This window comes from Ascidia mentula, chromosome 1, assembly GCF_947561715.1.
Source record: "Ascidia mentula chromosome 1, kaAscMent1.1, whole genome shotgun sequence".
Classification (NCBI taxonomy): Eukaryota; Metazoa; Chordata; class Ascidiacea; order Phlebobranchia; family Ascidiidae; genus Ascidia; species Ascidia mentula.
The window spans coordinates 17826548-18088603 of record NC_138566.1 but is presented as its reverse complement, the minus strand read 5'-3'; the positions used below and the strand labels follow the sequence as shown (position 1 = coordinate 18088603).

The 262056-nt window shown below is 40.9% G+C and overlaps 36 protein-coding genes across 40 annotated transcripts; 20 read left to right on the top strand and 16 right to left on the bottom strand.

Moving 5' to 3' along the window:
• Window positions 1-5115: 5115 nt before the first annotated feature.
• On the top strand, window positions 5116-5876 carry LOC145909716 (protein N-terminal glutamine amidohydrolase-like). The gene has a single exon (XM_082997074.1). The coding sequence runs from the start codon at window positions 5223-5225 to the stop codon at window positions 5811-5813; it is 591 nt and encodes a 196-aa protein (XP_082853200.1). The 5' UTR covers window positions 5116-5222; the 3' UTR covers window positions 5814-5876.
• Window positions 5877-6125: 249 nt separating this feature from the next.
• LOC145915965 (C2 domain-containing protein 5-like) lies at window positions 6126-14549 on the top strand. The gene is made up of 20 exons (XM_083002765.1): window positions 6126-6261; window positions 6404-6490; window positions 6621-6792; window positions 6864-6959; window positions 7170-7354; window positions 7473-7615; window positions 7673-7754; window positions 7879-7974; window positions 8230-8338; window positions 8686-8800; window positions 9127-9209; window positions 9267-9339; window positions 9635-9814; window positions 10180-10291; window positions 10364-10490; window positions 10795-10898; window positions 11091-11192; window positions 11808-11933; window positions 12463-12651; window positions 13174-14549. Exons 1-20 carry the CDS (start codon window positions 6172-6174, stop codon window positions 13882-13884), a joined length of 2982 nt encoding a protein of 993 aa, XP_082858891.1. The 5' UTR covers window positions 6126-6171; the 3' UTR covers window positions 13885-14549.
• A 7234-nt stretch (window positions 14550-21783) lies between these two features.
• On the bottom strand, window positions 21784-29737 carry LOC145896457 (uncharacterized). The gene is made up of 2 exons (XM_082985103.1): window positions 28583-29737; window positions 21784-23124 (listed from the first exon to the last, which is right to left on the bottom strand). The coding sequence occupies exons 1-2, from the start codon at window positions 29652-29654 to the stop codon at window positions 22337-22339; spliced, it is 1860 nt and encodes a 619-aa protein (XP_082841229.1). The 5' UTR covers window positions 29655-29737; the 3' UTR covers window positions 21784-22336.
• A 9394-nt stretch (window positions 29738-39131) lies between these two features.
• LOC145898934 (uncharacterized) lies at window positions 39132-43405 on the top strand. Of its 2 annotated transcripts, none has more exons than XM_082988762.1 (6): window positions 39132-39267; window positions 40644-41684; window positions 42049-42234; window positions 42575-42716; window positions 43021-43121; window positions 43185-43405. In XM_082988762.1, the coding sequence occupies exons 1-6, from the start codon at window positions 39251-39253 to the stop codon at window positions 43246-43248; spliced, it is 1551 nt and encodes a 516-aa protein (XP_082844888.1). In that variant the 5' UTR covers window positions 39132-39250; the 3' UTR covers window positions 43249-43405. The 2 variants fall into 2 exon arrangements, with proteins under 2 accessions (XP_082844888.1, XP_082844105.1); XM_082987979.1 differs by lacking the exon at window positions 39132-39267 and adding an exon at window positions 39933-40266.
• Window positions 43406-43830: 425 nt separating this feature from the next.
• Window positions 43831-45563, top strand: LOC145900866 (myosin regulatory light chain, smooth muscle-like). Its single transcript, XM_082988992.1, has 7 exons — window positions 43831-43847; window positions 44206-44310; window positions 44499-44574; window positions 44804-44908; window positions 45064-45142; window positions 45216-45264; window positions 45465-45563. The coding sequence occupies exons 1-7, from the start codon at window positions 43845-43847 to the stop codon at window positions 45561-45563; spliced, it is 516 nt and encodes a 171-aa protein (XP_082845118.1). The 5' UTR covers window positions 43831-43844.
• Window positions 45564-49670: 4107 nt separating this feature from the next.
• On the top strand, window positions 49671-53812 carry LOC145917647 (myosin regulatory light chain, smooth muscle-like). The gene is made up of 7 exons (XM_083002964.1): window positions 49671-49819; window positions 50237-50344; window positions 51724-51799; window positions 52120-52221; window positions 52858-52936; window positions 53007-53055; window positions 53359-53812. Exons 1-7 carry the CDS (start codon window positions 49817-49819, stop codon window positions 53455-53457), a joined length of 516 nt encoding a protein of 171 aa, XP_082859090.1. The 5' UTR covers window positions 49671-49816; the 3' UTR covers window positions 53458-53812.
• A 1191-nt stretch (window positions 53813-55003) lies between these two features.
• On the top strand, window positions 55004-60284 carry LOC145901629 (uncharacterized). The gene is made up of 3 exons (XM_082989390.1): window positions 55004-55119; window positions 55477-57540; window positions 58602-60284. Exons 2-3 carry the CDS (start codon window positions 55616-55618, stop codon window positions 59014-59016), a joined length of 2340 nt encoding a protein of 779 aa, XP_082845516.1. The 5' UTR covers window positions 55004-55119; window positions 55477-55615; the 3' UTR covers window positions 59017-60284.
• A 1923-nt stretch (window positions 60285-62207) lies between these two features.
• On the top strand, window positions 62208-67942 carry LOC145900538 (uncharacterized). Its single transcript, XM_082988865.1, has 2 exons — window positions 62208-63094; window positions 66649-67942. The coding sequence occupies exons 1-2, from the start codon at window positions 62403-62405 to the stop codon at window positions 67397-67399; spliced, it is 1443 nt and encodes a 480-aa protein (XP_082844991.1). The 5' UTR covers window positions 62208-62402; the 3' UTR covers window positions 67400-67942.
• Window positions 67943-81298: 13356 nt separating this feature from the next.
• LOC145917128 (uncharacterized) lies at window positions 81299-86475 on the top strand. Its single transcript, XM_083002926.1, has 2 exons — window positions 81299-82345; window positions 85201-86475. Exons 1-2 carry the CDS (start codon window positions 81357-81359, stop codon window positions 85895-85897), a joined length of 1686 nt encoding a protein of 561 aa, XP_082859052.1. The 5' UTR covers window positions 81299-81356; the 3' UTR covers window positions 85898-86475.
• Window positions 86476-86570: 95 nt separating this feature from the next.
• LOC145917144 (BTB/POZ domain-containing protein KCTD9-like) lies at window positions 86571-93450 on the bottom strand. The gene is made up of 11 exons (XM_083002927.1): window positions 93256-93450; window positions 92975-93105; window positions 92780-92908; window positions 92359-92417; window positions 92043-92171; window positions 91891-91958; window positions 91627-91722; window positions 89567-89716; window positions 88950-89055; window positions 88507-88640; window positions 86571-87372 (listed from the first exon to the last, which is right to left on the bottom strand). The coding sequence occupies exons 1-11, from the start codon at window positions 93313-93315 to the stop codon at window positions 87256-87258; spliced, it is 1179 nt and encodes a 392-aa protein (XP_082859053.1). The 5' UTR covers window positions 93316-93450; the 3' UTR covers window positions 86571-87255.
• A 1036-nt stretch (window positions 93451-94486) lies between these two features.
• LOC145911188 (CDK2-associated and cullin domain-containing protein 1-like) lies at window positions 94487-98170 on the bottom strand. The gene is made up of 8 exons (XM_082998451.1): window positions 98038-98170; window positions 96921-97020; window positions 96634-96859; window positions 96440-96542; window positions 96237-96347; window positions 95864-95984; window positions 95187-95229; window positions 94487-94935 (listed from the first exon to the last, which is right to left on the bottom strand). The coding sequence occupies exons 1-8, from the start codon at window positions 98126-98128 to the stop codon at window positions 94879-94881; spliced, it is 852 nt and encodes a 283-aa protein (XP_082854577.1). The 5' UTR covers window positions 98129-98170; the 3' UTR covers window positions 94487-94878.
• A 210-nt stretch (window positions 98171-98380) lies between these two features.
• Window positions 98381-101456, bottom strand: LOC145901843 (protein MAK16 homolog A-like). Its single transcript, XM_082989650.1, has 8 exons — window positions 101313-101456; window positions 100655-100704; window positions 100475-100593; window positions 99646-99862; window positions 99369-99423; window positions 99034-99222; window positions 98785-98844; window positions 98381-98680 (listed from the first exon to the last, which is right to left on the bottom strand). Exons 1-8 carry the CDS (start codon window positions 101325-101327, stop codon window positions 98543-98545), a joined length of 843 nt encoding a protein of 280 aa, XP_082845776.1. The 5' UTR covers window positions 101328-101456; the 3' UTR covers window positions 98381-98542.
• A 3615-nt stretch (window positions 101457-105071) lies between these two features.
• On the bottom strand, window positions 105072-113912 carry LOC145893127 (sodium- and chloride-dependent GABA transporter 3-like). 2 transcript variants are annotated; one of them, XM_082982055.1, is made up of 14 exons: window positions 113764-113912; window positions 113241-113347; window positions 112705-112835; window positions 111781-111907; window positions 111259-111394; window positions 110750-110885; window positions 110555-110689; window positions 110372-110475; window positions 110127-110251; window positions 109540-109652; window positions 108576-108713; window positions 107856-108059; window positions 106910-107077; window positions 105072-105955 (listed from the first exon to the last, which is right to left on the bottom strand). In XM_082982055.1, exons 1-14 carry the CDS (start codon window positions 113841-113843, stop codon window positions 105854-105856), a joined length of 1806 nt encoding a protein of 601 aa, XP_082838181.1. In that variant the 5' UTR covers window positions 113844-113912; the 3' UTR covers window positions 105072-105853. The 2 variants fall into 2 exon arrangements, with proteins under 2 accessions (XP_082838181.1, XP_082838182.1); XM_082982056.1 differs by lacking the exon at window positions 113241-113347 and having other exon boundaries at window positions 113764-113892.
• Window positions 113913-116182: 2270 nt separating this feature from the next.
• Window positions 116183-136501, bottom strand: LOC145917750 (receptor-type tyrosine-protein phosphatase kappa-like). The gene is made up of 29 exons (XM_083003022.1): window positions 136306-136501; window positions 134806-134981; window positions 134341-134559; window positions 134065-134146; window positions 133807-133993; window positions 133637-133737; window positions 133231-133377; window positions 131868-132085; window positions 131414-131539; window positions 130635-130761; window positions 130135-130247; window positions 128528-128726; window positions 125913-126058; window positions 125771-125828; window positions 125244-125458; window positions 124684-124918; window positions 124227-124377; window positions 123712-123884; window positions 121707-121912; window positions 121067-121435; window positions 120582-120708; window positions 120349-120512; window positions 119854-120003; window positions 119006-119185; window positions 118553-118687; window positions 117997-118122; window positions 117372-117541; window positions 116935-117070; window positions 116183-116771 (listed from the first exon to the last, which is right to left on the bottom strand). The coding sequence occupies exons 1-29, from the start codon at window positions 136394-136396 to the stop codon at window positions 116721-116723; spliced, it is 4578 nt and encodes a 1525-aa protein (XP_082859148.1). The 5' UTR covers window positions 136397-136501; the 3' UTR covers window positions 116183-116720.
• Window positions 136502-138410: 1909 nt separating this feature from the next.
• Window positions 138411-141988, bottom strand: LOC145917751 (E3 ubiquitin-protein ligase RNF31-like). The gene is given in 2 exon segments (XM_083003023.1): window positions 138411-140071; window positions 140073-141988. Coding segments are annotated over 2 exon segments (2922 nt in total). The 5' UTR covers window positions 141950-141988; the 3' UTR covers window positions 138411-139026.
• A 4500-nt stretch (window positions 141989-146488) lies between these two features.
• On the bottom strand, window positions 146489-150125 carry LOC145899362 (E3 ubiquitin-protein ligase RNF31-like). The gene has a single exon (XM_082988113.1). The coding sequence runs from the start codon at window positions 150096-150098 to the stop codon at window positions 147075-147077; it is 3024 nt and encodes a 1007-aa protein (XP_082844239.1). The 5' UTR covers window positions 150099-150125; the 3' UTR covers window positions 146489-147074.
• Window positions 150126-151487: 1362 nt separating this feature from the next.
• Window positions 151488-160118, top strand: LOC145888732 (uncharacterized). The gene is made up of 21 exons (XM_082979560.1): window positions 151488-151536; window positions 151747-151970; window positions 152742-152842; window positions 153359-153480; window positions 153540-153665; window positions 154068-154181; window positions 154243-154359; window positions 154750-154917; window positions 154977-155016; window positions 155224-155405; window positions 155732-155880; window positions 156073-156233; window positions 156431-156519; window positions 156781-156891; window positions 157182-157465; window positions 157865-158058; window positions 158414-158545; window positions 158756-158897; window positions 159345-159451; window positions 159664-159794; window positions 159982-160118. The coding sequence occupies exons 1-21, from the start codon at window positions 151488-151490 to the stop codon at window positions 160116-160118; spliced, it is 2880 nt and encodes a 959-aa protein (XP_082835686.1).
• A 632-nt stretch (window positions 160119-160750) lies between these two features.
• Window positions 160751-163491, bottom strand: LOC145911049 (uncharacterized). Its single transcript, XM_082998293.1, has 5 exons — window positions 163270-163491; window positions 162434-162577; window positions 162161-162226; window positions 161704-161829; window positions 160751-161423 (listed from the first exon to the last, which is right to left on the bottom strand). The coding sequence occupies exons 1-5, from the start codon at window positions 163435-163437 to the stop codon at window positions 161127-161129; spliced, it is 801 nt and encodes a 266-aa protein (XP_082854419.1). The 5' UTR covers window positions 163438-163491; the 3' UTR covers window positions 160751-161126.
• Window positions 163492-164225: 734 nt separating this feature from the next.
• On the bottom strand, window positions 164226-169018 carry LOC145902322 (uncharacterized). Its single transcript, XM_082990258.1, has 7 exons — window positions 168728-169018; window positions 168434-168518; window positions 167942-168226; window positions 167435-167582; window positions 167076-167186; window positions 166581-166733; window positions 164226-165516 (listed from the first exon to the last, which is right to left on the bottom strand). Exons 1-7 carry the CDS (start codon window positions 168870-168872, stop codon window positions 165166-165168), a joined length of 1278 nt encoding a protein of 425 aa, XP_082846384.1. The 5' UTR covers window positions 168873-169018; the 3' UTR covers window positions 164226-165165.
• A 2228-nt stretch (window positions 169019-171246) lies between these two features.
• Window positions 171247-184299, top strand: LOC145888722 (glutamate--cysteine ligase catalytic subunit-like). Its single transcript, XM_082979548.1, has 15 exons — window positions 171247-171399; window positions 179890-179999; window positions 180430-180546; window positions 180915-180980; window positions 181176-181292; window positions 181365-181423; window positions 181506-181711; window positions 181892-182043; window positions 182109-182230; window positions 182305-182417; window positions 182943-183140; window positions 183211-183322; window positions 183435-183499; window positions 183566-183686; window positions 184124-184299. Exons 1-15 carry the CDS (start codon window positions 171247-171249, stop codon window positions 184297-184299), a joined length of 1887 nt encoding a protein of 628 aa, XP_082835674.1.
• Window positions 184300-187611: 3312 nt separating this feature from the next.
• Window positions 187612-194868, top strand: LOC145897818 (WD repeat-containing protein 37-like). The gene is made up of 9 exons (XM_082986268.1): window positions 187612-187942; window positions 188168-188367; window positions 188808-188930; window positions 189220-189320; window positions 190513-190706; window positions 191026-191233; window positions 191656-191806; window positions 192027-192176; window positions 192581-194868. Exons 1-9 carry the CDS (start codon window positions 187828-187830, stop codon window positions 192770-192772), a joined length of 1434 nt encoding a protein of 477 aa, XP_082842394.1. The 5' UTR covers window positions 187612-187827; the 3' UTR covers window positions 192773-194868.
• Window positions 194869-195139: 271 nt separating this feature from the next.
• On the bottom strand, window positions 195140-199566 carry LOC145898242 (60S ribosomal export protein NMD3-like). The gene is made up of 12 exons (XM_082986673.1): window positions 199422-199566; window positions 199102-199236; window positions 198517-198694; window positions 198318-198434; window positions 198135-198237; window positions 197984-198062; window positions 197823-197919; window positions 197612-197729; window positions 197107-197252; window positions 196243-196431; window positions 195778-195943; window positions 195140-195276 (listed from the first exon to the last, which is right to left on the bottom strand). The coding sequence occupies exons 1-12, from the start codon at window positions 199469-199471 to the stop codon at window positions 195161-195163; spliced, it is 1494 nt and encodes a 497-aa protein (XP_082842799.1). The 5' UTR covers window positions 199472-199566; the 3' UTR covers window positions 195140-195160.
• Window positions 199567-199653: 87 nt separating this feature from the next.
• LOC145887750 (peptidyl-prolyl cis-trans isomerase H-like) lies at window positions 199654-200897 on the bottom strand. Its single transcript, XM_082978960.1, has 6 exons — window positions 200777-200897; window positions 200627-200719; window positions 200460-200543; window positions 200187-200279; window positions 200039-200126; window positions 199654-199967 (listed from the first exon to the last, which is right to left on the bottom strand). Exons 1-6 carry the CDS (start codon window positions 200828-200830, stop codon window positions 199855-199857), a joined length of 525 nt encoding a protein of 174 aa, XP_082835086.1. The 5' UTR covers window positions 200831-200897; the 3' UTR covers window positions 199654-199854.
• A 42-nt stretch (window positions 200898-200939) lies between these two features.
• LOC145896159 (DNA replication licensing factor mcm5-A-like) lies at window positions 200940-203807 on the bottom strand. The gene has a single exon (XM_082985033.1). It carries the CDS (start codon window positions 203765-203767, stop codon window positions 201542-201544), a length of 2226 nt encoding a protein of 741 aa, XP_082841159.1. The 5' UTR covers window positions 203768-203807; the 3' UTR covers window positions 200940-201541.
• Window positions 203808-204360: 553 nt separating this feature from the next.
• LOC145898219 (5-cytosine rRNA methyltransferase NSUN4-like) lies at window positions 204361-206402 on the top strand. Its single transcript, XM_082986651.1, has 5 exons — window positions 204361-205236; window positions 205316-205476; window positions 205852-205985; window positions 206050-206149; window positions 206213-206402. The coding sequence occupies exons 1-5, from the start codon at window positions 204474-204476 to the stop codon at window positions 206387-206389; spliced, it is 1335 nt and encodes a 444-aa protein (XP_082842777.1). The 5' UTR covers window positions 204361-204473; the 3' UTR covers window positions 206390-206402.
• A 14-nt stretch (window positions 206403-206416) lies between these two features.
• Window positions 206417-207684, bottom strand: LOC145898231 (dynactin subunit 3-like). Its single transcript, XM_082986662.1, has 5 exons — window positions 207532-207684; window positions 207385-207469; window positions 207057-207286; window positions 206713-206772; window positions 206417-206648 (listed from the first exon to the last, which is right to left on the bottom strand). The coding sequence occupies exons 1-5, from the start codon at window positions 207616-207618 to the stop codon at window positions 206568-206570; spliced, it is 543 nt and encodes a 180-aa protein (XP_082842788.1). The 5' UTR covers window positions 207619-207684; the 3' UTR covers window positions 206417-206567.
• Window positions 207685-207841: 157 nt separating this feature from the next.
• LOC145899583 (cytoplasmic dynein 2 light intermediate chain 1-like) lies at window positions 207842-214405 on the bottom strand. The gene is made up of 8 exons (XM_082988437.1): window positions 214223-214405; window positions 213951-214049; window positions 213380-213490; window positions 209972-210142; window positions 209507-209602; window positions 208950-209083; window positions 208284-208400; window positions 207842-208153 (listed from the first exon to the last, which is right to left on the bottom strand). The coding sequence occupies exons 1-8, from the start codon at window positions 214334-214336 to the stop codon at window positions 207955-207957; spliced, it is 1041 nt and encodes a 346-aa protein (XP_082844563.1). The 5' UTR covers window positions 214337-214405; the 3' UTR covers window positions 207842-207954.
• Window positions 210785-213341, top strand: LOC145899593 (flavin reductase (NADPH)-like). The gene is made up of 5 exons (XM_082988449.1): window positions 210785-211533; window positions 211678-211842; window positions 211931-212020; window positions 212344-212501; window positions 212622-213341. The coding sequence occupies exons 1-5, from the start codon at window positions 211461-211463 to the stop codon at window positions 212850-212852; spliced, it is 717 nt and encodes a 238-aa protein (XP_082844575.1). The 5' UTR covers window positions 210785-211460; the 3' UTR covers window positions 212853-213341.
• A 1768-nt stretch (window positions 214406-216173) lies between the features above and the next one.
• LOC145888711 (uncharacterized) lies at window positions 216174-225068 on the top strand. The gene is made up of 12 exons (XM_082979536.1): window positions 216174-216347; window positions 216656-216680; window positions 220559-220726; window positions 220787-220873; window positions 221378-221550; window positions 221707-221912; window positions 222925-223123; window positions 223471-223603; window positions 223656-223823; window positions 223903-223992; window positions 224091-224257; window positions 224363-225068. Exons 1-12 carry the CDS (start codon window positions 216174-216176, stop codon window positions 224504-224506), a joined length of 1734 nt encoding a protein of 577 aa, XP_082835662.1. The 3' UTR covers window positions 224507-225068.
• A 702-nt stretch (window positions 225069-225770) lies between these two features.
• On the top strand, window positions 225771-227149 carry LOC145917891 (flavin reductase (NADPH)-like). Its single transcript, XM_083003196.1, has 5 exons — window positions 225771-225930; window positions 226010-226177; window positions 226312-226401; window positions 226464-226630; window positions 226740-227149. Exons 1-5 carry the CDS (start codon window positions 225858-225860, stop codon window positions 226953-226955), a joined length of 714 nt encoding a protein of 237 aa, XP_082859322.1. The 5' UTR covers window positions 225771-225857; the 3' UTR covers window positions 226956-227149.
• Window positions 227150-228016: 867 nt separating this feature from the next.
• Window positions 228017-230463, top strand: LOC145917892 (flavin reductase (NADPH)-like). The gene is made up of 5 exons (XM_083003197.1): window positions 228017-228161; window positions 228390-228557; window positions 228732-228821; window positions 229063-229220; window positions 230224-230463. The coding sequence occupies exons 1-5, from the start codon at window positions 228089-228091 to the stop codon at window positions 230452-230454; spliced, it is 720 nt and encodes a 239-aa protein (XP_082859323.1). The 5' UTR covers window positions 228017-228088; the 3' UTR covers window positions 230455-230463.
• Window positions 230464-231283: 820 nt separating this feature from the next.
• LOC145917893 (flavin reductase (NADPH)-like) lies at window positions 231284-232591 on the top strand. Its single transcript, XM_083003198.1, has 5 exons — window positions 231284-231408; window positions 231507-231671; window positions 231947-232036; window positions 232105-232259; window positions 232380-232591. The coding sequence occupies exons 1-5, from the start codon at window positions 231336-231338 to the stop codon at window positions 232530-232532; spliced, it is 636 nt and encodes a 211-aa protein (XP_082859324.1). The 5' UTR covers window positions 231284-231335; the 3' UTR covers window positions 232533-232591.
• A 1584-nt stretch (window positions 232592-234175) lies between these two features.
• LOC145917890 (kynurenine 3-monooxygenase-like) lies at window positions 234176-240222 on the top strand. Of its 3 annotated transcripts, XM_083003195.1 has the most exons (17): window positions 234178-234269; window positions 234343-234411; window positions 234721-234790; window positions 234847-234944; window positions 235005-235094; window positions 235202-235250; window positions 235334-235421; window positions 235486-235666; window positions 235883-235954; window positions 236017-236138; window positions 236208-236265; window positions 236505-236594; window positions 236703-236760; window positions 236907-236989; window positions 237370-237471; window positions 239036-239095; window positions 239640-240222. In XM_083003195.1, exons 4-17 carry the CDS (start codon window positions 234870-234872, stop codon window positions 239784-239786), a joined length of 1275 nt encoding a protein of 424 aa, XP_082859321.1. In that variant the 5' UTR covers window positions 234178-234269; window positions 234343-234411; window positions 234721-234790; window positions 234847-234869; the 3' UTR covers window positions 239787-240222. The 3 variants fall into 3 exon arrangements, 2 of the variants coding, with proteins under 2 accessions (XP_082859320.1, XP_082859321.1); XM_083003194.1 differs by lacking the exon at window positions 234343-234411 and having other exon boundaries at window positions 234176-234269; XR_014405732.1 differs by lacking the exons at window positions 234343-234411; window positions 239640-240222 and having other exon boundaries at window positions 234176-234269; window positions 236656-236760; window positions 239036-239066.
• A 1538-nt stretch (window positions 240223-241760) lies between these two features.
• Window positions 241761-243586, top strand: LOC145912132 (uncharacterized). Its single transcript, XM_082999551.1, has 5 exons — window positions 241761-241888; window positions 242062-242227; window positions 242397-242550; window positions 242635-243352; window positions 243470-243586. Exons 3-4 carry the CDS (start codon window positions 242491-242493, stop codon window positions 242914-242916), a joined length of 342 nt encoding a protein of 113 aa, XP_082855677.1. The 5' UTR covers window positions 241761-241888; window positions 242062-242227; window positions 242397-242490; the 3' UTR covers window positions 242917-243352; window positions 243470-243586.
• On the top strand, window positions 243014-248369 carry LOC145888702 (adhesion G-protein coupled receptor G2-like). The gene is made up of 17 exons (XM_082979525.1): window positions 243014-243030; window positions 243177-243352; window positions 243470-243592; window positions 243736-243861; window positions 244489-244607; window positions 244746-244925; window positions 245081-245172; window positions 245331-245436; window positions 245721-245936; window positions 245994-246113; window positions 246261-246395; window positions 246645-246754; window positions 246887-247094; window positions 247220-247349; window positions 247422-247582; window positions 247725-247895; window positions 248086-248369. The coding sequence occupies exons 1-17, from the start codon at window positions 243014-243016 to the stop codon at window positions 248206-248208; spliced, it is 2313 nt and encodes a 770-aa protein (XP_082835651.1). The 3' UTR covers window positions 248209-248369.
• A 6918-nt stretch (window positions 248370-255287) lies between these two features.
• LOC145902737 (uncharacterized) lies at window positions 255288-257760 on the bottom strand. Its single transcript, XM_082990838.1, has 2 exons — window positions 257361-257760; window positions 255288-257057 (listed from the first exon to the last, which is right to left on the bottom strand). Exons 1-2 carry the CDS (start codon window positions 257719-257721, stop codon window positions 256264-256266), a joined length of 1155 nt encoding a protein of 384 aa, XP_082846964.1. The 5' UTR covers window positions 257722-257760; the 3' UTR covers window positions 255288-256263.
• Between the last annotated feature and the right edge of the window lie 4296 nt (window positions 257761-262056).

The following is a 262056-nucleotide window of genomic DNA, read 5'->3' as shown; positions in this document are numbered from 1 at the left end:
AATCACGTTTTATAATTTAATATTTAATAAGTTTAACACAATCCAAGATGACCAATAGACAAATATGACGTTTTTATCACCTTCGTCGTCCGTCAGAGTTTTTGTTATAGGAAGAGATTGTTCTTGAAAAGCGCACAGACTCCTGCGAAACGTTTCGCTTTATCTTATCAACTTAGACGAACGACTATGACATTAATATGCGACTTTAAGCATTTCATCCTTGCTTTATTTACAAAAGCTGGCATTCCGAGAGATCTCACTACCAAATGCGGTCGAATCCTGCGCAGGAGTTTTATGGGTTTGGCTACTTAGCGACTGTCGATAAATTACGTTTGAAAAGTCCTTTACCCAAACCTCAACTAAGCGCTTTTTCTTTGATATCGACCGATGAGTTTGAAGGACACGGCTTCGCGCCGAAGGTAAATGACAAGCAACACAAAAAAACGTGCCTATTTGTATCCGTAAATGTTTCGTGTAAGTGTCCGTGGAAGTTGTAAAAGAGTGATATTGTTTCGAAAACACTGTGCTTAGCCTCATGCGATACGATAAAATTTGCGATAAGGATGTCAGGTTTGCCGCAGTTTAAACGGTTGGGCATTTCCATGTCTACGGTGTGAGATTACGGTCGCGCTCGCAGTCACACGAGAACAAGGTGGTTATGAAGACATCGCGTTTGTTCAAAAATATAAACTATGGAAACGAAGAAAAAATCATTGGAAGGAAGTCTATGATTTCTATGGCGAAATATATTTCGACGAATAGTTTAAACAACGATTATAACAGACAGTTATGTAGATGTCTATTTCGTTTCAAAAAATATATTTCTTTTCTTATGCTTATTACCCTTATCTAAAAGCGGGTTACTGCATTCAGTCTGTATTTGCTTTAACCATTATTCGATTTCTTACATATTATCTCATAGGTTTATTTTAATATAGTTATGACTTGTTCCTTGTAGGAAATATATTACGTGCTTAGGTGGCCACACCTGGCTAAACGGGCGAGATGCGATAAACACAAGGACAGAACGCGACTGAAGAGAATTGACAACTTCTCACAAATCAGCACTTTTGAATGGCCGCAACCTTTTGCTGTCGGGTCGCCTACAGGTTGCAGTAAATTTTATCCGGCGCAACCGTAAATTTATGCGTATTCAGACCAGTGCATGGCCACGCGCAAATTGAAGGATTAACTTGCGTGCTTTGAATAGTTTAATTTCGGACCGGCAATTTGGGAAATCCACGGTTGAGTTGTGTATGACCACAAGCTCTTAATAAGATTTGAGTAGCCATGATAACGTTGCATTGTCATTGTGTCGTGTGCCAAATGATACGAGATGAAGAAGAATGTTAGGAGGTCGCCAATCACTTAAAAGTGTATACCGCCATAAGAACAAGATAGCAGAATACATCCGTCTTTCGAAAAAACATTGTTTATGAGGAGTTTGCAACCGACCTCATAGAAAAACAATTTCAACACTTGTGCTTAGTATACGCGGTGGTTAGCGATGTTACTGAGCTGCACATTTCCAATAAATATGTTTCATTGAAGAGCTATGTGACGTTATTTTTTGTTGCACATCTGGCAAAAGTTTAGTTTCGTGGGTGATTAATGTGCACCGAAGTGTTTTTATTGTTGGCATAAGGGTTTACTGATAAAGGATTATGTGTTTTAGAATTGACGTTTTTCAAAATTGCTGTTTCGTAAACAAATTTTGATTTCAATCAGAATGCATATTCCAATGCATAATCCGAACAAATCCGTCGGGAATTACATGAAGAAGAAGCGAAATTTCGAGGGATAACATGCATTTTCCCCGGTCCGTTATATCCTATCAGGTCTTTTTGAACATAATCCTGCCAAATCCTTGTGAAGTAAAAAACGAAATATGATCAATGGTGACGGGCCGACGGGTCGACGGGCAAGGAGTAAAGTGCTGGCCTTTGCATCTCAGACAACCAACAACCGTTTAATCACCCATGAGTTCTTCGTTTTAAAACCCTTGCGGTGTAACGATGCATCAAGGGCGCGTCAATCACCAGCTATGGTCCTCTATTAATCGGCTTAAGCTCCGTTACGGCGGCGCTTAAAGTTAATGGCTCTTTAAGATAGCAATACACATAGCCTTTAGCTCTGCGCTAAAGTTTTTATCGGTCGCTGTAAGTACAGAGCGCTCGCAAAAAAATATGCATTGCTTAAAGCTTTTAGAAGGATATTTTGACCCTTTGGGCAAATTCACATATTTACCGCGTCACGTCGTTGGCGTATTTTTGCACTGTTCCGGTAAACAGAAGTAATAACCGCTTAACAGTATTGAGAATTTAAATATTCACATGTACATAATATGTTCAACACTTGACGTTATAATGCGATGCTATTTCATTAGCAAGAACGGTGTATTCCGATTAAGATAAAAAAGCATGTCATATAATTTGATGTACTTACTTTGATCTGCCGAGACAACGGCTTGACGTCACTTTAAGGATCCAAAGCCCCGGGCAACGAATAGGCTGTAAAGTAAGATAGACAATTCTTTATCGTCGTTCACCTTAATTGTGCAAACTTGTAGGTTTATAGCTACCTGACATTTAAAGGATATTAACGTCAACGACAGCTTTGAATTGTAAACAAAACAAAGCAACTTATTGTTTGTAATGTGTTTAAAATAAGTAATAACGAGATAAGGACCACTGCAAGGTGTTAAATAGTATACAAAGGCATAAAAATGTGGTCCTACATGATACTTTTGCACAATTTGTTATGGATACATTTCGTATTTGTCGAAAGTCATCGATATTAGTTTCTGAAGAAAGTGCATAAAACCGCTGTGAAAGCCGCAAGATCTCGTTCAGCGGGGATACAGACAATCTGCCTCAAGGCAATGCGGTAAAATTGCGTCACAACACTTTGCGAATTCACAAATTCGTCTCAATTAAATTGCTTGTCAGGTGTACGTGCTCGAACACACCTGTGCTTTCCAAGAAAAAAATTTTACGAGACAAAAATATCTTTTCAACATGTACAATTTTCGTTCGAGGATTAATGCGTTAGTTTATAAACTAATGCTTTTGGTTCCCTTAACATAGCCAATAAACGTGGCAATGAGTACACTAATAAGGCATTCAATATAAGGCAAAAACACTCACAATTATCCTTAAAAAATATGGGAAGATGAGTCAATATTTATTTTGAAAGTAGTTTGTCGTTATTCTGAGTATAAAGAGACTGGCCCATATTGTTATTAACATTGTCCTGTTTAAAAGAAAACGTTTCGACAAAATCTTATGCCATCATCAGTTTGAATGACGCGGTTGGTGTAGCTGCATCATTATAAGGTGCTGACCTGACCGACCGACGAGTTTGTCGTTACATTTAACAATTCTGGTAGTCGTTCAATAGTATACTCTCGTACAACATGAACTAAATGCAAAAATAACAACAGCGTGTCTTACCTTTGCCTGCAGTATCCCAACACTTTAACCCAGAAAAATCACCGATAATTTCCCACAGCAACAGAAGCCTAAACTAAAAGTTAAGAGTCGTGCTGAATTGTCACAGCTGACCCTGCACTATAATAGCCGCAAACTGCAATTCAAAAGTGATCCTTATCCGTTACGGAGTGTTCCATTCCGCGGTTCACGGGATCGCGCTCTATTATTAAATCCCCGAAACTGGTGCTGGTTAGGTTTGCATGCGTTGGATGGTGTCGTGTATCATTGCCCAAAGGTCGAACCAAACCCGAGACGACCTTATCTGCATCTGCATTACCCGGCGATAATTGTAGGGCTTACATGAGCGCTGTCTACGTTAGTTTCCTTCGCCATGACCCTTCATTGTATAGTAAAGCCAAACGTAATTGATCTACTTCATACACTCGTTTCCAAACTTTCTCTCATAAAAGGCGATTGTAATAGGCCTATCACTAGCTGTTGGAAAAGTCTACCTCCTCTCCAGACTATTATTGACTAGTAGTAAATGTGGTACAAGTTAAAATTACAATGATGGCAGTACAAACCCATTACAGCAGTATTGCCATTGGAGCACGCAACAACTCTACCGGGCCCTTCGCAGTACTAACCGTCTTTTAACTCCCACAACCCAAGGCTTGCAACTTCTAACATTAGTTTTGAATATGTCCCTGCCCTCTCTTGCACAAACAACCAACGACGGGCATTTCTAATGCCTCGTTTGGTGGAGCTTCCAAGGAGACGCCGTGGCACACTTACTTACACAAACCGCGCCTCTAATCGAAGCGGAGTTCCACCAAGCAACAAACAAAAGAAACTGGTTTCGACGCCTCACAATAAGTATAAGGGACATGACATGTTTATACTGCGCCAGAAAACATGGCACTCCCAAAAACAAGAACATTTGATTTGTTTTGACGCCCTTACAAAACTGACCTCTTCAAATAAAAACATCTGTTTGTTTGTCGTTGTAAGTTGATCCAATAAGTTAAGCAGCAAATTTGAAAGGCAAAAGAGTTTTTGTTAGCGGAAGTTGATTTGATTTAAACTTTTTCAAGCATTTTTTACACTGAAATACGCAATCTAAACAAATCGATTGGGAAAGTTTTCGTGTTTCACAGGGCCTATGTTACAAAGAAAGAACTCAAGTTTTCTCGAATGGCGTTGTCCTATGGTTACTAAAAATCAAAGACGCCTTTTATACCAACTTAATAGATTCGTGATATTTTTCACAGGTTTCCGAATTCAAGCTGAAAGTTGTTGATTTATATATAAAAGTTATATTTTCCATTGCAATCAAGTTTACTATTTATTTACAGCAAAGCCAATACTTTTGTTGGCTATACTTTTATCGCAAATTGTTTCATACATAGGGCTTTCTTCCCTGAAATATTCGTATTTAACAAACTTCTAGTTTTGTGGGCTGTTCGAATTCATAGAAAGCATAGCAATATATGCGGAGGTGCAGTTTTATCACTGAAGTTGTGCGTGGAACATTACTGCCCTCGTGTGGAAAAATGAAGAAAAGTTTGAAGGGTAAGTCCCTTCATGTTACCTGTAGTAGAAAATAAAAAAAAAATGGTAAGGCTAGATTATAACAAGGAACAAAGAGTTGGCTTTAAAATAATCATTTTCAATGTAGGTTGGTTAAAATTATTTCCTTCATTTGCTGTGATTTCACTTTCTGTCAGTTCTAGAAACCAACAACGCATTACATAATCAACGTGGAAAAAACACTTGCAAACCAACCCAAAAATGGAAAACGATCTTCCCATATGCAATGCAAGTGAATGCATATACACCCGCTGCTTTTGTGAAGAAAATGTATGGAAATTTTGCGAATCTATGTCTCAAAAATCTCCAGACATAGTGAACCATATGGATGTTGTTTTTATTTCCAACTCTTCGAGGACAGTTCCTCTGTGGCAGCAACTTTCCCGAAAAGCAGACAATGACCCTGTAGTTTGGGATTATCACGTCATTGCAATGTTTTGCAATAGTAACCACTGTTATGATGTCTACGACCTAGACTCCTTCGTGCCATTTCCTTGTACTTTTGATAGGTACATTACTGAAACCTTCAAACCAAGCTTGGTACTCAAGCCTCAGTTTCAGCATAAACTGAAAGTCATCAAAGCAAAAGACTACCTTCAAAACTTTGCATCAGACCGATCACATATGAAGAACATAGATGGTACATGGCAAGCAAGACCACCCCACTATCCATGCATATCCACTATGGGAAGTGATATGAACCTGGATGACTACATTAATATGGATTCTGGTATTGGTGTTGTTTACACATTACAATCCTTCATTAGGCAATATCAACATCCTGCTCCATGAAATGTGAATCACCTTTTTTAGTGTGCTTATACCTGTATTAATTTAGCAATGGCAAGTTTAATTAGGATATTTTTGTACCACACTGTTAGTACATGTAGGTGTTGATTGTACAATAGTCATGATTTGTGTTTTTATTACATCATTGGCGTTTTTTATATTTGCTTTAATCGAGTCTTATTTGTTACTGTGCTTCCATACTTCACAAACTTATGTTAATTTTGCTTTGAGTTTGCTTGAATAACTTGCACAAACAAACCTGAAGAAAGTTTTGTATGGTATGTATTGTTGTTATTTATTTTTGTATTTTACCACAGTATGTTTGAGGTTGACTTAAAGTAACAGCTTTGAACAAATCAACATGCCTGGGCGTTTGAAGGTGCGCATTGTGGCTGGCAGACATCTTCCTGTAATGGACAGAGCATCTGAACTGACAGATGCCTTTGTTGAGGTATTATTCTGATTTTAAATGTTCCAATATCGCTATGCATCATTTTATCAGGTTTGCAACTGCTTATTTGTTAAACAAACTCATATAGTGTTGTTTTTGTTATTTGGAAATTTTCCATTTCAATTCCATTGTACATGTTCAGGTAAAATTTGGAGCTACTACATACAAAACAGAGGTTTACTCTAAGTCTCTGAATCCCCTTTGGAATTCGCCCTGGTTTAAATTTGAGGTATAATATATCAAAATACAGTTTTGCAATTGTATACATGTTTTTTCCTGTTGTACTGTTTTTGTTTTTTATCTTCTAAATTCCATGCCAACATTTTAGTTTGTCTTCTTTCCACCTTGTTACACTTCAGGTTGATGACGAACATCTACAAGATGAACTTCTCCAAGTTCGAGTTCTTGATCATGACACTTACAGTTCTCACGATGCCATTGGGAAAGTCAACATAGACATTGACCCACTATTGGACCCAGAGTCAAGAAACGACCTTTATGGCTGGTTTCCTATATATGACACCATGCATGGTAACATCATTGTAGCTGGTGTAACTTTGGCATATTGTTTTTATGTTTCTGATGTATCAAATTTTTTCAAGGGATTCGTGGAGAAATATTGCTAAAGGTTAAACTGGAGCTTTTTGCCGACAGCAACCAGTTTCGTCAGTCGTCTTGTGGATTCAAGTTTATCTGTGGTAATTACTTGTTTCGTTGTATATAAATTTTGTTGATTACCATCCAAAACTTGCTTTTAATTTGCCACTAAAAAGCAAATTTGATATATTACAATGATACATCATAACAGTGCTCTAACAAATACTGTATGCTGTTTATAAGACTACCAGTGTTCAGTTGCTGACAAAATGATGAAGTATTAATAGTAAGTTGCATTCTGTACTGCTCAGCTACAAAGGTACCAGAGTGTTACAAGGTTACTGCGATTCACGGATTTGTTCATGAGCTGTTGGTCAGGGAAGATCCAGAGTACAAATGGATCGACAAATTAAGAACACCTCGAGCATCAAACGAAGCTAGGCAGAGATTGTTTTCTAAGATGTCTGGCGAACTCCAGAGGCATATTGGCACAAAGGTACGAATTTCCATATTTGGAATCCGGGGCTGTCAAGTACGCTCTGATCTATTTGGTAATTCTTATGCAGGTAACTTCAATGTTGGCTATTCACTGTTATTGAAAGAGTTTTTTTTAGGTTGAAAGCATTGGTGGCAATGCAGTGGTTGGTTTCCATCATTCTTTTGACATCGAGGGCGATTCGGGCATCGTAGTGCGTGGAATAGGAACTGCTGTCACCATAGAAAGTGTTGCAAACGCGTCGAAGCGACACAGCAAAGTGTAGGTTGCAGAATTGATTAAAATATATTCCTGATGATGATCCACGTGCTCCCATAGGTCCCCAAAGTTTTTCGAAGCACAAGAATCGGCATTACATGAGCCGAACGAAGACCTTAGTTTTCTTGGGGACTCTAGCTTGGTAAAAACAAAGTTGAACCATTTGCTGTATTTTCTGATAACCTGTATGAATTGTAACGTTATATATGATGAGCCTAAATGAATTAATATTTTATTATTTGAGAGAATTTTTTGCGTTTCCACAGCTCCACCATTCTCTACACGAGGAAACTTTTCATGATATGAAAGGACTTTTATTCCACAAAACAAGCACCCAGGGGATTTCGGCCGGTGTACTTAAGGTATACACTCGTAAGATTTTGCGCACGTGTTTCGATATGTTACCATATACCCACATTTCGTCCAATTTTTACAGTGATACGTGTTTGAAAATACCAACTAAAATTAGTTTTTCGTTCAAAACCGCGGCTTGAAGAAAATGTTTTTATGTCAATGTTTCATACAGTCACATGATCGGCATAATTAAGTGATTACTTTAAGATTGTTTTTCACGTCCTAACCAGCGATTTGTGTCCAAGCGATTTGTGTGTTTTTAGGATTTCCCTTTTTACACCCTGCATTCATACCCCCATGGCTTCGTGACGAGGATCTCAACCATGGTGACGTCACACTCTGTTAAACTGCTGGAGAAAGTCTACAACACTGGTGTGAAGTAATTCTGTAAACAATAATTTAACCTTGTAGCTATGACATCGCGGAGTCGCATATTAATATTAAGATTTTTACAATTATTAAAAATGAAGGTGACCAAATGCATTGAAAATATTTGACACAGTAAGTGACTTTTATTATAAACGTTTTAGACGTCTTTTTATAATTTGTTCGCTGGTGACATTGCCCATTTATACACCGTCAAAGTATAAGTTTCATATCATGATTTTGTAATTGGGCGAGATAGAAGTTTAGAAAACACGCCAGATCGAAATTTGAGCACTCGTCGAAACAAAATTTTCTCGGAGTTTGAATTGGTAAAATACTGACGATTTTTGAAGCCGAATCGGAGACACGTGATGGTTGGTGGAGCGAATTACGTCAAGAGATCAAAAGCAACTGCCACGTGCTCGGGTGCAACAGCGTGATCGGATACAAGGAGAAAACAACGATCTGGTGAGTGATTTTTACGCTTGTTAGCGAGTGGTTAAGTAGCCCGCTGAGTGATTTTATTCCTCCCGCAGCTTGCTGCATGCTCAGAGTTCACCTTTATTTTGTAAACGAGTGCTGACTAAATCTGGCAGTGTTAATCATAAAGACGACATTGAAATAGGTTGCCTAATATGTATGTATATATGTTACAATATATAATGAACATTCGTTCCAATGCTTACCTGAATCGAGTATTCTCAGACAACAAGTCGCTGAAATATTCTTCACTGCTTTGTTTACATACATTTTCTCCGAATATATTTCATAGCTTATTGTTGTGTCTTATGCAGCGACGAGGTGGTTGTTCTCAGTGCCCAGGGAAGCGCTGCCGTGGTTGACACCTCCCTACTCAGCCAATCAGTCCAGTTAAACGGTATACATTAAAATTCCATCAAATTTAATCCGTAAAAGAATTATCGTTTTTTTGCAGCCGACAGTCGACGCAGCTCCCGCGATGCTTTGGTGCCACCTTACGGAAGTGGAACTTTAAAGACGGAAAACAAGTAAGTTTGGGCAAAGAATGCCGTTTGTATAAAACTATAATTTATCCACGCCAATCGACACCGTGGCGAACATGCAGTTTAAATAGCTTAAGAAGATGCTCGGGCAGATATCGGTCAGTTTGTCGAAACGTTCCACTGGCTGTCGTTATGCAGCACTTATGACAATATTATCAACGTTTTTCAGAAAACCAAGTCTCTTCCTATGCTCATATTTATCAAACCGTTTAACCATGCATATGCCACGCACTCACAAAATGAAGTCACGTGACACCTATTGCGCAACATTTTTCGGCAGAAAAGAAACCGACGCCGACTTGTTCCGAGTTCGGTTTCGAATCGGGGATCAATCTTACCCGATGAACTTTCAACCTTCACCTCTTAATCCAGACCTTTACGTCCCCGATATTCTGTTCGCAGCTGTCGAGGTACCTGACGGCGTTCGAACGGTTGGGAAAGCGGCGTTTATACAGGCCAGGTACGCAAACGATTTATATAGTGATGGTTTCAAATGGGTGCTGGATGGCTTTGTTATGAATTTTGGCTTTTTTGACTCAAAAAGAGACATTTTAATAAAGGTGCTTTGTATGTTATACTTGTATATAAAATTGATCGCGGTTCAAACAAAATATGTACAGTTTTTATGTGTAGCTGATTGTATATAATGTATAGCTTTTGAGTATAAGATGTATTATAATGGTTCCGAGACTTATACATATACAATCTGAAGTCTCACCTTCAAACAGCTTTATTACACGATTCATCATATGACAAACTTCCAAAACGTGCCAGGCCTTGGCCGTAAATTTATTGATCACTAAATAAACCCCGCGAAAACTTCAGATATTGCCGAAGCAAGAAGAAGGGCCAGGGTGACTCGAACGCCGTGAACGTCAGTGAAATTCTCCCCTTCATTGAGTACGAACTTCACAAACAGCTATGCAAAAAACTCAAGGTAATACCTATGTTTTTCATCACCCAGCACTCATTTGCATCAGCCTGTCCCATATTCGTAATTTTCACTCAGCTTCGATGCATGAACGCGGTGTTCGGCTTTGAGAGCAACATCACTCTGGGTGAAAACCTCGTGGTTGGCATAGCGACCGGCACGGCTGTATTGTTGGAAGCACTCCCTGCTCCGAGCACGCTAAGTGGTAAAGGGTGTTGAGAAGTCGAATTTCAATTCTTATCTGGTATATATGTATGTATTGTAAATTGGATACAATGCTTGGCAAACTCTAACACAACGTCTTATTTATTTTCAAGGTACTTAGCAAATTTAATACAATTGCGCATATTTTATGTAGCAATAAATACATGCTGCAAATATGAAACGCATATCTTTCCTTGAATTTTATCTATGTTGTGTTAAAGGCAGTTTGGCAAGAAAAATAAGTGAATTTGGTGCACAGAAACATGTCTAGTTCACCCAAAGTAACAATATACGTGACTGTACAGAAAGCGTAAACAAGGCTACAACCAGTTCAACGCATTCAAATATCGAACAATTGTGTGCTGAGTTCGCAAGTAAATGCAAGGAGACGTACGAGATAATCTTGAAGGTGAGTTGAAATGCTGTGACTTGTTTTATATTTTCACAAAAATGTTTTAGTAAAATGTACGTTTATGAGGTTCATCGATGCAATGTAAGCCGTAATGTTACAAAATTATTGCCAATGTATTGATAAGCTGTAACCAAAATCCCGCGTTTTTCACGCTTATTTCAATCCTCTGTTTACATTTTATCCTTACAGCCCATTGGTATTAATGAAACGAATGGTCAGAAAAAGTCCCCGACATCTTCTATTGGAAGTCTTGATCTGTCACTAGATGGAAAAGAATCTCTCGCCATTGCGGTAAATTACAACGAATGTTTGTTTGTTTCTGCAATTCTGTTTGCTCTTTATGTATGTTCGGCGTTAATTACAAAACTTTGTTATTATTTAACTACTCTTTGGAATACCATACCTGCATAGAATTGAAATTTATTACAGCTACAGAGCTGGGCTCGGCAACCCCTGCCACGGGTGCCAAGCTTTTGGTGAATATTTATGGTACACCAAGTTAATTTCGTTTTGTCATAGCTTATAAGTTAGTGGACACTATTACCTTGTGACACGCCACAGATTTTAAATAAAATTGGCATACTACGATAAAAGGACGCCGACCACCGCTATGTATTTCTATTCGATTTTATTTGCACAAAAAGAACTGGAACGCGTATGAACAATAAATTTGTGAAATAAAATGGCATGGGCTCCGATAAAACCGTAAGGGTTATCGAGTCAGGCGCCTATATGTTTAGGTGGTTCTCTCATGTACTTTTCGATTTGTGTCGGTCAAAAAATATTCAACACCAGCAGTAAAACCACAAGTTCCAAAGCACCAGCGAGACTTAATCAGGGTTTAACATCGCACAGTTCAACTGTAAATTGCAGCGATAGCAGCACAATATCATGTTATATTTGCAGGTGGAGGATGCTGATGACGAGTCGGAACTTCTTTCCTACCTCAGCGACAATCTTCCACCTCCGGGATGTTTTCTGAGCACCTTAGATATGTGTCCGGGAATAGAGAAATGCCACCACCTTCTTCAGGTTGGGGTTGAGATGATGTTTATGTGCGTTTAGGGATTGTTTTATTACATCTTTATGTTACTGCCTTAGCTTTAAGGGAAAAAATCTCTAACACATCAATCAAACAACGCAGAATCAATTCACATTTGTGCATGCCCGGGGTGGGAACGCCCAACTGTCAAGGCATTTACATGGTGATCCCTTATTGGCACACAAAAGTGTACATTGATTCAAAGTGTGCAAGGGACGTGAGTTTAAACAAAAAAAGCACGCACCACCGGGAGGGTGCTTTTTCGTTCTCGCCTCGACTTTAAATAACTTGAGTTAATTACACGGAATAGAAAACTGATATACTAATCATTGTAACTAACTGACTTGAGTTGCGAATAAACGCTTGTCCGCTTTTCTATAGGTGTCGCAACCCAAGTCAGTACAGCACTGGTGATAAAAACAGCAGTATTCGAAATATTTGCTTATAATTATAATCATTTTAGCTTAGGGTTTTTTATTCCGTGTAAAATGTGAATGTTTTTAAATTGTCGGATTGCAGAGTTTCTCGCTGGTGAGGAGAGTTCGCTACAGTGACGACGCCGATGACGTGGAGCTCAACGCGGGTTTGCGGACGTCGTGCGAGCAAGCACTTGCGGGAGTGTGGTTCCGTCTTCGTATGAAAGCGGACGTCTGTCACGTTTGTTCACTCAAATTCCACATAGTGTTGCCCGACGATGACGAATTGCAAGTGAGATTTGTTTAAAAGTTAACAGGGATACTTTGCGGTGTTGTTTACCTATGACTGTGTGAGTAAGGAGGGTGGTTTGAACTTCTTGTAAAGAATTGCTGTTCATGCTTGCTACTATTTTTAACGCTCAATAGCAAATCCAAAGCTAACTAACACATTTTCAGGCGTTTTGCAGTCAACATTGTGCTTACACAACAACTTCAAACTTTTAGCATAAACACTCAATATCGATATTATTAAACATATATTGATAATTCTCATCACCTATTACCGCTTCTGTGCGGAGGGTGTTTTAACTTTAAGCAGCTTGTAAAGAATCAATAATTATGTTTGTTGTTCATGCTTGCTAATATTTCTAACGCCGAACAGCAAATATTTCAAAATATTGACGAAACTAGCATTTTTGGCAACACTGTGCTTACGGCGACTCACTATCGCTCCACTTTTCAAGTACAATATCGGTGCTGCGATCAAAGATATGGGCAGATACGGAAATCCCCAATAACTAATCCGGTTTATCAGATATGGATGAGCGGGGCGGCGATTATGAGCGAACCCCACGAGCACAAGTTCGAGCCGATGAAGATTTCCCGCCAGTCATCCATCGAAACTTCTCAGGCGTCGTCTTCTCGGCACCGCATCAGCTCGGGACACGACTCCGAGAATCAGGTTTTCCACAACCGCAGTCTTCGATCCAACGATTTAAAACCCTTCGATTCTCCTCTGCTTCGAATGGCGCGCACAGCGTCTCGAAAATTCATGCGTTCCAGCTCCGTGGGCGGCCGTTTTCGTCGCGAATCGGGATCTGGGCGCGTTCGGCACAACAGCGAAGGCGCGGCGCCGTGGAACCTTCCAGAAGTCTTAAACGAAGAAGTCACTGCCCCTGCAGAGCCTGTACACATAGTTCCAATGGCCTGTGTTCCCGGCCAGTGCATCGTGAAACACGTTGGAATATTAAACATGTTTATAATCCGCGAAACAACATCTGTACGCGGGTCGGACGAAGAAGTTGCTATTGCCGAGCCACCTCACGGTACAGGCAGTTGCTGGTTTGTGACGCGCTCCCTAGCGGAGACCAACGCGTTGATACGGGCCCACGTGGTGGCGGTAGGCGGGAATGCACTCACCTCGTGTCGCTCGTCGTATCGCATGCTCTCTGAAAGCCTGACGAAGAACGAAGCGCAGACCCTTCTACACGTAACTGGTGACGTTGTTCTCGTTCGGGGATTATGACGACACAGAGCGGGTGTCGAGAAACTGCCAGGTTAATACAGACTGTTGAGGATTATTTCAACGCAATCTCACGCCTTTCGCAATCGCGGTATGTAATTAACTTGTCTCCGTATCGTTTGCCTTCAACTGAGCTCGCTGTGAAATTTCTGATTTTTACATTCCTCTACGTTCACTTTCTCCACTCCGTGGGCCACCGGGTGGTTTGCCGTGTAAGAAACCAACCAATATCTAATTAAGTGCAATTTACATTGTGGGTCGCACTGTTCTCAGGCGGCATCTTCTTTCATCGACATTTATGCCGGGTTTGTCGGGCAGTGAAAGTGAACTTGCACCCTTAAATTACAACACATTAGCACAATGGACGCCTACATTCCGGATTTTTCGTGGACAATTTCATTTGTTTTTTCCTCTGCTGTCAGTCTCGTTTTTTTACACCGAGGCAATTATTCGCATTAAATCCTCAGGAACAACAAAAAAATAACGTGCATTTATCAAAATTGAAATATGTGACAACTGTTTGTCAGTCTTTGTTGTTTACGATAACTTGTCCTACTTTTGATCCAGAAACCGATGTCACCACCACCATCATCTTCTGGTTGGCTTGCTGCCGATTTGTGTATTCATGTTGTTATCTGCAGTAATTTTATTTTTCTACAGATGTTTGTAAGCGAACCTGCGGTCGTTGTGCGTTTGAACCATTCAAAAGATTTGGTTTGTCTGCCATCTTTCAAAGTAAAATATCCTACAACATGACGCCGTTATAAATTATCTGCATGTGAAGAACGCAAACGAGCCACAACCCCTTGAACAAGTTAAACGCAGTTTTGGCAACCGATCAAATCGCTGCGCAACAAGCTCCGTATATTTCAGTGATCCGAACCGGTAACAAGACTTCTTTAAACCAATCCGCAAACGCAACACAGATAAGTTTTCAAAACATTTTGTCCCAGAATCGCTCAAGGCTTCCCAGCAGGCAGCTTCGACGCAACACGCCGCTCCCTAAAAAAGCGGTTTGTGAGACCGTTGCTAAACAAACGTAAAACCGGGCCCTAATCCCCTGCATCGCAGTGCGGCCCATCAGGGCGGTCAATCAGTCAAAGTCGTCCCGATGGCGGGTTCCAAAGCACGGACCATCGAGCTTGTGTAAACCGTGGTAAGTTTGGAACAAACGGATTTGGCCGCTTGAGTTACACAGTAGCCTCCGCGCTCAACTGCTAACGAGCGAGTACCAACCTATGGAAACCGATACCTCTAGATTCATCGGTCCGTTGCCTTGACCAAGGGGTTCGGGTTTAGATTTAATCGACTGCTTTGACGTAGGTTATATGTTTAGCTTTTGTGCATGAAGCGGACCATTCACTATACGGCAACCAAATCCTGCTGCTGTTGCACAGAAACAGGCTTCACTAGAGATGAAAGCTGGTGCGGCGCATTAGGGACCTTGCATGATCGTAGGCGCCAATGATTATAAAAAAATTGCAACTAAGGCATTTCCACCAGAGTTCTGGTCCCCCCTACAACTAAAAGTGATCCCAAAAAAGGTCTCGCATTTGTACATTTTTTCTCTCCATGGCTCTAAACAGAACAACCAAAGTACCATGAGTTTAAAAAACAAAAAATCATCTTTTCCCATAGTCCACAAACCGCTGTTATAGCAAATCTTGGGATTTGTTGATGAGTTGAAAGCATTTTCTCTCTATATAGCGCGATTGTTATCGGAGAAATAAAATGCCGTCAAGTGTTCAGGTCAACCGCCAACTTCCGTGAATAGCGCAACACACTAAGCCAATGATATGCTTTGTTTTCCGGTGCCATAAACAAAGCACTGCAAAGAGCAGAACGCAACCTGACTCAGACGGGGTTTCACAGGTCAGGTTTGGGATCTGTTTTCTACGAGCGGTTTGAAACGCTAGGTTGTGTGAGTTGATTTGAGAAAAGTGCTTGAACGACATGTTTTGTGGTCATCTTCAGTAAAACCACGATAAACTGAGCTATTTTTAAGTCCTTAATAACGGGTTGGAGGTTTAAAGAGAAATGTCCAAAAATATTGGATGGCGCAACCGCAATATGCTGGGACAACTATTTTGTATGTATGAGAATATTACGGCAAGCGAATTAAGTGAACGTCAATTAAACAACCTGTACAAAACCGACCATTCCAATTTTAGAACCAAAATGTCTATCTCAAATGGACGCAATCGTAAATTCGTATCACAATTCGCATTAAAATGTTGTTTTATGTGTGTTTGTTACACTAATCAAGCGTTGTATACTTATGGCAAACCCGCTAATCCCAGCACAAGCTGGCGTGAGTGCATGTTAAGCCACAGAAGTGGGTTAAGGTGACAACCCCACTCGGGACAAAAGCACTCGCACGAGAGTCAAGTCACGAAACACTCGAAGCCGTTGAAAATCTGTGTCGGCAGAACCCTGCAATATCCATGCACCATAACAGCCCCTGCATGCTACTTGAGACACTACAAAAAGCGACATCGTCTTTAACGAATCGGCAATGGCCCGCGCTTTACATGTCTTTTAAACATGCAGAACGCTGTGTTGGGCAGTGCTCCTTCGGTGGTTTACTTTTCTAAGTGTTACCACTTGAGGTGTGATGAGCCTTCGCTAAACATATTGGCGTACCCACTTAGGGTCTTCCTGTTGATGCTGCGATCGCGTTATCCGTTCTGTTGATTGACGATGGGTTTCGCTTGTGTGAAATCGGTTTACGTTCAAGTGGAAGGGTGTAGCACTTTGTAATGGGTTTGCACAATCGGATTAGTTCTTTCCATAAACTACAGGTTATTTGTAAACACGAAGTATTACAAGCAAATAGATGATGATGGATTTCTGCAAAGCTTGATTGTAAACGCGTTTGTGATACGATTTTAAATCAGTTAAGCTGTTATCAGAAGGTACCCCTTCCAACACACTTTAAAAGTTTAAAGAAGGTTTTTCGAGATATTGATAAATATTTTTGCATTTTGTGCTGTTGTTTCTCAGTTGTAAGAATTTTTCGTGGGAGTTACGTTGGTTTGGCAAATAGACAACATGAAACAATAACGTTTGTGTCTGCCATTATTGAATCCAAAAACAAAATACCTGTATAACGAAAAACATCAGCAAAAAAAAAAATTTAAGTTCTTAATAAAGTTGTTTGTGTTTTTTTATTCGTGCAACAAACGTTATCAAAAACCTATATGCACATAAAGCACTATAGCTTCTGACAATAGGATCAGCCTGACAGTTGTTTAGAGCATATATTTCGCCCTGTGCAGTTTATATTTAGATCTCATTTTTTCAATATTTGAAGTCATTTCTCAAAACCCAATGTTGTGTTTATCAGAATCTCAATCAACTGAACTCTTGTGATCCGCCATTACCTATGAACCCAACCTAATTCCCGCCACCAACGTTGATCGTTTCTGTTGGCGCGCGAATCACAAACAGTTGTGTTGCGTTTAGTCAGAAATAAATTCCACTGAGTGGGTGTTGTGTAACCGCGGTAGCAAATTACAGCGCAAAACGACAGAAGGGTCGACCGCGAGTGGAGCTTGTTGGCAGACTGCAGTAAAAACAAGGTCGCTTGATTGTCGTCGCGGGGAATCGCGTAAGCCCCATTAGCGCTCCTACGCAAACAAGTCGATATATTACCCAGTTATTAGCCCCCGCGCTGTTGTTTTTGCTCGGCCGTCGGTGCTGCAGAGTTCCCCCTCGGCGAAAAAGGTTTAAGACTGATGCTCGAAGGACATTCCACCGGAGCACCATCAGATCTTCGTTTGAAATCGACTCCGTCTGCGACGGTTTGGCATTAATCGACCGCACTAAATGCATTTTAACGTGGCCGACAAGGCACGGTGTCACCGCAGGCCGCAATCTTAGCACATCGTGCGCTATTCAAGATACCGACCACCCACTGTCGCGTCCATCAACGTCCACACGCATTCACACAGCAACTCACATTGTCTGGTGGCCAGCATTGGTCGCAAATGCGTTTTCAATTCCGCTGGATTACGCAAGATATGCCAGTGGGCCAGTCTATCTCTCGGCTATCAATCATCACTCGCTGCGACAGGGTCCTGACCTCTGAGGTCACGTGGTCGTTTGCGTCAAGCACGTGACCTGAAGCGATTACGGGCGTCTTGTTTAAAACACGCAGTGAGACGGGAAGTAAAAATTTGTCCGTTTGCGAAAGGGTCACGGGCTTAAGGGGTTAAAAGTCAATGCAAGCGATAGTTTACTGCGAAGATTATGCGGGTTTTACCGTTGGTGCAAACAGGAAACGTTTTTGCTTCCAATTAATCCCCGAGTTACACGGTCTCAGTTCACTTGCATTCTGTGTTGGAAGCCACGTCAAATTAATCATAAAATCGGTCAATTGGATCTGGGCATTTTCTTACAAATTTGAAAATAACGCAAGGCGTCGACTTCAAAATATGTTTTTCATTCCTTTTCGATAATTGTTCACTTGCCACATGGTTGAACAGCCCTGCAAGAACTTAATAATTTGACTCATAAACGTTTGATGGTCATTTATGCGGCCACGAACTTGGACTCACTCCCCAGAAAATCTTGGTAAGATGGTACTTTCTCACTTTTCGTGGCTTTGAAATCAGGCATTCCGAAGCACAAACAGAGACGCAATTACGGACAATTAAAAACTGCGCCCGCATCGGGGCCGTCCGCGGGCCCTCACTTGCCGAAGAGGGTGGCCAGGCTCGCGGGGAAACGCGACTACGCGTAGGACGTTCCGCAAGTGGGCGCGATCAATAATTACACAGCAAGGCGGCCGCTGCCGAAGAAGGTCTGGCGCCGAAGAGAATCCTCCCCGTGCTATTAATTAGAGCCAATTACACGTTTGGCATTTTTTCCATTGAATCTAGAGCTCCGCGGACCAGGTAATTGATACGGCAGCCTTCGACGCCGACGTCACTCATGAGACAACAACAAAGGGCCGGTGATATGCTCCCGGAAGCATTCAGAGGCCGGGACTTTCCTTGATATTCAAAACAGTATTGGTCGGTTGAAAATTCTTTTGTCTTACCCGTATATGTTAAATTTGTGCGAATTAATCCACTGTCCCTCCGTACATAAAATCATGGATTTCTTTCCGAGCAATTAAAATTGTTTCTGCAGTCTTTCACGCCTAATCCCTTTATGATTGCTTGTTCGTGATTCTAGAGCATGATGTTTATTGTATTTGCTCATACAAGGTACGCCCATCGGCACGAGACTGCGGTTTGGTTCGTGGAAATAGGCGAGACTCTTGCACAGTGGAGTGCCCATGTGTTTTGTCATATTTCACCATGCACCAGGGTGTGATGGATTATCTGGTTTCCACAAATCATATTTTCATAATGATCACCATTCTACTGTTGAGTTCGATTTTTGGTTAGAAGAGAGTTCAGGTTTAGAAAAAATGAATTGAAAATCAGGAGCTCTGCAAAAGAGAATACTTTAATTGGTTAATTTGAAAAACTAAAAAAGATACTTTAATTGACTAACTATAGCTGCGGAAGGACGTTACGACATCTTAGCGTGTCAGGTAGGGGCAGGACCCGATCGTCGGCAACACAAGCCCTCACGCGTAAAGTCAAGTTACACAACGGCGACTGGCCGGCGTGCGGAAGAGGTTTTTCTCACGGCTAGAGGCCAGCAGAAGCGTGGCGACAAGCAAACGTTATCTTAAGGCTTTTGTTGGGCGAAAGATCGCATTCCGGGGGCCGAATAATTCCTGTCCACTCGCCCGTTTCCTGGCTACCCGGCCTTTCCAGTCTGCCTGGCGCTGTAACGCAACACCTCTGCGTGGTTTTTGCAGCTTCTCGACTGGGGTTAATAATGAATGTCGGTTAAAATACGAGACCCACAATTCTTTGGGGGGAAACAAAGTAAACCTCCGCAATTTGTTCTTCCTGACAAATATCGGCAATATATGCGAAGATTGATGTTGGTTGCATTTTCCTTAGTTTTTGATGCCTGGATTATCGCTGAAAAATGAACGACTTTAAAAGAAAAATGATTTACCTTTAATGGACCTAAAAAATATAGAAATGTTGACAAAATCAATAAATGATGACCATTTTTAGAGGGTGATGTGAGTATGTCAAACTAATCATTATGTAGACAAAACACGGATTGCATTGACCAGTGTTGGAGCTGAATGATAAAATAAGGAAACTGGGGCTAAAACAGCTTTTGAAATGATTACAAGGACGACCAGTAAAAAAAAAACAACAGCATTTTCTGAAGCTTGTATTTTTAAAATAAAGACAAGTCTTAGAAATATGGACGACATCGAACATAGATTCATGTGTGATTAGTTTGATTATTTGAACAGAGTTTCATTTTATAAGGAGTAGAAGAATACCTGACATATAAAGTAAGGCTCTGAAACAAACTATCAAGTAAATACAGTTAAAAACAGACGTTTCGTCAGTGGGAACTTTACACCACTTTATCTTTTTCCGACCACAACCGTATGATATGTAAAACGTTTTCGCCTCCGTGCGCCAGGAGGGTAGAAGCCCTAACATACCTCGTAAACAATTCTGTACCACCTCGCATCTTGGAGGTATTCAATCTCGGCGGTTAGTCGGGTTGCGTTGATTTGTTGGTTGTTGGTATAAAACGCTGCCTACAAGGCTGAAGGGTTTGACACCCGACCTTAGACGGACGATTTTCGTGGCACTTGAACCAGGAACCACCCTAACCTTCCACGTTAAAGAGCTTTAGTGCGACGCGACGTAATTTCAAACCAGCCGAGCGAAAACAGTCGAGTTTCGTATCACCCGATGACGTTTGGCCTATAGTGGAATCGTAAACCAGGCCTTACTTTATGAGATTTGGTTTCTGCTGGTTTTAGCGTTGTCGAAGTTTAATGGAATTCGATGCGTTTGTACAAATTTTTGCGTTTGCACAAAACTTCCATAATTAGAATGCAAAGTAAGCTGCGAATTAACACACAGTCTTGTGTAATATCCAAAACTGTTTAACTTAAAAGGTTGCATGAGAGACACAATTGGAAATTTACCCTACAGCGCGTGTTTGATTGAAACGTAAATAATACAGTGTAGATGAATAAGATCCAATAAAACATCAGCACACATTTGAGCCAAGTGCCGGCTAAAAAGGGCAGTTGTTTGGATTTGCACTTGTATAAATTTAAATCCCCTTTGCTGTACAAACGATGCGGCATCGGTCGCAAGGGGGTTGGTGCTTGACACAGATAGGTACAAGGCACTGGCATGCACATTGTTTATCGCGTCGTTTAGAGGCGTGCTCGGCGCGGGAAAGACTCAACACCAGAGAGGGACCGCGATAAAACGGACCCGGACGGGATGGCGTCAAGCGGACTGGGCTGGAGCGAGATAAACCAAACCGAATCCTTTGTCAACGCGCGGACGCGCGAGAACAGTGGGTGGTTTCGCCGATCGCATCGCGAGACAATTAATTACAGAGGCAGACAAGACTTCGTGAAATGGGCCCGTCCGCAAAACGAAGGTTGGTGGTGCGAATGGACGATTTATTGTCGTGAAATCCAATTGCGTAATCTTGGCCTTCAACCCATCGTTTGTCGACGATTTTGACGAATTGTTCAGGGACTTTTCGCTTTTCGACCTCACACTGCCCGGTACAGTTCAGATATTTGATACAAATGTAGGCAAGAACCAAACACGGTTTCGAATAAAACCCCACAATTGTATCTCAGCTTACAATCAACAAGGAAACTTTCGAACCAACATCCTGATGATACAACACACAGACAGATTCAACGTGTCTTTGAAAATACGATTTATTAAAACCTCTGCACAAGACGATGACCAGCAGCGAAAAGGGCTATACAGTTGGCAAAATTGCACAGACCAAGGCATGAAACAACGATGTCCATCGAACGGGGAGGGTTTAGTGTGTTAGTGCAAAACAAAAACATAAGGCGGATGAATAAGAAAAAGTTCAAAGTTATTAAACTGGGAAAGGTAGGACTTAACGTTCGAGAACAACTGATCAGATTGGCGCGATTCAAAAGTGGAGCAGCTTTCTTAGTGCTTGCATGGAGGTAGGGTTTACTGTTTTAAACACGAATTTTGTATTAAATTAGCCCTGATGGGCGCTCCGGCGACGGCGGTATAGTACGATCAAGTTGTAATAAAGCAAGCGGCGGAAAAAAGGCGTTGTAAAACGGCATGCACGACACAAACAGTGTAAGAAAACCATGGCAGTCATTTGTTATCTCTAAGTGTAATAAACCTAAATTTCTTTATCAAAAGACACGCACGTTGGCACAAAATCTGTTGTAAAATTTTTCCCGAATTAGGGTGGCGTTGAGTTTAACTGTCAGCATCTGGAACATATGTATTGCACGACGCCTGCGTAACGAGCGTTTGTGTGCCTTTTAACTACCACTGTAACGTTCTTCAGATCACGCGAACAAGCATTAGAACACGAGATAGACATTTCAAGTGCACAAACCGAGCTTGTACATGTAGTCAGTGGGTTGCCCCACCTGCCCAGGAGACATTGTGGAAGCACCAAAGGGTGACGACCCAACTGCGACGGGGTTAGTGTGCTGGGGATGGAGTGTGGCCCCAGGGTACGCACTCATTGGGCCACCTTGCCCCCCCGACATACCGTGCCCGGGAAAACTGTTATATCCCGCCGACGCTGCTGTTCCATAGGCTGCAGCAGCAGCCCCAGCTACAGCGGCTGCTGCTGCGGCTGTGGGTGCATATGCATTGGACGCAGGGTGCGTGTAGCTGTTGTACCCGCACGAACTGTACGAGTTCGGGTAATTGTGATACGGGGTGACAGTAACGTTGTATGGGGCCGAGTAGGGGGCGTGTGAGTTCTGTATCCCGGCACCAGGGCCACCCAAACACGGTTTGCCGTCGCGGACCAACACAGGGACTGCGACGCGCCTTGGGGGACCGATGCTGGCAAGTTCAAGGGTCTTGTCCTGACGCATCCTTTTGCACTTGTACCTCCTGTTCTGGAACCAGATCTTCACTTGCGTGGAAGTGAGTTTGAGAATCTGCGCAAGGTGCTCGCGTTCGGGCGCCGACAGGTAACGTTGCTGTTTGAACCGCCGCTCAAGCTCGAAAACTTGGGCCTGGGAGAAGAGTACGCGCGGTTTGCGACGGGTGCGATGTCGTGCTTTCATCCCATCTTCTTCTCCCTTCTTCTTCTCGCTCTCTTCGGGACTGCCGCTACAATTGCTCTCCGAAAAGTTGTCCGATTTTTCCGAGTCTGTGAAAGAAAAGCGGTTGCATGAACAATTCTTAATTTCCAGACAGGGTTGAGGCCGTATAATAGGTATTTAGCATTTTGACAGGGATTAAAGATAGCCTGTTTAATATGCGCGTTGCGGGAGCTTCAAAGGCTTTCTCGCCGCACAGTAACACATGTCAGAGCGACGCGCAGCCCGCAACAAGCTCGATTCACGATGTTCTAATCCTTCGCGGTCGACAGGCTCGACTCCGTTGTACAAAGAAACCCAAAGTCTCCCACATCCAAGCACCAAAAACTGTTTCGCGAGTTCAGCGACGTCGAAGCTGATTCATCGCCGCAGAATCTGTTTTCCTTTTTCCCGGGACATATTGGACGTTGTAAAGCGATCCTTTCGGCGCCACGGGGACCGATGGGGCCGGTGCGAATGCAGCAGCAGCGCCGCATCGATCATACGGCCCGAAGAGATAAGCGAAAACGCTCGGTTGCGCCTCTATTATTTGTTGTTATTTGCTTGTCGCCGTCGTAGCGCGCCCCTCGCTTTTCTAAACGCGGCGAAAACCCACAGACGCGGATCTGTCATTGTACGATCGTATACAAATAACTCGGACTGATCCCAGAGTCGCCGTGTGCATGATTCGCCACGACTTGCAGTTCGTTGATACAAACAGTGCAAGGCCGGTGGTAAACAGGACATCCTTCTCACGCGGCCTCGTTCTATCGACCGTTGACTCGCCCCCATGGCAACCAGGCGCCGTGATTGTAAATCTTAAATATTTGTATTTTTTAAATAGTCTTGTCGGCTTCGCTTCGGAGCTTGCATGGTTGGTATGTGTCTTTGTTAACTTATCCCCATTATTCCGGAATGAACATGTATGTTACATATCGGCGATAATTATTTACAGGACATAAAAATGAATTAATTCGTTTGTTTTAAACTCACAAAATTTCGCGAAAAAAGTCGTTCGTTTTAGAGTGCCGGTCAAGCGTATGAACACATTTTGAAGCACCTCGAATTGCATGCCCTACAAATTTGAGTGCCTTACTGGAAAGATTTTGGAATTTCGCTTGGGATTCATTGAAAACTGAAAACACCTAACGCATCAGTTACGACAAGTTACTTTACTATTTATTTGTACAGAAACTACGCCATTTTGGTGCAATTGTGCATAAAACACAGCAGCTCTTTGAACCAGACGTCACGACCCAACTTTATTAACAATCATAAACAAAAGGCGCTCTGGCAAGCGTTCGCATCAGACAGCTCCGTGGCTGATGTACATGTTAATTGCGTTTCCAAGGTAGCAATCGCGCGCAATTAAACGCCCTCAAATAGTCCCAGCTTTGTGTTCGATCTGTACAATGTGGCGCAACCTTGAAGCCGGCTGATCGCGCGTAAATTCCCGCCTGACGAGGAAAATTACACCCTGCGCGAATGACATGCACGCCGCGAGACGTCGGTTGACTAAATAAGCCAAAAACGAAAGCAAGGAATTCGGTTGAAATCTCGCTCGTTACGTCAAAGGATCTGCAACCGCCGTGTGCGAATACTTTACACAGAACGTCACGATTTTGTTTTTGAATCTTCTTGAATTGCAATCCACGTGTCTTCAGCTTACGCATTCGTACTAAAAATAACACCAGCAGAAACAATTTTTGCCTTATTAAAATTGCGTGCAACAAATCAAAAAGCACGGTTACGTTCAATCAGCAAAATCAGTATCACGGGACGTTCGAGTGCTGTTTGACTTTTACATGTCAGAGAGTGGCCATTAAGTGCAGTAGACACAAGCTTGACATCCTTTGTCACGACGAGAGTCAATGGCAAGCACTCGGCCTAACTCGCAATTTGTCGGAGTTGATTACGGTGCAAGCAAAAACGTATACAGAGCGAAATGCCAGGCGCGTGCCTGGACCAGGTCGCGTTAATGAAGCATCAGAAAATTGCATCGATGCTTACCCAATTTCGGTTGGGTGTGAGCAGCGACGGCGCCACACAATATTTTAATTGCATTGCGAATGTCTTATTTCCGCTATTTACGGTGATGGATAGGCGCGATATTATCTGGGAGGAGTTTCGAACAACAACAACAACCGTAAAGAGAACGCCGATTCCTGTCACTCGTATTACTACGTGATTCCTCTACGTGAGTTGGAAATATATGGGAAACAATACAAACATATAGTATGTGAGAAAGCAAAAACTAGTTGTTTGTAAAGTCGAGTTTGCAAAAATCATCACGTTTTGCCAAAATGAAGTCGATAGTGGTGTGTTAACGAATAAAACCATCCCCGCCAAAACATAAATAAAAGACCTGGAAAATCGCCTACAACAGTAATAACATTTTGCAAGAAAATCGGTGAACAAAGCATTGAGCAGACACATTTTTTTCAGACGAAAACCAAACAAAAACAGGCGAAAATCCGATACGTTGCAGGCCCATAAGACGGGACGGAGAGATTCGTTTGAAGACAACCGAACACTGCCTTGTGTAAATATGCCTCACGTCCGACAAACTTCCGTGAGAACGACATGGGATGGACAAACAAACTACGGTGTGGGACCCACGAACCCCCCGATCGTCACCCGCGAGGATAAGACGAAGTGGAGGCGAGATCTGGTGCGTTGCGCACCACAATCCGCTAATTCTTCGCGCTCTGTGAACACGGTAGCGAGCAAATATTTAGGGCCGGGCTGATTTGATTAACCCGTCCACACTGGCTAAGCTGACCTGTCGCTTTTGTGGCTGCGTGTGGGTCAGTTTGGGGCAAATGGTTTGCATTCTTTTTTTTTATATTCAATTCCGGGGCTATATAGGTATAAAGAATTTCCACATACATTCACCCTTTCGTGAAGCCCATGTGACGTCGGTATAATCAATAAGTATTAGAAATCATCTATTTATTCGTCATTCCATTGGTTGGATTCAGCAAAATTTACGTTGTTTGTGCAAATTTCTTCCGGTATAAACGTGATAGGGGATGCGTTAAACAAAATCGTCTATTTGGTGTGCCAGGTAATGCGACGTCAATCAAGTCCCAACTGAAGTGTTCAAGGCATGAGTTTGGATAACATATCAAACGTGGACGAAGATAGCAAGCACGACATTGCGCTTAAACGTTAAGCGGCAAAGGAAAGGTGCACTTCGCTCAAGGACAAAATGTTCGCATGTCACTAATTGGTTTCACTTGATTGAAGTCGATTTAGGTCGCACCAAAGCATGCTGGGCGCAACCGACTTCTTGCTACTGACCGACGAAGTGCTGGAATTCTGTAATACGATGTTCAAAGGAAAGGGCGAGCAATTAACGAATTTACGCGACTCTATGACGTTATGCTGCCAATTCTGCGAAACGGCACATGTAATTATTTGACAAAAATTCTAGTGCGATGTTTTGTATCAAATAGCATCTTCATATTTATCCATTTATAATTGTGTGGAAAATAAACTTTCTTTGCTCAAACTTGTAGCATCTGATACATGAAAGTTATTGAGCTGATTTTACAGAAATTCGGAAAAACAACCACGACAACGCCACCGAGGAACAATTTTCGTTCTTTGTTTGTCAAAGCCTTTTCGAACGATTTAAATGGAAGATCGCACAATTACGTTTATCCTTCGCGTGTTATGACACATGACTTTGATTACGGAGTTTATGCGAAAATTAATGACGCGCGTAAACATTCACATATACAAAGCAAATTGTAGTGTTGCAGCGAAAGACAATTGTGTCTGATTGGTCGAATTTGTGTAATTTTTAAATGCACGGATACCTGAAATGACGCAGCAAATTGGCAGTGCACACATTGGGTGTATCCCACCGTTCACACCATTTGCCAAATCTACATTTTTATTGACTAACTAGCAATCGTTCTATACCAATCATGGGTTTACGTAATACATCAGTGCGCACAATTGTAGCGAACTGAGTGTTAATTTGTGGTACTTTCCAGTAGTCAGAGCGCGTTAATCGTGTAAAAGCGACTCATTTTGGACGAAACATAGCGATTCCCGGCCAATCGTTTACGTCTCGCGGCCAACCTAACCGCCTTTTACTTGCTTTTGCTCCGGCTTAACCCAGGGCAGTCCATGCGCGACTGTTAATTAGCGCTTGTCGCCTACAAAAAATATCAGGCTTTCTTTTGTGCTGTAATGGGCAGTTTCTCTATGTTGCCAGAGCGTAATGATATATTGTGCGACGTGCGAGCTTCGACGGCGCCAAACTCGCCGACTCGCGAAAGACTAAACACAGTCTTGCGGCAGGAGTTTTATTTTTCGCGACGTGATTTCGTCTGCTGTCGGCGTAAGATTTCACTTGGCGCAATTAACTGAACATATAATACCACAATGGATGCGTGCTCAAGCAATGAACTTGGTGTGAAAGTCGGGGCGATAACAGACAAAATCTTTGCCTTCCGGTGGCCCCAACCCTTTCCCACGACAGTATCAGTGTCAGTGGGCCCAGTCCCGCCGCTTTCGTCGCTCCCGTTGCGGCACTAAACGGGCAGAGGCGCCCAGTCGAAGATTGCAAGTGTAGATAGTGGGGCAAATCCGATTATGAGCCAATTGTTTTCCAACGCGATCCGCACCAATTTGTCTGCTTGTGTGCAAAGGGCGCGGCGCGCGAATGCAAAATGGCGTCTCGGCACCGTTGCGGGCATTGTGCGGACCAACGAGCGGCATTTGCTAGCAGCCACGCCGGCGTCGCGCCGCTTACCTGTATGGGTATTTTAGCGGGCGCGAGTGTGTCTATTTGTCTTGGCACTTGTGTCGCGCAATTAACCCCTTGTTCGCTTATTTGCCAACGTGTCGCACGCGAGAAGCGCACAATGACAAGACCCTTCGCTTCCGTACACAATAATTGTTGTTGTTGCGCATTAGGGGGGTACCCGCGATTGCTTCAGTAGTTTTCTTGTTTCCAAAACTGTCTCTGGTCGACCGCTTGTCGCGCGCGTATTCGTTTCAATGAGTCTGTGAAAAGCGCAGTTGGCGCCACTCAAATGAATGGAAACCGATGCGATCTCTTGGCTTTTAAAAATGTTTGTTTGTTTGTAGTCGCTCTAATACCGAATTAAAACTCGCAACAAGCCAACAAATCGAAATGCGGCGCCGTAAAAGCTTTGCGTGAGATGTACGTCACGGATGAAGTGGTTCTTGACGTTTTACAGCAAATATTATGGGATATCGGGTTTCAATCGATTGGATAACTAAATACTGACGAAATTCGATCACAGGCAAAATCTGGTTTTCCATTCTCTTTTCCATTGTTTCACGTTATTTGTTCGGGATTTTATTGTAGTCAATTGTTTTTTCCGTATGTGCTATGCGCTGCTGGTGAACAGAGTTGTAAATGATGTTTAATACTGCGCTCAACCGGCGAAACAATTACCACGTGAAGTATATTTTATCGTAGGTAACACTCATCCTTCTTAAAAAGAACTGCAAATAACGCAAAAATTGATGTTGCAAATCACACACCTGTAATCGGTTGCACGGCGTCCTCAGAGCGGATTTCGCCGCCCGAGTAGTTCCTGTGGCGCGAGTCGTCCGAGTTCGGTTCCAAGAGTGAGTCGCTGTTGGTCCTTGGATGCGAGTCGGGCGCTCCTGGAGAATGGGCGGGTGATGAGGAGGAATGGAAAGGGTTGAGAGCCGTCGAACTTCCTCCGTGCGTCGAGGAGTTGTAGAGCGAGGCGCTGGTGAGGTCGGACTCCGAGTTGCGATCGCTGAAATTGGAGAGCTTCCTGCTCATGTCATCGTAGGGATGCGCAGTCGGACTTCCGCCACCGGAGGATCGATGTTCCCTTGGCAGCGGGTAGGAATCCGCGGAAAAGGGAAACGGAGGATTTTGCGAGCTTACGGAGGATGTGGAAACCTCGTAGGCGGAGGGTGCACCGTGTTGGTAGAATGGCTCGCTTGCGGAGGCGGACATCGGCGACGCGTTGGATTCAGTCTTCAGGGCCTCTCCAGCACCCTCTGTTTTCGGATAACAATGGTATTGATCATCTCGGGTTACCATGTCGGTGTGGGGGCCACCATATGATTGGGCGACGCCAAAACTACCTTCGTAGTGATGCGACATTGGGTTGTAATACTCGATCGGGTAGCGGTTGACGTCGTATTGCTGTGCGGAAGGCACTTGCTGCTGTCCCTGGATGTTCTGCGAAAAATGAACCAACGTTGAAGCGGCAGCCTCAGCCGACGACGGGTAACCGGCGCAGTCTCTACGGGGAGCTTTGTCGCTTTCGCTGTACATATCGTGAGCAGCCGTAACCGCCATATTCTTTGGCTCCATTCCCGTGCCGTCGGCGTTCGGTAAATCCGCCCGGACTGGGGACCCCATGCCGCCTGGTCTTCGATACTGGATACCTCCAATGCCGTTGATATTCTGTCCAACCTCTGCGATGCTTTTCGGGTTGCAGTTGATTGGCATTGCGGAGTTGTAGGAGTTTGCGTAAAGGGAGTCCGGAGAATGTTGGCCTCGCTGTCTTTCCAGGTTAAGAATGTCTTTCACTGAGAACGGGGTCGATCCCACTGGGCTAGGTATCATCATGGGTCAGAACACAAGGCGAAGCAAAACGCCGTTACCAAGTTTTCCAAATATTTGTTTTAACCTAGCACAAGTTTCAGATTTGTAATTTTCTAATTTTGTAAAATACGTGTCAAAAGGTTAGTTTTGAAGGGACACTGGAAGTAAGAATCGAAAGCGCTATATTGTTAACTCATCTGCTCCGAATATCCTTTCTCGTAGATAACCCGATGTCAAAGTACAAAAAACTAATATTCCGACAAGAGTTTCAATCTATCTGACAAGGGACATCAGAGTAAGATAATTTGCGCCGAAATGGAACGACGAGTCGCTACCGCGCGGCCCTCCGAATCTGGTTTGTGTAACGGCGTGTTCGATCTTTGTGACTAATTGCGTTCTCCCAATGCCACTTTGAAACTTTTCCAACGGCGATGACGTGCCCGGGACCAGCGGTCTCACCATGCGACAGATCCCTAATCATGTCCTATCTATGCCTTGCCCGATAAACCTTCCACAATTAGGGTTTGCCAGGCCGTCACGCGAACTACAACCAAACATCCGAACGCCCTTAGCCTCACTTAGCCTTCAAGGGGGCGCAACAACAGTGGGGTCAACCCCGGCAAGGGCGCCCGAGCGTGTTGTCTTAAAGCCAGCTTTCACGCCTAAACGCCCTGGTTCTCGAAGCAACGGAATGGAAGATGAAACCCTATCCGTCAAAATGTCCTCCAAACGCCTTAAAATTTTTTTACGCCACCTGAACAAGTCACTGTACCGGAACAACTAAACCTCAAATCTAAGCTTGTTACGACTTGAGCATCCAAACTTGCTTGAACACCTTCACATTGTGTGCACCGCGATATACTCGATATAGAATGACTACATGGACGGCGCGAATCGCGTTTTGCCGAGAATGAACGCGAGAGAGGGGCGACCGTTTCGCCTTCTTCGCCGCCTTCCAATCACAGCGGCGTCACCGAGACTCATCCCCCGCACAAAATAATGTTGTTTTTCTCATCGCGTGATTTCGTCCCGTCTGCTGTGATTAAATTGCGAACAACACACGAAAAGAAACGTTGTTTGTTGTTTGTAAGAAATCAATCGAGCCACAAGGCGTGTATGAAAAACAGGTACGAAATTAAAAGCAAAAAACAAGCTGTATCCTGAATAACATTGACGATGGTTTTACTCCAGAATTTAATTCGACCTATTTAAAATATTACACCCAACAACAACTCTTATTGCGTCAAACGATGTTAGTTTTTGAATAAACGACATGGACAACGTAATCATACAAATAACCCTACAAGAGTACAAGAAGTTCTGATTTAAATTTGCTCACATTTTTAGCTTTGCTTCGTTCCCTGGCATTGGATTGCGCCGTTTGTGTGGATATATATGGACATGATTCCAAATTCGCGTGTCAATTACAATCAATTAGGCTTAACTCGGCGAACTGATTGCAGGGAATGTTAATCGGGGGTGAATTACACAACTCTTGCCCAACATTCGTAAAACAAACCACAAATTTCTTTACGACGTCACCAGCCTCGGCACGTGATCTTTGATTTTTTATATCAAATTGTTTGGCTGTCAATATGTCACGGGGTTTCTGCCATCATCAAAAATGTTGTTAGTAAGTTAGTTAGTATTTTATTCCGCCAACAAAATACAATAAAGATGATAAAAGCAGTTGAACTGAAATGTTTGCGAGTTATGTAGACATGGAGGACAATGAAGTCCTATATTTTCAGCCAGCACCACTGTGGTATACAACGAATTGTTTAGCTGTTTTGCTTGAAATTATTTTAAAGTTGAGAACATATGAGGAATGTTAAATCGTTCCTGTGACAAAATCAAATATATAAGAAACTTTTCTATATTAGTGCACACGCAAAGAAAAGGGCAAGCACGTACAAAAAATATGGCGAAGAACCATCAGGGAAACTATTGAGTCGAACAAACACCAAAAAAATAACCGCGCAAGTGCAGATACTTAGTCATCAAAGCACTAAATCGTTTTAGTCACTCATAGTAGAGTCGGAAGTTGGGCCCTAACCCACCGAACATGCCCAACCTTAAACCCAACCACCTCCCAAACGACAGGTGATCGTCGATGAGCCGCAAGCCTAAAGACAAATACAACAAAAGACGAGCGCGGACAATAAACAGATTCAGAGCGATCTAATTCTGATTGGCCATAGGCCGAGTTCAAAGGCAACACTTAAGATAAGATTGACGTGCGCTGTTGGACTAATCCGCCACCAGTGTGCGTACGTTAGTCGGTCGACCAGCACCGATCGTTACCGAGAGATCGTTTGTCAACGCCAGTCCTTCCTTATGATTTGCTTTTTCTCATAACGAGTCGAGGTGTGATGATGCACCTTTTTATTACAGCAGGTACAACCGTGTCCAACTTTTCTTATTATTATTATTAGGTAACCGTTATTTTTCGGTGCAGTAATGTGACGCGCGTTTCGGTCGATCGGTGGCAAATCATCGTCCAATGGACTTGCTCAGTCGCGTTCAGTGTTGGTCCCTCGAACCTTACGTTATTTTACTATACTTTTGTTGGTATTCATTTTGCCACGTGTTTGCCTGTGGACATTCATTTTAAATTTCTGGGTTATATTACCGTAATTATGTTATTGGCAGGTTAACGTGATCGCAAACATTTCAAAAACAATTGTTCGAGTATATTGCAATAAAATCATTACACAGTGCATAAATCCAATTTTTTTATTTTAACTATATCAATGAGCAGTTTCAACCATACACTAACTTATCGCTGAAAATGTTCAACCGTTTGTAACGGAACATTGAAATTGAAAAGCACCTATCTGTATTTACATCGCAATCGTGGATGACGGCGTAGATAAGCACGACAGTGGGTTCTGTCCCAGAGGCCTTCGTTATCTCGCCAAACCCAGGAGTAGGAGCGAGGTCAGGGGTGTGAAATTACAACTTGTGTAAACGTACAAGGGTTTTGAGTGGTTCCTCGAGTGCCGGAGCATTGTCTTGGCGGCGTGTGACAGCGCCAGTTCCCCGGGCGCGCCATATCCCGCTTTATTGTGCTACCTGACAAAGGACCTATCCGTGCGGCGCGCTTGTGGGTCCTGGGGCCCGCTGGGGAACCGGGGGTCGTATATCGCGCTACCCCAAGCTAGTCGGACGACCCCAGCGGAAACGAATGTGATTTGTTTGTGCCCGAACGATCAAGTGATCCGCGTCGTGACTTCGTAAATAACTCGGGTTACGTGATGTGTAAAAGGGGTTTTCGCCTTTTGGCTTTCGTTGTATTTCTTGCGTTAACGATATAGCTGCAGGGGGTCCACTGTGGCGATAAATTTATTTGCGGCCGATATGGAGTAGTTTCGTAAATTGTTTTGTTAATATTTCGACATGCATACTGTTGTTATGCAAAACTATGCACAATATTGCCGACCAAGTGTAAAAATCAACAATTTTGCTCGTAATTTAATTCCGCGCATTTTCTACACACATGAAAATACAAGAAACCCTTCCTCACTTCTTGTTTGGCAACATGTGTACTTCACAAGCTGAGAACATTGACATAACAAAGCGAGGGGACAATCGCATCGTGTACAAAGGCTTCCGCGTGCGAACGACAAGGGATTTAACGTTGAGATGCGTCACTGCCGTTTCGACCTTGGTTTATTTGTTTAAGCACCGGCATAAGATCACTTTGTCGTCGGGGAGCGATCGTCGTTGTTCTCTTGTTGTCACAGCGCCCATTCTGCCAGGGTCCCCTCAGCGCGCCGCCGCGACGCTTATTCTGACCTGTCGATCGTATTTTTAGCCTCTGGAAAGCGGGGAAAAAGGGCACGGAAGGCCGTCTCCACATCTCGGGGTGAAAATACGACGCCCGTAATCGCATCAAGCTATTCGTTCTACCCCTCTCCATTTACAGTGCGCGCGGGTTAGGATGTGTCGCGAGATTAAGGCAGACCGCTCGTCAGCGTTCATAAGCGACTGTCAATCGCCTTGTCGCGTTGGCCCAGTGACGGATGGTTCGAGATGGCCCGCTTCGCGTCCCGGAACTCCATGGGAACCGGAGCCTGGGTAGTATTATGAGGCGTTATGATGTTGATAGGATAACGATAACCGACATTCTTCCAACTGTAAATATATTCGTACCACGAAGGAGTTTGAAAATATGCAGAAGGAATCGATAAACGTATTTCAATACCACCCTTATTATCCAGACTCCCAATCGCGAACGTTGGTGGCTAAAATTTCAAAAACAGTACTTTTATATTGTAAGCTACTTTAAACCTTACTTCTAGACCGTAACTTATCTCACAGAACTGCGCAGTAACAACCTGTGCAAGGCAAGACGAATACGTCATCGCTAATCTTCTCACGGATGCAGCATCGGGCTACAATGATGACGCGTTATAGCTGTGGCGTTCGCCGAAATACGGCTGTAATTTAAGAAATACCGCACGGAGCCGGACCGAGGTGTAATTGCTGCCGCGCGCATTTTCTAGACCTCAATTAATTTCGACTAACACAAATAGCCGTCGCAATCAGCTCTGATGCCGAGAAGCGGTGATATCAACAATTAAACGGGCACGCTGCGTCACTGCACTTCAAGGCGCGTGTAATTTCGATTTGCTGGACGCCACGACGGAACACAAGCGCACGACCGCCTTGTTCTGATGCTTTGCTTGGAGGCGTGGCTTCCGATTAAGAGTCCTCCAATCGATTACGTAGAGGCCCCATGCATGCTATACCGAAAATGGCGTTTTCATGCCAATTCTTTGGAAAGACGGTGTTTGGCAGTTTTGGCAGCACTTTCCACTGACGCCAGTATATGAGGGCTTTGAAAACCACACCATATTAGAAAATATGACCAAGGTTTGAAAACCAAGAAAATACATATCAGGCCGAACAGTTTATCAAATAACAATCCACACTTTCAAAACGACAGTATCCGACTATTATTTTTAAGGGGCCAAAATACGTGCGAAATATTTGTTTTGGAAAGGTGAAAACCGTCACCAAATTGTTTTCGACCTCTGGCACTTAATTGCAAACGAAAACCTGCTCTATAAAATTCTGTCACTTCTCGAAGCGAAAAGATTGTATTTTGTTATCACATAATGTAGCATTTCGCAAAAGTGTTGTATGCATGTCATATATATATATATATTACAACTTAGTGGATCTCATTCACGTCTTGTTTCACTCATGTTCTAATCTCAAACCTCGTCAAAGTTTCACAGTTTGGGGACAATCCTGGAAAAACAGCGGCGTCGATATTCCCGTGGGAAGAGGCATCTATTCCAGACACAGGGGCGCGAATGATTTTAACGCGACAAAAGGTTGCACGACGTGTGTTGACACTGCGCACTCCCAATGGGTCTCGTCCCTACACCCCTATCTGTGCCATGCAGCGCCACCGTGTGGAGAAGTCTTTCGAGACGGCATTCGCGTCATATTGGCGGTGATTTCATTTCTGGCGAGGCCAACGTAAAGTTTTGCCACAATGCAAATCATCCATAAGGTTGTCATTTTACAATTTGTGAGTATGAAAACACGTGTGTGATCATTGGAGAGTGACTAATGCAAAATGTAAATCATGATCCTTATGAAGATTATGTGATTGACATGTCGTCCTTGACAAGGATGAAAAACCTTATAACATGAAAGTTGTATGGCGAGAGTGAAACTAATTACTTTTATAGGTGAATTGGAATAGATTTGCTTATTTTCGAATTTCCTTGACTGGTTTTAGTATTATAGAGGCTTGAACTAAGTTAGTTCATTGTATATGAAGCTCTGTGTTCGGTTCATATGATGACCTTGGGGAATTTGTACAATCAAACCGCTGTGCATTTTAAAAAAAACCTTGAAGCTTGTTTTACATGGTCCTTTGGCAAGTGAGGCATCCCGCATGTCATCGCGAGAACGTCAGCCTTACGAAGCCGTATTTATATTTCTCCAGGCCGGGCGCAAAGCTCGTTCGTGCGCATTCGCGGGCTCCAATACACAGAACGCGTTGTGTGGGCACGTCTGCGGCAGTGTGCACGAATTGCTATTGAACCAAAATCAAAATATCTGCTTTGGTGTCTTCTTTCCACGCCCGCATCCACTGACAGCGCAGCGAGGAAACTGGAGGATTTACTCCAATGCTAATGTACGGGATTCGGGCTTGGGCAACAGTTTATAATCACCTTCTGTGCCGCGAGGTTAATTGCCGCCTTTGATACGCACGCCGTTTAGCGGGCTTTATGTCTGTTTATGTCGGCTCCGGCGAACAAGGCAGCGTCGCTGCAAAATTGAACGTTGTCGGGCCGTCATTGCGACCGCGAGCTGTGTCTGACACAAGAGATCCCGCGCGTAATCTGCTGAGGCATTCGATCGCCCCAGCCCACAATTGAAGTCATCGTTCCACTCTCGTTCCGGGTAAGATCGAATTTATCCACGTACAATCGCGATGTTATGATGAAATAAAACTTCTGTCATCGCCCGAGAATTAACTTTCTGGAAAATCGAAGTGCCGCGGCATTATTTGTTTCTTCATTTAGTCCGCCCGAGAATAAGTCAAAGAACTGCAACCATCAATCAAGTGCATGCTCTCCAGAAATTTATCATGCAGATAAATTATTTTTCTTTTGATAAACCCACAAAAGGTGTCGATATTTTTAAAATTGTGCGAATACGAGAACTTCCTGGTTGATGGCTTCAGTGGGAAACGAGGGCGTTCGTGCATATGGGTAATCAGGTGGGGAGCGCCCCCTTGCGGAAATAAGTAAAATGCTTAAGACAAACAATATGGATCAAAAAACCTCTGAAATTCATCTGCGAACATTTCGATTAGATCTACAATCATTGTAAAAGCCGTGAGATATGTTCCCAAGTAAAATATATACTTATAAGCATCTATGGGCTTCCCATGTTTCACTGTAGTTCAAATTGTCGGTTCGGAAATTTGCTACTTAACAAACGAATTTCTCGGCGACTGTAAAGTCACCACAAAGTAGAATTATATATGTTTGGATAGTTAGCTGACAAGGCTGTCCCCAGATGCTATGACAAGACTTAATATGGGCACAGAATTCAGTCCGTATACAGTGATCACTTCGAGAGTGTACGTTTTCTAACAAAAAAGAACATTGCGTAATACAAACCGCTTGAAAGTTCCATATAAAGAGTTGTTGTTACCGGAGGGAGGAATTTAAGGTTTCCTTCCACGTTTTTGCAAAGGTGAACAACACTCGACATTTCGCCACCCTCTCTAGCTTACAACGTGTTTGCGTGTGAAGGGACAAACAAAACTACTGAAAAACAATGCGTCGTCACACCGTTTTGTAGCGCTGCCAAGATTTGTAATTATAGACCGAGCGGTCACGCGACAAGTAGAAGTCATTTGCTCAACGCGGAATGACCCATTTATGGCGAAACCTGACGAACCGCACCTGTGACAATTAGTGTCCAACGTTAAACCGCAAATTGTTCTGTTATTCCGGGAAACCGATGTCAGATATTTATTGATGACAGAAGTTGTTTTTTGTATGGGTTGGGTGTGTTTGCCTGCTTGTCGATCCACACATACAAATATAGCGTTTGTGACTTGAAGTGCTGCAAAGATTTATCATAAGTTTACTTGAATATATTTTGCTTATTTATTTTCTTGTTTCTTCATGTTTTTTTCATTTGCATTAATAATTCTGATTCATAATAATTGCATGTTTTATTTTCGATCGTTTTGTGAACTGCGTCCAATTGTATTCACGCTACATTTTCGCAGGTTTTACAATCACAAATCAAATTTTCTAGGTCTGGTAAAACCAACTTTTTCCACATAAACAAAATTTTCTTGCAATTTGTGTCAAAACATATCGCCAAACGTACAACATGTGTTACTAAGTCTATTGTTCAATTCGGGAAAATGAAACCTACTACAGAACTGGCAAACATCCTAGGATTGTTTTATTTTTTGTTACGCAAAAGCTTCACGCCAGATGGCGCTACAGGTTTTCGCAAAATTAATACAAATTGTTGGTGGACGTAGGAGTTTAACTGAAGCTCCAAGTCCACAGTATGACGAGCACGTGGAGGTGTGAAAAATAACATACGTTCCCTTGTTAACATAAAACAATAAATATGATCAAAAATAGGATCTCGTTTGGTTTGTCATTTCCGCGAATGGCAATTTATCTAAGAAAAAAATTCCTTCCACCAGATGGCGCCAGCTATGTATACAAGAAACATTGGTAAATGCGCTCAGCCCATGTACAAGTGGAGAAATTCCGGTTCGATAAAACAAAAAGTAAGCACTGAACAACTTTCAAAATTTACTATCTTCAATTTATTTTTCTATCTCGTCCTTTTGTGTGATTTGGCAGATTCCAATGGAAGTTTTCTTTAAAGTCTGCAAGCTTTTTTCTGTGTCCTTACATATACTTGCGCTCATTACAATTGAATTGTTTATTTTAGCATTGGCTATTTTCGTGGAAAATAAAAAAATCCATACAACGGCAAGAACAACCGCAGGAAGAGGAGGTATTTGTTATGTATTATGTGTGTTTTTAATGAAGCAATATTTTGAACAATATTTGTACATATTTCATTTAAAAGAGCGAATGATAATCAGCTGGAAACATTGCACAGTATTTGTTCCAACCTGACAAGATCGTCGTCAGTCACCAGCTGCACCGATGAAATGCATCAGTACGCGAAAGATTTCTCCGACAATAGAATCGAAAGTATCGCCGTTACGTTACAGCAGCTTGCTGCGACGAGAGTGGTTTTTCAGTCACTCATGTGCTTCGGTTTGGTGTGGACAAATTATACATTCAGGAGTTATACAAGTGAAAGACATTTTCATCAAAATATCGAGACACTGACACAAGGTCACACGTTACCTCCTCCCCTGACAATGTTGCGTCAAAAATTAAATACAGAACGTATTTGAAAGAGGGAATTACGATAATGTGCTGGTAAATAAAAAATAAACCTTTTTGAAGAAAATGTCAGAATTTTGAGAGATAGAGATGTATTTCATTCCGTAATAAGGTAAACCTTCATCGTAAATGACCGCAAATGACGCGTCAAAAGTCATCCCGGTCCACCTCCGACATCACTAGACCCACACAAGCACGACAAGTAAATACATTCTAAAGTAAGTGAAACTAAATAACCGCGCATAAATTCATGTTATCATTAATTTATTTTTTGGTATTAAAGCGGCAATATCAATGCCCAGTTTATTAGCGAGTCTTCAAACGGGACAAACGCCCGCAAACGTGCCGGTAAAGCAAGGTAGTCGCCAAACCTCACGTCCCGTGAGAGCCACTCACTCGAATTCACTTCAGCGTTGCGAGAAACATTTTGTACACACGCGTAATGTGTTGCGACAAATATATGGAACAAAACGTCGCTTGGCATCCACAGAAAGGCACGGTGAACAATAACCCTCTCTCTCTTGCTCCTCACAGTTTGTTTGCGCATCCTTGTCGGCGGCAAATCCGAGAAGAAAAGTCCACAGGCAAGGTTTTAGCCCTTATATGTACCGCTACTTCATTTAATAGCAAGCCTCGGTACCTTAGTTAAGGGACTTTGTCGTGCTGACAATTGAGAAACAAAGAGAAGAAATGCAGTCGTTACCAAGGTCGGGAAAACCACTGTTTTATGTTATTATTAACTTTAATTTTGTTCACTTTGCGGTGTTGCAAGTTATCACATTCAGAAAACAACACAGATAAACCTTTCTAAAACGAGAAGCGTTTACACAGAAGCGAACTGTTCTTATGTTGTGTTTTCAATAGTTGAGCAATGCCGTGCTTGGCAGGACTTGTAAGACAACCTTTATGAAGATTATTGTAACACAACAAATACACAACCACAGCGCATGAATTTTGCTTCTGTGGGAAATAAACCAAAAAGAAATACAGCGATCCCGATTCGCATCATGTAGATTTAGTAGTTATCTATGTTACGTATAGCCTACTATCACTTACGCACCAACATATATCAAAGTTTGGTGATCCGTTGAGCAAAGCAAAGTAAACAAGTCACAGAGATTAATATCGTAAATTTGCTGAGGACCTACCCGAGTTTAGGCGCAACACAAAAGGGGCCAATGTTTTCATAGCAAAACTTCGATTAACTCTCAACACACCGCAAACGTCCGCCCATCGCCTGTGAAAGGAGAGGGAGCCAATATATTTAGCCCAGCCAAGTTTACTCACGTTGCTACTTGACGCGCCAGATCAGAACGAATATAGTGCGTGCATTGAGTCGGGTATTCAGACTGGAGGCAGAGTTTTCTTTACATGGTAGCGTTTGTATCGAGGCGGGGATCGCCTATTCAAACAAATGCACCACTCGGTATCGTCAACTCCACGGTAACGGAGAAAGCGATTTTCACCTGATAAACCTTGCCTACAAAATCTGTTGAAAGCGGTATGCAAGCCCAGGTTAACAGTCGACAATATTACCGATGGTTAAAGTCGAGAGACAATGAAAGTACCGCATCAGAGAGTCAGATATGCTTATCGAGGCGAGAGCTTGACGAGAGTGGTTTGGGAATGTACGAGTCGACCAGGAGTGGGGAGGTAGAGGTTCCGTCCGACGAAAATAATTTACTGCCGAAATTGACATTGAAAACGTATGTGGTGATTGTGACTTCAGTAGTACATACGGGTGAATATTGCACAAGGCATTGTGTACAGTTTGTTATCACAACAAGCAATAGTACAGAATTTTGAACAAGTTTGTTTAATATTCTTTTCTGTTTTTGCTTGGTCCATTTCCATTCTTTGGCAACTACCGTACTTTTGTGTAATTACCATGCACCTAAAATAACCGTGCACAAGGCATTGGATACAGTTTGTCATCACAATAAGCATAGTACAGATTTTGCGTTTCCACAAGTTTATTTAATATGCTTTTCCATTTTTCTTGGGTTGTTTAGATTCTTTGGCAACTACTGTACTTTTGCGTAATTATTATGCACCTTACGGAACCCTAACACGTGCTTTTTAGGCTAGACCAGCCGGTAAACACCGATCGACAATCTCCACCCGGCTATCCACACAGCGGCAAAATAAACGGACGACCAGGGGGAATCAACGACAAAAGCTGGACTCGCCTTCCGTTTCTTCGCGACGATGACAAGAGCGCAGCCCCGAAGGAAAACCACCGGTTCGACGAAAAACGTCTGAAACTCCCAACAGATGGAATCAATCATCCGGAACACGCCACAGTGAACGATCTCTATGAAAGTTTTGCACGCAAACCTCGAGAGGTCACGGAAGCAGATGAAGAGGGACGAAAGAAGAGAAGACGCAAACATCGTCGTCACAAGAGGGCGCAAGAGAATCCGACTGGAACAAACGAGGACGAAGTGCCAACTGATGAAAGCACCGACCAACAGCGGAAGCGGCGACACCGCCGTCGTAAGCACAGGACTACAAAACAGTTAAAAGAGAATGGAGGTTTGCAGCCACCCGATGATGCTAAAGGTCCAGTAGTGTCGACTGACGTCGGTGGGTCTAGTGCACAGGACAAGAGCAAATCTGAAGAGAATAGCAGTCAAAGTAAAGTTGTGCAGTTTACAATTCAAACAGAGGCAAGGCAGGATGGAATGAAAAAGCGCTTACAGAACGGCGCCAACACCGAGAAGGATAAAAAGAAAGCAGATAATCTAGACCCAATAGTCGACCAGAAACCCAAGACCACATCGTACAAAGTACAGAATTTTCAGGTTGCAACCTCGAAAGGAGTGGAAGGGCACGCCATTCGACTGGAGTCCACCAAAAGGCAGAACGGAATACGATCGATGCTGCTGACACAAAGCTCCGTAGAACATCGGAAAGTTGACCAAAACAGAGAGCAGCCAGGCTCACGAGTTTCTCACAACCAAAGTGCAAGGCAAAGAAGGTTGCCGAGCAAGCAAGAAATAAACAGACCAAAAACTGAGGCGGATGTCCGAGCTGATCACAATCAAAAACCTGAAGCAATTAAGAGAGCTACCACCTGTATTGCACAGCGCATCGCCTTGCAGCCAAAGCAACATAAGTTTGTGTAAGTTTGTAAAGTAAAGTTAAAGTGTAAAGTTATGGTTTGTTTATATTGTTGACAGGTATATCTATTCAATCTGTTTCGGTATGCAACTAAGACTAATAAATGTTTCGGTGCAGAAAAATATTTGTTATCAGACACAGACATACATAAGGCTACCTCATACAGTGTATAAGACTACCTTATATAGTACCGAAAAGCGTAGAAAATGAGTTTTAATAATTTTGTTGGTTTGAACTTTAGAATAATTTTGTTTTGTGTTTTGGGTAATGTTGTGTACTTTATCATTTATTACCAAACAGAACAAACAGTATTAACATATTTAATGGCATTAAAAATCTTGTGAGTTCATTCCTATGTTTTACAGTGTTAGTAATGATCGCGAGGTGTCGCGCTACCAGCAAATGCTCAGTGTGTACCTCGACGAGAAGTGGCACAAAGCGAGAAAGCAGAGATTTTTTAAGATGCTCGAGCAGTTCCAGATGAAGAACAACGTCGATCGTGTCGTGAAGCAGCGCACCAAAGCTCGAGAAATGCACAAATCTATGTTAAGGTGCGTAATGCACCACACGCAGTACCTGTTTTACCACCAATCCTCAAAGCCTTACAAAAAAGATACACAAGCCTGTCAGAATGAGTGTGATTTATAAGCCTTTTTTCAATGAAGTTCTTTTATTTGGTATTGAATGAATGAAGGAACACCAAGTTCATATGTTGCACTCTATTTCAAATGTGCACATTTCTATTAGAATTGGTTATCTGAAACCACACTGCGCATAAAAAAACACTTTGGGTGCTAAGAAAATAACAAAAAATTCATAAAAAAAAGTAAAAATTATCATAGTAAGATAGCACTATGATGACTTCTGGGGATGTTACCAAATCTTTTGCAGACAAAACGAACAGTTGGAATACGTGCGCACCAAACACGTGGCAGAAAAGGAAAAGCGTTTGGCGTCGCAACACGTGAAGTGGAAATTTGTTCGGAATGCAATCAACGACCGACAAAGATTTGGTTTGCCCAGCAAACTCCATGTAAGTGGGGTTTTATAGCGACATCTTACAACTTTAAACGCACATAAGATTGACCGTTAGATGGCGATAAAGATATGGTGAACGCACTTGTTCAGGGCGGGTGCCTGACCTATGTATTACGTAGAAAACCTGCTTGGGATTCGTGTCCGAAAATAACCAGGGTTCGAACTATAGTGTGGTAACAGTTGCACCAAATGGAAAAAAACATCCATAAACCTTTTAATGATTTCCCGAATATTCCCACATAATCAAAAATGACTAAAATTCACTTAAACTAATTCAAGAACAAATCTTTGTCGCAAAGGACGTCGTTATTGCAAAACAGAACATGGAAAAGAACCTTGTGACAGAAAGAAGGAAGAGAGCATTTTCCCGAAGCGAGCTCAGGCGAAGAAACGAAGCACGGTAACCAAACGTGACCAATTTCTCCGAGAAATGATGGAAGTTTTGAGTGTGTTTACTTTGCAGGTTTGAGTTTATGTTCGAAGCTTCCACGGGCAGACGCTACATTACCGCCGTTCCAAATGTGTAGTGCGACATTTTGCTTGATGCACCGCCAGAATGTTTTTTACAAAGTTTGAATCTGAACGTGTTTAACATGTTCCTCACATGCCGCGCGTTCGCTTAAGTTGCTGTTTCGCAAGCTTGGTGTACTGTTCGCATTATTTTACTTTATTTGTCCAATAAAACATGACATATAATTTTTCTTCATATCAAGATACGCATGGCATTATGATTCGTGGCAGTGTGGACTTGAAAATGTGGACACGCGTTTGCTATGTTTCTGTAGTTGAACCATGTGTGTACATTTATATAACAAAACCGGAAAACTGATTTTTGAACGGCGATTTGCCGAAGAAACCACCTTTGTGTAAAATGAGTGCGACATATTTAACACAGACTGTGTGTGTGACGGCCGTGCGTGTAGCTGTCCCATTTGGACACCAGGCTGCAGTTTTGTCACTTCACTAACGCAGCTGATGTCACCTTGAGTCGGGCGCTGACATTGCGACCTTCACCTTGTAGAGGGGGTATATAAGGCAGGACGCCTTGAGGAACACAATCATCTGCAATTGCATTGACAATCACTGGACGTGGAACCAAAACCGGACAAGAAAACCAACAGACATGGTAGGGATTCGGTAAACTGTACGCACGAGCATATGCTAGCACGGTCTTGCTTACGAATTGGTGTCGAGTAAAAAGGGTTGAGAATGACAGGAAAACCCAGAAGCGCAGTTTAGGTTACAATGTTAATGGTAAAGACCCGCTACTGAGCAAAACGTCTTCGTTTTTGTGAGGGAATATTTCTTCCTGTAAAAGACTTTAACCGAAATAGTGACATGGGAATGCAAAGCATGAGCTTATTGCAGAGAAAGAAAATTCAATATAGTGTAACCATGCTGGTACTTAAACGAAAACTAAAAGCATGATCTGATGAATGCAAACTGTCGTGTAAGCAGGGTTTGTTCAGTGCATTGTTTTGCAGGCACCAGGACGCAAAGGAAAGAAGGAAGGAGGAAAGAAGACACAGAAGTCAACTTCCAATGTCTTTTCCATGTTCGATCAAAACCAAATTCAGGAATTCAAGGAGGTTTGTATAAAATTTATTCCGCCGATTTGCTTTCCATGCGTTTGAACAATGGAATCCCATATTCCATAGAATTTCAAGCAAAATATTAAATTAAATGTGTATGAACAAGACATTTAATAATAAATGATTGTAAATTTGTTAAAGAAGATGGCTAAAAACATACAACAAACCTTACCTTTTTTGCAAAGGCTTTCTCCATGATCGATGCTAACAGAGACGGTTTCATTGACAAAATCGACTTGAAAGACACCTACGCCTCATTGGGTGAGTAAAATTCTTTTGCAAACTTCTTACTTAGGCTACATATTGTTTTAAAAAATACATTTGTTTTGGAATAATGAATATCTGTTTTATCACACCAAGTTTCAGAAAACAGCTACAAATTTACCCAAACTACATTATTAACCTTTTCCTCTTCTATATACACAACGAGGAAACTTAATAAATATTGTACGCTGCCGGTGCAGATATTTAATGCTTATATTATCCGCAGGTGTTCGCGACATCAAAATGGAGAAGTTGGAAGCAATGGTTTTGGAAGCTCCTACCGCAATTAATTTCACCGTCTTCCTCAACATGCTCGCCGATAAACTCCACGGTGAGTTAAACAGCAGCAGGATGTGTTTTATACAATGGTCACTACACTGAACAACTCTTGCATGCTTTTCCTGTGTCTTAGTTCGAACTGGGGTCCGCGAGTCGGATATAAATCGATAGGGGCTTTTTCTAATTACAGCGCTTTCTCTTTGGCAGGAACCGATCCAGAGGACACCATCGTCCAAGCGTTCAAGCTTCTCGATCCAGAACAGAAGGGAGTGCTCCACAAGGACCAGTACGTGTTTTTGTTTGTGAACCATACCGAGTTGTTAACAGAATGCCGTTTAACCGTGTTTGTACGTTTACAGCATTTCCGGACTTTTGATGTCACAAGCTGACAAGTTCACCCAAGAAGAGGTAAACAATCTTAACGTTTTAAGTGTGTTTTGCCGCTAGGTAGCAGTACGCGCGCATTGAGAATTGCTTCTCCGCCAGAATTAAACAAAAAACTAAACCGGCAATACAACGCCACATGTACGCTTACTTCCTATATTATACATTACATATCTGAAAACCGTGAAAATAAATGTCTTAACAAGAGGTAATGTTACACTCAGGTGGACCAGATGCTGGAAATCGCCCCAGTCGACGTGGCCGGCAACCTCGACTACAAATCTCTATGTTACATCATCACTCACGGTCAAGAGGAGGAATAGGCTTTGCGCCAAACCCGATTCCAACCGACCAACGCGCACTGCGTGATTTTCGTTCGATTCTCTGTGTTTTATAACCTTTGTACAAAGCTGTATATAGCGTGGCGGACTAAGCGACCGAGCGCGCCTTTTCTTTGTTGACGTAAACTTGAATAAGCAAGTGTCGAAGTTCAGGGAGACGGCAAAAGCCCAAACGCCCGCGCTGTGCGATGCGGATGTATTGCGCAGTGCGCGCGTTTGCCTTTCTTTCGGTTTCCCGGATGCAAAACGCATGTCGTGTGTCCTGTACAGCTGTTGTTTTCGTCGCCGCCATTTAAATAAAGTCGTTGAAAACTGCAAAGGGTGTAAAATTACCGAGAAAGAGGGGAACCGAAACTGGGAAACGCCAATTTCGAATTTTTCGCTGAAAAATTGTCCAGTTTCGGAGAAATAGATGCGGTTGGAATAACCGGTTTGTTGGACCTTGATCAATGATTTCCGGGAAGTTGTTGTTAATATTTATTGGCAAAGAACGGAAATACCTCAAGCAAGTCAAAAAGCGCGCTTATTGTTTTCCATCAGTAAACGTGTTCAGTTATTTAAACCTAAGGGTGGTTAAAGTCCAAGCACAACAAGTTGAAAAGTGTTTTCTTGTGCTATAAACGCCTCATTGTATACTAGGGGTAGGTAAAATATCCATACACTTCATAATGTTTGCTTTTCGTACAATGCACATATAACTGATACAGATGTGATCGCACATTAGAGACAAAATAGAAGGAAAACACATGCACAGCAACATGCGAACAAAAACTTCCGAAAATTAATCAATTCCTGTCCGATTTTCTGTCTTTGATCTATTTTATCGGTAGTGATTACACGAGTTTGGCGTGTAACCGGCGACTTTTATTTTTTTGTGTCGGCCCACTTTGATTGGTCGCCACAAACGTGGTCCCACGGCACCACAGCTTGATACCCGAATTTCGGAATGCGCTCGCGTGTTTACCCTCAAAACAAGCGGAAAACAATGTCGCCGCGACGCTTTCCTTTATCCAGGCAAAGTGGCCTGGTGGCGGCGGGTTTTGATCGTGTAACCTGAATCGTTCGGGGGGCACTCGATACAAAATCATCTCAGCCGGGTTAAGGGAGAATCTTCGGTCTTTAGTGAGTCGCAGCCGTTCCAAGGCGGGTTTACGCGCCAACCGCCCTCAGTCATGTTTATGGTATAAACTGGATGACAAGTAAAATCCCACAAAGGCTCAGCTCGCAAATCATCGACGCTGAAAGATTATCCACTTTCCGAGGCTGCTTTCCTTAATAGTTTATTGCAAATTCGAAGCGCGGGCGTGGGTTCTTCCGTTGCCGAAGAATCTGTCGCAGCAAACACGTCCATAACAACCTAAATGCCGTTGCCGTGCCTACGCGTCTCGGGTGTCACAACTTTTCACAGTGTGTGGCAAAACATCCAAGCCGACATTTACCGATAAACAGCCTACAATGTTGCCCAACATGTCCCAGTATTTGTGGACGCTTTGCTACTACCAGGTCGACTCCAAAAGACCGAGCAACACGACGCAGTTTACCCTTGAAACGGGGACGTTTGTTCTTTACTGTTACGCCAACTGTTTTTGGTTTAACGCGAGCTTGTAACACGCGGTGTAAGTCACCGATTCGCAGTGCTGTGTAAATCGCGGCTAATGTTGTGTGACCCTGGTTTAACACACTTTAGCCAACAGCGCCCGTTTGTTGTGAATCAAACAGGAGCTGAATGGATAAACTTGTTGATAATCAAGAGGCAAATTACCAACTATGGAAGAAGAAACTTTAGGCGTAAAACACTTTCTTGTATGCTTGTTTACACGCTTTCAACAATTTGATAACAGCTTTGGTAAAATAATTTCTCGAGAGCACATTCCATGTTTATCCACGTTAAACGGCGGTAGTTTCTACTGTAATTAAGTTCAACATCCCAACAAAATTCAAATACATTTCCATTTGTAAATAATATACGCAAAATGCACACGAAGGCGTACGCAATTAGTGACAATGACAAACTCCAGACCTCCTAAAGTACTAGCACTTAAAAATTAGATAACGCATACTTACAGTAAAAACGGCTCAGGACAGAGCGTGGGTAAGAATTTTCATTCCATTCGGAGAAAACCGGTTGAGAGTTACCAGGTTGGAGAAAGAATCTACAAACATGAAGAAAGTGAGTCAATACAGTAAACATATTGTTAAAATCAAGATATTATAGCTTTTATACAAGATATTATAGGATTAATACCCGGGTTGTCAATTAATTATTATCATCAAAGCATAAATAATTATATCGTACTGTTACCAACACATATTAATGAATGTGCGTATTACGATACTGTGGCTTTGGTTGAAATTAAATCTTTACGCCAACATGAAAAAGTCGCCTTCTCTAATTTTTTGCATGGCGGCTTTTTTCAACCTATGCATTATCAGCTGGTAACATAGCAATTCATGCGTAACATCAAAGTCCTTCAACACTTTAATCAGAAAAAAAGGCACAAGGTGTGGTTTAGACATGAAGAGTGGTTAAGGCGGTAAGTAAGTCTTAAACATAACAATTTACGTCACCATGCCGACTAACGGAGAAGGCATTATTAGGTGTAAACAATATGAAACATCCGGAAACGTTTGTTTATGAATGATATCACTTACTTACTCGACAAGACCTAGAGAGCATACTAGTTTGACTATCACAAGCATACAAAATACCAAATTGACTACATTAAACATGCCTTAAATGTAGTGATACCTTTTTGCGAGTAACTATATCATATGTACTTGGACTTTAATATATCTTTTGTGTGTTATAGTTGGAAAATACAAACACATCAATATTCGTTGTTTCATAATTTTCATGTAATTGTATTTCACCCATTTCAAAGCACAAACAATTTCGCTGAGTTTCGCGGGTTAAGGAACTGGTATACACTAGGTGGAGCATTGCAAACGGGTTTGCCAGTTTTGTAGACCAGATGCCTGCGTGGCATTAACGTGCACTGCACATGCAGCGAATTAACTTCGCTGTTTGGTAAAGACCATCACGCCACGGCGCGGCGCGGCGTTGAATCACAGACAACGGTTTGTGAATGAAACAGGCCAGTTTACAGTTTACATCCGGTTCTGACGTCGGCGCTGCAATTTTATCAATGAACGACAACGATAGATGGCGGAAGTGTCGTATAACGCTCGCCAGGCGTAATACATTCGAAATGCGTGGAAGGCAAAAATTTGCATGGGGATCACGTGAATGCAGTTGCGCACACGTTCGATAAACTCTTGCGTCAGTTACGCAATGACAACACTCTCCTAACTAGTACTGACGTTCTTCCTTAACGGAACTGTCGCTCAATAACCAAAGTGGACAAAAAGATTACATGGACTGCCTACTCGGAACTGTGTAATAACCTGGCCATAGCAACAGAGGACATATTACCGCGGCAATCCATCAAGGACCCAACACATGCAGATAGAATCGGGCTTGTAACTCGATATGGCGACAGTTTGGGCGTGTATACTTGAGCCTAGAGTTCGTAAATGAATTTTGTCGGTGATTCGTCACTTTTGTAGTTTCCTGGTGTCGTGTATCACTCGCCGGCACCAAACGTTTCGGTAAAAAATCGATAATTATGCCACAGCGTGTGAATGATACATTAACTTTTTTAACTAGATGAATAACCCTGGAGTTGTGGTGGCGGTAAAATCGTCGATCACAACGCCGGGGTTGGTTTTGGACTAAAGAGTGTTTGTTCATGCATTATTGCGGCTTTTCATCCATTACTCGACGATTTGGCAATTTAGTACAGCGTAGTACGTTGCTACGTTGCGAGGGGAGGCTGCCTGCGTTCGTACTTGAAACGAAACGCAAGCCGGCATGTGTTTGGCCGCCCAACTATGCTTGTGACGTATTGTTAAGAGTCCTCTGGGGCCGGGCCGGCTTCAACACACGACCACTTGCGCGCTCCCAGAGCATACGAAGTAGCAGCAGATGCTTCACTCCACGCGAGCGCGCTCTCTCCGCATAACAGCTGTGGCGCCGGCATCCTTAAAAGGCATCGCCTGCCTCGATCCCCCACTGACGAAGAACTAAATATATCGCCAAGCCACTTAGGACTGTCAGTTTTTCGAATGCAGCACGATACTCGACCGTCAGTCTCGCCGATAAGCCGTCTTGAGGAACCGCGCGTCAGTGACTTTGCTCTGCTTTTGCTACAAGCGAATTTTCGTTGCAATTAACAATGGTGAGTTGGGTGAGCTTGTTGTTTTGTGCCGAAGTCCGCCCGGTCGTCCGGGCGTTCGCGCGCCACTGTAGCGAAGGAAGCGGATAGCGACGCAACAGAAGTCGTTACTCAATTCAGGGGTTATCCGGACAAAGGCAAAACGCCCTTAGTGCCACTGACACATGCCATTCTTTGTGACGATATGCGCTTTTAACGGAAGGCAATATGTCACGAAAAATGAAATCGTAGCGGCACACCGCAAGTGCACTTCAATGCATTTGCCAAGAGCATATGTTTCTTAACTAAAATATAGCCTATAGCAGCTAGCCTATTTTCGTGTGTACGTTTTGTATCCCATTGCATGTAACTGGGCGCCAGCAAAAAAACAGCTGGTAGTCAAGTAGACACTGATTTGACAGAACATCCTTTTCTGTACAGGCTAGTCGTAAAGCAAAGAAGAAGGAAGGGAGCAAGCAGCGGTCGCACCGCGCCACCTCCAATGTCTTCTCGATGTTCGATCAATCCCAGATCCAGGAGTTCAAAGAGGTGCGTGCAAATGCTAGCTCGCTTCAACGCGTTTCTCCCTGTTTTCGGGATGTGTGACGCAAGCCGCGTTCCGGTACGTGACGACACGTGATCGATTCTGGGCGCCGGTTGGTGAAGGGATATTATTTGAGCGTCCGTGGATATAAACACCTCTTTCCCCTCGCCTATCGCCCGTCGTACCTAAACAAAGACGCAATCCATCGGAAACGGCGGTTTGCGCACCTCCCGTCTTGCGCCAGGCCTGGAGAATTGATGACAATCGTGCGGCAATAAATCGTAGCTGGCGGTATTTTTTTAGACCGCTGTTCCGATCGCCAAACGTAAACACCGATGTAGCACAATTGTTTACGTTAGGCTGGTGATCTGATTCAGCTTTAATGCGCTCCGCTGGAAGTTGGGTGACGAACGCTCGCGTGCGCGACGCGACGGGCTCTCCTGTACTTTTAAAGCCGAGACGTGGCGAAACACTTCGCCTGGAAGGCCAGCGCATCGTCGACGTGCGACTGCTTGGCACAAACAACACAGTGACCTCATCATTAGCGTAAATCACTGCTGAAACACAAATAAACATCGAACGCTTGTTACATATGTGCTTTAAAGGAAAGAAAGAAGCTCCAAGGCGCGCTCATCGCCGGAACTGCGTAAGGAGGGGCGTACCGCATTTGTCGCTGTAAGCGCTTACTACCAAAAACACCGCGGGTTTCCTTGGGAAATGGCCCGAACGACTTTGTCGCGCTGCAGGAAAATAGTTAAAATCGAAGCGAAGTTAGTCTCGCCGAATGAAAGCGACCTCTCTTGCGAATTCGGGGTCATGGAATCGGGTGGTGTGCGCGATTTGTCGGGCAATTCAGTTTCCTGGTGTCTTTTGAAACATATGGTTGTCCCTTGCCTACGCGCCAGACCTACTATAGACGTACGGTAAAACAAACTACAGCCGAGTGATTAACTCGCCACGCCCCCTCACATTTCAGCCATTCTCGTACCCGAAACTGGTGGCCGGTGCGCATTTAAAAGCGCCTGGAACTACGCAACAATACACCGGACGCAATTGTGACGTCACGGCGCACCTTTAAGTTGAACCGGTACCGCACAGGCAGCGTCCCAACTAATATTACTTACAAGAGTTCCCATCACTTAGTCTTAGGATACAGTTACAAACAAATTGTACAAACACAACATGAAGATTCACATGCGAGTCAGGGGATGCATTAGGAAAACGCCCTTTGGTCTGCTTTAGTGAGCGGGTGGAATTTCCAATCGAAAGCGAGCGCGACGTGAAAATAAATTACATAACGCGAGCATAGGGGGTATAAACAAGAGAAACGATGTCTCGAAAACCGCAATAACATCCGTAACAAGTGTGCACGCTCCTCTTGCAGGCTTTCACAATGATTGATGCGAACAGGGACGGGTTCATCGACAAGGAAGATTTGAACGATACATACGCTTCCCTGGGTAAGTCAACGGTGCTTCAGTAAAGGTGTGCCTTAAGCCAGCTGTTAATTGTTTTGCCGTTATGATATGACGGCTCTAAGACCAACATTTAATTGGACTGGCCAACTGAAAATAGTTTACAGCAGCTGGTCGTCGCGCAGTACGATGTCACATATGTAGAATTGTAATTCATATGTGATAACCCAAAATTGTTGCTGGGGGGACTCAAACATTGAACTCATATAAACGCTTGTCACAACGTGAAAAGTATTTACAAATGCAAAAAGCAGAGTAGAAAATGGCCCATTATTGCTCTTTGTCTGACTGTCTTCTGCGTATAGGCCGGGCACTTTCCGACGACAAAGTTAGCGAAATGCTTGACGAGGGCAAAGGACCCATCAACTTCCAAGTGTTCCTGGGGATGTTTGGCGACAAAATATCGGGTAAATCCGAAAGCCACTGCCTTCCACGCGCCATTCTGTCCAGTCTACCATATGTGTCAATCATTTGCAGCACCCCATTACCATCACGCTGCCGACTGCAGACTTGCATCAATTACCTTGAGATTGAGAGTTCATTGATATCATTTGTCCTCATTAAAATGTCGCTAATGTCTGTTAGCGACATTGTACTGAAAACAATTCCCCTATAATCTGGTATTTGGATCCCGTACGCTCATTTGTCCTGAAAGTTGTTCATCAAAATGCAAGAATGCCTTATCATGATCATTCATCCCATTTTGCGCTTTGCGATCAAACAGGGACAAACAGAAGCGACAAAGACCTGGAAGAAATGCTGCAGCAGGCCCCAGGCCAGCTCAACTTTACCGTATTCCTCTCTATGATGGGCGACAAAATAAAAGGTATTATCAAGAGGCACAAAAAATGTAGCGGATTGAATGAAAAGCGAACGGTCCAAGTGGAAAACCGCATCAGAAAGAACCTGCATGAAACGTTGCATCATCTCAACACGCACACAGTTTTGCGGAATCACGGCACTGGGAAGGTTGCGATTGCATGCTTTCACGATCATAGGCCGTAATAAGCGTTTTCGTAAGTGGCGTGTTTACTCTTCCGCAGGTACGGACCCGGAAGACATCATACTGGCAGCGTTTAAGCTTTTAGACGGGGAAGACAAAGGAGTGCTGAACAAGAAAGTGTAAGTTTAAATTCCCTTCTGAAATAACTCAGCTAAAACAAAACAGTGAACATATTTTAATGATTTGCAGGCTGGCCGAAATCCTCACCACCCAAGCGGATAGGTTCAATCAAACCGAGGTAATAAAAAATGTTAAGGCTGCTGAAATGGCGATCTGAGTAAGGGAAACTAAAAAAACGTGCTTTCCGCTTTTTGTGGCAAACAGAAAACGGAAACAGAAAAGCGATCACGTGCTGCAGAGCACATTCACACACAAAACATTCGACACTTTCTAGGTTTAAACGGAAACCCAAACACAATGACATATTAAATCAGTGGGTCGGTAATTATGTGGCTCATTTCATAAAACAACAACAGATTTAATGCCAATTCAAATTCGTGTATTTTAATGCATAACTAACTTGTTTGCATTTAACCTGCAGCTCGCCCAGATGTTTGATATTGCTCCAATCGACGCGGCAGGCAACCTGGACTACAAGTCGCTCTGCTACATTGTCACCCACGGCCAAGAGGAGGAATAGATGAATCCAACAAACTCATAGACACTCGACGTGCGATATTCGCATGTTGTTAACGACACAAACCCCTTATTCGTATTTTCAAAATTGTAATCGTTTCTTCCCGTTATCCGTTGTAAATTTGGGATAGCGCCGCCAAGACCCAAAGGCCGCCCTCTTGCAAATGTATTCCTTGATGGGAAAGTATTAGTGTGCGCGTGTGGTAACAAAGCACACTGCCACGAAACATAGCAGGTTTTGCGAGTTGCACGTTAGCTTGAATCGCAATTGGAAACATGCCATAATTGAAGAGCATGCGTATATAGTGGGACAGGCTTTCTGCGGCAATTTGGCAAAGTAATAAAAGCACAATTCACAATATGATCGTTGCTCGCTTGGCGCATGGGTTACTTACACCACGTGGGCGCCAGAAGACGCCAGGGGGCGGTGATCCGCCGAGGGACTTACTCCCACTTGCAACGGCCTCGCCGGAACGGGAGGAGTTTTCCTTCAGAATCTCTTACCCACAACAGCACGGCTCGCGCGTGTCAAGACAAACGAGTGAAGGTGATTTGCGACTCGGCGAGCGCAGCAACAGCAGCTGCGCGGTTGCGGCGCCTGGATTGGAAATTATCAGGGATAAAGGAAAAGGTCTTTCCGCTGGTGGCGTTTTAAACGCACGGTGACTCAGCGCCCAGTTGATCGAAACCCCCTGAGGTAAAGACGGGTCACGCCAGGTTGGAGACACATGTTTTAATTATGTCGTAGTTGAGTTTTCAATGGGTTCGGCACCGACCACTGGAAAGTTGCAAAAAAATGCAGCAGATCGCGGGTACCGATATTCCGCGTTAAATGCCTGTCACTGACATGAAGAGAAATTAAATGATAACGGCAGCGCCCGCAGAGGCCTGAAAAAGAGGGAAAGAGATAGAAAGAGAAAAGAGCGCGCGCGGAGCAAGAGAAAAAAGACAAGACGAAGCACTTCCGCTGCGCGCAAGCTTCCGTTTTTCAATTTTCACAGCTACTGGTGCGCGGCGCATTGTAGCAAGACGTGCGGTGTTTGAATCGTTGGGAAAGTGAGGATTAGGGCGTATGAGGCGGCGAAACTAGCGGAGCGGTCGAAATGTTGCAGAATTTTTTCGCAATCGCAGTGCAATATCATTGACCCTTCGGGTTACAAAACAAGCTGATAAAACGAGCAAAATTTAGCTGTAGGTCAGGAAATATTTACATGGTGACGTTGCAATCCGTCTGTGGCGGTTGCCCAGAACAGTGGCTTATGATGGCCGCGAGGGCACGTAACACACGCAAAAGGAAATGAGCAACAGTCGAGGCCCGGCAGCGTACGAAGAAGCGCGTAACGCAAAGATATAGAGGCGCTTGGCAGCGGTGGGCAGCAGGTATAGGATGCAAATGGTGGCAGCACACGCAGTGCAGAAAAGCATATGCCACAGTAGCGTGCGGAACAAAGACGACGAGAGGCGAAGTCGAGAGGGCATGATACTGCTGGGCGGGTTCATTCCAGTGCTTGCGGTATTGATGTAACCCGTTTTGTTTTGTTATTACGCGCAGGTTATGTAACGAGCGTATAGGTTCGGTCGCATCGCTGTGATAGTTACTAAAGGCGCGACAAACTTCTACAAATTACTGGCATGTCATCATTTTGAAACATAATGGAGAAGAAAGGTAAGTCTATTTGGCGGTAATTAATTATATACGAAATCGGCATCCAGAGATATTTCCTTTTGATGACTGGTTATAAATATAGTTTCAGTTGTTTTTAAAAACAGCCATAAACTATTTAAGCTCAAATTATCCAGGATAGAACGTCCGATCTAATGTTTCTACAAATTGATAGCACATTCGAAGACCATGATTGGATATATTGCTTTCGAAAACTTCAGTTATATAACAAAATGAAAATGTATATCAACTAATAAGAAACCGCTTAGGCCAACAGAATTTAATGAAACGAGTTGTCGTAAAGTCTAAGATATAAAGTGTACGGAAAGCAATACACTAAATTGTAGAATTTATTTACAGTTTTCCCGTAATATGCGCAAAACCAGAGAATTAAACAGCAGTGATCAACGCCACCACAGAGGCCCCCTTTCTTGGATGTATTTTTGGGTGGGGACGAGTGAGACACGAAAACCACCTCAGCAACTCAACGCGGTGCAAAATGGCCGAAACGGCATCGCTCTATGGAGGCAGTAGCCTAGGTCTTGCCGGGTGCGGCGGTCTGGACATCGGAAGCGGCGCCAACTGCAGGAACAATTCCTGCTCAGTGCTGCACCCGCTCGAGTTCGGAGAAACGCCAGTCGATAAAAAACTGCCTGTCAGCGAGACAACGGGTTGTGGCGGCGTGGAGATGATTCAGCTTGATACAGTACGCTCCCGCAACCAACAGCACACGAACAATTACTACAGTTTCATGGGTGCCAGTTTTCCTTTTGATGGTGCAGCATTGTCCGAGACCAACGCGTCCGCGAGCAACTTGGCATGTACAAATGGCAAAGAACAACCAGGTCCTCAACCTGTAAAGTCGTGTGATGTGGCTGCAAAGAGCTTTGAAGGTGGTTCCGTGTCACGACAAAGCTCTTGTAGCGGTTTCTCTGAGCCTGGAACCGACTTGAACAACGTACCGCCAATGAGCGGAGATTACGTCCCGCAACACCCCAGTGCACCTCCGTTTTCGTCAAACATGTTTGCCAGTTCCTGCCAGTATCAGCCCACCAAAGCTTTCGATACCAACCTGCTAGCCATGCCGGTACACCGGGATCCGCAAAACATCATCAATAACCATTACAGCTTTGGTGAACGACACATTACTCTCGGGCACGATTACAGGATTTTGCAATCCTCGTCAGAAAGTGCTTTGACGTCTCTTTCAAAGCAGCCGGACTTTGATTGGAACTTGCGTAGGAATAGCCTACACTCAGTGTCCTCCGGGCGGTCAAATTCCAGTTCTGGTTTGACTCCCACCGGTCGCCTGCCTTCTCCGGATCAGGACCAAACGGTGCTTTCTCAAACGTACCAATTTTCAGAGCACTGTGCCCAAGAACCCAGTCTCTCTCCATTACTCGAGTGCATCACGAGCATGCAAGATGGCCAAACAGCCCAAGGCGCCGATGTTAGCCAAATTCCCAGTCCTGTGGACGGGATGCCGAACGGTTTACGGGAGCGTGACTTGTTTGACAAACCAAACATGTTTTGTTGGGACAATTTGACAGAACCAATGTATGGCGAGCAAAAGTGTCCGACCTATACGAGTATGGCCGACATCGGTAGGTCTCAATACGCCAACATGGTTCCGCCGTCGCACCATGACCAGGATTCATACAGTGTATACGGAAACTGCCGTGAGTCAAATTTCGCTCCCATGAACGAACAACTCGGCGTTGGCGGGCAAAACCAGATGAACCCAGATGGAAGCATGACTTGTGTTGGAAGCCAAGATGATGGAAGTTTCTCCAGCAGTCTGGCCTCCAAGCTGCCTTTGCTGCTGTACGTCGGTGGCGTGGGCGATCCGAACGATGAGCAGTCGTTTTCCGGTTTTCAAACACAGTATGGCAAAAACGCCACACCAGCGCCTGGCGGCACCGCTGTCAAGTCGGAGACTTTCGATAACCACGTTTTTCCTGAAAGAGCCACTTCCTTTTCCCCCGAGGAGAACAGATGCAATCCATTGGCATCAGCCCTGTACAAAGCCAGCGGGCAAGTAGGGGACGACGACAGGTGTGGGTCACCTGCTGAAGACGGTGAAGGATTGGGAGACACGGGCAGTAGTCCTCTGGTCCCGGTGAGGTCAAACGAGGACGAGGATGGGAGTAGTAGGCCCCCGTACTCCTACTCAGCCCTCATAGCACTCGCAATACAGAGCAACCCGAGGAAACGAATGACGTTAAGGCAGATCTATCACTACGTCATCACATATTTTCCGTTCTACAAAAACAGCAAAGCCGGGTGGCGCAATTCAATTCGCCACAACCTCTCGCTTAACGACTGTTTCAAGAAGGTTCCGCGGCACGACAGCGACCCCGGCAAGGGAAACTACTGGACCCTCGACCCTGGAAGCGAGAAGATGTTTGACAACGGAAATTTCAGGTGCGTTGAATACTTCTGATTTCAACAACTTATTCCAGTACACTTAGGCCAAATATTTGTTTTACATTTCAACCGAACGACCAATTTTTACATATTTTTTTTTTGAACCAGTTGTGTACCGCTTGGATTTTAGTCGGCTCTTTTTTTGTCTGCGTCTTCTACTTCATTGTTGTGAATGCAATTTGGACACAAATTTTAAGGTTATTTTGCTTCATTGCGCCATATTACAGCTTGCGTCAAAATAACAATAGGCACGTTTTTGCATTGAAGTCATCGCCTTGTTTGTACGAACGGTTAAAGCAAAACGGTGGACCCTGACCAAACGCGAAACCGAAAAAAAAACTTGTTCGGACAACAAACCCCCATTTGCTGCATGGCAGCCTTACCCGGGCGCCGGTATTATTCCGCATTTCCACTGGGTCGTCCTCAAGCAGGCTTCTGGTCCGGCAGGATGCACACAACGAACGGAAACGTGACGCTCATTCGAACTGTTACGGCAAGCACGTAACCGGGTCTATAAATCCGGCTTGGCGCTGCATTTGTGCTGTCTGCGTGACGCACGAACTCTCTGTTTGCCGGGGCAGAGGATTACAACGGTGGAAGTGCTGGCCCACGTACCGAAAGTGAGCCTCCGCATGCTGTCTGAGGGCGACATTCAATGCTCCCGTGATGAAATGCAGAAACGCTGAGCACAGTGACAGCTAGCTCATAATTAACGCGAATGTCGCCGCAGGACGTTAGGTGAATTTTCAATGAAGCACACGCCCCCAACGCACATACACTGGCCGTAATTTAATTGAGCAATGCAGCGTGCGTTTGACTTATCCAGGCCACTATAAAACGATCTGGAGATTACGAAATAAACAAAGAAAAATTTTAAACACGCCAATTAGTCGTTTTACACAATTAGTCGCTTTGATTGCTATACAAAATTGTAAGTAAACGACCTTTCAAAACTTATATATTATAGAACTTGTAAAACGCATACTGTATAGATCGAAACTATACTCCATTTTAGCAAGTCGAACGCGGCCATAACTAACGATTCATATTTTGTGTAGGCGGCGGCGACGCAGAAGGGTGGAAATACGGGAAGTGAGTTGCAGCCAACAGCAGCAGCAGCAACAGCGCCCCGGCAGCAACGCACTGACGACGAGCTGTCGACAGAACATGGCAAACTGTGCGGCGGTCGGCTCCAACGGCCTGGTGAGCAAACACCCGACGGTCAAGACGGAACGGCTCCCGCCCACCGAGGTGAAAAGCGAGTTCAACTCGGACTTGTTGGACGCATCCTCGTTTGTCCCGCTTTACACAATGAATGGAAACGGGGTCGATGACCCGGCGAAGTTCCCCCATCGCGTTCCCGGTGCCAACAACGACCATGAGTTGAATGCTTGTCTGTCCAACGACAACGTAGATAACTGTCAAGCGCCAACGCTCGAACGCTTGCCATACAATAGTGTGTCGGGCGTTTGACAGCCCACGCCGCCAACTTGTTCATTTCCTAATTTACCTCTAGCAAAAAACAAATAGTTCTATGTTGTACGTTCACTTAACCTCGCCAGGGTGCCCAATGTGTGCTTTCGCAGTCGTTCAAGCGTGACCAAAATCATACCAAAATGACCAAATTCCCGTCACCGCCATAAAAGTTTGCGATGGTCAAACAACAGTAGTAGCAACAGCCATGTTTGATCTGGCACGCGTTGCTAGCTACATGTACATTGTCTTCACTCCTGTACATTCACCTTTCTTCGTTGCGCCGTAATTTTCCTTTGCAGTGCAATACCAAGGTTTCGCGCCTTCCGCAAGGGGGCGCAATGCAAAGTTATCTTATCCGTGGCGATTTCTCATGGGGAAATGGCGAAACACCACGGTTGTAAATAGTCGCCCAGCGGCGCTTGTGTCTGTGTATTATTTCGTAGCAATGACATGTGGTTTTGCACAGCTCTCAACGTTGTTGAAGGCCGAAAACTCTATCTTGTTTATCTCTGCGTCCCTGTATTTCCACGGCTGTTCAGTAGTTTTTTAAAGCTCATTGCAGAATATTTAATGTCTATTTTGTGTAGAAAAACGAAAGATAAGTATTAGGTTCCTTTCGATTGCTCACTGCTTGCGCCCATGGCCTTGGCAACTGTCTCCGGAAGCTTTTGAGATAGGTATTTGATCTGCAACATGTTGAAAATCGCCTGTAGCTACATTATGCATGCTGAACCGAATCTTTGCCGGTCTGGCAAATCAGTTTGTCCTCGACTCAGCGCTGCATAACTGATTACCTCTGCCACCAAGTGATCACGGGTAGCGCACCGTTATGGTTAATGCTCATATGTACAGCAACACCAGTTCCGTTCGTCCGGTCGCTTAGCGTGTTTCGGCGCTTATAAACATTTAAAAGCACTTCGTGCGGAACTTCTTCTTTGTGATTTCAATGCATCTTTTACAGTGTTAACGCTTGTACAGCTGTATATGGACGAATTCGCGCCGTTGCTCGGTAACGCTTTGCCTTTAGAGAATTTTAATTATATTTTACCGCCTTGTTGAACAATTCTTATTCTTTTAATCTATTTCTTCATACGCCTTCTTATCTTATTCCTTTCTTTGCAAGACTTGCCACCGTTTAACTGGACGTCGACGATCTTTGCCCATGATCAAAGTTCCGAAAAGCTATACACATATCTTTATATATACACCTCTATATACTCTACGCTTGTTTTTGGGATGCGTATTGGTTTCGCCCGTTCAATAAAGACTCCACAAAACGTCATTTTCGTTCCCAAGATGTTAGGTGCTCACGTAGTGATTTCAAAGTGGGTGAAGGTCTCACGCTGAACAACATGTCCTGGCTACTCGCGCGGCACAGACCGTTGCCAACGTAAGGGATGATATACGTCATCTCGAAAAGTACAGGCGACATGAGTATCAAATGGCAGTGGAGGATAACTAGTTTCCTGTTTGCAACAATGCGGAGATGTTTGAGCTCTGCCGTGTGTGTATTGTCCGACTCAACGTCACACAAGGGATTAAGTTCGAATACATTTCCAGTAGCAATTTTAAGTTGGTCCTATTCGCGCCTAATTATGTTGCATTGTAGACACCCAACCACACAAATCACACACAGCTGGACACCCATAGAAATGAATAATTCTGAAATTGATATTCACGTAGGCGCTTTTGGGCCAAAAAATCCACACAGGCGAGAAAAAGATTTTCCAAATAAAGCTGGGGGAGAAGTGGGACGTTCAGACACTTTTGACAAAATGAAATACAACCTGTTTAAATAGCGAAACCATTCTCTATGGCAACGCTTACCGGCAAAAATAACATAACCCGTTGGGAGCGCCCGCTATCAGACCGGGATTTCCTCGTCGATTCACCTGCAATAAGCGAAAGACCGCACACAGCCCCCAACTGGAAACAAGGGCCTTACGACCGCAGATGACGTAATGGCTGTCCGCAAATGCGTTGGGGTTTTCGGCAGTGGCGGACGGGCGTAAAGGAAATGAGATATCGTGTGTGCTGGTGCGGAACCGCCCGACCATTGCGGCAACATCGTCATCATTACGGCATCCACCGCATTAAACCGAAAAAAGCTTTTCGTGAATTCTTGACACTGCGTGGTGAACCTTACCACATTTTGCCACGTCATAATATTTCTTACCAGCGCACGAAATCACGCAAGTGTTTATTTTTAGCGGTTAAACATGTAAAACATGGCAGCACCTTAAGGGATCAAACCTCGTTGGCCGCAGGACACTTTCGCCGAATGCAAACGCAGCTAAGTGCTAGGTGTAAATGGTCAATAGACGACACGCGTTTGTGCTTTGATGTCGGCGGTGAGCTTTGATAAGAGGCGCATCTCTAATCACTTGCCTAAATAACAAGACGCGGCTAATTGAATGGCATCAAAGAGGTTACGAACCCCGGTGACGGATTTTTCAGGCAAAGCTCAAAAGTTTCCATCGATTTGACGAAGTGTGGGAAAGTTTTGAAAGTGGAAAACTGTCCACGTGATTAGTTCATAACAACAGTAATGTCCAAGCGGAAAATGTTCGGCAAATTTGAGTACTGATGCATCATTCCATTCTTTAAAATACAATCTATACATTAAAAATTTACAACAAGTGAGAAACATCCCGAAGAAGTAGAAACTAAATGAAAACATCATTTGTGAGAGAAATGATTTCCGATCACGTCGACATGCAATATCATCCGCTCGGTGGCAATAGAGAACAACTCGTAAATTCGAATTAATCGTTTGTTTTGCCAAAAACGCGTACACGCGATTTTGAACTTTGCGAAATATCGCCTTTACAGTTTCCACTTGTAACAAAAAATCAAATTTCAGAGCGACGACTTTTGTGTAAATTTTGATACTAGTTGCAATGATGAAGCCACGAATAATATTTGACAAGAAATAGTGGTGTATAACATCGTCCACACACTTGGACGTTGCCAGCTTTTTTCCTTCTCGCCATTTTTATGCCTTTCAGTGACGGCTCGCTGCTACGGTTTCGCGCTGTCTGTCTCACGAGCAAAAAGGTTCTGGGGTATCGGGTGTCTTTTAAGTATCGCGGTTGTGGCGATGAGGGAGGTTGCTTCTGCGTGATCGCTGGCCGAGAGAAAGGGTTCCACGGAGAAGAGATTTATTAAAACGCGTTTCGATCACAGTTTAACGTGAAATGGTAAAAAGCAAATTGCCAGCCAAAGATTATCGCTATTAAGAGGGGCTCAATGCATTTTCGTGCCAGCTCGAGTCGAAAGATTTTCTAAAGTTGTGGCTTTATAGTTTTTAGCAACACAGGAAAGTTTGTAGGCAATGAAGTGTGTTGTCTTGCAGTAAACTAGACCTAGACTTGCGTAAAAGCATGGTGCTTGTCGATCGGCACATCAGCCCCGTAACAGCAGCAATGAATTCCACGTTCCCACCGACGCCGGCTCACGCTCCAACCGCACAGGACATGATGGATATGCCATCGATGTATGAGAATCTCTACCAAGCGGGGAACGTGCATATGACGGGATCGCGAGCGTCGCACGCCGGCCACTATCCGCTTGAATATTCGAACGGCGCACCTACCAGTCCTTACCTATGGGCAGCTACCAACCCCTACAACTCATCTTATATGCAAGGCTACGGCGGTACGCATCACCATGCTGCGGCCGTGGCCGCTGCCGGACAACGCCAGCTCTTTGGACATCACGCTCCACCTCATCATTCCCCAGGTTTTGGTTGTGACTTTCCTTGGCTTTCCCTCTCCAGTCAGACGGAGCTGTTCAAAATGGTTAGACCGCCTTATTCGTATTCGGCGCTGATAGCAATGGCCATTCAGAACTCCAAGGAGAAAAAACTAACTCTCTCTGGAATCTACAGCTATGTGGCCGAGAACTTTCCGTTTTACAAAAGAAGTCGCGCCGGTTGGCAAAATTCGATCCGCCACAACTTGTCCCTTAACGACTGTTTCAAGAAAGTAGCGAGGGATGAGGACGATCCTGGTAAAGGAAACTACTGGGCGCTCGACCCCAACTGCGAGAAGATGTTTGACAACGGAAACTTCAGGTAAACAACAATTGACTGTTATAAGTGTTTGGGTTAAAACGAGGGTGAAAATTTAACCAGAAGTTTGGATTGCTTGTGTTACAAATCGAGATGCCCCTTCCGCGATGTATGGGATATCGCCATTTTGTATCGCGCGTGCGGTAATGCCGTATCTTATGCAACAACCGCTCTGGTAAATATGCACCCTTCTTTCCGGGTTCTAAAGCCAACTCTGTTTTCGTTGGGCTCTCCAATGTCGCCACCAAAGAATTGCATGCCATTTACAACCGCGAGCGAAATGACGCACATCGGTGACGCGTTTGGTGCTCGCCGCTTGCGAAAAGTCGGAATTCCTGCGCGCCGCAAATCGCCCGCCCGATAAACAAAATCGCCACGCTCAGGAAATTCGAATGTAAACAATTTACCTGCGTCGTAAGAGGATTAAAATCTCTCTCGGCGCTGACTCGCGTCTTATCAACTGATTCGATCGCCCACTTCCACGCGGGTACAGAGATATTCGACGGTGGCATGACAAGCCGCGATTCGGCCACGCGATACGAATCGCCATCCACGGATTTCTGTCTTTTAATTACAGCGTTCGGCGAATTGCAGCGAGAGCTGTGCGACCGCGATATAAACGATTCGTTGCAAAAAGCTATTACGGTCGTGTCGAGCTTATCTTCATAACACCACAGTTATCTCACGGGCTTGGTAGCCATAAACCGGCAAAAATTACATCGCTTGTCACAATGATCTGGCACGTTTCTTTACAAAAGCCAAGACTGGTTATTTAAACTGTTGCAATTTAATATTAAGCACCCAAAGTAGTTGCTCTGTGGACGGGCTTGCGCACCAGGACTTGCATTTTTGTCCAATGGAAAGTTATATTGGCCGCCGCACAGACAAAATATTTTAATCTTTTGAATTCTAATATTTCTTCAAACTACAAGTCCCCACCCCAGTGTTGGTCACACATCGCGCATACTAACGTAGTAAAAAAGCAGTCTCTTTTTTCGAATTGTCTCAACAAAAACGCAGCCCGCGCAAGCACGCTAGCTTAACTTCTCTGTCTTGGAAACCCCTGGTCGTATTATGGCCAGTTAAGCACAATTCAGGGACAACAAAGCACAGGAAAGGCGTTTGAAATGCAAGTAGGCATTTGACTCAGCGGCCAACGCCGGCGGTTTTGCGACAGCCTTGCCAGGACAACTCAGAGGACACGTGATATGCGAAGGCGGACAGTCGGGCATTCACTGAAAGGTGTTCAGGTGCAGGGGTTAAAACATCAGCAGATAGGGGGTAACTGGAAGTGAGGCTTGGGTACCGGTGCGCGACCGCCGTAAACAAAGTGCAGCTAATTTTACTCACACAGCTAGAGAGACATAATTGTGGTTCTACTGGAGGGATTCCTAGTTAGTGTGGTGACATTATTCCAAAGCCCAAAGCAGCATTTGTGTTTGTTGGTTCGATAAAATTTGTTTATGCGCCATGTTTTATCCTTGCCTTGAAAAGAAAATTCGATCAAGCAATTTAATATAGCTTGTGGGAAAACGCGTGAATCGGATAATGAGGAAGGCAAACGATCCTTGATACATCTCGAATACCGCGAAACGGGACGACAGCGAAGATTAGACGCACTGATTTCGCGCTCGATCGGAGGCCAATTAAAGCTTCGTCATTTACCTTATACAGTCAATAGACGCTGTCTGAAACTGGCTTTGGCAGGACCGCGTTGGAATTAAGATTGGAGATGGTGCTTACCACGCTACTATTCAGCGTCGCGAGGCGTGTAGCAACAGCACATCGCTGTGCCAAAGACAGGTGTCGTCTCTACGCAGGGTTCGTTTGTTGCTTCCGCTTTTCCCACGTTCGAACTCGGCCTTGCCGCAAATCCCAAAACACGCGCGATTCCTCGGTTTTGATGCGCGCCCACGGACTTGTTTTGAAACGGCCCCCGACCACGACGCGCCGCTGCTGGCCGTGACCCGCGTTGACTGCATGTGATCGGGCGCAACGCGTTGGCCTTTATGTGCTTCGTGAGTTGGTGTGAACGTGGGAATGTGCAACAGGCAATCCCAGTCGTGCCTAAATATGAATTTAACCGCAAACACTCCATTGGAAAACGAAGTTTGTTGAACATCCCTCAATAGGCATCTTATATAGCTACTCACCCAGACTTCCCTCACAAGGGCAATGTTCCCAAAGTAAACCCACCACCAATCATGTTTATGTCCTTTCCACCGCTATCGTTCTACCGCAAAAAACTCTCTGTGCATGTTTACGTTGATTTTTGCGTAACACAATTTTGCTGAAACCGTGTTAGAAAAACATTGGCTTGCAATTATTTGGAGCGTGCTGACACAACGACCCCTTTAGCTTTTTGTGGAATGTATCCGCAATCTGTTCATGTATATTTCAAAGACCCGAGCTGTCGCCAATATGGGCAAATTCGTTAAATCAAACGATCCACCTCAGCGCACCCAGCTGCAATTGAGCGGCGCTGCTTGACTGAGTAATTGCTCTCCGGTTTAACCCTTAATTGGCTTTTGCAAACACCCCGTCCTTTCACGACTGTTCAGTTGAAAGATGAAAAATACATACAGAGCGAAAAAACTCTGGCAAGTTTATGCGCAAAAAAACATGACCACAAACTGAGGCACTATAATGTTTCCCTATAAAACACCTTGCGTATTTGGTGGCATTTAAGCGAAGTCGACATGGCAACTTAGAATAGCTCGGAATGTAAGGCGAGAACGCTCTCAGAAGATTAATGAGCTGGGAGGCCTGTTTGAGCAACAACCAATGGCAAGCGCGAAGTTCAGGTGTGTTAAACCGGAGGTAGACTTTTAACCGCTACAAGTTTAGGCACAACGGGTGGGCAATATTCAAATGTTGCTTTTTCGCGCTCTCGTTGCTGCGATTGGTTTCTTTTCACAACTGAGTTTTGTGCATAGTTTTCCGAAACCACTACACGAAGTAGGAGAGAAACACTTTTAAAAACAACCAAGAATCTCTGATCGCGATGGTGTTGGTTTACCCCACAGGTTGCTCGATCCGTTTAAAACACGTTTCCAGAGTTTTGAACACAAGCACGCAGAACGGCCGGTAACTGATGTTGGGGAAATAAACGGTAGACCTCGAGCGTTTATCTCACCTGCGAACCTGTACAGAGTGAGATTCCGCCGTCGGCGTTGATATTGAACCCAAAAGGCCGAACGCCCGGCATTCGCGCGCGAATAAGTCGGGTCGAAGAGATGATGCCATGTCGCGATAACGCTGTTTGCGTAAACATACCGGTTATGAAAGTCGGTTTATAATAATTAGCCTCGCCCCGGCCCGTCAGTCAAATGTGATTCTGCACGGTTCTACCAGTGACAAAACTAAACGTTGGCGCACGTAGCTTGTAACCTTCGCCGTGACCTTCTTAACCGCCTAATTACATGTAAGTTATATATTGTATAGATGAATCGAATCGAATTATACGAGGTCCTAACAATACAAACTGTGTCAAATTCAGCCTACGCGTTCTAACCTAGTGGAAGTGCCGTTTTACTATAGCAAAATTATTTTTTCAGGCGTAAACGAAAACGACGAGACATCCAGAGCGCGGAAAACAAGCCTGATCGACCGGAGGACTTCAATTTGCCCAAGATTCCTCACTGCTACTCAACGGCGGCTTCATTTGCAGCATCTTCCCTCTCACACAAGTTCACCGAGTCTCTAGATAGCATGAGCTACGCAGCAGACGTCCAGCAACGCCGCGAGGAGACCAACATGCACCAGCATCAACAAAGTGCCATATCATCCCCTATTCACGGCTCTGGGATGACCACGGCGTCTGATCAATCTGGCGGCGTAACCCAGACAACGGACATGGCCCTCCACGAACAGCAGTCCCTCACCTCCCCGCATCACTCGGATGGATCAAGCGTTGACATGATACCGCAGGAGATTAAACAGCAACAGCAATACCAAAGCCCATCCTCCCAGTCCCACCAGATCGCCTCAAGCACGCCTAGCGGAGGCCTGACCGCTGCAGTTACCGCGAGCATTTTGCCCGACTTCCGCCCGGCTGCGAGTCAATCGCAGCTAGATGTAGCGCGTTATGCAAATTTCGCGCACAGTTCATCCACAGCTCTAAGCCACCAAAGTGCGGCGCAGTACCCTGGGCATTATGCCCTAGGACACACATTGTCCACTGCTGGCGGACCATTTGCCGCTCAGTCGCATCAATACTCACCCCATATCGCCTCGCCGCAGAGCGCTCAGCGCCAGTTCAACTTTAGCGTCAATAACTTAATTCAACGTCCTTACACCAGGATGTGATACCGAAAACTTCGGGCACTCGACCGTTCAAATGCCGCCGTTTCCTTTTCCGCGAGACGAGCCTGTAAGTTGGAACTCTCTCCGTTTCCCGTGACGATCCGAATAAATTAGCTGCCCGGCCATCGTGCGGACGGGAAATGACGTCTTTGTACAATGTCGGGGAATATAAGAATTAAAGGATCGTCAAACTCGCGCCGTTTTGGCGTGGGATTTTTGAGGCAAAGCCATGGCACGCGCCGACAAGATCTTCATCGCAAACGCTTGAACAAATTCGGTCAATGAATACCTGGACGTCAAGTCAAGCAAGACGGTGTCGGCACCCGAAGCAGAGCCTTCGCCGCCATGGTTTATTACCACTGTTTCCGGAGTCAGTGGGTGCAACCAATTAGCCCCGCGTAACGGTGTCCGTGATTTTGACCGTTTTTCCGCTTGCCAATGTGATGATGATGATGATTATGATAGCTATCTTTATGCGTACGTGCAAATTTTTCAACCATGCTATTCCGAAGGTCTTATCTTCCATTTTATATGCCTGTGCGTGTAAATAAAAATATCGTTCTGTTCAACACACAGTGTGTCTGGCGAATGAGAACCGCAGCGTAAAATTGCACTGCGGTTGACAAGCAAGTCCTTAAATCAATCATAAGGAGGCAATCGAGTTTTCAGTGTCGGCTTTCCGATTCAGGGTAGGGATTCTGAATTTAAGTTGAGAGACTCCACGGTTTATTAACGCAGTTGCGTCACATATATCGGGAACCTGGTAACTGGAGATACAGCAGCTCCTCTGAGGTTACGTTGGCGGCGACGGACTGTCACGAAACAGTTTCCGCCCCGCAACGCGGTCGAAAGCTAAGCTCTGCAACGTGCGAAAGCGTGCCACAGCCTACTGACAAAACCTATTCGCAATCAACTATTTCCTGACGACTTGCTGGGTCGCCGCGCAGGCCGATATGCGGGCCAAGGCGCCCAACGGCCCGGGAAGAGCAGGTAGTGGCGCCTAGATCCTGTTACATCATCGAGCGATGGTTGGTGCCCCTGTCAAACCCGTTACCCGGTGTTAGCCGACGTTGCCCCAGTAGACAGGGCTTGTTGGTACCTTGGGTCAGTGCGCACTGCATCTGCTGATGAAAAGCGACTTCACCCTCAGGTGTCGCGTTGCATACGAGTTCGTCAATAACTGAGAAAGACGGGAAGGTCGCAGTGAGTCGTGACCCTTGGGTCAAATTGAAAAGTGCTTGTGACCACGCCCATGCACCATATACGATTACTCGAAGATCATTTCGGGCCGTTTGCATCGGTTTCGAGTTAGCGGTGATGTCATTGCCTGTAACTTTGATACGAAGTTCCCGTCATAATTATCTTTGTTGTGAAGGTCTTCGATACATATCGAGGTAAATATCTACGACCGTTAGCTGAAGGCAAAATATACAACTGACTCTCGGAATTTTCCTGTGAATTTACAATTGTTTTTTTATGCCCAGACAGAATCGAAATGTTTGCGTTGTACTAAATAATCATTCACTGATTAGTTTCGCAAAAATAAGCGACCCGACAAAGAAGTAAACATAAACCACTTGTAGCGGATACTGATTTAACAACTCTCACTTGGCAATGGAACATTTGTCGCGTGTCCAGGTCACTAAAGCCTGTTTGTTGTGGGCCGGGCACGCGAAATTGAGCTTGCAACACGGCGAGACGTTGCGTAAACAAACCGCACGAGGAACTGCCACCAGTTAAACGCAATCTATTCCAATCTGTTTGCGGTCGAAAACAACGCTTTGTCGGCCCAAAAAGTTTGGCGAAACAGGCTAAAGGCGTCCTGACTGAGTCACCGGTTACGCACAGACAACAGTTTTCTATATTTGTAAAACGAAGGCCGGCCATGGGAATTTTCGTTGCCTGTTTTTTTAAGATTCGACCGATAAGTGTATGAGGTAATAACACAAAGATTAGGAATGCAAGTGTAAATGTAACGGATTACTATCTGGCCAATTATTTATGACAACAAACAATAATTTTTGAATTGCCAACGAAGCAAAAAATATCAAGAGGCACTTCCAGCACGAAATAAAATGAACCTTGCACAATTCACGAACGTCGGTGCGGCAGTTAGGAAATGGCATTATAAGTAACCCCATTCTAGCATTTTGCATCACTTGCAATTAGGTTTCCAATACTATTGATTAAAGTTCGTTTCGTTGCAACCAAACCAAACAAAATCCAGGCACAGAACTACAAGTTGACACCGCGAACATTGTTGCATCTGGCATTGCGCGGTATTTCCCTTGACAAACTGACGAAACGGGAATCGTTGAGAACCCTGTAGGTGGGGATGATTAGTGACCGGCAGCCGTGTTCATCTGTCAAGGCGAGCAAGAGTTTATCTTCCCAACAAAGCTAAGATGAAACGCGGCAGCTTGCTGAGCGGAGAGACATTTTTCATTGTGCGCGTGCAACATGGGCATTTCTTTTGGTAAAGCCGAGCGGGAATGAGAACACCGTTACCCTCTTGTCGACTGTTTATTGATCGATACGGTAAGAGCGAAAACGTGTTGCTGTCCGCGCCGAGTAAAAATAAACTGTCCGGCAGAAAAAACAAAACAATCTGGAAGGTTTTGCCGCGCTGTCAGCAATTTTCATGCTAACACTTTCCCCCGCGGTTTGGCGTTGCGCTGCCCGGAGTATCAAAGACGCGTGCCCAACGTTCGTCAAAGCGACGACACCGACAAGGTCGCAATTTTCGATTTGCAAGTATGATGACGCAGTCTAATCGACCTCGGACAGGAGAAAAACGTTTGGATGGAAATGTCGCGCATGGTGGGGTGTTGCTAACTGCAAACTTCGCATTTCTTGTATTTGTTGATTACCAACGACAAACTGTGGTCTCTGTAGACTTTTTACCGCAAAAGTGTTTCTGCTGCGGTTTTGGTCACTCAGGCAAGAAGACGAAAACGCATTTCCCCTTCGCCTACTATGGTGACCCAGAGAGCCAAAATCTAATTTTAGACATGTTGCATTATTGTTTTAGTGATTCCATTAAAAAGTGACTGAAATTGAAATTCAGTCCAGCAATCAGCAGGGCATTGTTAGTTTGACTGACAGAACTCCCACAGCAATTTTAAAGGCAGTGGACCGTACACAAAGATATATGAGTCACGACCAAAATACCAAGCTTTTATATTCGTTCGCACCTGCGCCCAAATTAGAAACGATACAACAGAAATCCAGGTGACGGAAAAGAACGGCGTTAGACGGGTCAAAGCCACCGATGGCTTCAATCTAATCGCCGTTCCGCTAAGCCTGCTGTAAAACAAAAACAACGACCCAACCTTGGGTTCATCAAGTGCGGCTATGTCTCATGTGATTATCCTATCGAGGAGAAGGGCCTAGGTGCCAAAGCATGAGAACACCAAACACCGCTGAACATTTTGTGTCCCCGGCTCGGAGAAGAGACTCAAATTCGGCGTGACTAATTCGAATACCGTTTTGATTTGCGGTTCGCCGCTTTTGGTCCGACCGTTCAAGAGCTGTTTGCACTCAGCTTCGTGGCGGGGCTGATCTTGGGTTTCCATAATAACAACTAATTGGGATACAGCTAATCGCTTTAAACAGTTGGAGCCATTCAAATTAAGATGACATCAGGAGATCTTTGTTTAAATATGATGTAACTCACTTTTTCGATTTACAACTATACAGGAGCTAAATATTATAACACGTGACGACCTTCTACTTTAGCAAACAACCAACCGACTTTCGCAAAAACAAGGTGGGTGTTTGGTCACGGAATTCTCCAACGAGCAGGATTACAAACAAATCGAACAATGATATCACCAAAAGTGTGACGTGTGGCAAAAAAACGCTCAAAGACGTCGTCCCAGCCATCTCGATGTTGAGTGGCGTGAACATGTGATCACGAGCTAATCAGATTAAGCGTGCAGCAGCCGACAGGTCGCTTCCGCATTTCGAAGGTCACACTTTCGAGCAAGCTTGTTTGTTGACGTCACTGTCCACCGCGGATTATTGCTCAAGCCGCCATTTACATGTCAACGGCGATTCGCTGTCACTTAACACGGAGACAATGCTCCGTCGCTTTCATGGTGTCTCACCGGAATCGGTAGCACTCGACGACAGCGCTACCTGACGGATTTTTTTTGTACACAGGATTATCGCTAAGTGTCGCGCTACAAATACAAAACGAAAAGAGTGATAGTTTCTTAAGACTTGCTTTAAAAATACGAATAGCTGTAGTGGTTGAGGATGTCGAGACAAACATATAGGAGTTTATATATTTCAAAATGAACTGTTTAAATCGTTGCTGTTATGGTTTCGAAGCATTTCAAGTGGGACTGAAATGTTTAATTGAACGCAAGTGATAAGATAAACAATCCTGGCGTTTGCGGACACATTGAAATAGCCATTCGCGTGTATCCCGCGTGCCAATGTTTGCAGTTTGTTATACCAAAGCCGATTGACGTCACTAAATAGTTTCTCCCCGAAGGAGAACACTTAAACACACGGACACGGTATATTAAGGGACCGCAACCTTTGACATGGCGGTTAGGCGGCATTGGCCAAACGGGCGCCGCCAATGGCCTTTGGCGCCGCAGTGGCGAATCGTCAAGCTTTAATTCTTATTGCGCGAGCCCCGGACCCACGGTTGACCATGATGTGAAGCGCCCGGCGGAAGTTGGCGATCGTCTAAATGGGCACGAACGCAAAATCGCCATGCGCTAACGACAAATAAAACGCCCCGCACGTTGACACCTATAAAATTTGACGCATGCCATTCACTCGCTAGATTTGTCACCTGAAAGTTGGGGGCAACATTAGCTTCACTGGCAGACTGGTGTGCCGACTATAATTTTTACTGAATAAAATGTATTGAAGTTTTATTTTGTAGTCCTCTCTTAAGAAAACAAACAGTTACGTGAATGACAGGATAGATTGCCTTTAGATCTCAAACACTTAGCTTGTTTCCCATGTGACGATTGACCACCCCACCCATTTAAATGCATGCTTGTTGTAATTAAGATGTAGCAATTTAATTGAACATATCTCTGTGGTAGAGAAACCTCGTTGGAAGATCGTTGTTGGTCGCTAAGCGCTGTTACAGTAAGATTGTTATCTTGGTTATCTCTCCGTGCGGACTGCAGCACGGTTTTAACCAACAAGCGGGGTCTTGATTAATTTTCGCGGCAGGCCGGTTCCTGGTACGTCATAAGCCTGTGCGTCACGTTAAGTTGACAAGCTCGGCCGAGGTCGCATTGGCATTAGCAAGATACGCGCCAAAAACAGGCCTCATGCGCCTCAAGACATGTTGGGTTGAGCTCCGAATACGGCCGCTGAAGGGAGAACAAAAAACCAGGTATATTCCATGATGTAATATACGCAGGAAATGGCGGATAAGCCTAAACTGATCGACATTCGTGTGAATTAGAAATAACCGCAAAGCATGGTCGCACGCTTAGTTTTGTTTCCGACCGTCAGAAGGCCACCCCCGAATTCTCGCAATATATAAAAAAAATGCGCAAAGGTAATTCTCGTTGCTCAAGTTAGAACGGTAATTTAAGGGGGCGACGAATCATTTATCTTTTATCAGCTGGCCAATACGCTACACACAGTGTATGCTTCTGAAACGACTCTTCCCGAATAATAAATACTTCAGCATCTGTCCACTTTGCAAGGGCTTACGGTCGCGGTGGTGGATGTCCCCAGACCAGCCGAGATATGCTTCAAGGCTGTCGCGAAAGAAGTGACGTTTTTGAACTTGGTTGTGCGCCGACAACAGGCTAAGTACAGCGAATTTGTTTGACAACAAATGGAAGGCGGTACTCTGAAGGCGCGGCGTCAGAAGCCACGTACACACACATTCTCTTTCCTATCGCACTCCTGCTGCGTAAGCTTTTCGTCCGATCCGATCGCCGTTGAGCGCGTCGTCAAGGAAAAGGAATTGGAAAGCGCGAAAGAAGCGCGACGTCGGTGACCCGTTGTATCCTGTTCCCGGCCCTTTGCGCGGTTATGGGAAAAGCGCAGCGATTAACAAACACTGACAAGAGCGATCAGAAAATGGCCTGTTTGTGATGCAAGTTCGAAGTCCGGAAATTGAATTGTCAACATGTATGCCTACAAGGGGACCTTTATACTTGGGTTTGTCTTCTGACGCAAATGCCCCCAGGCCAGGCCTAAATAAAAGTATTGATGTAAACTAGCGCTTGTGTCGTCATTTTTCAAACAAAATGGCATTTTTTAACTATCTCGCACAGTGGATAAATTTAACAACCGTTGGCTACAGTTTATTCGATAGAATCAATACAGGATTTAAGTTATGCAACGTATGACATACTTTGTTTACCATACGGGACATATTCGACCTTCGGTAAAGCCACGACCGCTAAGCAGGACTTTCGGCAATGGAGGTTTTTTAGCAGATGAAGAACCGACGTCTCTGGGAGGCGAAAATTTATCACTGCTGGCAATCGCGTAAGCAATCGGCGCCCGTCATAAATCGTGATATACTACGGAGAGATCGCTAAGCCCACATAAACATGCGAGAACGAGCGGCAGGCTACGACGCGCAGCGCAGTGATGTTAATCTGCTTAGCCACGATGCGTTATTATGACAACTGCTGCAACAAAACGTCGCACCGAGCCTGAGTCGAAATATGCGATTAAATTTACGCCGGTGCTGCATTGGATGCATAACCGGGTCGGTGGGAGACGTCGGCCGATGCCCGGCCTATACGGAAGGCTTTCGATACAACGATGACCTTTTATGGTGTTTATGCTACATATTGGGTAATTTTTACCCGAGGGCGGTGAATTGTATACCTTTAGATTATTATTCATTGCTATGGATCCATCGAAGGTTTTTTTGCACACAATTATTATCGTTTGTTTTACACCGGTCAGATCTTATCTCAAGTAAATTATAAAAAGCGACAGAAAGCTTTGAATCGAAACCGTGAGCAAAGGACCTAAAATCGCAACCTTTCTCGTCGTGAAATCTGGATTTGAGCAGTCGTAAGCTGTGCTGCAATATTTCTAATGATGACAGATTAAATGTCAAACAGCACTGGCTCGTCCCCGTCGTGAACTCCTGAGCAAGTATCGTTTAAACGACAGCTCACTAAAGCTGCCGGTAACGCGATTTTCTGCGGTCACTAATTAATTCCTCATCGGTGGCGGCAAGTGTTAACGCACAGGTGTAACGGCTAAGCAGATTGCTGACCTCTGAAAGTGCTGTTACCCAACAACATATCTATCACCGTTATCACCCATACATTAAAATGTCCACATGAAAAAAACTTTGTTACATGCAAATCAACACTCACGATGTACTGCGAGGAAATCGAAACAAAATGGCCACAAGAGGTCAGGGCGGTACGGTGGCTTGACGTGACAAGAAACATCACACTAGGGTCGTGGGACGGGATCTTTACAGAATTGTCTTCTCTTTTGCCGTGGAAATGCAAAAGAGATGTCTTCTGTGTGCAGAACCCCACAGTAGTATGTGTATACAAGGTTCAACCCCGTTCCGGTTTTCTTGATATTGCCTGTTGGGTGCAGCGTGTGACCGGTACGTGTTATTTTAAGCTGTAAGGTTTTCAAGAAAAAGGTGAAAAAAAAGAGCTTGGAGGACGATGTGCGACGCCCAAAGGATCGTCAAGGAGTTGTGAGAAGCGAAAAGTCGTTTTGACCGCAATGCTGAGTCCAACTGAGCGATGCGTCGATTGTTATGACTAAACAAGGATTGTCGGTTTCCATTCACACTTGCGACACACCGGGTCTAGCTGTGCGCGTAACACCCGCGAGATACGCTAGAGTACCAAATGGCGTCGCGCGTCTGTGCCGAAGCAAAACAAGGCGCGGAGAAATGTAGCGAAGGTCGCGCGATTCAAATGCAATTGCGCGGCGCGCTATTGAAGTGGTCCCCTCTGCACGGTCTTGCGCCTTACGCGAACGAACGCGTCGACAGTAAACATCGATTTGCGCGCAAAGACAAAACATCCGACGCCTGTTTAGAAGCAAAACCCCAGCCTCAAGAGGTAGCGCTCAGAACGCATCGGCTCGTTTGTATACACAGTCAATATTTTAATAGCAAACAGCGGCATGTTGCAAGTACCGGTGCTACATAACGTCAAGCGGCTGCTCAATTTGGGGTTGATTCGCTCGGTTGAGTGCGAAGAATCATGGCGGAGCGTGTGCGCACAAGGGCGTTAATAGCTGCCTGTAAATAATCATCATGTTTAATGTCAACATATTCACAGCCCGGACCGCGGGGGGCTGGTGTGATACATTTTCCAGGTGGTGGTGAAGCAACTGAGACTGACAGGCGCTGGAGAAACTACATTGTTCCCCACGCCCGATCTTCGTGAAGCTTTCTTCACGGCCGGAGTCGCCGTTTGCGCACTCAACTATTATCCGAAGGTTGTTTTTGTTGTTTCAAAACCGATTGCGATGGGATTGGTCTGGCAATTACCGTCATGAATCACGTCTTTGGCAGCTGAGACAGTGTCGACATTGAGACAAACTGTTGCTTCCCACACTCCGCGGTTCATTAGGCCAACTATTTCCCTGCGTACGTAAGTGCTGATTGCGAAAGGTCGGGCGGTGAGTCCACTTTTCTGCTTCCTCCTCGGCTTGAGCAGAGCGCTTCCCAGAGCTTGGTGATCTCGTTAACCACCGTCCTCGCGACAACCGCCGTCAGTTGTACTGTTTGCTCAACAGCCGAACTCGAAACCTGCAAGTTGCCAAAATTTTCCTCGTCGATCCATACGAGCGCACACGCTCCGCACCCTAAACAGTGCTGGGCGACCTCTGACGATTGCTCGTCAGCTCCGACAACAAGAGAAATTGCAAAGGGGGCCTGGGCTTTTGTAAGTGCTCCGTCGCTTCGGCGTCAGACACGTCAGCGCGCGGCGATGCCGCACCAAGCCTTTTTAAGGTAAAAGCTGGCTAAAAGAGGGGCTCTATGGGCTGGTCTGCGGTGAAAGACCAGAATATAGCGTGACGGGCAATTAGATACCCGCTTCCCCCGCAGCTCAGCGACCTGAAAATTCGGAACCCAGGTGGCCCGCGGGCGGTGGAGTGCAGAGCTCGAGCATCAGGGCTTGAGACGCGCCGAGTCGGGAAAACAGTCGACGCGGAAGTCGAGCCTCATCAGGCTCCAGCGCACACCGAATGTGGGAACGGCCTAACGACCTTCGGGTAATTGAAAAGAACGTGCCCGGAGTCGGCAGCGGGGGAACAATGCCCCGGGGACAAACAGAGAGGAGTCTCCCCGATGCGTGTGTTCGGTGAATGATGTTCGAATCAGCGCCTTGCTGGTTCACATGCAAACACGCTAAGGTACGGTTTCTTGCCATCCGATACCGTCTTCCCGGACGGCTAAATCGCCGCCACAGCCCCGGCTATGTGTGGTGCAATTTATTCCCAAAGGAATTCCCTCCCATTGTCACATGTGTACATGCAAAATGGTGCGCCTTTTGTCTGTGCCGTACCCAGCTTTAAACGGTTTTGAGGGTCTCTGCATGTCAAGCCTCGAATGGACCCTCAAAAGATCTGGTAGGCTTTCCGTTGACGATCTCGCAACGAAGGAAGCAGCGACACAATGGGAGTATTTGGCGACAACCATGTTTTCCATGTCCATAACGCCTGCGAACGCCCGGAGAAGAATGGAGGACGAAATTCCCACCAGATTCCGAGAGAAATGTTCATTGTGGCCAGACATGGTTACATAATATACACGTAAGAATTGACAGAAAAGTGAATTAATTAAGACCGTGTTTTCAAATGGAAATTCCACTGTTAAATTGAAAAAAAAATACAAATATTTAATAATCTCTCTACGTCAGTATGGGTTTGAACAAGCAAGTAATATGCAAAAAATAGAAAAATGTTACCATGAGTTGTGCGCTCCTAAGAAAACAATTTCGGTAATTGTCAGTCGTAAAATATATAATTTTATATCCAACCGCCTTAAACTCAAGTCATGTCATTTGATTTGTATTATACTTTATATATGATGAACAGGCGTTAAGGATTGTTAAAGATTATTTAGAACCTAAATAACTTATAGTTTACTATGTTTATTATTTTTTTAAATGCCCTGCCGTGCAGCCTAATAATGATGAAAGTCAATGGAATGTCTATGTTAATTTTTTACGATATTTGTGTGAAGCAAAATTCTGTAAAGGCGACCGTGTTTGAACCAACTTACAGGGACCATCATCGTCTAGGAAAGCACCGAGGAAAAGTTTGTGTACGTCTTTCTATCGTGACTTAATCTACACAGATTCGTGGTGTAATCGCTTTATTCGACAAAACCGTGGACGCCTAACCGTCAACAAATTAAGTAATCCCTAGTTCGTTTTCTCTGATTGTATCTTATTTTGGGTCGTTTCGGGTACGGCGACTGCGTGGACCAATTTGTCACTCACAGGGAATTACCGACGATTTCGACTGTCCAAGCACGCACAGGGGCGGGACCAGCTAGCGCTTATACAAAAAGCTGCCGTCCCTCGACAATGTTTAACCGCTTATAGGGTCCACAGCGCACCGGCAAAAACAAAAAGCTTGCTTCGCTTTCCCACTGGCTGCTTGTTATGGTTGACAATAAACTTATGGAGTAAGGGGGCGGGGAGAGCGGGCAGTAAAAAGAACAAAAAGCGCAGCGCCTTTCCGGCAGTGTGTTGGCAACAAACGAAAATCTCCTAATGGACGGGTGTTGCACCCGCAAATTACCCGGAAAACGCTTTCACGCGACACTTCTCGCCCCGGGAGGCGCAAATAGACACTATTAAATCGCGTCTTGAATGATTTATGCCTTTTCGCCGTACATTAATAATCAATATCACGGGCGCAGATAATTGGACAGGCCTAATTCTGTGAGCAAAATGACGCCCTGCGCTGAGGAATTTCGCTTTTTCGCATTTTTCTGAGCCTAAATTTTAACGATTCCGACCTCGTCTATTTTAAAACGAAATTAATGCAAGCTTGGCTCCGTTGAGACCTCAAGCAAGAAGGCTCCCCGCGTTATGGGCGCGTGGCCGGGCCATGCGTCATCCTGCATGACCAATGGGTAACTGATTTCAAAAATATCAAGCTTGTCGAGTGATTGATACAAATGGTGGACGTTCGGACAGCCAGGTGCGGCCGCTCGACGAGCGCTCGAGAATCTAACTGCGCCGGGTCTCGTAGATTTGTCTCTGGTGACGTGTTTACAAATAATAGAAAGTGTCGGGAGCGGTGTGCGCACAAAAAATGCATTAAGGAGCCCGTAAATAGTGAAATAGGACATGTGCCGGCCGTACGGTGGTCACACGAAAGGGAAATCTGTGTTTTCGCGTACTGCAATCGGTTATTGACATAATAACCAACGAGCAGCGGACAAACGAAGAAAAGTGCCTCTCAACACAAACAGAGTCATTAAAATTTAAAAATGAAAATCCAGAGGATTAGATTTATCGCTCTTTGTATAGACGCCACCGTTTGTATAGCGGCTCAGTTCGCGAAGACTCCACGTCTTCAGTGACAGCAGGTCTACATATTCCGTGCTTAATGGCATTATTTTTATGCTTTTCTTAGTCAAAAATAAACTGAAAGAGTATATTTTGAAAATAAAGGACCAAAATTAATTGTATCTCCTTCAACGTTATACAACAATAAAGAGCAACAGAGATTAATTCGAACGAGTTGTTGTGTAGACTGTACGATGAGAGTGGCGATTTTTTCCCAAACAAAAATATATTTAGAGTCAATAGGAATATCATTTATTTTGAAAAATAAACTAAAAATAATTGAGCTTTAAAGAATCCATTAATGTTTTCAGTTTTCTAAGATAAATGGTGGCGAATACGTTGGCGTTATAACAAATATGCCATACAGCCCAATATATATCTAAAAATGTGTATCTGCAGTTTGTCGAAATTTTGTCCAAACTTTATTTTTGTTTCTGCAGTTTAGAGAATTTTTTGTTGTTTGCAAAAAAGCGAAATAATTAATACATTGCCTCCCTGCTACAAATTGCATGACGTGTTTTAACTCGTTAAACATATCTAAATTATATAAGATTGTGGGCACATTGTCGGGAAAAATTGCCAAAATAGGGGTTTGTGTGCAAGCTGCATATACGCGCTGACGTTTTACGTTTATTGTGCTGTATTTACCATCACAATGGACACTTGCCACATGCAAAACAAAACCGATTATAACACCACTGGCGTTGTGGCGGAAAAGGCACGTGCACCTATCGACTGTTTACAAATATAAACAAGACTAGGGAGGATGTTATGGTTATTTTTGAGTAACAAATGGTCGCTATTTATATGGTAGTTGTAGGCGGAATAAATATGCTACTGCGAAACCAAATACGGCGATTAATTCTCAAGGAGTTATTCGGCCGCTTAAAAAAACGAAATTTTGCTTGCTGAATAATTCGGAAAGTCGCAATTACATCTTTTTAAATATTGACAAACTCTGATAAAAATTTCCATTTCGATCAAAAATATAAAATAGTACAACAGTCGAATATGTGGGAGAGAGATTGAGCATAAGGATTTAAGCCAATTTGCCATCAGCACGACTCTCTCGATCGGATCAACGGGAAAAAGGAAATCAGGCGCGACCGAATAAAACGAATCAAAGACCGAAATTCCAAGTCAGTTTCCGTATTGTAAACAGGCAATAATATTAGGGTTGCACACTGTGCTTGAGTCGACGCCGAAAGCACGGACGCATAGGCAACAATAAGCTAAAGATGTTGTGAGGTGCAATCGTCAAGGTTTTGCGATCGTCCATCTTGCCTGTCGAAGCCTAACTGAACAAAACGCTTTGTACAAACAGAGTATTACGCCCGCCCCCAACTAATAGAAGTCGAGGTGCTAGCAAAAATATTTTCGGCATTTTTACGGTGGTTGCCTGATTCGATTAGCGGAACAAATCAGACGATTTCGCTTCGGAGTCATTAACAGGCCATTTTGCGCAACGTCGAGCTCATCGGTAACTCGTGATCGCAATTAAAACTCTATGCGGCATCGACAACTTTGGTGCGGATGTCGCTCTTGCCGGAGCTAGATCGTCTCAGCAAAGTTGCAATGCCTACCCCCAGGCGCACGATCGCGAAAATCTGTTTACATCTGGTGTGGCGCTTGTCGATCGCTCATTCGATTTCGCATATCTGCCCGAAAGCCTTGCATGCTTGAAAACAACAGACCATCGCGAGCTTTGGTACTAGAACAGGTAGCTACCGTAATTCTGTCGTCTGAAAAGAGCAGCCCTGCGCAACTGCGAATTTTTGTTTATACAGTAAGCGCAGCTGACTTGAGGCGAACACAGCCCCCAAAGTGACGACGCGTGGCGAATAATTTGGGTAATAAACGCGCTGTAATGCGTGCTGTAAACAGGGGTCTGCTTGCGGTCGGCGGCCGGAGTCTAAACGCATAGCGAATTGCTGTTTACGTTCAAAGCCCGTTTATCGGCCGCGAGTTGGCGCTTACGACACCGGCGGCTCTCGAGACAGTCCACGAAGAAGTTCATGTGGAACGGTCTGCATCGCGCGTTGATATCAGAGCGCAGGTACGGGCGGGAGCACTGTTGCTGGTGACAACTCACGGGCAGTTTGTTACTGCAACGCATGTCGGCAGCCAGACCAGTTTGTTACTGCAACTGTTTGGAGTTTGGGGTTTACATAGCCTACCGCGCGCTGTTTGTACCAAAAGAGACAGACGAATTACTTAAATTAAAAGCAGTACCTGGTAGAAAAGCGAGCGAGTGTCAAGCTGTTGTGCAGACAGCCGTAGTTGTTGTTGCAAACAAATAATTATTTCCAGTCTACAGGAATACGTTATGCGTACGCTTTCTTCGATGTGTGACCACGTGATTTCTTTCTTTTGCAGTTGAAATTTTTTATTCACTGTTGGTGTCGCGAAAGTCTTCCGTCAGTAGGTGATTTTTTATTATGGTATTTGATGTGAACCCATTCGACACACCAGAACGGGAATTTGAAAGCACGCAACAGCAATCGTTTTCGGAGTGTTACCAAACAACCCCGGTCACACCCCAGCGCCATTATAATTTACCGGACAGCGAAATAAGCGCAGCGGGCGTCAAGCACGAATCGTGCGACTTTGTCCACTACAACAGCCCCTTTCCTCTGTACTCCTCGCAGCAATACGCCAGAGCGCAAGAGCCTGGACTCCCAGTTGCAATTGCTTCAGGTCTCTCGAGGAATCACCCTACTGAAGGCAGCATGATGAGTTCAATTCCCCCGCATCACCACGGCACCCATCAGCAAGATCTTATCGACAGCAATGGTAGCGGCGCAGGAGGTTCAATGTACGATAACTTTTACAATCCCAACGCTTTTGCGGCCCAGGCAGCTGCGGCAGCGCGTGGCCAACACCCGGCCACCACAGGGCACCCCTACCCGCCATTAGAATACCCATCTGCAGCCGGCGCGTCAAATCCGTACCTGTGGCTGAATCACGCTGCAGGTTCGTCTTCTATGGGTGCAAGTAGTTTTAATTCCGCCACTTCGTACATGCAGTCGGCAACGTACGGCGCAGCGGCTGTAGCGGCGGCCGCCGGGCAACGGCAGTTCTTTGGACCTGCTGGTTTTGGTTCAGATTTCGCGTGGCTCTCTCTCTCCAGCCAATCCGAACTCTTTAAGATGGTCAGACCCCCGTATTCATACTCGGCATTAATAGCAATGGCGATCCAAAATTCCCCGGAAAAGAAGCTGACCTTGTCACAGATCTACCAGTACGTGGCCGAGAACTTTCCATTTTACAAGAAAAGCCGCGCCGGTTGGCAAAATTCGATCCGCCACAACCTGTCCCTTAACGACTGTTTTAAGAAAGTAGCGAGGGATGAGGACGATCCTGGCAAAGGAAACTACTGGGCGCTCGACCCCAACTGCGAAAAGATGTTTGACAACGGAAACTTCAGGTAAAATCCAACGACGCCATTTTGTTTGAATGTGTAAGCGAGGGGAAAGTGGTGTTAGGGTCCCCTTCCGCTGTACGTCGCTACCGTTGAAGCGTAAGAGACGCGCCGCAAACGGTAAACAACAACAAGCAACCGGCATTTAGGCCTCACTGTAACACAATTACAATTTAAGAAAACTACGTTGCTTCGATAAACATTTTATGTTGCGGCTTATTAACGTGAAAAACTTTGACCGACACACCTCTAGAGGGTGCGCTGTTACCGCGGGCGACAGACAATCGCAATCCACAACGTTAACAAGCCATCACTCACACTGTGAATATCGCGCGCACCCAGCGCCTCGATATTATCTCAATCATTTTAATCGGATATTTCGAGCGTGGCACAAACAAACGGCCATTCGTCTGCACCGCGTCGTTCTGCGATAATCCGCGCTTGCTTGCCGGCGCCTAAAGTCGTGACGTCGAAGCGAGCGAAAGGAATTCGATGTTTGGGCCTTCAGGGGTCCAAGTTCACGGCCACGGAATTAATGCACAACACGATCGTCAATGCGCTACAAGGAACTGGGCGGCGAAACCAAACCGCGTCTTTTTTAAGCGCAATGAAGGCAACGATGATCATGGAGTCATCAACAGCAAAAAGTAACAGACGAGGTACCAATGTTTCACTAAAGTAAAAACACTTTTTCAGAAACGTGTAACAAAAATAAATTCCGTTTTTTCTCTATCGATTTGTGAAACGGCATTATAAAAACATCAACATATACACTACTTTTAAACGACCAGGTTAATACAAAGGTGTTTCGAACATCGTTAACCATTGTTCTGTGAGCTACAAAAAACAACTTCAAAGATAAAATTTTTGACACATTATTTCCGTAGAAGTACCCTAATAACTAACTTTCATATTTCTAAATCATACGATGGGAGGTGAAAATAAAAATTTGGTGCCTGTTTCGTCTTCCAAACACGTCGGACGCAAATATATTTTTTTGTTTAAACCGTGCCAGGCATTATACGCTATCGCATGTCCCATCGCGAAATATCTTCAGGGTTCAAACGCAAGGGTCGCTACGCCTCCTTCGGTATCAGGTGATACGCTTCTGTAAGCTGCCCTAAAAATTTGCTGCGCACCTGTTACGCAAACAATGTGACCAAGATTAAATACTGTAACCACAAACAAACGCTCAGTTGACAGTCTTAGAATGGCCCTTTTAACACAACCATAAACGCCCAACTCTTTTGTTTTGGATATTATTCCAAGTCATCAAAATTATTTTAATTTGTGGTTTAAGAGCCCTTTACGATGCGCATGTTTGTGCAGAAATTGACAAAAAAAAACGCTTGTTTGCCCGCGAAAACCTAACCTCTATAATGTTCCCCAACATGATTTACTAAACACCATGAAATTACCGCGTTATGTTTGTTGTGGCATTAACATTAACCGGCCAAACTGTTTTACTTTTGAGCAAAAATAAACGGGTAACCACTATCAATCACCGAGCAAAGAGCATCACGTGCCCTCCGACAGAAACCGCATGCGCCCAGCTTTGGGGTAGACCGTGATTACATTTGGCGAAAGTCTATTTGGCATCTGTTGACAGTGTAAACTCACAAAACATGTTTGTCGACAACGCGGGCGATTTGCTTGCGGTAAAAATGCACAACACGCGAGTTGCAAGGCACGGTTCCACGCCTTCGCACCCAATGTAGTTTCACATGACCCTGGGCGGGCGTCCTTGACTGTCAGGGGCCGACACACAAGTTTTCGCACGCGAAGAGACTTTAATCACACTGTTATCATTTACCGTAGCGGCCCAACATCCTGCCTTAGTCCGAACACACTTGAAAGCCGCTTGGGAACTATCGGTCGCGATGTGGCGCCGTTTCTTAACAGGAAAGTAATTCTATAGCTCGGAAGATCCTCAATTTTAAATGAAACAATCCTTGATGAACCAAAATACTCTTGGTACATCCAAATGCATCGCAAACCGAAAGTGGTATTTCGCAAACGCAAAAGCTTACAAACAACATTATATATGTTATGAACAACCTAACAAGATGACACAAGCGAGTTTAAGGCATGGTATAATAGTTATAATATTCATAAATTAGAAAAGAAACAAAATCTCCCACTTGCCTTTGTTACTGTTCTTGGTCGTTCGACTGCAGTGTTGGCGACGCGTTCCGCCATTTTGAAAATACGCAAACAACAACAACCTGCTTGAACCGCTTGTCACAGTCAACCAGTGGTGTGACGGTGGTAATCCAAGAAACATGCCAGGTCATTTTAAAACGTGCATCTCACATTTTAATAAATAGTAGTGCCGATTTTTAAAACACCGCTTTTCAGTTGTAAAGCCTGAGGAACGACCTTTGATTCACATGCGTCATTTAAAATTAATGAATCAGCTTTTATCCGGTAAATCAAATTAAATTGATATTCAGGTCGTCATTTTTGTTTCAAAACACTACACAGGCTCAAACGAATTAGTTGGTATTTCAGATAAGCGAGACTTGCAATCCGCATTAATAATAATAAAAGTCCAAGGGCATAAGTTTGTTGTTGTTGCCACACATTTAAAACTTAAAAATGAATGCAACAATCTGCAAATTACACAAACGCCTCGACTAAAAAAACAGCCACATCTCTACGTAATTGTTTCGTTTTTCTCAGCCAATGTAAAATAAATTCGAAAAGCGATTCAAATCAAACACAGTGCATTGTCATATCACACTGGTTTACTTTGCAAGTAATTCAGAGAAAAAAATGTAAACGGAACTGAGGATCAAAACAGTGTACTTGTTGTTGATAGTTTCAAACATTTTTAACATAATTTTTTCGATGTTTTTCAGACGCAAGAGAAAGCGTCGAGACCAGGGTGCCATGATGGGAAAGGAGAGCATTGAGCGCCCTCCAGATTTCAACCTCCCTCAAATTCCACCGCCCATGTCGCTTTTGAATGCTGTTCACAATTCGCATGAACACCGGATCGGGTCGGCATCGAGCCCAAGTTCTTCGACACACCAGCAAAGTACCCATCACCAGCAGCAGAACGGCGGTTCGTCAAATTTGGGCATGGACATGAAGCACCAGCACCAATCGAGTGGCAGCGCCAACAGCTTGTATGGTAGCCACGAAGGCATGGGCAGAAACATGCATGTAAAACCCGAGATCCAGCAGCAACATTCCACTGAGATCGAAGACGCCAGCCACGCCAGAAGTCCGATGACGCCGGGGGTACAGCGCAGCCCGATGGCGGTAGGCAACATGGGGGGCTCGGGAAGCATAATGGATGCCTGTTCAAGGTATGGCATCAGTGGTAGTGTGGATCTCGCTTCGCCGACAGCAACGCCAACGAGCCCAGATGGATCGAATCCAGCTGTGTATGAGGGGGGTAGTGCCGCCGCAATGGCGATGGCCCAAAGTCAGCAGATTCATAATCCATACGCAAGCGGTAACCGTGCGATTGCATCGCCGCACGGCGGTCATTGCGTTACTAATCCATTCCAGTTCAGTGTCAACAGCCTGATGAGGCGCAAGTATTCTTAAACAGGATCGTGATGTCATATAAAATAATTAAAGGGGCGTCATGTTTAACATTTAGTGATTTCCTACATAATTGAAAATGCGTTTTTAAAGATGGGAGAAAATGGCATCCTTCGATGATTCACAAAAGGAAATTTTACTTTTGCACATCTGCAACGTACAAAAATCGCAACGCAAACATTTTACATTAGCTGTTGTGTGTGAATTGCAAGGTGTTTCTACACAAGTTGAACAAGGTTTAAAGCTGAACGCATTTCGACATTGCTGTTTGTTGTGTGAAGTTAGTTATTATTTCCAAACCCCTTGTAAAGCGTATATTCAAAACTTCCTCCAAACAAAGTTCCTTGAGTCTCTCTGTTGGCTATGAATTTTCTATGCGCAGACCAAAGAAACGTATAGAAACTGTGCTTTCGCGCGTGCGTGTGTGCTTTTTGAATTAAAAACCTATTTATGTCATTTTGCGTGTGATAGTTCTTTTCACGTCAAGGGTCGTCTTCTGTCCATTCCGCTGAGTGGCGCTGTGCGACATACAACTTTCGGTTTGCTGTGAATTTTTTTGTGTTTTTCGTGTGGTCGTGACCCCGACGCAAATACATGTAGCGGTTCGCTAATGTGGTTGGTGCCTGCACAGAGTGTAGCAATGATACCGCAAAGAGAGGCTTATCGCAACAGAAAATGTGTATTGCCAAACAAGCAGAGGGTGCAAATCAGACAAAAGAACGAATAAATCTAAAAGCGAACTTTCGGGTAGGATTAACAGCACAAACGTGCGCATGCACTTTACCGCAGGCAAACTGAAGGTGTGCTCACGAACAGATACGAGAGGGGAACCTCGTGCAGCTTTACCGCATAATGTAAACATATAAGCAATAGTGGAGCCTGATGGCGCGCTGTAATCGTTAACGGTAGTGGAGGACAGAATTTTGGAGACGTACATTCTGAATCCGTGTAGGAGCGGAGGCGCGCGTGACCGCAATCGGATCAGCGCTGCGCAAGTATCGAGCGATGATTAATCAGAGACCCGCACACCGTATATGTATTGGAGGAAAGCAGCCATATAGTTAGAAGAGAGACACTAGTGGCTATGAAACATACAGGACTTTGAACGAGGCGCGCAAAGACAAAAACATGGCGAAGGTGTGGTTCGCTTGCATACTTGCGTTAACCTCGGCGCGGAGTTTCCCTGATATAAAGGTATGCAAACTCTGTGTTTTCGCCATCTTTGCTCAAAATAAACCAATCACGCCCATAACACAATGACGTAACGGCAGTGAAAAATTACTGCGAAAAAAAGGAAAAAGATGAGTAGCATAGCAGGCGAAATAAGAGCGAACAAAGCGTCGGATGGGACGATCGATGAATCAAGGAACAGCTTGGGTCATATGCAGGGGCGTGATCATTTCTTCGAACTTTGTACCCTTCACGTTGCAGCCTCGAAGGTTTGCTTCAAACAGATCGCAACCCGACAAGTCGCAGTTCTACAAATTCAGAAACATAGGTTGTTATTGATTGTGAAAAGTCTACAGAACTTTCAGGTAAACGTGCCACGGAAAGCAAATTAATCACAACCAAACGAAGGCAAATCAATCTTTTCCAGTCGAGCGAACATGCTAATACAGCGACCGCGAGAGCATCGCCACCACCTACCGCGTGCCTTCTCGCATAGGCACAAACCTGTATTAACAGGGTAACGGTAATAGACGCCGAATGCAGGCGTTCCCGCGGACTGAGTTGAGCCCTCTTGATGGAATCTCGGGTAACCACGATACCCTGCGTTTCCACATGGATGCCGCCCACTTTGGGCGCAAATCGGGGCCGTAGAACACATCTGAAGGCCCGCCGTTACCCCCATGCGTGTCGGGCCCATAAGGTCACGGGCTCGCGAACCGAGTGCGCCTCGTTGAAGCAAGGGCGCAAAATGCATGCAATCCGAACGCGCATTTTTCAAAAGTTTTTCACCGGCAGGGAGCAATCGATTTTCCCGTTTCGTCGCCCGTTTCCGTTCCACTGCACTGGGGAGTGTGGATGGGCAGGCTTTATGGGTATTGGTTTACGAACCGAATGGGTTCGCCTTTGTTTAAAACCGTTTCATCTGTGGCCGATCTTTCCAGCGTTACAGTGATACGCAGAAATGAGCTATTTATCTTGAAAATGTTCCGCTCTGGTTGGGCCGAGTAAATTAAAACCAAACACGTCGAAAGGTGAGAGTTGAAACACGAGACAGTTATATCTAAGTATACTGACGCACGATTTGCGTTTTACACAAAAACGAAAAAATCGAATTAAGAAAGGAAGAACCAGCCTTACCAACTTTCACTGTCTTCTGGCAAGAACTATATAATATTAACGTCACCCATTTTTTACACCCTGATGAAGGCTGCTGCATGGTGGTCGAAACGTTTACATAAAAAAAATATTGCCACCAGAAGAGCTGTATTGCAGCAATAAAACATGACTGTCAACATCACAAGCAATTTGTTTACCAACCTTCACATTCACAACAACCAATCATTGGCATATGTATAAATGTTTACGTGAAAAAATAAAACACAAAATGCTCTCCCAGGATCTTTGGCTAAAACCCATTCAATTTCTAAGCACTAAGTCCTTACTTCCAAGTCTGTTCCAGCCAGAATCGCACCACGCAAGTCACAATTCTTCAGGTTTGAATTTTTCACCGTGGCCACACGTAAGTTCGCTCCCGCCATTAGACTTCCTTCGAAATTGACGCCCTTCATGTTGGCACCTAAAACAAGGTGCCGGTAACACAAACAGAGGTAAGAAACCGCATAATAAACGAGGCAAATATTGGGATTATCTTGGGGAAACAGCGCACAATTGAAACTTTTGACCTCAGACTGTTTGCCAAACATCAAATCCAAAATTTGTGCGTTTTTGGTCTGTTAGTTTCAAAGCGGAAAAAAACGAAAGTCGCATTTTTTTCCAAAAATTTGAACTTGACTCGAACGGGCGAAGAGGCAAAAATGTTAAGCGAACACACATAAGATGTTTGGGGGGAAAACACTGCAAAAAAACTTGTAACAGTCGATCGTACCTTCCATGTTCGCCTTTAGACCCGAAGGATCGTCAAAGTTGCATCCCTTCATAGAACAACCCTCGGCATTACAACAAATCATCCTCACACCCTGCAGGTTAGCGCCCTGTCAAGAAACAACCCTGAATATTCGTAATGCTTGCCGACAATTTAGCGGCTGTAGTTTCGCTTTGCCAAAACAACAAACGCCAACTGGGTCGCAGTAAAACGAATCAACTACTGCAACTAACAGAGAAAAAGGAATACAGAATTTATCACATATATTGTTAAAGCTTTGGCTTTCGTCCATTCACAATAATAAACGCCATGTAGACCAAAAAACGGGCCCGTAGCAGAAAAACGACAAAACAATTTTCCATTAAGCCATTATACACAGAAAGGTTACCGGGTATGACACCCCACTATCTTGGTTATGAGCTAAGCACAACGGGTTGCGTTGTGAGACAGCATTGAGGCTCATAACTTGTTTGTGTGCGGGGCGCGCCGGTACATAGGTCACGCTCAAAGGCGGCTCATTAGCAGAAATTCATTAAGCGGCGTGACGAAGATAAGAGATTTCCGCGGACGTCAGACTGCGCACCGCCACTTGTGATGACAAATACTCATATAATACTCACGTCCAGTACAGAACCGTTTAGGTCGGCCCTCTCCAACGAGCAGCAGTAGAGATTGGCTTGTGCGAGGTTGCAGTGACTCAAGTTAGCGAGCTTAAAGTTGATATATCGGAGATCAAGCCGCGATAGATCGGCACCGGAGAAATTAATTCCCTGCGCATGAGAACAACGTGGAGTAGTGGTTGAAGGTGCGACTGCGCAAAAGTGCGATTCCACGAATCGGGCGCAGGTTGCAAGGGTTCAGAATACCACAAACAATATTTTCGCAATATTCGCCTGCATATTTCACAATTTCGCGTTACAATGGTATCTGAACTTTGTACCAAACTTCGTTATTTTTTTCTAATTTGCTCCGTTGTTTCAAAATGCACATTTTGATGATGCATGCGGAGAACACTCGGGAGCATAGTGCATGGAATTTAAAGTTCAGAAGAACAAAAACAACCCAACACAGATATTGCGCCGAATACATGAACATATTTAACCTATAGTATATATTTCATGCAATGGCATGATGGGCAGGACCGCCCCGCTACGCAGGCCCTTGCTTGGCGATCACAGCTAACGTATCGCGATCATGAGGTTTTCAGGCTTTGCCCAGGCAATGTAGCCTCGCTGGATCAGCCACTTTCTCCCGGCAAGTCGGAGCAAGATTTTAAAAATCAAGCTGCCGGTGAGGTTTGAACTCACGACCCTGGGCCAAACAGGCCCAACGCTCTACCAACTGAGCTACAGGAGGTCAGTGGTTTCACGGGGTATATTGGCCACAATCCAGCGAGGCTGCATTGCCTGGACTGCAAAGCCTGAAAACCTCATGATCGCGATACGTTAGCTGTGATCGCCAAGCAAGGACCTGCGCAGTGGGGTGATCCTGCCTATCATGCCATTGCATGAAATATTACTTTTTATCTGATACGGTGGTAGAGATCCCATACGTATATGTGAAGGTTGCCTGGCAAGTTCTGCGCTTGCGCACTAGTGTACCTTGGCCACAATATACCCCGTGAAACCACTAAGCTCCTGTAGCTCAGTTGGTAGAGCGTTGGGCCTGGTTAGCCCAGGGTCGTGGGTTCAAACCTCACCGGGAGCTTTATTTTTCAAATCTTGCTCCGACTTGTCAGGATAAAGTGGCTGAACCAGCGAGGCTGCAATGCCTGGGCTGCAAAGCCTGAAAACCTCATGATACATTTCACCTATCACCCAATCGCGGTTGTCGCACTGTTTTAATATAGACATTTTTTATATGTTCAAAATTGAGATAAATTAGAGCTTATTCGTTTATTTTGAAGAGTACTATTTGCGAATTCTAACTGCTTTTTTAAAAGAAAGTAATGATATATATCAAGTAATGATATGTCTCGACATATTCAAAAGAATTAGGTTCGAATCTTACGAGACTCTATACCGCCACAGCGCGACTGTTCGTTGGAGCAACAGACGTTTCTTTAGCACAACCGCAGTTAAAATAACAACACATATAGTCATAGGCGCCTAGTCCGGGGGGGCAGGGGGGGCGGCGCCCCCCCAGGTTTTTCAAAAAAACGAGTGGCTTTTACGCGCGTCTGTCCGCACCATGTAACTCGTCGCATTCGTAACGTTCAAAGAAAAAAAGAACTAAAAACAATGTGTTTCTTACACGACGCACACAAAATATGTTGACCTAGTTTCGCTTGCGTAACTAACATTGGTTGTTGCAACATCAGTCTCGCAGTATGATATACCAACAGGTACTTATTGGTTGTGTCGCAGACCGATCTCGTGCGTTCATCGCAAACGTCGCCCTTTTGGTTAATACGCCTCATGCATTAAAATTCAAACACAGTTTTTCGATACTTGATGACGTCACAGTAACAAACTATGACGTCATAACATAGCCGCCCCCCCTGGAAAAATGAAAACTAGGCGCCTATGCATATAGTTGACTTGTTTGTTAATCCAGTACACCAGAGTCTGTAAATTTTGGTTGGGTAATTGGTAATGCATGTATGTATGGAATATTACTTAGCTTGTAATGTTAATATTAAATATGTTTCCGTATAAACCAATAGACCAAAATAGTCAACCTGAAAGCGTAGTTCACATTTAGCTGGAGTGACAAGAAGGGCTTTCACCACCATGCAACGGGTGAGAGGCTCATCATAGCCATCCATGGCCCTCTCCTGCAAAAGTGAAAGCTATTTACCTTCACATCAAAAAATTCTTGACGATTTTTTATCCATTCTTGACAATGGAGAAAGATTTAAACAGGTTTGTCACTGGCAAACGTTTTAAACACATGCATTTATAAAACAAAAGTGTTTTCACAAATCAGTGTAAGTAAACGATACTTTAATTATAGTTTTAATTTCTTTCGACAAAGCCTCCATTCCAAAGAAGTTGGCCTCCTCCAGCACACCTGTAAAACATGTTTATGTGTACAAAATGTCTTTATAAGTAGTGAGTAAAAACAGTAAAACTGAAAATTTCTAAATTATTTCACCTCTGGGATCTACAGATTTGTCAATAATCAGTTTCCCGTGTCTCAAGTACCCAAGAATGGGTTCAAAGTACTTTGGGCTGCGATCCAAGAGAACACAACCGTTGCTATCAACAGTATTTGTCCACTTGACTGAACATAGATAAACAAAAAAATACCGTCTGTTTTAAAAAGATTATATACAAATGCATATAAATTTGTGTAACAACAAATTTATAAAAATGCTAATTTATACGAGTATTTTCTCAGGAGGTCACACATCTAATAAACAGAGTAACTTACCTAACCACAACAGAATATACATACCAAAACAACCTACCTGCATCCTGGAACATTTTAGCAAGCATGCTGTGTTTCTCCCGCCCAGTTAATGTACTCCTAAACAAGAGTAAACATGATTATGTGAGTGATTGTGAGATCATCTCAATCCTAACAAAAACAAGATCATCCAAAGTATTGTCATCCACATAAACATGGCGAAAATAATTATCTTTTATCTTTGGATATTATAAAACTATTTACTCTTTTTGACAATGCACAAAAAATATCGATGGTAAAGGACAAGTTTTTTGTCTGATTTATCAAAAAAAGCAGTTTATTACATCAGCTTTTGTGCAGATAATAAAGAAGAAAGATTGTTTCAAATTTACTCATACTCCAATAAATTTACTAAATTTGATAACATATAAACCATTGAAAATTTAGTTTAGTTGTTGAATTAAATCTGACACAATCCTTACCGAGTGGTTGCAAATACTTTTCCTCCAACATTTAAACTAATCCAGTCATTAGGTGAGCTTGCAGGTAAATAATTAGGATTTTGTTTTGTTTTTTTATCCAGCATTGAAACTTTCACTATATCATCAGTCCTGTTAACACATACAAACAAAAACATCTGTTTCCAAGGTGATAATCAAATGTGTATTGATATTTACTTCATCAAGTCAATGTCAGTTACTTCAGCACCATCCTTTGTGCACAACATAACCTGTTTGCTCTGATCAATGGAGAAGGCATGTTTTATGACATTGATTAGTTCCTCCAATGAGGATGGAAGTGCTACCACCTGTTAAAAGCACAGAACACATAATAAAACTAACACTATTGTGGGATTAGGGCCAAGCAGTCGTTATGCTTTAAGTCTTTAGGGAATGAAAAAGAAGTAAATTTGTTATTGCCAATATAAATATACCAACATAACACGTTACAACAGAACCTTTCCAATAGTTTCATCTTTCAAAAAAGCTTGAACTCGTCGATTTGGAGCGGAAGACATCAGTTGGCGAAATACCAAATCTACGATCCTCGGGGGCAGCAGCAACTTCACAAGTACTTTACACGCATACCGTTAAAAAGTAACTATTTTTGAGTAAACTTGACAACAAATTTTCTTCCAGTGTTGATTCCGGTACTTTCCCCAAAGGTGGAGTTTTATTTTAACATAGATATCACATAATACTTCCCGTTGTTTTGTTTAAAAATCATCAGGGTAATAATGAATAAATTTACAGAATTCATAACATCTGGAAAATTTAGCATCCAGACTTACCTAATAACCGCGAATTATGAAAAGTCTGAGGGGAAACTAACAGATGTGACAAAAATTTTCAAGCACAAATTACATTGTTGTTTTAGGCCGCATATCAGTATTAAATCCTAAAAATCTAGTTATGAAGGCTATCACCATTATTACCCATACTGAGTGATTTCTTTTTTGCCAACGACAATTCCTGTGGTCAGTGACCCATGAAGATCTATTGGTACTATTCATGGAGAAAAAAATTGATTGCAGCTGCATCCGCCAAAACACAGCAAGGATCTGAGGAGCCTCCAGGAGGATCTTTTGTCCTACAGGATAGCAAAAACAGTCCCAGGGGGCAACCAACGCAACTTTCCTGTGACAATTTTTTTGCCATTGCGTAGAAAAGGGTTAGGGCCAACATTAAATTGCAAATTGGATGAGGTTTTTGTGATTCGTTTTTTCGCAAAACCATCTTACATTTTTTGCAGCCCATTTAGCTAAAATAATGACTGATCGGGGACCGAAATGACCCCTAAGGGGTGCTTTAAGCAACTAGTTTTCACCTTACTGCGTAGCCAAGAGGCGGGCCTAACATAAAATCACAAATTAAGGTATACTTCTGTGATTCAATTTTGAGCTACATCCCCTTGAACATTTTGATGGTTTTTCAACTAAATTTTTCACAGCACCCTGCACCAAACGTCTGACTGACTGAGAAGAGCAAAAAATGCACTAAAACTGCACCAAACACGCTGAAAATCGCCCTGGCTACACCACGTGACTTCTTGCTCATTCAACCAGAAAAATGACCCCAACGCATAACCGGTTGCCTTGTGACGAAACTGAGACTTTCTATGACGCAGGAGCACAAGACGGGCATTCCCCGCGGGCAAAACTATTTTAATAGAATTACTGATATGCGGTCTTTATTTGCACAGGTGGGAAATACTGCACAAAGTAATAAACAAACTGGAACTCGATTTTACTACCGACAAACATAATTATTGCAGAACCATCACTAATAAATTACCTAGGAGTTTGCAAATATGAAATTTTCTGTTTGTAACACTAGACAAAATAGGAAAAAGCTTTACCATCAACTATCTAAATAAAAGCACTCCACTGGCAGAAATGTGTGGAACTTAAGACATAAACTACTCATTTTTAGCAAAAAACTTGTGCAATACTGGAACACACATAAAAGCAAGCAAGCCAAAATAAAACATCACAATGGTTTGAAACAAGAAAACTTTAGACACTTGAATATCATCAACTGAAAGCACCTAATCAGCCACACAAAGAAAGGAACATTTTGCACTATGTACCAAGACCCATCAGCAAAGATGAAAGCATGGAATTTGGACACTCTTCATCCTGTTGCAAAACATCACAGAATGTTATAATTATCAAGAAGTTACCATAGGAAAATTGGCCATGGCCTGAGACCCATTCAAAGATGGGTCAAAATCTTTCAAACACAACCCAGGATTAAGTACACATTTAACAATTTGAGGTCTTTGAAATTATTATAAATGTTTTGCCTTGACTACTAATCTAACAAAACATAATGTTGAGGTGGAGTTTTATTGATGTGTCAAACATATCAGAAACAACAAATTTTTTACCTCGATCTGGACATCATCATTTGATCGTTTGACACTTGTTAATCTGCAAAATGAGTTTATGCAGACATTACTTGAATTATGTCTCAAAGGTAATGTTTGGATATAGACTCATCACACAACACAGTTTATATATATATATATATATATATATACATATATACAGAAAAACTAGAGCTGCAGACAGGGTGTGTACACGCACTTTTTCGACCTGTAAGGTCTCATCAATGCAGCTGTTGACAGTGGCACTGTGCTAGCTTTTACACTAGCGGGCTCACTAATTTCCACTTTGTGGTACCTTACAGGTCATCCTGTCTGCAGCTCTCCAATATAGATTGTGTCAAGGGGAATGTTTCAAATTATTTTGAGGAAGTCTGTTGTACAAAATTTGTCCATAAAAATGTGATTATTCTATAAATACAAAGTGATTTACAAGTTCATATTGTAATGCTGTTGAAATGGAAACACCCTTAAAAATGTTAAATGGTAAATTTGCATCTGTCAATGATTCATTTGCAACTTAAATTTGTTTAAGTTATTACTTCTGTCTGAATAATGCAATTTGGTGATTGTTTGCTGTTACAAAATACAGCATGTTTCTAATGGGCAAAATAATACACAGATGGTATGACAACATCAATGAAAGTATGTTTTGAATTATTTTCTTGCAAAAGACTTACTGCAGTTCATCAATTTCTTTCTGAATAGTAATCTGCATTGTTTTTATCAGCTCCTTTTCAGCTTCTAGATTTTCTAGTTTTAATGGAGTTCTGACATTTGGTATATACACAGAAAACAAATCTAAAAACACAATGTAGAATTTGTTTGTTCACCAAACTACAAAAGAATACAATCTAACAAAAATTTGTATTTTGTGGTGCTTTTCATAACACCCAATAATATCCTTAGCAGAAATAATATTTGGTCTTTTATCAAAATTAAGCATTATTGGGATTGTGGCTATTGATCATCACTGTATTGGCGTAATTGCTACAAGCGGTAAATGCAAATGCATTTAAATAAAAGCTAGCTTCCATGAAAAGAATACTATACCTTCAAACACAGGTCTCAATACTGGTTGCATGGCGTAAATGGCATTTGCAACCTCGTACATCTGTGATGGTGAAAGTAAAAAAGGTGTCTTTCGTACAACCAGCATGCACTCTGGATAACCACAACATAATTCCAACAGGTGCAAATCATGTAAACATTTTTTTGTACATGATCATTAAAACATGACACAAAGTTTTACTCACGTAGAACAGATGGAGCATGTGTTTCAACATACAATTTCTTAAACAGCTCTAACAGCTTTTCTTCCATTGTACTGTTTAGTTGTGGTTGTACATACGCACTATTCTGAAATAGGGAAATTGTTGTTGCATTTAATTGGATCATGTAATTAAATTTTTTTCGGATTATTAAAATTTTGTAAAAATACTCTTCCTACCAATGGTTTAAACATGGGAGACATTGTTTGGACAAATTTCCCAAAGTTTTTCAATTTGTTGTGAAACTGCTTGATATGCACACAAGCTTTTCTAGAATCTTCCTTCAGGGAAGTCAGCTGATCAAACAAACACTGAGAATATTCAGTCAAATGCACAGTAATAGTTTGTACAAGACTTGTGTATAGTTCCTCCGAAAAACCATGTTGAATACATTGCCTAATACAGCTTGTGTAACAAACATTTGGTTAAAATCAGTCGCTCATTTTTGCAAAGCATTTAAACATACAATTTGATTTCCTGAGAGGGACTTATCAAAGCATCATTATCTTCAAGGTTTTCAACAATCAAATGCTCGATTTTAGGATAGTATTCCTTTGCATACAGATCTGAAAATAAATACACAGAAATGGTTTAAATATTACTGATCTGTGTTATACTTTTTAACAGTAAACAAATTGTCAAATGCAATAATTAGCTGACCACTTGAAACTGTGCCTCTAGCATAATTCTTGTGCTTGCCAGTACCCAGTTGTTTTCAGTGTTTAAATTATTTTATAGGCTGTGTTATTATTTATTAGATGAAGGTTAACTTTCTTAAAACCTAAATTTCGTCTACACAATAAAATCTGTTTAATGGAAGTACTAACAACATAATTTAATGTATCAGGATGCATTTTGGTATTTATATTATTAAATATATTTCAATGGCAGGATAGCCCACCTTGTAGTCATCTGTCACAATAGAAGGAGCATGTCACAAAGATGCATGGGGTAAATTTTATGGTTAAGTGAGCACTTATGTATGTGCTGTTGCTAGGGTGAATTTGAGCCAGTTTTAGTGGGGTTTTTGGCATTTCAAATTGCTGTTGAAAATTTAACTGAAAAGGCAACTTAAACTTCAGTCTATATTTACAGAAATTCGTTTAAGGGCCCAGTTATTTGTGGTTTTGTAAAAGATATATCCTAATTCATTCTAGTCAAAATTGGTCGCCTAGCAGGTGTGTTTTTGGCCCCTGGGGGCACCCCCAGTAAGACATCATTTGGGGTGAAAGAGCAACAAAAAATACAATTTGATTTTGCAGAAAAATGAATCATTTAAATATCCTATCTATTGTGGTTTTCTGCAAGGCTCATATCTCCTCTACAAAACAGCACTAAAGTTAATTTCTGAATAATTGCTCAAGCAAGATTTTCCAGGAGGCTGTACAAATGCTTTCTGTGGCGTGGCCTACATGTGTACTGTCCCATGGTGCAATAATTTTTTTAACTTTGAATGGTATCACAAGACCCATATTCCAAAGGGCCTTGAAGAACAGATTTCTTTGATTTTGCCATATAGGTCTTTTGGCATGAAAAACCTAAAGGTACAAAATTTAAAGAAATATTATTCTGGGGACACTTACCTGAAAAGTCGCTGCAAAATTTTTCCACAGAATGAAGATGTTCTTTAAAACACTGTTGATAGCCATTAGTTATTCGTGCTACGCTTTTCATTTTGTTTTATGCAAGCAAAATTCTTGCAAAAACAAAAATGTGGGACGTAGTAGCACAACACCAGTGTTTCCGAAAATATTTTTAACAAAAAAAGCCTCAAAATAATTAGCCCCCCGCCACGCACGCTAAATTAAGAATTTTTCGTGTTGATAACTGCTTTCCCTGTACTCCACATTTTTAGCGTTGTATCTGGTAATAAAATGACAACGCCTATTCTCTAATAGAAAAACTTTCTTACACAAGATACCATGCTAATATAAGTGTATTCAATGCTGCGCAACCAACGTTCCACAAACAGAACACATCACCAACAAATAGCCCATCTCTTCTGACTTGATCAGTCTTGGCACAGATTACCCTTGTTTATTTAATAAGCTGTAAATTCAGACAGTGATTGAAAATCCCCAGAGTAAGTTAATGTTTCAGCTTAGTCCTTTGGTTGGTATTTTCCATTTCATATTCAATTTCCACCGTAGGACGTTTTCTCTTGACTGTTGAGATTTCCGGCTCTTCTTCAGATGATTCGGCCTCGGATGCATCATTTCCAATATCCTACAACACAAAGTCAGGTCGTTATATATACAACCATTCACAAGCTTCAATTTTAACACAAAATTTTGTTATTAAAATACAAGTGGGCATGACTTATGACATACCTCCACATCACTGATGTCAGAATCCTCAAAATCCTCTGCATCAACGTACTGGACTTCGGGCTGACAAATCATAGCAAAGGTAAATGTTTTAATAATTAACATACAATAGAGAATATGCCTTACATCAAACAAACAAATGTAAGTAACGTACATATTTCACTGTATAAATAAAATAGTTCTTTGATTTTTTGGTTTCAAGATCATTTGTTCACACTATGTTTTGAGAGCAATTTTGAGAACTGTTCATACTTCTGAATCTGCTTCATCTTCTTTTTCTGATTCAACATCACTGTCAGATTCAACTTCTTCTTTTTCAAGGGCACGGTCAAAAGCAGTAGCAGGAAAATTGTAGATGTCTCCATAAGTCCCCTGTTTTAACCTTTCCAGCAATTCTTTTTCAATTGCTGTATCAAGTTGGGCTGCAACTAGTGCCTTTTGCTAAAACAACAATCATTTTTTTTTGTTAGTTTTTGAAATAATTGTAAAGCAAAAATACATCCACAACTTGTGATCCCTGGAAAAATAACCAGCAACCCACAGTTTAAAAACCACTACAGTATTAATAAAATAATTTTTTTTCAAACCTCTCTCTTTGCTTCTCTCCGTTCAACCTTTCGATTTATGGGAACAAGCTTTTTTCTGAAACAATTGTACATTCGTGACACCCCCACAATAAAGTCTAATTATTTAATTAAAACACTGCTTTGCAACACAAAACAATAGTTTCCACTGAACAAAACACATTAATATAATGTGATATCAGGAAGATTTTCAACATAAAATAGTAAAAGATTACTTGGCATTGATGTTAAATCAGCGTGTTCTCGCTGTCACAAAAACAAAAACAGAGCAATGACTTACTGTCGTTTTAATGTGAGCTTTCTTATTCGAATGAGATACTGGTAGATCTTCGTGTAGCGTTGTTTACATTTGTGTCTTAAAAAGTATGGCCAGTAAACAAGATTTTCATCTATCTGTTCCAGCGCCTTTTCATAGTTTCTTGATAACTTGACCTTTTCCCACATTCTGGATGGAAAGGCTGCTCGTTCTATGGTTTTCATGTACAGATAACAAATACCTGTAACAAAACATGTCCTTTTTGAAAACCAATTCAACTATATACAGCCATGGGCGTATCCAGGGGGGAGGTCCGAGGGGTCCGGACCCCCCCCTTTTGTGAAATATTTTGGTCTTTTTTGATAACTAAACAAATGCCACTGTATTTTTTGTCAAAATCCGCGTGAAAACCAGAAATTTTCTTTGACGTTGACCTAAAAACCGCATCGTGTTGCATTCGCCATTGTTTCCAAACAGGGAGCATTGTTACCGAACACTTGGCATTGTTACCAAACATGTTGCATTGTTACGAAACAAGTGTCATTTTTCGTCAGTTCATGGACGAAACGTCGTTTTTCAGTGGCCACGTTGTAATGACAAGCGGTTTATTTGCGTGATAGTCAATTAGTTTAGTTGTTAAACTTTCCATAGCGTTACACAATTGCGCAAGCCAGGCCAGAAAGCCACCGTCCCCTGTATACAGCATTAAAAATGTTTTGTTAAACAGTTAGGCCTTAACAATAAAATCAGACTTGACCACAACTGGCATAAAACAAAAATTTTCATCAAACACAAAAAAACATTTTATTTGAAAATTTATGTTCACCTCACAAAAAATGATAAAAACACTTGCCTTTTTCTTCACGAATGGTGGCATACTGACTGTTAGATAACGGACAAGAATTTTTGTTGCACAAACCAGTTACATTGTTCTCATTTTTGCAAAAGCGCTGTGTTTTTGAAGTTCTTGCTCTAAAAATACAATATAAGAGTAGTAATTATGCCTAATCAACATTAATAACTAAAAACTTACTTGACTTTGTAGGAACAATACTGGGTGTTACCAATGACATCCCACAAAACCTAATATACACAAAAATAGTTATCATGGTTTGACAACACTTTTCCTCCCATTTACCACATATATATATATGTATATATATATATATATATTGAAGCTTAGAATTTAATTATCGTATTTTTAACACATTGCATGACCTTTTGTCTATTTTAGTGTGTTTGTTATGCCATCATTTGCTACACATTGTGCAGAATATGGCAGTTCCTGACAAGATCACGGACATGTAGGAACATATCTTTCCTTGTGTAAACTGTTTTGTAATTGATGCATGTGTCAAGTCACTACAGATGTCATCTGTTGATTGTTTTGCCCCGAAAATTCCTCAAACCGTCAAAAAAAAATTTAAAGAACAACTCGCACAGGCAGCTAACATACTCTGCAGACTGATTTGCGGAGGAAAACTTAAATGAATACATATAAAACTTGTTTGATGTCCATTCTACACCTAGTTCAATATCCGAGAAATAAACAAATACATACTAGGTGCACTTTACCAGTATATAATGTAAAATAAGCCTGTTAAACTCGAATAATTATGTTAACGACTATAGGTTAAGGTTATATTAACAACTGCCAGCTAAAACATTAAATAAAGTGTTGCTTTACTTACGTCGTCGTGTTGCATTGTAACTTTTTTTAAATCATTCGGAAGTATTCAAAATTTGAAATATAAATATTGGCCCGGAACGGTAAACAACCTGCCTATCTAAACCAGAATTGAGCAGTAACGTTAGAACATGTGAGCGATGTGAAAGTTAAATACATATGCATGTATGTAGTTGTGCCAGTGCCACCTAGTGTATTTTTTACGTGAAACCACATGTCCCTTTGATTTTCGAAAGTAAATTTATGTTTGTTTACTTTGGTTTAAGAATATATGTACTACAAAAGCATCAACTTAAAAGTTTAAAATGTATGTGTATTGCAATTATTGCTAACACAGTTGGCTTTTTCACTCGAACAAATTGTTTCATGACACTAAATTTTATGTAAAAGTGCAGCCAAAAAAAGTCATCGACACGGTAAAATTACGCAGCCTCTGAATGTACCAGGTTTAGTAAATACAAGAAAAAAGGTTGACACCTGGGTAGCGCTTTTGATCACTATCCTGCAACTAATTTTGACCCGAATGCATAGAGATGGGGCGGGCCCAACATAATATTACAAATAAAAGTATACTTCCGAGAAAAATGAAAGTACACTTTTGACAACACCCAGCACCAAATGACTAGCCTACTAAAAAGGTCAAAAATGCACTAAAACTGACACACTGAAAATCGCTCTGGCAACAGCACATGCCCCAATTCCAACCTGAATTGTTTAAGGGCCAAGTCATTTATCGTTTTTTGAAAGATCCATTCCTCATCTACAGATTCTCTTCAAAATTGGTTGCCGAACAGGTGGATTTTTGAAATCCAATTGGATTTTGCAGAAAATGGATCGTTTAAGTATTTTATCTATTGTAGTTTTATGCAAGGCCCATCTCTCCTCTACTTGCTGGGTGCTGCTGAAAATTATGGTGAAAATAGAGCACAAAATTCATGCTGTATTTGTGTAAAAATGAATAGTTCAAGTGGCCAATCATTCGTGATTTTATGAAAGATCCATCCCAGATCAACAAATTTTGATCAAAATCAGTCTCTAGATAAGTGGATTATTCACCCCTCAATTTTTTTTTAAATTGAAAAATATTAGGTCCCTTTTTAAGTCAGAAGACCCATCAACGGTCGTAGGGAAACAAGAATAACAGTCGCTAGATGCATTACAGCAGAGGGCCTTAAAAACAAGATTTCTCCAACTTAATACCAATATAGGCCCTGTAGGTCACAAGAACCTCCAGGAGGACCTACAAATCTTTGCTGAGTCCTGTTCCATCCAGGTGCAATATTTTTTAGCTTTGAAGAATATTAGGTCCCTAAATAAGTCAAAAGACCCAGCAGAGGTTATTGGGACACAAGCGTAACAGTCGGCAGGTGCAGTAATGCAGAGAAGGGCCTTGAAAGCAGGATTTCTTTGGCCATATAGGTCCTTGAATGACAAGGAGTACAAGACGAGCGTTCCCCGCGAGCAAAACTTTTTTTGATTAAAGCACTGATATGCGGTCTTAAGTCTCGTGTCTGCCAATTGTTAAATTAGTACTCCTTTTTAGTAAATGTGTGGGTGACTTAATAACATTTGGGACCGGGGCATACGGGTTCACACAGGCTACCTCGATGAAAACGTTTTGATACAGAAAACGACTCACACGTTAATATGCCGATTGTTACACGTTAATGCGACAGTTGTTTACGCTAAAGTGACAACGATGTTTACGGTTTTTTCGTGATGACAAATGCAAGTAACGGATTTCCGGTAATGCGGTTTGCGAGAGGACATACTGCGACGTAGCAACATGGCAAAAACAACAGGACAGAAACAAGCTATTACAAATGAAAAATGTCACGAGTCATTTTTCGACCAAAATACAGGCTGCAGGTATTCATCCTCCGCCGATTTCGAATCTTTACTGTGTTGGTCCATCCCTATTATTTATTCAAGTCGAAATAGACCGACCTTTTATTATTGTTGGGAAATGATTCGATTTTATGGACAGAACTATATACATCGAGAATAGAGTGATGTCGCCTAATATTAATGAGTGGCCTTTTTCCATTTATAAGAAAGCCATGTGCAATCTGTGAATTTAAATTTTGCAAATTCTGCTGGAAAACTGAAAGTCAAGCTTTTTTACGTGAAACCACATGTCCCTTTGATTTTCGAAAGTAAATTTATGTTTGTTTACTTTGGTTTAAGAATATATGTACTACAAAAGCATCAACTTAAAAGTTTAAAAAATATGTGTATTGAAATTATTGCTAACACAGTTGACTTTTTCACTCGAACAAATTGTTTCATGACACTAAATTTTATGTTAAAGTGCAACCAAAAAAAGTCACCGACACGGTAAAATTACGCAGCCTCTGAATGTACCAGGTTTAGTAATTACAAGAAAAAAGGTTGACACCTGGGTAGCGCTTTTGATCACTATCCTGCAACTAATTTTGACCCGAATGCATAGAGATGGGGCGGGCCCAACATAATATTACAAATAAAAGTATACTTCCGAGAAAAATGAAAGTATACTTTTGACAACACCCAGCACCAAATGACTAGCCTACTAAAAAGGTCAAAAATGCACTAAAACTGACACACTGAAAATCGCTCTGGCAACAGCACATGCCCTAATTCCAACCTGAATTGTTTAAGGGCCAAGTCATTTATCGTTTTTTGAAAGATCCATTCCTCATCTACAGATTCTCTTCAAAATTGGTTGCCGAACAGGTGGATTTTTGAAATGCAATTAGATTTTGCAGAAAATGGATCGTTTAAGTATTTTATCTATTGTAGTTTTATGCAAGGCCCATCTCTCCTCTACTTGCTGGGTGCTGCTGAGAATTATGGTGAAAATAGAGCACAAAATTCATGCTGTATTTGTGTAAAAATGAATAGTTCAAGTGGCCAATCATTCGTGATTTTATGAAAGATCCATCCCAGATCAACACATTTTGATCAAAATTAGTCTCTAGATAAGTGGATTAGCCACCCCCATTTTTTTTTTAAATTGAAGAATATTAGGTCCCTAAATAGGTCAAAAGACCCAGCAAAGGTTATTGGAACACAAGAGTAACAGTCTGCAGGTGCACTAATGCAGAGGGCCTTGAAAGCAGGATTTCTTTGGCCATATAGGTCATTTAATGACAAAGGATTACAAGACGAGCGTTCCCCGCGAGCAAAACTTTTTTTAACTGAAGTACTGATATGTGGTCTTAAGTTTCGTGTCTGCCAATTGTTAAAATAGTACTCCTTTTTAGTAAATGTGTGAGTGACTTAATAACATTTGGGACCGGATACGGGTTCACACAGGCTACCTCGATGAAAACGTTTTGATACAGAAAACGACTCACACGTTAATATACCGATTGTTACACGTTAATGCGACAGTTGTTTACGCTAAAGTGACAACTATGTTCACGGTTTTTTCGTGATGACAAATGTAAGTAACGGGTTTCCGGCAATACGGTTTGCGAGAGGACGTACTGCGACGTAGCAACATGGCAAAAACAACAGGACAGAAACAAGCTCAAATGAAAAATGTCACGAGTCATTTTTCGACCAAATACAGGCTGCAGGTATTCATACTCCGCCGATTTCGAATCTTTACTGTGTTGGTCCAGTCATTCATAAGAAAGCCATTTGCAATCTGTGAATTAAAATTTCACAAATTCTGCTGGAAAACTGAAAGTCAAGCTAGCGCTAAATTATCGGGCTTATTAACATTTTTCTGTTGTTGACGAAACAATTACCGCCAAAACTCACAAACTTTGTGGCTTCGATGCTTTATTTCATTGTGAAACATAATGCAAAGCACAAGCAGGTTTTTTAAAATCAGGAAATATTCCCTTTGGACCACACTAGGATAACCGATACAAAAAATGACACAGAATATCTCAAGGGCACAATGAAAACGTTTGTACGTGGCATGGTGAAGTTGGAATATACTTTGCCACCATTCTACGTTTTTTGCGGGAAAGCAATTTTGCTCAACGGCCAGCACGACTAACGCAAAAATGTGAAAACAGTGGTACTTATATGAAGATTATGTCATTCCTATGTGAAATTACACGATAATTTGCAACAGATTAAGACTGAAAAAATTGCCATGTTTTTACTGGTAAGACAGAAATTATAACTGTGAAATTGGCAGTACCCAAACATAGGTTATTTTGACCCAAACATAGGTTATTTTGATATACATTTTTTGGGGATTAGCAAAACCAAAAGAGGTCAGAAACTCTGGACATTGCTCGTGTTATTTTGTCTTTTCCTGGATAGTCAGCTTTTCAATTTTGACAGTTGCTAAAAAGGTAATTGCGATTTTTACAACACACTATCAGTTAAACTTGGCAGCCAGCTTCTCATTACGGGTTTAAAAATCAACCCAATCAGCACGTACCGTAGGCATAGCAATAACTTGCACGACATGCGGTTTTTCGTGTAAATCTTAAAATAAATAGCATTGATATTGATAGAAAAAGCAAACGGAAAAACTTATTTAGTCAAATCAATACATCCATACAACACACAGTGCCAGTTAAAATGTTGTCATGCGATTTATGCTTTGGTTTCTATTAAGCTGATAACTTCCACAACTTCTCCCTTTTCGTTTTCTTTTGGGTTAAGAGATTCCTTGGGCTTTAACGCTTCCTTTACTCTCTGAAAACAAAGTTTTGAAATATAGGGTTAGGATTTTGGCTACTGGGGTTCATCCATTAAGTGCCACGGAAAAGAAAGATCTAAAGCACGTAGAATACAACGTGTTGTCCGAGTATCCAGCTTTCTGGCTTTAATTCGTTTAATTATTGATATTTTCCCAAATTACCAAGAAAAAAAACAAATTAGTAGCAAGGAGGATGTTGACTGTTTAATGGCTTTGTCGGCGTGAGCTATTGAATAAACAGGATGTTAAACTTGCCAAAAATAAAATTGGCGATAATGACCGGGTATTCATTTAGGAAAATGCGCCAAGACCAAAACCGAAAAAACATTAAAACAAAGCGCCTCGTGGCCTAAAACAGGTTCTGTCGAGTGAATGGTCGCCTTGGTGGCAAAACAATTTTCGTAGGGCCGAATGAAATTGGCAAGTATAAAGGGGGTGAACACAAATTTGTTGGCACCACATCTGATATTGAATACAATTGGGCTGACATAAGGTCCTCATTTGTCCGAATTACGTGTGTCTGAAGCCGACAACCATTGGCTTTACTCCAATCTTCAAACACACTCGGTGTCATAAAACCAAATTTAGAGGGATTTATTTTGACGTTTTCAAAGTACAGAAACAGCCAAGTGCCCAATAAATTTTAACTGTTTCTCTTCATGTACATAAAAGCTTTTGATGAAATGAGCTTGCCGTCTATATGGAACCATTACGGAGAGTAAAAGAGTCACATGTGACTCCAGAGTCATGTGACTCTTTGCTTGTGACGTTGTTGCTACTCCAAAGTAATTTAATTATTTTTTTCGCAGTAAAAAGTCCTCGCCGTAAAAAAACTTTTTATAGTCCACATAGCCAATTGCACACTTAATAATGTTAAGAAATAGATATAGTTACATCAATGCGATATGTGCAGTCAAGCAAAAGGACCGAAAAAAGCCATAACCGCCCACCTCAAGCAGACTTCCTTCGTTTCTCCATACAGCGATGGCAAACCACAGCGGTACGCACATAATGGACGTGAGAGAGAGAAACCAGCCGATCACATTTGCCCATACAGGATACACGTAATCGTCCTGCACCAGTGGCTTGAAGTTGATGCAGTAGAAGAGAAAAACAAACTGAAACAAAAGGCAAGTTGCTTACCATGTGCGGCAAACGGACTTGGGACGTTCAATAAACTGGCGAAAAATACTTTGAATAACACAGAGGTGTGGATGTTACAGAAGTAAACACTGTATTTGTCCTACGGTAAACGGTATTTGTCCATTGCGTGATATTTACCATTTCGGTACAAAGAACACTTTTGTGTCATTTTTATTGATGTTTTTCAAAGACAAACGCACTTTTAATGGAAGAACCATGAAAGCGCGCAACATGGGCTAATCCCTTTGTTTCAACTTAGTTACCAAACCCTCAAGAAATCAGAGAACGTTTAGCCTTTCAAGATAATAGTGCGGTTAAAAGGTTTGGCATCTGGTTACCACAACACCATTAGTGCCTGCTATCATTCGATATCTCCCAAGAGAGACGCAAGCGCGTCAATATCTCCAAGATAGCGTCAGTTGAAAACAATACACTGGAGTGAACAACATTGTGTCAATGGGCAACCTGGTTAATGACCTCCAAAATGAATTACCAGGAGCCACGACCCGCCCAATCAATACTCTTGCTTGACATGGGCGTGTCATGAACTCCAAATATACATTGCGTTATTCAACAGGCACGAAGCGTGTGTAGTTATGTTCGGCGATTAGTTTATCACAGAGGCGGTTTATCAACGTACGTTGGTGCTGTAAATGATGAATAAGCAAGCACCACGCAACGTTGTATAACTAAAACATTTGGCGCATTGGCGAGGGAAGTTTACATTACAGGACAAAATATAAGCCAACATACCACTGCTACACTAGGGGTCAAGAATTTGTAGCACAGCTTGAAATACGGCGCTGGTAAATATCCGATCATCTCCTTCACGTTGTCATAGAAACGTTCGGCGCCGTAAATCCATCCTATGGCGATGGATTCGAAGAAAACGAGCCATAACAAAGATATCCCGCTGGCAGCGTACATGTTTAACAGCTCGAAGAGGTAAATACCTCCCTAGATAACAGATAGGAATAATCAATAAACGTCGGTTGTTCGGTGCATGAATTTTCCGCAGTGTACAGCAGCCAAAGCGATGGCGTGATCATTACTTACAGATTGTGAGTCATGATGAGGATATTTCTTGCTCAAATGAACAATGAACTAATTTTCCCCATTACTGTACACATTGATCCCATTACAACTTGACAACAATTATTGTCTAACAGCTTTGCTAGATCAGCAGTTTTGCTGTGCAAGAAATATTCTTATTGTGATCGATGACTATACGGTACAGCTTTGACTGCTGCATACTACTGATACCCAAGTCAGTAAGTTAAGCTAAACTGTTTACCTTATATAATTGACGTAGTCGTTGATGGTTAGTGAAGGGACAAGCAAGGTTAAAAACGTTAATAAACCACATGTTGCTTGTTTGTCCCGACACAAAAGGTTCAGGGCCACAAAACAAACGACAAAGTGGAAGTGATTTCTCTCACGGGATTTTCTTCAATAAATCAACACCGTACGTACATTGGTAAGAAGTGGAAGTCCCAGCAACAGCAAAGTTCCCGAAACGGCGGCCGTCAATTTCTCTTGGCCGTGTTTTCCACTCTTCCAGCGCGGAAAGATGTCGGCGATGGTTGTGACTCCGCATTCGACGCTTGCGAACTGAATAGAAATACGAACCTCTGAGGTTTCGAAGGAGGCAGAAACGGGTATATTGAAATGAAATTAGATGACCGCAACGGAAACAAGCAAAAAATACCCAATTGCTCAGCACACAGCAGAATATGCGACACACTAAAATTTGCGTATACCCAAGTCCGGATATTTGCTTAAGGGTGGTTGAATAAAATTGGATTGCCACAACGTACGTAATGGTTTCAAAAGTGTTATACAGCAGAGTTGGAATACGTAACAAATACTTACGTAAGACCGAGCCAGGTCAAGTAACTACTACATACGAGATTCAATGTCCAATGCCTATGTTGAAAAAATAAAACCTTGCGTCGAACATTTGACAACAAGATCAAATTAAACACCAAAATCGAAAGTGATTTAATAAAGTTGGCATGGTTACCGCCACAAAACAACCCGACAACCTTTCCGCATGTTTGGGTGAATTGATCGGGTACCAAAAAAGCCAGCAAATTCAGCCCACAGGCTCGCGCAGTCGGTTTAAATCGATGAGGAAACAGCCTTTGTCCTGTACAGTTACATGTACAGATTGGCAAACTGTTTTCAGATCTATTTTGCGATTAATTTAACACTTCTTGATGACCAAAAAGGAAGAAACTTTATTTGCAGCTTTTGGTGACATTTTAAAAATTATCCATTGGTAAAAGTGTTTGTGAAGTAACCGGTTTGCTTAAAGTGTATGTATGTTGCATTGTTAGGTCCGATGTCGTAAATGTAATAAACTTCCTCGATTTGCTCAAACAACAGTGGTGGCGTTTCGTAACGCTGCACCCTAATTTAATTAATGCTCACGTACCTGTGTATCGACTCCCACCAAAAAGAGAGTGGCGAAGAAAAGAGCTGACCACAACTGTGGTAATGGAAGGAGAGATAACCCAACAGGGTACACGAGGAAAACCAGACCAGGGCCTGTAATTCAATGGACAAACGAATTTTATACGAAGCAGTTTCCCGTCGACCACTCGCCGCGAGGTTTTTGTGAGTCATCATATCCGATTGTTCTTTGTTCTTTGGCGAGCTTTAAGAGTCGCCTGCGCACGTTTTGTGCGAGAACGCGAAACGCTCGGAAGGGTTTTGGAAACCTACTTTCCCAGGGCTCCAGTACGAAAAAATAACTGGTAATATTCCACTACTGAAACAGTGACGACTCGGCTTGCAAACACCCTTTAATTTCCAGAAAAAGTACGGATAATGTAGAATGTCCGGCATTCTCAATTTAATAAACAAACAAAGTATCATATTATGCTACACTAGTACAGTGCCAAAAACATATTTGGGTTCACGATGGTCTTAACATGTGCATTGTTGTACCACATCATAAGAAAGCCATATATAAAGTCAAGCAAGAGTTTGGTAACAAAATATGACAAAAACAAGAATTACCAGCAGTAGCAACTTCGGCCACATCTTTTGACTGCATGAATGCCATGTGTCCCAGCAAGCTGAAAATGACCAAGGAAGAAAACAGAGAAGTCAGGCTACAGGTGGTCGATAAGACGATGCATTGCCTACAAGAAAGCATTTTACTTCATTTGATATATAGCACAAACTGGTAACTAGGGTAGCCTAAATTGTTTAGGGGGCGTTAGTGTTTTCACGTCGCGCTAGAAATGTCGATGGTATATTACTTGTAGCAGTTGTTGTTGAATTTGTTGAAGCTGCCGAACGCGATCAAAACGGTGAAGCAGATACCGTATGAAAAGAATATCTGCCCTCCGGCGTCGACCCAGACCTGACAAACAAACGGACGGTTCGATATCAAGCACGTGCGCGCGCGCAATTAATAATTCAAGGGTCTCGGGGCGACTCACTTGTGCTTCCGTCAACTTGGTAAAGTTGGGCTTCAGGAGATACTCGACGCCTGTTGAAGCGCCCTCAAGTGTTAAGCCTCTTATTAGAAGCACGAACAAGAGTATGTAAGGCAGAGTCGATGTGACATACACAACCTGAGTCAGAATACCGCAATTTTAAGTAATGATAGGGTGTAACACAAAGATAGTTGCTACTTTTCCGCTCCAGCGTGCGCCTTTAAAAATGCAGAGGTAGATTACGATCCACGACACAACAAAGCAAGCCACCAGGGGCCAGTTGGTGATTGTTCCCATCTCCGAAAGGCCAGATGACTGTTGTAGAACATTTCGTCTGCAAATAAGGACATGTTTTTATAAGATGACTTTTGGAGCAAGGCTTCTAAAAGGTTAGCCAGTAATCGATCAACCACGAAAAGTGGCAAAGTGAAGTAATCAGTGGGGAAAAAACCGTTTGTGACATAGTGTGTAATTTTCAGTAATTGACAAAATTATTATTTTAAGAAACGCTTTTTTTCAAAATTTCTACTACACAATGATCACGCGCAAAATTTGCTTATCTTGGAAAGAGCTCACTGTCCAGGATAATGATTTTAGATAAGGCCCATTGTGATGTAACTGCAATATGATTTGTGATTCGCTGATCACTTGGAAGTTTACGTCACACCGTACAAAGGGCTAAAGACAACAACCGGTGACAGAAGTACCTCCAAAATTCCGTTTCAGGAGATATGACTGTGATGTTAGTCGCGTTAGCGATGATCGAAGTGGTCGTGTTGGCGGAATTTGAGTCATTCAGAAGGAATCCCGGCACTTGACAGCTTGGACTGTTCCACCATTGTCCTGTGGGAAATCAGAAAGGACTTCCATGTTTATTCCTTTGTTGTTTCCTTTCGCTCCATGCGGGATATTGATTTACTACTAACTGGGCCAACGGTTTTTTTAGGAAAACACTTTTCTCGTGACTGCGGAATCAATATTTGTCTACAGTAATAAATTTGCATCAGTATAAAGTTTGCAGTGTAAACAGTACTTGGTTGATATGTAACAACAGAAGCTTATGAAAAACTATGGAGTTTATGCGAAGAAATACAAAAACTAAATTCATTTGGAAGTACTTTACTGTACCAGATCATGGGAAACATTTCAGGCTAAGGATTTTGAAACGGTGATCAAAAATCTGTCAACCAGTATGCCTTTCAACAATAAAAAGCAATTTTGACTTTTACCACAAAGCGTCCAGGCCAGTTTTCCGGGAAGTAAGGAATGGACCAAGTAATAAACCGCCCAAGCCATCACAACCATATTGTAGGTGCTGAATACGAGGTTAATGAACGTACATCCGTAGCCGATGCCCTGAAACGAAGGAAGTCGGTGTCATATTAGCATTAACTGAAACCTAATTAGAATGGAATAGTTAACGAAAGGCTGCTGAAAGGCTGCTGTAAAGAAACTCTTCTTTAAGTTGAGACCAGCATAGACATTCTTATCACAACAAACGCAACGTTCACGCGGAAACATGGGATAAACGTAGCCACATACTGTGGAGCTACAACGCGAGGACAAGAATACCGTGTTTGAATCGTGCAACAATCAAACCTATCATTATTGTTACAAAGTACCACCGCAAGTGTTTATGCAAATTGTATGTACAACATGCGTTGCATTTAATGCATGGAATTAATTACAATTGTAAGAGCAATACAATGTTTGCATTAACAAAGGAAACGACCATAGGAGGCACAGCAGAAACGATGGACTTGTGTACCGAGCTAACCCTGCCTTTTTTTTCCTACTGACAGAGGGTCGCTTTGTCTTAGAATAGGTCTTGCGCCCGCGGTGCTGACTATGTAATAATGAAATTCCAGATATTGATCAAATCAGAACTCGTGACAAGGATAACATCAGTTCAATCCCGGTGCAGTTAAAAAATTAGTTCATAACACTCTTCTGGGAATAAACGGACTAACACATACTGTTAAAAACATTCACATGTTTCATTTATTTAAAACGATTCGGTCCATGTTTTTAACAGTATAGGGTCAGTGTCTTTATTCTCACAATTATGAGAAAATGTTCACAACATGACTTTTCCAACACAGTCCACGATTGGATAAGGTGGTCCGTAAAGTGAGCAGTAAGTTTCAACTTACTTTCATTGAAGGGAGACTTTTCCAGACCTCGACAGCGCTTTGCCTGGTGTACTGGCCGAGCGCCACCTCCAAGAAAAACATGGGAATTCCGCCCACCAGCATGATTAGGAAGTAGACGAACAGAAATGCACCTGGAAAACATACGTCTGTGTAGTCAATCGTGGAACTCAAGGTTGGCCTTGTGGCAAAGCAAGGGAGGAACATAGAAAATGTATTTTGCAATTTCCTGCTAGCGATAAGCTCTTGGAAATGAAGTGCAAGCAACATCGCTTCTGTGGCCACCACTGCTCTCCAGTGAAAGGCGGCCAATGCCAGAGAGTGGATTATACACTGGTTGCGTGTGAACGGTGGTTTAATTGAAAAAAAAAACAAAATCACGACTACACTATCAGATTAAATGAAAACCACACGCATGTTAAAGTTTAAAAAAAATGAAAAAAGGCGACCAGAGCTTCTGCTGGACGTCGGAGTGGCGTCCGGGGGTCCTTTGGCCCGAGCAGTTCGACGAGAGAGAGAGCCAGCTTTGTGGTCCTTACCTCCACCGTTTCGGTAACACAAGTAGGGGAAGCGCCAAACGTTCCCGAGGCCAACTGAATAGCCGACCATTGCAAATATGAACTCCCACTGTTTTCCCCACGTTTCCCTGTCAACAGAGCAGTTATATACGTGCACAGCCCTGCGCGCCGTACCAGGAACGACGACGAAAGATTGGCACTTTGGTCATATGGGCGACAAAACAATTGTTATCGTATTGTAAAGAAAAAGAAAAACATTTTATCAAAGTGGAAAGAGAACAGATGGTTATTAAAGTAAAAAAGACGCGCGCGTAGTCCGTTTTCGGAACGGTGCACTATGCTGGAAAGGAAACCAGTTACATGAAACTGCTAGCAGGTGTAAATTGCGCAATTTCACCCGTTTTTTTACCAAAACTGTGCAGAAACTACAAAACAAACGTAATCACAGCACTTGCCGACCTTTGTCGCCTAATGCTTCTTGAAGTTCACTGTACAAAAGCGGTTATTGTAATCCTATTACCCCCTCCCCCATTACTCAACTGACCTCTTGTTTTCCTCATCGCTGGACGTTGAACTCGCAGATTCCTTCTCATCGAACTCCATCTTGCAATTCTTCGAATCCATGCTGCAGCACGATAGTATTGTCGCAGTTTCTAGTGTTAAGCACACTTGACTAACAATCTACCAGGAAGAAACTCTGCACAGGAAGTCGGAAAAACGATTAAAAAGCTACGACAAGTCATTACCAAATATGAGCACACCGCGTCGCAGAAAACATGGACGCTACAATAGCCGTGGCGCCAACCATTTTTTTAAAAGCGTGGTTTCGCTGTCAACCCAACGACAGGATTGACTGAAAAGAAATCAACCCTGACTAAATCACATTTCTCCTATTGGCTCCTTCTCCCGCTCTTTTTACCGACTTCCCGAAGGCAGTACAAAGCCACGCTGGGAGAAAACACGTGGTTGTATTTTTTATCTGCGCTTTTCAAGCAGGGACGTTCTTGAATCATGAGCTAGTTTTACGGTACATCTGATTTCCGCGTATGCTCAACACAAGAGTTAACACAAGCAGACGTTTGTTTAAAAATGAATTTACAACGCAAGCTAACGCAAGAACGGCTTCATCGACAACGCAGCTATTTTAAATGGAACTGTAATAGTATCGGTTGTGTGAACTGGCATTTTCAAGTCACTTTACACGCACAAGGAGTATTACAATAACCATTATATTGATATTACGAGTTATTCTATGACGTCATACAACAAACTATTACTTCAGCAGCTATCTTTGTCGAAGCCTGGAACAAGCATCAGGTCAGCATGACTTACTTTGACCCCTCATTGTGAACGCCCAGCATTGGCGCTCGCCAACAGCAAACGCACTTAACTGAGTGTAAGGGTTTCCTGTCCCAGCTGCCAGCTCGAATGAAAAGAAGAGGCTTGAAACCATTTGCGCTGTGCGTGACGTTTTCCATGATGCCTTTTTCCCGTACAGAAGGGAATGAAGTAGGAACAGCAGGGCACCATGGCGAAGGAAGGAAGAAATATTTAATTGAATTTCTTCGTCGGAAAAATCAATAAATCGCCAGAAAGAGAAGAGGCCTGCGTGATAAAATTATTGAGTTGTTACACGTGTAGCATTTCTCATGTTTTTTTGTCGTTTCTTTTTGTTTGTTTTTCACAAACATTCGTTTATTAACCTACTAGTGTGATTTAATCCAATAAACCTTGCATGCAACAGAGGTTAATCTTCATGTCAACTTACTCCTTTAGCCATGAGATTTTATTCTACCTACACCAGTTGTATGGAAATTTTGTGACAATCAACAAGCCTTTAATTGAGAATAATATATTGCATGACCGCTCAGCTCGTCAGCAAGACAGCCAACGAATTTAACGAATGATCTTCTGTATCCGTTATTTTATTGTGAGTATGGAATGCTTACTAATTTTAATACAAGTCAGTTATAACTAATTGCCCACAACAGTGTTAAAGTCTATGGTAAGTTTAGTTAGGTTTTGCGTTATACAATAGTTAATTTAGCATATATCCTACACAATAGGCTGAATGTACTTCGGGTAGCAGACGGCAAATAAGAACACGCACTGTCTGTAATTATCTTGTTTTCTCCATACAAATACATTAACTTTTCTAGCAACGCCTAATGTCTGACAACAACTTTTATCTTGTCAATTGACACATAAATGTAAGATAAAATTGCCCAAAGAAACATTGCCCTGTTGCTTTTCTTAGCACATAAACTTCTTTTTGAACTAATTCTATTCAAAGTCTGTCACAAAGTAATGTTGTTGGCAAGGAGCGAGAGCAAAACAACGAATTTAATCTGGGCCCCGACCATAGCGACAAAACCGCACTAAAAACCACACCTTGCCCACGAAAGGCGGCGTCAACGAACAACAGATGCAAAAAAAGGTGTCAGTTGGTGGTATGCGAACTTGAATAGCCCGAGGTCCAGTTGTATTTACACGGTCATGTAATGCAATTAGATGAAGTAGGTACAAATCGGGATTATTGCATAAACGTCTTGACAATTTTCTGTGAAAGCGGGTCCTGATTATCCAACAATTCGCATAAGTTTATTTTAAATCCTTTGCTCCAAACACTTTGTTTACTTGCCCCTTTCTTTAAAGTTGCACAATCATGAATAATTCTAATCCGAGACGCGTGCACGGACCAATAAGCCTTGCTATAATCAGGAAGTTTGTTTTGAGGTTTAGTAATACGGCAGCGACTGTTTTCTTTTGCTTTGCTGGAGATCAGTGTGCAGGCCCGAAAATGGACTGGCATTTTATATCAATTTTTGGAAATGTGTTTATAAGCGGTAGAAATAAAAAAGAGTAAAATAAGTAGTAGGCCTATAACAAAAATGACTCAACCAACCACGGCCTGTTGCAGTCTTTCAAATCATGATTTTAATAAAAGAACCAACACCACTCACAAAATTGCGTTATTTATTACGCGAAGCGCGCACCCGACAAACAGCGGATATGGCACGACAAAGATCATTAGAAGTTGGAGCAACCAACCGTAAGAAGCCAAAAAACGAAAAAAACGATCAAAATTGCGATATAAAATCTGCGCGGCGCAAGGAAACCCACAGCGTCTGGTCGCTCAGTTCCGGCTGAGACCAACACAGGGCTTCCATAAAACATATACGCGAAAGGAAACCGCACTAAAAGCAGCTACTGAATGCGCAGTCGCAGTCACCACACCACTGATTGTCGAGACTGCGCTGCAAAAAATAGTTATGACGTCACAATGTGGTGATTAATTACGTGCACAATGACAAGGTCAAAATAGAAAAGTAAGATGCTAAATTGTTTTACTGGACCCATTTCGGTGGTGGGTACTATAACGAATAGTGAAGTTTGGCACTTGATTTATTCAACAAAAACCCCGTCTATCAATGTTTGCTCGCAACTGCCACCTTGTGGACGAACTGTTTCGTCACACTGCCTCCAGCGAGCGAATTTGAATCATTGGTCAGCGAACTCAATTCCCACTTCATAACAGAACCTGTACTGCTCCTGTAAGAACAAATGTCTGTCAGATAACAACATAATTACATGTAAAGCAATTATTTAGCTTTCCATTACAATGATTTCGATACATGTATAAAATAGGGGGTATTTCGACACGCTAAAACGACATCAAACGCCGCCTGACTCATCGCGATGATAGAAATCTTACCAGCGTTTCCACCAGTTGGGGTCTGACATTTCGTAACCTTTGCACAATGTTGAAAACGTCCACACTAAACTCCTGCCTCATCTGTTCACACATGTTATGACACGCTGCGAATGTTCCACTTCGACCCGCCCCCGCCCTATAAACAAATGTAGGGCATTAGTACCGCAAAGGAGAAGTTTTTACATGTACTTATATGTGTGCTATGAGTTAAGTATGTAGAATTATTATACTATGTGAAAACATTACAATCAATGGAAAAAAAACTGGGCTTAAAAAAACAAACAAGCAAAAAGTTTAACAGTTTCGGTTTTGTGAATTAGGCATTTGCACTCGAATTTGGATATATTATCACTGACGAAGGTCTGAATTACTTTGCGTAAATCTTGCTCTCAAAAATAACTATCACGTCACATCCATCTGTGAGCAAAACTACTTACACACAGTGAACCGCAACCCTTCCACGATCTCCATTGCGCTCGCACTCACTCTGCCACTTGGTGGCGAGCTGCACAACGCGAAGTACCGCGTTCCTTGAATAGGGAACTGGTTGACTGCCCGGCCAGTTGGTGAGCTGGAACTGCTGCACAAGTCTGTATCCATCGTTGGGCTGAACGTGACGAAAACAAGGGGTTATGGAAAAGATTTTGAGTGAAGTCACTAGACCGATTTTTAGCGGACAGCAATCGTAAACACAATGCCTACGACAAAGCATGGAAATGGTAAAATATATGTGCATTTCAATGATGGATGAGTGACTTATGGCATTTGTATGCGAAAACTCTGAAGTTACTGAAAAAAAACGCTGGGGTTATTTACAGACCAATAAAAGTCCACTGCGCGATATATCAAACTTATATTCGTGTGTTAACAAAAGAGCACACAAACGTCTTTGCTCAAAATATGGTTAAGTGATTGCACATTGCAGTTTCGCTAAATCACTACTTCATTTACTGGAACACGGTAGAATGGCACCGATGTTGGACGTCAATCGTATTTTGTATGGTATTTCAAACCGCACGTCCATACAAGAATTGAGCATAAAAGAGAAAATAAAAAACTGACCCTGGACATGTTCTGGAGTTTGAATAATCTTGAAACGACGTCGACCTCGTCATCTTTCGTGAGAAGTTCGACCATGAAGGGGCCGTAGTTCTTCGCTCCTGCTTCGGGCCAATATTGGACACAATTCTGCGTTACAAAATAGGGAGATATATTATTTCAGTTCAAAATGCCATAACAGTTTAAACACGTTTCATGTTCGAAGCAAAAGCTTCGTTTCGTTTCATGTTGATGTTGAATATATATGTACCAACACAAAACTTATTATCTACATCACAATGGGGAGAGAGAGAGATAATCCACGGAAACAAAACATCGCAATAAAGATTCCAGCTGGGAGAAATCCTTGGCCTCATTGTTACATCACATGCCGACAGACGGGGAGCGTAAGTTTTCACAAGCGCGGCAGTCACATGAGATTATTACGTAATAATCACGCCCTTAATCACGCCAGCAGGGCTAGTATGGGCGAAGACTTCTTGTCCAATACTTTACAAGAAATCTTGTTCTTTGCTTTACGGAATGGAATGCGAGACGACAGAGTGACGTCACATCCTACCTCGTCGTGTTCGGTGTGGTCGTTCATCATAACCACGGAATTACAGTTGTGGTCGTATATGAGGCGCCAAATATCGTTCACGGTGTTGGGAAGTGGCATTTGTGTCATTAAGAAGTGGTTCTGTGTCGTGTAACTCTGCAAAAGTACAAGAAATATGAATCATTAGTCTAATGACACCATGGGCATGTGGCTACGCATTGTTATTTACGGTTGTACATCAAACTTAACGGGTAAATTTTTGTAAAAACTATAATCCCCCTAAAATAAGTCCGCTAACCTCCAGTCTCATGATTTTTGTTTGTTGAAATATAAACTAATGTGCAAATAGGTGCAAACGTTAGAAACACTGCCAATTAGGAAACAAACTACTACTGGTTTGTTAAACAGTATAAGCGAAAAATATATCAATCAAAAAAATCATATTTGAAGTGAAAACTATCGTATGACACTTACATCGACAAACACTGCATTTATGTAGTTGTTTTCACGGTCGTGTGGGTCGGGGGTGACGAGGTATGCTAAATGTCGGTCAGCGGGAAGAACGTCCATGAACCTGTTGTGAGCTCTGTTGCGGGGAAGGCGAGCCACCGAACACTCCTCTTCGCTCAGTTTCGGTGTGATGACGTTCAGGGTCTACACATAATGTTGCAAGTGTTTTATAAGTCTTGGGGACACTTATGGATGTACAGGGTGTTGCGACAGTTTTTATTGTGCCAAAATTGTGCTGGTTTAAACGCGTTGGCTTTATATTTTGAACTGGCTTGACTATCATATGCAGTTATATTCACCCAACAACTGCCTAAAATCAAAATTAATTATTTAAGTTATAATAAATTATTTAAGTTGAAGGACTTTGAAGAGAAAAGCCAAAGCTAGGATGCTGTTAATCATGTTCTAAGTAAACGTTTCGAACCTACACTTGGTTCATCATTAGTACTACGACATTAAACTGTTTGCAGAAAAGCGTCGTGACATGATGAACCAAGTATAGGTTCGAAACGTTTACTTAGAACATGATTAACAGCATCCTAGCTTTAGCTTTTCTCTTCAAAGTTATTAACTCCAGATATTTTGCACCTAAGTTGAAGGACTTAGTATAAAAAGATACATTATACACCGCAAGGCCATTAGAATGACTATAGAACACAAGCTCAGATTCAACAATTGCTGGTTTAGAAAAAAAAACAGTCCACAGGTAATGAGGAATGGGTAGTATGGGGATCACACGAATTTCGTCACTTATTAACTTTCAAAGTTTCCGAAACTTCCAACTGTGGTTGACATTGTAAATATTTACACACCTCAAATTCCTCCTGGATCGGAGCGAAGTGAGATTGGGGGTCGACCGTGATGAGGTCATCGTAATGTTGAACCAGCATGTCGGCGCTCACTGAAGTTTCGCCACAGAGCAAGGCCTCTAGCACCGCCTCGTGGATGAAAACGTATTGCTCCTGGTGTAAAAATCCCGGTTAAATTACTATTTCAGCAAATTTTGTGACGCTTTTCTAAGACCAAATTAGATATATATTGATAATAAACGGTAAAACCAATCAACCTATTTGTTTAAATTTTCACGTATAAACTTGATTAATGTGTTTAAACAAATAGCGTTTATATAAACGCAAGGAATTGCCATTAAAACCAGTACACATTAACAGAAATATATTTAAACTTGGACGAAGAAAATTGATACATGTGTTCAAACAATAAGTGTTTATATAAACGCAATTAATTGCCGTCAAAAATTGGTACACATTTCCAGAAATGGAATAAAAACAGTAAAACAGGTTGCTCACCTCCGTTTGAACCATGTTCACCCTACGAGTCCTGAGATCTCGAACAGTGTTGTGGATATCGACTATCTCTTCCTCGCGCGCCATGTCGAGCATCATGTCGATTGTGACGTAACAACCGGTGCGTCCGGATCCCGCGCTGCAGTGCACCACAGTTGGACCTTGACCTGGACGTCACCATGGTTACATCGAGAAACACTTGGAAAAGGTTGGGAGTAATGGAAAGGGGGATTCACCTGGTGGTTCGTAGGCTTTGACTCGTCTTATGAATGAAAGCAGGTTGGTGGGACGAGATGGAACGCCGTGGTCGGGCCAGGACATGAAATGGAATTGTTTGATTTCGCGCGCGTCGTAACCACCGGACTGAAAAGTCACAATTATGTGTGAGATTGTCTGTCTTAACGCCACATTTCAATACAATGTGGTCAGATGGACACAAAAACGTATTTACCAACGCTCATATCAACACAATTTGAATTATAAAATACTAATTTCAAAAAAGCGCGCTGGTTTTCATATACGAAATTTCCAGTTTTCATACATGAAACTTGAATGTAATAAAGGATTACCCTGAGGAAGTCTAGCTGGATAGTAGGCGAAACGTCGGTAAATACAAGTTACGTTTTAATGTGCCAAAGAACAGACTATTAAAATATAACATTGGCAGCAACAGCAACATTATATTTGTAATAAAGCAACCCATTATCAACAAACAGCTCACCTGTTGCATCACGAACGACCTGATCGCGTAATCTGCCGTACGCTCCTCCCCGTTTAGGGAAACCTGCACGTTGCCGTAGGTGTCGCACTCGTCAGGCCAGTATTTTACCGACTTGCGTTTGCCCAACTCAACAAGGCTGGTGACCATCACAATCACACTACAACCTTCCTGCCAGATCATGTTCCAGAAATCGGCCAGCGTGTCGTCGGTGGGGGCCTGGGTGGCGATGTACATGGCAGGGGACCGGTAGCCGTTAACGTAGGACGCGTTGATGTAGTCCCCGCGGAAGTCTTCCTCCTGGCCTGGAGTCGGGTCGAGCACCACGCGGCTGTGGTCGTACGCCATAACGTTGCCGTATCGGTTCTTGGTCTACGGAAAGTGACACCGTTATGGTTACTTGTGATTAAGGCTCAGACTTAATAATGAACAGTTTTGGATGAAATTCGGAACATACGGAAACTAGTATTGGAAATTTAATTTAGGGCAATGCAGTCTTAACTTGATCTAAATTGCACTGTCTATTATCACTGTAAACAAATGTGTCATGAAAACATGGCATTCTTATTGTGTTGGAAAGTTAAAAACTGCTTAAAAGCACTTTACTGTGTGCTGTAAAGGCTATTTTGTGCTTTACACTCACTCTGTTCTGTGGACTTTCTGCTGCTGTCCAGGGGGCTGTGGCACCTTCAGGGAGGGCAGCAAACTCCTCGCGAAACCCGTAACCTCCCGTTGCCTTCATCTGTGACACGTGGACGTGAAAATCGTCGACTCGGACAGCAAAACGTTCGTCGCTAGAGGCGCCACCGTACCCTGTGCCACCGTTGTCTGACCCTTTCTCCACTACATCTGTTTCAAAAAAGAAATGTTTAGAAAAGTGATTGTGAAATACGTAAAGTTGTACTTAAGATGATGATCGAAAACATACGGTTTCGTTATGGATCATGCCAATATATTTTAAGAGATTGGATTTGGCCTGTTTTTGCGTGGTCGGGAAAATCACCAAATTATGTTGATTTAGAAAAAAAATCAAGAGAACAGTTTTGAAAAATATCTCGGTTCGATGCATTAAAGTATCAGAGAATCGGGACAAATCAATTCAATAATTAGGACATCATAAAACACATATTTCGATTGCACACGCCGCAGATTGCAAACGTCAACATCTATCCAAATTATTGCAGATTTTCGATGGCTGCGGAAATATTTGGCAATGAAACGATGAATCACAAACACACGACTGGACAATGGAGTACTGATTGCAAGGTAAAAAAACTCACAGAGAACAACATTTAACACGTCGCGATGGACAAGGAACGCGCGCCAGGCACTTGATGAAGGATTGCGTGGAACGGCAATTACAGTATTACTTACTTATAGCGGCGAGCAATTAAACCGACTTACAAGGCAAGTGTTGCCACTTAAAGGTACAAGAGCACGTCTGGCGACCGGGGAAGGCTTTATTCGGCAATAATTGCCCGCATTACGCGGTTTCTCAGTAAGACGTTGTGACAGTTGTGTGATATTGCATTTGTTACCTAATGGACGACGCAAACTGCTGCTTTTAACAGGCGTGCGAATTGCTCAAAGGGAGCGTTGGCGCTGTTGTGCATGAAGCTGTGACGGGTAGATTGGGGGCTTTGAATATGTAGCTGTGATGGCAGGTCGTAATAGACATTACCGCTACGATCAATAGACCACACAAAGTTACGACGGAATGCCGGCAATTTTACACAATGGATGTTTTGTGACTTTATGGCAGCAATTAACGCTTAAACTCATTAAAATAAAAAGCAATATAACTGTATACGGCCTCCACCATTAAGGCTTAAAACCTCCTACGTTAAAGACCACAGGCTACACCTTTCGCCATGTTCTATTGCGCATTGCACAATCATTTGCTAGGGTCTACGCCGTTGCTATAGCAATATAGTTCATATATGAACAAGTGCAAAGCATGCTACATCAAGTACAACATAGGGCGCAAAGACGCAATAACGCGTTTTGCGCCAACATACAAAACACACACATTTGCAAAGCACTTGCGTTTATACTTACACAGAGAGGTGAATCCTGGAATAAGGACATAAAAATCGTTAAAAACTTAATAAAATGCTACATATGGCATTCAAGCCAGTATTACCAGATTCTTAATATCCTAACACAACACAAAGATGAACTCTGATAACTGTGACGATATTCTAAGAACAGAAATGCTATCATGTCATTTCCTGTAAACGGCCTATTCTGCCACAAGGCAGTTCTAAATGAACATATTTACCATGCTAATATTACTCCTGATCTGGGTTTTTTTTTGTGTCATTTGTTTGTCATTGACCCAATTTTTTTAGAAATGTCACAAAAATAAAAGCCATTTTGGACACAATGTCCCAAAGGAAATTGGTTGGTAGATTATTCAATTTGCTTACTTTTTTGCGAACCAAAGTATTATACCGTAAATGACTAAAATAAATTGAAAATGTCCTAAATTTTTGCTGCCATTTCGGTCATTTGACAGAAATTTTTTAGTGAAAAAAAAAACCCAGCTCCTGATGTATAATACCAGACTTGTATACGTGGCATATGCTTAAAAATGACAACGAAGGCATTCATTGAAGTACTTTCAACCATATATTTTTATTACCCACCTTGGGGTTCGTAGCCGACTACGTCAGGAACTGGCATTAGTTGCTGGCGCTCAACAGCGCCCTCTTGTGATCCATTACTCTGTAAGTAAGTGTGAGCGGGGCTGATGTCGGACATCATCATCCGTACTTCGAAAGGGTTCACGACCTCGTCTTTGCGAGCTCCTTTCTTATGTCTGCGAGAGGCATGGATAGGGTTTCGTATTACGGCTACACGAAGTTTTGTTGCGAAGCACAGAATGGCTTTAAAACTACTCACAGTTTGAAGGTTGTTCAAAAATTTATACATGCATGGTTGCTATATTTTTTAAATAACAAAGTAATCCCATTTAATGCTTCGTTCCTGTAATTTGAATTGAATGAAGCCCTTTATGCGATTGCGTTTAATTAAAAAAATTACAGGATCAGATTTGTGTGCTTGCTGATAATGCTAAGGTTGCAGGTTTGTTGAATAAAGACTGAAACATTGATACATAGATTATTCGATGAGGCTATTTCAATTATTGAAATTTACATACGTTTTGAATCTCATGATCACGAGGATAACAGCGATAGAAATAATAAGAAGCCCGACTGCAGCTCCTCCAATGGCACCATACAACATCACATCCTGATCTTCACCGTTTCTCTCGTCGGTGTCGCTAGGAACCAATATGACGTCAAGACCATCTAAAAAGTGATGTGTCACAAATGCACTCAACTTTTGACTAATAAACCAACAAATTGTTTCGAAAAACCAAATAATGAGATACGAATTGAGCGTGCCTAACAATCTTTGGTTTCGTTTATCGGTGTAATGGATTCAGATTTTTTGCATTTTATCAGTGACATTGTAACTCCCTCTGTTTTTGTAAACACCAAATTCCCGAGTGTGTACAAATTTAGTATATAGTGAATAAGTGTGTTACAGCAAAGACTGCAATCAACCAGATACAATGCACTAGCGTGGCAATAACTTTGTAAAAATATTCATACCTGGATCTGTGGGATCAATCGACGTCCCTCCGCCCGCAGTGGCATCAGAGCCAGGCGGTGGAACCGATGTCGGGGGCTCGTGGGCCTTCGTGGCTGCGAGGACGCAACTGATCTTTGTCTCGTTGCCAATCTTGCTCTCGGCCCGTATGTAGATATTGTAGTCGCGGTTTGGGTCAAGGGGAGGGTTTGTAAAACCGTTTGTGTTAGAATCCGCTCCTACCACGAACTTCATTTCCTATAGAGAAGCGGATGGGAAATTTAGGTGATGGATAAACTGCTGTATAGTCACTTTACAGGTAGATATGATATTTAAAGCGCAGTTACTCGGTACTGTATCACATGAGGTTTTTACAAAAACTGGAATTTTGAATGATGCCAAGCCAGTTTTAAAAAGTATGTGTTACTCGTGGCAACACTACATTTTTAAACTTAAACTGGCCAACATACAACAACATTATTTAATCAGAATTGAAAACAGCAGTATACAACAACATTTTTCAGATTTGCAAGTAATTCACAAAACCAAACCGGTCAACTCCGGTTTAAATCAGCAGTCGCACCTGGGTGACCTCGTCAGGGGCGAACCTGGCTCCGGCGTACGCGGATGCATTTTTCTTCTGCGCATCCTCATAGGAAACAGGAGTGTCGTAGCAAGCACCGCTGGGTTTGTCGTCAGCCACATTGACAACAGCCTGGCGCCGCTGGCGGAAGAGATTGGAAAGAACCGACCCGATTGAACGCCTGTTTCGGTTCCTGTTCTTTCGTCGACGTTTTCCTGGCGTTGCAAAAATGTTAAAGTTTTGTTTTTGATTCGTTTTTGTTTTGTTTCAAGAAACACAAAATTACATCAATTTATATCATAAAGTCAGAAAGCATTTTGGTCATTTATACATACGCTAAACAAATGGAGTATTAACAGAATATTAATAAGATAAGCAAAGTGGAGCCAATAATATGAATTGGCCGTCAGCAAAGTCGTCTTATAGTCACACCAGCTGCACTGATGAGACCTTTTAGGTCGAAACAGTGGCTATCTGTCTGCAGCTTATACACCAATAATAAGATAGTTTAGAAACAAATCTGTCACCTTTTTTGTCGGAGCTTCTTCTGTTCTGTGATCCGGTTTTCTTACCGCTATCGAGGGCCTGTTAAATCGTGTTAACCATTTAGCATTTACCGCAATCCACCTTACCCAAACATTCTTTATCTGACAAATTATTAACACCCACCTTGGCTGTGACATCTTCCACTATGACGTAATAATTGGTGACGGGTGCACCGTTGCCCTCGGCCGGGATAAGTAGGATTTCTATGGTAGTGGGAGTGGAGACAGTCGAATTGGCCGGTGTGGCCGGGTACTGTGGCATTGTGGGAGCTGTGTGCAAATAAGCGAAGTGTTAACGCGATAAATTGGATTCGCCAAGCGCGGATAATAGTGTTAAAGAACACTGAGCCGTCGCGCGCGAAATTGCCAATATTAGGTCACACGCTCAGGGAGTGCGATTTTAGGGTATCGAGTCCAATATGCGAGAGTGGGGATTATGACGGATGAGAAAGCGAGATGGAGCTTTTCATAAAGGTCGCCGAACTACTATTATGTTCTAACGAACAGATAGATGTATGTACACAGACGATCGCGAATTTTGACTGCAATTGGGCGTACGTATTGCGCTGTGTCAAACAAAAGTATTCACGTGGCTTTGATCGAGTATTCGGTTTAATAAGAACGACAAGCGCTTTTGTGAAGCCCCATTGGAGAAAAAATACACACGATATTATACAGACGACCGCTCCCGTAGATGGCAACGCCCATATGAGCAACAAAAACCCTTTACGTGTTCATTGGTCATAAAACCTTGTTCGCTACAATACCTAACACAAACACATTACATTACGTGGCAACAAGGCGTGACCTGAATGGCATCAGTAGCGCAGAAGTCGAGCTGCCCCCAACGCTACGGGTGATCGCGTCGACAAAGCCAAAATCCACACGGAACCTTTGAGCATAAGAGGCCCGTCGCCGGCTCGTAATAGGCCATGTATTGTTACATCCAGGCGGTGACCCAGCGCCCGAACGCAAACATTGTCGGCCTTGACCGAACGCGGAGGCGGGCGCACAATGGACGTGCGATAATAAACAGACGCGGAATGCAAGCGATGGCTCGGTGACCCCGATCGACTGTGTCTACCCCAAATAAACATTCACGCAGAGGTGCGATGTTTGGGATCGCGTTTAACGTTTGCGGGATAAATAAGTATATACAGTTTTGAAGGGCTTTGAAAATTGGCACAGGTCAAAACAGACATCAGCGTTTATTTTCACTTTGTTGTCAACATGAAAGGGAAAAAAGTAAAAAAATCTCCATTTTCTCCACTCCCGAAAGTTCAGAACCTCGTCCAAACGGCACGTTTAATTTAAACAACTGTTCAAAACATACAGGCCGTCTAAAACTGCCAAGGTCATCCACAAAAACGCAAATCCTTCGCATGACAAACGACACCATAAACAACCTGCGCCCTAAAAGGCTTGTCGCTTCCGTTTTCCACCAAGACGAAGAACAACCCATGAACCGGGTCCCAACCTAGGAAACACCAACCCTGCCGTTGTCACCTCCTTAAACGCAGTGGATAGCTGGTGTTTATCGATGCGTGGCGCTTATCGCAGGACTCTTGCAGGAGCTGGACGCCAGGAAACCGAACCCAGGGTACCGCGTTCTGCATATCGACCCTCTTCGGCCTGGCGAAAGCGTCTGTTGATCTAACGGTGCTATTTCACACGTGCGCAACTGCAAACGATCGTTTTGGTGCATTGTTATCACGAAGGACGGGGGTATCGTTTTATGCGGCGGCGAATACGAGCAACGGTGGGTCGCCAAGTCGGTGGTTTTGTTTGAAAGCATGCCCAGAAGCGGGCAATTTTCATGGTCAACTGAGCGTGCCACGAAAGCTTGGCAATCTTATAGTACGATTTTCTATGCTTTTGTTTAGCCACAATCATCATTTTTGCAAGCAAAGGTCCTGCTAATTCACCCAAATACATTTTAATGACCATACAGTGACATTAAATGCAAAATAAACTCGCCAGACCGTTAACTGCTGCTTTACACAAAAATGGCCCAGACTTTAGGTTTTTAGATAGCTTACAACACAATCACTTGTTATTACGCCAAGCCGCACAACCCATCACGCCATCACGCTTGAGCTAGTTTACCCAAACAGTTTAGGGAAGGGCTAGCGGCATTTAAACTGCTGGCATTAAAACGTGGCCTCTTCACCGCCCGTTTGAATGACGCCGGCTTACGAATCTCGCCTGGAGCTATGCGGTCGATTAAGAGGGCCGAGTTCGATGGGAAAACGTGTGCCAGAACTATGCGCTGGTCGACACGATGCGCGTGCGTTCAAAACACGCAAACAATCCGATGTTTGAAAGTAAACTACGAGAATCACAACCAGTGAAATAAGCGTTGGGATCGGTGCGAATTGGTCAAAAAATACCTAGAAGTTCCATGGAAAGGCCTCAAACATTGCTTTGAATGCTATTTTGTGAAATGATGTGGGAGTTATTATTTTTGAGAATAATAAGACATAACAAAATAACTGAACTTTCGACAAATGTGACAAGAAAATAGAAAGAGTTAAAACCCAACAAGCGCCAAATATTATGTTTTATAATGGAGTGCGGGAACAGTTTCTGGTACCGTGAATGCGCTTGTCTGCCCTCACCGTACGACTATACAAATTTACCTAACGACCCTCGGGACTGTACAAACATGGCGCAATCTACTCAGAGCCCTTCTCATAGGCATTGTGACATCATAAAAGCGGATTATTACCACACACTAACCTGCGATTGACGTTGAAGCAGTGGTCTCGGTGATGGGGCCCGTTCCGGCTGATGTTTTGGCTCGGACTTGAAACAAATAGCTGGTGCCTGGCGCCAAGGCGAGGGTCACTCGGCGCCCAGTGACCTCGACCTCCCTGAAACCGGTTTCATTTTCGATGGACATGTGTGGGTCGTTGGAACTGATCGCTTTGTAAAGCACCTGCGGGAAAATAAGAGGGTGAAGCTTAAAATTGTCGTTTTATTGATAATTGCTCTCGTAGAAAGTTGATAGTGTTTGGAAATGATATACGCGCACACAGAGTGCGATGGGATATCGGTGTACATTGATATGGAATCATAGTTTATAATAATATAATTCATAGGTCGGGCTCAAATAAAATTTAGGTTGTAAAATTCCAGCGACCACTGTTCAGGCAACAACCCCTCATTCAACACTCAATAATGTGCCCGCGGTGTCAGACGGAATGTTTTAATTGAGAGTTTATGGATGTTTGGAGGTTATTATACGCGACTAGCGGCGGGAGAGGGGCATTTGATTGCGTACGAAGCGAGTGCGCTATTTGCACCACCAACGACCAAACTTGGAATCTACTGAAGCGTGAAGTTTAATTTGCGCATCGCGTTTGTGAGGACTCACCACAATACTTGGCAGAGCGAAGCCTTTGGTGCGACAACGCACACGCTCATTTAAGCGTATATAATAAACCTACACCCAGGGTCGGTGCTTTGAAGTGGGCAGACTAATATTTGACGCGTACTTGACGTGCGCCCAGTCTCGGGGTCTCCACACTGCTTAGCGTATGAGATTACAGACGATCCACGACATATTGATGGATTGCTAGGGATTGGGTTGTTGTCGTTCGCTTCAATATATGTGATATTGGGGCTATTTCGCTTCGAACCGTAATCTCATAGGGTTTTTGTCAATCATTCGCAGAATCTTCAAAATAAAGTCTGATATTCAAGCTGGTGAAGAATAAGGGGGATGCAGGCATGCAGCGAAATATTCAATCTCAAAGTGCAGACAGCAAACAATCTATTCTTTGTACAAATGCATAAAGGTAAGTGAAAGCGGTGACCAAACCACAGGAATTGTGGAGTATAGACATAAAACAGTTCGAACCCCGAAGTTCTGCGGATAATTAGTCTCGCACGTGGCATGGAGAAACTGATCACCCCGGCTTTCCAGAACAAACTTTGCATCCACACGTGGACTACACTATGCACTGTCGCGCACTGTTGATAAGAGTTAAGGAAACCAGACGAAGAAGATCGACAGAAATTTGCGGCTCTAACGGTCGAGGCGTGAAATTTACCATCAAATTTGAGGCGTCAGGGTCACCAGAGGGTTTTTGTCTGGGTAATGAAACCGACGGGGCTGATTTTACGGCGGGATCCGTCGCGAAAGCATTAGTTTCTGGTTTTTTACCCTGTTTCAGACACTACAAATTAATAAACATTAAACTGTAAACCTTGGTATAAACCGTTGGTCAGTGGTGCGTTTATCCTTGGTATGTATGCTGTACATAATACATATAAATATATATGCGTTCAAACACTCAACCATCCTGTATACAACGTGGAATGGACAAAATACCGGGACTTACGTTGTAACTGCGCAGTTTCCCGTTCGGTTGAAGGGGTTCATCCCATACCAGAGTGATCGTCGTTTCGTTGGAGTGGACAACACGGAACGAATCCTGTGGCACTGGTCCGGGAGCTACAAGCAATTTAAAGCAATTTGTCAACAGAATGCCAAAATGCATTGTTAATGGAATTCACCTCAAAACCAGAAACTCTATCAATGAAACGCGATATGTTGGGTATTTGCCAAACAATCTGCTTTTAAATAAAAATCGAAAAGTGAAACACACTGTATTAAGTTGGGATTACGCCAATCAAGACTAACGTTATACAACATAACGCTACAACGTATCTCAATGTAACCGGGTTATGACGTTGTAAATTACTTTACGCCCCGCTGAACCTAATGTAATACACACAGTAAGGCCACCTGTAACATGGCTTTGTTCTCGGATCAAACGTTATGATTGGGCCACCAATGCAGGTGCAAATTGAGCGTGGCCTTGAGGTGGTCGGTTCTTACCAGATTCGTGAGTCCTTACGGTCCACTCCCCAGTCTCTTGAGAGCCGATGATGTTGCTCAGTTCGATTTTGATGCCGTACAATGTATAGGGGGAAAGTCCGCGCAACATCACCACGTTACGATTTTGCTGCAAAAAAATATGCATTTTTATACGGTTAGATTCTGGTTCCTCATCAGTGCACAAGGACCAGTATATTGGTAATTGTTACCATTTAGTGTTTCGGATTTGTGTAACGACAGTATTGGCGTAGTTGACTAATACTGACTTGGGCATGATATACATATTATTCGCCACTGCGACTTTCTGAGACTTCCTGGTTTTGCAAAGTGCTTTGACACATAATTCTCCCTGTCCGTAATACATTTGCGTTTAAAATTGGGAACGCACAGGGAATAATTTTCCTCCCCAAGGACGTCGGGACGCCGGTTTGTGTGCGTTTATTGTGACGCTGTGAGAAAAAATTCGTCACGACTTTGCCAGCGGGAGGGACAGAAGTCATGCGGGAATAGACGGAGGGTCGGAGTGGAAACTGGCACGAAAGGATGACAAAAATGAACATTAAAAACTCCCAAGAGATTTTGTAAATGCTTGGATACGGAAACAAGTACGGAAATTCCTAAAATCTTAATCGTGCACTTTTTGATACATTCCATCACAAGACAACTACGCTCCAAGTTGTCTCCAACAATAAAACAACACATAATTAATAGTTGACATTTCCATTGACCGAGTTCTGTTATATGTAAATAACTTGAAGCTATTTTGAAAGTTGGTTTACCTGAGCAGGAATGGTTTCATACTCGGCAAGTTGCACATCTCCCGCTACAGTTTCGTTATCCGACCGCTTTCGGTACTTCACCATAAACGAGAAACGACGGCATTGCGCAACGCTGATGTCTGGGATCTGAGAATAAGCAGTCGAGTTGTTGAGAATTCTTCAATGAATATTTCAGACGAAAGCGACAACATAAAGAGCCAAGCAATGATATATAGACACAATTTGGCCGAAATAAATAAAATAACCCAACAATCATAAAAAGCTGCTTGTACTAATTAAAAGGTACCCGAAACATTCGAAAACAAGTTCAGCCGACTTTTTGCATTTGAACGTGGTCGTTGACGGCGTTTACATATCTTGAGTAAACCGACAGCAACTAACCATAATCCCAAATTCTTTATTTTGTATATTTCCGGGATACACAAACAGAAAACAGCAATTAAAAACTTCTTACCGCCCATTTGACGCGGATTTTATCCGAACCAAGACGTTCCAGTTTGACAGCGCCAACCGATCGGGCCGGTGAGCCACATTTCGTCTTGATGAGGGTCTTGGGGCCCGGAGGGCCGTCGCCCCCGGGTCCACCCCGCACCAGCGTCACTGAAAGTTCATACCGAGTGTCTGGTTGTAGGTGCCAGAGGCTGTACTGGTTTGTAGTGATGTGGTGAACGTCTGGATTTCAAAAGATATTGTCAATTTACCTTGAACTTGAGTATTTGGTTTGATTGTGCAACGCCACTATATTGTAAATGTCGATTACAATTGCCAACAATGAACTCGGCCGTGTTACTTATTAACGATCCGACCTCGCTCTGGCATGGAGCAACAGCAAATATCACATAAGCTTGATCAGCTCGTGGGCGTACGCTTGTCTCGCAGTGAACAAATAAAGGGGAAGATCACGGGACACGGAATAAGAAAAGACTGCGGTGGCCGGCTGCCTGCCGTCTGTCGTGGGTTCAGTTATATTAAAATGCGGTCACTTGTTCGTTTAACAAAACACAGTGTTAAACTTACGAGACCTATATCCTAGCCAACATCCTATTACATCGCAGCTGTTTTGAGAAAGTAAACGCTCAACATGCCAGGTAACCGAAATTTCCGCTCTGGCGAGGACGTCCAACACGTCATAAGCTGATTTGGGTTTGTTAATTGAAATTTCTGACTGGGCGCGACTTAAGAATACTGTGAGTACAGATCTTACTCCGCACCGCAACGTGAATAACACGTACAGGGGCTCTGTACATAGAGAGACATTACAGATCTGATGAACTGCGCGCCACAGGATTTTAGGTCTTGAACAAACACAGGACTTTATGTGGGCGCCGATGTTAGACAAGACACGCGCGAGGCAGAACCCGTATGACAGAACAGCTTTCGATTTACCAACGAGCAAAGAATGACACTGTACTGACCCTACTGAACAAACGTGTCGGTTGCAAAGCGCAGAATAACTAACAGCACACTGATAACAATACGCAGCAGTAACAAATGTGATTTGATTAAGTAGAAATTCATGAAACACTGCTAACTATTGTTTAAACGTTGAACTTGGTTCTGGTGAAGGTGAGGCATGCATTAAACGTGCGTCAAACAATTCACAAGAATGTGGAGTGACGTCAAACCACCTTACCTGAACTCACTGTTCCAATAGCAGAAAAATACCAGTTCAAAAATTCAGATTTACTATTATATATACTTGGAATAACTCCCATATGTATACCTATGATTGTTTGAATATTTTCTTTTAACAAAATTTGTACACCAGTGTTTTTAGACAAATTTACATGACTGACAATCCAGTGAAATTGACATACCTGACCAGTCACCATCCACAGGCCTGTAATGTAGAATTTTCTGCACAACTGGACCATCTCCTGTGAAGTTGTCGGCATTCAGGGCTATTTGTAAATTGTTGGCTCCAGGGTTGTCCACCTTTGGTGCCTTTTGAGGAGTTGGGGGGACTAAAATCACATAAAAATGGTAAAGCAAGTTCACAATATTTGGGCAAACATTAAAAAAGGTCATTTCTTTTGGCACCGGAAACCATTAACTAGCCTAAAGCTCTACATAATGGAAGCAGAGTCAGAAAACAATTGTGAAACATATCAGAATACATAGTATTGTAAGTCAGACAATACACTGTGCTATATAATTCAAGTGTTGTTGTGTAGGAAGAAATCATATGCCGAAGCTACGTTACAAAGCCGTTAAATGACGAACCTTTGATTGTCAGCCTGGCGAAATTGGACACCCCAACGCTTGTTTCGTTGCCAGAAACACATCTGTAGTAGCCAGCATCAAAGGTATTCACATTTGAAAAACTGTAAATTTTTGGCATGAGTTAATTTGTCATTGTTACTACTTATTAGGGAAAATCACAATGTTTATACCTAAACATCACACTTAGATGGTCATCGTATTCTTGCACTGATGATGGTTGAAATAGTTCCCCAGAGGACCTTTGGAGTTCAACCCGTGTTTTTGGACTCGAATAACCCCACAATAAACACTTCAATGTCTGATTCTGGCCTGCATTGACTTCTTTGTCGCCCAATCGCAGAAAATGTGGGGTTGATTCTTTAACAGAGTACCAGGGTTAATAATTGGCAAAAAAATCTGTGAATAGACACAGGGGAATCAAAACTTACCACATGCGGATGAACTCACTTCAATATCATCAAGGCTAATTTGGCCAGGTCTTGTTGACCGAACCACAGCTTCAAACTGGACCTAAATATAAAGCATTTGTTTAACACCAACTGTACAATGCTTAATATGATATACAATTATTTTTAGACGCTTCATATATACATGCTGTCGAAGGTATTCTTAGTGCTCATAAGCATATCACATGGGGTTAATAATTTATCAGGCAATTCAGTGAAAAATTCAGCGTCATTCAGATGTAATTGCCATGAAGTCACCTGGTAGCCTTGGGGACTAAGAGCAAGAAATACTCGCTGCCAGCTGGTGTATTGTTTTTCTGGGCTGCTCCACACAGGGTGCTTGTCTATGCTATTTGTTTCATCTAGCACATACACATTGAGTTTGCCAGGAGGACTGGTTGAACCTGAAGTGTCATTGTCATTTCTTTTCGCCACGGTTTCTTTGTTGGCGAAATTGAAGGAAAAGCAATGAGTGCCCTTTGAACAACAACAATAGCAAGTCAGCAATTTTACCAAGCATTTGAATGGAAAATTACTCTCCTTGCTAACACACAATAAAAGACTTGGCATTCCTACTGAAGTATATTTATTAATATATACCCAAACCACAAAAACTGAAAGATATTTTTGAATTGTTTAAAATGAAATAAAGATCAACATAATCATCAGGTAATAATAATAATAATGCACAATCCCAGTTTGAAATCAGTATTTCTTACAGACCTGTTGGTTTATTTCAGGACTTGTCAATTTGGCAGTCTGACCAACAGTGTGCTTTTGTGTCTGCACTTGCATATAGTGGCCTCCTTTTCCATCATCTTCAAGTTGCCAGTCAAAATTATCATCATGGCTTTGCTGATAGCTGCACAGTGGGTCTCGACCTTCAAAATTACAGGAGCCTGCCAACAACAGAGAAAAGTTAATGACAACAATCTTGGTATGTGTTTATGTCAGTTTAACACCAATTTTTGTTTGGGAAACTATGCAGATAATTTACAAAGTAAATCTCCTCTGATCCAAGTGCAAAATTATACCATTGCTATGGATAACTTGTGTATATTGGAGCAAGATTTGATGCGCAAAATACCAAACATACATTAGGAAGTGAACCACAATATTTGCAAGCAATGAACCTACACAAACCACAACACAGAAATCACAAGAGAAGCCTATTTAAGAAGGGAAATATAACCCATATTAAAACAAAGGCATAATATTAAGTATCTAGGTCAGTCCCCCAGCCATTAAGACAACTGAAGTGCTCTTTGAGGGACAAAAGCCAATGAAAGGAGCATGCTGTCCAAACCAGGGCCACATTCGGGGGCGCCTAGGAATTGGGTAAGGAATGCTGTAAAAATGATAGTCAGAATGTGTTGTCCCAGATGTAAATGCAGACTGCGAAGCCTGTTATTGACGGCTAGCATTTGTAACAAGAAACGTCTTTCAGTGGCGATTTAATGATGGCCCATTCGGGTGTAGCATTTCCACGCGCAAACCTGCTGATGGCCCCAGGGCGAGTGCACACAAAATACGCGCAGTCGTTGTACGAATTGGTTGATATTGCGGCCAATCGGAATACTTACAGTACCATGATGACCAATGTTATAGTCGGCCAATATATCCCAAAAGCTTCCTCGATTAGGCTTTTCATCATTGTCTAATTTGTAAAACGGTTTATGAGGAGTTTTTCAAACGTGGACGCGCATGTTAGTGTTTCCGGTTTCGCAGCGTTTTGCATGCCAATTTTATCTCAAGATATCAGCCAATGCGGACATGGCACAAAGTGTGGCAGACTGCGCGAACGCTTTCGCACAAAGAGCAGTTGTTCAAACAGAAGGCAACCGGAATATCTTAGCGACTTGCGCCCACTTTTCTTTTCAACTCGCCTGGTACAATTAGGGAAAAGCCGAAAATGTCTTTCATGTGACGCACTAATCCCTCGGCCACAAATGCACTGACAAGTCACAACAAAAGACGTCCCAGCTGCATTGTCTTTGCACAATCTGTTGGGTTTATGAAGAACATCTCGGGGAAAGACACCAAACAAAGCAACAAACAAGGAGTTTGACGCAAATAGCCCGCGTTCAGATTTTCCATTCCATTGCCGATTTTTACTTAAACAATATCGCATAGCTTAGTGACACAACAAACAGCTATTTATGACCTCATCAGACATGATATTTATAAAGGCATGATAATATTTTTCCACATGTCAAAACTTACCTAACGCCAAGGATGATGCATAGGAACATTTCAGCAACACTGCAACAATAATGTTGGCTATCCAAAGTGCTTTTACAATCCCATATTCCATTTTTCTTGGTACATGAATGTGCCAACTTAATGTGACTTGTAGTAATCCACTAAAATTGAATTAACTTGCTACCATAACCAGAAAGTCTTAAAAAAAACAAATACTTTTCCCTGAAACACAGACAAATATGCTGTACCAAAACGGCAGTCGCGATTCACCTAGGTTACCAACACTTATTCATTTCATACAAGCAGAGAAAACCAATGCAGAACATTTTGATACATTTTAGCTGTTCTATGAATTTCTCTAAAATATGTTTGACCGTTACTTCTACACTTAACTTAACCCCACAAAATTGTTCCCTGGCATCCCTGAACAACATTCAATGGCAAAATAAGATTATTCTGTGAAGGTTTTATTTGGGCTTCTCCTTTTATAATTCTACAACAGTTAACGAACGGTCGTTCAATGCGCATGAAAGAAAGTGCACTCTTCTGATACATAATCTCCAGACAGGGTCGAACTTCGTCGACCGACAACAAAAGCAAGTTGTATAAGCCTTAAACTTCGTCGGCTACATACTATGCACTCTATACAAGGTGCAGCAAAGAATGCTGCAGACCAAAACACTATCTCCTCTCGGTCTGTTACGAAAATCGTCTCATTATTATTCGCTCTCAGCACGAACAATCGCACTCTCCTCGGCGCCGACACCCGACAGATGCCGAACAATGGCTGGAAGAAAAAATGGGACTTTAAACCAGTCAGCCGACGGCACCGAAGCGTAAATAACAAAATTCGCCACGGATCGCTTGCGCCACCCATGAGAAGGACGGAACACGCGAAGTTTTTATTCTGTGCTATATAAAAACAACAAATTGACCAAATTAAGAGGAATAAGAATGTTTTTTTTCTTCTGACCGCCACATCTTGTTAACGAAACGACTTTGTTTTAAACCCGTTTATTACTGGCAATGAAACTTATGCTTGCTTCTGCATTCCACACTACATGCATATAACTTATACTAAGAATAAGTTAGGACTCTTGGTAAATTGGTTCAGAATATGATTTACCAATTTCCTAATAATGTCCGAAAAAACAATTGACAGGGTTTGTTTTATCACAGTTTGGTGCGTAGCTGCGTGCGTTCACGGGTACCCTAGTTCTTTATTTGTTTAATGACGTGTACAGGAAAGCGTGTGGTGTGAATATACAGGAAAATTTCGCGCAATAAATGTATGGAAGTGTCAATAGCGTGAGTTCCTGCGGGCATGGTGGCGAGGTTGCGACATGCTGTATGTTCGCATAAAGATCAAAACTTACGCAATTGCTGTACAGACACGGAAAACTGGAAAATGCAGACATGGTAACTGGAAAATGCTAACATCTATTTCACAAGGGGTACCGACAACGAAAAATATGAACTTTAAGCATTAGAAAACAGGATTGGAGTTATTCGGTCAAAAACATTTACACAATTTAAAAATGAAAGTGCAGATATTTTCATTGTTATTTTCAATGAAACCTTCCTTAACTTTTTTGTAAGTTATATAATTCTTTGTAACATCAAGCAACTTTTTCTTAGTTCGAAGCTTAAAATTATCCAGATATCACAGGTAACCGCCAAATCGTCTGTTGTACACTAGCGACATTTTTGTGACGTGATATGGAATATTATGATTCTACTTTAACATCCGTTTTTCAAATCATGAAGATCTGCACGCGGATTCTGATCACGCTGAAAGTTTACCTCACACATGAGCAGTGCTTAGCAGCAACCTTTTTTACGCTAACGACGCACTTACAAACTTCAAGATACACCTACTTAACGCAACTACAGGCTTTTAAAGTGCAAATTTTCCAAGCCGTAATTAAATAATGTACCTGCGCAGTTGGTCGTCTAGCAAGAGTTTGGTTCAAATGTCCAACTTTGCATAACGGTAAAATCCACAACAAATGTTTAGTTATGCTAATGCGAAACACCTTAATCACATCACGGTACACCGGTTGCGGAGAACTAGAGGAGTTTCCACATACGATTAATAATTCAAGGTTAAATTTTGCAAAAAAAAACACGTTGAATCCTATTTATTAAACCCAAGACTCCAGAAAGCAATGTTCCTTTGTCAGCAGAAGAAACGCTGCAAGAAAGTAAGACAATAAACAGTTTTGCGTTTTTTCAAGCCATAATTTCTGCGCAAGAATGACATGCTTTCGATTTAGTATGGCACAAAAAAATTTTTGTTTTGAATGAAAAACATCGGATGGTACGCTGAAAGTGTCACGTAGCAACTAATTTTCAGCAGTGGCCGCATAGGCTACTGAAAGTTCAGTCATATAAACCGTAGTACAAAAATTAAACGAGCGTAACAAGTAATTGCGCAAGGAGAAAAATCGAATTTGTTACATCTAATATAAAAGCATGACAAATTAACATCGGAATGAAAATGGTTGAAAAACGTATATTACATACGGTTGGAAAAGTGCTCGATAAAACGCATAGAGTATGTTTGCAAAACCTCAAAGGCTGGAGTTTGAAAGCAACGCTGGGCTTCGTGAAGATATCGCCATAACTTCTGTTTTGTGCGTGTTTTTTCGCGTTACAGTATTTCAGAAAACAACCCACAACCAAGTTTATTTTACGGTACAGTTCTCGATTTAAAAATAATGAAAAAAATTCTGCAACGTCTTATGACTTTCCCGCTAGTTGGTGAGTCAGCGGTAACCGCCGCACTTCATCCAACAAACATTTTACATACTCCTCATCCGATTGAGTCGTCAATTGTTGCGGTACAGTACCTTCCACACGATTTAAACAAGTTATTAACTCGTCCTTTGAAAATACACATGCTGGATCCAATTTGTTGTTATTTATAAGATTTACTAAGTACTCCTTATAGTGCAGTGAACATAAACCTGTGTTGCTGTTGTGAACGTCCCGGCCACAAACGTCGTCTATTAATCCTGTTGACGTTTCCTTTTGTTCTCGAACCTGACAAGGAAAGTCACTTGCCACACTCTCAGTTTCAAACTCAATCTCGGATTCGTTTAAAATTTCCTTAAGTTGGTCCGCGTCCATGTCGCGCAAGTAAAACAAACAGTCTCTGGGATGATGAGCGTGCAAACCCTTTTTGTGGCACGACGGAAGCAAGTTGCACACCTTGCCTTGTTTGAATGGATTTTTGCACCCGCTGCAAAACTGAAATGAACACATTAGACATTTAAAATGCATGCAGCCCCCTTTGGCAAGATCATATTTAAACTTGCAAGTCGGACAATCAATGCCATTTTCTTTTAGGTGTGCAGCAAGTCCTGCGGCTTGAAAATCCGGATCATTCAGCTGTTTCCATTGGAGAAATTTCTCACATGACAGTCCTTCATGTTGTGCTTCCCACCTCTTTTTGCAGCTGTAGCATGTGGCCTTCTGGCATGAGGTGCAGACCATTTTCAAGGTGGTTTCTTCAAGCTCGAACAAAAATCCATTGGTGCAATGGGAACACCACCTGAAGTTGGGCATTTTCATCAATGTTTGATCGCGAAGCTTTTGCTGAAAAAGTGTGTGAACTTCACTTTCTAACCTGGTCCTAACCACAACATCCAAGTAATTAAAGTAGTTTGTGGTTGTTTCTTCATCCTCATCAATATCGGGCATTTTACAGTCTGGACAAACAATGTCCCGAATGTTGCCTTCCTTTATCTGATGCCTCAAGTATGACTCCAAGCATTTGTAACTACTTGCACTCATTATCACTGCATGTGGTCATGCACTCAACTTTGCTTTGAGCAAACATTTCAAAACAGACCATGCACTGCTTTTTAAGATATTTCACAGCCCCGTCAAGGTTTTCAGGGAAAGCTTGTGCAGCCTCAAATATATCAGTAAAATCACATATCGTTGTTGCTAAAAATGGCTCTGACTCACAGGAGTGAGTAAGCAAGAGAAGCATCATGTTACTTACTGGTTCTGACTTCACAGAAAACATTGCTATTAAAGCTCGATGGGCCCACATTGTGTCCATTTTCAAAAAATCTGAAAGTCTCAGTGTTGTCTTTTTGTTTAATCTTGAATGAAATCCCTGAAGTTTGGAAACACAATCAGAATCCAAAGCAAATGCCCCCTTCTTTTCTAATCTCTTTGCAGCTTCAGTAAATCTTCCGTTTGTCTCAATTTCCTCTTTTGCAGGAGGAAATTTTGTACCATATAATTCTTTTGAAAGGAAACCTGGCAGACTACCATGTGTTTCTGTGTTATAGTTGTTCAGCACAGACTGTGCATTTGCAGGGCTATAACCTTTCCCTTCCGCTTCTCTTAAAATATCAATCATTTCAATGCATTGAAGTTGTTTATCTATCTGTTCTGTTTTCATACGGATATCTTGTATTGTCATTGCATTGCCATGAAAAATACTAGTAGATGGTTGTTGCACAGTTTCTGTTACAGTGTGCTCAAAAACAGATTGTTGCATCTGTGCAATAATCACACCACTTTGACCTCCTTGAAATAAACCTTCCTCCTGATAGCTCTGAAACGACACGACTGATGGAATATAATGAGATGATGAAGGACCGCGAACATCAGAAATATTAATATCTATACTGAAGCCAGGATCCTCTGTCTGTGAGGAACTTTCCTGGTCTCCAAGAGCCAGTTTGATCAGGTCTTCCTTTGCAGTTTCAAGAGATTTTGCTCGCTCCAATAAATGATTGGATAATTGCAATGAAGAAAACCTACTGGAACCATCCTTATATTTGGATATTTGTTCATCGATTAAACTGGTAAAACGTACAAGATGTTGCTTTTTCTCTTCCGTATCATTTAAATCCAAAAGTGTTTCTGCCATTTGCAAAATGCGTTTTTCCCAATCAGTTGCTGTATTTGCATCAGTAACAGGTGTTACATCTGCTATCTCTGATGAACTTGAAGGTGCTTCTTCTGCAGATCCTGCAGGCTTGTATTTAATTCGCTTGTGATTTACTCGGGCAGGAGATTGGTGCCAAATTGTATCACATTCTGCACACTGGACCTTGTTGCATGTATTGCACTGGAATTCAGCTACCTTTAGTCCACATACCACACACATATCATCTATTCCATAGTGAACTTCATTTGATGTTTCAACGTTTTGGGTTTCACTCTGTGGTGAATTTGGTGCAGTCAGGTTTGTTGATTGGGAAGAAGCTTCCAGATTTAAAATAGTTTCAAATATTTCGCGTTTTGGATGAATACCTCTGAGCATCATCAAACATTCAAGTTTTAATCGGACAATATCTGCTGTAACTGAGATAACTTTGCGTACATTGGGTAATAAAACATCACGAGGAAATGAATAACCGTCAACTATTGGTTTAGTATATCCAAGTTGCTGCAGAATTTGTCTTGAACCCATCATTGGATCAACTTTCCTTCGAAACACTGAGTTTGATAAGCGAATGGTTCTCCATTGTGCAGGTCGAGGTTCTTTCAGCAAATTTTTGCCGTACTTTTCCAGCACTTCCAATGCCCCAACCATTTCCAGAAAACTAACTTCATTACCACCTAAGTTGTCTTGTACAATCTTTCTCACATTTAATTGTTTATAGTGAGATGTCCAGGTTTTGATGGAATACACCATGTTTACAACCAACCATAACCAGAAAGTCTTAAAAAAACAAATACTTTTCCCTGAAACACAGACAAATATGCTGTACCAAAACGGCAGTCACGATTCACCTAGGTTACCAATAGTGATGTCTTGCGCCGGATCCGGGTTCCCGGACCCGGCCGGATATTGACCAATTTTCAATACCCGGACCCGGCACGATAATACACTTGATTTTACCGGATAGTTGGGAAAGCATTTTTGTCCTAAAAACGGACAAACATTCGCAAATTACACGTTTTTTGGGACCCGGTCTGTGAAACTCGCCGACTTCCGATTTTTCGGATGTTTGTTATTAAGGTTTTTTCTTGACGTCTTATACCATATTATTAAATACCCACGTTTATTTCTTCCACTCATGATAAGCTAACCTAAACAAAGCATTCTGTTTGGCAATCAAACATTTTTGCCATACCGATAAAATACACGAATCGGTGTTAACAAACTGCCGGATCCAAGTTATCCGGCCGGATTTGATTGATAACTATCCGGATCCGGCCGGGTCGGATAATTTGCAACTGGGAACATCACTAGTTACCAACACTTATTCATACAAGCAGAGAAAACCAATGCAGAACATTTTGATGCATTTTAGCTGTTCTATGAATTTCTCCAAAATGTGTTTGACCGTTACTTCTACACTTAACTTATCCCCACAAAATTTTTCCCTGGCATCCCTGAACAACATTCAATGGCAAAATAAGATTATTCTGTGAAGGTTTTATTTGGGCTTCTCCTTTTATAATTACAACAGTTAACGAAGGGTCGTTCAATGCGCATGAAAGAAAGTGCACTCTTCTAATACATAATCTCTAGATAGGGTCGAACTTCGTCGACTGACAACAAAAGCAAGTTGTATCAGCCGTCGGCTACATACTATGCACTCTATACAAGGTGCAGCAAAGAATGCTGCAGACCAAAACAATATCACCTCTCGGTCTGTTACGAAAAGCGTCTTATTATTATTCGCTCTCAGCACGAACAATAAATAACAAAATTCGCCAAGGATCGCTTGCGCCACCCATGAGAAGGACGGAACACGCGAAGTTTTTATTCTGTGCTAATATAAAAACAACAAATTCACCAAATTAAGAGGAATAAGAATGTTTTTTTTCTTCTGACCGCCATATCTTGTGAACGAAACGACTTTGTTTTAAGCCCGTTTGTTACTGACAATGAAACTTATGCTTGCTTCTGCTTTCCGCACCACATGCATATAACTTATAAGAACTCTTGATAAATTGGTTCAGAATATTGTTTACCAATTTCCTAATAATGTCCGAAAAAACAATTGACAGGGTTTGTTTTATCACAGTTTGGTGCGTAGCTGCGTGCGTTCACGGGTACCCTAGTTCTTTATTTGTTTAATGACGTGTACAGGAAAGCGTGTGGTGTGAATATACAGGAAAATTTCGCGCAATAAATGTATGGAAGTGTCAATAGCGTCAGTTCCTGCGGGCATGGTGGCGAGGTTGCGACATGCTGTATGTTCGCATAAAGATCAAAACTTACGCAATTGCTGTACAGACACGGAAAACTGGAAAATGCAGACATGGTAACTGGAAAATGCTAACATCTATTTCACAAGGGGTACTAACAACGAAAAATATGAACTTTATGCATTAGAAACAGGATTGGAGTTGTTCGGTCAAAATCATTTACACCATTTAAAAATGAAAGTGCAGATATTTTTATTGTTATTTTCAATGAAACCTACCTCAGCTTTTTTGTAAGTTATAATTCTGTTTAATATCGAGCAACTTTTTCTTAGTTCGAAGCTCAAAAATCATGAAGATCTGCACGCGGATTCTGATCACGCTGAAAGTTTACCTCACACATGAGCAGTGCTTAGCAACCTTTTCTACGCTAACGACGCACTTACAAACTTCAAGATACACCTACTTACGCAACTACAGGTTTTTAAAGGACGCATATTGGTATTTCTATGAAAATTAGTTTTGGTGCTGGGAAATGCCCACCGTGTAGACCTGTGTCACAATGCAAAGTCATGCATCACCAAGCAAAGCAGTGACGCAATTAAGTTAAATTTGCGGTTGAATGAGCGCACATGTGCGTGCTGTTGTCATGGCGAATTTTAGGGTGTTTGGGGCAGTTTTAGTGGGGTTTTGAGCTATTCCAATTAGGTAGTAACTTGCTGGTGGGTGCTGCTGAAATTTATGTTGAACAAAAAAATCAGGCTGTGTTTGGGGCAAAATGAATCGTTTAAGTGTCCAATCATTTGTGATTTTATGAAAGATCCATTTCATATCTACAAATTTTGATCAAAATTAGTCTCCAAAAAAATGGTTTAGCCACCCCCCTAGGGCCATTTGCCCCCCTGGTTACTCAATATTTTGGTTAAGGCCGCATATCAGTATTAAATCCCCAAAATCTGGTTTTGAAGGCTATCACCATTAATACCCATACTGAGTGATTTGCTTTTTTGCGAACAACATTTCCTGTGGTCAGTGACCCATGAAGATCTACTGGTACTATTCATAGAGAAAAAAAATTGATTGCAGCTGCATCCGCCAAAACACAGCAAGGATCTGAGGAGCCTCCTGGAGGATCTTTTGGATAGCAAAAACCTATAGGATAGCAAAAACAGTCCCAGGGGGCAACCAAAGCAACTTTCCTGTGACAATTTATTTTGCTATTGCGTAGAAAAGGGTTAGGGCCAACATTAAATTGCAAATTGGATGAGGTTTTTGTGATTCATTTTTTCGCAAAACCATCTTACATTTTTTTGCAGCCCATTTAGCTAAAATAATGACTGATCGGGGGCCTAAATGACCCCTAGGTGGTGCTTTAAGCAACTATTTTGCAACTAATTTTCACCTTATACTGCGTAAAACTAAATTAATAAGTTTTCAAATTAAGCTAAATCTCAGGGCCATTGTGACCAATAAAAAGTTAAAAGATCTGAAGTTTATAGAAACAGGTTCATGTGTCTTTTGCGAAAATGCCGAGGAAACGGTTTTACATTTATTTGTAAATTGTCCTATCGCAGCACATTACTGGGAAAATGTATGCAGTTGGCTAAGCGCTAAACTCCGTGTACCCTTGTATTTTTCTCGTGCGCATTTACTGTTTGGTAGACATGAAAATAACAATATTTTTGAATGCTTTTTAAATTGCGCTCTTCTTTGTGCCAGATTTGTGATTTATCGATGCAAATACGGTAAGAGGAAACCAACAATAACAGAATTTGTTAACATGTTGCAAAAAACAAGATCTATAGAACTAAACATCGCCAGTGAAAAATACTGTAGCGAAACGAATTATTACAGAAGAAAGTGGTCCTATACGCTGCTTGAAGCATATACCCAAATAACTTGACTCTCTTTTGCTGATTTCTCGCCATTGTGTTTAACCATTGTTTTTTGTCTTCTTGCTTAGCCTTTTCTTCAATTGTACGCCTTTAGCGTCCTTTTTCAATAAAAAAAAAAATATATAAAAAAAAAAAAAAAAATATAAAAAAAAAATATAAAAAAAAACCTTATACTGCGTAGCCAAGAGGCGGGCCTAACATAAAATCACAAATTAAGGTATACTTCTGTGATTCAATTTTGAGCTACATCCCCTTGAACATTTTGGTGGTTTTTCAACTAAACTTTTCACAGCACCCTGCACCAAACGTCTGACTGACTGAGAAGAGCAAAAAATGCACTAAAGCTGCACCAAACACGCTGAAAATCGCCCTGGCTACACCACGTGACTTCTTGCTCATTCAACCAGAAAATTGATCCCAACGCATCACCGGTTGCCTTGTGACGGAACTGAGACTCTCTATGACGCAGGAGTACAAGACGGGCATTCCCCGCGGGCAAAACTATTCTAATAGAATTACTGATATGCGGTCTTAAAAGAGCAACCAAAAATGGAACTGGATTTTGCAGAATAATGAATCGTTCAACTACCCACTCATTTGCATTTTTTGTAAGTTCCAACTCTTCTCTATGCGATGGCATCAAATTTAGTTGCTGAAAAAGTGTCGAAGCCCTCCCCCAAGGGCTGGGTATACCCCCCTGTTGGTCATATGATCTTTCAGGAGGCCCAAAAAGTCCTTGCTCTGTACAGTCTCATCCAGGCGCAATTTTTTTTTTCAACTTTGTAGAATTTGAGGTCCCTATGTAAGTCACAAGACCCATCAACGGTCATTGGGAAACAAGCGGAACAGTCGCTAGATGCATTACAGCCGAGGGCCTTGAACACAGGATTTCTCCAATCTAATACCCATATAGGTCCTAAAGTGCAAATTTTCTAAGCCGTAATTAAATAATGTACCTGCGCAGTTGGTCGTCTAGCAAGAGTTTGGTTCAAATGCCCAACTTTGCATAACGGTAAAATCCACAACAAATGTTTAGTTATGCTGATGCGAAACACCTTAATCACATCACGGTACACCGGTTGCGGAGAACTAGAGGAGTTTCCACATACGATTAATAATTCAAGGTTAAATTTTGCAAAAAAAAACACGTTGAATCCTATTTATTAAACCCAAGACTCCAGAAAGCAATGTTCCTTTGTCAGCAGAAGATACGCTGCAAGAAAGTAAGACAATAAACAGTTTTGCGTTTTTTCAAGCCATAATTTCTACGCAAGAATGTCGATGTGACATGCTTTCGATTAGTATGGCACAAAAAAATTTTGTTTTGAATGAAAAACATCGGATGGTACGCTGAAAGTGTCACGTAGCAACTAATTTTCAGCAGTGGCCGCATAGGCTACTGAAAGGTCAGTCATATGAACCGTAGTACAAAAATTAAACGAGCGTAACAAGTAATTGCGCAAGGAGAAAAATCGAATTTGTTACATCTAATATAAAAGCATGACAAATTAACATCGGAATGAAAATGGTTGAAAAACGTATATTACATACGGTTGGAAAAGTGCTCGATAAAACGCATAGAGTATGTTTGCAAAACCTCAAAGGCTGGAGTTTGAAAGCAACGCTGGGCTTCGTGAAGATATCGCCATAACTTCTGTTTTGTGCGTGTTTTTTCGCGTTACAGTATTTCAGAAAACAACCCACAACCAAGTTTATTTTACGGTACAGTTCTCGATTTAAAAATAATGAAAAAAATTCTGCAACGTCTTATGACTTTCCCGCTAGTTGGTGAGTCAGCGGTAACCGCCGCACTTCATCCAACAAACATTTTACATACTCCTCATCCGATTGAGTCGTCAATTGTTGCGGTACAGTACCTTCCACACGATTTAAACAAGTTATTAACTCGTCCTTTGAAAATACACATGCTGGATCCAATTTGTTGTTATTTATAAGATTTACTAAGTACTCCTTATAGTGCAGTGAACATAAACCTGTGTTGCTGTTGTGAACGTCCCGGCCACAAACGTCGTCTATTAATCCTGTTGACGTTTCCTTTTGTTCTCGAACCTGACAAGGCAAGTCACTTGCCACACTCTCAGTTTCAAACTCAATCTCGGATTCGTTTAAAATTTCCTTAAGTTGGTCCGCGTCCATGTCGCGCAAGTAAAACAAACAGTCTCTGGGATGATGAGCGTGCAAACCCTTTTTGTGGCACGACGGAAGCAAGTTGCACACCTTGCCTTGTTTAAATGGATTTTTGCACCCGCTGCAAAACTGAAATGAACACATTAGACATTTAAAATGCATGCAGCCCCCTTTGGCAAGATCATATTTAAACTTGCAAGTCGGACAATCAATGCCATTTTCTTTTAGGTGTGCAGCAAGTCCTGCGGCTTGAAAATCCGGATCATTCAGCTGTTTCCATTGGAGAAATTTCTCACATGACAGTCCTTCATGTTGTGCTTCCCACCTCTTTTTGCAGCTGTAGCATGTGGCCTTCTGGCATGAGGTGCAGACCATTTTCAAGGTGGTTTCTTCAAGCTCGAACAAAAATCCATTGGTGCAATGGGAACACCACCTGAAGTTGGGCATTTTCATCAATGTTTGATCGCGAAGTTTTTGCTGAAAAAGTGTGTGAACTTCACTTTCTAACCTGGTCCTAACCACAACATCCAAGTAGTTAAAGTAGTTTGTGGTTGTTTCTTCATCCTCATCAATATCGGGCATTTTACAGACTGGACAAACAATGTCCCGAATGTTGCCTTCCTTTATCTGATGCCTCAAGTATGACTCCAAGCATTTGTAGCAGTACTTGCACTCATTATCACTGCATGTGGTCATGCACTCAACTTTGCTTTGAGCAAACATTTCAAAACAGACCATGCACTGCTTTTTAAGATATTTCACAGCCCCGTCAAGGTTTTCAGGGAAAGCTTGCGCAGCCTCAAATATATCAGTAAAATCACATATCGTTGTTGCTAAAAATGGCTCTGACTCACAGGAGTGAGTAAGCAAGAGAAGCATTATGTTACTTACTGGTTCTGATTTCACAGAAAACATTGTTATTAAAGCACGATGGGCCCACATTGTGTCCATTTTCAAAAAATCTGAAAGTCTCAGTGTTGTCTTTTTGTTTAATCTTGAATAAAATCCCTGAAGTTTTGAAACACAATCAGAATCCAAAGCAAATGCCCCCTTCTTTTCTAATCTCTTTGCAGCTTCAGTAAATCTTCCGTTTGTCCCAGTTTCCTCTTGCGCAGGAGGAAATTTTTTACCATATAATTCTTTTGAAAGGAAACGTTGCAGACTACCATGTGTTTCTGCGTTATAGTTGTTCAGCACAGATTGTACATTTGCAGGACTATAACCTTTGCCTTCTGCTTCTCTTAAAATATCAATCATTTCAATACACTGACGTCGTTTATCTTCCTGTTTTGTTTTCATATGGATATCTTGTATTGTCATTGCATTGGCCAGAAAAATACTAGTAGATGGTTGTTGCACAGTTTCTGTTACAGTGTGCTCAAAAACAGATTGTTGCATCTGTGCAATAATCACACCACTTTGTCCTCCTTGAAATAAAACTTCCTCCTGATAGCTCTGAAGCGACACAACTGATGGAATATAATGAGATGATGGAGGACCGCGAACATCAGAAATATTAATATCTATACTGAAGCCATGATCCTCTGCCTGTGAGGAACTTTCCTGGTCTCCAAAAGCCAGTTTGATCAGGTCTTCCTTTGCAGTTTCAAGAGATTTTGCTCGCTCCAATAAATGATTGGATAATTGCAAAGAAGTAAACCTACTGGAACCATCCTTATATTTGGATATTTGTTCATCGATTAAACTGGTAAAACGTACAAGATGTTCCTTTTTCTCTTCCGCATCATTTAATTCCAAAAGTGTGTCTGCCATTTGCAAAATGCGTTTTTCCCAATCAGTTGCTGGATTTGCATCAGTAACAGGTGTTACATCTGCTATCTCTGATGAACTTGAAGGTGCTTCTTCTGCAGATCCTGCAGGCTTATATTTAATTCGCTTGTGATTTACTCGGGCAGGAGATTGGTGCCAAATTTTATCACATTCTGCACACTGGACCTTGTTGCATGTATTGCACTGGAATTCAGCTACCTTTAGTCCACATACCACACACATATCATCTATTCCATATTGAACTTCATTTGATGTGTCAATGTTTTGGGTTTCACTCTGTGGTGAATTTGGTGCAGTCAGGTTTGTTGATTGGGAAGAAGCTTCCAGATTTAAAAGAGTTTTGAATATTTGGCTTTTTGGATGAATACCTTTGTGCATCATTAAAAGTTCAAACTTTAATTGGACAATATCTGCTGTAACTGAGATAACTTCACTTACATTGGGTGATAAAACATCAGGAGGAAATGAATAACCGTCAACTATTGGTTTAGTATATCCAAGTTGCTGCAGAATTTGTCTTGAACCCATCATTGGATCAACTTTCCTTCGAAACACTGAGTTTGATAAGCGAATGGTTTTCCATTGTGCGGGTCGAGGTTCTTTCAGCAAATTTTTGCCGTACTTTTCCAACACTTCTAATGCCCCAACCATTTCCAGAAAACTAACTTCATTACCATCTGAGTTGTCTTGTACAATCTTTTTCACATTTAATCGTCTATATCGAGATGTCCAGGTTTCGGAGGCAGACACCATGTTTACAACCAAGTTCTTTACTTCTTCTTTTGGCAACGAATTCGTAACAGCATAAACAAATTTCTCATACAGATGATTGATGTTATTTTCATTCTGCATTTTGTTTTAACCTGTATGCCACACTTGTCAAATTTATTTTAGGGAACTAAACACTGATATGCATGTGAATCCGAGATGTTGGGATACTCCGTTGCGCGCGAGTGACAACATTTGGGACTAAAAACGTTGAACATATAAAAACATAAAATATGTAGATTAACCTAGTTTGAAATTACCTTAGTCCACTCTTAAGAATCCTATTACTATACCAACAATTAAATAAAATTTTGATAAAGTAAAAATTAATCGGTGTTGTGATTTATGTCTAATATAACACCTTCAACTCACAAGCGATATGATTTATTTGTGTCCCAGGGGCTTTCCCTCAACAAATCATTGTTCTATGGCACTGATGATCTCTATTAATTAAACATTAGAGATCAATGGTTTGGGTTTATAAAGGCCAGTCGTACCTGGTGTTCCATTATGATTAATATCACCAACAAAGTTATTTCTTTCCAAAATATGGGTCAAAAATTTGTTTGTTTTGAAGCAACATTGGTAAAAACCAGGCAAACTGAAAAAAATTGACCTAATCCCCATTATGCATTGATTGACGTGTTACTTGTCGGTAAGAAGATGTTAAATAGTGAATGTAATGATGCTTTATTTTTTAACTAAACATTCACATCATCTAAAAACAGAAGTGCAAATTTCGGTATTGTCTTCAAAATTTGTACGTGCTATGGTCTTCTGCTTCCAGCGAAACAAAGCATAGAAATGTTTACTGATCTAAGGCGTAACTAAGGGTATTTTCATCGTAGGATCTTGAAAAAACTCGATGTGCATTTCCAGCATATATTGCATGTCTGTAAAAACCCGAATGAAAATGGTTGATTCATAAAAAAAAAATTTGTTGTCACAGCACACGTTGTCACAACAAAACCCAAAAGCCCGCCAAAAACTACCGGCTATCACGCGCTATGTGATTAAGCATAATATTTTGTCAAGAGGCGATGTTCACTCAATAATTAAAAATCAATAATTTCGAGCCCTCTTGTGTTGGATTCCCTAACAATACAAAATGGATTGAAAAAATGCTCCATACGGCAGTTGTTCCTCTTCGTGAAAGCGCTTTGTACATATAAAAGTTTGCAAAGCTATGCATACTAAGAATTATGGTTTGTTTGAATCCAATGTACTGTGTTAAAAGGTACAATTTCTACTAGCAGGTGTATATAGCCAAGAGAATATTTGCACTAAAATTGTTTAAGCGAACTTGAAGTTTGAAGTAAAAACATTCCAAAGTCGCTGTCAGAGATCAGAGTTTTCAGCAAACGCCTTGTGAACGACCAGCGTGTCCTCGCGTGACCCCACAATAGGAAACTGGAAACATGAAAGTGAAATACCTATAGTTCAACATGATGTGAATGGAAGATTGACGAAATCATGAGGTTTTACACTCTGGTTCATTGCTTCATTCTGATCATTCTTGTCGGTAGGTTTCTGGATGTGCTGCCTGAAATGCAACACGTGCCTTTGAGAAATATGCTAATACAATAACGTATATTTTATATCTAAGCGTATAGTAAAAATATGCTCTCGTTTAAACTACACATAACGATGTAAATGTGGCGGCTCTAATAAGGGATTCGTAGCCTACATTTGAAAAAAATTATTTCATGCTCCATATTATCCTGTGGTCCAGGATCCTTCGCAACGGCACAGGATGAGGAAGGCACAGAACAACCCCCAGCCGAGGGAGAGGACCCGGGCCCCACCGAGCCTCCGGGGCCCACTGAACCACCCCCGCCCCCATGTGAAGGAGAGTTCTACGAGCCCACAGGGAGCATCACGTCACCGGAGTACCCCAACAACTATCCGGACAAGCGAAATTGTGTTTACAGGATTTTGACGAACAACTTCATTAACGTAAGTAAAGCAAACCAAACGTGTTGACTTTTCAACGAATTTGTCATTGAACAATCAAATAACATGCAGAAAAAATAACGACAATTATTCAATAAAGTTTGGGGCAAACCATATAGACATGGTTGGTAAACGATCAACAATTATTGGTAAAATATTTTTTAGCTTTATTAATAGACCGTGCTCGGGTTTTGGAAAAAAACACGTTTGATGTTAAAGGTAACTTGTGCACTTTTACTTGCATGAAAATGTGTTTTGAAAGCAACAAAGAATTTCTGCTCAACGTTTAGCTGCAATGTAGCACAAGTCACCACACACTCAAAAATTCATTGACAAATCATCATAAATTTTTCTAATATATGATAAAATATATCACTAGTAAAACGAGAAGTTCTTTTACCTACAACTAGATCTACTTTGAAGCTTTTGCGATGGAAGTTAGCGAACAGTGTCGCTATGATTGGCTGGAGTTTGTTTTTAATGCAACCAGCAGAGTACCGAATTCGACAAAGTAAGATCAAGGCCGCCAACAGTTTAGGCTCCAAGTGCCGAGGCGAACTTGCAACTTGTAGTTTTTTAGTTTGAAAAAAAAATAAGTAGAGAGCAAAAATTTGAAAGTGCAGTTCGGCCATCTCCAATCAAAATTTTAAATCTCATGATCCTTAAATACATACAAGGGAGAAGAAACAAATTACTGACGACTGAAAACTTATGTAGTCGTGACTTCGCTTCTGGCACTTGTGTTCATTTTTGTTGTTGTTTTTGCACGTTTAGTTGTACTTTGAAGCGTTCGCGATCGAGCTAAGCGACGACTGTACATACGACTTCCTGAACGTTGTCTTTAACGCAACCTCCCGGACCCCAAGTCCCAATAGGTATTCCGGCGTTAATCGCTTCAAACATCGGGCGATGTTAATTCGCTTGCCTTATGCTCTAGCCGAAATAAAACTTCATTAGTATGTTGAAAAAATTAAAGCTGAGGAGCGTAGCATTGTATTGCCTTTAGGCTTTGGAGGTAGAGGCTATTTTCGTTGCAACTGGTCCCCGTTTTAAGATCATGGAGCTTCGTCTTTGAGGCGGGCATCAGTACGGAGTGAATAATGCAGCTTTTGCAACTAACCGAACTGCTTTTAGCGTTGAAAAAGAAAAGGCTTTTTTATTAACGTGTAGAAACTAAGTGCAAGTAATCACACACTTGCAAAGCTGCAATACTTTATTCCGTAGTGCTGCTAACATGAGCAAAATTAACCGAAATGAAAGCTGAACGTAAAGCATTGCGTATATATTTAGGCTTCAAAAAAGCTTTTAAACAGTGCGTATTAAATGTTGGACTCTCGCTTTTGGCGAATTTTTGATATGATTGTAACAACAGAAGAAATGTTTTTTGCTAGATACTGTGGAGTTGGCCTAGAAAAGGTAAACAACGGCCATTTGCGTGGACAGGGCCCATTGATTGTCGGCTTTGTCAGCGACGAGTCCAACAATCTGAAGGGGTTTAAGTTTGATTTTGAATGTAAGTATTGTCTCCACATTTACGCATAACAATATTGCGAGTTCGACTTGTTGTTGCAGTCGAACTGAGCGGACCTGACCCTTGCGACTCCGGGCCGTGTCAAAATGGCGCGGAATGTGAAACCTACACCGGTTATTACAAGTGTATTTGTCCAAACGGATATGCGGGTTATAATTGCGAGATAGGTATGAAAGAACTTTTAGATATTTCTAGCAATGTTTCTTTTACATTCGAATTTAAACTTTTTTGTTTCGGTTTAGAACAAAACTTTTATGAACCTTGTTTCTATTAAAAACACTGTGGATACTTATCAGTTGTTTTGTGTAAGTAATGGATTCACCGGCGTACGGCCTGTTTAATGCGTATACACATACCTATAGGTATGGCTCCTTGGTGCATGTGATTCTATTTATGTTATCGCAAGAGTGTGCGATAACATAACACGATATTATGTTATCGTATGGTTTCCACCACAAATTTTTGTTAAATACGCAAATAATAACTCTTTAGTTATTCTAAAGTTATTAAAGTCACATAAATTATAATCCATTTTTACTAATTACTAAATCACACTTTTGCCGCAACAGACAAGGACGAGTGCGCGTCTTACCCTTGTCAGAACGGCGGAGAATGCGCGGACGATGTCAATGGATATTCCTGCGAATGCATCAACCTGTTTGACGGAGATCATTGTGAAATAAGTACAAATTTGCAGCAGTAGTTATATCGATACGTATGTGAAGTATAACATTTGTTCTGCAGAACCTGAACCCTGTCTGTCTGAGCCTTGTCTCAACGGGGGCTTGTGCGTTGACAGAACCACCGACTACGTGTGCTCCTGCCCTCGCGATTTTCAGGGCGACCATTGCGAAGACGCCAGTACGTGCTGAATAAAAATACATTCGCATTTGCAGTAACTCGATATAATTTGGAATGGTGATCACTATAAGTTTGTTGCATGCTGGCACATTTCACGTCAACGATCAATTGTTCCAATGTGAAAAGTTTGTGTTTTGTTTGACGTGGTCTACATTGCAATAACCAACCTATAATTACCCTTTTAAGAGGAATAAAAAGTTGTGTCTGATAGTTTATTGATTGACATGTAAGCCCATGTTAAAGAGTTTACCCGTGGTGAAGCTATATAGTATAAACACACAAAAACATGAAACAAAACTTTCAGTTGATTGCTGCGTTTTTTTTTCTCCGATTGAAATTGACAGGCAATCCTTTAAAAAAAAAAAAAAAACATTTTCCTGAAACTTTTAGTTCCCACTCCGTCTCCACCGTCTACCACAACTACAACCACCACGGTTGGCCCGACAACGACACCCACAGGAGGAGCGGAGGTTACCACACCTAGCAGCTCCAGTGAGGATGGAGAGGACCCTGGAGCGAACCAAGAGGAAAAAAATCCGACAGAGCCCGGGGCCCCAGGTAGGTGGACATTTAGATCGGACTTTTTAAGTTTCAACTTGGTAATCCCTGTTTCACAGACGCCGGCAACGACGGAGGAAAACCTGCGGCACACCAAAAGTAGGTTTAGAATGTTGTTGAATCTATGGGTTATAATGTTTGGTCTATGTCTCGGAATCTCTCAAAATTTTAAACACAAGCGTCAAATATTTTGAAATAATATTTCTTCGATGCCAAAGCGCCTAGTGTTTGGTTTGACCAATTGGTTCCAAACTATTATTTGATGACGATATTTCGCATAAAGATCACTTTCCCATGTCTTTGCAGTTCGGCCGTCATCGCAGCGATTGTCATTATAATTCTCATTGCTCTCATCTTGGCGGCCGTATTCCTCTGGTATTGGTGGAAGTTTCACAGAAGTGATGGAAATGACGTCCCTGATACGAAAGCATCCCTTGACAAGGAGGTGACGCTCATCAATATGAAGACTAAGTCAGAACACGGAGAAAGTAAGACACGATATTAAAAATAGCATATCAGACCCGACAGACAACTGGTATGGGGTTACGCACCTTGCGCTTCGACGTGTGCCGTTATTCACGTTATTCTTAAAGTCTATGCAAGTTTGTATTTGCTTTCCGGTATATATTCGAATTCAAAACAAGTTGCCTCCAGGTATGGCAAAAAAAATAATATTGCATCAGAAAGTGTTTGCAGCTTTTGTTACACAGGTTAAAAAATAAATACAGAATACTCGTAAGCGTTGCATGTTGGATTTTGAAGATTTGCGTTTGCGACTAAGCAGGTGCCAAACTTAACTTGACTTCACATGCAGACAAAGAAGGCAAACGTCACTCTCGAACAACTTCGATCAACAGTGTGACGATGAAAGGAAATTCCAAAAACACACACGACCAACTTATTCGCAAACTAAAGAAAATGTCAGCGGGAATTATAATGGAAGAAGTGGACCCGAATTCACAGGCGAGAACCTGTAATTTGTAGAGTGCGTTCAAAGACAAAAGCCTTCTCATAAACCCAAATCACCTTTTTTATCGTATACTGTACAGCGCTTCCTTTACATTTTAAAGCATAACGTAGCTGAAAACAACCGTGCGTATATACGTACATATAAAAAGCGTACGGTATTCTCAATATCCGATTTTGTTTCACAAGGGCCCAAACCCTGGGTCCTACGGCGCCGCACACCCCCAACACATCATGGGTAGAGCGTCGTACCCAGGTGGAACCCACAGGCCCCCAGAGACAATCCCCGCTCTACCGTATCAAGGTCATCCCGCACCGGCGGTCCACCAGGCCGATCCATCACCACTGAAGTGAGTACCTTTGTCATGTTATGAGGTTGTTTTTCGATCTGAACCATGAAGTGATTAATATTTATCATGCTTGACAAGTGCGAACAGTTCAAAACTGTTGGAGTAGAGTGTGTTGGCATTTATAAAACCTTAGAGATAAGCGAGTACCCGAACCCCCGTCGCACTTGGGTGTTAATTGAAAAATCGATGCGATTCAGGAGAATCTCGGTGCCCATTACGCACAACGAAATGAGTCAATTGGACAAGAGGCCCTTCAACAACGGGACGTTCGCGTCGCCTACCAAAGGTATTATTCTGCACATCGCGAATCCGCAAAACATATCCTATAAATCACGTTACTTATGTCCACGGTAGTATTTTATACGTACAATGGTTGAATAATTCATCACTAATTTTGCTGGCAATGGCGTTACTGCTGTGTTTTCAAATGTATTTAGGCATTTCAAAATAGACAGGAGGTAAAATATTATCTCCGCAACAGCTATGATACGATTTGAAGCTGTGTGCACTTTATCCGAGCGAATCGTAAACTGAACTAACCTTACAGGTCATTATTATCCCACACAATATGTCTCCCCGGACGCAGCAGTTCGTCTCTTCAACCAAATGAAGCAAACTGAAGCCCCAAACTACGATTTCCACAACGCTGTTGCGCAACGTAAGTTTAAAAAATGAGTCATTCCTAAAAAAATTCGATTTTCGATATTAGGTTTTTGCGCTGAACTATATAATTCAGCATTAGCTAATACACTTATTACGAGAGGTATTAAATAATTCCAAACCCGCGTTTCTACGATTAATTAACCGCCATTGACAGAAAACGTATTCTTTGCAATCTCGTTTGCATGTATAACAAAATTATACGTTTGCATCATACATCGTCTTATTGTAAACTGTACATAGGATTGTGTGTATTTTCCGGTCTGTCTAATTCGTTGATATCTACAGTTGCTCCCGGGGATTATATGAAACCTCACAACAACGTTTACCCGCCCCAGCAGCCGGTCGCGACAGTGGCGAACGTAATGCAACCAAATCACCCGCCAGCGGTTTTCCAAAATTCTATGCCATACAAACCTCCGCCGTTGCCACATGCCACAGTTCCGCATGGCACGGTCCCACAGCAGGGCGACACGAATCAAACCATGGAGCTGAGTCCAGAGGAAGCTGCCGGGGTGGTGAATCATATTTTGTCGTCCAAGCCCAATCATAAGGGATACGTATCCTCCCAGGTGACCATCACGTGATGAATAGTTTTGCTGTTTTACTGAAATACAAATTGCATTGTACAAATTTATTGTTGATATGTAAATGAAAATTCGTGAAAAACCAATCGATTTAACGTATAGTTGTAAGGAACATGAATTACTTAACTTAACGCAAGAAAAACATATAGATAAACAGATCAACTACAAACCAATGTGACCTGCTAATTGCACCAAAGTTGTATATATATCAAAGTTGTTTTGGCAAAGTTTTTTTTGAAACACATGCGGCAAAAGTATATTCTTGTCACCTAAAGGTCACATTTAACACATTTGATAATGTCGCGATTCCCTCTGAAATGTTAGGAACTTAGCATGTGTGCATGTTTTGTATGAAGAATAATAATTAGACACAATTCTTAATAGGAGGCAATGGACATCATCAACAACGTCCGTAACGGTCTATACGGATCCGATAGGCCGCCTTTGAATCGAGAAAAGAGCGTCTTTCTTCGACCACAAGAGATCGCCAAAATGATGAACGCTTACCACAAACGACCTCGCTATGAAGACGACCAGGAGCATAGAAACGACACAACAAGTTTCCAAAGCTCTTACGAGTAAAGCAAATAAACTGTATCCAAAGATTTTACCAAAATTGTAGTTTCATTTTTTTGTATATTTTAGATATTATTGATGTCATGCGCCTTAATTCATGCATTGTTGTTTAAAAAGCGGGTGATTTTGATTAATAAACATTTGCACTTGTTTTGGAGTGTGTAGAGCAGCTGTTATTGTAGATAAAGGAGCTAAATAACCACACCGCATGTTGAACTTCAAATTGCTTTTGGTGAATATTTCAATGTTTTCTGTTTTGGTTTCACTACATACGTTCCCCATTAGTGGACATAATGAAGTCAGGATCTACTATCTTCTGGTTTCACAAAACAACACTCTCCTATTTTTCTTCTTCAGTCCTTCAGACGCCGAGAAACATCGACGAAGGAACCGGGATTTCAGGGAATGTTCTCCGATAAGAGAGGAAACGACGGGAAGTGATAAGGAAGCCGACGACCGTAAACCGAAACAGGAACTCGCCAAACAACCGTAGGTCGAACTTCCCGTAAAAGTAAATATTGGGCAGTGTCTGGTTAGAAAAAATATACAGTGAAGGGAGATCCGTACAAAATGGTGATTATTTGGTCAATAAATTGAGTAATAAACACATGGTAGGAACTTGTAAATATTTAAATATTTTAAGTTAAATAGCTCCGTAATCTAACCATCCTATTTTCTTGTTTCCTCGTAACATTTCAGAAAAAGATACGAGGCGCCGCCCGAAGAACCTCGTAAACAGGATCGTCTCCGAAAACGTCCGAAGAGATTTCCTTCAGCTCAAACCATGGACCCCGACGAAAAGGTCAACGACTGGTTGAAAAACTCGCCCAAATTCAAGAAGGTCAGTTTCGATGTGATTTTATGTGGTGTTTTCACACAGTTCACACAGGAAACACTCATTACAAGACGTATTTGTAAAAATCGGGGGTCGGCAATCCCACCGCAGACGTGGGCCAAAACCAAACTGCGCAAGATCTCAGCGGTCCGTAGTATTTTTCCACTATAACATTTTCATTTCCTTCCCTGTTTATGGTGTTGTTAAACCTTGCGAATGCGGGGAGGTATACCGAGAGTATCTCCTTATTTGGATTTAGTGATTTGATGATAGCATTTGCCAAATCATATAGTAACGAAAGTTTGCAAAGAGGCTCCGGGCCGTAGGTTGACGACCCCTGGTGTAAATCAAAGTGGAATCTCCCGAAAAGTGACTAAAATCATGCGAAAAGAAAAAAAAATGAAGGGTTCGAAATTTTGCAGTTTTTCAATTTGTCATAAAATGTATTTCCAGTCGGTAAGCAAACATCGCCGCGCGGAGTCGCCAGCGAGCACTGTACCGACAGAGACGTACACAGTTGTGACGAGACCGTTGCCCACAAAAAACGGCGAACACAAAAAGTAAGTGGTATGCAAGCCACTAAAACATTCAACAATAGTTGGTTGTAACATATATATATGCGGCAGTTATAAATAGTTTAATTAGTTTTTGTTGCCTGAAAATCTTCAAAGATGATCGGTTGACATTCCAACGTCATAGTAAAATTAAAGCTCTGCACCCAACAAACTGTAAAAAATAATAAACAACGGACGTGGGCCTGTGTTATTTGAAGTGGAACAAAACACCAAAAGTCTAAATCTGCCTCAAACGAAGATGGCGACCGAAACTCGCCCATGATTCAGAGGACAATAAAACAGACAAGAAGAATCATTCCCGACAACAAACCAATGCTGCCAATCACTGGTAAGTTTGGTTTAGGTCCAATGTATTTAGTATAGGTCAACACTGGTGACTTATAAAAAAAAGTAGAATAAAATAAAATTTGATTAACATCGCCTCGTATAAGAGTATGTCAATTAAAAGTTGTGAAATAGGTAGTTGAGCATGTTACGAAAATTTGCCTCTTGTCATGCAAATGAGTTTTGCGCAGAAAACAAGGCCAAGTCCCTCGTGGAGAAACTCATAAAAGCGCCAGCCAGAAGTAACCAGAATGTGGTGGGACCCGGCTTAAGCGTGGAAAGGGAAAACGCTTTCGTGGGCGAAGGCAACTCTGTCGACTACTTCTAACCCTGGACGAGACGACTGAAAAATTTCAAACACCGAGCGACTGTGTGGAAGCTGTATAAGCCACCTTTCTTGCCTGTCGTAATGAAACATTCGCAGAAAATCTCCATGGTCATATCTCTATTATCCGTATATGTTTTCCTATACGACCACTGTATGACCCTGAAACGTTTTGCTGGATACTCAGCACTTCGGACTATTTATCAAGTGGGCTAGTGATGTTTTAAGTGGTGCCTTGGAATCAGATAAAGCTTTTTGGTTCGTCACGAAGTACTTTGTATGCTTTTGTGCGTGATATTTGTTGTTGATTCTGCAAGAAATTTGTCGTGTATAGTTTTAAACATTTCAACCCTTTGGTAACAAACGTGTAAAATATTGTGTATAAGCTGCAGACAGATGGCCACTGTTTCGACCTAAAAGGTCTCATCAGTGCAGCTGGTGTGACTATCAGACGACTTTGCTGACCAAACGGCCAAGCAAAGACTTCCACTTTGTGGTGACTATACAGTCACCGTCATCCGTTGGGCACCAAACTAGGTGCAACCTTACGGAGCAAACAAGGTGGAAACACTACGGCCAAGCAAGCTCAACCAATAGTGTAAAATATTGTTTATCTCAACGAAAGTTCAACGGATAAAATCAGCATTATATCTTTAACCAAATGCACAGAGCACTTAACTTTGGTTTAATATGCATCATGGGGTCTACAAAAGAGCAAAAATATTTCAAATGAAACAAAAATAGGAGTATAGTAGAAGTGTGTATATAACGTCCCTTTGTTAGAAAACAAGTATATTGTAAGTGTCAATTTAAGGAAAGAAAAATATCCCACGACTTCATAGTACGTCACATACGTGATTACATTGCCATCCGTTCACATAATTCATAACTTACTACGAAACCCCAAAAGGTAGTTTCGGAGTCAGAAAAAAAATCATCTTCATAGTCCGTACAATTTTCAAAAAAGGCACACGCCATTATCGTTTCACAACATACATAAATCAACAACAATTACATCCGCTGGGTAGCGTGGCTGCGGTGCGACTCCCTGGACGCAGGCCTTTCAAATCCTGGAAGGGAGGACGGTCGGTTTTGCTGGCGATCCGGTTTCCTGTGATCTTTGACCGGCATTCCAAAGTTGAGGTAACCCCTGTAGTCAGACAGGGGAGGAGGTTGATCCTTCTTGTCCTGTTTCCGAGCGAACCGACAGAGGACACATATCGAGATGAGGGAAGCGACGAAGGTGATGGCGGGGATCGCGAGCGAGAGGATGATGAGGAGGAGGCTGATGTTGCGTGAGATAATCACCTGGATGGAATTGAATAGTCTTAATTTATGTTGAGGGAAAACGTTGAGTGTTTGGATGAAATTGGGATCCAAAATGTTTTTTTGAGCTTTAAATCAATGCGAGATACAGATTAAATTTTGTTTGCCATTTTAATTTCCGAATATTTTACTAATGTTACCGAAATAATGTTAGATCTATCAACCACTGCATTGCCTTTTTTATGGTTTGCAAAACGAAATTCAAAAACTTTGCTCATTTCAAGATTTTGTAATTGAATTCTGTAAATGGAGTTGTATGTACCTGACTGGGGTTATCGGGGTTGTACATACAGTGATACGAGTGTCCGGGTTCGCCGTATTTGTCCCAAAAGTTGTTGATTTCCAACGTATTCTGCTTCTTATGACGTTTGCAAACTTGTGTCGAGCACTGCGTTTTAAAACAATTATCGATAACAGGGTTTAACATCAATTTCGGTATATATCCACTGTATATTTGACCAGTGCAACATAGCCACTTCACCCACTACGACCAGAGGGCCCCAATACAGATCAGTCGATCAGTCACTATATTGTACTGGGAACCTCTTAGGGTCGTGTGTTTAAATACAGTTTATCAGCTTTGTGATTTTTGTCCCTTGGTTCGACTTGAGAAGTAAAAATGAATTCGCTCTACAATTTCACTATGTAAATGGTGCTTGTTGCGCATATGGGTTTTTACAGCTTGCATCAAAGCATTTAATTTATGTTTACATACTTACATCGCTATTGCCAGAAATTGCCATTGTTTCGTCACTGTGTATCATCGAATTTAAGGTGGAATTTTCCTGCGCGAGAAACAATATTCTGTTGAATAATTATTTACAATAATTGTACAAAGCATTTATCGAATGCGGCGACAATGCTCTACCTCAAAACCATGATGTTTAAAAGACACCTTTAAAAAATATTTTCTACATAAAACTAGTCTTGTAAATCTGTAAAAATCAACCGCTGAGAAAAGGCAATAGCCATGTATTTATGAATACACTTACGAATGGCCCATCAATGTTGTACTTCACATAAATTTGCATGCATGGAAAAGTCGATTTGCAGTAGGGACTACTGTCGGTCAGCCCTGAGCATTTGCATGGACGGTGTTCTACAATTTGGTAGCGCAGCACATGACACCAAGTTTCCTGCAATTAAAAATACGAAAAGGTAAATTTATGGAAGTACATGAATAATTCAAACCATCCTAAGTAGCTCTAATTTTAATGCTATTTTAATTTAGAAAAGCTAAAATCAATAATAGCTACAAGACTGTTACTGGGTTATAAAAAAAAATCAAATAAAGTTTAATTTATGCAGTTATGCCTCAAGTATGTCGCAGTATATAACTTTACTGTCCCTTTTCCGGAACTTGTTTAACCCGTTTGAGCTATATAATTACGTCCGAAAAACTAGAAGGGCTCTCGTTGAAGCTTGTGTTGTTGTGTAGGTATATTGTTGCGTAGGGATATATGTATACACTTATTTTTCTCGCATAACTAAACAGATCCATCATAAACGAACAGTAATTATGAAAAGTAAAATGAGTAAGCATCGATAAAAAAGCTGCGGTTAGCCTTGTCGGTGCTTTGTTGTGACAAAATCAAAAAATCTTAAAATTTAAAAATCACAACTATCTCTGGTTGCATGCGATAAGTTGTAAATCGGTGATAGTGGAGTCCTAACGATATACGTTTCCAAACTTACTGCCTTCATTGTGAAAATAATAATTATCTTCTGATTTAATCAATGAAAGTAGAATTAACGATTGTTACCATATTGCGTGGTCAAAACGCACAAGCCATGTATTAGAGCCATAATATTCATGAAACAAAATTACCTTGTAGTTGACTGCACGCAATCCAGGTCTTGCGAAAAGCAACCCGCAAACGATCAGGGCTATCACGCTCACCAAACAAAGGACAACAACAAATGCGATGGCACAAGGGGCACCTTCACAAGTTTTTCTCTTCGGAGGTCTGTACCTGAAGTGAATACTATTGCTCATCTTAATATGTTTTGGGAATACCTGGAACCAATCATAAACTGTTGCAAGTAACACTTGAATTGCTGAACTGATTAGGGAAGACCTGAATGGCCAGTGACTGCGGAAACACCGTTACTTGCTGGCTGTTTTTTTGCCCGGAGCGATAAAGACACGCGTTTGAGCGTTACGTCACAAAGAGAAAAGTACAGCGAGTGTAACTAAATGTAAACGAGCGCGATAATTTAAGAAAGTAGTATCTTATTTTCATTGTAAGATCAAACACAAATTTTAGGTTAAATTAATCCATGGCTTAACGGTTGTAGCTACAATTGTGTGCTTTTGTTAGATCACAGCAAATCATTTTTTAGTTCAGTCAACTTCTTCTGAGCTGTTCAAGACATCAGTTCCTAATCTACCTCAAAAAAACTTAGCTGTTGTTTTTTATCAAATAGTTTAAGCAACTGTATATACGAGAGGCACAAAACTGGTCTCTGGAGCGGAGATTGTGAATCACGTTTGGCGAACAGGAAACAATTCTCTGCGTCAACTTGATTGCTTTAGCTGATGGACAGAACGGTTTTACATAAGATTTGTATTCATAACAATCCTGTGCCTAAAAACGCAATACACTGCAAATATCGTGTCCCTGGAAATATTCTTGCTGAGAAAATCTTGGTATGTATACTAAAACAGACGAAACACTGTACTACACCAGGATTCGAATCCAGGTTGCCTTGACCACTAATCCCGATAAGGTTTTCTTCTTGGTAAAATACTGCTTATGCATGGACCTGTAGCGCCCACAGCAAAAAGTGTGTTTTTGTATTTTGTTTTCAACAAAGTATTAGACAATAGCAGATATTGGGCATACAGAATACCAACGAGATAACTGTTGCAACCATGCTAAAAAGTCAGGCAAGAACGCACTGGAAACAACAAAACTAAACAAATATATACTGCCTGGCGAGGATGTGAATATGTCATTTAAGGATGAATGTGCATGAAGATGTTTGGCTACTACTTATTTAATTGTAATATATTACAAAGCGAATTTGATGAAAGCAATGATGTTTGGCTATAGTGAGTGTAGAAATGCAAAAACAAACTCTAGAAACGTAGAGAAAAAAGTGCGATTAAACGGGTCGGTTTATAAAAGAGAACACAGCCAAGCAAGGTTATTCGCATTGCGACAAAACAGTTATTTTAAAACCAGGAAATTTCATTTTGACAGACTTCACAGCGTAAACTTAAAATGGAAACACAGTAAAGCAACTTCGAATTTTGTCAAAATGACCCAAAGAATGCGAAAATATTTCGTGTCGGAACTGCAGATGAAGGGAAGGACGTTTTCAACGAACAAAAACATTGAAAAAGGATACATACTGGAAAATAAATAATCACAGAAAACGTGTGAAAATTGCGCTTAAACAAACCATGTTTGATGCGAATCGGGAAAAAATAGTTTTTTTGTTGTGTATGCATAACGCGAAGTTATTTAAACAAAGGTAGAGTACAATCAAGGTAGAATAAAGAAACAAATGTGTTTTTTTACGGTAGAGCAATACTGCAAAGGCATTAACTCACTCATAATGCTTACCGGCTAGAAATTTTTTATTGTTGGTCAAAGACGTCAACATCGTACTTACTATATCAGCTTTCAGTGGCTGTTTCAGTCACAGATCAATACACCGAAATGTTTTAACACTCAATGAAATCGCAATGGTAAAGAAAACATAACTGAAGGTTGCTTCATTCGCCGGCTGTCGAGTCGTCGCGTTCCGAGTGCAAATGACTGAGTATTTCACCCGGAGATGAAGGAATTCGAGGGAGACTGGACTCTGCGTCTTCTGGTGAACCGTCAAACAAGGCCCCCGGGTCTGAATCCCGCAGTTGCGGGGTGTTTTCCGAAGACGAAGCGATCATGCCAGGTACCTCGGCTACACTAAGCTTCTCGGTTGACACATTTTGGGGTGTGGAAGAAGGGCTATTTTCGGATGACGCTGGAGCAATATTGCTTTCAGGGATTTCGGTCTCGGACTGCTTCTGTTGCTCCTCGTGCTGTGAAGAACTTTCAGCCTCGGCGGCAAGCTGTTTGGCCGCCTGTAACAGAAATGTTATACTTTGGTACAAAATGTATTGAATTTGGACGACAAATCTCTAAATATATGATAAAAAAACTTCTGGGGGTTTCTTAATAACACAAAAATGAGCAAAAAGTTTGTCTGGTACCACGACAATAGCAGGATTATTTGTACCTTTACTTGAAAAGTAACAATTTATTGAAAAGCTGTTGAACAAACACGGGGTGGCGCTACAGTTCAAAGACGCATATGAAAGATAAGCACAAAAAAAGCGCAAGGTATAAAGTTGTACCACAGGGGACCGGGCTTTTCCCCGACACATATTGTCTAATGTAGGCATTTGCGGTCGAAGCTAATGCTCATTAGCAGGTGACATCCCGCACTTTTTACTGGTAATTTAGGGCAGGCGACAGTTAACAGACGCGTCATGGCATGAGGTAGTGCAGTCTAATGCAAATAACGACGCCGCAACGCAAATTATCTGCACGTTGCATCACAGACAACTAGTTACGACTGGTTTGCACGCAAATTTCCCTTTAAATGTCTGCTGGTATATTGTATATAGCTAGAACTATATGATTGCTTGGGCGAGAGTTCGCGGGCCTTTTGGGAGGCGAGATGAAGTGTTTCCAAAAAAGTTTACACTAAAATCCCTGTTACAGCATCATCCAAACCGCTAATGATGCAGGATTGTATATTGGAATCTTATTAAGCCGTCCGTACCAGAGTCAAGAGATTTAAAGGATTTCGGCATATAACGACAGCAAGCTTGATCGATGACGGGCGTCGTTTGTGGTAAACCTTATTAAAACACACGCCAAAGAATGCACGTGCAACGCTGCATAGGCGTATGCACGTATTGATTCGATAATTGCTGCCAAGAATTGGCAGTCCCAAAGCAATAACGCAAAAATGTTTAGAAAGATTCACAATTAATATATAAATATTAATAATAATGCATTTGACAAGATTGACCCAATCTATCAGCACCTCTCTTACACAGAGAGTAATCAAGATATACGAAGCAAAATACATACGTTCGTCTTAATTGTAGGGTACATTTTTGGTTGTTAAACTCCATACCTCCATTTCCACGTTCTTCTGTCTTTGGTAATCCACAAAGTCGTCGAATAGACTCGGCCAAGCTTCATTGTCGTTGTAATTGGACAGGTCGTCGCTCAGTGCCTCAGTCAGGTAAAGAAACATGCTCCAAGTGTCACGTGATATGCCCCGCACCTGAAACGGAACGAGGAAGCGATTTCGAAGGAATGTTTCCAATTAGATGGGACGTCACTCCCCTGAAAGGAGCAATTATGAGACAATCGGGGTCTGGCGGTGGCATTTCGTCACTTCCTCAAATGCAGAAGCTTGCCCTGTTCATTTAAGAATTCCTCTTCAAACACATTTAACTGAGATAAGTATCCAGTGCTATTTCCAAGCATTAAACAATAACCTGGGGTTGAGGTTTGTAACATGCCTTTGCAGAATCCCTTCAAGGGGTGTTCTCATCATCATGTATATATAATATGTGGCATGCTCTACTACAAATTGATAGTAAAACACATTGATATTGCCTACATTGTTTTCAGTAAGGTAATTGATCCACGAGCTGAGTAGATTTGGTGTGTTTCGAGTGAAAACGACATTCCACATTGCAATAGCAATGTCGCAGGGTAAGGAACGTTGTCCCTGAAAAACAAAACACAAGGTTGCTTTAACATCCTCATAAACAGATATTTAAACAAATTTATGCTAAGGCAGCATGTCTGAATACATGCATACTGGTGTAAAGCACATGCAAGACTCAACAAAATGACTGACAGATTAAATTGTAGCACTATGTAAACTGACTGCTTAAAACCTCATGAAAAATTCATGTGTGACAAAACTAGTTTGCTAAACTAGGCACAGTACTGTGTGTGCATGTTAAATTGTACCTGTTCAGCATCCAGGGCAAATTGGAATGTGTATCGATACAGCTCCTTGAAGTTGGACACGGCTTCAGCTTCAACAACTTTAAGTAATGACTTCAGTGAAGATATTGAACTGCATTGTAGGGTCATAAATCCGTCGACAAACTCTTTCCTAGGTCATGAATAAAACATTAGCTTTACAAACGAAACAATTGATCGAAACTAAAATAACACTTGCAAGTAAACATGTACTTGTAAGAAAAATGCAGTGACTTTGAATTAGACAATTGCTACTCGTCGCAGGTTATCAGGTATGTGAAATATTCCAACACTTTTTTATACTCCCTATCTTCGCGTTTATAAAGATATATATGTTTAACTGCAGGCTGTTTAACAACAAAACAAGCCATAGCATACAAAGATAGCCTAAAAAACTTCACAATATACTGCTTTTCATGTAGTTACCAACATGCCAATACCACATGTTTCCAAAATATAAACAATAACATCTAACAATAGCAAACAACTTACTTTGTAAACCTGCACATAGTTGAGGCTTTAAATTTCCATGCAAGAGCAAGCACGATGAACTCTGTGGGATCCACTTCCAAATCCTGGCAGAATTTTTCTGTGCCATCGGCCAAAATCTCTTGTGCTACTGCATCATCACAATAAGAATCAAACAATGCCTCCACTTTCTGCAGGTCAAAAGTCTCCATTGGTGTTCGGATTTTATCGACTTGGCCAGGAGTTGTGCTTGCTGAAGCTAAAGTTGGAGATGTCTTTTGAACTCCATGGAGGGGAAATGCTGGAAACCTATTTAAAATGCAAAGTTTTCCAAAATTCTTCAAACAAAGAACATCTTCTATTAAATACATCTACATTTTGTCTGTTGCATAGTCAACACTCTCAGCACAATAAACAGCTGTGAATGATGGGATGCTAATTATAATCCTTTATAATCCACAACGATAGGTCTTCTACTACTGAACTTTGTACTTAAGGTGTCAAAATATCACATACTTGGATGTGGCATCGTTATGTGTGCCTTGGTTGGCAGCAGAGACATTTAAGGTTCCAGGACGTTGCAATCCAGCGCCTGAACCTCCTGTAGTTGAAGTAAAGAAAACATTTAGCGAACCATAAAATGTTAAAATGACAGTCAAGGTAACTTAAGAGGTGCAATGTAGTTTTGAAGGAAGCTCATGTAGGCCTACTATATGAACAGAAAACTAAAGCAAATTTAACTTCAGAAACACAATTGCATCCGGTTGGTAAACTTCCTTTATCAAAACGTTTTACATTTTACAGACATACCTGAAGACAGATGGCCACCACCAGAATGAAGGTCACCTGGCAACACATTTTCCTTAGAGCGTTTATTCCGTTTGGGCTTTCTGAAGCACGGTCTCAAACGCCCATCCTCATCCGTTCCACACATACATTGGCATTTGTTTCCCATCTTTACTATAGTTTGTGCCAAAATGTCAAGATAGACTAAGCTTTAAAAAGGTCCAGGCCAAATTGTGAACTATGACATTCCATGCAGACGATCTGTCTTTTGGACACGATGCCCGGCTCGCTTTTGTTCTACAGAGTCGACCTAATCAGCTGTTAACTGCTGCGATGACTGATCTCTATTTAACGCCATAGAGATCAGAGATTCAAACTTCGTTGCTTGTGTACATGTTAAAATGTTGATTTCAGGACAATTTTCACTAAAAGATTTCAAACAAGTTTCCACAAAGAATAGGAGAAGGGCCATTTTAGTTATCTACAATGATATCGCAATCCCTTTACCCTTTCAACAAGCGGCGGCACTTGTAATCCTTTTACTGGAGTTACCAGTTATTTACTTGTTTCTTGCTCACTCGCATGCTCGCTCTCTTGGACTTGCTTATACTTTAAAACTAGTTCGCTAAAAGTCACCAGCAGTTTGCATTTCTTTGTCGCTAATACCCCATTTTGATTCCCTCCGCATGGTATCGCAACGTGTCTTTCGATTCAACAAAGTAAGTCTGTTCACGGTGCAATATCATTTGTTTATAGTCAAGATCACGCAAAGCAGACTTCACCAAAAATCCAGGCATTATTTTTATTTCGAAGTTTAAAACTCATGTGACCCCTAGATGCTTATGGTCCCTGGTGTGGCGCAATGGGTAAACCCCCCTCTTTCGTGGTTTCTGGACAGCAGTAGAACGCCAGACTACAAATCGTTTTTACAAGTCGGAGTGTCTTAACCCTTTTTGGTTACACTTATTCCAAAACTTATACGTTTGAGGGTTTTTGCATTGCACAATTTGTTCACAGCATTCATTGTTTTATAATGTTTAGTCAAGTTAAACATAAGAAAACTATGCGAATTTTTGTAACTATGGTGTAAACTGTAAACAGTCACAAACATAAATTGTCGCAAGTAAATAATGTCAAAGCGGCAGTGTGGCAATCAATCCGATGAGTGTCAATGTTTTTTGGATAAAAAAGTTGTTTCCTAAAAGCAAATAGGTTTTTCATCTAGCTATAGGTGAAGAGAAACACTGCTCTTGTAATATTTTTAAGCAATGGTAACGCAGTCAAAATGTTGTATAAGTTAAACACTTATACAAGGGAAAATTGTGAGGAAGTTACTTTTCTTCTCAACATTTTATGCAGGGAAACAATTTATGTTTTGACACAGGCGCTCGTACCACATGCTTTTAACTTCCGTCGCTCCAGAATAACAGTTTCAGAACGCTTTGAATTTCAGCGATAGATGTAATTGGTATGTGTGCTGAGGCTGAGAGCTTTGCGTCACAATTAGGTATTGTTGAATTGCATTTACAAAAGCTTTATGTCTCCATCAAATGTTAGCAGGAAGTTTAGAGTTAAAATCATGTCTGCTTAAAAAACACTCATCGAAAAAATCAATAGATCAGTGAAGATTTTCAATTTGTATGTGTGAGGTTATATATCAGATTAAGTTTATCAAAATACAGTAACTGTTGGTTGGTTGTATTTCTAATCACGCATTCGTAGACGGGCCGTTGAAAATTTTTTCCAACGGTAATTTTTTAATGCATTTTGAGATTCCGACTTTGCGTCATCAATGGGTCAGTCGTCACAATGCTGCAGGTAAAGATTGGCTCAAAATGCATTGGTTTAGATAGGAGTCATTTGTCCCCAAAAAAACTGTGTAGCTCTACCCTAAATCGTTTTGTGGGAAAAAATTTACGTTTAGGCATAGCAGAAATTGTCGAACAATATAAGAACCAAGCACCAAAAACAACTTTACGCGTTGACGAAGAAAAATGTTTAGAATCAACCGCAACTGGCGCGCCGGGCAACAACTTAGCTGGTGTGTGCGGTTTTACAGCGGCGAATAAATCTTGATAGAGTAAACTAAAGCATTAGGAGAACACTTGTTTCATATGCTGCGAGTTTCGCCACTAACGACACAGTAAACACGCATATCAATGCAAACCAAAAATCTAAACCAATGCAAGCATTTTCCACCAATCTTCACCTGCAGCATTGTGACGTCAGACCCATTGAAGACGCGAATTTGGAGCCTTAAATACGGCCGTATTTTCGTAATTTTGACACAAAGCCTTTGAAAATCTTGTTGATAATGAAAATTCATTACGACAAGTGGCCACGCCACGATTTCAGAAAGCTTGAATAATATTTTATGCGCTAATGCCACAATGCTAGTATTGCGCCGACTTTCAGTTATTAGTGACAAAAACAAAAAACGTTTGTTTTAACTTACAGTCCGAGATAAGTCATGTCCGATGGTACCCTATTGCTGTTTAACCATATCCAAAACTACTTATCCCTACATGTAGACGCAGAAAAGTATGGGCTTGCTTGACTTTAAAGGAGAACCTTTGGATTGGGAAGATATACAGCCACGGATCGAGTACATAAAGAAGCATGGAATTTTGCAGTTCCTTTACAACTACAAACGTCTTATGACAAGACCCAAAGATGACTTGATGTGGGGTGATGAGGTAAATCAATTCATAAATAGATCAACGAAAAATGGGCTTACAGCTCTAAAATAGACACATTTTGCAGTGTATTTGGCTTATCAATCGATGACTGACATATTGTATGCGAAAATTTGCATCAGTGCTTATTTTCAGTCATTTAAGAGAAAATACATGCATTGCTTGAGCATTTGTCATTGAGCGGAAATGTAAGCAGCAAAAAAATGTTCCGGTCCGGTTTGTTCATCGTGTGGTTGAAAACAGGTCATGAACAATTCAAAACCTTAGCAGTATGCAGTAGCCGATAGATAAAGTTGTTTTTGTTTTTTACTCAGACTTTTTGAACAGAATAATTATTGAACCATCCATTATTCCATGAACTGAAATTGAGCGATAACAACCTATTGTTGAGTCACTAACAGTGTGTTTTGTTATAGGCGCAAGCCATATTTCAAAGACACGTTGATTATAATGCCAACATAAAACGTCCCTTTGTTGGGTTAACTATAGGCTTATAGGATACAATAACACAACACCAACAATCACATATCAACTGGAAACCCAAGTTAAAGGTATCGACTTGAGCATTTAAACTGGTTTACGAATAAACTCAGGACCGCATTTGGAAACAGTTGACCATATTTCACCTGATTGGGCTTCGATCTTGAAAAGTTTTTACGCATTTACAAAGAAACAAATTCAATTATACAAACAATCGCATTATGGGCGACACCCCGGACTTACGAAAACCCTGAAGAGTGTGGTGACATCATCACAAAGGTCCGTCAGTGGACAAAAGGTTGAGACACACTATATTGATCCATTGTTTATTATTGTAAGGTGAAGTGTTGTTTGGTTTAAAGAATATGGGAATATAAACATAGGTAAAGTATAATTGTTACATCGTAAATCTACTGTCTCCCCAAATGGTAAATTTCTGTATAAATAGCGCCTCCACGTGGAGAAATTCTCCCCTCGTGTTCGGCAAGTTTGCTGACAACTGTAGTTAGTTTCGTGGGTCTACGAATCTTGTGTTATTTGTTTTGCAGGAAATTTAAGTTAATTATTCTTAACAAGTTAAGTAACCTGTTTTTATTGCTGTGAACATCAAGTCTCACAGTAATTAGTGACCCAGTTGTTTTCGGTAAGTGTTGTTTTATTTGCATGTGTGTTTATGTCAATAGCCATTGTCTTGAATTGTCAAACCTGGTTTAAAGTGTACTTTGTTTGTTACTTGCAGTTCGACTTGAATGCTCGTTGAAAATTAACTGTTTAAAGTCCTGGTCAAAACGTTTCGGTGAGAATGTTTTATCTTTGAAACCGGCATTTTTCTATCGTACTCATGGCCCAATATTTCATTTAGAAAACCGTCCGCCTAATCCCGTGAAGTACATCTCGCTAATTGAAGCCAACAAGGGCTTTGTTAATACAATAAACTGTTGGAATTTTGTTGGATATTAGTGGGAAGAAGCCTGTAGTTGGGACCTGGCAGGCGCGTTTTTGAATCTACGTAGAAGCACCAGAGTGGACGTCTGTGCCCACCAGGAGCACTGAAGTAGGCGTTACATTCGAAGTTTTCGAAACGTTTGCAAAACAAACGTTTTTGATTTAAAGTGAAGCTATGCCTGGAAGTGAAGGAGGTCAATCCTTTTCATCACCAATATCTAGGCACCAAGTAGTGCTGAAAAAACATGCAGCACCTTCAATGATCCAACTGAAGCATGACAAAGAATTACTGAATGACTGGTATAAGACTGCTGAAAATGCAATCATGTACAAAGATATTTCATTGGTTAATTCTGTTTCAAAACGTATTGAAGAAGTTTCAACTCGCTTGATAAACACATATTCTAAGCTTTTAGAGTGGGTGCCATCAGGTGAAAGGCATGATGACTTTCAACTACAGTTACAGGAAGTCATTCAATGTAAGAAGGAAATGGAAGCAAGAATTGGTCAGTTTCAAACGAATTTCAAAATTCAGGTTGGAGAGAACATTGATGTTAGTTCTTCGTCATTCGTTACATCTCCAGTTGCTGTTCGTACTTTTCCGGCTGTGCAACAGGCCCGAAGTGCGAGGACGAGCTCTTCCAAGTCTACCCATTTTTCAAGAAGCTCTACAAAGACACAGGGAAGTACATCATCCAGTGTAAAGCGGTTGGAAGCAAAGGTTCGTCTTGAAAAGGCTCAAGTGAGATCACGGCATGTTGAGAAAACACAACAAATTGAACATGAAAAACAAAAACTTGAAGCTCAAAGGCAAACACTAGCAGCACAGTGTGAAATTGAAGAAGCTGAAGCAGAAGTTAAAATTTGGGAGGCAGCTTCTAATGTGTCTCTAGATGATGGGAAAATGAGATCAAATGAAACCGATATTCCAAAACTTTTTCATAATGGTCTTGCTGAAGAAAATGAAGTTCTATTGTTGAAGCCCTGCAAGTCCAAGTACACCTCTCCGCTGGACAAAGCTGACCCAGCAAACCCATCTAAAGCAGAAACTGTACAACCTGAAAGTGCTGTTGTGCGTGGAATAATGGCAGCAGTTGGTGATGCAATGTCTACACCAAAAACAGATTCACTGAAATTTCATGGAGAACCAATGGATTATTGGCCATTTATCAGAAGTTTCGAAGCCACTATTGAAAAGAAGGCACCTTCTGATCGAGTAAAGATGAACTATCTAATGAATTATTGCAAAGGAAAGGCTTACTCATTAATTGAGCATTGTACAGTTATGCCACCTGAATTGGGATATGCTCAAGCTCAAAGCATTCTATATGACAATTTCGGAAAACCATACATAGTGTCAAGAGCCTTTGTTCGCCAACTTACAAGTGGTCCAAATCTCAAACCAGATGATTCTGATGGTTTGCAGCAGTTTGCTACTTCACTGCGCAAATGTCTTTTGATTTTGAAAGGCTTGGGAAATTTTAGTGATCTGAACACCACTGACAGGTTGGTTGAGTTGGTATTGAAGTTACCATACAACTCACAGAATTTGTGGAAACGTCGTGCGGCTACTATTCTCCGAGAAAAGGGTGAAGAAGCAAATTTCCAGCATTTAGTGGAGTTTGTTGAAGAAGAAGCAGAGGTTGCCAACACTGTTTTTGCAAAACTGCTGGTACCTCGCAAAAGAGAAGAAAGGAAGCCCCAGGACAAGCCACCCAAGAAGAGTTCTGTTCACACAGTTGTAACCAAGGCGAATAGAGCGCCCACACAGACCAGGTTTACAAAATCAGTTTCGAAGTGCTTGTTCTGCAGCCAAAGTCACTCCTTCGTTGACTGCCCTAGTTTGAAGAAAAAATCTGTTTCAGAAAGAGCCAACTGGTTTCGTGAGAAGTATTTATGTTTCAATTGCCTAAATCCTGGTCACATTGCAAAGCAGTGCAAAGAAGCTGTTACTTGTTCTGTAGAAGGTTGTGGAAGAAAGCACCATGCATTATTGCATTTGCCCACAAGAAGTGCATCAGCTATAAGAAATCCTGATGCAAGAAATGTAAGTTCATCTGTAAGTGATGTGCCTTGTACAGGGAAGGTTTGTTGCAACACATCAAAGAATGGAAGGAGTGCATATATGAGTGTCCTACCTGTAAAGTTTGTTGCCAATGGCAGAGAATTCGAGTCCTATGCCTTTCTTGACATTGGGTCCGATGCTACGTTTTGTCATACAAAGCTAATCGAAAAACTTGGTTTAAAGGGAAAGTTCAAACGCATTCAAATGGATACACTTGGGCGGAGGCCAAAGATGCTAGAAGGAATTGGTGTTGATTTACAAGTGGTATCCATGGATGGTAATGAAGTCATCAACATTGAAGAAGCCATGTCCGTGGATCATATTCCAGTAAGTCCATACTCCTACCCAACTGACGAGGATCTACAAAGCTTGCCTCATCTAAAAGGTCTTGAGATGCCAAAGGTTGACAGTGAGGAAATTATGCTGTTAATTGGTACCGATACACCGTATGCTCATCGCACCCTGGAGATTCGAACTGGAGGGAAAAAGGAGCCATTTGCTGCGAGAACTCCACTGGGGTGGTCGTTGATTGGTCCATCACCAGATAAAGGGTATGTGCAAGCCAATCGAATCAGAACATTGGAACTGGATCAAAGAATACAAAGGTCATGGTACCAAGATTTTTGTGAAGAACCTGGAGATTTGCAATTCCCCACATCTAAGGAAGACAGAAAGGTTTTAAAGTTTATGAAGGAAGAAGTTAAACATGTGGATGGACATTTTGTCCTACCTTTACCCAAGAGGAATAGCGTAAAATTACCTGGAGACAATTTAGTTTCAGCGCAAAAAAGATTGCTGTATTTGCAAAGGCGCTTGCAAAAGGATGACTTCCTTTGCAAAGGATATGTGGAAAGAATTCAAGAGTACATAGACAAAGGATATGCTGAACAGGTGCCAACTGAAGAACTACAAACAAGTGACCCCACGTGGTACCTTCCTCACCATCCAGTTTATCACCCACATAAACCAGACAAAGTCAGAGTCGTCTTTGATTGCGCTGCAACACAAAAGGGTGTGTCCTTAAACGATAGTCTCATGCAGGGTCCTGACCTTGTTAACAGTCTGGTCAGTGTGCTAACCCGCTTCCGAAAGAATCAAATTGCAATTGTTGGTGATGTGGAAGCTATGTTCCACCAAGTTAGAGTAAAGAAGAGTGATTCAAATTTACTGAGGTTTTTATGGTGGCCTGAAGGTGATCTCACAAAGAAGCCAACAGTTCACCGAATGTTAGTCCACATATTTGGAGCCACCTCATCCCCATGTATGGCTACATTCTGTTTGAAGCACACCACTGAGGAATTTGGACATGAGTTTGACAAACATGTGTCTGAAATAGTGAAGCACAATTTTTATGTAGATGATTGTTTAGCATCTGCACCTACTGAAGAGGAAGCAATTAAGACTGTTTTCCAACTTTGTAAATTGCTACAAAGGGGAGGTTTTCGTCTCACAAAGTGGATTTCAAACAGCCAAGCAGTTTTGGACCGGATCCCTGAAACTGAAATAGCAAAATCAATGAAAGATATCAGCCCGAAAGAAAGTGTCAAGGAAAGAGTGCTGGGCGTGTATTGGAATGTATTTGAGGACAAGTTTGGGTTTCGAACAAGAAGCTATATTGACGAACAAAGACTTACCAGAAGAAGACTATTGTCGGTCATTAATTCCCTATATGATCCTCTTGGTTTTGCAGCACCTGTTGTTTTAGTTGCAAAAAGAATTCAGCAAGAAGTTATTCAGTTGAAGTTGGGCTGGGATGACACAATCCCAGAATTCCTGTCCGAAAAGTGGAAAAAATGGTGTGGTCAGCTGCCTGAACTTAAGCAGCTTTTATTGCCAAGATGTTTGAACCCACCAGATTTTGGAAGAGTGATTGAACGCCAAATCCACCATTTCTGTGATGCATCTGTAAATGGTTATGGATTTGTTACTTACCTTCGACAAGAGGATGAGAATCATTGTGTATATTGTTCTTTTCTGTGTGGAAAATCTAAGGTCACTCCACCAAAAAGTGAAAGCATTCCCAGATTGGAACTTGTTGCAGCTGTTCTTGCTGTTAAAGCTGACAAGTGGTTACATGAACACTTGGACTATCCTGATTGTAGATCTACATTTTGGACTGACTCAAGTGCTGTTCTTTTTAGCATTTCAAATGAGAGAAAGCGTTTTTCCACATTTGTGGCAAATCGTTTATCAAAAATACATCAGCAAACTACCACATCCCAATGGAGGCATGTAGGAACCAAGCAGAATCCGGCTGATGAAGCATCACGAGGAATTTCAGTGAAGAAGCTGCTTGGATCAAGTTTATGGCTCAAGGGTCCGAGATTTTTACAGAAGCATGAAAGTTCTTGGCCATGTAACCCTGCCCTTAAGGAATGTGTACCAGACGAATTTAAGCCAATTGAAGTAAAGAAGTCAATGGCAACTTGCTGTTCTACAATCAATCCTGTTGACACTTTAATAAACAGGTTTTCGTCATTGTTTAAGTTGAAGAAGGCAGTAGCCTGGATATTGCGGTACAAACTCTACCTGCATTCGAAGAAAACTGTTCAGAAGGGAAAACTGACTGTTGAAGAGATTTTACAGGCAGAGCTGGAATTGGTGAAGTATGTCCAAAGGTCAGCGTTTCCAATTGCATTTGAAGCTCTGTCGAATTTAGGCACAGATCAAAAGGGTCGTCGCTGGTTGAAGAAGTCTAACCAAACGAAGTGCTTAAACAAGTTAAACCCGCAACTGATAAGCGGTGTCCTTCGACTTGGAGGAAGATTGGACAACGCACCCATTCCCTTTGAATCCAGACATCCCATCATCTTACCAAGTAATCACCATTTGACAAAGCTAATTATTACGCATTACCACGAGCAAGGCGGTCATTCAGGGACTGCACATACATGGACGGCGATCCGCCAGAAGTACTGGATTGTCAAGGGTGGTGCAGCTGTCCGTCGTGCTCTCGTTCACTGTATACCTTGCCGCAAACGCAACGTGCCTCGCAGTCAGCAACTGATGGCAGATCTACCACCAGCACGCTTGAAGCCGAACGAGCCACCATTCTCGTACACCGGAATCGATTTTTTCGGTCCCTTTTTAGTGAAGCGCGGCCGCAGCGAAGTAAAGAGATATGGCTGCATTTTTACCTGCATGACGATGCGTGCCGTGCATATCGAAGTTGCCGAAGATTTGTCAACCGACTCGTTCATAAACGCCTTGAGAAGATTTATTGCCCGAAGAGGAAAGCCAGTTGAAATTTATAGCGACAATGGAACGAATTTTGTGGGAGCAGAGCGTGTTTTACGCGAAGCCCTGGAGGAGCTGAACAAGGAGAAGCTGGAAGCTCATCTTCAACAGAAAGGAATAAAATGGGCGTTTAATCCCCCAGCAGCAAGTCACATGGGCGGCATATGGGAGAGATTAATCCGTTCCATACGAAAAATCCTGAACTCGATGCTACACAAGTCCCCGATTATTAGTGAAGATACCCTACGTACGTTGATGGTGGAAGTTGAAAATATACTCAACTCCAGACCGTTGACGCCCGTCACGTTTAGTCCAAGCAACGACGTTCCTTTGACACCCAATCACATTCTGTTACAGAAGCCAAGCCCTATTATGGCACCTGGGCAATTTGACGAAAAGGACAACTACACCCGCCGTCGCTGGCGCCAAGTGCAGTTCTTAGCTGACGAATTTTGGAGACGATGGACCAATGAGTACTTGCCAACCATCGCTTTGCGGCAAAAGTGGCCAGACAGAAGAAAAAATATCGAAGTCGGCGATATTGTTCTCGTTGTTAACGAATCTATGCCCCGTCGAGGCTGGGACCTTGGTCGAGTTATAAATACCTATCCGGACAAACATGGAGTTGTCAGACAAGTCGACGTCAAAACGAAATCAAACATAATCAAAAGGCCAATTGCAAAGTTGTGCCTTGTTTTCGAGGCTAGCGGTTCCCAAGTGCATTCGACAGGCTCCGACAACTAGTCGTCGACTACTAGTATTGAGCGTGGTGCTCTAAATTGAAGGAAGACATGAAGAAATGAACGCTATGCTGTTGAGCTAACACCCACGCATGTTTATTCATACAGACTTTGCTGCAACTAGCCAATTGAAATTGGCAAATTTTTCGTCTCCGTAACTTGTGCGATTTACGATGTTATTTTTTGTTTGTGAATTGGAAATGTACTCTTCTGAGCCGTACATTTGTGGGGGAGGATGTTACATCGTAAATCTACTGTCTCCCCAAATGGTAAATTTCTGTATAAATAGCGCCTCCACGTGGAGAAATTCTCCCCTCGTGTTCGGCAAGTTTGCTGACAACTGTAGTTAGTTTCGTGGGTCTACGAATCTTGTGTTATTTGTTTTGCAGGAAATTTAAGTTAATTATTCTTAACAAGTTAAGTAACCTGTTTTTATTGCTGTGAACATCAAGTCTCACAGTAATTAGTGACCCAGTTGTTTTCGGTAAGTGTTGTTTTATTTGCATGTGTGTTTATGTCAATAGCCATTGTCTTGAATTGTCAAACCTGGTTTAAAGTGTACTTTGTTTGTTACTTGCAGTTCGACTTGAATGCTCGTTGAAAATTAACTGTTTAAAGTCCTGGTCAAAACGTTTCGGTGAGAATGTTTTATCTTTGAAACCGGCATTTTTCTATCGTACTCATGGCCCAATATTTCATTTAGAAAACCGTCCGCCTAATCCCGTGAAGTACATCTCGCTAATTGAAGCCAACAAGGGCTTTGTTAATACAATAAACTGTTGGAATTTTGTTGGATATTAGTGGGAAGAAGCCTGTAGTTGGGACCTGGCAGGCGCGTTTTTGAATCTACGTAGAAGCACCAGAGTGGACGTCTGTGCCCACCAGGAGCACTGAAGTAGGCGTTACAATAATTAACCGCACTGCATTCAAAGCCATGTAAACTTTTAACTGTCAATATCGGGCCCCGACATTTTACGATCGGGTTTATGGATAAACTAAATATACTAGCTGTTTTCTTTATAGGTTGAATACATGATTGTGAAGTTGGATCACGAAAACAAAAGGGTGCGGCTTGCGATTCGTGGTGAAGAGTTGTGCAACAAACTGCGAGAAAAAAGTGCTAAAACAAAAAAGTTTGTATTTGTTGATGTTTTTTTTTTGTGAAATCAGGACAGGTCGGAAGTCATTTTTACACAAAGGGGATTCACCAAGTTTTGTAAGGACCTCTTCAAAAATTCGCAAATGGTTGTTAAACATTAAGACACTGCTTAATAATAAGGCCCCTGCAGCTGGCGGAAAATTTTAGGTTTAAAAAAAATTGTTGCAGAGTCATATAAAATGTAGACAGAGATTGATTTTCAGGATTTAAGGTAGATACCATTTCATGGATATAAAGGCATTGGAGCTGAATAGCACAATAAATGACAAACAACATCCTCATGGAGTTTTGCCAAAGTAACAACATGTCATGTTTTTTATGCCTCTGTTGCGAACATTTCTCAATAAATAGTTTACGGTCGAAAAATTTATTCGCAAGCTTTCTTCAAAGTAAAAAAAATTCAGTCCAACAGCGGCGTGGACTCAAGAATACGCCAGTTACACTTTGGAATCGACTCCGGCAAATCCCTTTTCCAGTGATATAAACCGGTTGCATGCTGTAGAGGAGTGCATGGCATTAAGGTAAACTTAAACCCAAACCTGGTGATAATTCAACAAGGAACTTTTTACATATGATCAAGTAGTTTTTATATTGATTTTAACCCGTCAACTGTCGCCTTTGTGAAAATTAGGAGTTGCTTAAACATGCTTATATGCTTGCTTGTGCACTGCTTTTATAAGAGACTGACTGTTAAACAACCACCTGATGAAGCACTGCTTTTTTTGCTGCACCTGATGAAGCGAGATCAATCTCGCGAAAGCTCGTGCGAATAAAGTTGTTTAACAGTCAGTCTCTTATAAAAGCAGTGCACAAGCAAGCATATAGTCATAGATCAGAGACAGACACGACAAACTGAAGAAATTAAACATGCTTGAAATTTGTAACGCAGAAGAAAGGAAGTTCGTAAGATCCTGTTGCCAGACGAACAGATCATGACACTTACAGTTTTCCCACGGTTTGTCAACAATGGTTAAGATATCTGATACAGCGAGTGTTCCAGGGAAAATTCCAATGTTTGGCAACCCTACACAAGTTTAAGTTTTTATTAACAATTCCAAATCAACATACCTGTCAAACCACTGACCGCCGTACATCTGTTGAAGCGAATGACAGTTTACTGTATTAAATGATTACACTTCTTTCATTCCAGAGAAGGTTGTGGGGATTTTACAGTTCCTCATTATCCGATCAGCGGTCCGGAATCGAATCCAGTTTCCAGGTCGTTGTTTTTCCCAGACCAGGGAATAACTCGACATCCGAGATTCCCGTACGTGATCGTAGTTTAAACAAGATAAAAACAGTGTTGACAAACAGGCGACAAACTCAAGTATTTTGTCAGATATCTCACCAAAAACATTCGCAAAAGGAGGGGAGAGAAGATAGCCATCAACATACCGAGTAGGTTTGCAAGTGCACACTTGATATCGCTTCCTGTTGAAATGTGTTTGTTCAACTACATCAACTTGTACAACACCTTTAGTTTTCAAAGACGTCCACACGCCGTCCCCGTTTATCGAAACTTTCAATGACCCGGAAGCGGACGCTGCAGCAAAACCTGATCACATTTACATGGACTGCATGGGACTTGGCATGGGTCATTGTTGCCTTCAAGTCACCTTCCAGGCATTCGATGTCGACGAAGCCCGGTTGCTTTATGATCAACTGGCTCCAATTTGCCCTGTTATGGTAAAAAAACACACAGCTGGAAATAAATTTAGTATAAGGTTTAAACATAAATGTTAAAGCTCCTCAGCATTGTTATCAACACATGAAAAAGATTGTGCACTATTATATACACTGATATACAGTGGTATGCACAGTTTGTGTTTGTTTGCTATTGTAAGTTGTGCGGACTTTTTATTTCAGCAGGCCGTCAGCGCTTCGTCACCGATTTGTCGCGGCTTTCTATCCGATATCGACACTAGGTGGAATGTAATTATGGCGAGCGTGGACGACCGAACCAGAGAGGAAAGGGGATTGCTGCCTTTGAACAAAAACTATCAAAGCAACACCTCAGGGTACTGTGGTATATCTGGGTGCACTCTGTTTGATGAAGTATATTTTGGGAAACCTTTTCCTGCAGAAAAAAGATACGGAAGTCGAGATTTGACGCCGTGAGTTGTTATCTTTCTGAGGATTCGACAATGTACAACGACACACCGCTTGAAATAGACGAAAATGCGAAAAAAATGCTCACAGACGCAGGTTTTGATTTTTTCAAGCCCTCGCCAAAACGACCCAGCAGTCTGAGGTTTTACTGCGATGTATTAAATTTTCAGGTGTCGACGAAGTACTTGCGAATCACATTGCCCACTTATGGATACGAGATCCTATGTCTGTGTTTTCCGGGAAAATCGAACTTGATGACGAAAACGATAGCGATCATTTTGAAGTAAGTTACGATGTTTTCAGGACGACGAGTTTGCATCCAAAACAGATTCAGCAACTTAGGATTTTGTAATGTTACATGAAGTTCTTTACATTGGCAAGAGTTTGTACGTTGGTGCATGCATCATTAAAACAAAAACTGCGATAAGTGCAACGATGTTTCAAAAAAATAATCAGCAAAAGGTTCCCAAATAGGGCGTCGCGATGCATGAGTCGTTAAAATGCTGTTGGGGAGTTGCTTGTATCGTCTTTCCAAGATTACCCCGAGCTTCCATTTGTTTGCCACAAGCTAAACCGTGCAATGGCAATAGGTGAACATTTCTGAGCAAATTCTCATTTTATTTTATAACAGTGGTTAATGAAAGTCGCGAACCACTGGGATAGTGTCAATTTCTTTATTTATAAATGAGCCATATTGGCTGGAAATAATTGTGTTTTCACCTTGGGCAACTAAGGCAACTGGCGTTTAGATTTTCCACAACAAATCGACTGTGTTTTTTCGTGATTTTTTAATGTGTTTTTTTTCCAGAATATTCAATCGACAAACTGGCAATCTCTGCGCTTCAAACCTCCCCCGTCAAATTCTTCAATCGGTTGGAGAATTGAGTTTCGGGTTCTGGATGTACAACTCACCGATTTCGAGAATGCAGCTTTCGTCGTGTTTGTCATTTTGTTGACACGCGCCATTCTTACCTACAAGTTGGATTTCCGTATTCCAATGTCTCAAGTAAGGAGTTTAAATGTGTTTGAAAGAACAAGTTTCTTGCAAAACAGTTAATTCACATGTTTCCTCCTAGGTAGAAGAAGGCATGGCACGAGCTCAAGAAAACAACGCGGTGATTAACCAAACCTTCCACTTCCGTACGAACATAATGCCTTCAGAAAATCAATGTAAAAATCGCAACAAAGGTATAGCAGTACAACGCTTTAAGCCAACACTTACATATATGCCATCCAAAGTTCAATCAGTGTTGTGTTTTTACTCCAAATGACTAATCTAAGGTTTCTCATTTATTTTTAGGGATGAATCCTCCCGTTCTAGCACACTTCGAAGAAATGACTGCTGACGAAGTTTTCAACGGCAAAGTAATCTCATAGCAGTATTATCTTTTTTGGTTGTGTTTTACAGAATACTGTATGTTTATTTTGCAGAAAAATGTATTTTCCGGCCTAATTCCGATAGTAAAGAAATTTTTAGACAGCGTTGACGTCGAGGCTGAAGCTCGCAGTCGTCTTAACAAATACTGTGATCTGATCAGTAAGCGAGCATCTGGTGAGTACGTTCAGTTATCAAGTATATTCTCTTTCATATTTACTGCATGTTTGCTAAGTAACATTGTTTCTGAAATTTTGGATAATAGTCGTTGGTCTGTCAAGTTCATAACACACACCATTAACCATCAACCAAACAAATTCTACAAGACGTCAGCGCATTGGCCACCTGGCAAACCATCGTTTAAGGCAGTGCTTCCCAACCTTTTTCAGTTCGCGACCCACTTTTAATGCAAGTTTGATTGCGCGACCCACAATGAGATATGACCAAACGAATAAAAAACAATTATAATGCATTAATTTCGTGATCTGGGTTGAGACCCACTGGTTGGGAAGCACTGGTTTAAGGCATATAAGTTTATGATGCTGGGAACATTGAAGATAGAACAACCCTCTTCGATTTGATGAATGTCGATGTGGTACTTTCTAATTTCTCAGGTGAATGCATGACTACAGCGCAATGGATCCGACATTTCGTTCGTCGTCACCCTGAATACCAGCATAATTCCGAAGTAAACGATTCCATCGCCTACGACCTTGTAAAGAAATGTGACCAGATTGAAAAGGGAGAAATGATATGTCCATTGCTATTTGGTGACACATCAGAAAACTGACGTCTTTCTTCCATTTGTGAACAATACATATTTACTCATGTACAACAATGTAGACAAAACGGTGGAAATAAGCATTATTTGTTTTCCTTTGAATTAAAAAATGTTATTTGCTGAACCTTGTAGCGCTATGCTTATGTAGGAAGTCACAGCATGTATTGCTGTGTGACTGCAAAAGACTCATATAACTTCCATGCAACGGTAGGCTATATTATGTGCGGTACATACTGCATCTTACGCTGCTTGTATGGCGTCGTGCTGCGTTTTTATCATGTGATCATACAAAAATAACGTGGGTATAGACTTTCGAGCTAAGGTTTTACTATGTTCAAGTTAGTGCTTTATTGATTACAATAAAATAAAAATCTTAAACATTTCCTACCACTTTTTTTCCGAAATACGACGATGTTTTGTCGAACATGAAAGTTTTAAAGTGTAAGTATACCAACTTATATAATATTTGGTTTCAGTATGTATCAACATAACTGTGTTGACGTAATAAATATAGTGATGTAATCATGACGTCATTTTACAGGCAGAGGCATGGATACAAAGTCTCCTTTTTGTGTAAAATTACTGTTTTCTTGTTTTTTAGGTATTGAAATTACCAAAGGGATGTTATTTGACAAAAAAAATCGCCAGTTAACAAAACTTTCAACGCGGGTTACTTGGCCGCCCTACGAGGTAGCAGCATGATTTTTTTTACACGTAAACTTCCAATATCCGGATGAAGGCTGCTGCGACCGAATCGTTGATGTAGTAAAATTAATGTGGCAGGCTTCGTTGGGGGTCACCACAATCCTACCCTACCCTTCCCATCCAAACCCTGGCGGCGTCGCGTGACCATGGCGGGTATGGCGTTATGCCAACATACCACTTTACTCAAAACTGTTCTTCCTCTTTCCTGCCAAAAACTATTTTAAACATAGAATTTTGGATACCCCCACAACCCCTGTTCTTTCTTTTGTTGAGTTTAATATTGGTTTACCACTCTCTAAATTTTTTAATTTACGCACACAGAATAATTTACCTCATGCCAGAACACCTTCTTCTTTCTACTTTTAGACCTTACTTTTAGGTTTGCCCCCACTGAATCTGAGCTACTTTCTCCTAAGTTAAAACCCCTTTATTTACGTTTAACAAATCCTGAATCAAACCTTTTTCAGTTGACAGATTGGTCCTCAGTTCATCATTCTTCTTTACCCAATTATTTAAAGATTTTTAATTTTCGCATTGCTGATGATTTGTTACCCGCTAAGTCAACGTATACCCCCTTTCTTTTAGACAATGACTGTTTTTGTACTTTTTGTTCTATTAAATATGAAACTAACAAACATTTATTTTTTGAATGCTCCCAAATTCAACCACTTCGTTCCTTGGTTATTTCAGTTCTCAGAGCACTTATGCCACAAAACCCCTATTATTTCGATAATCCGAGTTATTTACATTTTCCCGAACTGCTTGACGATAATACACCCAAGCACTGATTATTATTATAAACACCACCCTTACCCACACAATATGGAAAACCCGAAACAAAATTTTAAAAAATCCCAATTTTGCTAAAAATACACACAGAAATCTCACCCAATCCTTCCGTCAATCGCTCAACTTTAAATATCGGTTACTGCGGACAAGACCATGCAGACCCCCTCCTCGAGGCGGTTCTTGCCAAAGCCTTGAATTTTTTGAATATTTAACTGGACCCCACAGAGTGTAGGCTACTCTTTATTTGCGCTTTCTTCCCCTCCCTTTTGTAATTCTCCCCTTTACTTGCGTTCTCTTTTTGTAAATATTGTAAATACCGTTTATCCTTTGTTTTCGCTAGATTCCTTGTTGTTTGTCTTTTTTGTTACTCGCTGCTGGACACCTCCCAAGTGCCCGAATAAATATAAAAATGTCATGAAATTATTGTAAGCTGTATTGTAGTTATGTATAATTATGTTTTGAGTAGGTAGAAGCCGCATACAGCAAAGGCAAATAATTTTTGCTACTTTAGCAATACTTTTGTATGCTATGAATAACACGGTCTTTGCAAACTAATACCATTAGCGTCAGTTCTAGATTTGATATAGCAGCTGTTGAAAAACAGGTTCACCAACAATAGTGTTGACTTTTTTATATGAGGTGACGAAGCATAAGCGTTATAGATAGTGATATGCCACATTACAGGCAAACTATACGCGGTATTTGAATAATGTGATAGTACGCTCATTTAGTTTACTCAAGTGGTTTTTAACCTTGTTTTCTGTCACGCCTCCTTTACCTATTGGCCTATGCCCCGGTTAACCTTCGATCAAATTCTGAAACAATTAGTCCAGTTCACTTAGCAAACACTGCAACATCAATTAGTTCGTTTAGTTTTAAAGATCACAAAAAATTAGGTGTGTGAGAATGATTACATATGGAAGAAAGAAGAAGCACAAAATAAGAGCATCATATGATACCATGAAAAAAGAGTATAATATGTTTCTATCATAAAAGAGTAGTATTTGATATTATGATGCGATTGTTCAAATTCGTTATGCATGACCAATCTAAAACACGCTCAGACCATAGTATACTTGAGTAAATGCCAGTTGTTCCTTGTAAAATGTGGCAAATTTGCAAAATTATTCTGCCAGAATGAGGGTGGTGACAAAACATCACCGTACCTCGGAAAGAAGGGTAGGAAATATTTAATATTTTTAATTATTGGAATCAATATAGAACTAACTTTAACATACTAAAAATTCAGCTCGAAATTCTACCCACGTTTTAAGTAATTCCAATTTATATGTGAGTTTCCTATCTCTTCGTATGCAAAAAGTCGCATTTGATCTCCTGGAAGTCATGCGTGACGGAGACAATGGTTGCACTACCATAAGAGTAGAGAGTATACTATGCTCAGACGCGCTATCTTTGTGTCAGCAAATCTTCAGAAAATAAAACTCAATCATACGGCAAATGCCTGCGGGTGGCTGACGCAGGTTATGCATTGAAAACCGTGGGTTTGAGTTGTTAGTGCAGTCGCATTCACGTCAATTTTATCAAAGATAGAAGCGATAACACACGATAGTAGTATGCAGTTGTTGTTGTCGTTCGTTGATGTTTACAGATGTGTCATTTGTTACGATCGGAACTCCCGCTTGTAAATGTGCGTTGTGAAAGGCATTTGGATTTTGGACGATCGGTCAGACGTCCGTCTGTTATTCAGCGAACAACACGAATCATGTGTTGACTCAAGGATGGCTGGTTTTATAAAAGTCGTTGCAGAAGGCTTTTGTATTTTGGACGGTCGGTCAGACATAAAATGTAAGTTAACCTGTTTTGAAACAAGGGTCCATTTTAGTTGTACCTGTTGTTGAGTTGAATGTGTTCAACATGTGTATAAAAACGTTGGTATATTTTAACGCCAACCTGTTTCTGGTCAAAGGCCACATCAAAATGTTAAAAATGACTAGTTAGCATAAGTTTACATCACTGTGAAAGAAGCGAAGAATTAGACAAGTTTGTTAAAATATATTCGATGACCAACCAGCATCCACACCAATGGATTTAAACACCAGCAAAAAAGATGAAAAGAAACACTTGTCGTTTCGGGCCAATAGCCGAGACAAAGACTTGCATCCTTTACGGGATTTTGATGGTGATGGCAGTAGCCAAGGTTTGTGTTTTGTATTGTTTATGTGCACTAAAAATTTCAATTTAGGCTTGCATATATAATGTTGTTTTTACTTTGGTGTTTTTGGCCTTAATCTTGTTGGTTATTTAACTGCTGTGTTGTTTAATTAATACCAAAGGTTGTGTTAATGTTTTTATTTCCGCAGTTTCTGCATTTAAAGGTAAAAGCAGTTCTTCTTAAAAATTATTACACTTTATTTATGAACAGATTCCAGTGTGCTACCACGACACTTTCGAAATCGTCTGCACAACCTTTTTAGCCAGATAGAAGAGGAATTTAGTGAGATGTATATGGAGAATGCTGAACTGAGAAAAACGATTGGCATTTTAAATGAAAAGCTTAATACCACTGATGCTGTGCAAAGTGGCAATGAGAAGACTGAAAATAATGGCTCTGATTCACAAAAGGTAATTTCAGCATTTGAATACAACATTTTACTTTTGGTTATTAACATGGAAATGCTGTAATTTTTGTATGATGTTATTCATATTTGTTGCATCTGCATGTGTTTTAATTGTCATTTGGTTTACAGTAAATGTGCAAAAAATTTGAAATTAATGATTAATTATATAAAGACCACTCCTCCTGCAAACCTCAGTCAATCAATTAATCAAACTGCTAATTGACATTTGACTATTAAGCAATTGGCAAATATCCAGGTCTTGTAATTGTAAAAATTTAAAACTTTGTCAAAGTGTTCTACTGGTTTCTTCTTGTACAAAAGTGAAGCATTTGCTTTATTGCATTTTACTGTACATTCCCCATGCTCATGTGTGAATGGGCCTGTGCTCAATGTATTTCCGCCAATATCTTGTGCATACTAACATGTCCAATACTTCCTCCCCAGGGCAATGCAAAAGGAAAATCAAGTCAGATCTCCCAGCGACTAAAGACAACTTACAAAACCAGGACAAGTAAACTAGTGTCCAGTTTCAAACCTGCTTCAAATGTTGTTTGTCGTGTATTGCAGGTGTGTATATCTTACTGCTATAACTCAAACATGTGCACATGTTTTTTGTTGTGAAAACACAGAGTAGAACATGAAATGCATGCACATATATAAAGGTATATATGCACCATATCATATGAGAAACCATTGTGAAAAAAGAATGAAAAACTTTACTTTTTTTTATCTTGGTTGTTAAAGCCCAAATCAAGTCCTTTACACACATACTAGCTGGCCTTATGGTTTATAAATCTTTTATTTGCTCAGACGTACTGTTTCTATTTGATCAACATTTTTCACTTTAATTTTCTAGGAGTTTCATGGTCATCGGGATGGTATATGGGATGTGGCATCCTCTCCTGTCAACTCCTCAATTGCAGGAACAGCGTCGGCAGACCAGAAAGCAAAGTTGTGGTAAGGCTTTACAAAATCACATAATTGCTCAACTAACAACATGGCATATAGTAATTTAAGATGTCACCTTCGCATGTCCCAAGAGCTTTGTAGTTGGTCCTTAGGGTTGATGCCAACTGAGACCTTATGTACATGTACACCAAAAGTATATGTTGGACAGTAAAGCCAAATTAATTTTCTAAGACATGACATAATCCTTGGTGGAGAAAATTGGAAAAAGCTTTCCAGTAGAACCTTAATTACAAGGATTTATCTTGTAATTTCTCATTAGCAAACTGCATTAGTCCACTATTACCGTACCTGTTGTTCAGTCATATGTAAGTACATGTCCTTGGGCTAAAGAGCTGTAATCAATACTTTCTTAATGTTTGTACTTAGTGTTTACATCAGGCTAGGTTTGTTTACATTTCCGAAGTGTTGCTCCACATATTAAAAATAAAAAATTAATTAAACCTGCATTGTTATTCAGTTTTCAAATAAAATATTGAACAAAATTCACATATGGCTGTTTAAATGTATGTATGACTGTGCAAAGTCAATTAGCTCGTTATTCATTAAGCGTGGCTTGTGGTAATTTTGGTAATTTCTTAGAACATCACTAATCTGGGCAACAAGCATTTCCAGAAATCAAATGATATTTCATGATCTTTAAATATTTTGCTCTGCTGTCAGGAGAAAAGGATCAATGTGTTACATTCTCTTATGGCTGTATACTTCTGGTTTGCCACATTGTGTGCCCCAGAGAAAGCTAGTAATCAAAGTAAAATAATGCTACTGTTACCTGCAATGGCTTTTAATAGTTCCAGGAAGCACTAATGTTCACACACAACAATTGAGCAATAGTGTGTAAAAACCACTTAAAAGTAATTGTGCCGTGAAAGGCAATTTCCTCCTACTCTTTTATGTAAACAATAACAATCATTTGCAAAACTATGCCACTACAACCTTATTTTGCAATTTTTGTTGTTGTTATCTTGTATCAACCTGATATGAGTCAGTTATTGGGTTTAGGGACATTAAAACAAAGTACATAAATTAAATCATACCTTATGTGTGGCTCCTGCTAAACGAAAAAGCAAAAAATTTAAACACAAATTTAATATCTCAGTGGCTTTGTATAGCTGCTTAAAAGTACATTAGAACAGATTGCACTGCTATTGCAACTGTTATATTACCGCTAACTTCTTTTTAGGAACCTGAACTCAGGTGATTGTGTGGGCACTTACCATGGCCATACAGGGTCAGTAAACTGCATTCGCTTTCATCGTGATAAACATCTTGCCCTTACCGTCTCTGGAGACATGAGCGCCCATATCTGGTCATATGACTGTGGCCGCACAACATCCAGTGATGAAGATGCACATGACAGAGATGATAATGTTGAAGGTATTTCTTGGTGATGGCGTGGGCTTGTTTATAACTTCATGTTGCTATTACAATATAAATTGAATGTTGTTCATGTTGCTATGTCACAAGATTTCATTTTCATACATTCTATTCTATAAAAAACCTGAACCTATTTTTACTGATGTGGTTAAATTTCTGTGAAATTTTAATGCATTGCAGTAATTGATATTTCAACTGTACGATTGTACCAGTTACAAGATGTTTAACAATTTCCAGTTATTGGGGTATTAAGATGACCATATCCACAGCTTAAATTTTGGCAATCTCTGCATGTATGACATATGAAAATTTTGCCCAGAAAATGGAAACCATGATCCGGTTGCTTATCGAACCCCTCTGATGTGTGCCAATTGCCACACCTTGCCTGTAGTATGCTGTGACTGGCTTCCAGATGGCCTACAGTTTGTCACAGCATCATGGGACCGCACATCTTGTCTGGTTGACTCTGTCACAGGGCAAACAGTTCAAACCCTAATGGGCCATGACCTTCCCTTAACACATGTCAGGTAAGTGAGAATGAAAGCAAAAAATCAATACTTGATTTAAGACCAACAAGGTGCATGTGTCAATTCCCTGGAAAAATTGATTTCAATTTTACTTTGAAATTCCATAAAAGAGATTAGAGTTGGTGACAACAGCAAACATATCGCATGTATGATTTCCAATGTAAATCTCTAAAATTGTGCAGTGCTTTTTATATGTGTCCATCTCTTGTAACTTTATTTGATGCTAATGCCATGTTATATATATTGTGATAAGATGAATTTGTTTGCATTGTTATTTATTAGCATGCATGTTTTTACAACACAAAAACTTTACATCACATCCTGTTGTACCAATTTTGCCATAAAGTTTTATAAAAACACGGAAATGTATAATAACAGATTTTAAGTGCCTCTTGTCGTACTGAATTTATGCTGTTGCTTAGTGCCCACTCCAAACACAATTTGATTGTTACGTCATCGAGAGACGCCACTTTTCGAGTATGTGACTTCAGAGCTCCAGCTGCCCACACAGTGATTGTGGGTCAAGGGCACAACCAGTCAGTTTCCTCGGCCATATTTACCAATGACGATAAGGTCAGTTTTACATTTGCTTCAAACCACATGTAATTTAAACCTACATTTAAAAAAATGATTGTTATGAAAGTTGTTTAGAGTTTGTCCTATTTACCCTGCAATGGACTATTTTTCTACTACAAATAGTTATTTTTTGTACGGAATCTCTTTAAGTCCCACTAAGTGTTTACCAGTAGAACACTAATGCTTTGCTGTTTCATCACCAGCTGTTGTTGTTCAGGTTGTAAGTAGTGGAGATGATCGCTATGTTAAAGTGTGGGACCTGAAAAGCATGAGAACACCACTCGCATCGATTAGGTTTGACTCATCCGTGAACAGAATCGCTGTGTCACGAAGAGGTGTCATTGCAATCCCTCATGACAACAGACAGGTGAATAATATGATATGACCTAGTTGTGTTTTTGTAAGGGGCATGTGTTTTCCTACTAATGAGAACTTGATTACCTAATTACTGTTTATTATTAGATCGGTGTATGTTTAAAAAAACCTGATTATAATCAGTTACTATTATTATTATTCAGCATATAAATCTTTGTAATCTATTTAGCCACTAGCTGTTGTTTGAAAAAGCAGGTTGTCAGTTTAGAATGAAATGTAATTTTTTTTGTGTATGCTAACATAGTTGTCACTTTTTTCTTTTAACATTAAGTCACCTATCTTATTCAAAATAAGACATTCATTGCACACTAAAAAGCATTTCTTAGCCAATTACTCAGCCAACATGTCTGCATAGATTGTGTGGCACAATACTAAAAACCAAATCCTGTCTTCTAGATCCGTCTGTACGACACAAACGGCAACCGATTGGCCCGGTTGCCAAGGAACGACCGCACATCTCACAGACGAGTGGTAACAGCTGCCACTTGGGTCGAAGGATCTATACCAACAGTCCTTACTTGCGGTTGGGACAAACTCATGATAAGCTGGGGTGTCGAATTTCCACACTCGCTAATTGCCCAGAAATGAGACCTGTTTTCATCAATGAATTTCTTACCTTTGACAGTTGGTTATGTTAGTTTGCTTGTTATGGTATTTTGAGACTTTAATTGCGTTACGAGCTGCAACAATTTTTTTTAATTGCTACCCCACAAAAGCTTTTTATGTTAGAGCGTCGTGATGGGACTAGACTAATTTTTTTAACATCATATTTCTATTTTTGTTGACAACTTTCTGTTTCAAACCCAATTGATCCATGGCAATGCTGTAATGTATGTAATCAATTACAGATGACTGTGTTTGAATGTTTACTGGTAGTATTCAATAGGTTGTCTAGGAATGTTTACTTCCATTTAAAATGGTCTGGGTGCAGTAACTCAACTCCATTGTTGTTAAATTTTAGAGCAAGTATTTGTCCTGTTTTTTTAATGTTTCGTGCTCTGCCGTTTCTTGCATCAGTTTGCTTGATTTAGTTGTAGACCCCATACAAAGTCCAGCTATGAAAAAACACATTGAATTGCTTTTTGGGCATCTTGTGCAAAATGCTTGATGCAATCTTAACACTTCAAAAATGAAACTACTTTTCATTAATATTTTTGGTCAATTTGGTTGTATTACCTAATGTAACAAAAAATAATTTTAAATAACAATTTAACACGAGCAGATATAAGTTGCTTGTGAAAACGTGCAGTATGAATGACAAGCCATATCAAATTTTGTTGTTACCTAGTAGTGCACAGGACTGTTTTTACCTCTAAAATAATGTTTTAATGTGGACAACGTGCAGACATTCACTATATCATTGCATTGAATTGAAAAGGCAAAACATTCCAAAAACCTTGCACGCACATGTCAGTAGCTGATGTGGTCAACCTCCTTATCATAGATTTATTGACGAAAATCAGATGAACTTTTGTTCAAGTGGGTTATGAATTTTTTATGTTAAGTTTCTTTTGCATGTTCCTATTGTTTCAACACAGTATGTGGTTATTGTTAGCAGCTACGCAAAGCTAGTCATTGGTTTGTTCGAGTTTAGGTTCAAATCTTTTTTTTAAGTAATTGTTGTCATTTGTTACGTCATCAAATGGTTTTGTAAAATGCTCCTCATTTTTGTCGGTAACAAATATTTGTTCGCAAACATTACGTGTCTTGCCGTTGTTAATGTTGCCTTTAAACATCGTTTGCCAAGTCACTTGAAAAACTTTGCCTGAAAAGAGAAAAAGGCTGCATAAAATTAGATTTTGTAACATTTGCTGTTGAAATTTATAATTAAAAAACAAAACGACGAACAAGTTCTGCACATGTTGCTTTGAAAACTATTTTTGATGTTTTTTGTTGTCAACATATGCTGCAAAGTTGCTGTCAATATGATTGTTAAGCTAACAACATTTCCCCTTTGTAAATTCAACCTATTAACCACGTCTTGATGAGTATTTAACTATCTGTACATCTCTATTAGCCCCCTTTTGAAGTTAACAAACTACGTACAATGCAATACTTCCTGTAAATTGGTCACAAACCTATTAAGTTTTCTTTTGTCCAAAACTATAGCTTGCAAAAAACCTTGCAAGATAATCACATGGCTTGCCATTATACATATGCCCTGCCATGCAGAACTTTTCCATATCTTTTCTACATGCAGGTGTTGCGTTGCGTAGTTTCTCCTGTATTCCTTCTTCACATGACTGCTCGTTTACCAGTGTTGCTTGTAGCGATTTTGTAGGAATTACAATTATTAAAAAACACTGCTATGAAGATAATACATCAATTATTGATACTTCCGCCTAGAGAACGCTCGGTAAAACCCATCGACTCTTTAGTTACCCCAAGCATAACAAAAACACAGGTGTTATTGTTAATTGAACTGGATAGCAAATTTCTCGTGGTATAAGTCTCCTTCATTACCGCATGCGTGCGATTTTATTTTTTCATTGTCCTGCTCCTGTTCACTGCAGCCATGTTGTCACCCGAGCCTGGTTGATCCTTGTGTAGTAATCACTGTTCTAACCACGTCTGCTAACTGTGACCCTCACCCCGTTTTGCCCTCATTTGCTTTTTTCGTCGTTATATTGCATTGCTTATGACGTTACTGCTATTAACTCGTTAATAAAAAAGCGCGTTGGGAACGATCTGATGGAAAAAACATTTAAGTACATACAATGTAGTGTCAAGACGTGTGCAACAAGGTATATTAAAAGTGTTTTGGGGATATTTTTAGTTGTGTGCAAGTCCATTACGATCTAATTTTGTGACCTATTTCTGTGTAAGTTAAACCAAAAGTAGAGTATAATTGCTCGTACAGGCAGATACCGGCTCTCTATACCAGTACTGAATTCGCAATAATCCTAGACTACACCTGATAACGACACAAGAAAATGCGCTTAGAAACTTTATTCATGACGCTGCAAAAATTCTCAGTTACTCTCCATCCATTTCAACGTCCTCTTTTATGGAAAGATCCTGGAGCATTTCCCGAAGAGAAACTGATGGAAATTCGGTTTCGTCAGCGCTGGAAGGTACGTCTTTATCTCCGTCTGTTTTATAAAGATGAAAATTAAGTTAGATTTTACGGTCGTAGGTAGATTGTTCATGTGTCGTAAAAAGCACTTTTCTTATTCGAAATGTTAAATTAATGTGTTAGGTTTACAGGCTTCGTAGTCCAGGCATGTAAACCTAATAATCTCGATACGATAGTTGTGATCGCCAAGTAAGGACCTGCGCAGTAGGGCGATTCTGCCAATCATGCGATTGCATAAAACATTACTTTGTTGTCAAATTAAAGTTAATTACATCTGAAAACGAGAGAACACAACTTCCATGGTTACCATGTTACATTCCCAAACGTGTTTTCCAACAAGTGGTAACACTAAAGCGAAAAATAGTGAATGTTTAAAATATGAATCGGAGCGAAATGTCAATTAGTACACCTTTCAACGAATCAATTCAAAATCCACACACTTCATAAAGCAAATGCGGTGCTTTACCTCAACGGCGGATACACGCATTGCTGAAGTATAGCAGAAAATAAATTTTACCGATAAATATGTCGATGTTTTTGCGCATGACTTTGTCTTCTTCAATGTCTTCCAAAAACTCCATGTAACCATCATCAGTGCTACCACCCTCCGCAATATGGCGGAGCTTCCAATTACGACGCCTTCGACGACGTTGCCGCTCGGCGAAAACTTTCTTCACCAGAATCTGTCACATTAAAACAAATAAACCAACTATATGATATTCTTATTTCCGGGCATTGTAATTTTTACAAACTGTTCTTCTGGCATTTAAGTTACGAGATTTTTTTACACCGGATTTTGTCTACTATCCGGTGAGACTTTTTTAGGGTTAAGTGGCAAAAAATCGCTATGAAGAAGTCTCGCCGGATGGTAGTAGAAACGTTGGTTTTCACGAAATGTGTTCAAAAACTTTCAACTTTGAAATGAAAATTTAGTATTCCAAAGCAGTCATTACAAATGTATCAACACGATTTTGTCACTGACCACATCTGGAAGAGTCGATTCTCGCATTTTATCGAGCTGATCGTTCGTCATGTTGGAGTTTTTGAGATCCAGGCCCATAACAGTGTCGCCGACTTTGAGCAAATGTCCCAAGTGTGTTCGTGTGTGAATGTAATCATCATGCAGGCCAAGCTCACTTGTCTTGATCACCCAGCAGTCCGACAGCACATGCTGTGAACAATATTTTTTTAATAAATGTTGTAATTTGTGTATATCAATATTTTCCATATAACGCAGTAATATTACATTCAATGGCACGATACGCAGGATTGCCCCCACTGTATCGCGATCATGAGGTTTTGAGGCTTGGCAGCGCAGGTAATACAGACTAGCTGGATCAAACACTTTAAACTGCATGTAATATTACTGCGTTATCTGATACGGTTGCTTACGCACCAGTGTACCTTGGCCACAATATAGCCCATGAAACCACTGAGCTTCTGTAGCTCAGTTGGTTAAGCGTTGGGCCTGGTTAGCCCAGGGTCGTTAGTTCAAACCTCACTGGGAGCTTGATTTTTCAAATCTTGCTCAGACTTCTAAGGAAAAAGTGGCTGATCCAGCTAGGCTGCATTGCCTGGGCTGCCAAGCCTGAAAACCTCGTGATGGGATTTTCCATGTTATAATAGTAATATTGTGTTTTGGAACAGCAACAAAGGGTACCGATGCCATTGTTAAACATGGAAGTTTTGGGGGAATAACAGAACAGAACTGAATTTATAGATATTCTGTTGCTCATCCTGATAACACACTGAAGGTCTCTATATTTACTTACATAAATTTATGTTATAATGTTTTTATGTGCCAGGTGGCCTTTTTACAACAGTAAACATCACATAGTTTACAAACCTTATTTGATGAAGCACCTTCCCCAGATTTAATTGGTCTCTTGGCCACTGCTTCATTTTCCATGACAGTGAAAGAAACCAGGCTTTTGGGTGAACAAATTGGAAAGAAAGAAGTTCGCCAGTAAGCATTCCCACTCACTTCAGCAACTGGAGGTCAAAATGATGGTTGTCAAACATAAATTGTTGATTTAAGAAGAAATAAATGTTTTGGCATGAAGTGTTACATAGCAACAAAACTCAAAGCGTTTTCATAAATACAGTTATATCATAATAACAAAACCACACATAACTAAGGTTAGATCAATTTTCCCTTCACAAAGGTTTTGGTCATTTCTTTAACCACTGTTAATGCATGGTTAAAAGAATCTGACCTCAGTCATATACGCATTGTTATTCATGTGAAGAGTTACGTGTTATAGTTACTTGTTGTATAATCACATGTGGAGGGTATGAACCAGAGGACCAAAATGCTTATATTTATAATTCGGAAATATTTTTTTTCATACTCTGTAACGTTGTGAAGTCGATCAAATGAATGCAGTTGGTGACTCGCAAGCAAATTACAAGCTGACTCAAGTTCCCAAGTTGTTGAGCGAGCTTTTTTGGCAGACAAACAATGTCATCCTGAACATATATACCAGTTATTATATAGTTAACTGAACTCAATGATTGGATATTTTAGCTGACCACTCAAGTTTGATGATAACATTTACATACCTTACAAACTGGTGGAAGTTCAACAGAGTACGATGTCTTGTAGTTGTATGTATTGTTATGCGTATCATGTGATATTAACTTCTGTGATGTCTGGTATCTGTAGTAAATTAATAAAACACACATTTCATTGGTGTTATTTATACACAAAATGTCAAACATACTTGCAAGGCAAAACACTTGTAAGAAACTCAGTAAACTTCCTTGCATCTTGTTTTGTAGCATAAAAAAAGTCCAATCCATCTATTAATATTCACAGGCATTAGAGCATAAGCTTGAAGTTTTCTCACTAAAAAATCTTCAGCTCAAACTGACTTGGTTTATTAGATATTTTGGTTGTATTTTGATGCATCCTGTGTTTAAGAATCAACTGTTCTAAATAATAGAATGTTTTCTTATGGGTGGTCTTTTGCCGAACCTGCATAAAAGCACTTTATTCAGGACTTCTACATGTAGTAAAGGTCACCACAATAATGCTGCAGAATAATTAGAGCTCACCTGAACTGTGGAGTTCCAAAAATCTTTGGCCTCAACTCTGTGGCAGTCTAGGCACATTTGATTGTGAACAACAAATTCAACTACAAAAGATTGCTCAAGAAAGGTTCCCTTGTCAACCTTCACAAAACATGTTTAAACACATACCAACAAAAGTTTAAAGCACATATTAAAATTCTAAGCAAATTGTAATGTTAGATACCTCTTTTTGGACACTGACTTTAACTTTAAGTCTCTTTGAATGGGGCTCTGTCCAAATAAAAACAGCATCAGTTAAACGAACACGTTGCAAAGAGGTTTTTATTCGCTTCAGGCATATTGACAGCAATTCCCTTGACTCCAAAGTAGCAGAAATCCAAGATGTTGGTGGAGACAGATACCTATAATTAAACAGTTTTTGTTTTTAGCATGCTTTGCAGACTTTTTGCACAGTCGAAGATTTAATTTAATATTCTGCTGAAGCTGATGAATAAGTATACTTCAAAAAATGACAAGAAAATATTTTTCTGTCCAAAACCATTTGTTGAAAATCTTAAAGCAGGGTTGTAAAACCACATTTAGCCGAAATGCCACATGTGCACTTCACAGTGGACTTTATGGACAACATGTCAGGAAATTGCAGGTGACATTTTGCTGTCGTCTACCTGTTGGGCAGTAATGTCAAGGAAAGTAAGTTTATGCAAATGTACACATTGGCAAAAACGTTGATGTCATTTCAAAAATTTAAACATGAGCCATTTAAAAACTCCCCATGATCTGTACACCCCTGATTTGTAGAGTCACCAACCTCTCACAGTTCTTGCAAAACATCAGATTTCCATGCTTGGGAATGCCCTCAGTTATGTCAACTTTACAACGAAGACAATCAACACACATGTTGCTGGGGTTGGGTGCGATTTCCGTTCCGCACTCGCAACACAATCTGTTTAAACGTTGTAATGTCACAAAAAAGTTGCATTTAACAAATAAGCTAATACAAAACAACAGGCTAAGGCAATATTTCATTTTCGTACGTCAAAAAAACTACAATTAACGCGGACGGAGACGGAATTTACCACGTAACAAACGGTAACGATCGTAATCATATAAAAAATTCAAAGATCTTACATTGTTCCTGCGGTCTGGGTAGGGACCATGTTTGTATATACATCCTCCATGGTTTTTTTCAATCGAATTACAGGGACCTACAACTTAAAAAAATTCACCTTTGCAACACAGCAAATCTCCACCACTACACCTCGCTCTCAACATTTCACGCATGATTTCTTTCTCAACTCATGTGGTTGTACAGCATAAATCCTCACCAGTAGTATAGTTTAAAATTTATTCGTATGTTTTATCAGTTTTTTTCCACGCCACATTTCGGAAAAAATACACAAGGAAAACGATTCATGACACGACAATGCGTATTAACACTACAAACGTGAATATTCATGTCCCATGTAAATACATCACGTCGGTAACGAAGATTAACCGCGTGCAACATTCCTCTCTTTACAAGTCACAACCTTGCATAACGTCCTCGGAATTAAAATTCGCATCATAATTCCCCGCATTGTGTAATTACCACGGGAATCTTTGGCCGGTTATTCGCACCAACAGGGACGTTTTCAATCTTCCGTACAACCAACATGCTTTCAGGGTTGACCTTACCTTCAAGGAAAATAATATAAATTGTTTGTCCGCAAATCACACTTAGTTCCCACTGACTATTGGTGACTTACCAAAAACAACGTGCTTTCCATTTAAAAAATCACAATTTGCACAAGAAATAAAAAATTGACAACCGTTGGTGTGGGGTCCACTGTTTGCCTAAATAAATGTTAATTTATGTTTTCTTGAGGTCTTTACTGAATATTTTTTGGAAATAACCATTGACAGAAGTCCAGGGCAGGTGTGTTTCTTTTTGAAATTCTCGTCTTCAAACTTTCCTCCATATATGCTTGTTAAACCTGTGCCATCATTCTAAAAAGAATTTGTATAAACATATCACTAATACACAATAGCAATATCCTTTTATGATTGCCTCAAACAATGTGATTGTAATATTTACAAACAATTGTGGCAGTCACATGCAAAACCAGTAAATGTAGCTCTTTTGGGCAATGAAATATGTTCGCAAATATACAAAAAAAACATACATACATTAACAAAATCTCCAGCCTGTATCATAAAATCTTTGATAACTCGATGAAAGGATGCTCCTTTATAACCGATAGGTATGCCATCCTTTCTAAAAATAAAAATATTCACAAATTTTTTGCGAGATTTACAAGTTACATCTATTAAAAAATTTCAAGCTTGTAAGCAACTTGCCTGTGCTCACCAGTGCAATACTGGCGAAAGTTTTCAGCTGTTTTTGGCACAACATCAGCATACAGTTCCATTTTTATGCGACCAATCGCCTACACGATAGAGGACTCAATAAAAAACACAAATCAACTTGTTGAATGGCATATTACCTGTCCTCCAACACTAACATCAAAGAAAACAATAGGATTTCTCTGATCCCCCATTGTAAAGAAGTGTTTCAACCTATCTGTTAAACACAATACAATACTGCCAACAAAAGCACATTAACCTGAAACAAAGAGCAACGTTTTTACAGTAAGTGTATGTACAAGTGACCACACAGAAAGATATTTTGAATATGTCTCCCAGCTAAACAAATTACTACCAGCATGTATTGTGTGTGCCATTTGACAATGCTCTACTTGATATGTGAACTATCGCGGAGTTATAATGGTGCTTTGGGCAAACATGCACTACTTATAATGGTGTTTTACTTTTAGAAAACAAATAAGTTCAATAATTTGAAAATCACACAAATTCAAAAACTTGAAAAAACATACAAAATGGAACTAAACAAAAAATTATTTGTACAGTATTCACAAAAGTCTACTTATGACATGGCAGTGTCATTTTAGCAAATAGCAGCAATTCAAGACAAGGTTACACAGTATATACAAGCACTGTTTAGTACACTAACAAAGAATATGTATATACAAAAAAATAGTCATTACATACAGTATTCACAAAAGTCTACTTATGACATGGCAGTGTCATTTTAGCCCATAGCAGCAATTCAAGACAAGGATAACACAGTATATACAAGCACTGTTTAGTACACTAACAAAGAATATGTACAAAGACATGTACAAAAAATAGTCACTATATACACATATATACACGAAAAAAATGAAGAGTTTGGATGAAAATGAAATGGTTTATTTAATTCTGTAGAGCATTTTCCTTTGCATGCGATGTTGAATTTCTCCTCTTCTCATCATAAGGTTCAGCACTTTGTAAATCTTCCTCTCTTCATACTTTTGCTTCACAAAGTCCTGCACTATGGCAAACTCAGACACTTGAGAGCCAACCACAAATCTGCGTTTAATCTGCCTCTCTATCCTGGTCAGTTCCTCTTGATCTGAGGTGGAAGTGAATCCTTCTACGCCGGATAAGTCCCCGGTCATTGCAGCATCCAAGGTGGAGACTTGGAAGAGGTGAAGAGCTTCATAGATTTCGACTTCTCCAGCAAATGCTTGCAGTTTCATTTTTGCCAATGACTCAGCAATTCTGATAATAGCTTCCAGCTGTCGAACTGTGATAGGAATTGAGGTTTTTTTGTTGGATTCACGTTCATGGGATCTTGCACCGGATCTCATCAAAACATATCTGTTCTGCAGCTTATCACAAGCTGACTGTGACAGCCTTGGTCCACAGTGACTGCGACAGTATGAAATGTATTTGGTCAGAGTCATAATGTCGATTTCACCTTCAGCAGTTGGCTTGGCTGTAACATTTGCATTCATATGGACTCCCATTACATGCTTGGCAAGCCTGATGTCCCTAGACTTGTCATGCTCATCCTTTACAATGAAGATCATGTCAAATCGAGACAAAATTGTGGGCATAAAGTCAATGTTTTGGTCTCCTTTGGTATCATCCCATCTTCCATACACTGAGTTTGCGGCAGCCAGTACAGAGCAGCGTGAATTAAGAGTGGTTGTTATCCCAGCCTTGGCAATGGATATTGTCTGTTGTTCCATAGCTTCGTGAATTGCCACTCTGTCATCTTCTCTCATCTTGTCGAACTCATCAATGCAAACAACACCACCGTCTGCTAGTACCATTGCGCCACCTTCCATCACAAAATTTCGAGACGCAGGGTCACGCATGACTGCTGCAGTCAAACCAGCTGCACTGCTGCCTTTGCCAGATGTGTACACCCCAATCGGTGAAACCTGCTCCACAAACTTCAACAACTGTGACTTTGCCGTTCCTGGGTCTCCAAGCAACAAGATGTTAATGTCACCACGCCTTGTCAGACCATCTGGCAATCGTTTACGAGAACCACCAAAGAGCAAGCAGGCGATTGCCTTCTTGATCTCCAAACTTCCAAATATGGAAGGGGCAATCGACTTTGCAATAGTGTTGTAGATGTTGGGAGAAGAGGCGAGTCGTCGGATTCTTTCCTCATCTTCGGATGTGAACTGGAAGCTGGTAGATCTTCCTGGGCCACCCGTCTCCACCTGAACTCCAAGCACCCGGATGTAAGGAGCACGAATGCCAACACCAACTTTACTTTTCTTTTCTTTGCTCCTTGCAGAGACCCCTTTACTTGCTCTGCGAATTGCGTAAATGCCAATTACTGTGACTCGATTTCCAGGTACCACTCGGTCGCACAAGTATCGATCAATATACAACTGAAGGTGTCGTGGCATTTCACCCATGGGCACAGCATCTGGTGCTTCTTGTAATTTTAGTGTCTGGAAATCCACACAGCTGCATTTATCAGGTAAAATGAAGTATGGATCTATTGGACAAGGTTCTCTTCCCTGCGCTTCTGTGGCACATTTTCTTGGCAGCATGTAACCTTCAAGGCCAGGTCTTACCTGAACATTGGGCACAACAGATCGGCATGAGCGACACTGCAAGGCAATTTTTGTGGCCTTCGCTCGGACTGTTGATGCAGACACAGCTATTCCTGGAACTTTTACCAACTTTGACATCATCGATGCCTTCAGGCTTCGCACCGACTCAGCACGAGCATTGGAACAGAGCATGATCTGGATTTCTTGTACCTCCTCTTCATTTTCTGGCCTTGGTCGTGTCACTTCATCTGCTATTTCCTTGGCAGCTTGCTCAAACAGTGGAAGATATTCTGCGGGGCGTTGGTACATGTAGTCAGCCAGATCGTCATTATACGATGCTAAATGACCAAGGTCCACCTCAAGATAGTATTCCCCGAGGTTATAGTGCCTTTTCAATTGATCTCGGTACAAATAGGAAACACCACTTGCTGCTTCTGAAATATGAAACTCACGCAAAAAATCCCGGAATTTTTTCTTTATTGACGTGCGTTGTAATTGAGCAGTGTCTGACTGCTCGTCTGCTCCAAAATTATCACTGAAAAAAATTCCCGGATCATCAAACCCTGACATAGACATAACGACAGCAAAAAAGAAACCTTAACAGAAGAAGACTAAACAAAACCTGTATCAAGTAACAAAATGCAATCCACTTAATAAACCAAAACCAGACAAAAAATATTTACAAAACTTTCGAAAACAACAAAAAACCTCCAACCAAGAACCAACTTGTAAAACTGTAAATGTTACCCGCCAAAACTTCGCGCGTGTTGGAAAGAAGAGAAACAAAGTACAAAAATCCGAAGCGGCAAAGTAAAAAAAAGAACTTGCGTTTGAAAATCCAAAATTGGGATGAATTGTTTTGTGTTACGGAGTGAATAAAAGATGTGATAGATGCACAAGCACAATTTTGATTTGATCACAAAACCGAATCATCGGTATTATTGATTGTGCCCGAAAACCCATTTAGTATTTGTCAAACCTCAAACTGTAGTATAACTATAGGTTAGGCGGGTATAATGCCATGCTGTAGCATAGCTTATAGTAAAATATTATATTATTTATAAAATCACGAAACGTATTTGAATTTAAATAAACTTGAGAGTTGAAGTATCTGACCAAAAGACGATAACACACAACAGTAATTTACTGATTTTTTATTTGAAGGTCTTTTGGTGGTTGGGTTCCTTTTTGTGGAACTGATTTGCTTATTTGATAATTTCAGCAACTTTTTCGACCACAAAATTAATCCAACAAAGAATATATATGCAAAGACTTGTGAGATATGACAATGCTTTGCGCCTTTTACCAAAACACAACAAGAATATCACATAAAATAAAACCAGCATGCTTAAGCTTTTCGAGGCTAAAAAGCAAGAAGCACGAAGTTAAATACAAATTTGGAAACATTCGACGCAGTTCTGAACCACAAGAAATTGCAAGAGACTACTTTGATGAAAATTACTCCGCTTATTTTGATAGTCAATGGCCATCTATAAGATGTGCAATGCTGTCAAGGAAGAAATACTGTTGTGTACTAAACAATTTTATCAATGTTGAAAAATATGAAAAGGAACTGATTCAAAGTGGTGCTTATAACTTTGTGAGCAAAATGAACTGCCAAGCGGAAGAAAAGTATAAACTCTTACACAGTGAAAGTAAAAGGTTGTCCAATAAAATCATAAGCCTTCAATCAGCTGAAGCAAATACAGATATTGACAATAAGACAATTGTTGCCTTGGATGAGGATCTTCCACAGATGATTAAAAAGCTTGATGAAATTTCAACCGAAATGGAAATATACGAGGAACTTTCTACAAACTGTTCATCTCTTCGTGCCTATGTGTTCCCAAGGGCGAACATAACAGAGTTCAAGGTTGAGACCTTACCAGTTAACATGATGTCTATCCATCAAAACTACCTCCTTGATGCAGCGTCCGTTCTTCCAGTTTTGGCCCTTGCACCTGAAGAGGGGGATGTTATACTGGACATGTGCGCTGCTCCCGGTGGAAAATTTATATCAATGCTTCAACAAGTTGGTGAACAAGGTGTGAATTGACATGCTTTCTACCAAAATGCACAAAAGCTATATTTTCTCTATGTAATGTGAAAAGTTTTGCTTTGTAGCTCAGTTGGTTGCAAATGATCCGGTAAAATCACGCCGCGGACAAATTCTTGGTGTTATGAACCAATTCCTGCCAATGGATTGCGAAGCAAGAAATAATACAAAGATAGTTGGAGTTAATGGGATATATTGGTCCGAAATTGAAACCGAGTGTTACAACAAGGTAATATTGTTAAGGTGCAAAAATCTTTGGAGTTAAATACTTTAAACAGGAAAGCCAAAGCTATTATGCTGTTAAACATTGTTGGTAGACGTTTCGAACACTTGCTGCATTCATCATCAGTACATTTTATGAAAACAATGTTTAACAGCATAATAGCTTTGGCTTTCCTGTTTATGGTAATACTGTATAATCTGTAATCAAAATGAAATTAGTAACTTTTTTCTAAACGTATGCATAGACAAATGGCTTATTTCCAATAAGTTTCAATCAAAAACTTTACTATTTTAAATATTGTCATATTTTTTATGCTAATATATGTATAAAAATTAAATTTTGCAAACATGATTTGGAGGGATTTTAATGTATTTAAACCAGGTACTGGTTGATGTCCCATGCACGAATGACAGATTGTCTATGTACACACCAGATGTGCCAAGGGACAACATTTTTTGCTACCTACGCAAGAATGAACGGGCCAAACTTCCCGAATTACAAGCTAATTTGCTAAAGTGGGCATACACTTTTAAAATAGTCAGTGGCACTAGTCCTATATTAATGTTTTACTTTCAATAGAAATGCTGTTTTGGCATGTCATGTTGGTGGGACTATTGTTTATTCTACATGCACTGCATCACAGTGGCAAAATGAATTCGTTGTACAGTATGTTGTGCAGGTATACTGACAGGTTTTATTTATGTATGTAACAATCATTTAGCCAACTGGTTGTTTATTGCAGGATCTTCTGGACAATCACAATGTTGAATGTGAAGTGGAAGACCTGAAACATTTGAAAAGCCTTCTACAAGACGAGTTTAATTTTTACGCGAACTCTACACTTGGAATTCTTGTTCAGCCACATATGGAGGCAAATTTTGGACCAATGTTTATTTGTAAACTGACAAGATACACTTGAAACAATGCAGTTCCAATTGTTTTTATATTCAAACCTCTTAGAAAGTGAAAGACAGTAGTAAGCCTCAAACCTAATATATATACTTTTCGTTCACCACATAGTTATACCACGCTATTACAATCATGCAGTGAACTACAAGTAACGAGACAACAAAAGTAACTCCAATGTATTGGACTGTTCAGGTTTCTGTATCTCTCTTTTGTTCCAACTGGCATAAAGTCCAATCCCACTTTACGAAGGTGTCTGACAAGTAGTTAACCTGAGGACAAAGATTATGGATGTATTATACTCAATTAAGTGCCGTTGGATAAAGTGAACCTTACCAGTTGGTTGTAGGTGGATAGCAGAGTTTCCAGGTCTTCGGATAAAGTTGTAATGTCCCCCTTTACAAAACAAACACTATGAATCATATATGCAGTATGCGATTTAGCACTAGAGTTAAAAAAAATTCCATGCTGTTTATACAGACCCCAGATTGGAAAGTTTGTTTTTTGCACGGAAGAGTTTGTTTCGGCGATCGTTAATTGCATTACCTCGTTAAAATGGCGCGGATTATCGGTAAATTTTCGTTGAAGTGCACAGAGGATAAATTGTTCAAAACACTTTTTCCAATCTGGTACAGACCTATTAAAAGCTTGCAAATTATACAAAAAAGACCATTATATACTATTTGCTGTTGTTGAATTTCCTGCAGTTTGGATAATTTCCCTTCTTGGTTAGACAGATCTTTTATTTTGTCACTGTCAACAACTTTGGACAGTTTTTCAATGTCTTCAAACTGCATTGCCATGGCTAGGATGTTTTCTTCAGATGCTAATACTACCTCCCTCTCACATGTGATGTCTTCTGATACAGCGTCAATAAAACCAGGACTCAGATATTCAGAAATAGCTGGGACTGAAAAAAATTAAAATGTAGTGTCCAAGGTGTTGGGAAACAAAATAAAAATGGGTATTGAAGCCACACACCAACAAGTATTGAAATAAAAAGCATACCTCGTTTGAATATCTGGTTAAATCTTTCTCGTTTTGCTGCAAATGTGGTTACCGCATCATTCGCATTCATCAGAACTTTCATAATCTACGCAACAAAAAACTTAATTTAAAACGAAACGTACAAGCCTACCTAAAATAATTCTCTACCTTTTCGTCATCGCCATCTTCGGGCAAAATTCTCTTTTCCAACAATGCTATACGGTCTTCCAGTTCCATTACTAGTTTTTCGTCCATAGTTTTGAATTTTTTTTAACAACAACACAGGAATGTTTTTAACATTTGCTTAGCCCGACAAAAAAATCCCCTAATTGTTATTTATTCCCATGAGCACAATGCAATATCATTTGTATCCAATGAGAACTCCGTTTATTTTAGGCAAAGGCCATATTTTTACTACTACATTGACCTAGCAAAATACCTTTATGCCTTCAACCACCAGCACTGTATCTATACACAAGCAACTTTTATTGCAAAATAAAAATTTATGACAAAAATACAAACAATTCGTTTCTAAGTTTTGTAAAAAATATAAATGTATTAGCAAAAGTATGCTCTAAGATAAACTGGTAATCACGCAAGTCTAGCAGTCCATTTTTGATTTTCCTGTTTCTTTAAAACTTCAAGTTCGCGATCCTTCTGTGCTCGCAATTCGTCGATCTTAGGTTCCTTGAACTGTGAATCTCTGCAGGGGTCGTCCAGTCGTTTTACTTCAGCGTCTTCTTGAGGAAAGTGACCACAAAATGCAATTTTCCAAATTTCAGCTGGATTTCTAAGAAATCGAAATGAGCTGGTTTAATTTTTCTTGGTAGTTTTTTAACTTAGGAGCGTAAAAGTTTTTTTTTTAACTTCCCAGACTAGATAGAAATTACCGTACACTTTTCACACTCAAAGTATTTTACCTTGATCCAGAGCGCCCCACGTCCCCTGAAGCAAGGGGAGGCGACCCAATAGCGTCCATACTGTCCATTCCTGCCGGGACATATATGGGGCGTGAGCCGTCAATCACTGGAGATTTGCTGCAGAAAGTTCACAAAGTGAAAAACGGAAATAAAATAAACGTTTCGAAAAAATTTGGTTATCGCCGCGGCTACGATGGACGTTTGTGTCAAGCAATCTTGAAACATGCGTGACGAAGCATTGAGCCAATAACATGAATTCTGTTGCATACAGATGACCTCTGTTTCTACCTATAAAGTGAGATCATTGCAGCTTGGTGTAACTGTAGACACGGGGCCTGACGGCACTATTTGTTTAGCTTTTGCTTGGCCATAGTGTTTGCACCAATCTCCGGATGCTATAGGTGTCCAACGGATGCTGGTGATTCTATAGTCACCACAAAGTGGGAATCTTTGCCCGGCCGTTTGGCTGAGAAGATCGTCTATATTCACACCAATCTGCACTGATGAAACCTCACAGGTCGAGTGGCCATCTGTGTGCAGTTCACAGAGTGCGAGACGATTCCTGTGTTTTTGTTTGACACGTACTAACATTCCTTGTTTTCTTCATGACTGTGGTTGAAATAGTGGTCGCGAATGTAATGTTCTAAAACATTTTCATGAACTTACTTCAACTGAGCATCGAACGCCGCCACATTCATCACGTGACGCAAAGCTCGAACTGTAGATTCAATTTTTGAGCTAAGGTAGAGAAGAGTGGCACCGTTCGAATGAGCTACATACCGAAGGCATTTTGTTATTACCTGAAACACAAAGAATATGAACATGTAAATGGAGTTCACAATACTCTACAAATGCACGTGAGTTTCCTATGTTTCCATCACGCAAAAGAGCACAAAAACGGCGTTGCAGTTTACAAACGAAATATAAAATACGACTGTGTAATAATTTTACAATAATACAAAACATCAACTATGGGTGCATGTTGGCATGTGAAAGTATATGAGCATTATATTAATATGAGTCACGTCATTTTGTATCCCGTATGCGTGGACCGCTGAAGCAATATAACGGATGTATATTTAGGTTACAGAATAACATCAAATTGCGTACAATTGGGCACGCAGTAAATGCGTTTAGGCACAACGATACCGAACGACAACTTAAAGTCGTCATCGAAACGCATGCGCAATTTATGTGTTCCTATGTAAATAAACATTTCGCACTTTTCGTTTTTCGGCATCAATCGTCTCTTGGAAGAGGTCGTATTTGCTGCCGATTATCACCAAAGGAACTGGGAAGGGTTGTATTGTATTCACGTCCTGTAATGTATTTTTTCGTCGGGTTGTGCAAAATTGTGACACACAAATAATATAAAACCCAGCAACAAAGAATACTCAATCGATAACATACTGGCTTTTCACCTTCTGATTGTAGGTAAAATACAATAATGGTCTTTTTCCTGATTGTGTAGTCTTACAAATTTTTCGGCTTTGTCGTATACCTCTTATGTTTTAATCTGTGCTAATAGTTTCTTCATTCGTTTTTTGATATTTTTTACAATACATAATATAAGGGGATATTAAAGACATGTAAACAACGTTTGATTGTTCCTAGAGATAATTGGAGACAATTGTCACCGAAAATTAATAACAAACGGGAAAATGTTCGAAGCAGATATAATATATTACCTGCCTGTCACGACCCCCAACCCTTTCCCACGAAGATTTCACGATTTTTTGTGTAAGGCCGGCATCCTTCTTTCCTCCCTGCTTTATCACTTGCTCCAGGCGGTCGCCTGCTTTTCCAAGCAATGTCTCGGCAGTGTACCACAACTTAGCAGGCTCCGACAAGTCAAGGACCTAAATTAGAAGCATAAAATAAATGGTGTTTGAAACAAGTAAACTTTTTACGGAAATTTTGGTGTAAACAAATCGGGAGAAGTTTTTGCAATCGGAAACGTTCCACTTCTTGGTTAAAAATGTCATGATTTGTAAAGGAAATATATCAGAAATTACCAGAAGCGTAAGATCTGGTAATGAACAGTTTAAAACAAATAAGTTTGAGCTTATTACATTGTCAATCAATAACCAACTTCTTTGGACGTAAATGTATTTCAAACCTTTCAAACACCAAACGAAATTCACGACCAGCGCATTTCGTATGAGAACGCCTATTTGCTCTCTCCGACGAAAAACGCTGCTAGTTTTCGAAGTCGACGTCATCGCGCCGTCACGCCACAGTGATTTCGCTTTCACAAAAGCGAAAAAGGCATCAAAACTTTCCATGCGTTTGTTAAAAAAACGCATAATAACCGGTGATTGAAATAATCATTGCCGGTTTTCCTTCCTGAATTGTCGTACAGGGCGTTCCACAGGAACAATCGAATCGACTAATTGCAAGACCCGACGCCGAGTTAAACATATTCAGGATGATGAAGTCGTATGATACCTTGTGGTTCGAAGGGCGATTCAGAACGATAACTGGACCGTAACGACACTGGAACAAATGCGGCGCTTGAAAATCGAGAAAGTGGCTACATTATTCTGCAAAATGCCAGAGTATTTTAAAGAACCTAATTGCATAAATGCAGTATATTCGGGCAAAAAGTTAAAAGAAAAGTCTTGCAGAACAAGAAAATGTTTTGAATAGGAAAACTGTATAGTTGGCTCGCAACTTGGCAAATCGTGTCGGTAGGAGTTATTTTTGGACCTTCTAATGATGAAGTTTTATACGATTAGCACTTGGGACAATTTGGAAAATGCATCAGACATCGCATGATGTAGCAAAAGTGATTCAATTAGCAAATAGTCGTACGTAATATGTGCCACGACGCCCGCTGCACAGTCCCAATAATCTGCGCTACATGTTTTTACATGTTTTCAAAACGCTATGATTCGGTAAGTTGCAGCAAAATAGATGACTAATAGTGCGAAAATAATAATGTTGGTGCGTCGCTCACCGCAGTATCATATTCGATGAAGTTATCATGATGGTTTCAGGCATTTGTACCGACATCGTGGTCGGCAATTTAGCAGCAATAATAATTATGGGTTACTTTTCTTTAAAAAAAGAGTTTCTTTAGGTTTACTAGGAAATCTTATTAGGGAATGGTTTTTGCAATCTAGTGTGTGTGCTGCTGTTATAAACTGTGTTTGACCTGTAGCTGTAAGTGGAACAATGAGACTAATTGTGTTCGGAGGAACTGGACAAACTGGATCAGCAGTTTTGCAGCTTAGCACTCAAGATCCAGGTGCACAGTTGATAAATAATTATACCAAGTTTCATATCAAACATTAATATTGTTTTCAAATAGCAACTGAAAATTTATACAAATACCATCACCATTGCAACATTAAAAAGAATATTTTATAACCATAAACCAGTTGTTAAACAGACTTGGAGGTTACAGCGTTCGTTCGATCACCAAACAAGATCCCTGATGAAGTGAGAGGCAAACTTAATGTTGTCAAAGGGAATGTTTTGGAGCCTGATGATGTCGATAATGCATTAAGGGGACAAGAAGCTGTTATTTCGTGCCTTGGAACAGGGTTCTACATTGGTATGTATTAGCATGTCACCGAATTTCATTTGGTTACATTTCAGTTTATTTCCTGGGAAGTTTTACTATGCAAACCAATTTAATTCAGGTGCAACAACAGTTATATCAAATGGAATTCAAAATATTATTAATGGAATGAGGAAAAACAAAGTGGAAAAGCTAGCAGTTGTTGGAGTTTGTAAGAAACTTGTTGTAATTATAAAATTTTTATTTGGTATGTTTAAAATACATTGTGAAAACACCTTTATTACAAACATAATGTTTAAAATGTGAAAACCTGCATTACAAATAGTAGGCATCACGACATGTAAACCTGACACCAGTACAAACATATATATCACCAAGTCAAAAGTTTATGACATGATAGGTACATATTCATTGAGTCATAGTTTTTGTACTTGTACTGCTTTGTGGTGTTATTTACTGTTACTAAACAGCCCGCAGCTGCGGTTGACTGGTCTTCTATTCTCACTGATATTAGATATATTTTTGCTTTCGTAGCCTTCCTCCTCCCGGGAAAATTCACCCCATTCATTTTAAAGAAGACAACAGAAGACCATAAAAGGGCCTTAGGCGTTTTACGTAGCTCAAAGGACATAAAGTGGATCATTGCCATGGCACCAGAAATATCAAAAGTGCCAAAGGGTTCTCAATACACGGTACAAAAAAACCAATCATACTAACACTGCAAATGTTCAGCATTATTACCATCAAAATTTGTTATGTTGTTACATTTTTGGAAAATAGTGACTTATTTTCAATGTAACATTTTTAACTAGACTGCCATCAACAAAATTCCTAGCAGCAATGTGGTTGCAACCCTGGACCTTGCTGACTGGATGATTTCCACTGTTAAGCATGATGAAGACTTGAGCGAATACCAACATCAGTTGGTTGGCATATCATCTGAAATCTCCACCAAAGACTGGCTGAGTAGAACGTTCCCTGGCAGACTGACAGTTATATTTGGCACAATACTGCTCCTACTTCTATCATACATGTATTTGTGACTCCAAGATTAGTTCTAACAAATTTCAAGCATCATTATTGTGTTTCTAAGTCCACCCCTTTTTCAATGTAATATAATGTGTGTGTAGAAACACATGCAGCTTCATATGTAGAAACACGAAAGCAAAGTATTGATCACTGCCTACTGAATTTTTTTCCTGTTGTATATACAGCATGTACTTTTTTTATGCATACATGGTACTTTTTTCTGAATTAACAATTACAAAAAAAACTGTTTAAAAAGATTCTTGCAATAGGTGTTGTACAAATAAATCTACAGAGCTGTTTCAACTTTGACAAGAATAATGTCAAAAACATACTCAGTACAATTTTCAGTCTAACAAATCACAAGGATTATATGTTTAACTTTGAACAACGTTTGCTCATGTTTAGCTGTAGAAACAGAAAATGGGTTTTAAATTGTTGAAAAAGAACTATACAGCTGTTTTGGACATACTGGCAACACTTTTAGGGTCATTCATTGCAAAAATTACCATAAATAATATACAAAAGATAAAAAAAATCTTACCAAAATAACAGTCATCTGGTGCAGGACTTTAACTTTCAATGGTATGTCCAAAAGTTTGCTAAGATTGGTTCCTCCACCTAGTTCCCAAATATGACCAGTCATCTTAGTTTGCTGCAAATAAACATTTATATTTGATGAAAGGCATAAAAATAGTTCCTAATTATGAGCATAACTTTCTAGGTGGATAATTTTTTAATGATATTCAAAGTATGTCAGTTTTTTAGACTTAACCAGCCTTTAGCTCAGGTTTCAATATCATGCAGAAGTATTGGTAACAGAATATTACTACCATTCATGAAAAATGCAAAAAAACTTTGTTTGTTTTGTGAAGAAAATCACCCCTGAAAAAATATTTTCAGTCTGCAGTTTCTGATCAACTCCACTGTTCACAGGGTACTACTAAACCACACAAGAGTGCACAGGTTTTCATGGGGGGTGGTGTTAACCCTAACCCATTCCCAACACTAACCATAAACCATGACAGCAAAACAATCCTTGTCAGACCTGGCAGGCTTCTAGGCTATATCTTACCAGAATTCACATGACTAATGTAATTGATTTGGTAACTAACCAGATTTGCTGCACGCCTTGCAAAAGTATATTCCAAGCCAGTTGTAGGTTTGCAACCCTCATCTCGTGACAGAAACTTCAAAATTGCTGTTGTTTTGCCCTACATGCAAATTGTGATTATTTTTTTAACACTCACATGAAAACAAAAGAGATTATATACAATATACTTATTTGTATCTATAGGAACTAAAAATATACCATGTAGATCACATAATGTGGATATAAAAAATATGAATAAAACATATACAGAACAGACAGAGATAATAAACATACCGACGATTTTCCTCCCATAAACAAAACATATTTGTCATATTCGTTTGACCCGTCGCTCTCAGCGAGCTGAACTTCTTGGGCGGCAGCGTCCCATATATTTCGAATTCCACTCATGTCAACAAACAACAAGCTGTTCTTGAACTACAACTTCTAGGTTTCGTTTATAAACCCACTTGCATGCGCTGTAATGACAGCACTTCGAATTTTGTGGGCTGGAATTTCACCGACTTTTTCCGATGAGCGCAATGCCATTTCTCTCGTTTAATTGTGATTTATTTTGAAAAACACCAACAAAATTGACAGATCATTGCAAAAAAATAAATATTTAGAGCATGTATATATGACAAAAGAAACGATTGTACTTATGAGAAATAAAATCAAAACTTAAATTGCAAATCTGTTTAGCTCTCATCCAATCTCAGCACTACACTTGTTGACAAAAAATACTATGCGATACAGTATTTTTTGCTGGTAAATGACACTTAATTGTTTTGGTCTAAATTCCATGTTAAAAACGATGCAAACATGCTGTATACTAATGACTATAGTACTTGCTGGTGCACTGTTTTGACAAGAGACTGACTGTTAAACATTTATATTTGCACATGCTTTTGCGAGTTTAATCTCGTGCTCTCTCGGGTGCTGAAAATATTTGACAAATAAAATGCTGTAACTAGTGACCTCTTCTTGCTTTATTTTCCTTGTTATTAGTGCCGTTATGGCATTCTATTTGTCACTTCATTTGCAGCACCTGAGGAAGAGAGATCAAGCTCGCGAAAGCTCGTGCAATATGCAAATATAAATGTGTAACAGTCAGTCTTTTATCGAAACAGTGCACCAGCAAGTACTATAGTTATAGACCGGAGACTGACACGGCGCATTGAGGAAATTGTAGTATAATAATAACTTATGCATAATGTTACTTAAATAGCAGTGCAATGGCGCCTCCTCACTTTGTTTCTACAAGCGTGCCGAACTTCGTCACGCTTGATATAAAATGTGATTTTTTTTCTATGAAACGTGAGGACTTAGGAAACGAATCGTTTGAAAGGTCACGACCGACTGCAATAATACAAAACACTGCAAGCTTCGACCGCTGATGTTCTTGTACAAAAAAGCTAGATGGTGTAACATTATCGCATTGTCACGCCCCAGTAAGTTGGTTACTAGTGATGCACCGAAACAGCTTTTTTTATATTCGGCCGAAACCGAATATTCGGCAAAAGTTGCCGAATTAATTCGGCCGAATAAACCGAAACTAAATTTTGGTATCCATCTCTTTAAACGCAATAAATTTAAACAAAACTTGTGCTGGATTAGATCTTATCCTGTCATACAGCCTTTTTTGGCGCTTGAAGAATAACCTGGTCTTCTGTACCAACTGCTTAAAGTTGATTTTTGTCGTATCTGTGAAAGTAAACAAATGAAACGAACACACTCGTACAGTTTAAACAATGATTTTAACCTTTTCTAACCTTTGCATATCAGCGTTATATGCAGTAAAAAAGTTTCGGTTTCGGCCGAATTTTGCAGAAATATTCGGCCGAAACCGAATAATTGCGAAAACCTTAGTTTCGGCCGAATAAATTCGGCAAACCGAACTTTCGGTGCATCCCTATTGGTTACATAAGAGCGACGAACCTGTCTCTTCATCTGTTTTTCTGAAGATCGTAGAATGATAGAGAAACAGCGATTGGAATAAGTTTTTGCAATTGGGTGCATAATTAATCGATTATTTACATGACCTAGCGGCGAGTAAAACGTATTTAGAAAACGCAGAGAGGAGCAATTTAGAACAGTAATTGGACCGTGACAACCAAAGCATAACACAAGCTGCAACATAACCTCAAAATATTACATATTATAGTGGTACATGATCAACTCCAACAGTGTTTTAAGTCTCATATGTTTTGTCCAACACATCTTTCTTTATTTTTGCTCATGTCAAAATATGGCCAATTCACAACATTATCTGCAGAAAGCTGGTGGCATATATAGTTCAAAAATAATTACGGATGGCTTTTTATTAAATGGTGCTGCTTTTGTAAATTGTGTGTGTCCTGTAGCTGTAAGTGGAACAATGAGACTAATTGTGTTCGGAGGAACTGGACAAACTGGATCAGCAGTTTTGAAGCTTAGCACTCAAGATCCAGGTGCACAGTTGATCCTAAGTTTTATACTAATACCAAAAAGCATATAAACATTAATATTGTTTTCAAATAGCAACTGAAAAATTACACAAATGCCATCACCATTGCAACATTAAAAAGGATATTTTACAACCATAAACCAGTTGTTAAACAGACCTGGAGGTTACGGCGTTCGTCCGGTCACCAAACAGGATCCCTGATGAAGTGAGAGGCAAACTTAATGTTGTGAAAGGGAATGTTTTGGAGCCTGATGATGTAGATAATGCATTGAGGGGACAAGAAGCTGTTATTTCGTGCCTTGGAACAGGGTTCTACATTGGTATATAAACAGCGTTGATGCCACTTTTTTTTACGCTATGCTTAATATTGCGCAGTAATTGGATTATGTACATAAGAACAGAATGGACTACGCATATTTCAAGATCCGGTCGAGTTCAAATGTGGACACGGAATCCGTGTGTTAACAGCGAATCACAGATATATTCTGTGTGTTTTAACACAAATTTAATTGACGGTACTTGCAAACGTGCATTGCCGTTAGAATTTAAGCATAAGGCGCATGAAGATTTGGACATTAAAATAAAATTATGTCATTGCAGTGTAAATACAAACTGTTATATTGGGGTTGGGAGTAGTGCTTGCTTCTTAGAACCAAACTATTGCATTATATTTTGGACGAATCCGAATATGTTGTGTTTTATCATCCAGGTGCATTATTCATGGAATGAGGAAAAATAATGTGAAAAATTAGCCGTCGTCGGAGTTGGTAAGAAAATTTCGAAGTCATTACAAATTGATTCTTTAATATATTACAACGAAAGAAGCAATATAGGTGGCGCTTAACTCCATTTATGGGCGCATAGAGTTCGTCCGAGTACCTCACTTAAGAGAACGTTGTCTGTTTGAACGGCAAGTATGCCTCGGTCAACAGACCCGGCTTTCCTGTTACCTTCTTTAGTACTAAAATATTCTCTGTAGTCCCTTCCGATTACAATATCTTTATTCCTTTAAGCCTTGTCAAACCAAACAGTTATACGAACAGACTTAGCAATGCATCGAGTCTCGTGATATAAAATAGAATCCTAAATAAAGACCAAACGTCAGGCTGCAATACAGACAGCCCAGAACAGAGGAACAATTTACGCTGTAACAAGGACTAGTACCTAACAGTTCACATTGAAAACAGTTTTTTGACCACATCGGGGTTTGAACCTAAGAACAAAAGTTTCTCATTACAAGGTATATTCTGATAAAAAGTGCAGCAACATTGCAATACTTTAACTAAGATATTGACAAACACATTAGCCACTTATATCGGGTATACTGATGATCTCTAACTAAACATGGTTTTATTTTTGCTGTGTAAGGTGTACAACCAAAATTACAACGAAAACTTAGATGTTTTAGGTACCATCTGCGTATGTTGTATATTACTTTGTATAATTGCATGTCGTGTCCGATGCGGCTGTGATCTTATATCGCACATACTTGAAAATCAGCTTTAACGTTTTACCAAATAACCCTTGTGTTTTTTGTTTATCGTGGGAAATAAAATGAGTTTACTTTGATAATTTAATAGTTCTATCATCTGTCTGGAAATATTGATTTGCTGATCTCAAACTTGCAAGTATTTTAATTAGACTGCCATCAACAAAATTCCTAGCAGCAATGTGGTTGCAACCCTTGATCTTGCTGCCTGGATGATTTCCACGGTTAAGTATGATGAAGACATGAATGAATACGAACATGAGTTTGTTGGAATATCATCGAAACTCTCCACCAGAGATTGGCTGGTTAAAACAAAGTCTGGCAGACTGATAGTCACATTTTGCACATTACTTCTTCTGGTTGTATCATGCATGTTTTTGTGATTATAATTTCGCACCATCGCGTTGTCTTGGATGCCTGCTTTTTTACAAAATCTCTGGCTACTCTGTGATCTGGTTTACTTTGATTCAGTTTTTTTGTATGTCGTGTCTACCCCTGTCGTGTAAATACAAGAGTAGGACGATAATTCGATTCATCTAGTGTTGCAGGTGAGGGATTTATGTTATGTTTACTCGGTGATAACACAAAACCTAACTATGACTCACATAGAGACTCCAACACTGTGCAATTAGCAATTACCGTTTTTTTTTGTAATTTCAATGAGTTTAAGTAAATCCAATGATACGTATTGAGACGTTATAAAAGTCAAAAGTTGCAAGACGAAAACTGTCTGGTTTTGCAGCCCAAGCGGGCAATTATATAGACTAATTTTCAGGCGTGTTGACTGCGTAAAAATGTCATAAAACAAACGGAGATAGCAAGGAATCTTAAAGCTTAGGTCAGTGGAAAATTCCGGTCTTGCGAAGCTGACCAAGATTAATTTCTCTCTCGTACAAAAACGGGCTTATCAGATTAATAACCCACGAGTATCTTGACGAAGCGAATTAAGAGTGACTACGTTAATGGATGAATGTTGGTCAAACAATTAAAAGCGATACAATTGACTACACAGGTATCCAGTGCCCAACATCAATCTCTTTTTCCGAGAGAATGATTCGTATTTAGCAGGATTCCTTGGAATGAAGTATCGCTCGCAAACCACTAATGCCAACAAACAACATAACCTTGCACCACAGCACTGCGAATTTTGCGGACTGTAATGTTCGACTTTTTTCGATAATGCGGTTTGTTAAGAATTTCAAGTGCGAATTAGACAAAATTATTCCATCAAAATTGCCGCTGTTGCCTCAAAATTTGCCCTCAAACATTAGGGCAGATTGATTTAAAACAAGACTTTTCTAGTGCAGTCTTGCTATTTGTTCAAAATACTAACGAGTTCGTTATGTTGCTATGGATATCAGTTACTAGCATTGCTAAAGGGGCTACAAGTTCAAGTTTGTATACTTACAAGGAGTGACGTATCCTACAAACGTATGCAAGTTAATATGCACCCAACGCCCTCAGGGAAATTAAAGGCGCTAATGCGAGAATTGCAACGCAAAAGATGGCTGTGCATTGAAGACGTTTCCGTGCAGGATTTTGATAATGCAGCGATACGGCCAGTACACTGAATGCGACGCCACAAGCAAATCGAATGCGCGTTTGTGCTTTCCCTTGCGACTGGGTTTTAATTTGATATGTATCTAGGCTATATGGGCAGCATGTAGTGGTGGGCTGACGGGATTGCATTTGTTTAGTTCTTTCTATAACTGTTTAATAGGAGTTTACATGATGAATCAATGCATAATTATACCTCCTGAAATTATTGGACCTCCTGAAATTATTGACTGGTACCAAATATCTGTTGTATTTCGTTAAATAATTGCACAATATGTTGGAAAAAAATAAGAAAGGTAAACACTTGACTAAATGATTTCAAAATTATTGGTTAATTATTCACTTTTATTGCAAAAAAACAACTGGCTTTATTTTACATAGAAACCCAGATCAAATAACTTCTAAAACCACAGCAGGTGGGGAAAATCCCTAGTCGTGCCTATTTTCGCTTTATGTTTTGTTATTCTGACAGAATCGAAAAGAATTTTGTTAGAAACGCGGTTTGAACAGTATTTTAAATAACTGTGGGTAATTTCAAACCTAAAATACTATTTTTTGACATTCACACCAATTACTTACATTACTTGCAATGGCATGCTTACGTCACAAAACCACAAACTCTGTTTCATTACTTTGTTGCAAATGGCGGCAATGCCACTACCCTCAGGGCAGGAAGCGTTAAATTAAGGACATTTCCAGAGAAAGGTGTACATTTGTACCGAATTAAACTGCTGTGTTGGTTAACAAGGGTTTTGCATGTAATTAAGAGTTTGGAAAAAAGTTGACCCAATTTTGTTAAATTCCACTTTTATGTTGCTTTTGTGTGAGTAAAATGTCTTCATGTACAACTTTACCCCAAATTGGTGAATTTATGTGTGCTATTGCCATAACAATTTTTTTGACGTAATATTAAAACAGATTTGAAACTTGTATTAACACTTATCAGGTTTGCTTTTTATTCCGATAGCATTCATAAAACAACGGGGAAAAACAATATACAATAAAAATGAAAATAATTGTATTTGGCGCAACTGGGCAGACAGGATCTGCTGTTTTGAAGTTGGGCACAGAGTGTGAAGGTATTGTTATTTTGTGAAATTATTACACAAATAACAGTTTTAAGTAGTTTTTGAATTTTCAGATTTGGAGATCTCTGCTTTTGTGCGAAGTCCAACAAAAATTTCAAGTGATGTTGGAAAAAAATTAGCAAAAATATTGACTGGTAATGTTATGGATGAAAATGATGTTTCAAAGGCCCTGGAAGGCCAGGATGCTGTGATATCATGTCTTGGTGTTCCGGTGTTGAATAGTAAGAAAAAGTGAGAGAGTGTATTGATGTATTGATTAATATTTTGTTTTTTTCCTGAAGGAACTCCACTTGTATCACAAGGAACCAAAAACATTGTAAATGGAATGAGAGAAAATGGTGTGAAAAAGCTTGTTTTGGTTGGATCAGGTTTGTGTGTTTTACAACAAAATGAATTCATTTCGTATCAACAATGTTTTTGCCAGAAGTAAAATTTTCTAGAATGGGGTTTTAAAGTCAGCTTGGCCATCAGACCAAGTGCAAAAGTTGCTTGTAGTGCCTTTTTAGCAAAATAGCTGTGTTAAATATATATTTACATCAAGCCAGTGATTCTCATCCTCTCATCAAACTAATAGGAAAATTATCAATGCCTCTTTTTGCAATAGAATAGCCAGTTAAAGCACAAATTTTTAGTTTGCTACATGTAATTTTGCTGTAGTAAGCTGTTCCTATTTAAGGTTTGTTTTCAACCTTTGTACAGATATTTAAGGTTTCACATTTGACATTTGCACTAAAAACAGTTGAGAACCACTGCTTTATACCATAAATAAAGATTAAACCATCTATATATTAATTACAGGTCTTTATACTTTCACTTTTATTAAGCCATATCATTCGGTTGCGTTTTAAATACAAGTATTTTTTGTTTAATAGGGGCATTTCTTCCGACAATGACTGGCTTTTTTTACACAAAAATAATGCACAAAATTCCAGCTGTTCAAGACCATCAGCTTAACATGCGTTTCCTTCGCACTGTCAAGGATGTTGATTGGACAATAGCTATGGCGCCATGGATAAGGCCAGCAACACATGTTGGACACTACAAGGTAACAAGTTATTCATGAACCCAGTTCCAGTAATCATATAAAGGGAGTGTGAAGAGAAAGACATCTATCCTCTCTACACAGTTTTAGACCTAAGTTGCAAAGTTTTAAACCAAACAGATTTTTTACAAACACTTATGGTTACTTGTTCTTATGTAGACAGCAATTAACAAAATACCTGGTGCTAAACAAGTAACTACATTGGATTTGGCTGATTGGATGCTCTCCTATGTCCAACATGATGATATAACAAAGGAATATGCTCACCAATTTGTGGGAATTTCATCTGCCACTGAAGTTTCAAGCTTTCCAATGGGCAAAGTTGTTGCTTTTGGTCTCTTAGCGAGTCTCATTACTCTGATTTGGTACTATATGTAACCCCAAAATATCACTGGGCTCGGTATTTTGCAGTCACAGTATTTTAAACTTAGCATTTGTCCCATACAGTAAATTTGTGTGGACAATTTACTTTAATAGCAACAAAAAACTAAACTTTTCATTTTGTCAATGTTTTTATTTCAATGTGCTGATAAACTTGTTGGGTATTGCTTCTTGAAAAGGAAGACTAATCATATTATACTTTGAATATTGCAGTACATTTTGTACACATTGCGCTTAGCATGACTGCCTGTTCGTGTTTTTTTTTCTGATTGTACTGTGCATGTAATCTATTACAGTGTTGCAAGAAAAATCTTAAGTGGTTTTTAGATCTTTCCATTGGCCTCAGTTAAAGGATGTAGGCATTGTTATGATTAAAGAAGAACTTTGGTCAGAACGTTAAAAAGAACATTGGAACTTTCTACATCTGGGCATTTTTTCCGGGCATTGTTAAGGAGTCTGCAGCGAAGTCTAAATTCTCACGCCATAGGATTGATGAACCTATATTTTCAAAACATGTTTACGCATTAAACAATACAAATCCAAAAACATTCAAAATTCCAGAAGCACAAAGCATGCTACAACCTTGTTGTATCAAATTACAAAAACATATTGTGTTGTGCACCAATAATTGAAAACTCAGCAGGAACAAATTTAAAAACTGCATAAAGGTTGACAACCACTGATCTAGGCCCATGGTGTTCGCTTGTCTGGTTAAAATTTGGTTGAAGAAGCCCAAAAATCCAGATACATATACATATTCAACTTTTCAGTGTTAACATCTTGTTCACCAAAACTTATCAAATCAACTGTCACCTTCTCTTTCTTGAGCTTCTTTGCCAGTTTCACCAACTCTTTGTCTTCTTCTGTGATAGGACTTCCAACAAAAGCAACTATTCTTGTTTTGTGGTTTTTGCTTTGGCGATGTTTTAAAGCGAGATGAGCAACTCTCAGTCCATTGACAAACTTCAGATCACCTTTGGGTTGAATCATGTTCAGTTTAGAGAGAAGTTTTCCAGAATCAGTTGTCAGCGTGACATGTACCTGCATGTACACCTTTGGGTTGAATCAAGAACCAGCTCCAGCTTTAGCCTTGACCACTTCAGTTCCTGCATCTCGGATCCTCTCTGTCATGGCTTGCAAAGCAGCTGCATCAAAGCTCACAGACGGTGTGCTTCGAGAAATTACTGGAATGATTGTAATTCCAGCATGACCACCAATCACAGGAACATTTACTTGTGATACATCTAGACCCTTAGTTTTGCGGTTTGAAAATTGCAAATATTGTGCATTTGCAGGGCTATAAGTGTGCATGCATTTAGCTTCGAGTTAGGCCGGCCTTTGAACACGATTAAACCAAACGCTGACTTCGTTCGGCTGGCTGTTATACGTGAGTAACCACCCGAACCAAAACAGCAATGAACCACGTGACGACAAGACGTGACAAAAACAAGGGACCTTTTTCCTAGCAAGTCACGAGCGTCGTTTACCCCATGATATCGCTGCACTTTTAATCGTGAGACGTGGCCTACAATCTTAGGTTAGTACATGTCGCTGTGGTTGCTGCGGAAACATTCAAGTTTAGTTAAACAACAGACGGACATCATGAAGTTAATGGTTTTTGGTGGAACAGGGCAAACTGGGTCTGCTGTGTTGAAGTTAGCCGTTGAGCGTGAAGGTATGAGACCAGGATTTTATTAACTGAGTTTAGGTGTGTTGATATTTTATAGGGCTTGAGGTTTCGGCGTTTGTGCGAACACCGGATAAGATTCCGAATGATGTGAAAAGCAAATTGAAAAACGTCATAACAGGAGATGTTCTGAACAATGATGACGTAACTAAGTCTTTGACTAATCAAGATGGTGTTATTTCATGTCTTGGAACGCCACTTGTTGGAGGTAATTAATTGTGCTGTTGCAGCGACCTAAGGTGTAATTAAGTATTTTCACAAAAAACTTAAAAATTTGTCATTTACAGGTTTACCCAAACTAATGTCACATGGAATTGAAAATGTTGTAAATGGAATGCGAGCCAACAATGTAAAAAAACTGGCTTTAGTTGGTTCAGGTATATATGTTTCATGAAATAAAAGTAATTGTCAAATGCCTAAAACTATTGAAAATAAGTACAAACAACTTTTTTCCTAATCTTTTTTGTTTTTTTAGCGGCATTTCTATCTGGAGAAGCAACTTTTATGAATAGGTATGTGCTTCAAAAACTTGCAGCTGACCATGGAAGAGCTATCACATTTCTAAAAAGTGTAAATGACGTAGATTGGACTGTGGCCATGGCACCATGGATAACTCAGGCAGTGCAAGTTGGAAATTACAAGGTGAGAGCACATACTCTTGTATAAATAAAGTTCTGGATGGTATGAAAGAATTAAAGCAAACAGTTTGGGGATTGTTGTAATGAATAATATGTTGTTGGTCCACAGACTGCAATTGATAAGTTGGCAGGAACGAACAAAGCAACCACTTTTGACTTAGCTGACTGGATGCTTTCATTTGTGGAAAAGGAAGAGGTACACAGAGAAAACACCCACAAACTTGTTGGAATTTCATCACATCCTTCCAAATGAAATTCTGGAAAAACTATAGATAACCACTTCAAAAAAGACAGAAAAAAATGTTGTGAAAGAAACTAACTTTGTTTGATCATTTAATTATACCCTACCATGCACAGTCCCTATAGCTACCATATTTATTGTTATAAACATGCTTATATCATGATGTTATCTTTTTGGAGTTGATTTGCACATTAAAAAGGGTACTTTCTGACTTCTTGTGTAGATTTTAAACCTTTAAGCATTGACATCAGTGTTCAAACTCTTGATGCATGTTTATGATAGTTGTAAAAATGTTTTTTATTTTATTTACAATGTGTATGTGAAGATTATTTATTTATTGAAAGCCTTGGTACCACATGTATGTTGAGATTTGGTGTTTTTATTTAAATGTATGGAAATTTGTTAACTCTGCCAGTATTAATTGGTCACCAATCATCTGAACCACATATTTTACACGCGTTTTCATTCAGAATACACCAATTTCAACATACATGTGGTAGAATTCGACCTTTTTTCGATGCAATATAGAGTTAAATACCTCAAAACCAAGTGTATAGTTATACAATTTTAGTGATGGAACAAATAAACCATGTGTTGACTGCATACTTTTTGATCTGTTTTATAAGTTTTCCTACAAAACTGTACTGCAGCAAATGCATAAGAGTGATACAGTTTTTATCAGAAAATCACATGAAAAGTATTAAATTATTTTTTTCAAGACGGACTAAAATAAAATTACACCACAAGGACATGTAGCCACAAATCTTGTTTAATCACGTGTTATTCACTGGACATAATCATGTTATGGGTAAAAGTCGTGTGAAGTGTAACTAGATATTGCATTCATCATTGTCAGTTCAACTGTTCAGTATGTTGACAAGGGATATATAGCTACTACCATTGGGACACGTGCCAAAAAATTTCGTTGTACAGGTGTTGTTTACAGGTGGTCACGAGTTTGGTCTTACAATATTGCCCGGTGACGCAAAGCGATATCATTTTTACGGTTCAGATGGTGATTGCACAACGCGATGTCGGACCTTCTTAATTATTTTAAATTGGCGATTACAAGGTATATTTTGTCAACGTGTATGTTACCAGTAAATCACAAGAACAATTCAACGCAATGTAAGCCAGGATTTTGTGATTTCCCCTGTTTTGCGACAGGATGATCACAAAGATAAGATAGACAGAAGAAAAATCGCACGAAAAAGGCACGACAAGCGCTAAATTTTCGTTACGCATGAATAAGCGTCTATAAAAGCTAATACAGCGACACAGAGCAACAAGGAGAAACTTTTGCACTTTTCTGTCAACGAGCAGAAGGTTTGTGCCGAGAACTCATTCTGTGCAACTGACAAAGATGAGATTAATTGTGTTTGGTGCTACTGGGCAAACAGGTTTGGCTGTTCTGAAATTGGCAACTAATCGCGAAGGTAAGTAAGTTGCATAAATTTACGTTTTTTGCCTAGGTATATCAACCAATTCAAAAAAGAAAACTGTGAAATATTACAGGATTGGAAGTTTCCGCCTTTGTCCGAACTCCATCAAAAATTCCCCAGGATGTGCGAAGAAATTTAAGCAAAATCGTATCAGGAGATGTCCTTAACCCTGGCGATGTAACTAATGCACTTGAAGGGCAAGATGCGGTAATTTCTTGTCTTGGAACTCCTTTGTTTGGAGGTAGGAGCAAAATAAGTACATTAGATAAATAAGAAAGATCCAAATTTATTTGTAGACCAACTACTAGCAAGTTAACTATATGATCAATGTTGCAACCTTGTTTAATGCAATTGTTTTATAATGTGCAACTTTAGGTCTACCCAAACTGATGTCCAGGGGTATTGAAAATGTGGTCAATGGAATGCGGGAAAATGGCGTCAAAAGGCTTGCCTTGGTTGGTTCAGGTAGTAGACATTCATCAAAATGAAACTTAAGATTGATTTTATCTACCTATGTGCTTTTGCAGCTGGATTTCTTCCTGGAGACAAAAACTTTCTAAATACTTACATTATTCAAAACCTTGCCTCTAACCATGGGGAGGCAATGAAATTTTTGGAAACAGTAAAGGATGTGGACTGGGCCATAGTGATGCCACCCTTTATAACTGCAGCAACACAAGTTGGAAACTATAAGGTATTAAAATCGTAATAGTCTGTAGTGAAAAGTAAACATTAATGTTGAACTTGTCATTATGGGGGTAAAAGTTGTCGAAGGAATTAAAAAAATTTTTCTGGTTATACAGACTGCATTTGACAAGCTTCCAGGGTCTGCCCAGGCAACAACTCATGACATTGCTGACTGGATGATAAATTGTGTTCAAGACAGTAATACAATGAAAGAAAATGCCCATCGATTTATTGGCATTTCAACAGAAACTACTTCCACGTTTCCTACTGGAAAATTGGCCGCTTTGTGTCTATTGATTGGGCTGTGTTCACTGTATTACTATTATTCATAGCTGGTCATTTGTATGTAATAACCACGTTTAATTACCGCACTTGATATATTTTTATGATTAATTTTTATTCAAGTGAATTTGCCAGCTTTGAGGTTTTAAAGCGTTGATCTTGCACTGAATGTGTTTGTCAATTGTTTGCTTTTCATGCATGTTTAGCAATAATGCATACAACTTTAAATTGTTTTATCAAGTTGCGTGATGTGCATTCTTTCTTAGGGTAGCAAAACAGATGACCGATTTTACACCAACAATGAAAACCAATAAGTTCGTACTTAAAAGTCATGTACAAAAACACAATGGTTGTTGACAAACGTATATTTGTATAATACAGCCAGCGGTGAAAGTAGTAGGAAATAAATTTAAATAAATAACCACAACTAAAAGTCCTCAAAAACTGGACAAGATTTTGTAAATAAGGGAATAAATTCACTGAACTGATTTTTGAACCCAGAGCGCTTCACAAGTGCTGTCAATCACCCGCCCAATTTCTTGCAACTATTTAGTACACACGGGCCGTTTTGTTCCTGCATGAACGACTTATACCCGCATGTGTTGGTGTGAAAAACGTTATTCGGTACTAACATTCCGCTACGCATATGGTCAGCTTTCCGTCAAAATGTTTTCAAAAGGAAAAAGGTAAAAAACTGCCAACCAGCAATCGTGTTATGTACTGCATCGCAAACGGTCGGAAGATCGTACTTGGGTCACGATCTGCTTTCCGGAGATGTGGTTTCATTGCGGATTAGTGCTGAGGCAAGTTTCAGGGAATGCGTTGTATTCCTTTTGTTATCAGAGCAAGCAAAAACAAATAGGTTAGTTTTAGCATAGAATTTCAGTTAACCACACTGACAAATATTATGATGCGTTTAAGGCATACAATATAGACCATATAACAGCTCTGAGATGCAAACGTTTCCATTGTATCTGCAATCATTGTCAATGCGAAATGCAGACAAAATGTGCTGTAAAGTATGGTGCACCATGTTACGCTAACTGTGATTGTCATGTTATTGTGTTTTTGGCGAAAACCTCACGTTTGCTTGTCGTAGATGTGCAACTGAAAAATACAAGCCTGCTGTGAAAAAGCAAGCGCAAGATTTAAGTAAAGAATTTGTTTGAAACTAACTTAAATAATGAAACTGATTGTTTTTGGATCCACACAAGGAACATGCTCTGCAGTTTTACAACTGGGGACTGAGGACAAAGGTGAAAATTACTTTTGTATGTTTCATTATTCTGGTTGATCCGTGGTATTTAAAATCTCTTCCAAAAATTGGGCACACACAAAATAATGCATGCCCCCTAACAAATTGTATTTGTGGTTTTAACTGTCAATTCGCACATAAATTTACACAACCCCACTGTTGTTTGACTCGTGTGTGCTACTCACAATGCCTTTGAAATTATGACCGCTTCAAACTGCCCTGACTGTAGATTTAGAAGTTACTGCATTCGTCCACGGCCGGAATACGATTCCAACAGATGTGCAAAGCAAACTGACGAAAATAATCAGCGGTGATGTTCTACGTCCCAGTGACGTAACTTCGGCACTGCATGGCCATGATGTCGTGATTTCCTGTCTGGAGTCCAACCCGTCAAAAGGTAGCCTTTGAGTTTTCAATTTTTTTGACAAAATACCTTTGATATTTTATGTTGTTACTTTTGATATTTACGGTCATTGTTTTGAATTATTTTCAGTATAAGTTGATTAAGTGCTACATATATTAATACTTGGACGTCGGGGCCAAGAACGAACGACAAATTTACATTTTAAAGGCGAGTCGACGCTGTTGTCCGATGGAACTGAAAATATAGTAAATGGAATGAGAAAGCACGGAATACGAAAACTTGCATTGGTTGGTACAGGTTAGTGATACCATTCAAGGGCCTAATTTATTGCGAGAGCTTGGAACATTTATGTCAAAAAAAACATCAGAATATATGAAGATTGACAGCAAAATCTATTAATATTGCTAACTCGCAATTGCTGAGCTCGGAGTGTATTTTTAGAAAGACATATCTCATAGTTCCATCAATTTGCTAATTAATTCAATATGAAAATTTTAGCCTGTACGTTAACCATTTAGTGGTGCTGTTGTCTTTAAAGCTGCCTTGCTGCCTCGAACTGCGAACATATTTTTTTCGAAACCGATCACGACAGAACATGAGAGAGTGATGAAGTTTCTTCGCAAGGCAAAGGATGTGGATTGGACGATAGCTATGCTGCCTCGTGTGGTTAAAGCCACTGAAGTGGGAAATTACAAGGCAAGTGGATTATATTTTACAAAAACTGTTCTGCTTTTTTTTTTGTCACGGAATTATTTCCTAATTCCAAAAACGGCCCGGATCCGGCAAAACGGCTCCCCACTAAAGCCCAAAATCCCTCACACTAGTTTCACTAAATGGGCGTCTCTTTAATAAACGAACAAAAACGATGGTAAAACGTATGTACATACAATCAGTAAATACCAATAAAACCTTCAACACTCTTTACTCGTTTTGCGACACTCAAAACAACCGCACGGCACGACGCCCATCGCAAGACTATTTGGGTCATACAGAAAGCACCTTCTTGCACCGATCAACCAATCAACGGTTTACACATAAATCAAAGGAGCGGATGTTGCAAACATAGAAAAACGACTAAGCAATAAAGAGTGATTGAAATAAACCACGCAGGTGAATAAAGAAAACATAAAGAAAAGAATTAGTGCCGTGTGTCGTGTGTCGTTTTCGCCACATTTTCATTAAAAGCAGTTTAGTCGCCACAGTACATCACTTACCCAAGATCTTGAAAAGGTTTTGTCTCCAGTGCTTTATGTTATTCTTTAAGTCTTTGGTTCTTCAACTGGTGCGAATTCACATCCCAATAAAAAATGTTCAAAGTGCCTAAATGTCCGGCAATTGAAATTCACCGCCTAAAATTGCAATATGGCGTGAAATTCATATAATAGGGTTTTGCGAAGAAGTCTCTACAAAAAAGGTCAAATTATTTTAGTGTGCGCATCATTAAGTCATAAGTCAACTTTTTTTTACATAAATTGTAAACCGGCGCGCTATACGTTAATAAGCAGCCGACCCCTGTTGTAGTCATAAGTGCACCAAAACAAGCTGGGTTTAACAAGCTTACATTTTTATTCTCCTCCAATATTTAGTGCACATTATGCAATCACTTTTTACCAGTAAATAAGTAGGTGTGGTTATTTATGATTACTGGCGGTAAGCAATAAATTCAATTTGTGACACTTGTCCGTTTACTTATTTGCAGACGTCAATCAACAAACTCCCTGGGAGTCTTCGCGTTACGACATATGACGCCGCGGACTGGTTGCTTTCCTGTGTTCAAGACGACGAAGAAATGAAAGAAAACGCACACCAGCTGATTGGCATTTCATCTAATGCTGTTTATGAAAATCTGTTGGCCCGCTACAAATTGATCATATTGGGCCTGATCATTTTCTTTGTCGTGTTAGTATTGTTTTTTACTATCATGAAGTGACTGCAAAATAAATTTGAACGTGAGAGCTGCAGACAGGTGTACACACTGTTTCGACATGTAAGGTCTCATCAGTGCAGCTGGTGACCGTAACACATGCTGCACTGATGAGACCTTACAGGTCGAAACAGTGTGCACACCTGTCTGCAGCTCTCATTGACTATTATATGGCTCTTTTGCACGACCAAATCGGTACCATGTGTATATGACGTCACTATACATTTATGTATGTTGCATGTACTAAATTTTAAACAAAGATGTTTATGCTTTATGATCACTCGATTTGTCACAGTTTTAACGCGTTCTGTGTTCAAGAAATAAATGTTTGCATGCTGCCAAATACCGCAGGTTTTTTGGCGCCGGTATTTGTTGCATTGAGTCATTATGATGCGGTAGTTGACTGGTAACATTTGGTAATAGTTGAATTGATTGCAGAATCAGCTAATCAACAACTGGTACACTGCGTACAACTTGCAACACTGTCTGTAGTAACACGTAAAGGGTGCTCAAACAAAGCATGCCATATCCAATTTAACTTACTAGCCCGCATTCCAGGATCCTGCTGCCGAATTCTCATAAGCTTGCCACCACTTACAAAGCGAAAAGCACAATTGGTGCAGTGATAACATTTTTTCCGGGTTTGGTTGTGTTGTTCATTTTGCTGATTGTTCGTGTAGAACAGTCAAATCTCTACTGCAGCAGGAAGTACGTCACTTTGCAAAGGCTTGTTTTCTGCATTTAGGGATTCCGCGCAACGTCCAAGTCACGAATTAAAATGCTTCAAAACGTGACAACAGCGTGTATTTGAGGCCACATTAATTTTAATGTGAGCCACAGCATTTGCTAACTATTACGTACAGCAGCGCCTTATATCAGAAGCAAACATGAAGTTGTTGGTCTTCGGAGGCACTGGTCAGACCGGAGAGGCTGTGCTACAGTTAAGCACAAAACATCCAGGTCTGTTTTGTCTGTGGAAAGAATTTGTTAAACTTTTATACCGGTAACGGTAGAAGCTGTTCTGCAACTGTCACAAAATGTGTTTCCAAAACTTCCAGATTTGGAAGTAACTGCATTTGTCCGCACTCGCTCAAAGATTCCTGAAGAAGTGCAAAAGCATATATCTGTAGTTGTGGGAGATGTATTTTACACCGACGACGTTTCACAGGCGATGGTGGGTCAAGAGGCAGTTATCTCATGCCTTGGATCTGGAACTTCTTTTGGTAGGTGATTCCAAAATAAGTTTCCTGAAACAGCAATGGCACCATCATTCATGATTTTAAGGGCTATGTGCACTTATGTCTAAATATTGACGACCTTTTTTCACTACACTGAAGAATAGGTGTTTTGTCAGTAAGGCCATAGAATTTTAAGTCGTTTAGTTGTAGGCTACTAACTTGGATAGGTATCAGTTATTTGTAGGCGACTTTACAATCTAATCAAAATTTTGATATGTTTGTTGAAGTGATGTATTCTTATCTGACTTTTTTGTTTTTAGACGAGACGGTAGTGATGTCTGTGGGGGCTAAAAACATAACGACTGAAATGCGTAAGTGCGGCGTGCGGAAACTTGCGGTGGTCGGGGTCTGTAAGTATTTTTGTGCTTGGTTATCTTTTTATCGTTTTTAGCTAATTTCATCACAACTTTTTTATCAGCCACCTTACTGCCAGGCCAGCCAGATCTTCCTTCACACTCTAATGTTATTGACGACCACAGGCGAGCCATCGATGCCTTGAAAGCCACAAAAGACGTGGATTGGTCAGTTTTGATGGCCCCAAGGATTATCAAAGCAGAATCACGCGGCTTTAAGGTACTAGTTCAATCGTAACATATTTTTCTTCTATAATTAGTGTTATTGATTACCACAGAACGTTTATATGGAAGTGTTTTTAAACTAGTGGGTTCAAGTTATGTTTCACTGTGCTTTTAGGTAGCTAATGGGGAACTACCAGGAGCGAAAAAAATCACTCCGCCAGATATGGCAAAGTGGTTGATATCATATGTCAAAAACGAAGATGTCTTTCGCCAAAGCCTGCATCAGTTTGTGGGAATATCATCGGATATTATTATTGATGGAAATTAAACAAATTTGAGACTGTAGCTAAACTCTATGCAGATATGTTCTCAAAAAAACCTTTGCAAAACGACTTGCGGTCTAATTTAAAGAATTGCAACTTACATAATGGCCTGTGTGTAAAAATTCGCTACCTTGTTACTTGTGATTGTGTAGAAATTTTTTAGTTTGTGCAATTTTAATCCTTTACCCACGTTTTTGTTGGTATGAAGTTGTGGACTGTTTAGACGCCTTGTTGATTTTGGCGGTCTTTCATTAAAGTCTTTGTCTGACACCATATGCTGGCTGCAGGTCCCGTCATCGATAGTATGTTCTAGGGCTGAAGTTCGATCTGACACCAAAACATGATCTGTGAGATCAAAACTTCTGATCTGTTCACTTTTGGCAAAAATCGCGACATCTGAGACAGACTCTGTAACAAAAAGATGTAACGCAAGCGAAATAACCAGCGAAGGCGTCGAAAAGACGCGGTGTAAATGTAAAAGAGTGGAAAGCGGCTTTGAAAGACTAATTTAAACAAAATATTACAAATTTGAATTCCCTACATCAGCTATCTGCTTGCCAATCAATGAAAAACGATGTTGTCAATTCAGGAAAGCTGCAGGCGGTGCTGTGTCGTATGATGGAACTTATACTTCCGACACAAAACACATGTTTCTTCGGCACAACCTATTTGATGACTAAATCTTGAAACATATGCTGCAACGTTTGGTGCAGTTAGTACTGATAAAAAGTCGCGGCTGTGTGAGCCGTTTATGCAAGTCTTAATTGAAACGAGGTTAGTTTTTACAGGAAGTATTTTATGGGCGGCCAGAAGGGTCATAATGCGTCTGAATCAACACGTTGCTTATTTAACCAACATGTTCCTTATTTAACCAACATGTTGCTTATTAAGCAACGTGTTACTTGGCGCCAGAAGGGTCAAAATTCACATGTTGCTTATTTAAGCAACATGTTGGTTAAATAAGCAACATGTTCCTTAAATAAGCAACGTGTTAAAAAAGACGTTGCTAGAAGGCGACCGTGGTCGGCCAAAAGGGTCAAAAGTCTGCCTAAACAACATGTTGCTTAAATAACGAACAAGTTGCTTATTTAACGCACGTGTTCATTCTGACCCTTCTGGCGCGCTTTGTCACGTTGGTAACCTTTAACCCTGGCGGGAAATTGAACATTATTCAGCAGTTTCAGAAGACCACGCGCGGCTGGAGTGGTTGGTCTGTTGTTCACATAGATGTAGTGTTTATTTTCTGAAACCATGGTGTATAAATATAGATACAATTTAATGTTTGTTTTATAAGACTTTTTTTACCATTTGGATAAGTTTTATTTTTTTGCACCAGCTCTACTTTCCGCTAACCTGAACCCGATACAGTAGTACTGCACAATACGTTTGATTCATGCTGAACAACGAGATACAGAGTGAAATGAACCTTTACTTGTCAAGTAGGTCTTATAATGTGATGAAGGGCATAATATTCGCACAGATTTCTATGTTACATAGGCTTGTATGTGAATCAAGTTTGGAAAAAACTTTGTGACCCGGTGTAAAAGTATCTTCCGAAAGAAACATTTTCAAACATGTTTTTTTTACGGTTGAACAATTTTCCGTTACGAATGAATGCACACCTTGCTTTGCCTAATGCCAGGTTGTTTACTTTGCAAGGCAAAGGGGAGATTGTTTGTTGAAACTTGAAAAACTGCAATATGTCGAAAGGAAAACGTGTAACTGTGGTTGGAGGAGGTCCTGTAAGTATCCGTTGAAGTAACAAATATGTTGTAAACAACTTTAAGACGAAAAGATGCATGAAACGTTTTTAAGGCTGCATGAAAAAGGTGATGAAATTTGGAAAAGCATCTACTTGTTGCATTTCTTTTTGGGTGACTAAAGGTGTGTGCATTGGTTGCTTTGGTATTATTGTTTTTTGGTGTTTATCAGTTTCATTTGTGCTATTTTTCAGTTTAAATTTCTTGCTCATTTATGTAGAATGGCTTGTTTTTACACTGTTTCACTGCTTAAATAATTTTTTTTATATTTTTTAGTTAAGTTTTGTTGCATTCTACTCAAATAAGTGCAATTTTTGCTAAATTTTATGTAACAGACCACATTAAGTTTAATTCCACTAACCTGGTTATTATTTTTTAATCATTTTCATGCACAAACATAACAAATATTAATAAACAGAGAGATTATTTTTAGGTTGGGGCACTGAATGCATGCTACCTGTCCAGGAGGGGCTACTCAGTTGATTTGTATGAGGCAAGAGCAGGTAATGATTGGCACAATAAATAAACTTTGGTCCTTTGTATTAAATTGTGAATGCAGATATAAGAAAAACTGAGAATGCAATGGGTAGAAGCATTAACCTTGCCCTGTCCCTCCGTGGAATCGAAGCCCTTGCCCAAGTTGGACTTGCTGAAAAGGTTGTTGCATTTGCTGAACTATTAGCGATCTTTAATTGTCACTGGTTTAACGTTTTTTAGGTGAAAGCCTTGGGTATCCCAATGCGAGCTCGCATGATTCACTTGTTAAATGGGGATTGCTACGAAGTACCGTATGGAAAGGGTGATCAGGTATACTCTGTTTGTGTTATGCAAATTTTGATGGAATTGTACTATTCCTTTCGGTCTGTATCTATTAACACCTAAAACAACTTGCAAACTCAGAAATTTTGTTTTAGCACTTGTTGTCAGTGGATCGCATGAAGCTAAATAGAGACCTGCTCCAAGGTACACAGTCACAAAGTCATGTATATGCATAAGTATTGAATGTTTAAAGTTAACCTGAGGTTTGTGTTTATTTTTTCTTGCAGCTGCATCCGAGTTTCCGAATGTTGAGCTTCATTTTCAACACAAATTTCTGTCATGTGATCTTGCAGCTGTCGAGTCAAAATTTCGAAAGTATTTGCCAGTTTTGCTAAATGGTTTCTTTGTGCTCAAAGCCTTGATTGTAATTTCCATGCAGAGTAGATCCGGAAACTAAGCAAACTATGGAAGTAATTAATTCGTCCGATACCATATTTGCATGTGATGGTGCACATTCTGCTGTTAGAAGGCAGCTGCAATCAAGACGGTTTGACTATTCACAGCATTATATTCCACATGGCTATAAAGAACTTACAATACCACCTACCAAGGATGGGCAGGTATTTATTTTCTGTGCTGCACGTTATAATTTAAATATTCAATTTCTGCTTGGCCCTGATACAATATTGGCCAATTTGTTCTATTAGTTTTGGGCCCCCCTTAATGATTATAGAGAAATGTGGTTTGTAAATGATTGCAGCACTATCCGTTTTTGGGTCTTATGACCTTGACAGCTTTGTTTAAAACACTCAAAGGTTCCTTTTTTGTCTTGCCAGTTTGCAATGCCTGGAAATTATTTGCACATTTGGCCAAGGCATGAATTTATGCTGATTGCTCTTCCCAATCAGGTTGGTTCTTACTAGAAATAACCCCATCTTCGAAAAGTGTGATGTCAAATTTCTCCTTGCAGGATAAGTCTTTCACATGTACCTTGTTTATGCCATTCAAGGTATTTGAGACGGTGGACACTGATAAAGCAGTTTTGGACTTTTTCTATAAATTGTTTCCAGACAGTGTTGAACTTATTGGAGAGTAGGTTCATTTTGTTCAACCTTGTGCACCTGTAGACAACTTTTGTGACAACCAGATTATGTTTTGTAGAGATTTGCTGACAACGGACTTTTTTCTTTTGCCTCCACTGCCCATGATTTCTGTGAGGGTACGTTGCTTGCAGTATTCATAAATATTAAGCACATGCCATCAGTAACTACTAATTGTATACAAACATATCATAATCAAATGCAGCACTTTAGTCTCTATGTTGAGTAAATGTAAGATCCAATTTACTCAGCTGACCTGCCTGGGTATTTCTTGAAACCTGTAAAATCTTGCTATTTAATACTTACCTGGACCTGGCGTTACTGCATAAAGCAATAAACCCTTTTATGTGTCGAACAGTCCGACCCTTACAACTATGAAGACAAGATAGTTTTGTTTGGAGATGCTGCGCATGCCTGTGTTCCTTTCTATGGCCAAGGACTAAATGCCGTAAGTTCTCTACAGAATTTAATCAAACTAATTAAAAATAAAAAATTAAAACTAGTTCCAGTGTATAGTTTGTGAGGATTTTGTTACGCGTTGTCGCCTGTGTCACAGGGTTTGGAAGACGTTTTGGTTTTCCATGAAATTTTGGACAAGCACAACCACATATTTGGTATGTAATTTATATGCCTTACCAACTGGCTACATTTATAGCAATGATCTTTTTGTATAACACAACACAAATGTAAAAGTATCTCAACTTCAACTTGGTAATTTGGAAATATCAACAAGAAATAAAATTGCCAAGACTATTTACAGATGCTACGTTTGAAGCTTACTCAGAGCGACGAACAAAAGATGGCCATGCAGTTGCACAATTATCACTGCAAAACTTTGTTGAGGTATTTATTTTATCTGAATAATATAGCAGTTGTGATTAGTTGGCAAGTATGACATTATAAGCGATCCCAGTGCTTAATCACCATGTTACACTATTTTTTTAATAACTACTACTTATATATGGTCGTATTTTATATTTTGTTGTTATTCTTTTGTAGAACTAATCAACTGAGTTATTTTTACACCAGCAATGTTCTCTTAGACTGCAATTTAAATTGGGGTTTTGATCTATTTATTCAAAACAAATGCATTTTATTGATCGAAAAAGATTCTATTGATCGAAAAAAATATTTTATGATTTTCATGTGAATACAAAGTGCCTATCATTTTGCAAAGACCTTTCTTAGAAAAAAATTTTTCTTGAAATGTTTACTTTGCTCAGATGAGGTCCAGTGTACTTTCGAGATGGTTCCTTTTCCGCAAGAAGGTGGATGGAATTCTCTCTTTCTTGATGCCCAGTCTTTTTATTCCGAAATATGAAATGGTTAGAACCCAGAAATTTGTGTTTTGTTTCTTAAATGCCTATTAATACTTAATTTTAATTTACTCTGCACACCATAAGTTTGATGCGAAAACAGAGTTAAAAGGGATGCAAATATCTAAATTAGTTTGAATTTATTTTTTATGTATTTTCATCTCCTTTGTGCAAATTAAAGAAAACAAACCGGAAAAATTTATATTGTAAACTCGTTTTGGCAATCCTCAATAGTCGTGTCCAGGATTTTTTAAGAATGGGGGCGAAAAGTTTGGGGGAATTCCCCGAATTTTCGCTGTACATTAAGGTTAATTTTGATCGAGCATTGCAAAATACGTAGGCCTGTGATAGCGCGAATCGTCACATAAACGGTGGCTTCCTGGCTTGCGCAATTGCATAACCGCTGTGGAACCGTTTTTGCGGTGGTACTTGCGCCGTATAAGCTTTATTACTGTTACTTTGAAAAAAACATATATATGCAACTAAAGAAGGGATTAAATGTGCGGTTACGTAGTCAAGAAAACATACAAATAAAAACTATTTTGCATTCCGTGACCCACTATTCGCCTGTACATTTGCGTGCGCAGTTTTTTGCGTGATGCTTGCAACGTGTTTAACTAAATGATTTGACTTTACACACAGGGAAACTGCATGCTTCCCTAAATGGCACTTGTTTGATAACAATGCGACGTGTTTGGTAACCATGCAACGTATTTGGAAATAATGCAGAATGTTTCGTAACAATGCAACGTATTTGGTAACAATGACCAGTTTAAGCGCCAGGCGGTTTTCAAGTTGACGTCAAAAAATTTCTGGTTTGCACCGAGATTTGGACAAACAAATTACAGTGGATCACAACAGAAAAATATGGACCCCCCCTGGATACGCCTAAAAATAAATCTCATGTTTCAATGTTTTTGTTGTTACGTCAACCATTGCCAACGTGCTTGTGTCATTCTGGACATAACCATGATATTATGATACTAATTTAAACAGTTCTTGATATTGCAAAAATATTAGTCATGGTGTATATGATGTAGTAATGTCTTGCGCTGGATTCGGGTACCCGCACCCGGCCGGATATTGACCAATTTTCAATACCCGGACCCGGCCGGATAATACACTTAATTTTACCGGATAGTTGGAAAAGCATTTTTGTCCTAAAAACGGACAAACATCGCAAATTACTCGTTTTTGGGACCCAGTCTTGGGACGATTTTTCTGTTGCTTGTTATAAAGGTTTTTCGTGTTATACCATATTAATAAATGCCCACGTTTATTTCTTCCACTCATGACAAGCTAACATAGCAATCTGTTTGGCTATCAAACATTTTTGCCATACCGATAAAATACACGAATCGGTGTTAACAAACTACCGGATCCAAATTTATCCGGCCGGATTTGATTGACAACTATCCGGATCCGGGCCGGATAAATTTGGAATATGGGAACATCACTAATATGATGGTGTTAAATGCCCAATGGTATCGCTGCAGTTTTTAATGTGGAGGTCGGTTTCTACTGCCTAATTCACGTATGTCTACGCTGAGCAAACCATGCTTTATGATTCCAGGTCGCTTTCACAAGGACACCCTACCATGAGGTTATTTTGAAGTCAAGAAAGCAATATGAGGTAAGCAGTGGAAAATCTAGCAGTAAAATAAAGGAATAGCCCAAGTTTGGTCTGGGACAACCAAACTTTTTCAAACGCCCATTATTACGTTTCGCAAATGCAAAAACAACTCAGGTAAGTATATTAATAAGGTTTCGCTCTAAATTGGCGAGGTAGGAACGAACACTGTAGTCACAAAATAAGCGAGATATTGTATATACATATAGTTTTGCCTCACAATCGCAGTCACACTTTTGGGATTAAAACGTTAAAATTTGCACATGTTTCTATGTTAGTAATGAATAGGACTGGCCTAGATTTCCAAGATTTGGTTGGATGATTAGGTAGAAATCTAGGCCAGTCCTAGTTATCACTTTTTAAAAGAATTTTAACGGTTTAATCCCAAAACCGTTAAAGATCTATGCTTTTTTATAAACGTTTTTATTATTTCTATGTTACATAGGGTTATATGTGGATCAAGTTTGGCAAAAAAATTGTGACCCGGTGTAGTAGTATTTTTTTTAGGTTAGACTATTTAGGTTCCTGATATTCCCATGTTACGCAGTATGTAAACGTCGGTCTGGCCTGCATGGGTGTTTTGCTTGTGATGGGGGGAAGTGTCGTCGTCTGGAAGGCGTACAAAGGTGAACTTCGCGTGCCCGAAGTGCTTCGTGGTGACGTAATCGCTGCAATCACCAGCAGGTTTACCTAGACAAGCTGCATTCCCGCTATGCGGTGCTTTGATGTGTAAAACTTACTGAGACGTTTATTTTTTTGTGGGTAAGGCCAAATTTCACTGCTTTCATTTTAACCAAGTAAACGCCTGTAATGCAAATATGGTGTCTATATGTTATGCAATATTTGTCCATGATAAATTGCAAAACTGTGTTTGTGCCCACTTTATTCGTTCAGGGGTGACAAGGTGCCGGTATTTTTGCGTTGCTGTAGAAGACGATCAACTATTTTCGCTCGTTAATATCGTGTTTTACACAGACTCATTGTTCGCTAGGTGGCGCTCGTGCAATTTCTTATTTTGCCATAAACTGTCGTACCTGTTGATTTTTACACCGAATTGTAACTGAAACGACTTCATTATTTGTGTCAAATAAACTTGCTTGCTGCGGTACAAACAATTCAATAAACTAATTGCATCGTCTAATCTCGTTCAGAATCAAGCAGTTGGAAAATTTATACCAGAGATTACAGATTGTGCCATGTAGTGGAACTATACAAACCGTCCAGGCGGCACATTTTTGTGAAATGCGTCTTGTTTTACATTTAAATGTCCTATCAAAGTAAGCTTTTTAATGGATACTTTCTCCTCAATACACGACATCGTCGCTTGAAACTATAAACACGATAAGACAAGGAAATACCTAGAACGCCTTTGCGGAAGTACAAGTGCTGCAGGAACACAACACGCATCACAACCTATATTTGTAAATCTCTAGTCTTGGTGGTCTGTGATAAATTGATTTCCGTCAGTTGACGCACAGCACGAGAGCCGGATGCGGAGTCACCTGATGATGATGATGATGATGTTCGCCTTAAATGGTTTTCGGGACAAATTGCTTCTCCTTAAAAAAGGTAACTCGGGTTTATATGTGTGGTGAATATTATTGTAACTTATCACTACTATTTGTGATAATTAGCCGTTATATTGTCGATGGAGTTGGCTTATCACACCGCATCTAAATTTTACCTGACAGAATATATTTTGTGGATGTACTCTGGTTTGATGTATGTCATTTGGCAAAAGGTTTGAAGTTGATTCCTGTTGTCATAGCTTTTGTAATCAACTTCAATAAGCGGTTGAATTAGAAACGTAAATGCAATCGTATAGTGCGCAATTAAAGAAGCAAAGTCGGCAGAATATGTGGCAAGCCTTAAAGTTGCTCTTCTATCGAATATTGTAATCAATATACCATTATACTTTACAGCTATATTAGTGATAACATAGGAAAAATATAATGCAAATATGATTTATACAGAGAAAATGTCATATATGATTACAGGAATCAGCCTGTGCAAGTCGGTGACCGAAGGATCAGTCTGCGAATCAATATAAAATATATTTATGATATATGAAATAAATATAACGATAATGGTGTCATATATTCCAAAACTACGAACATATGAACAAGTGCGAATCAAAACCCTTGTGAGTTTTGCACTGTGTGGATTGGAACAGTATGTTATTGTATACATTTACACGAGGACTTTAGACTGGTTTCATGTCCGTATATCTTTTCAGATTGAATGATCAGACATTTTCATAATTGCTTTGTCTGTAAATTTAGTTCTCTACCAAATCTTCAGTAAAAAAATTTGCTTTCGTCAATCTCGCTGTCGTCTTAGGGATGTCGTGGGAGATTTCTCGTCGAACAGCAATGTTGATTTTCATTTTCGCATATGCTCTTTGCGGTAAGTTTGTGTACTAACGATTGCTGTTAGTTTACTCTGCATAAACGAATGCGTACATGAAGTGAACTGTGTTATCTTGAAATGATTGTAATCCAGGAAATAAAAAAAAATCTAGCCCATAAAATCTGTTTGATGCTGTTTCGTTGACATGCTTTCCAACACCGGTACCGAGCAAAATTTTTGTTGACGACACGCGTAAAATCAACAATGCAGGTATAGCATAGAAATGCCGTTGGAATTTGAAAAAGAAACGAATTTTTATATTGCGTCTTTGAAGTTTTTACCGTAGTCAACCCAACAGTTTTAAAAGCAAGTTTCAGAGAAATATATTACATCGCTTTGCTGGCGAATCGGTCGTATCGGTTTTCATTTTACTTTGTTGTCTTTGTGGTAGGTATACGTGTAACTGTTACGTAACAATTGTGATCCAGTATTCTCTCACAAAGAATACAGTATTAGTAATAAAATAATAAATTGATGCATTAAGGTGTGTTCCTGTTTGTGTTCCTGCTTCGCTGATGTAGTTTATGATAAACTAACAGCTGTTGTCTGTTTTTTTACAGAGGCCCAAAACGTGGACTTGGTATTTTTAGTGGACAGCACCTCAACCATTTCTAGCAATGATTTTCTAACATACAAAGCTGCCTTTATGTCCAACGCTGAAAACCTCCCATTGTCCAGTACCTTTCACGCTGCTATTCTTCAATACTGAAACCAGGATGTCAGAAAGTAAGCATCAAGTTGGTAAACAGAATTGCCGCACTTCTGTTCCTTGGCATTGGAGTTAGTAACAGTGCTATCCCTAAACCAATGCTACTATTTATACTGACTGCAAACAACCACAAATATATCGTACAAAACTGTAGCACATTTTGGCTATACAATGCATTTATTTTAGCATCGACTATCGTACGGATTCCTTCTATCAATATCCAACAAAACTGGGCAACTGCACTGATGTGACTTGTTTCAAAACTGCCGTCAACGACAACATGCCCCACATTCTTGCTGCGAGCACGTTTACCTCAACAGCAATCAAGCGAGCTGTTCTGGTGAGTGTGCTTGTAAAATACGAAGCAGATGTAACCAGAGTTCCGTTTTTAGATTCAATTTCTTTTGTTGCATATTTTACGCAGATTGACTTCGCGGAATCGGTCAATTACGTCAATTCAAATAAGTTCTTAATTGTGACAACTGACGGTCCTGCGACTGACAGCAATACTTTAGCTGAAAGGCAAGTATTGTCGGATACTTTACATTCGAATTTTGGGCAACCTGACACAAACCCGCTAGTACTTGGCGTCGCCCTAAGCTGTAAACAGGATTTGTTACAAACCTCACCACCTCATGTACTCCCAAAAAAAGATGGAAACAACTCTATCATTTCAAGATTGTGTCCCGAAACTGATAAGTGGTGATAACGTTGGGAAAATTTCATGCATCGAATGTAACTAATTGCCTATTTTGCACCCTGCAACCTTTACACATGTTGTACAAAATTTATATACAGTTACAATGAACCCAATTATGCAGTATATATCATTAACACCAAAGTTCCTTGATGTTTTGAGTTGTGCACCCAAGGCCTATGCTAAATGTGGTGGGTTTTCAATATTTTGAAAATAACATTAAAAGTTATTCACACACGTTTACCAAAATGGGGTATTTTGCGTTGCAGTGTTAACCTTACCATCGCTAACAACGTTACCGTGTACACCATTGGCATCGGTCTAAATGTGGACAGTGCGCAGTTACTGCAAATAGCTGGAGATGCCTCAAGAGTTTCTACAGTGGCTTCTGTTTCCGATTTCTCTGCATTACTGAACGTTACAACTAAGAAAGTAGTAGCCCAAGGTAATTCTGCTAAGACTTTTTGTCCGAAATCTGAACGTAGACGTAAAATTGTTGAATCTTTTTTGTTTGTCTGTTGAATAATATGAACTTTATGATTTAAATAATTCCCAATAAAAGCTGTAACCACCACGACCATGACACCAACCACAACCACCATGGCACCAACAACAACGACCACCGTACCAAACACGATGACCACGCCGACAACGCAGACAGCAGTGCAACCAAACACCACTTCAGGTATAGTATTTAAAGCGTTTAAATTTGAGACAAAAGTAGAAAAAACTTAAACAACTTGATAGTCATGGTTACGTTGTACGTTAATATCCTATGTATGGAAAACTTCCAGTTGCTTTCAGTAAGTTCAACATTTCCATCAACAGCTTTAGGAAAATGCCACGCGGTCACGTGTTTACCTAACGGAGTGTGCGATTCCCAAACTGGAAGCTGTAAATGCAAACCGGGTTACTCTGCTACGCCACCTACCGGAATTCCTACCTCATGTGATCGTAAGTCGTTGATCATGAGTTCTATCACGAAATCACGAGTTGTTTTCACAAACTTTTCAAGCTCATTTTCAATACATATCAATACACAAATTTAATGATCAGAAAAAACGTACTTCTGTAAAAAAACGCTATTGCGTGCAGAGGTGGTAATTTTCAACTTATTAAACCTTAATTTGTGGTGACAACAAACGAATTTACTCAAACATCAACCAATTATTGACAAACTGAGCGAAAATTTGTTAAAAGAATTGATTAATTATTGAACTTCTTACTCATAATAAAACAAATAACAATGTGTTTGTGACGTCACAGTGAGATGTCCTGCGTTGAACGGAACAAATTTCACTTTTCCAGAAACTTCAATCGGATCGAACGTTTTTTCGATCGAAAAGTGCCCAGATGGTATGATTATCACGTCATAATCAGCTATTTCCTTAATCGCTTTGCAATTAGGCTCAATTTATCAATTTAAGTTAATTTTACCTTTTGAGTTCACCTGAAGGCACTTCTGATGCCGCCTTCTGCACCTATCAACGCCAACCTTTCAATCAACCACGAACCTGTTCTATCTTTTCTGCTGCGTTGCGTCATCTAGCGGTAGTAGTAAATTCGGTTAAATGTTGGCAGGTCGGGAGATTGCTTCCGCCTCGTGTGCTATTGGGAAGGACACTAGAAAACTAACTGCAAATTTCACCAACATTGTGTCGGTCCCTTGCACCAACACCATCACTGACGTCATATCCGGAGTAAGTATAGCTTATTATAGTGTCACGGAGCGGTTTAAACGCGCTTTGCAACGAAACCATTTGTTGCATTTACATCAGAAGTTGGGCAAAAAACCTTGTCGGGGGATTCTTCTTTATCTGACCTTGTTACCCCTGCAGATAAACGTCACCGATCCGTCAACTGTGACAACTAAGGTCGTCGAAAAGTCACTATCACTATTGGCGATTGTGACGAGATCGGGACAGAACACGTCATCAGCTCTAATCTCGGATAGCGACACCCAGAAGGCAATCGATATCCTGCTGGTTTTCAACAACCCGAACGCTTCAACGGTGGCGGTAAGACGAGTAACTATGGTGTTATAACGACGTCACAACTTATGACGGCATGTAAATTTTCCACTCCAATTGTTGTTATCAATCAGCACTGAAATGCTCTACGTACGGTTGTAAAGTGCTTGTGCGTCATTCGAACTCTCAACCTTTTGTTTCAGATCACAGCCAACGCTTTGCACGACAGCATAGCAGTTGTGAGCGTCCTGGCTGTTTCCGTTGTTGCCACTGGAAATCAAACACAACAAGCAATGTAAGTAACAAAAAACCTGGGCCACTAAACATCAACATTCAAGTCAGTATAGAAACAAATACAGCAGCAGATCATAATCCCGTATAACATTTCACTTGTTTGCCTACCCACTCGCTCGGGGATTCGAACCCGTAACCCTTGTAATTTATTTTATGAAGGCAATCAAACCAACTTGTGTCCGTGCTCCAGGATTTCAGTCGGCGAGTTGTGATTCCTCCAAGCAAAAAGTCGGTGACTCTCTCAACCAGCGATATTTTCCTGCAGGTAAAAATCTATTAATGGAAAACAAACCACAGGATATTTTCTCTGTTTTGTTAAATACAAACAGAATGCCATGGCAACAACATGAAAATTGTGTGACGTAGAACAATTTGTCGGTAGGCAGGATGACGTTTTGTTATTGAAATGCCTGTGTCGACATGTTTTACAATTTCAACTTCTGTCAATGTTGAAAGATTTAACACAAATGCTTAACCATTCGACTTTTTCCAGTGTCCATCAAAAACAAGTTACATTAACATAACACTCATGCGCTTAACTATCCCAAGGTGACCTTGTCAGTGAAGAACTCGTTGAATCAAACCAACAACGTCACTCTGACGCCATCCGGAAAAAAAAACCTTCCCATCGGTGCCGTCGTTCCTGGTTCAATAATCGATTCTCTAACGAAGTCCAATCCGAACGTGCCACGTGTCACTTTTATCGTCTTTCTCAACGACGCTCTCTTCAAACAAAACAAACCGAGCAGGAAAACCCCGACCACTGTGAGTTGGTTCTGCCACCATGATGTCGTCACAATTAACACTTATTACGTCATACAGATAATTACCATCGAAATTGGGACGATAATCAAACTTCCACCAGGGAGGGCAATTGTTCTGACTTACAAACAAAACCTGACGTATGGGGAAGGGAAGAGAGACAAGAACAACCCAACAAAGGTCATCACTATAGCAACCTAGTCATGTGTATGGAATTAAATTCAACCAGGTTTTCGTGCTCCGGATTTATGGACGTATTAAGTCATCTTGTGACGTAACAATAATATATTATTATTTGAATGGAATCGAACCCATGGTTTCTTACAGGCAGTTTATACGGATTTTGAATGTGGAGTTTGGGACCCGATTGCACGAACTTTCACCCAACTCTGCACCTTCCACAATGGAACGACAGAGAAAAAATGTTTGTGTAACCAAGTCGGTAGTCTGTCTCTCCTCTTCGTAAGTACATATGAATAGTTGTGCTGTTTGAAAACGAGACGTCATCATATATTAGTGTGACGCCATCAAGCATAAGTAAATTAACGTAGGGGTTGGCGGACTTTGTAAATGAGGTCTGTGACGACATAGAGGTAATGGGAACGACTGCGTTTTTTAACCCACAATAATAATTGTCGAACGTTTTCCTGTTGTAACTCGACCACGTGACATCAGTTTGGTTCAAATATTGACAACAAATCTCGTCCCCAGCAATCAGAAATTCTCCCGTCCAGTTTCATTCAGGAATGGTTCAGCACAATCGGTTTGTCCATCTCCAGCTTCGGTCTCTTTCTAACAATCATCATTTATTTGGCGGTTCCGTGAGTTATTACGTCATAATTATACAAACGTTTGACCTTGAATGACCTCACTTTATAATATTTACGCATGAAACGCCCATTGTCTGCAGCCCTGTCCACCACAATAGATTCATATAAACTTTCCTTCCTCAGAGAACTCAGGATCCGTCAACCTTCCATCTTCCTCATCAACATCTGCATTTGTCTCCTAGCAACCAACCTCATATTCCTGCTCGGTCTCTCGAACGTGAAACGCGACACCGAGTGTTACGTCACAACCGTTCTGCTTCACTACTTTCTCCTCGCTGCTTGGTGCTGGATGTCGTCAAACGGTTACAACATGTACAGAGCACTGGTTCAGGTTAGGGGATTTCCGAAATGGCGTTGTTTGTGATGAAAGTTCATAGGTGACGTAACAAACAAACGATTGTTGTAATTGGTTTAAAACAAGATTTGCGACAAACACCAAAACGTCGCTATGTTCAGGTTATGTCGGCCAAGTCCAAGAACACGTGGAAATTCGCTGCCTTGTTTTCGTATGTACTGCCTCTAGTGGTAGTCGGTGTGACAGCAGGAGTAACCTTGTTTCACTTTGATCCTCTACAACCTAACACAGGTAATTATATAACAATTTCCATTTAATTAACAGGAATGAATGCCCATTTTTACGTCACACACGTGTTTGCAGGGCAACCTCTGTTCCAATCCACGTACAGAGCTCGCAATATGTGTTGGCTTCAGACTCTTTCCTTCAGATATTCCTTCATAATCCCTGTCGGGATACTCGCTATAGCGAACTTTTTCTTCTGCTCATCCATCATAGTCCACCTCACCTGCAAGCGGCAAGCGGTGAGATCACGTGACAACGTTGCTATAGTGACACCGAACCTTTTCTTTCTAAATAGTGGTTTAACTTTTTGTGCACTACGAGTAGAGAAAAAAATACAATAAACATTACGTCACCACCATTGACGTCATATTATGAATGCAGATCCAGTCTTCTGCCGCCGAACGCACAACGACTCATGACATGATTGTTGCCGTGACACTCGTTGTCATGCTGGGAGTCACGTGGTTGTTCGGCTTCCTCATGTTGGCAGCTGACAATAAGATTTACCTGGAATTCACCTCGTGGATCTTCTGCATCTTCAATGTTTTCCAGGTGATTCCCCTAATTAGGTGTGGGCGCATTACAGGATGTAGAGTAGGGACTTTTCCAACGAGTTTTAAAAAGGGGAACGAAGAGACCAAACAAATAAGTGGGTATCAAAATATTGAGTATCAAAATATTGAGTATAAAGATATTGAGTATAGAGGTAGATATTGATCCGCTGTAATCACTTTCCCACCAGGGTTTTCTGATTTTCATCCTAAACTGTGCGAGACAAGACAACGTCAGAGCTCTCTGGCTGCACCCAGTGGTGAGAAGCATGACGTGTGGAAATTATTACGCATCCAAACCAATTTCTGATTGATCCAAAATTGAAATCCGATTTAAACAACAAAAGTCGGGACAAAACTCTGATGTCCGGACTAAGATCGCCGATGCTTTCCAAAGTCTCAGGTTTTCTCCGCAGATCGAATCAATTCTGTTTTTGTTTCTTCAATAAGTTTCGTTTCATGAAAGAAGGCAATTAACGACAAACCTCATTGTTTCACCTCACGACGTCACAACGGTGTATTGTTACGTATCAATTGGTCGGGATGTTGCAATCACGTATTTTGCAAATTTGTTTGTGCGAAGCCGATTTCGACGCGAAAACAAAATGGTTTAATATTGGGACCCCAAGGTCATCATTTGTACCCGTTGAGAATTCAAGGTGATAATGGCGCTTGTTCCAGTCGAGTTAACAACGGGTCGACGGTAAAAAATGGAACTTTAAATTCAGCAAGATTTCTTAACTGGGGGTCTTGGGGACCCTAAAGGGACAGTATCCTATCAGGGGGTTCACAGTGACGTATCTAGAGGCTCTTCAGTGACGTAACTAGAGGCTCCTCAATGACGTATCTAGAGGCTCCTCAGTGACGTATCTAGGGGGTTCCACAGGACTTTCAAAACCCTTATAGTTTTAGTGATGAGGTTCATTTAGGGACATCCCCAAATAAATGTCTTCTAAATTGTAACGGGTGAATGGGGGTCAACAGAGTTCACACAGTCGACAAAGGTTCCCTGCTTTATTTGAAGATGATGAAATCATGATGGATCACTTGTTTTATTTACAGAATTTATTGGTGCGCATGAAGTGCATTGAAAACAAACATCTACCACGGTTAAATTGTGCGAAGTTATGAAGTTTCTTTCAAACTTATCCAGAATAAATTTGCGACGAAACTTATCAGAAACACAATGATGAAATATATACATGTTAACAATGGAAAGTTTTTTCTGTCAAAAAATCAAAACTTGAGGCGCCACAACAGTGAATTAAGATACCCAAACACAACACAATAATATATCTCGTCTTTCACACCAAAATTTTATCAAAAAAACAAGACAAAAATCAGTCCTATACACAACGGATTGCCTTCACAAAATAAAGTACGAGGGTTACGGGTTCGAATACCCGAGCGAGTGGATTAGCAAACAAGTGAAATGTTATGCAGGATTATGATCTACTGCTGTATTTGTTTTTACTAACATGAATGTTGATGTTTAGTGGCCCAGGTTTTTGATACTTATACTGATTGATAACAACAATTATCGTGGAAAATTTAATGACGTCATACGTTTTGACGTCGGTACATCACCATAGTTACTCGTCTTACCGCCACCGATGAAGCGTTCGGGTTGTTGAAAACCAGCATGATTTCGATCGCCTTCTGGGCGTCGCTAGCCGATATTGGAGCTGATGACGTGTTCTGTCCCGATGTCGCCACAATCGCCAATAGTGATAGTGACGTTTCGACGACCTTAGTTGTCACAGTTGACGGATCGATGACGTTTATCTGCAGGGGCAACAAGGTCAGATAACGGGGAATCCCCCGACGAAGGTTTTTTGCCCAACTTATGATATAAATCCAACAAATGGTTTCGTTGCAAAGCGCGTTTAAACCGCTCCGTGACACTATAATAAGCTATACTTACACCGGATATGACGTCAGTGATGGTGCTGGTGCAAGGGACCGACACAATGTTGGTGAAATTTGCAGTTAGTTTTCCAGTGTCCTTCCCAATAGCACACGAGGCGGAAGCAATCTCCCGACCTGCCAACATTTAACCGAATTTTCCACTATCGCTAGATGACGCAGCGCAAAAGAAAAGATGGAACAAGTTCGTGGTTGATTGAAAGGTGGGAGTTATCGTGTTTTTGGTGGTCAGAACCTCATCCATTACTAACGATAATTTTCTAACATACAAAGCTGCCTTTTTGTCCAACGGTGAAAACCTCCCATTGTCCAGTACCTTTCACGCTGCTATTCTTCAATACGGAAACCAGGATATCGGAAAGTAAGCATCAAGTGGGTAAACAGAATTGTCCGCACCTCTGTTCCTTGACTTTGGAGTTTGTAGCATTGCTATCCCTAAACCAATGCTACTATATATACTGACTGTAAACAACCACAAAGATACCGTACAAAACTCTATCACACTTTGGCTATACAATGCATTTATTCTAGCATCGACTATCGTACGGATTCCTTCTATCAATATCCAACAAAAAATGTGTGCAGCAAGAAGGTGGGGCATGTTGTCGTTGACGGCAGTTTTGAAACACGTCACATCGGTGCAGTCGCCCACCGATGTGACGTGTTTCAAAACTGCCGTCAACGACAACATGCCCCACCTTCTTGCTGCAAGCATTTTTACCTCGACAGCACTCAAGCGGGCTGTTCTGGTGAGTGTTGTTTACCAAAACGTATTCAGTCGTAGGGAGCAATTCATGCCAACCTATACCATGGTTTCCACTATACGTTACAACTATAGTTTGGTGCTACACAATTATTTAACCGCTTTCTTGTTTAAGATCGATTTTGTTCAATCAGCAAACTTTGGTAATTCTAAGAAGTTCCTGATTTTGACAACTGATGATCCTGCGATTGACTTTGGAAGTCTAGCTGAAAGGTCAGACGTTTTCTGTGTTCCATTAGTCATTCTCACCTAAATCTTTTGTCGCTAAATTTCGCGGCACCTGTGCGTGGGTGCCAAACCTATTTGCCGCATAGTAGTCGTACAAACTTTTTAGGTTGTTCCCGAATGAACCACTCGAGAAATATTGATGGCAAAGGCACACATACTATCCCTTTGTATGTTCAAAAATGCAATGCCCTGCTTTGGGCAGACTGTAGATCGCTACCGTATTTGGTCAACAATTGATAGTGGGCATCATTGATATTAAATTTTCGAAAACACCCACTGAAGCCCCTTTTGCAAAGCCGTATGTTTTACTTTCCAGTGTTAACCTCGCTCTCACCTACAACATCACAGTTTACGCAATTGGCATCGGCCCAAACGCCGACAACGCACAGTTGTTGAAAATAGCTGAAAACGCATCGAGAGCTTCCACGGCGCCTTCGTTTTCCCAATTTTCAGAGATCCTGAACGTTACCTTGCAGAAAATTATTGCTCAAGGTAAATCTTCTGTTAAATAAAATAAAGATGATACATCTAATAAAGAGTATTTTGTACAAATAAGGTTTATGTGTTTTGGTGTTCATTTGTTTTAAATACACCAGTGTGCACGACGACCTTACCACAAACCACAACGATCATGGCTGCAGAAACAACGACTTTGGCTACAAACACGACGACTATGGAAGCAAATACTACGGCCAAGGCGACACATACAACGGCAATGGAAACAAATACAAAAACCATGACGACCGATACAACAACCATGCAAGCAAATACAAGAAACGTGGCACCAACTGAGACAACCACCACGCCAATAACGAGGACCGCGAAAACAAGCAAGTTAACTGAATCGGACAACCCTACCGACCGAACCAAAACAGTGGATGCGACACAAACCTACACTAATTCAGTCGCAGTTGATAAAACAAATAGTGCAACTGACCCGCTTACAACCACTTCAGGCACTTTATTGCTCGTTCAGTTTTCACATCACTTCAAGTTGATATAAATGTTTTGTTAGGGCAGCTCAATATTTATTTTTGTTTTATACAGGTGCCGTGGGGCTCGTGGGGCCCAACTGGGTTCATCTGTTCAGCGCTCTTGCTGCTATCTTTCTACAATAATGAATACATTTTATGCATCATGGTTCATTGTTTGTGACGTTTGTGTATTGTAAGTGTATTCTATATGTAGTCCTATTCGGCTTCGAACCTTTTTTCATTATGGCTTAAAATAAATATTGACACCTTACTCGCAGTCAAACGACAGTTTAAGGCCGCATCTCTGTATTTCTATGGAAAAGACTTTCTTGGTTGGGAAATGCCCTTCTCGAACTCCTTGCGTAGCAGAGTAAAATTATGTGTAACAATACAATGGGTCATGCATGGGCGCCAGTGTTTTGGTTGAATGAGCGCAGATGATTAGGCTGTTGCCAGGGCGATTTTCAGCGTGTTTGAGGCAGTTTTACTATGGTTTTCAGGGTTATTAGTCAGACAGTAAACGTCTTGTGACTGTTTAGATGTCTTGTAACTGTTTTGGGCTTCCCCCCAGGGCTGTTTGTACCCCCCTGGGACTGACAATTTAGCAGTTAGCCTTTGCAAACCCCCCAATGTGCTGTCTTAATGCAGCTGCAATCAATTTTTTTCTGTTCAGCAATAGTAATCCCCCTTCATGAGTCATCAGACCCGGCAAGTTTTTGGCAAAAAACATGAGAAACTAAATTTTTAGGATTTAATTGTGAGATGCGGCCTTAATACAAGGCCAAAAACTGAGAATTTTCACTGATGTGTTTTATGTCAATTTTTATGAATCTCTCATTGTTACTGCCAAGTATTTGCTGCTCCCTACTAAAATCAGTTACTCAGTAGTGTGATCTTGCCATTTTTTAAATGACCATATGATATTTTGTCAAACGTCAACGTCCGATCATTACTGGCCAAAGTTAGGATTGGATTTGTTCCTTATCATGCGGCACCTGTATTTAAAATTACCTTTTTAATGACGCGTTATGCTTGTAGCAAAGTTGCATATAGCTTGAATAAGAACAGATAGCATGTACGTATATGAAACTTAGTGCTTTTTTACTTGTACATATTTCGTTTTTTTTTATTCTGCTTGGTAAGAATTGCTTCAACAGAAAGATCGCCTTGCTACGATACTAGGCACAGTTCCGCACTTGTAATCGAACGTTTTACAGTGATTAGTTGATATTTTGCGACCCCCCCTTTTTTGGCTGAAGTTTATTCCTGGCCTGAACAATGCAGTCAAGTGTGGCAGGCCTATCTTTCGCCTTGTACAGTTTGATAATTTTGTAACCGGAACGAATTCGAAACATGTTTTACTGTTTCATAATGGGTGTGCAACAAGTCAGAATGTAATGATTCGATAATTGGAGACGAGCCTAGACATTCAAAAAACAATACCTTGTTTAAAACGCATGCACCTTAAGGTCAACACGAATTGACATCACAAATAATAAGTTGATGATATCGTCATGTCTTGGGTGAACAGATAAAAGGACTAGATTGTCCGGCCAACCGGTTCGCGCGTGTACTCAACTGGGTGACGAGTGGTTTAGAACAACAATGCTGGTGTTTCCTCAAAGAGCATTTGCATAGGACTGCCTGATGTGCGTTTTAACCTGCAGGCTTTTAAACTTTAAATGAACCCCACGCATCAGATTTATACAAACACACAACCAAGTGAAGCCTGTAATGTAAATATGGTCCCAATTTGTTATGCAATATTTGTCGGTGGTAAATTGCAAAACTGTGTTTGTGCCAACTTTATTCGATCAGAGGTGACAGGGTGCCGGTATCTTTGCGTTGCTGTAGAAGACGATTAACTATTTTCGCTCGTTAATATCGTGTTTTACACAGAATCATTGTTCGCTAGGTGGCGCTCGTGCAATTCTTTATTTTGCCATAAACTGCCGTACCTGTTGATTTTTACACCGAATTGTGAAACGACTTCATTATTTGTGTCAAATAAACTTGCTTGCTGTGGTACAAACAATTCAATAAACTAATTGCATCGTCTAATCTCGTTCAGAATCAAGCAGTTGGAAAATTTATACCAGAGATTACAGATTGTGCCATGTAGTGGAAATATACAAACCGTACAGGCGGCACATTTTGTCTTGTTTTACATTTAAATGTCCTATCAAAGTAAGCTTTTTAATGGATACTTTCTCCTCAATAAACGGCATCGTCGCTTGAAACCATAAACACGATAAGACAAGGAAATACGTCTACGCCTTTGCGGAAGTACAAGTGCTGCAGGAACACAACACGCATCACAACCTATATTTGTAAATCTCTAGTCTTGTGGTGGTTTGTGATAAATTGATTTCCGTCAGTTGACGCACAGCACGAGAGCCGGATGCGGAGTCACCTGATGATGGTGTTCACCTTAAATGGTTTTCGGGACAAATTGCTTCTCCTCAAAAAAGGTAACTCGGGTTTATATGTGTGGTGAATATTATTGTAAGTTATCACTACTATTTGTGAAAATTAGCCGTTAAATTTTTGATGCACCGTGGCTTCCGGATCTTTTTAATTCACGGTAGAGTTACGGTCGAACCCACTATGACCAGACAACAGCTGCTTTGGAATAATATTTTGGTGAACAATGGCATAAGTCATTAAATCACATCTGTTTAAAACGCATGCACCTTAAGGTCAACGCGAAATGACATCACAAATAATAAGTTGATGATTTGCTTAGACAAGATAGTAAGTTGTTTACTGACTAATCCAGTATAATCTCAAACCAAAAAATCGTCTTGTCTTGTTTCTGCATCCGCAATGCGAAGTATCCCGAATTAGTAAATAATTCTTGGTAATATATATGTGCTATCATTTTTGTGTAAAAAATTTCGGTTTGGAACCTTTCGACTTGTTTGCGAAGTAAGAGACTGGACCCTTTCAATCTTGGGGAATAACCAAACTCACTTCGTCACAAGTCAGTTGTTTACTTCCGTCGGGCTGCCCACACCTAGTGACGTATTCGCGTCAATTAACCTCCGCTCTGTATACTGCCGTCATCAGTTCCTCACAAGTGACGTTTGCCCCCCTTTATATAGATTTACAAAAAAAAGCACCTCTGTCTGACCCCTGTGGTTGCGCCACTATCCGCAGAGGATTTTGTTGTTGCAAACAAACCCGTTTCTTCGGTCGTCATGTCTTGGGTGAGCAGATAAAAGGACTAGATTGTCCGGCCAACCGGTTCGCGCGTGTACTCAACTGGGTGACGAGTGGTTTAGAACAACAATGCTGGTGTTTCCTCAGAGAGCATTTGCATAGGACTGCCTGATGTGCGTTTTAACCTGCAGGCTTTTAAACTTTAAATGAACCCCACGCATCAGATTTAAACAAACACACAACAGTCGGTTGCTGTAAATTTGCTAGAATGCGTGAAATTTCACCCTTTTTTTGTTGTTCTGTAAAGCTTTCGTGCGATAGAAACAAAACCAGGCAAGTGGGTGGTTCAGCCGCCAAGGCACAAAATTCTTTCCGCACATCGGTATATGTACATGCTTCACGATTTACGGGAATAGAAAACAAACCGGCAGAAAATCCGCACAAATAAAAATAAAGGATATATTCATTGTAGTTTTGTGTTCTTACGTCTCGTTAAATTTGACAAAGAAATGGAATGCCCAACTATGTTTAAAGTCACACTGAAAAGGCTTCTCGAAAAACTGTTTTTAGATTTCAGGAAGGGTTGCGAAATGTCAAGGTACGAACACGTAAACATAGTTGGGCATGTTTTTTTGGTCAAGGTACGAACACGAACAGACGTAAATTTTCCAAAGCAATACTCGGATAACACACAAGAACGTACCTTTAACTTATTTACAGGATATTTGTATGTTGCAAAATACGGTACAAACTAAACATTTGTCAATACAAAAGTAATGGGCGTTGTGGGTGGACTTCGTCAAATCCAGCATAAATAATTTAGCACGAGAAAATAGTGTGCTTTCGAACACGTAACACATCAACAGAATTCCCACTGAAAATTCAAGTTTGTCTGTGATTTTACAGAAGGTGTGGATGCCAGATTTCATGCGGTCGAATTTGTGACTAAACTTCTTGTCCGCCGTACCTGAGTTGTGTTGGTTGTCCGCTAAACTTGCATAGACGAGTTTTTGATTGTCTGGTCCGCACGCCGGGCTTTCAGGCCACAGTGGTAAGCTGCTTAAAACGCAAAAGCTTGCAGCTTCGTTATCACCTTCCATGACACAACACTTTGCCACCGTTCAACCAAAGTCTTTTTAAAGCGTTCAGATCTGCATAAACCCAGTTAAATAATAGATCTCCAAGACAGTTGGACGGTACGGTACACAGTGCTAGAAGCCTGCAAAGTTTTGAAACAGCCATATAGATAGGCTTCGCCGAAAAATCCGGCGGCACTGACATCAACTAACATAGTACCATAACGTTTTCCAATGACGTCACACTGACGTTGCGGTCGCAGCGTCTTTGCCGTTTAAAGCCACCGAAGTGCTTTTATCCGGCGAGGATCGCACGCGCGTTGTGGCCGTCTTCTTCGAAATGCTCATCGCCATCAAGATGGCTGACTTGAGGCCGGATAGACGCTGCGATACCAGGATGGGGCTGATCAGGCAGTAGACAATTGTGAGCGGGGTGACAATATTAACCATCATGGGGCTGAAGGTGATGTCCGGGATCGCGAAATCCAAGATGAAGAGGACCATCACCGGCGCGGTGAAGAGGAAGAAGAGGACAAAAAGCGCAAAAACAACGCAGTGAGACGCGCGATAGGTTGAGATGGTCTTGCGTATGCCGAACTTCTTGCTGCCGGAATCGCTTGGATGGAATGCACTTCGGACATTGCAGATGGAGCGAATGAGTAGGATGAGTAGGACAGCGCACTCCAGAGCCCACAGGATGACAACCACGAGCAGATAGGACTTGGACATGGGAGTGTAGATCCTTGAGCAATGTTGGTAGGGACAGATGCTCCTGCCAGACACGTGGGACAATGTGCATTGACACAAGCTTGTGCAGTTCCAGTCGGACATGGCAAGAAGCCCGTAGAGGGTTGGCAACGCCCACACGAGGCCAATAAGGAGGTTTGCTTTGCGGCGGCGAGAGGTCGGATCCATGGCGTTTTTCTGCTGATGGTTGGGAAGAGAACGACCCACCACATACGTGCTGTCCTCGATTGCGTAGATCAGCAATCCAATGTTACCGCACATGATGAGCGATAGGGCCATGGTCAAGCCTGCGGGGAAAATAAAGACAGTTTAGAGAAATAAATTGCTGCAAACTACATTGGTAGACAGTACTTAATTTCAACATTTATCGATTTCCTAGAAGAAAACTGTTTTTTTTTTAAGGGCATCGATTGCGAATTCGTTTGACGTGCAGTTGGAATTAATCGGAGAACATCATCCCGTGCACAGTCGTGCATAAATGAGCAAAGATTAATTTTTTTAAACGCGTGACTCCCTATTAGACTTGTTGGCGTTTTGTTTTAAGTGCGAAGGTAATATTTGTCAGCGTAAGGGATATAGAGATAATTTACCTTTGCGCAGAGCCCACCAGAGATTTGGTTCCTCGGGTTCGAAGCCGTGGTAATAGTTGACGAAGTGGTAAAATCCAAGCAGGCAAGTGACGAAGTTCGCCACCAGTGCGCTGGCCACATATCTGTATACATTGTTGTGCTTGAGCTTGTTCCTGTTTAAAGCCACGGCGAAGAGGAAGCCCAGATTTTCGATGGCGATAAGTGCAGGCAAAACGGACACACCGAGGACAAATGGCTCCTTAAGTGGAACACAGGAGTCATTTTCGTAGGACGATAAGTTTCCGTCTTCTACCAGTGGCACAAACGGGTTTTCAGCACGCGGGTCCAGGAAACTTCTTCCAAGCGATAGATTCGAAGTCATTGTGGTTTAACTCAGAACTATTTGTTTCTAGCTTAAGTAGAATCTGCAAAAAAAATTGTATCTTTATTGACTGAACAAAACCCAATAGCCGTGCATGAGATTTCTGCATTACTTTTACTGCAAAACAAAATCGACAAACGCGCGTTGACATATCCTTGACGAAAATATATTTTAGTCGGTCTCTGGTCAGGTCACCCGCTTGCACTGACCGGTATACAATGACAAAGTTTAACAAAAATTGCTTTCCGAACACCTGCCAGCTCCACTCATATTAAAAAAAAACACAGTTGCGAACCCCAATACTTACTGTCGCAGACCTTCTTTGCAAACTATCAACAAAATGTAACGACCACCACTGTCGCGGATGCCGATAAGCTTTCGCAAATCGCTGCCTGTGCCTAACTAAATACTGAGGCTGCTTTTATTCTCACCAAGGCTTCTATAATGGAATGATAAATATCTGCCACACGACGAAAGATCATGGCGACCATGACACCTCTAAAATGTGATGAAATGCGAGAGGCGCACGGAAAATCTGATTACACCAGGCTTTGTAAATAGAGGAAGTTGCACAGTCAACCAAAATAGCATAAGGGGGTGACCACTGCGCTTGAGACATGAGTGACTTATTTGTCAGGGTACCTGGCAGCCACTGGTTTTATGTCATTTCCCGTAAAAGCCGAGTGACAGGTGAGATGGATCATTACTCTGCCACGTATTTGATGCAAGCACGTATACAATGCTCCGCACGCAAATGACGGAAGTTTTTGTTGTTTCATTAGACTGTCTGCGGTTTAACAACAGATCAATCTCGCCACAAATTATGGTTAGAGTGGCAGCACCGGCAAGGGCAGTTGCCTTGATTTGATTGGGAGAACATAAAAAAAACGATAGCGCGGTTTGCAAAACCACACACCACATGGCAAGCTCAGCATCTGTATCAGTGAAGGCTTCCTACGGTTCCACGTATGCTTTTCAGTGTGTCCGTCGCGTTGCAAATCGCATCCACGAGGCAGGGCAATACAACACGCCTTTGTCCGTAATCTTTGTATGGTGGAGATATTCTAAGGCTTAAAGTTTATTTGGGCCCGAGCTCAATACCCGTCCACACTTTCGGTAGAAAAAACTTCACTGAACAATAAAAAGCATAAACAAACCTGCTTCATAAACTCACTGGGTTTTGCAAGGATTGTCAAAGAAATCAAAGCGAGAGCTAAATAGAAATTTGACTGCTTGCGCTGACAATTGATGCGACAGTATAACGTATCATGTGCTTTCTGCCTTGCACGAAAAAAAAAATCAACTCGCTTTTCCCACAACAAACTTGTCGAGCCAAAACCACTCGGGTCCGACCAATTCCAGCAGCAGCAGCAGAAACAGTGGGTGTCGAGTTACCGTTTTCCATCCGGAGTTTCAGGGCCCACATCAAGCGCAGTACGGGCTTGATTGCAGCTATTGCCTAAACTCTACAGGTTTTACGGCCAACTGAGCGTTGCTGGAAACGGAAAGCGAGCTTTGATTTCATAAATTCAGCGCCTTGGTTGGCAGGTTGAGTTTCGGTTCGTCGCTTTCTAACGGTGCCAATATGAACACGCCAGTAAGGGGAAAAGACCAGGGTTTTCAACTTTGGCCCGAAACAATTTTATAAAAGGTTTTTATTGGACTTGAGCTTCTCCATGTAGATTACAATGCGTCAATAGGACATTTGCTCGAAATGTTAAAGTGAAAATAGGGATTGTTTCTTCGCGACTGTTTTCCGTAAAACAAAACAAAAGAGCGAAGTTAACGTGGACTGTTCAAAATATCACTGCTCCATAATTTTAACATAGGCTACATATACAAACTGTTGCCCTCTTCTTCGTTTTGGAACACATCAACACCAAATATTAGGCACACCAAAAAATTTCAATTTCAGGTAACATTATATTTTCATCCACAATCCTCAAATTTAAACCAAAGGCGTTATTTTAGACTTTTGAGTCATCTTTCTTGTTGTCACTCCACAACTAGGTGATCTCCCCGATGTATAATTTACAGTGTGCACGGGGTAAGCAGCTTGTTGATGGGGGTAATTTGCAGTCTCCCGGGTCGGGCTGAAAGTTTAGGAAACAAATATCCGGTTCGAAAAAGCGGACCACTAATAGGGCGAAGCCGGTTTACGCACGGCGTCAGGCCGGCTCTGAAAATCCTAAATTATTTACGCGGTACCTTGGCCCTGAAAGATTTTCGATATCGGGAAGGAGACACAAGCTGCGGTGACATGCAACACTAAATGGTGATCAATAAATCGCTTTCAAATTGAACGAGCGTTTCAACTCATTTCTTGCTGCGAGTTGCCTCTGTTCTGTCTTTAAGCAAAACAAACTGCACTTTTTAATTTTGATAACGGGGTCTGAAGTCGGGCTTTGCACATTTGTGAGTTTTTTCTTTCAAAACAGGAACTGCTGAATTTTATGAAAAAAAATTCCCGTTGAGCCTATTATTCGTCACACACTCCGCATTAGCGCATCACGGTATAATTTATAAACTGAACTCAAATGCTCCCGTGACGCATAAGCACTCCGAGACATGTATCCGTGAAACACGTAATGAAAAACCAAGAAAACGACATCTTACGTCAATCATGCAACTTCCGTTACAATCTTGTTTGCTGGCGGAGGAGGTTCCGAAATTACTACGGTCTTGTAAAATTTTCGACATTTTTCCAAAACACTAACAGCACATAACACATTAGGCCTATTGTCACCATTTTCCTTGCTGGAACGCGTTGCGGATGACCAGCACCAACAAGTAATACAGAACTCCGCACAAAGCACGAAACTGTACATTGAGCAAATCAACTAGTTTCAAACAAACGTGTTCGTCCACCCGATTTTGACAGAACCGGGTGAACTCGAGCGCCCTCTGGGACGACCATAGGCCTAAATGCAACCTGGCAGTTTAATGAAGCTATTGATTCTCGCTGCTGAACAGGACATAATTGGTCGAGACGCGGAAAGGCGGCACTTATCGACAAAACGGAGGCGTTCGTGCATTGATCGCTAAAGGCCCAAGCAATCGATTTTGTTGCGCACTTGTCTTGTAAGCAACTTCAGCCTAAACTGCTAAACGATCGTCCTTTTTTCGACTGCTCACTGTGCGTCCGGGGCGATCGAAAAGGTCTTTGGAGAAGTTTTTCCCAAATGTAGTAGTTTGTAGATTATCTTCCGATCGCTACCCACATAGCAACTAAATCAATTTAACAACGCAATCACATCGTCTGCTCGGCACATTTGTATCTCCATGTCCAAAGCCACATACGTTGTAGACAATTCAGGGTGTTTCCACACTCGACAAATCTAAACGCTGACAAGTTGTACTGAAGCAGCGAACATTTTACGCAAGCTTCCCTTCCTGAATTTATGAGAAGAACTGGATTGAAAGTAGGACTTGCCTACGTCCCGACCCAGAGTCACCGACCGAAACCAATAAAAATTTCTAGCTCTATTATACGACTCACATCATAGGTCCATAAAATTCATTTCTTCTGTTTCGGTCAGGCGGCTTGGGACTGAAACTTGTGGACAGCCGTCGTTTAATAGAAACTCTATGCACGATCGTAATGCTTTTTCAACATGTTTGTTGAGTTAATCAAATCCTTTTTAAAGACATAAGACATCTGAAAATTTACTGCACTTCTGAAAATCTTGCACGTTGCAAGACACGTATGTGGGGCAAGTTGGAAAGTTTCTCTCGTGTGTTAAACGTCACTAAAAACTTTACTGAGAGATATTCTGGACTTTATGTCTCCAACATTGTCACTACACATACCTTACTACGTGTTTATATACTGCTTGTAGGCAAATCCAAATGCTTAAACCAGGTCTGAACTGTTTCCCATAGACCCGCAACAGAATTACCCAACGCTTATTGTCTTTACAAACTGCCCTACTGCCTTAATTTCCACTGGGTGTAAGCAACCAAAACACCTGAACCTGACCTTAGCATTTTCACAACCGCAGTTGGTGTTTTAATGCCACCCGCTTAGTCAAAGGTCACTCTCGAGCAAAAGGTTTTTGGCAACAGGCCGGCAACCAGTCTAGTTCCGCAGCTGGCAATGCCAAAACGGAAATCGCCCCATCCGCACAACAAACCCCTTGCACCAACCAAGCGTACAGGTAAGTTTACCTTTTAGGTTAACGTTGATAAAAGCCAGGTTAAAAGTTGTCGGTAACAAAAGACCTAAGGAGAATGGCATTTGTGCAGCGAATACGCAGAGCACGAACCAAGCGACGTGCTGACATTCGTGTTCAACATCCTGATCATGATCTTGAGGCGCTGCTAACTCTTGTTTTT

Excerpts from the sequence above, each read along its gene's own strand:
- LOC145909716 (XM_082997074.1), top strand. The coding sequence starts at position 5,223 with ATGGAAAACGATCTTCCCATATGCAATGCAAGTGAATGCATATACACC.
- LOC145915965 (XM_083002765.1), top strand. The coding sequence starts at position 6,172 with ATGCCTGGGCGTTTGAAGGTGCGCATTGTGGCTGGCAGACATCTTCCT. Across the intron at positions 8,801-9,126 it reads AAGGAGAAAACAACGATCTG|CGACGAGGTGGTTGTTCTCA; the intron begins GTGAGTGATTTT and ends TGTCTTATGCAG. Across the intron at positions 9,210-9,266 it reads CCAATCAGTCCAGTTAAACG|CCGACAGTCGACGCAGCTCC; the intron begins GTATACATTAAA and ends GTTTTTTTGCAG.
- LOC145896457 (XM_082985103.1), bottom strand. The coding sequence starts at position 29,654 with ATGATGATACCTAGCCCAGTGGGATCGACCCCGTTCTCAGTGAAAGAC. Across the intron at positions 23,125-28,582 it reads CGCCGTGCAACCGATTACAG|ACTCGGAAAAATCGGACAAC; the intron begins GTGTGTGATTTG and ends TTTCTTTCACAG.
- LOC145898934 (XM_082987979.1), top strand. The coding sequence starts at position 40,064 with ATGCAAGCCCAGGTTAACAGTCGACAATATTACCGATGGTTAAAGTCG. Across the intron at positions 42,235-42,574 it reads ATGCACAAATCTATGTTAAG|ACAAAACGAACAGTTGGAAT; the intron begins GTGCGTAATGCA and ends AATCTTTTGCAG. Across the intron at positions 43,122-43,184 it reads AGGCGAAGAAACGAAGCACG|GTTTGAGTTTATGTTCGAAG; the intron begins GTAACCAAACGT and ends TTTACTTTGCAG.
- LOC145900866 (XM_082988992.1), top strand. Across the intron at positions 44,909-45,063 it reads GCTCGCCGATAAACTCCACG|GAACCGATCCAGAGGACACC; the intron begins GTGAGTTAAACA and ends TCTCTTTGGCAG. Across the intron at positions 45,265-45,464 it reads ACAAGTTCACCCAAGAAGAG|GTGGACCAGATGCTGGAAAT; the intron begins GTAAACAATCTT and ends TGTTACACTCAG.
- LOC145917647 (XM_083002964.1), top strand. Across the intron at positions 51,800-52,119 it reads CGATACATACGCTTCCCTGG|GCCGGGCACTTTCCGACGAC; the intron begins GTAAGTCAACGG and ends TTCTGCGTATAG. Across the intron at positions 53,056-53,358 it reads ATAGGTTCAATCAAACCGAG|CTCGCCCAGATGTTTGATAT; the intron begins GTAATAAAAAAT and ends TTTAACCTGCAG.
- LOC145901629 (XM_082989390.1), top strand. The coding sequence starts at position 55,616 with ATGGCCGAAACGGCATCGCTCTATGGAGGCAGTAGCCTAGGTCTTGCC. Across the intron at positions 57,541-58,601 it reads TTTGACAACGGAAATTTCAG|GCGGCGGCGACGCAGAAGGG; the intron begins GTGCGTTGAATA and ends TATTTTGTGTAG.
- LOC145900538 (XM_082988865.1), top strand. The coding sequence starts at position 62,403 with ATGGTGCTTGTCGATCGGCACATCAGCCCCGTAACAGCAGCAATGAAT. Across the intron at positions 63,095-66,648 it reads TTTGACAACGGAAACTTCAG|GCGTAAACGAAAACGACGAG; the intron begins GTAAACAACAAT and ends TTATTTTTTCAG.
- LOC145917128 (XM_083002926.1), top strand. The coding sequence starts at position 81,357 with ATGGTATTTGATGTGAACCCATTCGACACACCAGAACGGGAATTTGAA. Across the intron at positions 82,346-85,200 it reads TTTGACAACGGAAACTTCAG|ACGCAAGAGAAAGCGTCGAG; the intron begins GTAAAATCCAAC and ends GATGTTTTTCAG.
- LOC145917144 (XM_083002927.1), bottom strand. The coding sequence starts at position 93,315 with ATGTCTTCCGCTCCAAATCGACGAGTTCAAGCTTTTTTGAAAGATGAA. Across the intron at positions 92,172-92,358 it reads TAAAATGTTCCAGGATGCAG|TCAAGTGGACAAATACTGTT; the intron begins GTAGGTTGTTTT and ends ATCTATGTTCAG. Across the intron at positions 89,056-89,566 it reads TAAACGGTTCTGTACTGGAC|GGCGCTAACCTGCAGGGTGT; the intron begins GTGAGTATTATA and ends GTTTCTTGACAG.
- LOC145911188 (XM_082998451.1), bottom strand. The coding sequence starts at position 98,128 with ATGAAAAGCGTAGCACGAATAACTAATGGCTATCAACAGTGTTTTAAA. Across the intron at positions 95,985-96,236 it reads ATTGAGACCTGTGTTTGAAG|ATTTGTTTTCTGTGTATATA; the intron begins GTATAGTATTCT and ends TTGTGTTTTTAG. Across the intron at positions 95,230-95,863 it reads AAAGAAATTGATGAACTGCA|ATTAACAAGTGTCAAACGAT; the intron begins GTAAGTCTTTTG and ends CTCATTTTGCAG.
- LOC145901843 (XM_082989650.1), bottom strand. Across the intron at positions 99,863-100,474 it reads CACCATTCGTGAAGAAAAAG|GTATTTGTTATCTGTACATG; the intron begins GCAAGTGTTTTT and ends GTTTTGTTACAG. Across the intron at positions 99,424-99,645 it reads AAGCTCACATTAAAACGACA|AAAAAAGCTTGTTCCCATAA; the intron begins GTAAGTCATTGC and ends CAATTGTTTCAG.
- LOC145893127 (XM_082982055.1), bottom strand. The coding sequence starts at position 113,843 with ATGGATTCGAAGAATTGCAAGATGGAGTTCGATGAGAAGGAATCTGCG. Across the intron at positions 112,836-113,240 it reads GTGTTACCGAAACGGTGGAG|GTGCATTTCTGTTCGTCTAC; the intron begins GTAAGGACCACA and ends TATGTTTTCCAG. Across the intron at positions 110,252-110,371 it reads TTCAACAACAACTGCTACAA|GCAATGCATCGTCTTATCGA; the intron begins GTAATATACCAT and ends GCTTTCTTGTAG.
- LOC145917750 (XM_083003022.1), bottom strand. The coding sequence starts at position 136,396 with ATGGAATATGGGATTGTAAAAGCACTTTGGATAGCCAACATTATTGTT. Across the intron at positions 134,982-136,305 it reads TGCATCATCCTTGGCGTTAG|GCTCCTGTAATTTTGAAGGT; the intron begins GTAAGTTTTGAC and ends TGTTGTTGGCAG. Across the intron at positions 116,772-116,934 it reads CCCAACTGGTGGAAACGCTG|GAGCAGTACAGGTTCTGTTA; the intron begins GTAAGATTTCTA and ends TTGTTCTTACAG.
- LOC145899362 (XM_082988113.1), bottom strand. The coding sequence starts at position 150,098 with ATGCAGAATGAAAATAACATCAATCATCTGTATGAGAAATTTGTTTAT.
- LOC145888732 (XM_082979560.1), top strand. The coding sequence starts at position 151,488 with ATGAGGTTTTACACTCTGGTTCATTGCTTCATTCTGATCATTCTTGTC. Across the intron at positions 151,971-152,741 it reads TGACGAACAACTTCATTAAC|TTGTACTTTGAAGCGTTCGC; the intron begins GTAAGTAAAGCA and ends TTGCACGTTTAG. Across the intron at positions 152,843-153,358 it reads CGGACCCCAAGTCCCAATAG|ATACTGTGGAGTTGGCCTAG; the intron begins GTATTCCGGCGT and ends GTTTTTTGCTAG.
- LOC145911049 (XM_082998293.1), bottom strand. The coding sequence starts at position 163,437 with ATGAGCAATAGTATTCACTTCAGGTACAGACCTCCGAAGAGAAAAACT. Across the intron at positions 161,830-162,160 it reads CAATTTCTGGCAATAGCGAT|TGCTCGACACAAGTTTGCAA; the intron begins GTAAGTATGTAA and ends TTTAAAACGCAG. Across the intron at positions 161,424-161,703 it reads ACCCCGATAACCCCAGTCAG|GTGATTATCTCACGCAACAT; the intron begins GTACATACAACT and ends AATTCCATCCAG.
- LOC145902322 (XM_082990258.1), bottom strand. The coding sequence starts at position 168,872 with ATGGGAAACAAATGCCAATGTATGTGTGGAACGGATGAGGATGGGCGT. Across the intron at positions 168,227-168,433 it reads CATAACGATGCCACATCCAA|GTTTCCAGCATTTCCCCTCC; the intron begins GTATGTGATATT and ends CATTTTAAATAG. Across the intron at positions 165,517-166,580 it reads AGAAGAACGTGGAAATGGAG|GCGGCCAAACAGCTTGCCGC; the intron begins GTATGGAGTTTA and ends TTTCTGTTACAG.
- LOC145888722 (XM_082979548.1), top strand. The coding sequence starts at position 171,247 with ATGGGCTTGCTTGACTTTAAAGGAGAACCTTTGGATTGGGAAGATATA. Across the intron at positions 183,141-183,210 it reads TCCGTATTCCAATGTCTCAA|GTAGAAGAAGGCATGGCACG; the intron begins GTAAGGAGTTTA and ends GTTTCCTCCTAG. Across the intron at positions 183,323-183,434 it reads ATGTAAAAATCGCAACAAAG|GGATGAATCCTCCCGTTCTA; the intron begins GTATAGCAGTAC and ends ATTTATTTTTAG.
- LOC145897818 (XM_082986268.1), top strand. The coding sequence starts at position 187,828 with ATGGATTTAAACACCAGCAAAAAAGATGAAAAGAAACACTTGTCGTTT. Across the intron at positions 189,321-190,512 it reads GACCAGAAAGCAAAGTTGTG|GAACCTGAACTCAGGTGATT; the intron begins GTAAGGCTTTAC and ends ACTTCTTTTTAG. Across the intron at positions 191,807-192,026 it reads TATTTACCAATGACGATAAG|GTTGTAAGTAGTGGAGATGA; the intron begins GTCAGTTTTACA and ends GTTGTTGTTCAG.
- LOC145898242 (XM_082986673.1), bottom strand. The coding sequence starts at position 199,471 with ATGGAGGATGTATATACAAACATGGTCCCTACCCAGACCGCAGGAACA. Across the intron at positions 198,063-198,134 it reads CAAAATATCTAATAAACCAA|ATGGATTGGACTTTTTTTAT; the intron begins GTCAGTTTGAGC and ends GAATATTAATAG. Across the intron at positions 195,277-195,777 it reads AAACATCGACATATTTATCG|ACGGAGATAAAGACGTACCT; the intron begins GTAAAATTTATT and ends TTTATAAAACAG.
- LOC145887750 (XM_082978960.1), bottom strand. The coding sequence starts at position 200,830 with ATGGGGGATCAGAGAAATCCTATTGTTTTCTTTGATGTTAGTGTTGGA. Across the intron at positions 200,720-200,776 it reads ATGTTAGTGTTGGAGGACAG|GCGATTGGTCGCATAAAAAT; the intron begins GTAATATGCCAT and ends TCTATCGTGTAG. Across the intron at positions 199,968-200,038 it reads TGGAAAGCACGTTGTTTTTG|GTAAGGTCAACCCTGAAAGC; the intron begins GTAAGTCACCAA and ends TTTTCCTTGAAG.
- LOC145896159 (XM_082985033.1), bottom strand. The coding sequence starts at position 203,767 with ATGTCTATGTCAGGGTTTGATGATCCGGGAATTTTTTTCAGTGATAAT.
- LOC145898219 (XM_082986651.1), top strand. The coding sequence starts at position 204,474 with ATGACAATGCTTTGCGCCTTTTACCAAAACACAACAAGAATATCACAT. Across the intron at positions 205,237-205,315 it reads TCAACAAGTTGGTGAACAAG|CTCAGTTGGTTGCAAATGAT; the intron begins GTGTGAATTGAC and ends TTTGCTTTGTAG. Across the intron at positions 205,986-206,049 it reads TTACAAGCTAATTTGCTAAA|AAATGCTGTTTTGGCATGTC; the intron begins GTGGGCATACAC and ends TACTTTCAATAG.
- LOC145898231 (XM_082986662.1), bottom strand. The coding sequence starts at position 207,618 with ATGGACGAAAAACTAGTAATGGAACTGGAAGACCGTATAGCATTGTTG. Across the intron at positions 207,470-207,531 it reads AAGATGGCGATGACGAAAAG|ATTATGAAAGTTCTGATGAA; the intron begins GTAGAGAATTAT and ends TTTGTTGCGTAG. Across the intron at positions 206,649-206,712 it reads TATCCACCTACAACCAACTG|GTTAACTACTTGTCAGACAC; the intron begins GTAAGGTTCACT and ends CTTTGTCCTCAG.
- LOC145899593 (XM_082988449.1), top strand. The coding sequence starts at position 211,461 with ATGAGACTAATTGTGTTCGGAGGAACTGGACAAACTGGATCAGCAGTT. Across the intron at positions 211,843-211,930 it reads TGGAACAGGGTTCTACATTG|GTGCAACAACAGTTATATCA; the intron begins GTATGTATTAGC and ends AATTTAATTCAG. Across the intron at positions 212,021-212,343 it reads GCTAGCAGTTGTTGGAGTTT|CCTTCCTCCTCCCGGGAAAA; the intron begins GTAAGAAACTTG and ends TTGCTTTCGTAG.
- LOC145899583 (XM_082988437.1), bottom strand. The coding sequence starts at position 214,336 with ATGAGTGGAATTCGAAATATATGGGACGCTGCCGCCCAAGAAGTTCAG. Across the intron at positions 209,603-209,971 it reads TTGGGGGTCGTGACAGGCAG|GACGTGAATACAATACAACC; the intron begins GTAATATATTAT and ends AATACATTACAG. Across the intron at positions 208,401-208,949 it reads GCGTTCGATGCTCAGTTGAA|CAAATCTCCAGTGATTGACG; the intron begins GTAAGTTCATGA and ends AACTTTCTGCAG.
- LOC145888711 (XM_082979536.1), top strand. The coding sequence starts at position 216,174 with ATGGCCAATTCACAACATTATCTGCAGAAAGCTGGTGGCATATATAGT. Across the intron at positions 223,124-223,470 it reads GAGAAATTACTGGAATGATT|TACATGTCGCTGTGGTTGCT; the intron begins GTAATTCCAGCA and ends ATCTTAGGTTAG. Across the intron at positions 224,258-224,362 it reads TGCAAGTTGGAAATTACAAG|ACTGCAATTGATAAGTTGGC; the intron begins GTGAGAGCACAT and ends GTTGGTCCACAG.
- LOC145917891 (XM_083003196.1), top strand. The coding sequence starts at position 225,858 with ATGAGATTAATTGTGTTTGGTGCTACTGGGCAAACAGGTTTGGCTGTT. Across the intron at positions 225,931-226,009 it reads ATTGGCAACTAATCGCGAAG|GATTGGAAGTTTCCGCCTTT; the intron begins GTAAGTAAGTTG and ends GAAATATTACAG. Across the intron at positions 226,178-226,311 it reads TGGAACTCCTTTGTTTGGAG|GTCTACCCAAACTGATGTCC; the intron begins GTAGGAGCAAAA and ends GTGCAACTTTAG.
- LOC145917892 (XM_083003197.1), top strand. The coding sequence starts at position 228,089 with ATGAAACTGATTGTTTTTGGATCCACACAAGGAACATGCTCTGCAGTT. Across the intron at positions 228,162-228,389 it reads ACTGGGGACTGAGGACAAAG|ATTTAGAAGTTACTGCATTC; the intron begins GTGAAAATTACT and ends CCCTGACTGTAG. Across the intron at positions 229,221-230,223 it reads CTGAAGTGGGAAATTACAAG|ACGTCAATCAACAAACTCCC; the intron begins GCAAGTGGATTA and ends ACTTATTTGCAG.
- LOC145917893 (XM_083003198.1), top strand. The coding sequence starts at position 231,336 with ATGAAGTTGTTGGTCTTCGGAGGCACTGGTCAGACCGGAGAGGCTGTG. Across the intron at positions 232,037-232,104 it reads ACTTGCGGTGGTCGGGGTCT|CCACCTTACTGCCAGGCCAG; the intron begins GTAAGTATTTTT and ends CTTTTTTATCAG. Across the intron at positions 232,260-232,379 it reads CAGAATCACGCGGCTTTAAG|GTAGCTAATGGGGAACTACC; the intron begins GTACTAGTTCAA and ends CTGTGCTTTTAG.
- LOC145917890 (XM_083003194.1), top strand. The coding sequence starts at position 234,228 with ATGTCGAAAGGAAAACGTGTAACTGTGGTTGGAGGAGGTCCT. Across the intron at positions 234,270-234,720 it reads CTGTGGTTGGAGGAGGTCCT|GTTGGGGCACTGAATGCATG; the intron begins GTAAGTATCCGT and ends GATTATTTTTAG. Across the intron at positions 235,667-235,882 it reads CACCTACCAAGGATGGGCAG|TTTGCAATGCCTGGAAATTA; the intron begins GTATTTATTTTC and ends TTGTCTTGCCAG.
- LOC145912132 (XM_082999551.1), top strand. The coding sequence starts at position 242,491 with ATGCCCCACATTCTTGCTGCGAGCACGTTTACCTCAACAGCAATCAAG. Across the intron at positions 242,551-242,634 it reads CAATCAAGCGAGCTGTTCTG|ATTGACTTCGCGGAATCGGT; the intron begins GTGAGTGTGCTT and ends TATTTTACGCAG.
- LOC145888702 (XM_082979525.1), top strand. Across the intron at positions 243,862-244,488 it reads AATTCCTACCTCATGTGATC|GTCGGGAGATTGCTTCCGCC; the intron begins GTAAGTCGTTGA and ends AAATGTTGGCAG. Across the intron at positions 245,937-245,993 it reads GCAGGAAAACCCCGACCACT|ATAATTACCATCGAAATTGG; the intron begins GTGAGTTGGTTC and ends TACGTCATACAG.
- LOC145902737 (XM_082990838.1), bottom strand. The coding sequence starts at position 257,721 with ATGACTTCGAATCTATCGCTTGGAAGAAGTTTCCTGGACCCGCGTGCT. Across the intron at positions 257,058-257,360 it reads CTGGTGGGCTCTGCGCAAAG|GCTTGACCATGGCCCTATCG; the intron begins GTAAATTATCTC and ends TTTTCCCCGCAG.